A 288,358-nucleotide genomic window follows, 5' to 3' on the forward strand; every position below is an offset into this window, starting at 1 on the left:
ATAACACTGCATCCTAAAACTGATATTTCATCTCAGCATACTTTACATGGCCAGACAAATCTTAAAGAGTGACAAAGCCAAAGATGTCAGACTTCTTATTTCAAAACAACTCAGGAAGTCATAGTCGTTAAAGTAGAAGGATACTGAAAAAGACAGATATATGGACCATTGGAACAGAATGGGAAACACATGGCCCAGGAGGAGAACGCGAAGGACCAGAGACAGCCTTCGAGTGAAGTAGGAGCTCAGGTTTGACCCCCTAGTACTGCAGGTCCCAGCACTGCCGGGAGTGACCCATCACACATGGGAGCAGTGTGGGAGTGCCACTGGGTATGGCCTCAAACCCTAAATAGAGAGCTGAGAAAAACCCAGGGCTGAGGTGTGGTCTGGAGTCATGCGACAGTGGGAGGCACTTGCCTGGCTTGCAGCAGACCCAGGTTCAATCCCCTCACTGCATATAGTCTTCTGAGTCCTGCCAGGTGTGATTCATGAGTGCAGAGTCAGGAGTTAGCTCTGAATACAGTTGGGAATGGAAAGAAAGAAAGAAAGAAGCAAGAGAGAAAGAAAGAACTAGAAAACCCTATGTGGGCCAGGTACATCTAGATCAGTGGTAGAACATGGACTTTGGGTGTCTGAGCCCCTGAGCCCAGTCTCTGGAACCACAGATAAACCCTTGGATGTATGATCAAATGATTTTTGACAAGTCTGCCATGATGATTCAGTAGGGGCAGGGTTGTTTTTTCAACAAATGACTTGGGGGAAAAAACTGACCATCCAAATGAATAGTTTCCTTCTGCTACATGAAAAAACAAATGAAGTGACCAGAGAGATAGTACAAGGGAAAAGGTGGTTGCTTTGCAACCAGCAGGCTCCAGTTCAGACTGTGATGCCACATATGATCCCCTGAAAAGCAGGAGGAATGATCCCTAAACAGAGCTCTGAGTAAGCCCTGAGCACAGTTGGGTGTCGCCCCAAGCCAAAAATAAAGAACCCCTATAGATCAGGGAGATTAATTATTAATCACTCAAGTTTCTATTTGATTGGAAGGGCCAATCCATAGAAGCACTGTAGCATTGTGGTCTCATTGTTCATGGGATTTGCTCAAGCGGGCACCAGTAACATCTCCATTGTAAGACTAATCATTTTTTTATTTTATTAAAAAAATTTTTATTAGTGAATCACCATGAGATAAAGTTACAAAGTTACAAACTTTCATGCTTGCGTTTCAGTCATACAGTGATCGAGTACCCATTCCTTCACCAGTGCCCATTTTCCACCACCAATGGTCCCGGCATCCCTCCCACTACCCCTACCCTGTCCCTTCCATCCCACCCCACTTCTGTGGCAGGGAATTCGCTTTTGCTGCCTCTCTCCTTTTGAGTGTTGTGGTTTGCTACAGAGAGACAAATCATTTTTACTGAAAACATAAATTAAAATTTGGGTTTCAGAGCTGGAGTGATAGTATAGCAGGGGGGTCATTTTCCTTGCATGCAGTTTACCTGAGTTCAATCTCCAGCACCCCATGAGGTCCTCTGAGCCCCACGAGGAGTGACTCTTTTGTACAGAGCCAGGAGTAACCCTTGAGCTGGGGCCAGAGATATAGTATAACAGATAGAGCATTTGTCTTGCATGTGGCTGACTCAGGTTCGATCCCTGGCATCCCATATGATCCCCTGAGCCCCACCAGGAATGATTCCTGCATGCAGAGCCAGGATTAAGCCCTGAGCACCACTGGTGTGGCCACCAAACAAACAAAACATTGGGGTTTCCTAAGAGATAGTACAGGGAGGAGTCCAGGTGCTTACCTTACACGTGTTCGGTCCACGTTCAGCCCCCAGGACCGCATAGTGTTCATTTGAGCACTGTCAGGGTGGTCTCCAAGTGCAGAGTCAGAAGTGAGCCCTGAGCACTGCCTACAGTGAGTATCCCCCACCTCCAAAGAAAGAAATCCTATTTGAAACTATTTTTCTATCGAAATCACCTCTTCCAGGGGTCTAGAGGCAGCTCAGGGGTGAGGTGTGCCTTCAGTCAGCTGGTCTGGCTCTGCCCCACTTGCCCAGTGCAGGCCCAAAGCTCTGCCCTTGGTGAAACCTGCACTCCACCAAGTGTGTGTGGCCTCCACTCTTCAGGCTTTTATGACAACCTGTAAACACCATGGCAAGTGTGTGACCCTCTGTCATCACAAGAGGGGAGGGGACAGAAAAGATCTAAAACCAAATTCCAAGTAATGGCTCGGAGGCACCCATTTCCTCAGCTCCACTTCTACCATAAAGTGCTCACCCTATTAGAGCTAAGAGCCTTGCTCCTTGTCAATTCCAGGCAGAGATGTTTGGTTTCAAAGGTCCGACTTATTTTGGAGTGTCACCGTTCTCCTGGCTACTGTTGGCACTGGCCTTTCTGAGTCACTCATTTCTCTCCTGAAATACAGACCCATCTGGAGACCACGTCCAGGAGAGCTGTCCCCTCCTTGATACCCTCGGCAGTGCATGTCAGCTCTGAAGCAATTCACTATATCTTGAGTGTACATATATACACTTAAACTATATCTCTAAGTTTATTATGTATTTATTCATACACCTTTTGAGGTTTTGTGCCCTTTCATAATTAAAAAGTTTTCCCAGGGGCCAGAGCGATAGCACAGTGGGTAGAGCGTTTGCCTTGCATGCAGCCGACCCGGGTTCGATCCCCGGCATCCCATATGGTCCCCCAAGCACCGCCAGGAGTAATTCCTGAGTGCAAAGCCAGGAGTAACCCCTGTGCATTCGCTGGGTGTGACCCAAAAAGCAAAAAAAAAAAAAGGTTTTCCCCTATTTGAACTGGAGTTATGGTAGAGTGTTTGCCTTGTATGTGGACAATGTGGGCTCAATCCACAAACTCCATATGGTCCCCAAGCCCTGCTAGGAGTGATTCCTGAGAAAAGAGCCATGAAAAGCCCAGAATACCACTGGGTGTGATAACCCTCTGCCCCAAAAAGTTTTCTTGATTTAAGATTGATTGAGTTTTGAGGTACATATATACACTCAAACTATATCTCTAAGTTTATTATGTCTTCATTACTACTATAAACTTATATATGTAAAGTCCAGTTGTGCTGGAGTGTTAGCATAGTGAGTAGGGGGTTTGTCTTGCATGCCGCCGACCTGGGTTTGATTCCTCTGTCCCTCTCAGAGAGCCCGGCAAGCTACCAAGAGTATCCAACCTACATGGCAGAACCTGGCAAGCTACCCGTGGCGTATTCAATATGCCAAAAACAGTAACAACAAGTCTCACAATGGAGACGTTCCTGGTGCCCACTTGAGCAAATCGATGGGCAACGGGATGACAGTGATACAGTGTAAGTCCAGTTGCCTATCATTAGTATACTGAAACTTATAATTATCAGTATACCCATTATTAGTATACAGGAAGAAACTGATTTCGACTGATTCATTAAGAAAACTAAAAAAACTTGTAGTTTTGCTGCAAGTTAAGAATGTCCAAATGAGCAATAAGCAATCAGTCAAATGAAGATCAGAATAGGCAGTGGAGTTTATATTAGGGTTGGATTAGTAGGGAATTTGAATTATTCTGTTATAATCAAGATATACTGGCATGCAACCTGAATTTAAATATTCATCAAAGGCTTTTTGGAGGACGCAATTTATGATTGTATAATAAAGAATAAATAGAAGTACATGCATAGTACAACTAGGGACAAAAAAGAAAGGATTGCATTCAGGCAGAGACCAGGACATGTATAGATTTGTGATGTCTCATGGAAAGTAGGAGTTCCTGAAGACAGCTGAAAATATGGCTGAGCTATATTTTTAAGAGAAATGTGTTTGGGTTTTAAACTTTTTTCACACCTCACATTAGTTTAGCACAGGTTACAAAGGGGTTTGTTTACCAAGGAAACAGCTAGTGAACTGTAAGATGATTTGAAGGGGTAAAAATGTGGGGTTTAAAAGTCAGACTTTGTATAAACCACGTATTGAGTCTGTGTAAGTATTGGGTGGGGAAAAATAAGAGGCGGCCTTAAGTCCGGGAGAAATGGCCACAGAGAAAGTTACTATTTTCAAGTACAACCTTCTCTTGATTGAGTTACACTTCGTGTGAAAGACCCCAGTCAGACCAGGAACGCAGCTCCTGAAGAGGGCGATTCAGCTGGAAACACAGTTTACTTTCATGCTTTAAAAGCACCTTCTCGTATTTCAGAATCCAATTGCTACCTACCCCTATGCTTTAGGGAATGAGCGACCCTTGGACTCACAGCGCCATCTAGCAACAACAAAAATATGAAGACCAATAGCAAGCGAAATAAGATAGCGGGGGAGGGGCAGTGGGGGGCCCACAATTGAGTAGGATTTTTAAAACGTTTCGAAAGTAAAATACACGAACAATATCTTGGAAGGGGAAAATACCATACTTCATATTTATTTCCCGAAAAGATACAGAGACTCCTACCCATCTGTTTACTTCAAGAAAAGGATTAAAGTTGGTGAGGCTGCTGGAGACAGGGGTCGGCTTTATTTGCAAACACCTGGTGTACTGGGGGTCGAGCAATAGTACTGTGAAGAAGGCTTTTGCCTTGCACACTGCTTATCCGGATTCAATCCCTGGCATCCTACTGGTTCTCTAAACCATCTTGAAGTACTGCCAGATGCGGTCCAAAACAAACTCAAACGAAAAATTGCTTTATTTGATGTGTTTTAGGGACATACCCGATGATTTGGGGGCGAGAGGGTTTGGGGGTCATATCAGGCATAAGCTCAGGGCTTACTCCTGGCTGTGCTCAATACTCACTCATGCTCTGTGTTCGGCTCTCACCTCGGACTTTATATACTCAGGGCTTATCCCTGGCTCTGTGCTTGGGGATCACTCCTGGCTCCGTGCTCGGGAACCACTCCTGGTTCTGTTGTGCTCAGTAATCAGTCCTGGCTCTATCGTGCTCGGGAATTACTCCTGATTCTGTTGTGCCAGTAATCACTTCTGGTTCTGTTGTGCGTGGTAATCACTTCTGTCTCTGTGCACTCATGGCTCTGTGCTCGGGGCTCACCCCTGGCCCTGTAGAGCTCGGGAATCACTCCTGGCTCTGTGCTCAGGGTTACCTCTGTGATTGAGGCTTACTACTGGCTCTGTGCCCAAGGCTCATTCCAGTCCCGGCTCTGTGTTTGGGGCTCACTCCTAGTGCTTGGGCCCCCAGGTCAAGGCCTCGGGGCGTGTGTGCGCCCACTAGGTTGGGGAGTCGTTTGCCGCGGGACTCCTTTCGACGAGGACATTAACCTCCGCGAGCCGACGTGTGGGTGCTGCCCCATCCTCAGGCGCCCCTGCTTCCGCGGGACGACTCTGCTCCCCATCATTCGGTCTATTCTCTTTCCAACGCGCTTCGCGGTCTGCGAGGGGCTCAGAGGTCCCGGGCGCGGCTCGATGCCAAGTGGGAAGCCCGGCCCGGCCACCACCAGGAATCACGCCAAGACCGCGGCCTGCAGGAAATGCGTCACTGCCGGCGCGACGGCCGGGTTGCGTCATCGCTGACGCGACCGCCGGAGCCGGAGCCGGCGGCCGGGAGTGGGCGGGACGGCGCTAACGCACTTCCGTGAGCGTCCGGTGTTTCCGTTTCCGGCCGCCGCCAGTCCTTGCCTTAAAGGCTCCCGCGGGTTGTTTCCCTTCGGTCTTGCTCTGCAAAGCCATTTCACACTGTAAAGCTCATTGATCCTAATTTGTTTCGTCTTCAGATTCTTATCATTATTTCTGTTCTGAATCTTTGGCTTTGTGTTACTCTCAGACTTTTACTTATTTTTGTTACCCCCCACAATTCACCCCAAATAGGTGATGCGTTTACATTCTCTTATCCCTTGCATATTTCTTATTTCTGCTTATTTAAACATCGGATAAAATTTAATTTTTTAATCTTCAATTGTAATTATTTTTATATATTATTGCATTCATCGGAAAACGTTTTTAGTAAGACTAAAGTTGCTGGATTTTCTTTTTTAACATAATTTATGCAGCGTTTAAAGTTTTCTATTGACTATAATTTTTTCTCCTTTTGAACATGTTTAATTTGAGGAAATTTTTGTCTACAAGGTCGAACTTTATTAAATTAGCTATGCTCCCATTACAAAGCACTTTTTAAAAAAACATTTTGAAGAAATAATGGGAATTTGGAGGAGGAAAAAGGTACTCAGCTTTTAAAATGTCTGTTAGGTCTTGTTTTTCTATGTATCCTGTCCCCCTTCCTATTCTATTACTCTCAGCATAGAACTAATCGCAGATTTAATCCCCGGTTTTATTCAAGTAAACAACTTTAGCTGTTTTGTTACCTTGTTCTGAATTTCAGATTCTTAATTAGAAAAACATCCTAAAGTTCTGTAATTAAGTGATAACATTTTCCCCTGGAACAGTTAGATATTGCGTGTTTTAATCCCAGAGGTCCATACAACTTCACGTTATTCAGTTGTGCAAGTGAACATGAACATGCCTGAATTCTAGTGAAGGTTCATTTAGGTATAAATAAGTGTGTAATTCAAATAAGGGAGGTGATCCCTTGCCTCTTGTTGATATTTTGTGACAAGATGGCTTATACAATCTCAAAAGTCATGTGAATTTTATATTTTATAATTTGATCTTATCTCTCCCAAGCTTTGTGGTAAAAATTCGAAGTAGTGTTATATAAAGTAAATGAAAAGTATAACAGACATGATTGTGCTTTTTCTAGTTGATCTTTGCAGTTTTGGACCAGACTATCTTTTTTTTTCTGAAAGGAATGTACACTGTTGATAATGAAGACAAGAGGGGCTGGAGTGATAGCACAGCAGGTAGGGCGTTTGCCTTGCACTCGGCTGACACGGATTCGAATCCCAGCATCCCATATGGTCCCCTGAGCACCGCCAGGGGTAATTCCTGAGTGCATGAGCCAGGAATGACCCCTGTGCATTGCCGGGTGTGACCCAAAAAGCAAAAAAAGGGGCTGGAGTGATAGCACAGCGGGTAGGGCGTTTGCCTTGCACGCGACCGACCCGGGTTCAAATCCCAGCATCCCATATGGTCCTCTGAGCACCGCCAGGGGTGATTCCTGAGTGCATGAGCCAGGAGTGACACCTGTGCATTGCCAGGTGTGACCCCCCCCCAAAAAAAAGCAAAAAAAAACAAAAAGCAAAAAAAAAACGAAGACAAGACATTCAGTCACAGATTTAATATAGAAAGGAAAACAGTTGAGGTGCTTATAAAATGTGTAGAGATCTGACAATAGTATTTTAAAGTAGAGGAGAGCAAATTAGAGTCAGCACAAAGGACTGGTGAACCAGTGACCCCAGTCAGTGGAGAAGGAAATAAGAAAATATCAAGGTGACCTGGGTATCTGGCTAAACCCCTCACAGGATTCTTGGCTGATGCTGTTTGGCTCACTCAGCCAACATCTGCTGGAGGTGAAGAATTAGGGTCTGTAGAAATCAAAGATGAGCATACAGGAAGGGTAGAAGCTTCAGTTTCAGTGATTTAGTGGGGTCCAAACTAAAGCTAGATTTGTAGAAAGAAGTATCAAAATATGTCCTGCAGAAGGTCTGGAAGCCTGACTGAAGTTTGTTGGAGTAAAAGATCATTGTGAGTCATGAAAAAAGAAACACTGGAATTTAATGCAATTGAAGATTTTTCATGTATGACCTTGATGCTACAGATTGGCCCCTGCAGTGCACTACCATCAGTGAAACTTAGTCCTTTTCAACAATTTAATAAATGCATCGATGTGCAACACTAATTCTTTGTGAACATTTAAATATGCATCTTTTTAAAAGTAGTCAGTGCAGTGCATAGGGGACCATATGGGATGCTAGGGGTGGATCTATGACCAGATAGCTCACCAGGCTGAAGCTCATGCTTTATATACAGGATCCCTGACTTTAATTCTAGAACCACATTGTCCTCTGAGCACCACCAGGAGCCATCAATAATCACTAAACCAGGAGTAACCCCTGAGCACTGCTGGTTGTGGTTCTCAAACCAAAAGTAAATACTTTAATGTATGTATTTTGAAAAGCTCAGAGGCATCATTGAATTCTCCCTGTCAGAGAGCAAGGGTTTCCTATTTAGGGGGTTCTCACTGCTGGTTTGGGCAGGACCACCACCTCTGCAGCACCACCCCTGATTGCTCTCCTGCTGGTTACTGCAAAAAAGTGCTTCCTCATTCCTAGAAGATCCCCCTTGCTCCTCTGCCCCTCCTCCCACTCCCTTTCTGGGTAGTGCAGGAGTGGCTACCTGCAGCCTGCCCAGCTTTCATACTTGGGTCTCAAATTAGAATCAAGCATTTTATTTCCTTCAATATATTTTGAATCAAAAAAAGTACCATAGCACCTTCAAGCTTCCAGCCTAGTTACCAGTAACAAATGGGGGTCTGTGAGGCTGCAGAAATAATACAGGGGCTAAGGTGTTTGTCTTGCATATAGCTGACCCTAGCTTGATCTCTGGCTCCACTTTTAGTCCCTTTAGCACTCGCAGGAGTGATCCTTGAGCATGGAGCTAGGAGTAAGACCTGAGCCCTGCCAGGTGTGGTTCCAAACTTGGGACCACAAAAAAATGAAAAAAGAAAATTAGTAGTCATGTAATCTAGCACTTATTCAGGGGGAATTGAGTATCAAGTCCTCTGAAATTAAAACCAATAGAATCCATGGGTTTAGATGGAACATGCATTGTACATGTGTGGTGACATGAGAACACAAAATGACAGAGACCCCGGCTTTTCTCCAGTGGGCACTGGTACATATTTTATATCCTAACTGATTTATATCCTGAATGCTCAGTCCCACCTAAAACATATTTTTATTTTGGGGGCATTGCAATTTATCAAAACATTCATTAACAGTCTACAGCTGCCTTATGGCTGCCGTGGACATTCAGGAATGTCAAGAGTGACAGTATAGCACACAGAATCAAAAGTATCTGTTACATACCATTTCCACCACCCAGATTTCATCCTGAAATTCACTCAGGGTCATCTTTGATGGGACATGGCATGGGGCAGCTGATCTCTCTCACTCCACAATCTTCCAGGTCTTTCTGCTTTACATACACTCTTCTTTAGATTTTCTGATCATTATCTGGACCAAGTCTGGAACAAAACAATAAAGAGGACTAAGAGAGCATTCACACAGTCATGATAAGGTAATGGTGCCTGCTGTGGCACTGGGATCACAGCTCTACCCACTTGAGAGAAAAGTTCCTCCACATGTTTTTCTTCTTCTAAACCTCTTAGCAGGCCACTGTCTCCATGACAACCAGATGGCCCCTGGGATTTCTAGGGGGAAATTGAAGTGAAGGAAAGGGAGGAGGGGAAGGAAATTCTACAAGGTCTGGGTACTCAGAGCTCCCCTTTCAGCACTCAGACTGCAGAATCTCTTAGAGTTCCCTCTCTGTCCACAGTGCTCACATTCAAATTGGGAGTTAAGAGAGGGGAAGAAGGAGAGGAAACTCTAGGGTCTTTAGCCCTTCATAATCTGGGCTTCTTCCTTCACTTCTTGCTTTGCAAATAGCAGTTCCAGGTCCTGAGCGATAGTACAGCAGGGAAGATATTTGCCTTGCATGTAGCTGTGCTGACTCAGGTTCTATCCCCACCATCCTATGTGGTTTTCTTAGCACCACCCTGTGTACAGAGCCAGGAGTAAGTTATGAGAATCACCAAGTGTGGCCAACATCCCCCTCCACCAATGAATAAATCAGTCTATCTTCACAGTTTTGCTTGTGGGATGGCAGCAGCCCTGGTCCCTCCGTGATGTTCACAGTCAGTAATAATGGGAAGGGTGTGAGATGAAGTCCTAGGCAAAGGTCTTCTCCCTTCTCTCCTGTGAATTTGTCTGTTCTGGACTGAGTCTGTCTGCAGAGTCATCTATGTCTCCTTGGTACTGCTGTGTTGTGTAGCTACTGTATACAGGACTGGTATTATGATGATTCACTTCTCTAGGGTCTGTAGTAGAGGAATCTCATATAAGAATCCCCAGTAGGTCTAAGTTAATGTCTAGTGTGTATCCCTCCACTCTTTGGTATGACTGAGATAATTTATTAATCCCATGGGAGCCACCTTGCTTATGTTTGGAGGGCATGTGATACTGGGCATTAACTCAGGGCCTCACACATATGCCCTATCACTTGAACCATAAGTACATAAGTACTGAAGGGCTAGAGAACAATATCTCTGGCCCTTCCATATTTATGTACTTATGGTAAACTTAAATTACCATAAAATAACAAAAATTAACTCTATAACTACTTAGCTATAATTTCCCGCCAACCTGATATATATTTTTAAAAATCTAGACAGTAAGCTGGAAAAGGTGGGGTTTGGCGGGAGTAAACCACAAAGAGGGAAAGAAGGCATTGTGCTTTTGTTTGTTGTTGGCTCACACCCAATGGTGTTCAGGGCTTCCTCATGGCTCTGCACTCAAGGATAACTCCTGGCAGTCTTAAGGGACCATAAGGTGTGTTGGGGATCAAACTTGGGTCATCTTAATGCAGGTCAAGCACCCTGCCCTTTGTACTATCTCTCTTGATAGAGGACAAAAGTTTAAAATCAACCATAAACTATAGCAAAACTCTTTGCTCTGAATGCCTATGTAAGAAAGGAATTGGGATTCATCTGATAGAAATAGATGGAAGTAAGATAACTAATAAGAGGAGAGCTATGCCATTGATGGTGGTGAATTGCAAAGAATCTCTATGTCATCTTCATAGATTGTGAGATGAATAAGCCAAGAGTTATAGATAAATCACTGTGCTGTATGGATATCAACATTATCTCAATACCAAAAGTTGTGATAAAGTGCATGCTCTGAGCTGAATCTTCATGTTTTGTTATGAATAATGATGCTATGAGCTAGATTCACGTATAAAGCACCTTTCTTGCATGTGGTTGACCTGAGTTACATCCCTGATCCCCTTAGCACAGCATAGAGTGATCCCTGAGCAAAGAGCAGGAAGTAAGCCCTGTCCATCACTATGTCTGTCACAAAACCAAAACCCTTTGGTGGAGATTTATGGAAGATATTGTCTCTTGGCAGTTTTTCAGGTAGAATCCAGCGTCATTCATCATAGTTATAAAGCCAAGCTGCAGATCCTTATAACCTCTCACAGTCAAGTAGAACACGTGTCACATTTGATCCACCTCACCAAATATCCTCTGTTCCTGTCCCCACTATGCTGTTGGTAATACTTTCCATCTGTTGTCTTGAATGAAGCCTTTAGTTTTGTGACCATAAGTAAGTGATATTTTGTACTGTGTATCACTGTGTCTTGATTTTTCAGACTAGATACCTTTCCTGAGAGACTGTGGACATCTGGGAAGACAATCACACATCTTAGCACCCCAAATAAAGTATTAGGACATAGTAGGATGCAGGTAATTTTTTCCCTTTAATATGCTTGATCACCTTTTTAGTCTGAGTAGTCTTTCAATGTGAGTGGTATGTTCATATTCATCACCAAGTTATGATACCAAAATATACTACTAGCAGGTAGAAATGTTGCTGGAATAATGACCTATTTCACTGACTTAATTATTTTTTGGGTGGACTGCTTCCAATGGTTGTCAGGGGTTGTTCGTGGCTATACACTCAGGAATCACTCCTGGCTGTGCTCAGGGGACCATATGGAGTACCAGGGATCAGAGATTATGCAATGCAAGTGCATTATCCACTAAACTATCTCTTTAACACATCTGAGAAGCTATTAATTGTGAGATGTGTTTTTCTTCTCAATAGAAAATGAATGTGCAGGTATCCCTGCTTCCAAAAGTTGATTTTGTGTTATTTCACTAAAACACACACACTCTTGCATAGATACCAACCTTGGCAGTGTGTGGGGGTCTGAGTTCCCTCCTGGTGGTGTAGGTCTCATCATTTTGGCCCTTGGCCTGAGCTCATTGCTGAGAGGTACATGCTTGGAAAAAGGGATTAGGTCTATACCCAGCACTGTTCCTGGTGCCACACATGGGAGGGGGGATCAAACCCAGGGTCTTGCACTTGGCAGCCATGGCCTCAACCACTTGGCCCTCTCTGTGACATTTCAGTTTGATGGAACATTTCTAACTAGTCCCTGTTTTCTCTAAGCAGTCGAAAGCAAAAAGCATCTTTACTTATACGAGAAAACACAACAATGAAATGAGCATCCAGTGACCATTTTTGCAGCAAGCTGTGATAGAGGCATCTGGTACCTGGGACAGAGTGCCACCACTGCACTCCTTCCCCCAGAAGTGCTTTACACACTTTTGTGTGTAGTGTTTTGTTTCTGTTTGGACTATTCCGTAATAGCAATCTCTAGTTTTACGTGCTGTTCCATGTGGTTTGGTAAGTTCATGAGCCCAACTAAAACACTTCATGGCTCAGAAATTTGTGGCTCAGAAGGTAGGTTACCACATAAATAAAGGCTAATTGCTTTTTTCTTAAAATTTACAAATGTAAATTTATTTATTATTATATTTTAGCTGAATAACCATGAGTTACGCAGTTACAAAGCTGTTCACAATTGGGTTTCAGTCGTACATTGTTCAAACATCCATCCTTCCATCCATGTATACTTCCCACCACTAATGTCCCCAGTTTCCTCCCATCACTCCTACCCCACCCCCAGCCTGCTTTTATGGCAGACACTTTTCTTCTCTCTATTTCTCTCTCTGGGCATTATGGTTCGCAGTATAGGTTATTATGTATTGCATAAGAGGTTCCAATATGTTGTATGAGAGGATGTCATGTTTATTTCTTTACCTGCTTTCAGAATGCAATTCCTACCCAGAGTGATCATTTCCAACAATCATTGTCAAAGTGGTCCCTTTTCTATCCCAGCTGACTTCTCTCACAGCACTTGAGGCAATATTCCAACTATGGACCACTCTGCCTAACCCTAATTTGCTTCTTTGAGAATCCAGCTCTGTCTTCCAGGAATGTTCAACATCAGAGTGGTGAGGTAGAGGAAAAGCTGTATCACAATGGAGAAACCCCTGAACTGAGGTTGGAAAGCTTCAGAAGAGGGCCTCTCTTTGCCAAGATCATTCTTGGCTATTGTCAAGTTCATCAGGATCCAGGAGGGTGAGACTTCCTAAGGGAAGTCTGTCACAAAGGAGCATTGTCAGACTGGAGGCTAGTGCAGGAGATCCATACATGAGGACTCATGCCCTGCAGTCCTGAGAATTTGGCAGAGAATCTTTAGCTCCAGAGAGTCCTGTTAATTTGTACAGAATCTTGGTAGTTCCAGGAAAGAGGAAAAGGTTAGGTGTAGTAAGCCAGAGTGGTGGTCCAGTGGGCAGGGCACACACCCAATCCAGGTTCTATCCCCAGCATCCCACAACATGGCCCCCCAAGCCCACCAGAATGGATGGGTGTGCTTAGCCCACCCTAAGCACAGAGCCTGGTGGAGCACCAGTAGTTGTGACCCCCCAAACAAACAAAAAATAAATGGGGTGGATGTGGTGGCAGAAGCTCTAAGGAGCCTCATTTATTGAACCTCAATAAATGTCACTCTGCAACTCCCACATGACAATGGGAGGGAGCCACTCAGGGGTTAACAGAGATGAACTTTCCACCTTAACAGAGATGTCTACGTGGTATAGACCTCAGATTCCTGGGCTGTGTGTAGAGCTCAGAGAGCATGGTTTGTGATGAGACACCCCCAGGAAGGTTTCTGGGAGGGTCAGTCCTCATAATCATGTACATGTGGGTCATTTGTAGAAGGAATAAAAGTCAGAAAACTGGGAGTGGTGGAGGGGAGATATCACAATTTAAGCTGGAAAGATATCTGGAAAGATAATCCAGTGGGTAGAGCACTTGCCTTGCGTGTCAAACTCAGGTTCCACCCCAAGCACCCCAGAGGGCTCCCGAGCATCCCAGGGTGTGATCTTTGAGCACAGAACCAGGAGTAAACCCTGAGCACCAATGGGTGTGCTCCCCAAACAAAAACAAACAAAAAATGTGGTGGAGGGTAGTTTGGCATGAAATGTGTATGTTCTTGGGGGCTGGAGCGATAGCACAGCAGGTAGGGCATTTGCCTTGCACGCGGCCGACCCGGGTTCGAATCCCAGCATCCCATATGGTCCCCTGAGTACCGCCAGGGGTAATTCCTGAGTGCATGAGCCAGGAATGACCCCTGTGCATTGCCGGGTGTGACCCAAAAAGCAAAAAAAAAAAAAAAAAAAAAAGAAATGTGTATGTTCTTGAGAAAAATTGAATGTCCAGACGTTTGTCCCTTCAAAAGTGACAGAGCATGTGAGGTGTGTTCCTGTAAGGAAGCCAGAACCAGGGGTAGCAGAATTGGACATTGGCAAGAGGGGTTCTGGGAGTGAGGCCTCTGTCTACCTCATTTTCTTCATCCGCCCACACAGTCCACCTGAATGCAACTTCCTGTCCCTGCATGTATGGTTGGGAGCCCTTGACCCTGACTGGACAGTGCCATCTGATGACCACTCCTGTGAGGCTGTGCACTGCCCAGAGGCTGCAGTGGAGCAGAGAAGGCACAGGCAGCAGGAGCAGGTAAGATGCTGGGTCACTGGGATTCTGTGGTCACTTGGGTTCCCCTTTCCAGACCTTTCTCCTGGAAATTTAGTTCCCGTGGAGCAGAAAGAGATGCCCTTTGATTTTCCTGCCAGAATCGAGCTTCTCTGCAGAAGCCCTACATGCCAAGCCCTTTACTATTCTGGCATTTGTGTGACACAATATGTCCACCCCATCATTGGTCGTTGGGTGTGTCATACGACTGCCTGAGAGGGGAAGATCTATGCTGATGGCCCAGAACAGGCCTGTGTGTGACAGATCCAGCCCCAGCTCTGCTTCTCTTTTTCCTCTGCTCTCTTGCCCACTGTTCTCTGAGCCCCTCTGCACCTCGCCTCTGGCATTCAGATACCTAACAAAGACCCTTTCCACGGATACTCAGAGGGCTCCCTGAAACTGCTTTGGCAGCTAACACTCCATTTGCGCCCAGGAAAGTTTGAACAAACTCAAGCATCCTTTCCTTTGTTGCACTGCTGTGGCTGTTCTAGATGCCTGCAAAAACAGAGTTTGCTCCAGTTCCCTCCTGTTCCCTCCATTAGGTACTCTGCCTAATAAGGGTAAATGCGAGTTTTCAAACCCTCATGGTTGTCCTTTGGACCAGCTTTCACCACTATTTTTTGTCTTTGAGCCACACCTGGTGTTGTTCGGGTTTCTGTGATCACTCGGCCATGCTCAGGGACCATATGGGATCAAACCCCAGTCAGCTGCTGGCAAGGCAAGTCCTACCTGCTGTGCTATTGCTCCGGTCTTTCCTGACTTTTTCTAAATCATCATTGTCCTGATTAAACTCAGCCCCTGCCCAATCCCTTCTCTGTGTCTCCATGGTCCCTTTAAAATCCTCAACCACTTCTTGGAACCAAGCAATGGGACAGAAGGAAGGCATTTTCCTTGCACACAGCCAATCCAGGTTTGATCCCCAGTATTCCATATGGTACCCCAAACCCCATCAGGAGTGATCCCTGAGTTCAGAGACAGAAGTGAACCTTGAACATCACTGGTTGTGTCCTCCCTAAAAATAAAAAAAGACCCTCAGTCATATCCAGCCTGAGTTCCAGGCACTCTGCCGGTTCCCCTCTCCCATGCTGAGTTTATGATCACACCTGGTCTTGCCACACTAATGGTAGGCTCTGTTTCTCATTGATAGTTACCTGATTTCCCTGTGGCTTCTGATACAGGACCACTGTCCAGTGCTATCCCATGGCCAGCAGTGCCTTGGCTCCTCCACACATGTCTGAAATCTTCTTTGTCCTCGGCTCACTCCACACGCATCTCAAGTCCTGATCTTCTATTGGGAATCATCCAGTGGTGAGTCAAACTTCAGATTCAGTGCTTGGGATCAAAGTCCCTTCATGCGTGTTAAGGACACATTTTGATTCATCCAATTCAAAATAGACTCTTTGGCTACCTTAGAACTCCAGACATTTTCTTTCTTTTTATTCTGAGGTGTTATAATTGATTTGTAACACACATTTTACAATGTAACAATTATATTAGTGTTAATTACAATGTAACACCATGCTCACCAGAATGCCTAGATTACTGTTGAAAGATATCTGCTGATATGAAATTTCTGATTAATTAATAGTTAGAGTTAGTAATTAAAAATAGACATAATTATCATTTTTTTGTTTGGGGGTCACACTTATTGTGATTAAGAGCTTCTTTCTGGGTCTGTGCTAAGGTATCACTTCTTGTTGTGCTCTGGGGACCATATGTGTTACCAGAGATCTAACCTAGTTCAGCCGATTTGTGTAGCGAAAGCCCTCCCCACTGTCCTGTCACTCAGGCCTCTATCTTATTTTAATGGAATTTACTCTCTGAACCCTGAACTGGAAGAATAGCTTTATTACCATTAAATTTCACTAAATATATTTTGGATCAGTCTGCGTCTGGTCTCACTGATCTTCTTTTTTTTATTTTTTGGCTTTTTTGGGTCACACCTGGCAATGCACAGGGGTTACTCCTGGCTCATGTACTCAGGAATTACTCCTGGTGGTTCTCAGGGGACCATATGGGATGCTGGGGATCAAACCCAGGTCGGCCGTATGCAAGGCAAACGCCCTATCCATTGTGCTATCGCTCCAGCCCCTCACTGGTCTTCTTGAAGTGCAATTTGCACTGTATTCTTTTAGATGTGTGGAATAACTTTTTATTCTAGCTATCTTTGAAATCATAACGATAATGCCTTTATAGCAGTCACCACCATACATAGTCACTCAGCTGTTGTGCTTTTCTTGTGATGCTAGACTTAAAATGTACTTTATTAGCACCTTTCCCATATGGAATATGCTTTTGTTAGCAATTGTGTGTCTCTGGAAATCATTTTGGCAATCAGTTCATTTCAGCTCTGCTTCTTTTGGGTAAGATTATGTATTTGGGTGAGATTATATATTCTTTCCCTTTGGATGATATATTTCACTTAGAAAAAAAAATGCCTTTAAGGATAATTCATGTTTCAAAATTCTTTAATGAATGAAGAATATGGTTCTGGTTAAATTTATATTTTTTATTTGACTATTCATCTGTCAGTGTACACTTTGTTTCCTTGTCTTGGTTATTATAAATAGTGACCATGGGGATACAGAAATATTTACAGGCTGGAGCCATAGTGCAGTGAGTAGGATGCTTGTCTTGCACACAACTGACACTGGATTGATCTCTGACATCTCATGTGGTCCCCTGATCTCTGCCAGGAGTGATTCCTGAGTGTAGAGACAGGAGTAAACTCAGAGCATCACCACCTGTGGCCCAGAAAAAAAAACAATCAAAGACACACCAAAAAATCCAAAAGCAAGATAGCAATTCTATTTCTTTTTCTCCCATTATTTTTCCTCAACCAGTGGCATTCTGCGAATTGGCCCCCTTCATGCCTCGCTTCTGTTACCTCCTCTTCCCACTTGCCAGAACTTTCTGTCCTGCCTCCAGGTCCTAACAGCCCCTAAGTGACTGGAACATTTGTTACCCTGACATATGAGGGGCTCTTCGGACATCAGAGACCTCCAATAGCACCTTCTCAAATCCAAAAAGAAAAATGGCTGCTTGGAAATGGGTGGGCTATTTCACCCACTCAGATAAGACTTCAGGGTCAGCCAGAGAACTGCTTGATGTACCAGACTCTCTCCTAAAATGCTGTCCACAGTCTCTGTAAGATTATGCATCAGAGCAAAGATAAGCATCCATAATAGTTTTTAGTATAGTAACATCATGTGTTTTGGGTGTATATAACTATGAATCAGCATCTGGATACCTTAGTATTTCTCACCTGGGGTCTATGGCAGCCAAGATACTCCGAGATGAAAATCACATAAATGGCACAAAGCTAGGAGGTTGAGCAGTAGGACTGTGCAGGCAGAGGGGCCTTGGGAAAGAAACAGGGTCAGAAGGGGTCCTGAGCAATGCTGCTAGGGACTATATTAAGTTCACCACTAAAACCCAATTTCATCCTTCAGTATAGAATCCATCCTTCACCGGAATTGATTCACCTTTGCCTGATTTCTCCCGCTCACCCAAATTCCTTTCTTTTGGTAATCAATAATTTGGTCTTATAGTCTAATATTTCATTTGGTCTTATTCGGTGTTTTCATTTGTTTGATTCCTCTATACCCTCAATATAAGTGAAGTCATAATGGTATTTGTTTTTCTCTATCTGATTTATTTCACTAAGCAAATTTCCCTCTCACTACATGTATCTTGTTTCAAAGATCTTAGTGCATCCTTCATAAATATTGGTTTAAAAACCTTTAACCTGCACATTAAATAATCTTTAATGTACTTCATATGCCACAAGATACTAAGTATAGCAAGAAATAAGCATTATCTTTTATATAAACTTTATTTTAATGTCATATTTATGTCTGACTCCAGACTAATATTGTTTTGGTGGTAGGTTGTTGCTTTTTAGGTCATACGCTTGGCTTACTCCTGGCTCTGTGCACATGAGTCACTCTTGGTGGTGCACAGGGGGCCCTATTGTGATACCGGGGATTGAATTCAGATCAGCTGCATAAAAGGCAAGCGCTTTAACCTTGTACTATATCTCCAGATGCCTGTTGGTAGATTTTTTTAAACAAAATCCATAACATCTCTAATTGTATATGTATTTAAAAATGGATTTGTTTCTTTTTGTTATGGGATACTCAGGGGTTCCTAATGGTCTGCTCTCAAGAATCTCTCCTAGTGGTGCTTGGGGGACTATGTAGGATGCCAGGGATTAAACCCAGGTTGGGTGCATGTAAGGCAAGCATTTTACTCACTGTACTATCTCTCCAGTCCCCACTTTTATTTACTTTTATGGGGGGGTTTCACCAAGTGGTGTTCAGGAGACTAGGAGGCCCTGCTTGAGATTTTTGGCTACTGGAGTGAGGGTTCAGTGTGTGCCCTGCAGTACTGGGGATTGCCTAGGCACCCCATGCAGTGCTCAGGGGACACCAAGACTTCACCAGGTGATGTTTGGGGGACTATGTCAGGGTCAGGGATCAAACCAGGGTCAGCTGGATATGAAAAAGATTACCTTTACCTCTACCTACTTCTCTGGACCTTTTCTTTATCTCTTTTTTCTTTTTGGGTCACACACTGCGATGCTCAGGATTTACTCCTGGATCTGCACTCAAGAGTCACTCCTGGTGGTGCTCGAGGAACCATATGGGATGCTGGGGATTGAACTCTGGTTGGCCGCATGAAAGACAAATACCCTCCCCACTGTGCTATCGCTCTGGCCCCTGCTGGACCTTTTCTTAACCCTTAGATAAAACAAGAGTTTGTTTTAGATTTTCCAAGGTTAAGAGAAAACAAGAGTTTTTTCTTCTTAAGAAAAATGGTTGGAACTGGATTGATGGTACGGTGGGTAGGGTGTTTGCTTTGCATACGGCTGATCTGGGTTCGATTCCCAGCATCCCATATGGTCCCCCGAGCACCACCAGGAGTAATTCCTGAGTGCAAAACCAGGATTAACTCTTGAGCATTTCCAGGTGTGACCCACAAAGAAAAAAAAATAAAATAGGTTAAGAGAAAACTGGGGTTTCTTGTTAAGGAAAAGGGCTAAGGGAAAACAAGGTTAAGAAAAATAAGAGTTTACATTGTTGTCTTTGTCATGCACTTGATTAAGCTGAGTGTTCTTACAGATAAAAGGACCGTTTTTTTAAGACTTACACTTCTTTTGTTGGTAGATTCCTAATTACTGCTTCATAGGGATTGTATGATAGGGTCACAATTTGTTGATAGGTACCTAATTATTGTTTCACATGTTACAACTCTACAGAGAAAAATGGGTCTGCAAGACATATGTGCATATTAGATCTACAACATTTTTACTCAGTTTTGGAGGCCAAGGGTCCTCACACTCCTCTCTCAGCGAGTTATAAAGTTAAAAGTCGACACTGAGGCTGGAACAAGAGCACAGTGGGATAGCACTTACCTAGCACAAGGCTGACCCTAGCTAAAACTCATCACCCATCTGGTCCCCTGAGCCCCACCATGTGTGGCCAAAAAACAAAATAAAACAGTAAAAATACGATGTTGGGGCCTGGAGATAGTACAATCGGGAGTACATTTGCCTTGCACATGGTTGACCCCAGAATTCCTATGGTCCTCTGAGCACTGTCAGAATTAATTCCTGGGTGCCAAGTCAGGAGTAATCCCTGAGCATTATGGGGTATAGCCCCAAAACAAACAAAGGAAAAAATGTGAGGTGGACAAGGAAGATAGTACAAGGGTAAAAGCACATGCTCTGCATGTAACTGTCCATAGTTTGATCACCGCACTGTGTGGTCTGCCAGCAGTCATGGGGGACCCCCTGAAAGCCCCCAAGCATTGAGAGATATGACTTGGCTACTTTTAAGCATTGAAGGACCAGACCAACAATTGCATCCTTGACATTCATGTGGGAACTGTTGGCCTGGTTAGCTGAGGATTGCCATGGGGATGCCTGGGAGTAGCAGGCATCTACTGCACATTACTCTGAACCTTCCATCCCACTAATAATGGGATGCAAAATAATCCTTCAATACAATGCCAATAGTTCTTATGTCTTCTGTGTGTCTTGTAATTATGTGGTAATGCTATGACAGGAAAGACAACTGTGGTGTGTGGGTGTGAACACATGTAAGACATAGTAAGAGGGAAGTGCTAGTGAAATGACAGTCCTTGTTTCTGTCACTGTAGCTTCACATGGTATTAGTAGCCAATATTAACAACCTTTTAAGCACTTCACATCTTCCACAATTGACTTGCGGGGGTAACGACTAACCCAGTCTTTCAGACATGTGGGATCTTGCTGGCCTGGGAGCTATTGCAGATGAATCCTGGCTAATCGAGCTGGACTGTCCAACGTGTGGGCACTTTATTTCCTTCCCTTTACTCTCTCTCACTTTCTCTATTCATATTTTGTTGTTGTTGTTCCAATCACAGAGTTAGCACCTCCTTTGTTGGGGCACATTCACTTGGAGCAAATGCACCTGCACAGATACCCCCAAAGAACAGGGATTGTGGTCAGCAGCAGACCAGATGACCAGGTGGGTGTGAGATGGCCTCATCTTCTGGAGTAGGTGCTCTGTCCCTGAGCTTCCCCTGCCTGTAATTCTGGGCTTGCTTGGGTTAGGCTGTTGTGATTCTCCATGGCTATTAATCAGGGGTCACAGTGTCGCTTTCAGGCAGAGCCCTGAGTGGGAACCTGTAATGCAGACATGTCTCTGACCTTCCCGGGACTCAGCACCAACTAACCTGCGTTGGGGGTTTGCTATATGTTGAACCAAACAGACCTCCGGATGTTGCTTGTGGAATCCTTAGGAATATATTTCTTAGGTTAGTCTAGCCAATCTCTCTCTCTTTCTCTCTGTGTGTTGGCTTTCTGGGTCACATGTGGCAATGCTCAGGGTTTACACCTGCTCCGTACTCAATAATTACTCCTGGAAGTGCTCTGGGAACCCTATGGGATGCTGAGGATCAAATCTCAATTGGCCTCATGGAAGGCAAACACACTCTCCACTGTACTATTGCTACAGCACCCAGTCTACCCAATGTCTTAGCCTCATCTCTGATCAGCCTCAGTCTCTTCCCAGGGATCTCATCCCCCATCACACACCGGAACATGTCTGATCAGCATAGTCTGTGCTCAGCAGGGAGCCCTGTCCTGTAAGCCTTGCTTGAATCCTTTTTACCTTCTGGGCCTTTCCCACCGTCCTACAAGGCTCCTAGCTAGAAGCTCCCACAGGATCCTGCTGTCTCCAGGGCCAGGCACTCAAAGAGGGCAGTGACTAAAAATCCATCTCCCAGGCCAGAGGCAGCAAGGCAGGCACTGGCCTTATACGTAGCCCACTCAAGTTCAATCCCCAGGAGTCCATATAGTCCCCCTGAGTCTTGCAGAGAGTGATTGTGGAGAGCCAGGAGTAAACTCTGAACACTGCCAGGTGTGACCCAGAATTTTAAAAAGAATATCCATCTGGGGCTGGAGCGATAGCACAGCGGGTAGGGCGTTTGCCTTGCACGCGGTTGACACGGATTCGAATCCCAGCATCCCATATGGTCCCCTGAGCACCGCCAGGGGTAATTCCTGAGTGCAAAGCCAGGAGTAACCCCTGTGCATTGCCGGGTGTGACCCAAAAAAGAAAAAAAATGAGTTTTTATTGAACAAAACTTGCATAGAAAGATTTGTGGCTGGGTTGAAGGAAAGACATGAGTTTGGGAAAGAAAACAAGTTTGAAAGAGCAAGTAAATAAGTAAAGAGACAAGCAAAATATGTTTTCAAGGGAGAGCGAGCCCCAAATGCAAATGTTTTTTTTCAGGACTCATCTGAATAGATAACAGTTAATCCATAAAAGTTGTCTTGCATTGTTGATGATCTTTGTATAATCTCACCCAGACTTTAGGTTCTTCTGTAGCTTTTCCTTTTCTGTGGGTTGCACCCTTCTCTGGTAGGGAGCTTGTCTCCTAAGAGCTCAGGATCTCAGGATTTGCATTTTAAAGGGATGTGGTCTTTATGCCTTTGGGCCACTTCAGGGCTGGGAAATCTCTTAGCTCTTACGGTTTCCCAAAATTACCTGACCTGATCTGCAGTGCTAAGAGGTTAAAATTTATCTCAAAAGACTGGGAGGGACTGGGTGGAGACAGGATTGGGGAGGTACTCTGAAGACTTGGGGAAATGCACTCTGGTGAAGAATGCGATATGGGATTTTTATACGGGAAAATATAGTAATCAAAAACAAAATCAAAAACAAAGTAATCAAAACAAAGTAATCAAAAATCAAGAACAAAAAATCTAGGTTGTCAAGCCAAACCTTGTCACCAGATGCAGCCTGGAATACTTGGAGATCTATGTATATCTCATTTTTCTAGAGATCAAAGAATAGAGAGACACAGGGTTCTGGATCACCAGGAATTAACCTTCTGTTCTGATATGGAAGGTGAGTAAGTAACCACAAATGCCAGCCACCACCATGTTTCCAGTGGAAGCTTATAAACACTGGCTCCTTCAAGGAATTATTTTTGGTTCCTTGAAGCCATTTGTTTGTATGCAACTTCATGCATTCAAATGTGACATTCCAGGCAAAGCTGTAGCAGGATAATATTTCCTTTATATTTTAAGAACACCTGCCCCGGGGATGGAGTAATAACACAGTGGGTAGGGCTGACCCATTCGATTCCCAGCATCCCACATGGTCCCCTGAGCACCACCAGGAGTGATTCCTGAGTGCAAGGCCAGGAGTAACCACTGAGCATCGCTGAATGTGACCCAAAAAGCAAAAAAAACAAAAACAAAAACAGAAACACCTGCCCCTTGAATGTAGGCAGATAATTTGGTGACATGATGTTTCAAAGTGAAATAAATTGGGGCTGGAGCGATAGCACAGTGGGTAGGGTGTTTGCCTAGCACGTGGCCGACCCGGGTTCGAGCACCACCAGGAGTAATTTCTGCGTGCAGAGCCAGGAATAACCCCTGTGCATCGCCAGGTGTGACCCCAAAAAGCTAAAAAAAAAGAAAACTCAAAGTGTAATAAATTTATAAGTGTTCTCATGTTACATGCACTTATGAAATTGAATCTTATTCTGATAAATCTTGAATTAGCAATTTTATAAATCTATAAGCTTCTTCATTCATTCTGAAAATTATGACTCTATCCGGGGGTAAGCTTCCAAGTAACCATATCCATTGGAGATTTTTTTGTTTTGTATGGGTTTTTTGGTTGGGATGGGGGGCACACCTTGCTTTAGAGATCATTTTGGTGTCCTGCAGGGACTGATGTTTGAACCTAAGACACCCTTATGAAAAGCATGGAACACTAAGCTTGAAACATTTCCTTGTCCCTCATAAGTAAAGTATTCTTGCCCATGGTTAATTGCAATCATACTCAGAGAAGAATAAACACAAAAGACTTAGCTGTGTGCAGTATACACGTGTCTTAGAGAAAACAATGATTGAGGGGCCGGAGCGATAGCACAGTGGGTGGGGCATTTGCCTTGTATGCGGCCAACCCGGGTTCGATCCCCGGCATCCCATATGGTCCCCCAAGCACTGCCAGGAGTAATTCCTGAGTGCAAAGCCAGGAGTAACCCCTGAGCATCGCTGGGTGTGACCCAAAAAATAGCAAAAAAAAAAGAAAACAATGATTGAACTTCTGATGGAAATTTCTTTGATAAGAATATTTTTTTTCTGGTACATATGACACTTAAACTTAACAACTGGACTCCTTGCATTAATGTATTTTTATGAACTTCATTAAATTTTATGAGCATATGGGGCTGGAGCGATAGCAGAGCAGGTAGGGAGTTTGCCTTGCACGAAGCTGACCCGGGTTCGATTCCTCTGTCCCTCTTGGAGAGCCTAGCAAGCTACTGAGAGTATCCCGCCCGCACGGCAGAGCCTGGCAAGCTACCCATGGCATATTCGTTATACCAAAAACAGTAACAACAATCTTACAATGGAGACGTTACTGGTGCCTACTTGAGCAAATCCATGAACAACTGGAGGACAGTGCTACGGTGCTATATAATCGTACCTGTGACCTACCTGTGAAGGTTTTTCATCACTTCAATTTGAAAATGCTACATAATTTATCAGACTGAATAAATTTAACTATTTTAGCTTCCTTTCACAAGGTCAGATAAAAATTATTTGAGGTTTTCATTTATTCCTTTTTTTTTGGTTTTTGGGTCACACCCAGCAATGCACAGGGATTACTCCTGGCTCTTCATTCAGGAATTACTCCTGGCGGTGCTCAGGGGACTATATGGGATGCTGGGAATTGAACCAGTGTTGGCCGCGTGCAAGGCAAATGCCCTACCTGCTGTACTATCACTCCAGCCCCTATTTGAGTTTTTTAAGTGCTAAAATTTCAAAGTTAATTTGTGGAAGATTTTAGAATTTAATTTGGGGAAGTTATGAAGATGTCACAGTTCAAAAACTTGATTAATATTATAAGTCACTGCAAAAAAACACAAAACCTTATCTCTCCACTTAATGAAAGTAGCAATTAAAATATTTAAAAGGTAGAGCCTGGCAAGCTATCCATGCGTATTGGATATGCCAAAAACAGTAACAATAAGTCTCTCAATGAGAGACGTTACTGGTGCCCGCTGGAACAAATTGATGAGCAATGGGATGACAGTGACAGTGACAGAAAAGGTAAATTTAAAAGTCACATGATTTTATTTTATTTTATTTATTTATTTATTTTTGCTTTTTGGGTCACACCTGGCTATGCACAGGGGTTACTCCTGGCTCTACACTCAGGAATTACTCCTGGCGGTGCTCAGGGGACCATATGGGATGCTGGGAATTGAACTCGGGATGGCTGCGTGCAAGGCAAATGCCCTACCCACTGTGCTATTGCTCCAGCCCTAAAGTCACATGATTTTAAAACAAAATATTGAAAGAGTAATTCCCCAGCACCCTAAGCCCTGCCAGAAGTGATCCCCAGGCACAGAATCAGGGGTAAGCCCTGAGCAGTATGGTTCCCAAACAGAATTTAAAAAAAGAAACAAAATATGCCACTAAACAGAATTTCCTGGCCTCCCAAAAAATAGCTTGAGTTTCCTGGTACATGTAAAGGAGGCTCTGGGACTCTGTGAATGCAGTTGGGGGTCGGGTGTAGTAGTGGAAGAGAGAGGCCCAGAGTGGTTTCACAGTAGGGAGGGCACTGGCCCTGCACACAGTCAACCGTGGCTCCATCCCTGGCATCCTTGATGATCCCCCAGCCCACCAGGAGTGATCCCTGAGTATGGACCCAGGAGTAAGCCCTAAGCATTTCCAGATTTTCCCTGGTGCCCCCAAAAGCAAAAGACTAGAAGAAATAGAAAATGGTGTCAGGCTGTGTATTGAAACAACACTGAAGTGGGATAGTGGGGTAGGTCGATAGAAATCTGCTGGTTGGTGGGGTTGGGGTGGAGGAAGGGATGATTGGCCAAAATGGAAATCAAAACACAGGGAAAGGGCCATGCCAATTTACCTTACTTTAATATTGAGGAACTTTTTAAAGCTAGGGACTTTAAGATGTTAAAGGGAATTTGTTATTTGAAATTTGTTTTAAAGCAATGTAAATTTTAATTAATATACAAGTTATTTTTAGTTGGGTTTTAGCCATACATTGGTGTGAGTTTCACAAGAAAGCATGGGCACATGAGGGACTCATGTTTGGTGGCCAAGAACACTTCCCCTGGCCAGCCCATGGCAACGGATGGACGAAGGACCAGGAAATGGAGAAACAGGGCCCCAGGCTTATTGGTAGTCAGTTTATTTCTCTCTCCTCCCTCACGTAGTCCAATCTCTGCTCTTACAGTACAATTGTGGTTGTAGTTTTGGTCATAGTCCTAGTTATTATAGTTCCATTGTCCTAGTCCTAGTCCTTTTAGTTCTCATCTTAGTCCCCTTTTATCCCTCACCACATAGTCATACAGAAAGCATGAAGGGTGGAGGTATATAGGGGTGGGGTTGAACATTGTCACAACAACAAACAGATGTAAAGCCACTCCTTCAAGGGAAGTTCTAGGAGATTAACTCAAAAGCAGAATCTCATCTTAGAGTTCAGCACTCTGAATTACTAGGAGATCTGCTCAAGGGCGGGATTCCATCTAGGTGTATTGCTTTCTCCTTTCCTCAGCTAGTAATCTATTTAAATAATCTTAGTAAATTTACTTTTTATTAATATTTCTAATCATTTTGTATGAACAAAGTAAGAGATATATGAAGCTTAAAGGTTGACTTCCTGGGGACATCTCACTATATATATCAGACTGTAGTCCTCAGTACAGGTTAGTCTTTCCTAACCCCAGCAGGGTCCTCATTCAGTTACTTCTTTTTGGGTCATCACAGAGTTTGTTCTATGACCATGCTCTTAGCTTATTGTACTTAAGATACTTAACTTGTCCCTTTCCAGTGCCAGGGGTCCATCCAGCTTGCCCTGGGTTCATCCAGTCCCTTCATCGGGACCCTCCTTTTGGGGGTATTAGGAAGTAAGGGCAACTGAGGTTTAAGTCAGGTAAATATGATGGATGTCCGGGAGTAAATATTAGTTGGAATCAATTAATTTCCATGTTACAAAAGCGAGCAAGTAAGCAAATGTCTTCCTGTATCTATACAAAAAGGACATTGTTAAACCATGCAAATGACATAAAAGAAAGAGAAAAGCAATATAGGATTATTAGTGCTTGATGGAATTGGGTGTGCCTCAGGGGCACTGTTGTGGGAGTAACTGAATAAACCTTAAGCTCCCTTCGAGAGGAGCCAGGACAACCCAATGTTGTCCAACACATTGGTGTGAGATGTGCCAATACCTGTTCCACCATCAGTCATTTAAGAACTATGCAGCCACACTGGGAGGGTCGGAAGACAGATATTTAAACAGTGTGTTGAGGGCTGGAATGATAGTTGGGTGGGGAGGACCTTTGCCTGGCATCCAATTTGGTCCCCCAAGCATTGCTAGAAACAATTCTTGAGTACAGAGCCAGTAGTAAACCATGAGCACTGCTGGGTGCAGCCCCCAAACCAAAAAAAAAAAATACCAGAAAGAATACAGCAGGTAGAGGCTGGAGCAATCACACAGCAGGTAGGGTGTTTGCCTTGCATGCGGCCTACCCAGGTGGTTCCATATGGTCCCCTGAGCACTGCCAGGGGTAATTCCTGAGGGCAGAGTCAGGAGTAACCCCTGTGCATCACCGGGTGTGACCCAAAAAGCAAAAAAAAAAAAAATACAGCAGGTAAGGTAAATTCTCTGCCACACAGCCGACCTGGGTTACACCCATAGTACCATATAGGCACAAGAGTGATCAGAGGGTTCCAACTAAGAGTGATTCCTGAGCATAGAACCAGGAGTAAAGTCCTTTCTAGAATGGCTGTGTGAGGCCACAAAACAACAAAAACAACAAAAATAACAAAACAATGCTTTGAGCAATCAAGCTGAGAAGCAACCACAGCTCTTGGAGGAGCTTCATAATATTCTCTACACTCTGTTCCTACTGTGGGGACTGTGGCTCGTCCGTGGGAAGAGCCAACTGCACAGACAGGGACTGGATCTTGGTAGAATCCATCCACACCAAAGGCAAAAGAGGCTGTTACTCTAACGGACAGAGGAAAGGCAAAAGTAATTAATGTGATTGGTACAGCCCTTAGGCTGTGGCTCATTAATTAAGATGTCCATAGAAGCCAAAGAGACAGATACCAACTTTAATCTTACTAGATCTTTCTAAGAGAGAAGTGCTCAGTCAAATGACCAAATGTCTCACTTTAATCATCAAAATTGAATTCGTCCCTTAATCCCTCTGGAACTTGAGCCTGAGTGACCTTGAGTGAAGGTAAGACCCTGTCTATGAGGAAGGCTCCAGTTACCCACAGACCTGGACTGTTAATCTTTCTCCCAGCCGTGCCCAGTCACCAGGGCATTGCACCAGGTGGCAGGACTTAATCAGACATTCCGGGGATTATGTGGATGAGGCTCTGCTTTACCAGGCGCCAATGTTTCAAGGGGCCCCAGAGAGCCCCAGAAAGCATGGCATTTCTCCAAGTGGAGGAAGGGTTGATGAGCTTCGGCTCAGGTTCATTATCTTGATGAATCCAAAGAGATTGCAAGGTTTCCTTTAAACCAGGGCTTCTTGGTATTTTTTTAAAATTTGTTTTCTTTTTTGGGGGGGCACACCCAGCACTTCTTGGGGCTCACTCCTGTTGGGCTTTGGGGCCCCCTATGGAGGTACTGGGGATCAAACTCAGGTCAGTGGCCTCAAGGCAAACACCCCACCCACTGTTCTTTTACTCCTGCCCTAACTCAGGGCTTCATAAATGTTTTCCATTCTGACCCCACTTTGCTCAAGACACTATAATGCAACTAGAGACATACAATAGAAATACATCAATACAAATCAGGCATTTACTAAGGTAAATCATAAAGCAGTTTAGTTTTCAAACACCCCACATAGAGTCATGATTTGAGTTTCAGGAGCAGGGTGCTCATTCATTCAGTGGCTGTTTTTTGCATCTTTATTTTGTGATTGTTCTAGAGACCATGAGACTCTGAACAAGCCTGCAGGGCTTTGTGAAGCAAACTGAGCAAGTGGCTTTGCTACAGCTAATTTACTCGTGTCTAATTAGATTTAAGGCAATTTGACTATAAAAGGGGAGAGTCTATAAAGATAAAAGAGGGGCCAGAGAGATAGTACAGAGGGGGAAGAGCTGGCCTTCCACATGGCCACTCTGGGTTTAATCCTGGTGACCACATTGGTTCCCCCATGTCCCTTCAGGAGTGATCCCTGAGCCCAAAGTTAGGAGTAAGCCCAGAGCACTGCTAGGTGTGGCCCATGTTGTGTAAATAGTCTTTCCTCTGGGCACTGAGATAAGAGATGTGAGAGAAATGAGATTTGCTGGAGGGGCTCCTTGCTCTTTCAGGCATGGAAGCTACATTATTCTAGTCACGTTTGCAAGTCCAACGCTCAAAGCCTCTGGAGAGGAATCCAAGGCCAAGCAGCCTGGCAACATGAGCTATAGCCCCTTGCACCTAGAGTGATAAGGGGCTGTGGGAGAATTTCTGCATTCCAAAGCTGAGCTGGGTTAGGAATCTGTGAGAAAGGGGAGATTGCTCTATGTAACACTAAAAACTAAAAGGCAGCCAGGGGAGGAGATGTTAACCCTTTCCAAACCAGACTGGACACACAAGTCATAGTTCTCCCATTTTCATGGGGCTTCTGCCAACTTGTGGGTCAGTCTCCATGGGCTCATCCTAACAGTCTGGTTGGGCACCAACAGCCCAGAAACTAAAATAAAAATAGAGGCAGCCAAGAGCCAGGTTTAAAGCTGAGAGGTCAAGAGGACATGCCTTGTGTCTGCAGGGACCCGAGTTTGGAGGCACCTCGCGCTCCTGCACCCAGGAGTACTGCAGGCAGCCTGGGAGGGCCCAAAGTGTGGCTCTATGTGGTTCCAGTAACCCCAGAAATGCCAGGCTTGAGAACCGCCACATTGAACCTCTTTGCCAGAATGAATTGGCATTGTTGAGAATAGCCTCTGGGTCCTCAGAGCACTGCATGTGCCCCCCCCCATAAAAAACAGTGGAAACTACTTATTGAATTGATTCTTTTCATGCGTGAGATGAGAATTGAAATATTTTGTGGTAAGAGAAAAGAGTGGAAAGGACAAGAGGGACTTCCAGGAGGGTATTGTGAAACATTGTGATTAATACATGATTAATCACAATCATAATGTTGTGATTAGTATTGTATTGTGTGTTAAACACAATGCAAAACCACCAAATCAAAATGTATTGAAAGATGGGAAACAGGAAATGTTCAGGCGTGTTAAAAACTTGGTGGTAATTCATGACAGTGCTGAGAAAAACAATGGATTTTATTTCATGGCTTGTACCCAAACACTTGTTTACCAAGTCTTTTATTTATCTGTACTTTTGTATTTTTTGTGGGGGGTCGGGGAGTATTTGTTTTTAATTAAATTAACTGAAAGTGTAAACTCAGCAAGTGTAACACCCAGGCATACTTGGTCATACTGCTGAACTAGGAAAGGGACCAGAGGATGACTCAGTGTCAGAAATATTCCTTTTATATGTGAGATCCTGAGTTTGATTCTTGGCATCACACACACACATACACACACATTAACACAGCCAACACAGGTAACACATAGAGTCATAGGGTCATTGAGAAGGGTTAGCCAAGGATACTTATGGGAGGTCCATGGATTGAAAATTGCAAAGAATAAACAATGAAAGTCTGGGTAACGTGACCCCACAGGATTCTGGTAAGACAGTGCTGGCTGGTAAGATTCACCTGGGCAAGGTGAAACAAGAAGGACCTAGTGACATATCGAGGACAGAAGAGGAGCGATTCCTGCTACAAATGACTTATCAGGTTTGATGCAAGAATAATGTAGATTAATATACCAATGATCCTACGGGAAATGTCTTCTGTTCCTCTGACCGTCATCAGATAGAGACTGTGGAATACATTTGAAGTCGATGATTTTAGGAGGGATCTGTCTGGATGCCACCAAGTGAACAGAATATGCAGTGTCTTTCTTGATAGATTGACTGTCAGGTCTTTTGTTGTTGTTGTTTCTTTTTGTTTGTTTGTTAGTTTATATAAATCCTCCATCACTTTCGACTGTCAGGAGTTGAAGGGCTGATAGCGGGGGTATTGTTCTGCAGGATGAACCAGAGGGTTGATGCAAGGAAGAGACTGACAGGGAAAACAGTAAAATATTTGAGAGGTCTGGAGGGAGAAACCAAAGAGGCAGAAGGAGGAAGGAGGAACAATTATGAAAGAGATGTTGCTTGTTTGTTTTGAGACTATATTTGGCTGAGTTCAGGACTACTCCTAACTGCGTACTCAGGGATCATTCCTGGTGAGGCTTAGGGGACAGTGGGTTGCCAGAAATCGAACCTGGGTCTGCTACATGCATGGCAAATGCCCTACTCACTGAACTAACACTCCAGACTTTAGGACGAGATTTTAGGAGTTGTAGTGAAGGACAAGAGGGACGAACTGTAGGCACGGCATTTGTTTTCATGCAAGGTCTGACCTGGATTCAGTCCTCAGCAACCTTGAATGGTCCTCTTGGCACTGCCAGAAGTGATCCCTGAACACAGAGGCAGGAGTAGACCCTGAGCACCATTGACTATTCCCTTCTGCTCCCCAAATAAAGGAATTTCAGGAAGAAAAATCTTTGTTTTCCCAAAGATGTTGTTGAATTTTCATACAATCTTTCTTAAGATTTTGCCACAACAAAAGCCATCTTCTAGGTCTGGTTGGCATCCTGTTGGTTTGTCAAATCAACCTGATAAAGGGCAGACTTGTGATCATGGAATATTCTATACGGTTGAGAAAACATTTTGAGAGTATGTCTAACTTTTGACTCAGTGACTGAGTGCAGAATCATCTTTACCCTGGAGGAAAGCATCATGCAGCTTGACAGAAAAAAAACACACAGGAAAAGCAAAATGAAAGAAGGAACTGATTTGTTCTATTCCTTGTCCTAGAGCTTCAGTGATTTGGGCTCAAGGGTCTTTGAATCTGGAACTTACTTGTGTTATAGATTTTGGTTTTGGAATAGGAGTCATGCAATCATCTCACTTGCTTCTTGGGTCTGCAAGCTCCGATAGGATTGTAACACTGATTTTCTTGGTTCACCAGTTGGGACTTCTCAGATCTCTGCCTGTCATATATACCTGAGCCAAGTCCTATAAAAATAAATTTTTACTGGATGGAGAGATAATTCAGCAGGTAAGGTGCTTACCTTGCATGTAGCCTGCCTGCTTTTTAATTTTTTTCCCTTTTGGGTCACACCTGGTGATACACAGGGGTTACTCCTGGCTCTGCACTCAGGAATTACTCCTGGCGGTGCTCAGGGGATCATATGGGATGCTGGGAATTGAACCCGGGTCGGCCGCATGCAAGGCAAATGCCCTACCCACTGTGCTATTGCTCCAGCCCTAAGCCTGCCTGATTTTGACCCCTGTATCCACATACAGTTTTCCATCCCCACCAGGAGTGATCTCTGAGAATCGCTTGGTTTTGCCCCAAACCACAAAATCATTTTGATGTTTATCTGCATTTATCTCCCTGTCTATGTTTGTGATTTAGTTTTCTGGACAGTCCTGACAAATATTGATTCTGGAATGGAAACTGTTTTTGGAAAATAGAAATTTTAAGGAGTCCTATAAATTTGTTCTGGAGTTTCTAAAATTGCTCTTTAGTTTAAATGGACTTAATGGTGTGGATGACTATATTTCCAGCTAAAATAAACTATTATTTGTCTAGGTTGTACCCTGCATAAGTAGAAAGGTGTGAAATGTGTACAATTTAATACTCCTTTTTACAAGAAGCAAGGAACTCATGCTGCATACTTTTCTAAATTATACAAACAGAAACCTGGAAAGTAGGGGTGATAGTGTATAGTTGGGGTATGTGATTATAGTATACCATAAAATTGGATCACATTAATTTTGGTATAAGTCTGTGTGACTGAAAGTCTGCATTTAATGGACTAAAGTTGAACTAGAAAAGTTACTTACCATTTATTGGAATAGATCCAAAACATTAATCAAAAGACAATCTGTGAGTAAGATGAAAATTGACTTTCCCATGGAGTGAGGGATGTGACCACTCATGGATATTGGAGGACTAGAGTGGATTTATTCATTTATGAGTCACTTACTAACACAGCTTGGTCTGGAAGTCTGTGTCAAATTACATTTTACAAGTAATTTGAGAAATAAATTTGACAAGGGATCTGTGGTTTGTCTTCTATGTAGGCCATATCTGACAGTGGAATCAAAGTGCACATAATTGCAAAACCCAGAACCAGTGTGAATAATTAGATTCCAAGCAGACAGGGGCCAGATGGCACCATTCATCCGGCAGAGGCCAGGCCCCTGGGTTTAATGTAGCAGACAGCAGCAAACAGCAATAATCAGTGTAATTTCATTCTGAGTCAAAGAAACCTTGGATTAGCTAAGTATCATGTTCCTAGAAATTCTTCCTCAGTTTGTGTAAATACAGAAGTTCTCTTAGTTCAGTGAACAAAAAAGTCTAATTTGAATCATACATATAGTCATAGCCTTTGTTTTTTGGGGCACCCCAGCTGTGCACAGGGATTACTCCTGGCTCTGCTCTCAGGGATCACCCCTTGTGAGCTTGGTGGGCCATATGTGGTGATGGGGGTCAAAGCCAGATGAGCTGCATCCTACCCATTGTATTGTCACTCCAGCCCTCGGGTTATAGCCTCTTAATCAAACCTCAACTTGAACCCACTTATAGACCCAAAACTTTATAGAAGATTCTGTTCTTGGAGGAAAGACTCTATGAGAAAACCACATATTAATCTTATTTCCTTTTGCCCCAGACAACCCTAAAGGACTGACTCCTTTAACCAGAGGAACACTACACTGGGGGCACGGATAAGACCTGGCCTTTCAGGGATGATGTAGACACCAGCTTTTAAGTGACATTGCTTCCAAGAGCCACAGAACATCACAGGTGCCACAAAGTACCACAGAAGCCACCGAGCATCATAGCAGCCACAAGTCACAGAAAATTACAGTAGCCACATAGTCACAGAACATCCCAGCAGCCAAATAGTCACAAGAGCCACAGAACATCCCAGCAGCCAGCCAGATAATAACAGCAGTCATGTAGTCACATAGTCATGGAAGCCACAAAACATCACAGCAGCCAAAAGACACAGAATATTACAGTAGCCGCAAGTCACAGGAGCCACAGAACATCACAACAGCCACAGGACACAGAATATTAGCAGCCACATAGTCACAGGAGCCACAGAACATCACAGCAACCAGATTATTATAAAATCAGCCAAATAGTCACACAGTTACTAGAGCTACAGAATATCACAGCAGCCATGTAGTCGCCAGAGCCACATAGTCACAGAACACGTCAGCAGCCACATAGGCAGAGTAAGGCACTTCTGGGAGAAGCCGGTCTGTTGACTTTGGACTCAGATCCATCTCACTGTGGATTTCAAAGTTCCCTGCAGAGCTTTCTGTGGCTTGTCCCATTTTTGGGAACATAACTGGGAAATCAGTCCTTAGCCACTCACTGATTTTGTCAGCTGCAGAGGGCAGCTGCCAGAGTGGCCTCCACCTGGGAGCATTGTCCAGTACCGGCAGCACTGTACATCTAGGGAAACTGTGCCATTTTATGCCATGTCACAGATTGGCAGGACCTAGGAGTGTGATTCCAAACACATGTGTGGCATATCCATGTTTTTCTGTGAAGAAGGTGGCTCCTGGGAAATGATAAATTAAGGAGCGGCCAGAGGGGAAGATGCTTGCCATGTACATGGTCAACTCAGGGTTGATCCCTGTCACCCCACATGGTTCCCTGAACACAGAACCAGGAGTAAGCCCTATACACTGCCTGGCTTGACTCAAAAAACAAACAAACAATTAAGGAGCTCTTTGCCAATGCTGCCTTAACAGATGTGGTTCCATCTGTATAGACACACTGAGAAACTCTTTACTGCCCTGTGCCTTCCTCGCTGTCCGTGGCCACAAGGCCTGGTTGAAGCAGTGTCAGGGAAATGATGCGACTGCTAGTACCTGTCAGTGTTCCACCTCACAGAACATCAACTCCCCCAGCCCTCAGGGGCAGTCAGACTACAGGGACGTGTCTTCAGCCCCTGTCCTTCCCCACCAGGGACACTTGTGCCTTATATTAATCACATTAGCTGAAGCGCTGGATGAGCAGTGCAGCTTTTCCAATAGATTGGTGACATCTGGGATTCACAATTAGAGATAAGTATCAAAACAAAAGTTCAGGGCCTTTTCTGAGAAATTTCTAGGAGCCCTGAGTGTGGGGCAGGTCCAGATAGCCCTTTGATGGTGAAAAGGACATTGTTTCCTCTGTTCCCCCCTACCCCCAAGAGAAAATGTACAGTCTCCACTCAAGGCTTCTGTGAATACTGATGACAATATTAAATGATTTTGAAAATCTTCAAGTTGAGGTGGAGCCTACAATGAGATAAATATCTCCATTCGGTTTAGGGGCTCATCCTATTATAGGCCTGTGGGGTCCTGACTTCTTTTTCTCTCAGACACAAGTGTGAGATTTCCAATCAGTGTTGACAAAGACAAAAGTGAAAAAAATCAACAAGTATTTTGCTGAAGCAATCTAGCTAAGATGCACTGCTGTGAGAACAAGTAGTGAGCAAAAGCAAGCTGGCTCTAGAGCCTTCCCTGGCCTGAGCTACCGGGTCTTTTTTTTTTTTTTTGCTAATATGCTCATAGGGGGCTTCTGCATCACATGAGTGACAGCTGAAATTTGTATGTGCAGATGAGACTGACAATTCTTTTGGCATTAAAAGAAAAATAATCACAATTTCATTAAATTTTATAAAATTTTGGGGCTGGAGAGATAGCACAGCGGGTAGGGCGTTTGCCTTGCACGCGGCCAACCCGGGTTCAAATCCCAGCATCCCATATGGTCCCCTGAGCACAGCCAGGGGTGATTCCTGAGTGCAGAGCCAGGAGTAGCCCCTGTGCATTGCCAGGTGTGACCCAAAAAGCAAAAAAAAAAAAAAAAAAAAAAAAAAAAAAAATTTTATAAAATTTTTTTCACCTACAAGTTAACAACATCAAAAATATTAAATGTCTTATAATTATATAAATGTCTCTATTATGTTTTGTGTTCCTACATATCAGATGAGTATTTTTCTTCACATATATCAATATACCAAGGTAGCACTGTAGCACTGTCATCCCATTGTTCATCGATTTGCTCAAGCTGGCACCAGTAATGTCTTCATTGTGAGACTTGTTGTTACTGTTTTTGGCATATTGAATATGCCACAGGTAGCTTGCCAGGCTCTGTTATATGGGCAGGATACTCTTAGTTGCTTGCTTGACTCTCCAAGAGGGATGGAGGAATCGAACCTAGGTCGGCCTCATGCAAGGCAAATGCCCTACCCACTGTGCTATTAATAGAATTTAACCAATTAATATTTCTGTTACAAGTGAAATCTTTTTTGTTTGCTTGTTTGTTTTTTAATTTTTTAAATTTTATTGAATCGCCGTGAGATAGCTACAAACTTTCATGTTTGGGTTACAATCTCACAATGATCAAACACCCATCCCTCCATCAGTGCACATTCCCCACCACCAATATTCCGGGTATACCCCCCTTTCCCACCCTCCCCCTGCCTCTATGGCAGACAATATTCCCCATTCTCTCTACTTTGGGGCATTATACCTTGCAACACAGACACTGAGAGGTCATCATGTTTGGTCCATTATTTACTTTCTGCATGCATCTCCCGTCCCAACTGGTTTCTCCAGCCATCATTTTCTTAGTGATCCCTTCTCTATTTCATCTGCCTTCTCCTCTCCACTCATGAAGCAGTCTTCCAGCTATGGGGCAATCCCCCTGGCCCTTGTATCTACTGTCCTTGGGTGTCAGCCTTATGTGATGTTATTTTATACTCCGCAAATGAGTGCAGTTCCTCTATGTCTGTCCCTTTCTTTCTGACTCATTTCACTTAGCATGATACTCTCCATGTTAATCCATTTATAAGCAAATTTCATGACTTCATCTCTCCTAATAGCTGCATAGTGTTTCGTTGTGTAGATGTACCAAAATTTCTTTAACCAGTCATCTGTTTTAGGGCACCTGGGTTGTTTCCAGATTTTGGCTATTGTGAACAGTGCTGCAATGAATATATAGGTACAGATGTCATTTCTACTGTGCTTTTTTGCATCCTCGGGATATATTCCCAGAAGTGGTATTGCGGCATCATATGGAAGCTCAATTTCTAGTTTTTGAAGGACTGTCCATATTGTTTTCCAGAAAGGCTGGACTAGTCAGCATTCCCACCAGCAGTGAAGGAACATCTCTTTTTCCCCACATCCACGCCAGCACTGGTTGCTTTTGTTCTTTTGAATGTGTGCCAGTCTCTGTGGTGCGAGATGATATCTCATTGTTGTTTTGATTTGCATCTCCCTTATGACTAGCGATGTGGAGCATTTTTTCATGTGCCTTTGGGCCATTTGTATTTCTTTTTTGAGGAAACTTCTGTTCATTTCCTCTCCCCATCTTTTCATGGGTTTGGAGGTTTTTTTTATACAATTCTATTAATGTCTTGTTCATCCTGGATATTAATCCCTTATCAGATGGGTATTGGCTAAATGTTCTTTCCCATTCTGTGGGCTTTTTCTGTATTTTGGTCACTGTTTCTTTTGAAGTGCAGAAGCTTCTTAGTTTGATGTAGTCCCATTTGTTTATGTTTGCTTCCACTTGCATGGTCAGTGCTGTTTCGTCCTTAAAGATGCTTTTAGCTTCAATGTCATGGAGAGTTCTGCCTACATTTTCTTCTATGAACCTTATAGATTCATGTCTGATATTGAGGTCTTTAATCCACATTGATATGACTTTTGTGCCTGGCATTAGGCAGAGGTCAGAGTTCATTTTTTTGCAGGTAGTTATCCAGTTTTCCCAGCACCACTACAAGTGAAATCTTTACATGATAATTATTTAATATTTGATTACACTTTCTAAAATACATATTGCACACATTTTAGACCTACTTTATTCCATATGTTTTGGCTTCTTCAGCTTGTTCTCCAACTTTTCTTCTGGTTTAGGAATAATCTGCTTTTTTTTGGCCTGAATCAATTAAGCCAAGCAGGAAGAATCCTCTGAATTCTGCGGCACATCTTGTGGGTTTTGTCTATCTGATATGCTCAAGGATCAGAGAATCTGCAAGTGGGCCCTGAAGGTTAGCATTATTATCTGCATTTTTAAGCATGTACAGTGAAATCCAGCACTCTTTCTGTGGCTAACCCCATGTTTAGTCCCACTGTTAGACCTGGGTGTACCTATGAAGTCTACCATTGTAATGACAGAATGGCACCTTGTGGCTTTTTGAATCTACATTAAATACTTTGCACAGTTTAACAAACATTCTGAAAGTGATCACAGACCTCTTGGTGTGATTGTGGAGGGGTTTTTGAGCAAAGTTAAGAGTGAAGCAAATGGAGACACCCACCCCATCTCCAAAGGCTGCTTATGGAAGAGGAAGAGGTTTTTCCCATACTTTTGGGCCCTTTCTATCCCATGAAGTTTTCTGCACCTGCATTTATTAGCAGCTCCATGAGCTGCAGGAACCTGCTGCGAGCTTGTGATTGCACTGGGCTGAATTTTGGATGAGACTCTGCAGTGTGTCCACTTAGTCTGGCAACTCTGATTGATCAGGCCAGTTCCTCTCATCTTATCTGATTCAGACCACAGGAAGTGGCTGGGCACAGCTGAACAGTCTGGAAACAGAGTAGGGGGCACCTGGGTGTTGACACACTAAAAATGGGACCTTCTGATAGGGTGATTTGTGTATGAGAGGAAAAGGGGACTCTGTCCCAACATTAATCTCCATTCAGAGACGTGATACTCCAGAACTCTTTTTGAGGAGGAGACTGGATGTGAGGGTCCATCTTCTGGAAGTGCTTTCTTCTGGATCAGGGTGTGGTCCCTGCCTACCAACCCAGGGGCCACATCTCTTCTGGCTTTCCCTAAGGACCAGTGGGTGCCCCCTTCACAGCCAGCCCAGAATATTTTCCTGCTTGGTCCAAGTTGGTTAATGTCCCTGAAGGTCAGGCTGTAGTCAGTCACTGTTTAACATCTTTTGGCAGTGGCTGGAGGTGAGAAGGTGATGAATTTTGTTAAAGAAGTCATGGATCTATGAGAAGAACTTCCAGAATGACTCTTAGGGGCCCTAGTACCACTGTTAGCCACTGACATATTTTTGCCACAAGGGAAGGTAAGATGGTTTGTTACCATCTGGTCCTTTTTCCTGGTTGTACTTTAAGATCACCAATGATATTAATGTTTTAAAAATTTTTTTATATTCATTTTCTTTAGCCTAAGAGGATTAATTTCTCCCAAAGCAGCAGATTTATTTATTTTTTTAATTGAATCACATTGAGATACACAGAAGGTTCTTTAAGATCAGGTTTCAGTCAGTCATACAATATTCCAACACCAGTTCCTTCACGTGTACATCTCCCATGACCAGATTTCATTTAACAGAGCACTTATACCCCTGGCTTCAGAGAATCAGATAGCATTTCACAGTTGTAAGAGTTAGAATAGAACTCAGTGACTCCTACAAACCGGGAGAAGGAAGCCCAATGTGAGTCTCCCTCAGAGGCATATTTTTGGTTGGTGATGTGAACCCTGGTAGCTATCTCCTCTCCTCCTACCTTCAGACAATGCCCCTATGTGTGAGCTGTTGGCTTGGGTAAATGTTTTGTAGTGTAGATGCTAGGAGACACTCAAGTGGAGAGAAAGGGTTGTTTTCATATTCAAGATGCACTTCATTGCCACGGGAGATCTGGTGAGCAGGGAGGGAGAGAGGGTGTAATGACAGCAAGTCTGTTCAGTGTTCTCAGAAAGGGGTCAAGACTGGTTTGACCGTATCCACAGCCTGCTTTGTATACAGATGTTGGCAGCCCTAGAAGTATTTGACTTCTCCTGTTTCAAATAGATAAAGGTTGTTTGGGCTGACTTGCCCGCTGAAGAACATATTCTCAGCTTGGTCTTTAAGTCCGTGTTCTCCCTAAAACATGCTTGTTTTTATGTTTCTTTGCTTGCTATTTCTATTCTGAATAAGCCTGTGTTCTCTCTCAAATATGTACTTTTCTCTTCCTCACCCCTCACATCTTTCTAAGTTTCAATAAAAACCTTCTTGCTTCACACAAAAAAGAATAGGTTCTTCTCCTCTCTATATATGCAGCTGGGCTGTCAGGGGATAGTCATCAACAGTCTTCAAGTCTGGCTTTTATTGCCATGTGGAGAGACCCCCAAATCCAAATATTTACCCTTTGTTGCCACCAGATTTGTGGCAAGGCTCAAGAGGTACTTGGTGGTGTGTGGGGTCAGCCTGGAAGCAAAAGCAAATAGTCTCAAAGTCATTAGGAAGATCTACATTGTGAATGATCAATGAAGATGAAAGCGATTAGCTAGATTCAGTGAACACAGTCATACATAGACAAGGTCCAAATTAACCCAAGGGCTGTCCAAAAATTGGTGGGGAGGGGAGTTGTTTGTGGGAGCATTGTCTTTTCTCTTGCAGAGAAGTTTTGTTGTTGTTTGGGGCCAACACCTGGCAATGCTCAGGGCTTCCTCCTGGCTCTGTGCTCAGGAATCACTCTTGGCTGTGCTTGGAGGATTATATGGGACTCCAGGGATTGAACTTGGGTCAGCCACATGCAAGGTGAATGCCCTATCCACTGTACTAGGTTCTTCTGGGATCTCTGTGAGCAGAACCAAGTTCCTACGTGTTTCCCACCAACCTCTCTTTGAACTTTATTTCCTCTTGCCTCCTCTAAGTTTGTCTCCGTTTGGTAGGCACAAGAAGCAGGCTTTGATTTTGCTTCTTCATGAACTTTCTCAAAAAAGGATCCCAAGAGCTGGGTTCTGTGACAGTTTCATTTTCAGATGTGGGTAAACCTGACATGAGCTCTCAGGGGTTTATTTTCACCTAGGTTAGTTCTAGGTGGCCTTGTGTAGAGGCATAACAAAGACTCTGAAGTTTAGGATCCAGATCTGGCAAAAAAACACCATTCCCCAAAAAGTATGATTGATATTTTGATTTTGTAATACCCAGGTCACATGTTGCATTTTTCCTGGCCAATCAGCCTCTTTCCTGAGTCCAGAATGTATCCCAGACATTGAACCCTAGGCTATCTTATTTCATTCCTTACAATTGATTTCTGCTAGGTGTTAAACATCCCTGTAGTGTTTCAGCCAGAGATATCTTGTGGGGGATACAAATTCTTACACCTAGGGGCCGGAGTGATAGCACAGCGGGAATGCATTTGCCTTGCACACAGCCGACCTGGGTTCAATTCCCAGCATCCCATATGGTCCCCTGAGCACCGCCAGGAGTGATTCCTGAGTGCAGAGTCAGGAATAACCCCTGAGCAACGCTGGGTGTGACCCAAAAAAAGCAAAAAAAAAAACCCCACAAATTCTTGCATATATATCAGGACTGTGTGCCTTGGGATCAGCTCAGTGCCAACAGGTCCCAGTGAAGAGATGGGGGCTCTCCCCAAACCTCTTAGGAGGAGTGTCCATGTGTGTTACTAATGATGCTTTGATTCTGGGTGCATCTATTCAAAGCAGATAGTTCCAGAGTGTTTTGGTAGAGAGGGACCGTGAAGAAACCATCCTAAGATAGCTGGGCATCACTTAGAATGTTCGACAGTGCAACTCAAGGAGGACAGAGACAAGTGTCATTTATAAAGATTCTGAGCGACACAATATTTTTGAATAGCTTTTTGTTTGCTTTGTTTTTTTGGGGGGGCCACACCCAGCAGTGCTTGTGGTTTATTCCTAGTTCTGCACTCAGGGATCACTCCTGATGGGTTCTGGAGACCATATGGGGTCTAGACCATATGGAGAATAGGACCTGGGTTGACTGCATGCGAGGCAAGTGGCCTCCCTGATGTACTGCCACTCCAGCCCTTTTAGTGAGTTTTTAACATGGGTAGTATAGGGGCATTGCATGGTGATTGGCTAGAGACTAGGATTCCAAGCTGGAGAAAATTATCCTCTATGGGCCTCAGTCTTCAACCTTAATAGTTGAAGACTATTAAATTACTGGGGACATCTCTCTTGCCCTCCCCCTTTTGTTATGGTAACTAGCTCCAGGTGTTTTAATTTGAGTTGTGACCCATCCTTCAGTCATCATTGGCTTCTTTTAAGGGACATGGGCAAGTTTTCTATTTAAAAATGACCTCTGCATGGTTCATTTCCCCCCTAGTACAGCTGGTGAATTGGGGAGAATTAATGAGCTGTGTTTGACATTCAGGCCCAAGTACTGGCATGGACAAACCATTGTCAAAGATGGCATTTACAAGCTTTGCCCTATTCTCATTATCCCCATAGGAACTTTGCACTGGGGGCGAGAGCAAGTCAGAAGTGTGTTGATCATGGCTCTGGTAGTAACTAAGAAAGGACTGAGTCACCATAACAGTCAGTCTCAGCCCTCCTCTCTTGGGTCTTCTCTTGCTCGGTGGAAGTGGCTGGGTGCTGTGGGCCTTGTCACTTCTCACTGTTGGTGGCCAGGACTGTTGAGCTGACCAGCATCCCCTTGATTCTGGGAGCAGCCGCACTCTGGTCCCAAATTCCACACTCTGCAGGGTTTGGGTCTCACTCCTAGGTCCATGCTCAAGGATCACTCCTGGTGGGCTCAGGGGAGCTTCTGGGGTTCCTGAAACTTAAGCTGGGTCAGCTGCCTGCAAGGCAAGCACTTTTCCCACTGTTCTATATATCTGGTCCACAAGTACCCACTTTTTTTTTTTTTTTTTTTTGGGTCACACCTGGCGATGCACAGGGGTTACTCCTGGCTCTGCACTCAGGAATTACCCCTGGCCGTGCTCAGGGGACCATATGGGATGCTGGGATCTGAACCCGGGTCGGCCGCGTGCAAGGCAAATGCCCTACCCGCTGTGCTATCTCTCCAGCCCACAAGTACCCACTTTTTAAAATGCTTTTTGCATCGTGCCTGGTGATGCTCAGGGGTTACTCCTGGCTCTGCAATCAGGAATTACTCCTGGCAGTGCTCTGTCAACAATATGGGTTTCTGGGGATCAAACCCAGGTCAGCTGCATGCAAGGCAAATACCTTCCCTGATGTGTTGTTGCTCTGGCCCCTGGAGCCACTTTTTAATATTGACACTGCCAGAGTGTTTTCCTCAAACCTGTTCAGTTGCATCTATTTGGGCTTGCTGTTCCCATCTGATTGGCTCTCTCTCCTGCCTCCAGATCCCTGTTGATAAAATAGTTGGAAACAACCTCTTTGAGCTGCCTGAGGCCCCAGAGACCATTTCTGTAGATTTTATAGCTTTCTCTGATTTCTGGGCTCATTGACTTGGCAAATGTTTTCCCAAGAGGTTTCTGCCCTTTCGGAAGTTGGGTCCTGTGCTGCTATATTTGAGAACTCAAATCTTCTAGGTGGGAGAAAAAGGTAGTTTGAATTTTTTATGTCCTGATGGTTAATTTCCTTTTAATAATCCACTGACTTAGCTCTGACTTCTTAAATACCCCATTTTAGGACTTCTAGAAAACTTCCTCTCCTATAAATGCCTGTGCTGAATCATAATTCCAATCTGGGTCCATTGGTCGGATTTTTTTCTGTTCCTGGATAATTTTGTTTGTTGTTGCAGGTGGGGGTGGAAGACACACCTGGACGTACACTGGGGTCATTCCTGCTGGTCCTCAGGGGGACTATGTGTGATGCTGGGGCCCCAGAGTGCAACCTGCCACCTTCAAGGCAAGTTGCTTATGCTCTTCCATCTCTCAGGAACCCTGGGTAAATTTTTGTCATTGTCCTCTTGCCTGACCCATGTCCAGATTTCTATCCTTTCCTGAAAGGTGTATAGCAAGAAGTTAAAATCAGCTGTTTTTGCAGAAGTCAAAGGCCAGAACTAGGTCTGAAAACCCATCAGCAAACCAACCTGAGTCCTTGGGGTGCTTTCCAAGTATTTCTCAGCATTTGTAGGATATCATTAACAGAGAATGGGCCTACTGTACCACTTCTTTCTGCCACCTGTCTTAGGGGGTGCAGGGAGGTTTGGGGGAGAAAGAGGAATTACCTGTTATGAATCCCAGGGGCCAAGCAGGGCCCCTATCCTTAGGGAACGGGGTGCTTTTGGTATAGGGACGGGGCAGGAAAGAAACTGGTTCCCCCTGCACAACTCACTTGGGGAGGGGGGTGGTGAGCTAACAAATGAGTTGTCTAGGATATTTACTCCTTCCATCAGCTTTGGCAGAAAGAAGGGTCTTGGGTTAGAGCCATGAAGGTTTGAACAGAAATTCTCTCTGACTGTTACCCAACGCAGTGGCAGTGGCTTGGAGAATGGTTTGAGAATCTCTGCTTCCCTCTCTAGCCTTTGAAGTCCACGATTGAATTATATTCAGACAGAATCTTGATTGGTGCTTTTTTATTTGAGATTCTCTGAGTGAACTCTTTCCTAACGTTTAAAGCCCTATTCTAGGAGCAAGAGTCTACAGAATAGGTGGCCATGCCCCATCCTGAGGGAGGAGGGGGATGCTTTTATGGAGAGAGGTTTAGTTTGAAGCTTTATCTGCTTTGCAAGGGTGTCTCCTGGAGAGGAAAGGGAAGGAAGCATAAATTCTCGGCGATAAGGTGCTCCCAGAGGTCAGCAGCATATCTCCAATGATTATCTTGGGTCTCTGGCCTTTTGGTGGGGGCCAACACTGCTCTTATTTAGGCTGAGATTTCCAGAGACCATCACCAACAATGGGGCAACTCAGGGTAGAGGGGTGGACACCCCTGGACCGGGCATCCCTTAGGTTGCTCCATTGTTCAAAGTGTTCCTGGGCTTGGTCGAAGAGTGAGACAAAGAGTCGACGGAGAGCCCAGAGTTTGAGGGGACCCGTCGAGTAGGAGGGCAAGGTGGGGAGTGGGTCGGTGATGAACCAATGGTCCGGAGTGGAAGTCTGCGGGCACGAGATGTAGAGAAGTACATCGAGGTGGCGGAGCTGAGTGTTGAGGTATTGCAGAGGCGTCATGGAGGGGTTGTCCATGTGGCAGAAAATGAGGTGTCGGAGAAAACGAGGAAAGAGTTCCAGGGCGGTATCAGTGACAAAATGATGGGCGACCAGAGACGAAGCTCGGCGGTCATCACAGAAAGGGCAGAGCTGGTCAGCCAGAGAGATCATCTCAGGGAAGATACGGAAGAGGAGGTGGCCCTCGATGAAGTTGACATCGTAGAGGTGAGCAATGAAGTCAGGGAGGGTGAGAGGGATGTCAGAGAAGATCATGCCGGGAGAGAGGATGAGATATAACGTGCAGTTCACTGCTCCAGAGTTTAGCACCTCTGTGGGGAGACAGAGACAGAGACACAAGCAGAGACAGAGACACAGAGAGAGAGATACACAGGCAGAGACAGAGATACAGAGAGCAACTGAGACAGACACAGACAGAGATAGAGACACAGACAGAGACAGAAATACAGGCAGAGACAGAGATAGAGACAGAGACACAGAGAGAAACTAAGACAGAGACACAGAGAGAGAGACACAGACTGAGACAGAGACAGAGAGAGATAGAGACATAGGCTGAGACAGAGACAGAGACAGAGAGAGATAGAGACACAGAGACATGGACACAGACAGAGACATAGAGTTTGAGGGGACCCGTTGAGTAGGAGGTCAAGGTGGGGAGTGGGTCAGTGATGAACCAGTGTCTGATGAATAGACACAGAGACACAGACTCAAAACTGGACAGACAGTCTCAGAGTGGGCCAAAAGGATACCACTGGGAATAGCCTGGCCAGTTGTTCCTCAGTTATCATTCATGACCCTCCTGTCCTTCAATGGAGAGAGAAAAAGAGAGATAAAGAGAAAGAGGGAAGAGAGGGGGTGGCAAGGGGAGAGATATTCAGGTGTTTCACACCCCTCGGGCAAAAGGAGGGATCCTTGTGGTGGGGTGGCCGCCAGCAGGGAATACCCAGAGATTTCCTCCTCTCTCCTCCTTCAGTTGCTATCAGTGACTCTCCGCCGCCCTGTGGAAGGAGATAGAGGAGATATAAGGAAAATGTCACTCACTGCCAGTGAAGCTGTCAGGTCCCCTCATTTCCAGGTGACAACCGGCTGGCTCACCCATTGGCTTCAGGTCTGGTGCGTCTCAGGTTCCAAGTTCTAGCTTGCTCCAACACAACACTACAACACCCAAGGACCAGGGCAAAGCTCCCTGGGAAGGGTTTTAAGGGTGAAGACAAAGTGCAGCAGAGTGAGCATCCAGCTGACACAAGCAAGATAAGCTGCACTGCTGCAGAGCCTGTGGTTGATGTGGCCACCACTCAGTTTTTATTTGTCCTCTTATGCTAATGGGGGTACACACACCACGTGGGTCGCAGCTGGAATCCGCATGCCTGGATCCAGCTGAGGTCTTGGTTGTTGTCTTTTCCCATGCTCTTTGAGCCCTGGACAGCTCAAGCTCTGTCTGTAAGTTGCCCTGTGAGCAACAGCCCTGTCCGTGAGCCTCCACTGATCTTGCTATCTCACTGGGTTTGTTTCTGGTGGGGGGATGGGTGTTACACAGCTTTGAAGCTCTGCAGGGACAGCAAGACAGAATTCCCCTTAATCTGGGCAAGGCCCCCCACCCAGTGGGGTGTCAAAGGCATTCTCTGAGGTCTCAAAGGTCGAGGGGTGGGCATCTGGAAGACTGACGCATGGACTCAGGCCATCTGGTAAGGGGATGATTTCTGTATCTCCTGGGAAAAGGGACTCTTCCTACATCGGTCAAGCTCCTTTACCACTCTGTTCCTATCATTGCAAATTTGATGCTTCCTCAGCTCGTGGGGAGATAAGGATTCTGAGATAAGAATGAAGTTTAGAATCTTGAGAGTGGAGCAAGCACTTAGCACTTTGAAGCAAGGCCCAGCAGCTATCATTTGCAACCAAAGGACTTGAGGCCCCACTCGTCCTCAAGAGCTGCCCATCTTGAGCTGGGGGGTTTGTGCCCTGTAACCTTCAGCAGGCCTAGTAATGGTCTGCCAGGAACTGGAGTATGTGCCACTAGGTTCAGGCCCTAAAGGACACAAGTGAACACTAGGGAAAGCTTGAACAGATGCCCCTGCCTCCTTTCAGTCCCCACCTGGGCTGGCATGAGAAACTTCTGAAGATCAAGGACAGAGTAAGAAAAAAAATGGCTTGGTAAATTTCACTGGGGCATCCCAGATGGAGCAGGTGCAGTCTCCCTGCCTACTCCAGATGGAATCCCGGCACCCAAGAGCTCCCACAAGTAAGGCCCAGGCATGCAGGTACCAGGACTAAATTTCCAGGCAGCATAACGGCAGAGGTGCCAGCCAGTCCTTCCCCGGCTCTTTTCCTGTTCCGAGGCCTCTCTGTCACACCCATACCAGGCACCATCTTGGTGCACCAACAGCCCTGGTCCAGAGACTTCCAGTTGAATTCTCAAATGGATTAGTGCCCTACAGAGATGTCTTTGGCATCCAGCCATCTACAATATAGGATCTCAGAAGTGTGCAGTCACGTTGCTGCCGTGCAAATTCTCATGATCTTTCAAAATGAGCAATGGAAAATAAATTAGCATCTGCCCCTGGCAGGCAAGCTTGAATGCTGGTGGGAAAATTCGGGTAAAACATAATGCCCTAAAGTAGAGAGAGAATACTGGAAAAATTGTCTGCCATAGAGGCAGAGTGAGGACTGGGATGGGTTGGGGGGAGGTACTGGGGACATTGGTGGTGGAAAATGTACACTGGTGGAGGATGGGTGTTCGATCATTGTATGCTTGAATCTTAAACATGAAAGCTTTGTAACTGTATCTCATGGTGATTCAATACAATTTTTTAAAAATGGCTTGGATACTTATGGTTTTGCCAGGTAGGCCAGTAGTGCATGAAGTCAAACATGAGCTTTCTTTCCTGGACATCCTGGTGAGCACTGAAGGGATACTCAGTCAGAGGGCAGCGCTCTTGACAATTCTCCTTGTTTGGAAGAGAGAGGCAGATGGGGAGTTACATCCTAATTCCTAGGCTGCAGCCACTGGCCAAAATGTGGACTTGAGGACTTGAACAAATACAGCTGCAGGACTGACAGTGTCATGAGGAGAGACATGCAGAGACATTTCTCTCACTGCATCAGGGGGACAAGCATACCCCACATGTGTGCTCACCTAAAGGTTTTTTAGAGAAAATTCACCTGAACCTGACTAAAAGTGCTTAGGTACAAGTATACCTAAGGGAGGTAATTTGGGGCAGAACCATACACCTCTAATATCGTGGGGATTTCCTGCTTACAGCTGATGTAAAACGCTGTCAGGCTTAATCACAGTCAACGTGGTCTGTGAATGGCAAGTGATTTCATATGCCATTCTACAGTTCCAATAAGAGTTAACTTGGTAAAGAGAACACTTCTATGGCAGACTTCTGTTGGAAACGTTTGAAGTCTTTCTCTTTTTGTTTTCAATCTCATATTGTTCATTCATTTAATTTCTGATTTCATGCAACATAACTGTTTTCCAGCCTGGAAGTTTTGACCCTTTACCCTTGAACTTTCTCCCACTTTTGTTCTGCTTCACCATTTGTGGAAAACCCTATTTCCTCACGGGTGCTCAGTAAGAGAAGCCTCCAATAAAAAGGATGAGCCCCAAGTTGGGCTTGATGTCTTCCAACAAACTCACATCCCTACCCCTTTCCATCAGGCTCAAACTGGAGCTCCCAATGTCAGGGGTCCCAGGCTAACCTGTCCAGGACCTATCCTAGCTGCGCTGTGAAGTGTCTAAGCCCTGGCTCCCAGGCTGCTGCCAGCCGCCTGCCATGGCAGCTGTCATATCTATTTGCTTCCTCAGCACTGACTGGCAGAGCTCAGCTACCGGATCCTGTTGCTCTCTGGAGGAAAGCTGCCGTTTTGCATCTGTCTGCACATAGCTTCCCTCCTTCTTGCAAATCCTCATGCCCTGAGGCACTGGGTCATCTTTAAACAGTTGTTACTCCCTTCCCCATGTCTCCTGGTCCCACTGGTTTCTCCACATGTCTGGTCCATCCTCTGTGCCTCTTTCCCACTTCTTTCATCAACTAATAGGAAGTTTCAAGTTAGTCTGTGCTCTCTGTTCATTCTCCACTCAGTACAGTCTTCTGATTCTGGGCATCCTTATGAACTGCTTCAGCAATGAGTATTCAAAAGATCTATATAGGGGCTGGAGCGATAGCACAGCGGGTAGGGCGTTTGCCTTGCACACGGCCGACCCGGGTTCAAATCCCAGCATCCCATATGGTCCCCTGAGCACGGCCAGGGGTAATTCCTGAGTGCAGAGCCAGGAGTAACCCCTGTGCATCACCGGGTATGACCCAAAAAGAAAAAAAAAAAAGATCTATATAAAAAAGGGCAAGAAAGATACCACAGTGGGTAGGATGGTTGCATTTCATATGGTCAACCTGGGTTTGATCCCCGACACCACATATAACCTCCTGAACCTACCAGGAGTGATCCCTGAGTTTAGAGCCAGGAGTAGGTTCTGAGCACTGCTGGGTGTGGCCCCCAAACAAAAAAAATCAATATAAACATGTACTAAAGCTATAGGTCCCTGTGTAGGACCAGAGCTATAGGCAGGTAGGCAGGGTGCTTGCCATACATTGAACAGTCGGGGATTCATCCTCTGTGCCCCCTATGGTAACTGGGCCCATCAGGAGTGATCCCTGAGCAAATCCGGATGTTCACACCCCCAAAAAATAATCTTTGTGAACAAACACATTCTCACTTTACTTATGTCCAAAGAGACTAAAATTGTTATTCCAAACCATTAGTCTAGTTCATTTGAATAGTGTGTAATATAGAAAGGTAATTATGTCCCAGTGGAAAATAGAACATGTTACTGTAGTGTAGTGGTTTCACATTTGTCTCAGGTATGCTGGTGAATTCCTTGTCAAGTCCTGGATTTTTCTCATGCCACTAACCTCTCCAAATTAACGTTTAAACCTTTTCTCCCATTTGAGTGATAATATTTGAGAACTAAACGTGCCCTTTTCTTGAAGTCCTACAAGTTGCAGCTAGACAGTAGGTTAGGAAGAAGTTCCATGTATGCAGCTTCTATGCCTGGCACTGTGTGGCCACTCATAAAGCTCCCTGGGACACCAGCTGTCATCACTACAAATAGCCACTGCTAATCCGCAAAGCTCTGTGTCGCCCTGTTGCCATTACCTCACCAAATAACTATACCCTGATTCTATCTTCTATAAATCTTTTTCCTCTAGCTGGAATCTAGGTTCAGAATTGAGAGCCTATAAGTCTTGTCTCTGTATCTAATTAGCAAATTTCCCCCTTTTAAATGCCTGATGGCTACTGCCACATAGCAGACCTCTGTAGCTCAGTCTTAGAAGATGCCTCAGCTTCTCCTTACTGAACAAAAGATAGTAAGAGAGGAAATGCAGGGGCCAGAGAGGCAGCATAGTGGGAGGGGCTTGCAACCTAAGTTTGATCTCCAGCATCCCATATGATCCCCCAAGCCACCAGGAGTAATTCCTGAGACCAGAGCTAGGAGTGAGCCCTGGGAATTTCTGAGTGTGGCCCAAAAACCGAAAGAAAGAAAATATGAAAGTAATATATTTCTAGTATTGTAGTGGGGGGTGTGGGATAGGGTGGGGGCAATCAGTGTTTTTTGAGAAAGACTGATGAAGCTATTTGCTTAACCAGACTCAGTTCAAGCTCCTGAACCTATTCATAGTTTCATCCTGGCAAAAATCCTTTGCCAAAAAATTCAGTCAGCTTGGCAAACATCCCTAATTATTCTCATCTGGGCCCTTTTGGTCTCTGTTTCTCATCTTCCACCATGTGCCAGGTGACATCTGATCTTCCTTGGCCCAGCTTTAGCCCAAATCTCCTTACACATGGTTTTCCATCCACTAACCCCTACCAGGAGCCTTGAATATAAATTTCCTTTAGTTCAGGACATACTTACTCTGGGTAGAGTATATGGTATATTTCTCTGTTGATGTGGTACTGAAAAATATTTTGTATTTCATCTTAAGTCTTGCTATGCTTTTTGGTTAACTGTTTTCAAAATCAGTTTCCCCATTCAGTTAGGTTGGAGAGATAATATAGTGCTATAGAGTAAGGTGCTTGCTTTGCATGTGGCCAACCTGGGTTTGATCCCCACCATCCAGTATGGTCTCCCAAGCTCTGCCAGGAGTGATTCCTGAGTTCAGAGCCAGAAGTAAGCCCTGAGTATCATCAGTGTGGTCAAGTACCACACCCCCTAAACGAAAATCCAAGGACCTTCTACCTCAGTCAAATTTGGGAACTCAGTGATGTGCAGATTGTTCAGATAATCTCTTCCAAGTGAAGGATGGTTTTAGCATTTGGCTCCTTCAACAACTAAACTTTGTTTTTTTGTTGGTTTGGTTTTTGGGTTACTCATGGTGATGCTCAGGTCTTATTCCTGGATCTGTACTCAGGGATCACTTCTGGCAGTGTTCTGGGGATCATATGGGGTGCTGGAATCAAACCAGGTCAGCAGTGTGCAGGGTAAATGCCCTCTCCACAGTACTATTGCTTCAACTTTGATGTGTTATTGATGTGATTAAGATTTCACTGAGGGTCTTTGCATCTATATTTATCTGAAATCTTTGTGATTTCCTTTGTGTGTGTGACCTATGACTTTGTATCAGAGCTGGTGTTCTTAATCTAATTGGAGAGCTGGAGAAATAGTACAGCAGGCAGGGCGCTTGCCTGCATGAAGCTGACTCAGGTTCAATCCCTAGGAGTGATCCCTGAGTGTAGAGCCTGGAGTGAGCCCAGAGCACCATCAGGTGTCAGGTATGACCCCCCCAAAAAAAACAAACAAGCAATATAATTGGGTTAAATCAATGTTAAAGTCTTGTGGAATTCACTAATAAACTCCTATGGACCTGAGCTTTTGTGTTTGGAGAGATTTGATCACTGTTTCAGTTTACTTAGTTTAATCAGACTGTTCTGGTTTCTCTCTCTTCCTGAATCAACTTTGGAAACCTGTGTCTTTTTATAAATCTGTCTATTTCTTCTAGGTTCTCCAACTTAGTAGGATAAATTTGTTCAGAGTAAACCCAAGTTCCTTTGTACTTCTCTGGTATCTGTTCAAATATCTCCACTTTCATTTCTGATCTTATTTGAGTTTTCTTTTTTTTTCATGAGCCTAGGCAAGGGTTTGCCAATCTTGTTTTACTCTTTCAAAGAACTGGTTCTTATTTAAGTGATTATTTCTATATTCTGAAAATTGCAAAAATATACATTTCCATTCTGACTTTTATGATATCTTTCCTTTTCTTTCGTAGCTGGACTGGCCAGGGCACAGTGAATACTGCCCCACTCCAACGAGTTATGCTTGTGGAAGTTCTAGTGGTACTTTCTGACCTAAGGCCTTTGCTCAGCTGCCTTGCCTCAGTAAGACTGTTAAGGATCCTGAGTTTGGGTGCTTGCCCCTCAAGGTCATTTGTTCAAGAGATAAGGTTTGGTGTGAAGAAAGAGTTTAGTTCAGGTGATTAGCAATCTGAGGAGATTATTTGCTTTCTGGCCCCTCAAAACCCATCAGGTGACAGCAACCTGAGGACATGATTGCTTTCTGGCCCCTCAAACCTATCTTCCTTCCACCTGTGGACAAGGCTTCACATAGTGCTGCATGGGAAAGGGAATATACATATGGTCATGGGCAGGGAAAGGGAAACTTCCTTGAGACAGTCCAGGCGGGTGTCAGTAATGAACCTTCAGAGGATGCTGGTCTGTTCCTTGGTAAAGCTTCAAGATAACAAAGTGATTAAACAACCCTCCCCCTCTGGGGTCTGTGTCATAACCTTCTAAAGCTTCCAGATAACACCGGGTATGCCCTTTCTGCCTGGTTTCACATTAAGCATGAGGATATTTCTTGGGTTTGAGAGACTGGACAAAGGCCAAGGGGTGACGGTGGTTTATCTGAAGGACACATGTGGAGCAACACATGCTCACTACTCGCTGTCCTGAAGAATGTGGCCTGAGAGATCCAGCTTTGTTTGATGAAGCTCAGCAAAGGCCAGTCAGCACACTGTTGCTTGGATTTTAGCTTGGGAGGAGAGGAGCTTACCTCAGGAATTCACCCTGATAACAGCTTGTTTTGCTATTTCCAAAGCAAAGTTACAAGAAACCATGAAGTAACTTTGGTAGTATGTCCCTTACTTTAACAGAGCCTGAAGTATAACTTGCTTAGAGATTGAGCCAATTGCAGGCCAAATGCACTTTGTTCCAGTCATTTAAGCCCATGCAGGAGATAAGGCTCTCCTTGAACATCTTGAAGCTTTTAGTCAGCTGTGGGACTCAATTGGTCATTTAAATCCTGAACTTATCCTTCCTTACAGCATTTTGTCAAGGGGTTTTATGAGGAACAATCTATACCATTTACTTCCTCAAATTTCAAAAAGTCTTATAATGTGACCTATACAAAGTCCCATAGTTCCCCACTTCTTATAAGTGGTTGATTAGGATTGTCTAATAAGGATATTTTGCCTATCAATACTTCAATATCACAAACATAAATGCTGTTTACTAGTAGAAATAGAGGCATTATTACCTAATGATAGGAGCTGGAGAGGACAGAAGAGGGACAGAGAAGTAGTATAAGGACCATGGTGGAGGCTCTGGGGTACTTTGGTGGAGGTGAGGTGTAGTACCTTTGTACATCAAAACCATAACTGTTGGTGTCAGAGCAATAGGTAGTAAGAAGGGTGCTTGCCTTGCATGTGACCAACATGGGTTTGACCCTGGCACCCCATATGGTCCCCTGAACACCACCAGGAGTAATTCCTGAGTGCAGAGGCAGGAGTAAACCCTGAACATTGTCAGTGTGGCCCCAACACAAAACAAAACAAAAACCCAACTGATAAATCAACAGTATTAGAAACATGTCTAAAGGCACTATTATAACCACATTTTAAAACTAAAATAATAAACAAAAATATGTAGAGAAATAGAGATGTTTGAGGGCTGGAGTGATAGTACAGTGGATAGGGCATTTGCTTTGCATGTGGCAAACCCATGAATTTGATCCCGGTATCCCATATGGTCTCCCAAGCACCACCAGGAGTAATTCCTGAGTGCAGAGACAGGAGTAACCCCTCAGCATCACCAGGTATGACCCAAAAAGGAAAAAAAGAGATGTTTTTGTGTATGTGTATATAAATAGGTTTGGGGGCATACCTGTTGGTGTCTAGGACTTATTCCTCCAGACTCTGTGCTCAGGGATAACTCCTGATGGTGCTCAAGGGACCATATGTATTCCAGAGATCAAACTGGAGTCAACCATTTATGAGGCAAAGTGCCTTAACTTCTATACTATCACTCGCATCCCTCCAAGCTAGTATAGCTGAATCTAATAGATTAGAAACACAAAACATAATGCCAAAACCCTCAGAACTGACTTGGAGAATTCACCTTAAAATTAGGGGTCTCCAGAATTGCTTTTGTTGTGGTTTATTTTGGGAACACACTTAGCTGTGCTCTGGATTCACTCCTGACCTGGGTCTGTGCTCAGAGATCACTCTAGGTGGGGCTCAGGGAGCCATATGTAGTGCCAGGATCGAACCCAGGTTGGATATGTAGAAGGCAAGCAGATTACATGCTATAGTACATCTTGTGGCCCAGAGTAACTTTCATTACCAAAAGCTAATTAGTGAAAATTGTCAACTGCAACTTTGTGACTTCCGGGAGGAGAACAATGAGAGAGAGAGAGAGAGAGAGAGAGAGAGAGAGAGAGAGAGAGAGAGAGAGAGAGAGAGAGAGAGAGAGAGAGAATTAATTTTTGAGCAATAATACAGCAGGTAGAGCACTTGTCTTGCAACCAGTTGGCTCAGGTTTGATCCCTGGCACCCCATATCTCCGGCATCCCCTGAGCAACAACACCAGGTATAAGCCCTATGCATCACCAGGTGTGGCCAGAAACACAAAAAGAGATGGGCTGGAGTGGTAGTACAGCAGGTGGGATGTTTGCCTTGCACACGGCCAACCCAGGTTCGATCCCTGGCTTCCCATATGGTCCTCTGAGTGCAGAGGCAGAAGTAACCCCTGAGTGTTGCCAGATATGATCCATAAAAGTCAAATAAAAGAGAGAGACTATAGCAATACTCCAGCAAGTAGGATGCTCACCATCTATACAGCTGACCTGTATTTGATCCCCGGCACCTTATATCATCCATCAAGCCCACCAGAAGTGATCCCTGAACCCAGAGCCAGGAGTAAACCCTGAGCACAGCCAGGTATTCTCCCCTAAAAAAAAGAAGAGGTATAAAGAGATGAGACAGAGAATAGAAAGAGAGAGAAAGCAGGGAAAGAGTTAAAGAGATGCGGTTACATACACAAACAGATTGTGATGTTGGTCATTGATACCAGGGAAACAATAGTGTCCCTCTTCTTCCTGAGCCAGAAGCCAGGGAACAAAGTCTAGATAAAGTCTCACATTCCCTAAAGTAAAGTCTGCTGGGCCAGGCGGAAGGAGAGCAGTGCTCTCCTCTAGGAGAGGAGTTTGTTCTCCTAGATGGGGGTGTCTAGTCTACTTGCACCCTCCCAGGCTGGTGATGGTGCAGAGTTTAGGGCAGCCAACTGTATACACTCGTGCATCACTCCTGAATGTGTGTCTGATGATCTAGATCTTCCCACATCACATGGGTCTCACAGCCATTTGACATCCTTGCCATCTGACATCTGTGCAGATTGTGATCACCTTGGACCACACTTAATCTTCAGATAAAGACAACAAGGTCATAACTTTGCCAATGTGATAGAACTTCCCTGTTTAAATAGAAACATACTAACCTCTTGCACAGAGGAGCAATTCACTCCCTTTAGTGATGTCTGCTCTGCTCCCAGATCGCTCAGAGAAATACTGTTATATAAGTAAGCAATGCTTAAGTGTCCTGAAAATAATGCTGACATATTCTAGCAAGGAATAAGGTCACTGTCACTGTCACTGTCATCCCATTGCTCATCTATTTGCTGGAGTGGGCACCAGTAACATCTCCATTGTGAGTCTTGTTGTTACTGTTTTTGGCATATCGAATATGCCAAGGGTAGCTTGCCAGGCTCTGTCGTAGGGGCTAGATACTCTCGGTAGCTTGCCAAGCTCTCCGAGAGGGACTAAGGAATCAAACCCTGGTTGACTGTGTGCAAGGCAAATGCCCCTACCTGCCGTGCTATCGCTCCAGTCCAAGGAATAAGGTAGGGTAGGAAAAACTATTTCATCCCAACACTTTAATTTAGGTTTTTAGAAGAGTAGAGTTTAGGTTATTGATTAGACATTTGCTGCTAGGAAAGACATTTGCTATATTGAAAGGTAACTTCTGGGAGGTTGTGGTGTGAAATCCAGAATTTTGCTTTTGCCTTTGATTATAAAAATTAGACACGATGAGCAATTTTTTTTTAATTTTATTTTATTTTATTAAATCACTGTGTGGAAGATTACAATGCTTTCGGGCTTAGATCTCAGTTATACAATGCTGAAACAACCATCCCTTCACCAGTGCCCATATACCACCACCAAAAAAAAAAAAAAAAAACACACAGTACACCTCCCATCCCGCCCCCACCCCCTACCTTGTAACTGATAAGTTTCATTTTACATTCTGTTTACTTTGGTTACATTCAATATTTCAACACAAACCTCACCATTGTTGTTAGGAGTACCTCACTAGATTCAGACCTACTGTGAAGACAAATAAGTTTTGAATTTCTGTACTTTAACAAGAAGTCCAGGGAGATTTCTTCCAGATATTAGATAATTGCAGGCTTGAAAACCCAATCTGTGGTCGTCTTAATATGGCGGCCACCGCGCCCTTCATCCCCGGAGAGAAAGAGGCGAGAGAGAGAAATACCTTTCCCCTCCCGGGCGGGCACGGGGCCGAGGCTTAGTTCTCAGGCTGGAGACATTCTGCGAGGAGTTAGATGAGCAATTTTTTAAAACAGCTAGGCGGCTGACTTGCTTTTTGATTCTCAAATACTTTGAAAGGTTATAGGAATATTATTACTGAAAACACTTTTTGGCAGTTTCAAAAGATGGCTTAATTTTAGGAAAATAAGCACATGAAGTATGTTTGAAACTGATAATTTATGAAGCTAAGAATTCATATCAAGTAAGTAAGGACTGATGAGTTTAACTTTACAATGTAAACAGCTGAGCAAGAAAAATAGTCCTATCATTTGGCTACTAAAAATAGTCCTATCATTTGGCACTGTTGTTTTAAAATGTGAGCGATAGCACAGTGGGTAAGGCATTTGCCTTGCACGTGGCTGACCTGGGTTTGATTCCTCCATCCTTCTCACAGAGCCCAGCAAGCTACCGAGAGTATCCTGCTCACACGGCAGAGCCTGGCAAGCTCCCCGTGGCGTATTCGATATGCCAAAAACAGTAACAACAAGACTCATAATGGAGACGTAACTGGTGCCCGGTCTAGCAAATCGATTAGCAACGGGATGACAGTGCTACAGTGCACATGGTTACACAGAAGAATAACCCCCAAAGATAATACCCTTTCATCTCGTTGGTGGCATGACACCTACTTTTTTCCCAGGAGATCTGGATGTCTGCTGATCTTGCTTGGATTTACTTGTGTTTGTGTCCCATAGACCTTAATCTCAGTGCATGTCATTCTAAGAGAAAACTTTAAGCACAGACCTTCCTTCTGTACATAGACTTTCTTAACTCTTCTGGAGAAGGTTCTTACCCACCTGCACCTTGATGTTGACAGGGCAATGGTGTTTGCGTCTTCAAATGTGACTCAGATTTCTAGACTTCTTGTGACTCCCTGTGACTGGCCTTAAAAACTCCTTAGCCAAAATCTCTTTCTTTAATTTTTAAATTTTATTTTCATAACGCTGTCCACAATAATTGATTACAGTCAATATTTCAACATGAATCCCACCACCATTACACCTTCCCACCACTGTTGTTTTGAATTTTCCCACCACCACCCAAGCCTGCCCCACAGGCAGATATTAAATAATTTATTTTGTATTGCTTGTTATGAATAATTAATTTAACATGATCCCAAAAGGATCATTTAGAGGAAAGTATGTGAAAATTATTGTATCTCATCTTGGAGCTATTAAGCCCCTGTATGAGAGATCATTAAGATGTTATTAGAGTTTGAGTCTTTTGTGTGCATATATATATTTACCAAGATCTTCTTTATTATACCCTGTGAGTTCAGAAAGTAGACCGTGGGGGCTGCTGCTGCTGCTGGACACGTGTGTGTGTGTGTTCGGTAACCCTGAGCCACCTCCCTGCCTTCCCACCTTCCCACGGCTTCCCAACAGAGACACAGAGAGGGAGGCTGGAGACTACAGTCCGATGGTGAAAATGGCTCCTTTAATGCAGAGTTGCTAGTATATTTATAGAACATCTGAAGTGGGGTTGAGGTAAGGACAGGTATGATTGGTCATTTACATAGTTAAACATTTGGCTGAGGAAATTCTCTTGGAGAGATCAATTCCAGAAGACACTTTGTCTCCCAGGGACATCTACATTGCTTTTATCTTTCCTTCTAGTTGTATTAATTATCAATGCTTGCAGTTGTTTGGATAAACACAGTAAGAGACAAAGATCTCAACACTTAGTTCTCTGGGATCTGAGCGCAAGCAAGGCTTTTACTGTAAACCTCAGACTAAGTCCTCAGGCCAGTTCAGCTTGTCTTCCCCCACTGGGGTCCTATCTCTTAGGCTGTAATAGTTTGCATCAAGACCATGCATTTATGCTTTCTATAATGTCCCATTTCAATGCCGGGTAGCTTTGCCACTTGCCCGGGTCCATCCCAGTCCCACGGCAGGAACTTCCTTTTGGGATGTTAGGAACTACAGAAACTGAAGCCTGAGTCAAGCAATTATGATGAAATATTTATGCCCAGAAGCAGATACATTTTGGAGTCAGTCAACTCACAAATATTAGGAGCATAGCAATAATGGTCTTTCTGTGTTTTACCAAAGAACATTGCTCAATAGTAAAATATAAAAAGGCTATAGGGGAAATAGAAAAGCAGGTACAAATATACAGCACTTCAAATACAAAACAGTATAAATACAATTTCAGAATTACCAGAAAGTTTTGGTTTACAAGTAATCAAGACTGACTTGGGGAACTGTGACAATGAGAAGTAAAATATAAGGGAAAGGTTAAAGATAAACTTTAACTAAGTTAGGGATGCTAGCAAGGCCATGTTAAACTTCTCTGGGAGGAATAAAGGGGGCAATTCACTGATGAAGCCTGAAACACTTCGGGCTGATATCCAACAATGCCCCATCAAATGTGATCTGCTAGTTTTGGTATGTAAATGGTATAAAATATGAGATGTCAAGTGGCCATGAAAGCATCCTTAGCCAAACTCTTGAGGGGATGAAGTGATAGCACAGTGGAGAGGGCACTTGCCTTGCATGTAGCCAACCCATATTCAATCCCCAGCATCCTATATGGTTTCCTGAGCTTTCCCGGACTGATCCCCAAGCACAGAAGGTGTGGCCTTAAAACAAAAACCGTCAAAAATCTTAATAGCAAGTGTTCCCATGATATGTTCTATCATCCTAAAATTGAATCTGTTTCTCATCCCCACCCGCCAGGTGACATCTGATCCTCCTGATCTGTCTTCAGTGAGAAGCTTACAAGGTGGGTTTTGTCAGAATCTTTCTTACTCTGCATGTTTGTGCTCAGTGTTTGGGGGTCCCTGACTCCTAGGTCAGATATTTCTCCTTGGGACCGGAGCAATAGCACAGCAGGGAGGATGGTTACCTTGCACTCCACTGACCTGGGTTTGATCTCCAGTACCCCATAGGGTCCCACAAACCCCACCAGTAGTGATCCCAGAGTACAGTGCCAGGAGTCAACCCTGAACACCACCAGGTGCAGCCCCCAAACTAAAATAACTTCCTCCTTGCCTGTGCTTTATTTGGGAGTGAGCATGTGAAAGTAATTACTAAGGACTCTCTGCAATAGTCCCAAATAAAGCACATTCCACTCCTTTGAAATTTTGGTATTCTTTTTGTTTGAAGTGAGCGTGCCAGGACTGGGGTGATCATAGCAGCCCTGGGTACCCTGATCCTACATGAGCTCCTTTGTTTGACTCTAGACTGACAGCTTTTCAATCGTCGGTGAGTCCTGCTCCTCTGCTGTTCGTCCAGAGCAATGGTTCTTGTTGCTGCTCTGAACCGTTGGCGTTTGACATGGTTTAGAGACATTTCGAAACTGAGTTCTCAGACAAACTGAGGGTGAGTCAGAGTTCTCAGTTTATCTTTTAGAAGACAGAGACTGGGAGGCCCAGGCAGCACCAGCAATGGCAGACACCTAGGCCTCTCTGTCAGTGCAAGGATGGTCAGTGTTAAGAAGAAAGAGCTAAAAAAATGGAAACTAAGGGCTAGAGCAAAGGACAGAGGAGAGGACGCTTGCCTTGTATATAATCAATCTGAGTTTGACCCTGGCACCCCATAGAATCCCTTACACCCCTCTAGGAGTGATCCCTGAGCACAGAGTCAGGAGTCAGCCTTGAGCACCACCGGTTGTGACCCACTCCCACCCCAACAAAACAAACAAAAAACAACAGAAAACAACCCAGCTTCCTTCTTTCTGGTATAATTTTAATGAGGATTATTGTTGTTTGTTTTTGGGTTTTTTTTTGTGTGTGTGTGCCACACCCTGCTGTGATCAGGGCTTACTTTTGGTTCTGGGCTCAGGATCACTCCTGATGAGAACCAGGGGACCAAATGCAGTGCTGTGCAGACATTGATCTCCTGTCAGCCATGTGCAAGGCACATGTCCTCCCCACTTCCTTGTCTATCCACTAAAGATAATTCCAGTGCTCTCTTGGGAACCTTAAGATCATCCCAAACTTCCCTGCCTTACCTAACTAAGCCCCTCTCCCTTCCTGTACTAGTTTCCTCATGGAAATGTTCTAGATCTTTCCTGCAATTTAATTCCCTTGGTATGTCCCTGTCACAACGGTTTCTCCCTCCATGTTACTGTATTTTCAGGAAAGAAGTATTGGGCCTTGCTGACCAAATAAAGATTTGCAGCCGGTGAGATAGTCCAGGGGTGGGGAGGGGGTAGCATTTGCCTTGCCTGCAGCTGATTCCAGTTCAATCCCCAGCACCATATATGCCCCCAACACCATGAGGAGTGAGCCAGGGGTAAGTCATGACCACCACTGGGAGTGGCCCAGAACCAATCGAACAAAAAGAGATTCAACTCAGAAAAGAAATTGCTGGAGTTGTTTATCAAAAGGAAAAATTGTGATCTGTGGATGGGAGCTCGGCCATCCACTATGTGCTTAAATTCCAAACAGCTGTGGGGTTTAGCAGGTGCCCTTAGTCAATAGCCCTGTCTCTCCTGGGGACATCAGGAAACATGAGGTTGTGAATATGGAGCCTAGTTTCAGAGCAACTTGCATACAGCTGGGGCCTGTTGCAGAATTGCCTTTTGTTCTGGCCCCATGCAAAAGAGCTTTTCATAGCACTCCAGGAAGGGGCCAGGAATGAGGAATTTGGTCCCTCAAATGCAGAGGTGGGTCTGACCAGAAAGAGAACAGTTGGGAGGGCATTTGCCTTGCACGCAGCTGACCTGGATTCCATCCCTGGCACCCTATAGGTTGCTCAGAGTCTCACTAGGAGTGATCCCTGAACACAGAGCTACAAGTGAGCTCTAAGTACAGCCGAGTGAGCACCAACAAACAAACAAGAAATTCCAGAGGGGATGCTGGAGTGATGGTACAGTGGTAAGGTGCTTGCCTCGCATGTGACTGACCTGGGTTTGATCCTGGTATCTCATAGTGTCCCCTAAGCCCACTGTAATTTCTGAGTACAGAACCATGAGTAAGCCCTGAGCATATCTGTGTGTGGCCCACAAACAAACCAAAAAATCCAGAGCCACTGCTAAGGTGATAGTGCAGTGGGTGGGCAGTTGCCTTACATGCGGCCAACCCAGCACCCAGTGTAGTCCCCCGAATCTGTCAGGAATGACCCTGAGTGCTGGGTTAGGAGTAAGCCCTGAGAACCACCAGGTGGGGTAGATGCTGATCAAAAATTAAATGAAAACTCCAGAGGGGTTTCATGCCTTGCTTGGGGTTGTAGGAGGGGTCCACGGCCATGTGTCCGTCCTCTTCACCTGGAGAGGCCAAGCAGACCTGTACAGGGCATAAGCGGGTGGATGCCCCTGTCTCTCCATGTTCACTCCCCGCTCTCTGACACCTCATGGCTGGTGAGTCGCGCCGGAGTCATCACTCTACCCACTCCGCCATTGAATCAGCTTGGAGGCAGGAGTGCGAGGGAACAGACATCCAAGTAGGAGGAAAAGGCAAGTTCCTGCCAACTCAAATGTCACATAGAACCGGGGGCTTGATAGACAACAGAGAGATGCTGGGAGGTGTATTGTCAGCCTTGCCAGCTGAGAGAAAATGGCTCTCCACTGCCTCATGGATGGGTGTCAAGAAAAGGGCGTTCGCTGCCCCCGTGGCAGCGTAGAAGTGCTAGGATGTGTGGGAAGTGCCTGAGATGAATGCAGCTGGAGTTTGTGCAAGTTGTAACTTGCGACTTGTCATCCATGGCAGCTCCCCACATTCCCTCTGCCTTTCCCACGGGCCAACTAAAGTTGAATGGGATGGGATGGAGTGAAACTCTCCAGGGCTACAACTATCAGACAGGGCAGTTTCCTGTCGGGAATATGGCCATGGAGCTGCTTTGCACTTCACAGATTGTTTGTGGAAGTGACTCTGGAGACGTCCTCATGACTGCTGCTCTTCCGGCCTGACAACTAGTGGGGGTTCTCGCGCCTGCTAACTATGCATGTTCCAATGATGCGCTCTAGAGCAGAACATAGGCCCACTGGCCTCTCAGGCCCATTGGATCTTGGGTCTGAGTGAGAATCAGACTGCATCACCCACAGTACCCCTGCTCCTGCTGTTGTGAAGGATACCAGTTATACCTTACTCCTGTGCAACCCCAGTTCAGTCAGTGTCCAGGACTCCCTGGAAGGTATTTTGTTTGGGGGTAGGGAGGAGGGTCAGAGCTGACTTCTGGCTCTGCAGTCAGGAATAACTCCCAACAGTGCTCAGGGGACCCTATGGGATGTTGGGGGTTGGACCTGAGTCAGCTGTATGCAGTCAGCATCTTCCCTGATGTCTGATCACCCTGACTACTTCTAGTTATTTCTGACAGCTTCTTTGGGCCTTTTATTCCTTCCCACACCTTTGACTTTGGTGGGTGTGAGACTTCACTGGACCCTGGCCACTCAAGCATCCATCGCTGCTGTGTTCATACTTTCCCATTGGCTGAAATCCCTGCCTCAGGAGCCCAGACTTATTTTTTGCTCCTGCAGAAAAGATCCAAGAGAAGTCAATAGGGAAGAAAATTGATTTTATTTAGGAAATGTGAAGTGGGCATAAGGTGAAAGATAGACAGACAGAAGGAGAGACAGAGAGAGACAGGGAGAGATATAGCTAGAGAAAGAGGGAGGTAGAGGGAGGTAGGGAAAGAGAGAAAGGGAGTAAGGGAGGGGGAGAAAGAGGGAGAGAATAAAGGGGGAAGGGGAAATAGAGAGGGAGAGAAACTCTCTAGAGGACAGGAAGAGAGAGACAGATAGACATACAACCAGAGAGGGAGGAGGAAGAAGCATGGTGGGGGGCTTGGGGGTGGGGGGACTTTCCCTAGTGGATAGGGAGAGAGAGAGAGCAGAATGTGCTGAAGGAATCACACAGCCCATGAGCAGGAGGCGGGCAGCTCCCTGGAGTTAGATGGCCCCTTCAAGTTCCAGGGAAAGTTGCCCCTGGATTGATCAGGAGTGAAGAATTCTGAGATGGAGCACAGGCTGTGTTTCTGCTGCACTCAACTCTCAGAGAGTCTGCATAGTTGCCCTCTAATGAGGAGGGAGTGATTGAGTCTTTGCTTTGATGGGCTTGAGCTGGGACTGAGTGAAGTTTGTTTGTGTTTGGTCCACACAGTGGAGTTCAAGGTTTTTGCCCTGGCTCTGCATTCAGGGATCACACTGGTGGGATCCTGGGGATCAAACCCAGGTTGTCTGTGTGCAAGGCAGGCATCCTCCCCACTACAGTGTCTTTTCGGTCCTGAGCTTATTCTGACTTTATTGAGTTTTCCTAAAATTCAGTGTTAGCCCCCCAACCCCCCTCCTCATCCCCACCTTCCTCACTCCTGCAGTAGGAGCATAAGAACTTAAAGGATTTTTTTCTCTCACTTTGAGAATTACTACAGCCATTAGGATTTTTGTCTTTTGTTTTGTTTTTATTTTTGAGCCACATATGATGATGCTCAGGGATCACTTCTGGCCATGCTCAGGGGACCCTACGGAATGCTGGGGATTGAACCTGGAGATTACCCGAGTGCAAAGCAAGTGCCTTATCAACTATATTATCTCTTCAGTCTACCATTAGTTTAGTGTATTAACATATGTGATCATTGCCTAAAAAAGAGAGCTGAACCTGCCACAAGTACATTTGTATCAGTAAAATAGTATTTTTTTTTTAATTTATTTATTTTTAATTAGAGAATCACCGTGAGGGTACAGTTACAGATTTATACACTTTTGTGCTTATACTTCCCTCATACAAAGTTTGGAACCCATCCCTTCACCAGTGCCCATTCTCCACCACCCGTAAACCTTCAGTGTCCCTCCCACCCTCCCCAATCCCATCTCCCCCCCACCCCACCCTGCCACTGTGGCAAGGCATTCCCTTCTGTTTTCTCTCTCTAATTAGCTGTTGTGCTTTGCAATAAAGGTGTTGAGTGGCCGCTGTGCTCAGTCTCTAGCCCTCATTCAGCCCGCAACTCCCTTCCCCCACATGGCCTTCGACTACAATGTAGTTGGTGATCGCTTCTCTGAGTTGACCTTTCCCCGGAACGTGAGGCCAGCCTCGAAGCCATGGAGTCAACCTCCTGGTACTTAAGTAAAATAGTATTTTTTAAATGATATAAAATTCCTATAAATTGGTCCTTGCCCTAGTACTATATCTTCATCTATTGCCAACTATGATTTCTTCTATTTAAAGTGTTGTATCCAGAGGCAGAAAATCACACAGGGGTCAGGCCTGGCATGGGGTCAACCCCAGTTAGCACCATAACGATGCTTATGTTTAGTCCCTTGAATACTAACAGCAGTGATCCAGGGTCACTCTTGAGCATCTCAGAGTATAACCCCCATGGCCCCCCAAATTAAAATACAATACAATATTGGCTCAAGCACAAAAACAAGAGCTTTCAATTGTGTCATTTAAAAGATGCATCTCCATCAGAGAGATGCCTCTGACTTTGGGGTGTTTATGAAAGCTCCTGTTTCACCTGAGACCTTTCTCCCATAATCATTTCTGATAAAGACTGTCTTAGACATAATTGAGTATGGCAGCTGCTGTACCACGAGGGGTTCTGCCCACATTACCTCAGCAACTTTGATACCAGTGGACTAAGTCAAGAATTTGAGAACTTTTTTTCCAATCAGATTTCTTTTTATTGAATTGCCATGAATTACACTGTTCATTACTAAGTTTTAGGCCTGCAGTGGTCCAACACCAGTATCCACTTCTTTCCACCAAAGCCTCTTTGTTTTTACTATTAGGGGTCCATATGGTGTTGCTCAAGATTGACTCCTGGCTCTTCACTCAGGAATCACTCCAGGCAGGGCTCAGGGGACCTGTGAGTGCCAGAGATGGAAGCCAGGTCAGCTGTGTTACAAGGCAAACTCTATCGCTTCTGCTCATAAAACTTCACATCAAACAGAACAGCACCATAGGGATAAAACCGATAGAAGATATTTTCAAGGTTTTCATTTGAATTCTTTGACTTTTGAAATATTCTGGTTTCTGGGGATAAGCAAGCAGTTCTTCATCTGCACCCTTCACCCCATGCAGAACTGGTCGCTTCTTAGACACATGCCAGTACAAGCTGGTTTAGTCCAGTTTTTTTTCCAGATCTTCTTCTCTCTTTTCTCCCCAGTCACATGTGGGGGCCCCAGCATTCCTCTGAGGAATATGGTGTGGAGAATGCACAGCTGTTTCGCTCTTGCCTTTTAAGGTGATAAATCCATGATAAAGGGCAGGGTTGGGATCTAATGTCCTGTCCCTGTGTCCATCCTGGTCCAGAAGGCTTAGGGCCAAGAGCCGTCCAAGCCCCCAGCTGGCTACAGTATTAGTAACACAATTGCTGTGTCGTGCTTTCCCAGAACTCTACTTAGAAGGGAGCATTTCTGCACTGGTCAGCATCTCTTCTTTCCTCTCACCCCTGCCTCACCCTAACAGCTGCTCTTTTGGTCTCTATATCTGGGGTTTGAATTTTTAAAAAATCCCATGTGTGTGCCAGAGCATTTTTCTGTGTCACTTTAACTCCCTGATCCTTTTAAGTCCCCCTGGTTTGTTCATGAGGTTGCAAGTCAAAGCCTTTCCTTCTTTATTCCCCTCTTTTTAAATGGAAAAAATATAGTGCATCTCACAAAGATTATAAGATGCTAAGCCTATGCTCTGGGCCCACTCCTGTTCAGGGCACCATTTTTGGCACCAGGGATCCAACCTGCATTGTTTGTCTGCAAGGCAAGCACTTTACTACTATCACTCCATTCCCAAAGTTGGCACTTTGGGTGGGGCATGGTAATAGCTGAACTGGTAGGACAAATACCTTGTTTGTGGGAGACCCTAAGTTCAACCTCTGGCACTGTAAATGATGAGGACTATGAGGCCGCCATATCTGTAAAGTTGATAGGCTGAGGCAATAACTCAATGGGCAGAAGCCCATGTTCTGCCTGCAAGAGCTCAGGGTTCCGTCCTTAGCATCCTCAGGAGTCACTTGCCCTCAGCAGTAACCCCAAAAGAAAAGTGGGTTTTCATCCCAATAAAACCCCAAAGCTAATCTTAGGCAACCACCACTATGCTTTTCTCCTTGACTTTTTAAATTGATTCTCAATGACTTTGGTGGTTGGTGTTTGTCACTTTGCTCATTTGCTAAAACCCTCTGAGCACTTCCCACTAACTATCTGCTATGTTTCCATGTTTAGTCATCGGATGGTAGACAAGGTATAGGGGTGGTGGCCAGAGAAACAGCACAATGGGTAGGTGGTACTTGCCTTAAATGTGGCTAATCAACTAGGGTTTGCTCCATGGCACATCATAAGGTTCCCCGAGCCCCACCAGTACTGATTCCTGAATAGAATACAGGGCCAGGAGTAAGCCCTGACCACTGCAAGTGTGAATCAATTAATCAACACGGCGGCCTCCCCACTAAAAAAATGGCCAGATACATATTCTGTGTCTGAAGAATTATCACGTATACTGGGATGCCAGTGGAAAGGGAAATCTGAATCATGAATTTTCCAAATCCAATATGTAAAACTTTGTTATGAAAGACTTGTTTCCCATCAGATCCTGAAACAATTGAAAATAGCCATTTTTCTTCTGGGGCTACACCCAGTGGTGCTAAGGGATCACTCCTGGTAGTGTTCGGGGAGCAATATGGGGTGCCGGGGATGGGTATTGAACCTGGGTCTCTTACATGCAAGGCAAGGGCCCTCTGCCCTGTTGTACTATTGCTCTGGCCCCACTACAAATTTCCTTGCTTTTTGTGTCCCACACAACGAGGCTCAGGGATTACTCAGCTTTGCAATCAGGAAATACACCTGGGGTGCTCAGGGAACCCTAGGGGATGCTGGGGATCAAACCAGGTCAGCCATGTGTAAGGCAAGCACTTTGCCTCTGGACTATCACTCAGGCCTAACACAACAGCTTTTTTGATCACTATTGTTGCTTCACCTTGAGACATTAAGATTTAGTTCTGCTCATGTGGGATGCTCCTTGGTAGCTACAGAGACATCCAGAACACAGAAGCTCTTTCCAAATATATCCTCAACAGAACAGAATTGTACCCTAAATTGGAGCAGGGAAACCTGATCGAGTATGATGTCACCAACTGCCCTAATGAGACGCCTAGTTGGGACTCACAGGATAGCAATTGGGACTTGAAGTGTGACACCTGTGGTGAAAATACTTTAGGACAAACCATAATTAGTGACAGGCATATGAAATTTCATCCTGTAAGCGTGAATAGAACCATTAGCCAGAACATGGCAAAGGATACCTAGATGTAAGCTTGTCGCATTATAGAGCAAAGGTGAAGAGACATTTCAGGAGTAATTAAGCCCCTATTTAGTGAAAAGGGAAATTGGGCCTCTCCTGTCAGGTGAACTTCCTTCCTCCCTCCCTCCTGCTCTCCCTCCTTCCCCTTCTTGCCTGCCTACCTTCCTTCCTTTCTTCTTTTCTCTCTGGTGGGTTTTTGTTTTTTGGTGTGTGTGCTCAGGATTTACTCCTGGCTCTGCATTTCAAGGCAAGTGCCTTACCCACTGGACTATCTCTTCAGCCCCTGAACACTTTGATTTTGAAGAAGTTTCTTTATTTCATGCTGCAGAGCATGGACTAGACCCAGGCCTCAATCATGCGTGGTCATTACACCCCATTCTCAACACTCAGTTGTGTCATTTCTGTGAATGCCCAGACTTGTCAAACGCTCTGTGGGAGTCAGAGAGACTGTCCTGTGAGGACAGTTCACTTGGTATCCCCAACTGCCTCCAGGAGTAATCCCTGAGCACAGAGGCAGGAACCAGTCCTGAGCACTGCCATGAGTGGCCCCTACACAACCACCACAACAAACGTTTTTGATATACAGTTTGGGCACCTCGCAGAGACATGCAAATTGAGCTCCCCCTCCAGATCAGAGTCCAGTGGGAGCCCAGTCTCCTGGTTCCTACTCTCCTCAGATCTCAGAAGCTCAGCTCAACAGAGAAAGTGTTTGCAGTGCTCATGGTTGGTAGCTGTGTTGAGGAATGCTGTTAGGTTTTGAGGAATTGTATGTGTATGACAGGATTCCCAGCAGCTAGAGCTCCAAAGACGGGGTTCTCCTATGTTCTGTTGTATATAATCAATGGAGAATGTGTGTGTGCATTGGAGGCATCCCAGCAGTGCTCAACAGCTAACCCCTGGCTCTGAGCTCTGGAAATTGAACCTAGGTCACCCATGTTCAAGGAAAGTACCTTACCTGCTGTGCTATTGCCCCTCTTGCTGGAGAACTTTTAGTACTCTGAATATCTCTTTAATATACCAAAAAAAGAAAGAGAGAGAATGGGAACTGGAGGAGGGATGAAAACGAAATGCAAACATGAAAGTTCGTAAGTTTGTAACTGTAACACACGGTGATTCACTATTAAAAATTAAAAAATAAATATACCTACCAGCATGACTGAGGGCCATACCATGACCATGAGAACAATAGCACAATAGTCTTTCAGGTTGAAAGTCAGACTTCTGTGGGTTTTTTTGTTTGTTTGTTTGTTTGTTGTTTGTTTTTTGCTTTTTTGCTCGGGGGCTTTGGCCACCTGACAATGCTCGGGACTTCTCTAGTCTCTGTCCTTAAGAATCACTCTTGGCAGGGCTTAGTGACACCATGGGGTGGCTGGATGGGACCCAGGCAAGCACCTGTAGCTCTCCTGCTTTCCAGCCCCAGACTTTGGTAAGGCTTAAATCTGTTCAGTTGATTCCAATATGCCATCAATATCTTGAAACCTCAGTCCCTTTGGACGTATAACAAGTCGACTGAGAAATAAAGTGGGGTAAGGAGAAGCAAGTCATGATGTGGGCTTGGGAGAGAAACCCCAAGTTGGCATCGAAAGAGGGAGATTTGGGTGGCAAGTATGTGGCCTCTTGTGCCCAACCCTGACACATGCGTCCTTCAAACCTTTTAAAGCAGCATTTTTATACCTTCAGGCTGGCTTTAGCACTGCCTCTTGGAACATGGGTCAGCAGATCGAGCCAAGGCAGCAGATTTTCAACCTGTCTACAGCTATAGCCCTGAACCAGCCAGGAAATTGTGACTTGAGATCCCTGCCTTAATGGGTATGCCCTGAAAACTAGCTTCCTAAATAGTGGACTAAGTAAGTGAATGTTACTGAAAAGCATGGTTGTGAAAAGTGTGGTCCTGGTTAAAAGGGTCCTGAAAATACAGTGACCCGGGGCTGAAGCAATAGCACATTAGGTAGGGCATTTGCCTTGCACATGGCTGACCTGGGTTCGATTCCCAGCATCCCATATGGTCCCCTGAGCACCGCCAGGGGTGATTCCTGAGTACAGAGCCAGGAGTAACCCCTGTGCATCACCAGGTATAACCCAAAAAGAAAAAAATATATAGTGACCCAAACACTAGTTCAGAATCACCTGAGGTATTTCTGAACTTTTTTTTTTGGCTTTTTAGGTCACACTTGGCAATGCTCAGCGGTTATTCCTGGCAGTGCTCGGGGGACCATATGGGATGCCGGGAATGAAACCCAGGTGGCTGCAAGCAAGGCAAACACCTTACTCACAGGACTATTTCTCTGTCCCCAGTTTCTGCATTCCTGTAGAGAAAAAGCTATGTGTGGAGGGGAGGTAGGTGGGTGGGAGAGAGAAGTTTAAGAAGCAAGAGCAGCCTGGGGCTAAGCTCTGTGGATCCCCAGAATATTCCAATGGTGAAAATTTGATGTGTGGGGAGCCAGGGCAAGAAACTAGAGGTCCAACTGGTGGGAGGGGAGGCTATGGATAGTAAATAAAGTAGGAAGAGGGCACATTCAGAGGAGGGTCCTGGAACATTGGTCTAGATGTTTGCAGTCTTTCATGGGTAGAGATGCCCCAGGACTCATGACTTACTGGATCCAGTCAGTCCTGTCCCGGCTGCCCAAGTGTCTTCTGTGGTGGTTTCCTGAGCTCAAAACTGGGTCCGACCCATGTTTGGGTTAAACTGCAAGTTCAGCTCCATAGAATCTCCTGAGGTGGTCATGATGGTGCAGGAACCTGGCACGATGCAGGTGGAGAGCGTTTGCTGACAGGCAGCTTCTGGGAGTCCGTGAGGGAGACAGGTGCTATCTCTTAATGCTTAATGCAAGATTTAAGACCTGAGGATTTGAAGCTGTTTGCAGATAGTGGGTTGAGGAGCAGCATGCTTGTCATCTTCTGCCAGCAAAGGTGAGACCAGGTGATTTTTTTTTTTAGCTTTATGGATCACACCCGGCAGTGCTCAGGGGTTACTCTTGGCTCTGCCTCAGAAATTACTCTTGATGGTGCTCAGGGTACCATATGGGGTGTTGGCGAGCGAACCCTGACCAGCCACATGCAAAGCAAAAATCATCCCTGATAGACTATCCCTCTGGCCTCAAGAGACCAAGTGATTTTTCTGGCTCAAAAGGTGGCAATGGGGGCTGGAGCAATAGCACAGTGGGTAGGGCGTTTGCCTTGCACGCGGCCAACCCAGGTTCGATTCCCAGCATCCCATATGGTCCCCTGAGCACTACCAAGGGTAATTCCTGAGTGCAGAGCCAGGAGTGGCCCCTGTGCATTGCCAGGTGTGACCCAAAAAAGCAAAAAAAAAAAAAAAAGTGGCAATAACTCGAGTCCTGAAGCAGGCATGTCTGTGGTGCTCCAGGAACAGTTTGCCCAGGTTGTTGCATGGTCCCAGGGTTCTAGAAATCAGAGGACGCCAGGGCTCTGCATTTTCCAGTGAAATGCTTAATGCTGGAAAAAGCTGGGGCAGCTGTCTAAGCCCTCTGGCTGCAGTCCTTGGGCTGATCAAGCAATTGAGCATTTGAGCAGAACCTGGCTTTGCTGGGGATTGAGTGCCTCAGAGAATAGGAATGTGATGTGCGTCAGCTAGCAGCTGCTGACAACTGAGTTCTGGAGTGGCCGATCATCTGTTTTTCCTCTCCTGGTTCCTGGGTCTCCCCCAGCAGTGCTTGGAGTTAACTCCCAGCAGTGCCCAAATGGCCACACTGGTGTCAGGAATTGAATTCAGGGCCTCCCGCATGCACAGCTTGATCCCTGGTGTCTTTCCATTGCTGGTGGCCTGGTAAAATGGGGTGCAAGGGAGGCAAACCTGAGAAAAGTATGTTTCTACCTTTCTACTCTACTCACTTTGACCTTAACTACTTGGGGAAATGCCCAGCTTGGGGCAGGACTAGTAAAGTTGGCTTAAAGCACCTGCACAACACAGATGATCACATTCCACCAGCCACCCCCTCCCCAGGTCACCATCAAGCTGTGTCTGAGGTTGATTTGCTTCCTGGGGAGCCAGGAATACCGAATGGAGCAAGGAACTGTTCTTAGCAGTAAAGACAAGTTAGTCCCAGCTTTGACCCAGGGGTTGTGGAGTCTGTTACCTTTCCTCATCTTTCTTACCGAATCTCAGGATTTGAAATTTTGGGTTTGTTTTGGTGCCATCTAACAGTGCTCAGGGCTTACTCCTGGTTCTGCACTCAGGAATTATTCCTGTCAGTGCTGAGGGGACCCTATGGGATGCCGGGGATCAAACTTGGGTTGGCCACGTGCAAGGTAATGCCCTCCCTGCTGTATTATCTTTCTGGTCTCGACTTTAGTGGAATTAAACTTGCTTAGAAAGGTGTGAGGAGAGGAAGAGGAAATAATGTTACAGAGAGAACCTGATCATCTCCAGAGTGGAAATAAGTGAGCAAAAAAACAAAGACAAGAAAGTGAGATACAAGTTAAGGAGGCCTCTGGCTTGGAAAGCAAACCTAGAATGGCTGTGGGGAGGTGTTTTTATACAATTATCCCAGTTTTTTTTTTCCTGGAGTTTTGCATGTATAAAGGTTAATCCCGGTATTGTCACCAGAAAGCTTTAGCCTGTGAATTGTCTTTTCACATCTCACAGTTTCTTTTATAACCTCTCCTTTGTCTTCTCTGAGTGGGCCTTAAATCTCTGCACTGGGGTGGTGCCTCAGTTTCTGCATTCCAAAGAGCTCAAGATTTGCATATCAAAAGAAGATTGTCTTCATGCTTTTGGGCTACTGCAGGACTAGTTGATCTCTTTTTAAATTTTATTATTTCCCCAAATCACTAGCTCCCCCCAATCCTAAACTATCTACCCACAGCATTTCCTTGCTACACCTGGGATGCTCTGGGCTTACTCCTGGCTCTGCGCTAAAGGGTCCTTATGGTGCTTGGGGGACACTAAGAGGTTTGGGGACTTATCCCGGGCCAGCAGCATGCAAGGCAAGTGCCTGCCCCACTGTACTCCCTCTCAGGCCCTGGACCAGATTTCTCCTCCTTTTCTTGCTATTCATAGAAGTGTCAGTGTCAGAGGCAATAATAATGTCATAAAGAGGCTGAGTGAGCCATATCCAGGAAAGAAACAGTCTGTCTCTCATACTCCCCAAACATGTCTCTCAGGAGGCCTTTATACAGTTCTTCCTAACAGGAGAACATGGGCGCCGTACACTTACAGGCACAGGTGAACAGGGGTGAAAGGAGCTTGAAATTTTAGCCTTCCCAGGGTCCCTTCCTTGGAGCTACATCCTCCATGATGGGCATTCTCTCCCCCTGAGACTCTGGGTGTGAACTGGAGGAAGAACTAAGGTTTATCTCATCTCTTCTTACTGCTTGATCCTGTGACTGGAAATCCTGCACGCTTAGTTGTCACACTTGTCCCTATGGTTCTTCCACCTCCCAGGAATCCCACATTTTGCTGCTACACCAGAAATCCCAAATGGCAGTGCCAGCTGGATCCCAGACTGTGGCATGGAGCTGGGGATCCAACTTGTGACCTCTCCCACTGATCCCGAGCTAGGACCCCTTCTGATTCTTAACTATGTTGGTGTGTTTCTGGTGTGTTCTGGGCCTAGGAGACAGGAGATAGTGCAGCAGTGAGCATTCATGACTCAGGTGCAGCTCCCAGCACTGCATAGTCCTGTAGCATCGCTGTGGGCAGCACTGCCAAGGTGGCCTGGATCATTCCCAGCTGCAGGGTCTGAACTACACTGCATCCTTGGGCCCTGGTATTGAACTAGAACCCAGTTGGCTGAGAATTGCTGGTGTGGCTCCTGGAGCACTGCTTGGGAGCATCCCCCAATTTTTCATGTTTAGTAACTCCAGTTTAACATCCAAACTAACTGTCAATATTTAATTTTGATGGCCATTGTATTTATAATGCTCGGATTCACACATAGACATGTATATTTTACACATGCATATATTATGTCTAAATGAAATACCATTTTTTTGTTTCTTACTCTTGGCTCTGCGCTCAGAGATCACTCCTAGTGATACTCAGGGGACCCTATGGGGTGCAGTGATAGACCTGGGCCTGCTACATGCTTACATGCAGGGTCTTTCCTGTTCCATCCCTAAATGAGATGCCATTTTATCCCTTCTCACCACAGACAGGTCCCTTCTAAACTGAGCAAGTGTTGGGTTATGGACACTGTCATGAACATTTAGGGGTCTGGATCTGTGGGCTGAAGACCTTCACACTTAACAGCCAGAGACATGAGTCTCACCCTGCATGTCTCGGCGGAGTGAGGGGTTAGTGCAGGATTGGTGTGCCTCTGGTTGCAGGACCGTGTTTCCCAGGCCCATGTCCTAGATACCAAAGAACAAAGCTGGAGGTTTTAAGGAGAGAAAAGTCAAAGTTGTATGGAAGTGAAGAACCAACGCTGAGCACCAGGGCCTTTGGAGAGGGTAGCCTTTGTGTACCTACATCTGCAGGCTTTTATCTGTTTTCTGAGGGATCTGCTAGGTCATGGCCTGGGCAGAATTCATCCTTGACCATTTTGTCCTGTTGCATCGCCTGGTGCTCTGTTATCTCAAGAGCATAAGGCCCAGGCATAATTGCCTCTCTTTTTACTCAAAGAAGGCCTTGGGAAACTCTTGCCCCCTGGGTCTTGGAAGGACCTTGGCAAACTGCAAAGTCCTAAGACATTGAGGGCTGTGGGAGCTGAGATTTCCTCTCCCACAACCCACAAGGGGCTTCTGGCAAAGAAAAGGCAAGGGTCTCCCTTTGATTCCAGAAAAATATGTGGTTTTTCTTTTCATTGTTTCAACTCTACTGATCCTGGACACAAGAGACTTGGCATTCAGGATTGAGGCTAAAATTTCATGCTCTTTGCACCCCTCTTTGGCCATGCCTATAAATGTGTGGCACCTGTGTTCTCCTGTTAGGAAGAATCGTATAAAAAGCTCCTGAGAGTTCAGTGTTTCATCTTCATGACAGAAAAGAATCATCCAATTACATGTATGACCACGCAGGAATGCAGTCAGCAAGAGGGTAGTTTATTAAGCTGGCTAGCCAGGGTCGTACACATGCACACAGCGACATGCAAGTCTCATGTGCGAGGCAAGACCCCAAACTTCTTCAAAGGAGATCTTACATAGGCCTTCACCAGCCATTACAGTAAAGCCCGCGTATTTCATAGCCAGTAGATTTGTAATGATACATATTTTCCTAACCAACCCATTTAGAAGGACATCACTCCTTAGCCTATAGTTTTAGAGATCAACATTTGCGTCAATGTTCAGGAATGTCCTGGGGAAGTAATGGGTCTAGCGGCATGGGTTTTGTAGGAGGCATCTAAGAGGCATCTGGTTATCTGGTCTGACTTGCAACCTGGGGCATCTGTATCCGAGTTCCTTGCTCAGGGACAGAAAAACAAGTTATTCTGCAATGCGGGCTCCTGTAAAAAGAATCTTGAGAAAGCTAAACTAATTCCTAAGGTCTGTTCTGGGCCAATTCCTTACAGTATAAGCCATGAACACTGCCAGGTATGGCCCACAACAAAACACAGACTAGGAATTGGACTGGAGCAACAGTACAGCAGGTAGGGTGTTTGCCTTGCATGCAGCCAACCTAGGTTCTATGCTTGGTACCTGAAGCCCTACTAGGAAGGAGCCTTGAGCACTGCTGGTTATGGCCCAAAAACCAAAACAGAAATATCAATAGTCAGGTAAAGAGATAATGAAGGGGCTGGAGATGTAGAGATAGTAAGGCAGGTAAGAAAACATTTGCTTTACATGTAGCAGACACAGGTTCAATCCCTGGCATTTTTTAGGGTCCTCAGAGCCCTGCCAGGAGTGATGCCTGAGCACAAAGCCCTGAGCACAGCAAGGTATTAACCCCCTCTCAACCCAAGGAAACAAACAAAAGATTGTAGAGCAACTTCCCACATAAACTTCTTGAGGCTTGGACCTGATGCCTGAGTAGACTTCCTGCTTCTCTACCTGGCTGCTCTAAATCCTGGCCTTTGAGATTTTTCACCTGGGGGTTCTTGTACATACAAGATCCATGAACGATTGGCCTCTGGGGACTCATTTCATCTCTAGCTTCTGACCTCCTAGAGAGAAGGGGATGGGGGACCCATAGTTTCTACCTTTTCATTCCATGGTTGGTTTCTCAATAGGAAGCCAGCTTCTGCCCCCATGCATGAATGTCACATTAGCATAACAAAAAGTCAGTTGGAACTCCTTTACAGCTCTGTCTGGGGAAATTCTGAGGTTTGTGGGAGCTCTGTGTCAGAAAGGTGAAGGGGATTAGAAATCTGTTTCCCTCAGTGAGGGACATTCCTCTGGGGGTCTGAGCTCCTGGTTTCAGCAGTTTCTAGCCAACCCTTGACAAGTTTTGGTGCTCAGGGCATTTTTTCCAGCCCTGTCCTGGCCTGGCAGAGATGCTGCTGTGTGCTGTCCTATTTGCCTGGTGCCCATACTAAATCTAAATACTGCTGATATCCTTAGGTGTCTAAGTATGCTAAATGATCACTGGGTAATTTATATTTTCTTGGTATTTATATTTTCTTATTTAGTTTTACCCCCCTCTTTTGGACATTGAACCATTCCTGGTGGTGCTTAGGTCAAACTCCTGGCTATGACTTAGGGATCACTACTGATGGGGTATGGGGAGTATCAGCGGTGCTAGGGATCAAACCTGGTTCAGCCTCACCTGCTGTACTCCTCTTTGCCTCACCCTGCTTTTCTTCTCCTTTAAACCTAACCTGTCTCACAGCAGAGATTGTGATATTGTCATTTGAACCACAGCTCGATTTTTGCTAGCCCATTTGCAGAATTTTTGACAATTCCTGTGATTCCTGGCAGAGGAGACAGGAGTCTTACCTGTGAACTGGACTGTCTTTGAGGGGCTGACATGTCATGTCTCCAGATGCCTGGAGGAGGTGGGGCTCACAGTGAGCTTGCTTGCAAGCAAGGCAATAAGTATGACCCCCCCCCCCCCCACACACACAGACAGCAACTGGACCATATTGGCAATAAGCTTATCTTGTGCACAGTTGACCTGGGTTTGATCCCTGGTATCCCAGATGTTTTCCTGAGCACCACCTGAGGGGTGCTCTGGGCCATGAGCAGCCTCTGAGTGTCACTGGGTGTAGCACCCAAACCAAGCCTCAGAAAGACCTTTCACTCCATCTCTCCACCGCTGAGAACAGATTCTTATGAAATAAGCAAATTCCTCCAGCTCCAGGGAAATAAGCATATTCTTGGAGATTATTTCAGGGGCCAGAGAAATAGCACAGAAGGAAGGGCATGTGCCTTGCATCTGGTACTTTCAATCCCCTGAGCCCCAATTGGTCCCCTAAGCCTGCCAGGAGTGATCCCTGAGTATTGCTGGGTGTAGTCGTCAAACAAAAACAATTAAATGAGTTCTTGAATTCTGGAATAGGCAAAGAGGGAGGGGGAGTCATTTTTTATAGGAATGTGATTGAGCAGTGCTGTGGGGGACCCCTCAGCTTGGGGCCCTGCCATGCACGGAAGAAGGCTGATAAAATAACTTAATTTTTAGCAAGAGATTTAGGCAAGAGCCAAGAAAGGTGGTTCAAGGGGAACACTGATCAGCAGGGGATAGACCCCAAGGAGGGACTCTCTGTCTGATTTGGTTCATGGGGGCTTTCTCTGGTCTCTTTTGAGAAGCTTCATGAGAAGAGTTTTTGTGAGGGTGAGATTTTGCCAGTAGCGATGATTGGGCTCTCTAGGCTGAGATTCTGCCACCCTAAGCTCAATGAATGGGGAGTTTGAGACAAATTAATGTTAGTCCTTGACACATAGAAGCTGAAGGGCCCAGAGCCCAAAACAAGTTCATTCTTGTGTGAATCAAGGACTTTCTAAGAGCCTGTACAAGCCACTTCTGTAACTGGGGACTTGATCCCTCAACTAAGGTCAGGCACAGTCTTGAATCTTTGTGACCTGAGTTCAATCCTGGGGAAAAATGGCTTCATCTTTGTTCACAAAGATTTTCTTTGGGCTAGTATGGAGGGGGATTGTGGGTGTGGTTCGGTTGTTCCTAACTGCTCAGGGGCCATTCCCAGTGGTGCTTGGGGATGATGTAGTGCCAGTTTTGCTTTTGGGCCATCCACAGTGGTACTTAGGGCTTACTCCTGGCTCTACGCTTAGAAATCACTCCTAGCAGGTTTGGGGGACCACGTGGAGTGCCGGGGATTGAGCCCATATCAGCTGTATGCAAGTCAAGGGCCCTACCTGCTGTGATATCTCTCAGGCCTTCACAAAGTTTTCTTTTTGGGTCACATCTGGCTATGCACAGGGGTTACTCCTGGCTCATGTGCTCAGGAATTACTCCTGGTGGTGCTCGGGGGACCATATGGGATACTGGGAATCTAACCCAGGTCTGCTGCATGCAAGGCAAACATCCTACCTGCTGTTCTATCGTTCCAGCCCCCACAAAGTTTTCTTAACCAAAGTGCTAACATTATTGACAGTACAAGAAGAGAAAAATGCTTTCTTTACCTGGGGACTCACAGTGAAGAAGCAATTCTTTGAATGGAAATAATTAAAACTGTCATAATCCTCAACGTTTTATTCACTTGCACAGAACTTTGTTTTTTCTGAACATGCTGTGTCTTTGATATTCTTAGTTTTGAAAATTTTCATTCCAGAGGCTGGACCTCAAAGTCATTCCAGTGACATTATTATGAAACATTCTTGCCTGTAGCTGATTATAAATGCTTTTCAGAGAGGAATCAAACTTTTTGCAAGTGACAGGTGACTTTATTTTAAAAAAATTTTTTTGGTCTTAAGTAGTACTCAGGACCTCCTTCTGACTCAGTTCTCAGGACAGTGGGGATGGAACCAGGGTCTACCCATGTAAACACCTTAATCCCTCTATTATCTCTGACTCTGACTAACAAAAACATCTATAGTTGGTCTGGAGGAGAAAGAGTACATTTGTCTTTCATATGGCAAACTTGGGTTCTATCACCATCACCCCATTACCTCATATAGTTCCTTGGATCGCAATAGGAGCGACCCCAGCATCAGAGGTAGGCCTGAGAACAGCTAGTGTAGTCTCCAAACAAAATAAACAAAGAATACACTCTATGCTATGGTGCCACATTTTGGAGAGACTATTCTAGCAAGTCAACTGCTGCAGACATAGCCAATGATAGTGGGTGATTTTATTATGGCTTTTAAGGGATAATAGATAAAAATCTATATTGGTCTCGGACCGCAGTTCTGAGCACAGAATTATAAAATCCTTATGCTGAGAGTTGGATAGTAGGGAGGATACTTGCTGTGCTCAGGGCCAACCTGACTTGGATCTCTGGCACCCCCTATGGTCCCCCAATTCCTGTTTGGAATAACCCCTGAGCATTGCTGGGTGTGACCCAACCCCCCACCCCTGGCCCCCCTCAAATGAATTTCAAAATCTCTTACAATTTCCCAAGTGGTAAGAACACTAGGAGGGCCTCTTTCTATCTGGTTTGATCTTTGACCCAGTCCCTGAAAAGAGCTAAAACCCTTGCAAATTCCTCAGTGATTAGAGGACTCCAAGCATCTTTTGTTCCAACAGGGAGATGAGGACTGGAATCCTAGTGGGGGACTTGGTTCCACAAAGACTAAGCCAGGAAGAGAAGCTTGGAATTTCCGGCCCCTTCCCCCACTACCCTTTGAGAGGAAAGAGGAACTGGAGCTGGGGTTTATAATTGATAATGAAGCATTGATGATGAAATCTTGGAAAAATCCCTAAGGTTTGGGGATCATGAGGTTAGCCTGTGACCTCAGGCTTCCCACCTGCAAAGCCTGCACTCAGCCCTCTGAGCTTTCTTTCTTTCTTTTTTTAAATTTATTTATTTTTAATTAGTGATCACCGTGAGGGTACAGTTACAGATTTATACAGTTACAGATTTATATTTTTGTGCTTATACTTCCCTCATACAAAGTTCGGGAACCCATCCCTTCACCAGTGCCCATTCTCCACCACCAGTAAACCCAGCATCCCTCCCACCCTCCCCAATCCCATCTCCCCCCACCCCACCCTGCCACTGTGGCAGGGCATTCCCTTCTGTTCTCTCTCTCTAATTAGCTGTTGTGGTTTGCAATAAAGGTGTTGAGTGGCCACTGTGCTCAGTCTCTAGCCCTCATTCAGCCCGCAACTCCCTTCCCCCACATGGCCTTCGACTACATTATAGTTGGTGATCCCTTCTCTGAGTTGCCCTTTCCCCAGAATGTGAGGCCAGCCTCCAAGCCATGGAGTCAACCTCCTGGTACTTATTTCTACAATTCTTGGGTGTTAGTCTCCCACTCTGTTTTTCTATATTCCACAAATGAGTGCAATCTTTCTATGTCTGTCTCTCTCTTTCTGACTCATTTCACTTAGCATGAAACTTTTCATGCCGATCCACTTAAATACAAAATTCATGACCTCCTTTTTTCTAACAGCTGCATAGTATTGCATTGTATAGATGTACCAAAGTTTCTTCAGCCAGTCATCTGTTCTAGGGCATTCGGGTTTTTTCCAGATTCTGGCTATTGTAAACAGTGCTGCGATGAACATACATGTGCAGATGTCGTTTCGATTATACTTTTTTGCCTCTCTGGGATATATTCCCACCAGTGGTATTGCTGGGTCAAATGGGAGCTCAACCTCTAATTTTTTGAGAGTCGTCCATATTGTTTTCCAGAAGGGCTGAACCAGTCGGCATTCCCACCAGCAGTGTAGAAGGGTCCCTTTCTCCCCACATCCTCTCCAACAGCGGTTGCTTTTGTTCTTTTGGATGTGAAATGAACAGAAACTTTACCAAGGAAGAAATACGAATGGCCAAAAGGCACATGAAAAAGTGCTCTACATCACCAATCATCAGAGAGATGCAGATCAAAACAACCACGAGATACCACCTCACACCACAGAGTCTGAGCTTTCTTTCTGTCCCATATAAGTCTCTTTACATTTTCCCCAGCCTGTTAAAAATATACACAGGTGGGGGGAGGAGTAAGTGCAGTTGGTAAGGCACTGGCCTTGCAATCCCTGAGCACAGAGCCAGGAGTAAGCCCCAAGCACAGCTGGGTGTGACACAAGAATACCCCCAAAAATTATGGTTCAGTGGTAGTAGAGTGGACACCTTGCATTAGTGAGCCCCTGGGTTTAATACGCAGCACCACAGGGGAGAAAGCAACCGTGATTGGGTAGAAGTTGGCATCCTTTGCTATGTTCTTGCCCAAAGTTAGGACACAGTGAGGTGTACAGAAGTGGTGTTGTGGAAGGGCTTATTTTGGTTACCGAGTCCTATTTGAGTGTTCTCTAGAGAAGTAGGCAGGGCTGGAGAAGTATACCAGGGTAGCTAGGGCGCTTGCCTTGCACACAGCTGACACAGGTTCAATCTTTGGCATCCTGTGTGGTCTCCTGAGCACAGTCAAGAGTGAGTACAGCTGATATGGCCCCCAAACAAAAACAAAATAAGAGTAGCTGATTCCCCATGTCAAGTCTGTGGAGAGGAGCAAATCCTAGAATGTTCCCAGAAAATTGAAGTTTGGAGCATCTCTCCCTGTTGCTCCTTGGGAGCAAGGGAACCTGCTGCTGGGACCTTTCTCCCCTTCCCCTCCTGGCCACACTGATGTTGGTAGACCCCACTGGTGACTCAGGTGAAGCTGGGAGGAGAAAGACAGTCACTTTCTCCTCAGCCGGCTCTGCCGCCCGGGACCCAGGGTTACTGGGTTCTTGTTTCATCTCGCAGAGAGGAATTTCAGGAGGACAACAAGCAGTTGAAGTAAATAGATTTTATTTGGAGGGTCTTTTTAAGGTGAGGGAGTGAAAGAGAGAGAAAGAGAGAGAGAGAGAGAGAGAGAGAGAGAGAGAGAGAGAGAGTAACTCACTTAAGAGAGAACATGGGCTTCTCCAAGGGCAGAGAGAGCCCCTACACACATCCTAGCATTAAAGCATGAAAGTGCACATCTCAAGAGGGGAGATGCAGGTGACACATGTGCTCAGGCGCTGCATGTGCTCTGCCATCTAGGCACAAGCAGCACATGGGCTCTGGCAGCATATGTGCACCTTTCATTTGTTCAAGGTGGCTTTTTTAGGGTTTCTCCAACCTGCCCCCACGTGGGGCTTCTTCCCAGGTAAAAGTCCATTGCTAAGGAGGTAACCAGGGAGCTTGGGAGTGGTGATGGTCTTCTTTGGAATGAATCACTCAAGTTAATCAGATTGAGAGAGAGGTCCGAGGGAATTTGAGAAACTTACTTCATGGGCAGGGGTCCAGTCTCCTCAGGGTCCACTGTTCAAGGTCTTATCATATCCACAAAGTGGATCAGCCATGGAATTTTCCTCCCAGAAGTTTTGCTGACTTGTTTTTTTGTTTTTTGTTTTTTTGCTTTTTGGGTCACACCCAGCGATGCTCAGGGGTTACTCCTGGCTTTGCACTCAGGAATTGCTCCTGGCAGTGCTTGGGAGACCATATGGGATGCCAGATATCGAACCAGGGTTGGCCGTGTGCAAGGCAAACGCCCTACCCGCTGTGCTATCGCTCCGGCCCGCTGACTTGTTTTATTGTCCAGGGCCTTACCCTATCTACCTGCCTATATCAACTCTGCCTCTGCTGCCAGGCTGTGTGCCCATGGTGCAAGTAGCTAAAGGAGCGAAAGGTTCCCAGCCAATGACTTGAGCAAGAAGTCTGTGGTAGGGTTCTTTTTTTTCCCCTCCCCTGTGGTAGGGTTCTTGGGCTGAAGATTTAGATTCTGCTTGGTTTTTGTTCCCCGTCTTTGGTTCGGGCTTTGAATTCCTATGCATGAATTTGTAGAACTGTGGAATAAAACTTCTGACTTGGCAAGGGAGATAGGTCAGAGGGCTGGATGCAGGCTTTTTAACATATAACCTCAGGGGACCATATGGGATGCCAGGGATTAAACCCAATTTGGCCGCATGCAAGGCAAGAGCCCTATCTGCTATACTATCTTTCTGGTCCTTGGGTTTATATTTGCATTTTTTTGTTTTAAGTATTTCTCCCTCACCCATCTCCAACAATTCAAGTATCTTCATATTTTTACTTTTATTAATTTTTTATCTAGAAGGTATCCCCAGCTGTGATCAGGGCTTACTCCTGGCTCTATGCTCAGGTATCACTTTTGGCAGGGGTCTGGGGACAATATTTGGGTGCTGGAGAATGATGCAGGACAAACATCCTTCCCACTGTGCTATTTATCCAGCCCCAAATTTCATGCTTGGATTGAACTTCAGGCATAAGAAATATGAAGCAGTCTATTTATTACCACTGCCACTAACTTTCTCCAAGAATTCAGCATTGCTTTGTTATGGCACCCTTGAGCAGAAGCCTCACATTGAAGTCTACCTTTAAGTCAAAACCAGTGTCTGTTGGTTCCTTCCAGCTCTCAAGCTTTCCCTTGGAGATTGAGTTATCTCAAAAAAATGTCAAGTGCTGGTCTGTACTGAAAGTTACCACTGTATGCATTGTTTCAGAGAGGATGGAAATCTAAAGTTATGTTGATATTCAGGCATATCTTGCACAAGCAGGAAGTTTTCTGGGGACCAGGATGGTATGGTTAATGCAAAGGCCTGGTTTTGAGAATCTAGGTTTGTTGACTGGCTACTAGTCCATTTGTGGGATTTGCCTCCCTGCTCCCTCTGATGGTGGGCTGGGGTTTTGTCAGGGCTGAGCGTGAGTTTTTCACTGCAAAGGAGGAAGATGCAGCTCTTTGTTCTTCACTTGCTACAGGAATACTAGGGCTAGGACCGGGAGACAGCACATAATGGAGGTTAAGATTCCTTTTTCCTTAGGAACCCTACCTTGTCACAAGACCACCGATGGTGCGAACTCCCCAGGTAGACATCTTTATGTTATTGCCAGTTCTTGACTATTATGAATAACTATCACTATGAAATTCATTAGCCAGTCTTTTGCATATGGATATATTTTGATTTCTTAGGTTTTGTATTTAAGATGAAAATTGTGAGTCACCAAGTAATTCAAAATTTTATTGTTGGAGATGTCATAGGGTAATTCAGATGAGATCGGGAATGTTTAGGGTGGTATGGAGGTAAACATTAAAGGGTAATTCAAATGTTTCAAACTCTAGATTCTCCCAATCTTTCTTAAGTGGATGCATCATTTTACATCCCTATGACCCCAATGTCTGTAGTTTCTTTTCTCTGCAGCTTCCTTAACTTTTTTTTGTCTTTTTGATTCTGACCTTCCTAGGTAATGTAAAGTGGCATCAGTTCTCAAATGACAAAGGTTGTCCAGCATTTTTCTCATGTGCAGATTGACCATCTGTTTAGCATTCTTTAGAGAAGTGTCTATTCTAACCCTTGGCACATTAAGACGACCTTCTTATTGAGTTGTTGATCTCCATTGTCACGTACATGATTTGCAAACATTTTTCTCACCATTCCCTTATTTGCCTTTTCATGTTTTAGCTAGTATCCTCCGCTTTCACCTAATTGTGAAGTCCAAATTTATCTCTGCTTGTTTCTTCAATTGCTTTTGTATTGAGTGTCTGATAGAAGAGGCCTGTTTTTTAAGTCAAGGCCATACAAATTTATACACATATTTTGTTCCAAGAGACTATATCTTTTGTAGAGGAGTTGGTTGGAGTTTCAGGAGAGCAAAATTGGGTAAATAATGCATCAATAAGAGAATCAGATACATTAGAGTTAAGAATTAAGTATGATCTTGTTTTATCTTAATACTGCATTTAAAAATTCTAAACACAGCTATTACTGTCAACAGGGTAAAAAGTGAAAACAAGATAAAGTTCTGATGTCATAACCAAGAGAATGCTGGAAACAGGATTACATGGGAGCATTTCTGCAAAAAGATCTTGGAGGAAACAGGAAACAGTAGACTAGTTAACAGTATAAAAAATACACATTTAATTCTCACACTTCAAAGTAAGCACCACTGGAAAACTCAGCAAAATTTTAAAAGCCTCTAAAAACACTTTTGTTTGTATCTACCTCTGTGTATTAACCAATTTATCAGTTTACTATTCTTCACATGTAATGAAGGTTAAGTAACTAAGGTAGAGAGTTGATGACTTTGCCATGTTAACATTGCTCACCAAGCATCAAAATAAGGATTTGAATTTTCATTATAGGAGTATGTATTTTTCACTGGTACTTTCATATGTGCTTTTTCACGATGTGGATGTGCTTTTGTTTGTTTGTTTGTTTTTGGAGTATACCTGGCGGTGCTAGGGATCACTTCTAGCAAACCAGTGCTGGCCACATGCTAGAAAAGCACCTTACTCGCTGTGCTGTCACTCAGGCACACCTGGTACTTTGCTGGTACTTTTTACTATGTACTTTTCACTATGTGATTTTTCCACTGGTACTTTTCATTATGTACATTTCAGTATGTACTTCGCTATGTACTTTGTTTCACTGTGCTTCTCACTATGTAGTTTTCACTGGTACTTTTCACTGGTATTTTTCATTATGTGCTTTTCACTGGGTTTTCATTATAATGAGTATGTACTTTCCTTAAACATTATCGAAGTGTTGCTTCAAATCACTCCCTTTGCTTCCTGTCCCAATTGTTCTTTCTGGATATTTTTTTTGTTTCATATATAGGTGGAAACTACAGTTACTGGGTGTCAGTTTCATCAGTGGACAGGCTATTATTAGAAAATAAGTATGTAATGGTGTTACTTGAAAGAACAGTTTCATTTAGAATTCTCTCACTTTTTGCCAATTACGCTCACTATCCTAGAAATTTAAATAGATCTAAAGACTTCCTTTATGGAGGGATCAAGATGTTTTCTTTTACAAGAAGTGAGAAGCTAATTTTACTTACTTAATGATCTAGCCATTCATTTTTGGCAATTTTAATTACATTGTCATTGTTTGGCTACAAGTTTTACAATAACGCAAAAAAAGTGAGGGGGGAGTAGAAATCCTACTGAAATTGAACAATGCAAACATCTTTTTAGCTTGAGAAAAAATTTTTTCTAGAAGGGTTTGAAGGATCTAGCATGTTTGCATTGGCTGTGATTTGTCATGCATTGAACGCTTCTGGCATTGAGGGTGCTGATCCATCAAGTCATGCAGGTGGGACCTTGTTCACGTATATTGAGGGCACCAAGAATGTGTCTGAAAATGTAGACAGGGGTGCCGGTGGTCACTGGAGCCCTCCTCTCCGGGTCCCCATGGGGCTCCCAGGTTCCAGGATACGCTAGCTAGCTAGTCCCCCTGGCAGTCCGAAGGCGGCCCCCGCACTGCGGCAGCGAGTCAGCACTGCGGCAGGCGATCGCGCATGCGCTGCACCGGAGGACAGGGAGGGGCAGAGGGCCTGGGTGCGCAGGCGCAGGCTCGGCCCCGCTCTGCGGGCTGTGAGGCGAGGCGCGGAGTCCAGCCCAGAGCCGCGCGGCCGCTGGACATGCCTGACGCGCTTTGCTGAGGAGCGGCCAGCGGCGCGATGGAGCGGGCCAGGTCAGCCGCGCGGGGTAGCCCCGAAGTGGCCCCGCTGCTGGTGGCTCTCCGGGGTGGCCCGAACTTGGAGTCTCATCGCCTCCGAGTGGGATCGGGCCCCAACGTTCTTTGTTCTGGAGACCCCGGTGGGGGTTTGTGCGGGCGCCCTCCAGGGCCTCTTGGGGCCACTTTGTCCCTCCGCTGAGCTGACGGAGCCGGGAGCAACCGGGTGGTCCGCCGGGGTCGGTCGCCCGCGGTTGTGTGGCGGGGGAGTGGGGATCCGAGGGCGCGGAGGGGACAGCATGGGGACCTGGCGGCACTGGGCCTGTGGAGCTGTGGGACAGCTCGGCGACTGGGTGATGGCGACCCTGCCCTGAGGAGCTGCGGATCAGCGTGGGGACTGGGCAGCGCTGGCCCTGAGGAGGTGGTGGCGGCGCCATGACGGTTGGCGGGAGGGAGTGGTGGGGTGACCACGGTGCCAAATGGGGGATGCTGAGGAGATGTGGGGGTGCTGCACGCGGGTGGCCTGAGGGGTTCGGGTGAGGGGTTCGGGGTGAAGCTGAGGACCTGGAAAGGGCACCGAGGTGACCATCATGGTGTGGGGAGGGGTGAACACGAAGAGGGCTCGGTGGGACGAGCCCCAGGCGGGACGCGAACGGCCTTTGTTGGGTAGGGGGGAGTGGTGATAGGGCGGGGCTGGGCGGGGGGGGACGGGACTGAGTGGTGGGGCGACCCCCAACCCTGTGGTTACAGGAGGGGACGGTGGGCGATGCTGCCCCAGCCTTGTGGTCCAGAGGAGGGGAAAGAAAGGGAGGGGCGGTGGGGCGATCCCCTCCCTGCGGCAACAGGAGGAAGCGGTGACTGGGTGGGATAGAGCAGAGGGGGCGGTGGGCAACATGCCCAACCGTGCGTCAACTGAAGGGAGCGGTGACAGGGTGGGACAGGAGGGGTCGGTGGGCAACACCCCCAACCCTGGCGTGAGAGGAGAGATAGAGCAGGAGAGGGCAGTGGGGTTACCCCCAGCCCTGCGGTGAGAGGAGGGATAGAGCAGGAGGGGGCTATGGGGTGAGCCCCCAGCCCTGCGGTGAGAGGAGGGGTAGAGCGGGAGGGGCCATTGGGGTGAGTCCTCCCGCCCTGCGGTGAGAGGAGGGATAGCACGGGAGGGGTCGGTGGGGTGATCCCCCCCAGCCCTGCGGTGAGAGGAGGGATAGAGCAGGAGGGGGCTGTGGGGTGAGCCCCCAGCCCTGCGGTGAGAGGAGGGGTAGAGCGGGAGGGGTCGGTGGGGTGATCCCCCCAGCCCTGTGGTGAGAGGAGGGATAGAGCGGGAGGGGGCGGTGGGGCCACCATAGGGGTGGGACAGCCAAGAAAGGATAGGAAGGGGTGGTGGGGCAATACCCCCAGCCCTCTGGCTACAGGAGGGGTGGGATAGCCTAGGCAGGGTAGGAGGGGGCGGTGGGATAACCCCTCCCCCCACAGGGACCAGAGCGTCTGGCGACCTGTCAGATGACAGGAGGGGGCAGAGGAGCAGGGAACTGGCCAGACGAAGTGGTGGAGCAAATCAGTCCCCTTTGTCCGACTGGAGGGGGCCGGGTGGGAGGGGGCAGAGGCGTCCCACCTTGAATGATGGGAGGGGGCGGGACCTGTGGAGCTGGGATAGGAGGGGGCAGTGGGGTGAACCTCTTTGTCCAGCAGGAACGGACGGAGTGGGAGGGGGCGGTGGGATAGCACCCTCCCGCGCAACGGGAGGGACGGGAGGGGTGGAGCCCCTTTGTCGGGCAGTAGGGAACGGTGGGGTGAGCCCCGGTGCATGGAAGGGGGCGGGACCAGTGGCCAGGATAGGAGGGGGCAGTGGGGTGACCCGCCCGGGTGGGCGGAGCAGGTTGCGCTAAGAAGGGGCTAAGGGGCGGGGCCGGGCACTGCTCTAGCGGGGACTGGAGGGAGGGGAAGCTGGTGGTCGCCATGGAGGGACCGTCGCTTCACAGGAGGGTGTTGGTCAGGGGCGCTGCCCTAGCTGGTCAAGACAGGCCAGTGTGCCGACCACCCTTGGCGGTCGGAGTACCTGGTGCGCAGCGATCGGTCGCCGAGACCGCAGGGGTGACCATCGCGGCTGCGGTAAGAGTGGTGGGGCGACCGTCCGGGTGTTACGGGTAGTGCTCAGCGCTGCGAGGAGGGACAGCAAAGGGCTGGTGCTGCTGAGGGACTGCGGCAAGTGGCCAGTGCAGGGGTGGCAGGAGGGCCATCGCGGGGTGGAGTGGTGCTGTCTGCGGTTGGAACAAAAGACCAGAGAACTTCTGTTCTCCTTACTGGCAACCTGTGGCGGAGTCTGACGAGTTGGCGCTGGGAAGCCGCCGCCTCACCCCTGCACTAAAAGATGGCTGCGCAAATCTCCCCTGCGTGGCGGATTTTGATCTTTTTACTCCATTCTTGGGTGGTCCTGGTGTTAAACCTTGTGGGAAGGGAGTGGTGGAACGCTGAATTTGCATTCGCTTTGTGCAGCTGGTGTAGGACCTGTGCATTATCACCCAGGATCTTTCTCTTCTATTGTTTTTACCAATTATTTTTTGTTCTTTTTTTTTTTTTCTGATTTGTGAGTCATGGTAGCCGTGGTAGGACCTGGATTGAACCCCAGGGAGCCTTCATGCGAAACTTGAACTTCAATCCTTTAAACCGTCTTTTTATTTTATCCAAGATTAGGGTTTATGAAGGTGGGCTTTGGGGGTCCTATGCTGATTCCTGGTCATTGTGTGACTCCCCAAAGATGGCTGCCACTGCAGATGTTCTGTCTTGCGCAGGCGCAACAGGGTGGGGGGCGACAGTCCCCCTTCACTCAGTGCCGCAGTGGGGGAGGGGTTGTCCGCAGTGTGCCTGGTGGAAATTTCAGCACCACCCTTTCAACATTGGTGCAGTGCAGAGGTGAGGAGGCAATCTTGATGGCATAACTGCCCCTCCCCAAAGTGCCTTCAGCGGGTAAGAATGTGGCAGGGATTACTTTACATCTGTTCCACTGGGAGGGGGATAGCAGGGGAAGGTCTTTGGCAGATTCTATCTGCTGTTGCTAGATGCCACTCCCTTCACCTGCTGCAGTGGGGGAAGGAGGAGGTAGGACAAGTGTTTGCTCAGATCCTGCCTTGCCAGCTGTCCCCACCCTGCCATGCGGTAATTGAAGCGGGGAGGGAAATAAGACCAGGCATTTGTACTTTCTGTGCCTAGAATGACAGCCGCAATATGCACCTGTTTTTCTGTTGTAGATTGGGGGATGAAGGAAGGGGGAGGCCAAGTAAGGTATTTGGCCATTGAAGTATCCTTTGAGGTAGCCTCCATAATATATGCAGAGCAGATCTATCCTACAGCTCAAGGGAAAGTCACAGATTTTCATTTTTGTCTATTCTGTTGCCACTCTTTTGTGTTCTGAGCATTTTAATTGATTTCTATATACAGTGGAGATTTATTAACTATTTAGACAGTGCCACTCCTACAGCCTTGGTCTCCATTTCTCAGCTTTGATAAACCTAAAACTGTATTACTCTAAAGAGTCTTCCCATTTTCACTCTCTGGATATCCTATCGTGGGATAGAAGAGAAAGCACCTCTGTAGAGATGATTTCCTTAAAACATGTGATCAGGATTGATATTGGACATCTAAGAGCTTTGAGTTGTAAACTGTTTACTAAAGAACAAGAGTGAATCAGAAAAGTGGAGTAAATCTGCTAGAGGGTACACTTTGTACACCAGGGAAATCTTGTCATTTGTTGGATTTTTAATGCTTTTAATTTTTGTGGGGTGGTGGAGATTGAGGCTCAAACTCAGGCTCTCATACATTCAAGTCTTGATCACTGCACTGTATCCCAGGTCCTTAATTGAAATTTTAACTTGATATGTTTTATTATTTTTAAAAATTGGAGTTAATATAAAATTTCATTCATGATAATAGGCCATGTAACTCCCTGCATTTCATCAAGCTGAATTTTGGGGGAAGATTTTAATGATTTTATCTTTACAGGGTTTTGATGTGTTAGCATATTCTCTTTAAATCCAGCATTATTGATATTGTTTGCTAAATTTAAATGTAGTTAAGGAAAAGGTAAATCCAGGAAGTATGCTTGGCTTTGTTCTCAAATTGCTTTTTCTCATATAGTTTGAAAAATAACAAGTGTCTGGAATTTTGTGATACATATTATGTATGTATTTTTTTGCTTGCACATTGGTTGCTTTAAATATTGATGTTTTAGAAAAATAATGATAATTAGACTCTGGAAGATAAACATGTTTTATAGTGGTCCGCCATTTTGTGGTCTTTCATCAGGTTCAAGATCACACAATATGGCAGATCGATGTGGTCATGAATATATGAATTTCAAGGTTTCTGTCCTACCTAGTATGTGCTTGGGTTAGTATCTGGTATTTAAAATGGGGAAAGTTGATGAGGTTTAAAGCAAGGAAATTATCTTTTGTGTTGCTTTTCAAGCAAGGTGCTCTGAGGTTTGAATTTATTAAAAATTTATTTTGTATCATTGTGGTTTCTTTAATCTGTCCAATGTTTCATTGATGAAATAGTTTCTCCATATGGTTTTTTAATATCTCTTGACTTTTTCCACTTTATTACTATGCTTATATTTTTCTTTTAAATTTCACATTTATGATGTCAAATTAACCTTATTTTGACACTGCATCTGCTACTTAGCTATCTTTAGGATGAATCCATTAAATGAGCATGATATGAATATTGTGTCAATATTATAGGAACAGAGAAGTTTTTACCTCTATTTCTTTATCACTGGTTCTTTTGTGGTCCAGATCCAGGAAGCTTGATTTGTTGATGGATAAAGCGTCTCTTTAATAAAGGGCATGAGAATTATTTCTTTTTCCTTCCTGAAAGTTAACTGGCCCAGAATTCTCCCCCAACATCTCCCTTTAGCACCTTGGTTTACAAAGTTGTTCATTATTATTTGTTACAGGTATTCAATATTACAATACCAATCTCACCACTACTCTCACCTTCCCTCCACCATTATGTCCATTTTCCCAACCACCCCTCAAGCCTGCCCCCATAGCAAGCCCACAATAATTTATTTTATATTTCTTGTTAACACTAACTGGCTACTGGGATGATCAAAAATATTTTAGTAAAAACGTTGTGGAAATTTATTGTATCTCATCATGGGGCCATAAGTCCTTGTCTGAGGGTTTACCAGACTTTTGCTACAAGTTAAACAGACTTTTAAAAAAAAATTATTGAATCACTGTAAGATTGTTACAAGCTTTCATGTTTGGGTTACAATCATACAATGATCAAACACCCATCCCTCCAGCAGTGCACATTTCCCACCACCAATATCCCTGATATGCCCCCCCTTTCCCACCCTCCTACTGTTTCCATGGCAGACAATATTCCCTATAATCTCTCTACTTTGTGACATTATGGTTTACAATACAGATACTGAGAAGTTATCATGTTTGGTCCATTATCTACTTTCAGCACACATCTCCCATCCTGACCGATTCCTTCATCCATCATTTTCTTAGTGATCCCTTCTCTATTCCATCTGTCTTCTCCCCTCTGTTCATTAAGCAGGCTTCCAGCTATGGGGCAATCTCCTGGCCCTTGTATCTACTGTCCTTGGGTGTCAGCCTCATGTTAAAACAGAATTCTTAATGTGGAGTTTATGCCCAGTTCAATCAGTGTAATCAATAACTGAATAAATAGCAGTATTCCTACATTATAAAAGAACAAACAAAGAAAAAACATAGACTTCTTTTTTGATGAGAAACTCAAACCAAAGATTATTTAGAGGAATTTGATTTTATGTTTGTGGTATGATCTACAGACATGCATGTTTTTGTTTTTTTATTTGAGTTACCAGTGTAAAAAATTTTACTTCAGAGTGACATATATATATGTACATATGTGCATATATATATTGGCCACACCCATCAATGCTCAGGGCTTATTCTGGCTGTGCTCTCAGTAACGGCTACTGACAGGGCTCAGGGGATTGAACCCATGTTGGACACGTGCACGGCAAGTGCCCTACTTGCTCTCTGGGCCCCATATTAAATATTTTCATAGGAATTAAGCAGTCAGAAAAATTTAATATACATCACTTCATTCACTTTAATATATTAACAAATTTCAATGCATGTTATTTTAAAACAAGAGTTTTTAATTTTTTGTTTAATTTTGTGAGATTTTTGTGCTGGGTGATGTTAAGGAAGATGTAATTGCACATTATGTGTATTAGGTTTCTACATTTAATCTTAAATACTTAAAAACAAAACTCATTGAACGCACTTAAAATAAGTAGATTTAAATCTGAGCATACTTTTATTGTACTCTCGCTTTTCTGAGTTGAACTAATTTTATACTGAACAATTGTTAGGGTGGGATGATAAAATTATTATTATTTTGTGGTGTTGGGAATCAAACCCCCAGAGTCTTATGTGTTAGCAAGGGTTCTACAATTGAGCCATATGTCCAGCCCCCAAACAAATTATTTTGTTTTTGCTTTTGAACTATACCCAGCACTGCTCAGGACTTACTTTTTGCTCTTCAATTATGGATCACTCCTTGTAGACTCAGGGAAAACATGGGAGACTGGAGCAATAGCACAGCAGGTAGTGTGTTTGCCTTGCACGCAATGACCCGGGTTCGATTCCTATCAACCCATATGGTCCCCCAGTACTGCCAGCAGTAATTCCTGAGTGCAGAGCCAGGAGCAACCCCTGTGCATCGCTGGGTGTGACCCCCAAAAAAGCAAAAAACAAAAAAAAAAGAAAACATGGGGTGCCTGGGATCATCTATCTGCAAGGCAAACTTACTACCTGCTGTGCATTTGCTCTGCCCTCACCCCATTTTTAATGCAATATTTCCATTTATGCTATTGGGTTAATCTTGATTGTGGTATGAAACAGTATAGGTCTCTGATTAGCTCATTATCTTAAACTAGTATCATTTTATGTCAATATATTTGTCAAACTACCATTACGTCTTTCAGTGATTCAATATATTCTTTTATGGCTAAAAGGTGTTCATTTATGTGGATATGTCATGCCTCATTTCACTTTTGATGCATTACTTATTAATGTCCCATTATGACTTACATTATCAATATAGCCAGGATCACTCATGCATAGGTTTGTGTTTTTAAAATACCAATCTAACAAAGCATTGCTGGATCAAATAATATATGGCTAACTTTCTTAGGAAGTACCAGAGTCTGTATTGTTTACATTCGTCATTGTAGTTATTTCATACCTAACTATATTACTAAGGTGTGAAGCGTGGTATTTGGGGTTTTGATTTTCACTCTCATAATAGTAGCATAAAAAAGATCTTTTTTGTGGACTAAACATTTATATATCTTTGCAAAGCAATCTTTTCAAATTATTTACCCATTTTAAAATAAGTCTTTGCCTTTTTATCATGGGATTATATGTAGTTCCCCTAGTTAATATGAAATTATGGAATTTCATTTTTCTATTTCAAACACTCTTAAAAGTGTCCTTTGAAAACATGCCACTTGGTGGGGGTTGGGGATAAGAAAAGGAGGGGGCTACGTCTGTGGTGGAGACACACACACACACACACACACACACACAGCCCCTCTCCTAAAAGCAAAATGGTAGATGGGAAGCAAATGGGGATTAGGGGGCATTGGTGGAGGGAAGTGAACACTAGTGAAGCAATAGTTATTGAAACATTGAATGTCTGTAACCCAATCATGAATTACTATGTAATTTAATTGTAATTAAATATTTTTTTTCAGGTACATCCTATTTGTTTTCAGTTCGTTGGAATTAAATTGCTATTTCTTCAGGGCATGCATATGTATAAGTAGTATACTGGTATATGTGTATGTATATAGCTATCACTAAATTTTAATATGTAAATGTGAATATTAGAAATTTTTAATTTTGCTTATTTTTGTAGTGTTTTCCCCCCAATTTTTTTTCTTTAAAGGTAGAGAGGTGGTTTTTTTTTTTTGATGGGCAACCACATCCAGTGGTGCACATTTCTTTTTTTTGAAATATAAAAATGAAATGTTGTAGGGGCTGGAGAGATAGCACAGCGGGTAGGGCGTTTGCCTTGCACGCGGCCGACCCGGGTTCAAATCCCAGCATCCCATATGGTCCCCTGAGCACGGCCAGGGGTAATTCCTGAGTGCAAAGCCAGGAGTAACCACTGTGCATCGCCAGGTGTGACCCAAAAAGCAAAAAGAAAAAAAAAAATGAAATGTTGTAATATATTAACTAATGGAACTGAATGCATCACCCTCTGTACTGTCTGTATAATATTTGAGAAATTTGTTTTAGGATAGATCTTAACTACGAGAGTCAAAAAAATTTCAACATTTAAATTTGTTTAAATTAGATTGTGAACACCTTATTAAATTTTATACTGTTAACAAGTGGTTAATTAATAAATTCATGGTCATATAAAGGAAATTCACTTCTGTTTCAGGGACCGCTTACACCTGAGACGGACTACAGAACAGCACGTACCAGAGGTGGAAGTCCAGGTCAAACGTAGGAGGACAGCCTCTCTGAGCAATCAAGAGTGAGTTCAGTCTGGGAAATTGGAAGTGTTATAAAGTGAGGAGTTTGAAATTAGTGAATTAAACATATTAAAATTAGTGAATTAGCATATTAAAGAAACAAATCTAGTTAAAAAAAAGCAAACCATCTTTAATTGTGTTATTCTAGTCTGACACAACTTTATAAAATGTAGTAAAATATTTGCTTCCCCATATCCCCACATACGTAAGCAGGTTTGTCTTTATAAAATTTTGTGTCCATCACATTTATTTTTATTAATGATAAACTTTATTATCAACATATTTTATTGTTGCTTTGTTACTAAGTCCCCTGATGGCTTGCAAAATGTTCAGTCATTGAAAATATGTTCATTTATGCTTTTAGGCTTACTTAATGTTTAATGTTTTTTTAAAAATTTCTGTATTAATTCAGTTAATTTTTTTCTGTCTTTTCAGTCTTTATTTGTGCATGCACTCACAAACACAGTGGAAGAGAGGCATGGTTACAACTGTTTTTGTACATGGGATTCATTTTTCCCAGAACAATATGCCTTGGGGATCTTTCCATGTCAATACATACAAACCTTTTACAAAGGGGAAAATGGGTTATGTAATAACATAATAATATTTATCATAAACATGCTGATGGATATTTGGGTTGATAGCATTTATTAGCTATTATAAATGATGAAGGTAAGTTCAGTATCTTCTTTTTTTTTTTTTTTGCGTTTTGGGTCACACCCAGCAATGCTCAGGGGTTACTCCTGGCTTTGCACTCAGGAATTGCTCCTGGCAGTGCTTGGGGGACCATATGGGATGCCGGGGATCGAACCCGGGTCGGCCGCATGCAAGGCAAACGCCCTACCCGCTGTGCTATCGCTCCGGCCCCAAGTTCAGTATCTTAAACTAGCTCTTAATATTAAAGTTAAAGCTCTTGGGACCAGAGCAGATACAGATATAGCAGATACAGAGCAGATATAGCAGTGCAACAGATAGGGCATTTGCCTGGCACATGGCCAACTGGGTTCCATTTCCAGCATCCCCGATGGTCCCCCAGGCACCACCAGGAGTAATTCCTGAGTGCAGAGCCAAGAGTAACCCCTGAGCATCTACCAAGAGTAACCCAAAAAGGAAAAAAAAGTTAAAGTTCTTTTTTTTTTTTTTGCCTTTTGAGTCACACCCGGCAATGCACAGGGGTTACTCCTGGTTCATGTACTCAGGAATTACTCCTGGCAGTGTTTGGGGGAACCACATGGGATGCTGGAATTCGAACCCGGGTCAGCCGTGTGCAAGGCAAACGCCCTACCTGCTGTGTTATTGCTCCAGCCCCCAAAGTTAAAGTTCTTAACATTTATTTTATAATTTTTGTTCTGGGGAGGCGCAGAAGGCACACCTGGCAGTGCTCAGGGGTTATTCCTGGCTCTACACTCACGAATCACTTCTAGTAGTGCCTGGGGGATCATATGGGATGCTGGGGATCAAACCCAGCTTGACTGCATGTAAGGCAAATGCCCTATGCAGTACCATTGTTCCAGCTTCCATCATAAAGTTTATTTTAATTAGTGGATGGCATTTTATTTGTTTAATATGTATAAAATTATAATAGTTTGTGTATTTAAAATTACTTATGGCTAAAGATTTTCCAATATTTTCCTGTTTAGTGTTACCTTTTCTTTAAATGATTTTTTTTGTGTGTGTGGGGTGCTATACCTGGAAATGCTCAGAGGTTACTCCTGGCCCAACCAGTTTTCAAGAGTTTGCTATAGATTGCCCCCCTCACATTTAAGAAAATCACCATACTTACTATTAGTAAAAGTTCAAATTGGGCTGAAACCAACTTTGAATACATGATACCTTTTCATTGCATCAGCATTGTAACTAGTTGACCAGGAAGTAAACTGGAACTATAAGTGTCTAATATTTTTATTAGGATTTCATTACTTACTGATTGGGACATTGGCCACTTGGTAGAACTAAGTGTCTCAAATGTCCAGTACTTAGGGAGTCAGGCTCAAAATTCCTATTTCTAAATCCTATGTTTGGTTTTTATGACTGGTTGTCTAAAGGGCTCCCTAATCTTGGATTCCATTGTTAGCATTAACTCTCATGTGATTTCAGGGGGCCCATCGGGAGTAACAAAGATACTTTATCACTTAAATTCAAGGCCTTAGGAACCATAAAAAAATCTCAGAAACCATAGGTAAAAATCAAGACCAATTATGTAATATATGGTAGTATATTTAAAATGTTATTAAAAACTATAGAAAAAAGTGGAAAACTTTGGATTGGGAAGATAACCCAAAGGAATAGTGTTCATGCTTTGCATACGGGAAGCCTGAGATTCTACACTCCACACTACATGGTCCTCCAGCACTGCTTAGAGTGACGTGAAAATAGCACACTTGGAATAGCCCCTGGGCATCATGGTTTGTGCTCTTCCACCAAAAGAAATAAATGGGAAATTCAGAGTCCCTTTTATTGGGGAAGGGAGTTTGGGTCAGACCTGGAAGTGTTCAGGTCTTATTACTCCTGGTTCTGCACTCAGGGATCACTATTGACTGGGCTCGAGGGACCAAGTGGGATGCTGGAGATTGAACCCAGGCTTGCTGCTTGCAAGTCAATCACCTCTGCTGTACTATTGCTCTAACCCTGTCAGTCTCCTTTCCAAATCCAACTGTTCAATAATTTACATGTGATTATATTCAGATTTCTAATCCAATAATGTATTATGAGCAGTTTCCTCTGAAAATTTTCTGTTTATTGATGGATGATCAGATTATGGAGGGTCTGAGAGCTTAATTAATATTTTGTTCCAGAAGTACTTTGTTTTAGGTAGGGACTTTTCACAGCAAAAGAGCATAGATAACGTTACTGTCTAAATTGGCATATGTCACTATGATCCTTGTTCTGGGGTATTGTTTCCAGATACATTATTAGAAAATAGGCAAATAAGGGGCTGATGGCATTTAAGTTCCTCAATAGTTATCTAAAGTAGGTAAGTAAGTATAGAAACTCTTGAATGCCCTATTCCTGTTTTATAGTTTCTTCATAGATAATGACATGCATAGACTAAATTAGGATTTTTAAAAATACAAGGTGTCTGTTGTTTATTCCATATTCTTATTTATGTAAACAAATGCATTATTCTTTATGTTGTGCTTTTAACACAGGTGTCAGCTGTACCCAAGGCGATCTCAACAGCAACAAGTACCTGTGGTGGATTTCCAAGCAGAACTGAGACAGGCATTCTTAGCTGAGACACCAAGAGGTGGTTAAAGCATTGTTGGAACATCAAGGTAGCTGATTCCAAGTGAAAAGTCAGGTTAGATCTGATACAATTATAAGCAGGAATAATAAAATAATAGGGTGTTTAAAAGTCAATAATTTGGGAAACAATTATTCTTAAAAGCTTCATATAAGATTGTGGCAAGATTTTAAAAAAGTAAAAACAGGACTGTTATGCTCTGTCCATACCGTATATTTATCATGTTTCTATACCAGTTTCCTTTCATTTGGCATTTTTCTTTTTAGGTAGCTTTATGAACATTTTGTTGATTCTTTTTTTTCAAACTACCATCATATTACAACATTTCTCACCTTTTCTCTGGGTATTTTGAGTAACATTTCAGTGAATCACTTTGAGTAAAGCATTATATAAATTCTTCAGGTATGCAGGTGCGAAAGTAAATTGAATGTAGGTACGTAAAAGGCACATTTTCCAAATTGCTTCATGAAATATATTGCCTTAATGCCTTCAAAAAATTGCCAAATTTTATCCTCTTCAACATTGACCATTTTAAATATATGCTATTTGTATCTATTGAATTATAAATACATATCACATCTAATAGTCAATAAGACAAAATATCTTAAAAAATCAGTTGATAATATAATAAAGGTAATATTCATGATTTATTCAGTGTGATACAGATTTAAGTTTTTTTCGGTATACGGTACCGAATATACGGTATTTAAGTTTTTTTCTTACATTAAAAAAATAATTGAATCACCATGAGTTACACAGCTACAAAGTTGTTTATGATTGAGTTTCAATCATAAAATGTTCCAACACCTGTAACTTCGCCAGTGCACATTTCCTGCCACCAAACTTACTAAATTTTAAGAAAAAAAGCTGTTAAGTTGATTTTGGTTTTGTTTTCCCTTTGTGACTTTAATGAGGTATAATTGAATTATTAGTTTTAAGTATACAATATAATGATACTTCTGAATATTGAGAAATGATCATCAGAAGTGTAGTTGACATGTATCATCATACATGGCTTTTTCCCTTCTGATAAGAACAGTTAAGACCATCTTAGCAACTTTCAAGTATGTAATAGTTTTAATTACTATAGCTGTCATGCTCTACATTTACCCCTTTGCTATATTTATTTTTTAACTTGAATTTTTTTTTGCCAAGGTTCACACTTGGCAGTTCACAGGGGTTATTCCTGGTTCTGCACTCAGGAATTACTCCTGGTGGTGCTAGGGCTACTGGGGATTTGGACTTGGGTGAGCTGTGTGGTGCTACAAGCATCCTCTCTGCTTTACTATCACTCCACTCCCTACCTGGAAGTTTTTATATTTTGACTCATTCTATCCATTTCATCTACCCTTTGCCTCTAGCAAACACCAGTCTATTCCCTCTGTGAACTTTTTGGTTAAGATTCCGTATTGAAGTGAGATCATACAGTATTTTTCTCTCTGATTTATTTCCTTTGCTCTAAAAGTCTATCCATAATGTTATAAATGTCAAGATTTGGGAGTCAGAGATAGTACAGTGGGTAGGGTGTTTGCCTTGCATAAAGATGTTGTGGGTTTGATTCCCAGAACCCCATATGGCCACCTGAGCACTGACAGGAGTGTCCCAGCTTACAGAATCAGGAATATGCCCTGACTATCTGTGTGGCCAAAAAACAAAAACAATAATGTTGTATATACAATACCACTTGATTATTTTCCATAGTTCATAAATATTGGGAGAAATACCTTTTGTGATTGTAAAAAATTAGGTTAGAATACCGATACCATCTATCAAGAATTTAACATATATATTTTGTAATGATTAGAAAGAGAAAGTATGTAATGAGTTTTGTTTAAAACCATTTTTTCATTTTGGGTTTTGTGGTCACACCTCACAGTGCCTAGGACTTCTGATTCTGTACTAATTCTGATCATGGTGAATCAGTTCCTGGCAGTGCTCTGAAGACCGTCTGCAGAGCTAGAGACCTAACCAGGGTTTTCTGCATCTCTGCTATAAGTTTTCTTTGTTTTTGAAGTATAGTTGCTCAACTGTTGCTCAAATTAATTGGGCATCCTTATTATGGTCAGTGGTTTAAATATTTTTTGGTTTTAGGGTCACAACCTAAAGCAGTGATCATGGCTTACTCCTGGCCCTGATCAGAGGTCAGATGCCTGGCAATGCCAGGGGATCATATCAAGTACCAGGAATCAAACTGGGGTATGCCACATGCAAGACAAGTCACTTAACCCCTGTACTATCTCAACCCCAACTTTTAAAAAACTTTAATTTGTTTATTTTATTTATTGCCATTTGGGTCACGCATGGTTATACTCAGGGCTTACTCTTGGCTCTGCATGCAAAGATACTCCTGGCAGGTTTAGGGGACCAGATGTGATGCCAGGGATTTACCCTGGAGATGCCTGCTTGCAAATTAAATTCCTTCCCCTTTGTGTTATCTCAAAAGCCCTGGTTCTAGTTTTAAAGTAGAAAAAAATTATTCTGAGGAAAATACTCCCCTGTTTACTTTTTTTCTTTTTGCTTTTCATGTCCTTTCAGTAGTAGTCAGGGAGGTTACCCAGCTTTGTGTTTGGGGTCAAAACCTGAGTTCCTACATGAATAGCATGTGCCCTTTGAGCATCGCCCTAATCCTGTACCAAACATTTGTAAGTTACTGCCTTGATTTTGCTGTAAGACAGTGGAAACAAAAATCATCATCTCCTGCTATTCCATAGTGTAAGGGAGATTTTATTTATTGGTGTGTGTTGGGGGACATACCTGGTGGTGCTTAGGGCTTACTTACCCCTGGCTCTTGTGCTCAGGGATCATCACACCTGGAAAGATTAGGCAACCATATGAGGTGCCAGGAATTAAATCTGGGTAGGCCTCATGCAGTGCAGGTGCCCTAAACACTATCCTATATTTCCAGCCTATGTAAGGTAAATTTTCAATGAGAAAGGGTGCACAATTGATTGTATGTTTTAAAAAAGGAATATTAATTTTTGATTGAAGTCATATACTTTTGTAAGTTCTTAGGCATTAACTCATACATTGTAATCTACAAAGAAAACCACTGAAAATTAGAAAATTAGATAATCAAAATGTTTTATTATTGTTCTAAGTGCTAGTTTTATCTAAATAGTGCTAGTAAATGTAATTATTTTTAGGTTAGAATAAAAAATTATGAATCACTTTTTATTAAGGGGTAAGTTTTAAAACTTTTAGCACCACATTCCCTTTGATTATTAAAAGCCTAAGCATCTCAGTAGTAGTCAAGAAAATTGAAAAACAAATACATGTATAACAACTTAGAAATAATGTACAGCTGAAATTGTCCCATTTACTTTTCTAAAACAGAGTTAGTTGGAAGATGCTATTGAATTTTAATTTTTGTTTATTCCACCTAAATGTATATCATTTCCTCAATGTGTTATATAGTTCTCATCATTTATAATGAATAAATAATGATCCACTCATGATTTACTTTTTTCTTGTACCTGTGTATTTTTTCTACCCTTCTGTTATGAATTTTATGTTTTCAGTATTTAATTTTATTGATGAATATTAGGATACATTTGTGGGCTACAAGATATAAATCTTTGACTCCTAAATGATACACTGCATTTTAATGGCACCAGAAGAAGTGTTGGTCACTATAAAGAATTGCTAATTCTTTGTTTCTTAATACTACCTTTGTTTTTGTTTAGTTTGTAATAAAGATTTTAAAGGTAGGATTTTTTCTTAAAGTCTTGATGGCAATCATTTAGTGGATAAATATTTTTCATTTATATTTTCTTTTAACTGTACATTTTCTCAAAGGTATGCTATTTACCATGTTTAAATGAAAACTTTTATCGTTCTCATCCTGAGTTGTTTTATGTGCCCTGACCAAGTTTGACAAACTTACAGTTTTTTCCTTAGATTTCTCTAATTCATTTGAAAATCTGTACATTATAAAAGAAATCTTATGATTCTGTGAAAATTTTAGGATGTTTCAGTAGGGACTTGGTTTTATTTATTTGCTTTTAAAACATTTGATGTAAAATTAATCTTGACTGCTAGTTCATCAGTGCAATATTATGTCTATTCTTGTTTTTTTTCTTGAAATATTTTGTTGTCTTTTACTATAGAGCTAAATTTTGTCATTCTGTAACATAATAGCTGTATGTACCATTCCCCCCCATATGTACCATTTTAAGGGTTTATGATTATAGTGTGGTAAAATAAAGGGTGGATGAGCTTCTATCCTGCAGAGCTTTAGCACTGAGCTATACCAAACTATACCAAGAGAATGCATCCTAAGGTATACAATCTGTTGTTTCTTTTTTTTGTTAGTTTTTGGATCACACCCAGAGCTGCTCAGGGACTCAGTGGCTTTCTTCTGGTTCTGCCCTTAGGAAACACACCTGGATTTGGCACAGGGGACCCTATGGGTTATCTGGAGTTGAACCTGGCAAGCACCCTGCTCACTGTACTATTATACCAGGCCCTATATTGTCCCTTTTTTGAACTCTTTTACTTATATAGATATTTTCTATTTCTTTTATATATAAATCATAATATAAGATAGTATCACTGTATCACTGTCATCCCGTTGTTCATCGATTTACCCAAGCGGGCACCAGTAATATCTCCATTTGTCCAGCCCTGAGATTTTAACAGCCTCTCCTTACTTGTTTTTCCCAATGATTGGAGGCTCTTTTCAGGGCCAGGGGAATGAGACCTGTTATTGTTGGTGTATTTAGCATATTGAACACACCACGGGGTTCTTGCCAGGCTCTTCTTCTGTGATTCCATGGAGATACGACCACAAAATGTGCTGCTGACAGACAACTCAAAGGACTCTGGGCCTGCCTTGCTGTGTGAGGTTACAGACTTGGGTCTTTGATACCACATGCCTCTTCAGCACCTGGCAGCCCCTTGCAGCTCGGGGATCAGGAGGCACTGCATCACCAGGGCCACCCACTGGTTGGCAGAGCATCTCTGGGGCACCAACCGTGCTGAGCAGTGATTGGAAAGCATCAGTCAGCTGAGGAATCCAACATGTAATATATTCAGTAAAATCCCGGAGTCTGCATATACATGTACACATGTGGGTGGGGGGGGGTGGAGGGGTGGGGGGGTAGAGAGAGGTTGAGATGAAGAGAGAAAGCATTTTTTATTTTTGTTTATGTTTTGCTTTTTGGGTCACACCCCAAAATGCCCAGGGTTTACTCCTGACTCTGTGCTCAGGAATTATCCTGGCAGTGCTCAAGGAACCATATGGGATGCCAGAGAATTGAACCCAGGTCATCCACTTGCAAGATAAATACCCTCCCCACTGTACTATCGCTTCTCCCCCAGAGAAAGCATTCTATAATATAATATAGTAAAATCATAAAACAATGTGAAAAATATACAATATAATAGAAAAATATAGAATATAATAATTTACATTAATATAGTATGACATCTAATTATAATATATGCTAATAAGATTTAACCATATGTATGTGTTTATGGCATATTGTGTTTAATTTTATATATTATATTTCTCTATTTTATGATATATATTTATCTAATTTAATTAATCAGTTTGTGTTATAGACGGGCTGGAGTGATAGCACAGCAGTAGGGCATTCATGCAGCCGACCCGTGTTTGATTCCTCTGCCCCTCTCAGAGAGCCCTGCAAGCTACCGAGAGTATCGCGCCCGCACAGCAGAGCCTGGCAAGCTACCCGTGGCGTATTGGATATGCCAAAAACAGTAACAATAAGTCTCACAATGAGAGACATTACTGGTGCCTGTTGGAACAAATCGATGAGCAACGGGATGACCGTGACAGTGACAGTGACAGTGTTATAGACATAGGACAGTGACTGATCTCTTTATTGTTTTATTGTTACCCACTATACAAGGAAATACTTGTATGGATTTATTTTTTACAGTTACAAAATTCATCAATTAGGCAGTCCTAATAGGTGTATGTTTACTGCAACAGTAAGTGGAATAGATGATTTGAAATGGTGGTAAAATGGGGAAATAATTGCTGTCAGTTCTTTTTTCATGTAAGACAAACAACTTGCCCAGTGTACGCTTTCATCCCTATTACCTCTGTTTTGTTTTATTGGATGGGGGGGCCCTCATCTGACTGTACTAAGGACTTACTCCTGGCTTTGTCTCAAGGGGACTATCAATTCCTGGTGCCAGGGATTATACCCAGGTCAGCTACATGCTAGGCAAAGCAGTTAGTTGTTATACTATTTGTTTTCATCCCTCATCGGTCATATGTTGAGTCTGTTGAGACTGGAATATGGTTCAGTTAATAGTTATTTTTTGTATCAATGGCAACACTAAAAGCTATCTAATGAATTTTATACATAATTATTATTGTGATAGATATTATTTGAAATCTCTGATTTTTCAGTTTAAAACAAAGTTCATATGAAGTCATAAGTTGAGTACATGTGGAAAGAGGAAAGATATTAAATTCAATTTTAACTTTTATCAGCATCTTAAGAGCAGTACATTGAATTTATGGACAGAATGTCTCAAAAACTGTGCAAAGGATGCATTGTAGTTGGCTTGTGGAAAACAAAAGTTGGGAGGTTTTGTGAGAAACCACAGGAATGTTTTAGAAAAACTTATACCATTCAGATTCTCTTAAAAGTGTTTTTTTGGGGGTCAGAGTTTAGCAGGCAGAGTGTTATATGTGGCAAACCCTAGTTCAATTGCCGACATTCAATACTTTTCCCTGAACCCCACCAGGATTGAGCTCTGAGCACAGACATGAGTAGTGCCAGGTATGCTGTAATAATTTAAAAATTGCATTTAGTGACTCAAGAGATAGTAAAGGATTAAGGCACTTGCCCTAACTTTGCCATAGCCCAGGTTTGATCCCCAGTATCTGTCAGTCCCCTGAGCACTACTAGAAGTGATTCTGAGCAGAGATCCAGAAGTAAGATTTGAGTACAGCTTTGTATTGATCAAAAAACAAAAAAAAAGTATTTTTGAAGGCAATTAAATGTAATTTTATTTTCTGCACCTTACTTACATTTACATTTCATACTATGTTCTCTTAATGTCAAAATTTCACCTGGCATACATAGTGTTTTAAAAACATTTTATGTTTTGATATTGCTATAGCTCATAGCCAATATTTAAGTGATCTCATGTCGATATTCTAAAATAACTCAAAATTTAATTAGTGGGGCCAGGGTGGTAATAGAGTAGTACTCAGAATTACTCCTGACGTGGCTTAGAGGAATCATAGGATGCCAGGGATCAAACTGGGTTGGCTGTGTGCTAGGCAAACACCCTAACCACTGTACTATCAACTCTGGCCATGAAATTATACCAGATTTAACTATATTTGATCACCATACTAAAAGAAACATTGAGGAAAGTGGTCACATTTTTAGAATGTATGATATTTGCCTCCTAAGTTGCTTATACCTAGATAAGCATTCAGTTATTTTATGTCTCCATTTGAAATAGTGTCTCATATATACAATTGTTCTTTTTTCCACTTTATTTAGATACCATGGTTTATAAAGTTGATTATGTTGATTTGTTACAGGCATTCAATATTCCAAACACCAGTTTTACCACCACTGTCATATACTTGCTTCTTAATGAAAAAAATTGCTTCATATTATTTTAAAAAGGCATCGTTGGGGGGGGTAAGGGGCATTGATTGAAAACTTTTAAGTGACTAGTCAACAAGAAAAAGTGATAGAACTGAATCAACACAGTAATTCAGATGGAGAAAATTATAGATAGTGAAATATTGAGTTGAGGTTACTTGTTATGAGTATGAGACCATAGGATGAGGCATTATCTTAAGTTTGATGAAGATAATTGTAACATTTTGGGAATTATGAATAAAGCCTTTTGAGCCATTTAAGCTTTTCATAAAATTATATTTTATTGGTTTTTACCATGTAAAATGTAGATAAGATGCTGAAAGTTTGAAATTTGACTTTGGTGGGTATTGGAGCATAGGGGGATATCTTATTATTATGCCTGTTATATTACTTTTCATGCAAAAGTGTCTGCCTGTTTTCAACATGGTAGATTGCAGTGCAGCTCGATCATGCTTTCCTCTGCAGGATCCATCTACTGTTTGAAGCTTCTGCCCAACTTGCATTGTTTATAGGAGAACCTGCATCATACCTTTATCTGTAGCCTTCCTTTAGGTTTTAAAGATCCTGAAGCTTTACTGTGGACATTGGATTGGTGGAACAGCAATCATGGTAAGATACTGTATATATGTGTGTGTGTGTATGTATATATAGATATATATATGTATATATATATATACGTATAAGTATATATAGTGGGAAGGAAGGTGGTCAGAATCTGCTGGGAGAACCAAAAGTACTGTTTTTCCAATACCACACATTTGAATATTCAGGGATGACTATACTAAGGCTCTGCACTCAGGAATCAGTCAATGGTTCGCTCAGACCATATGGGATGCTATGGGAACATGGGACAGTGGCATGCAAAGCAGGTACCCTGCCTACTGTATTATCTCTCTTGCTCTTTATTTTTGATTCTTAATATCATAAATAAGGAATCAGTCTATGTAGACGGTACAGAACAACAAATAACTTTTTGTTCAATGACTTTTCCTATTATAGAAGGATATTAAAATGGATGAATTTATTTCTGAGAATTGGGAAAAATTTTAGGTCTAACAATGGTCTGCTGTCTTTCAAAAGACCAACCAAGTATGTAATTGGAGATTAAATGTATGTGTACATATGTATACATTATTAAAATAATGAGCTTTATTACAATTAAAAATCCTCAAAGAAACTTGTTAGCGGAACAAAAAAACTGCAAGAAACATTGAGTATGAGATGGCTAATGGAAGTTTCACAGGCTATGGGGTAATTGAAAAATGGGGCAATACTAAATTAGTGCATACAGGGGTCAGATGATTAGGGAACCATGTAGTGCAGTGAAAAGACTTATATGTCATTCACATGCAAAGCAGTTGTAAAGATTTCTATGGATGTATGGATTTCCTAATAATTAGCTCAGTGTCTTGCAGGAAAGTAGTCCATAAGATCAAATATTTTATAGAAAAGTAAAGTTGGAAATTGAAATTGGAAATTGAAATTTTGGAAATGTGAGCAATTAGAATAATAGAACATTGAAGGGGATTTGGGGGCTATTTTGGATGTAAATTACAATTAGGACAATGGGAAACTGCAGGGAAGAATTCTGAAAAGTAGAGGGTTTTATAGAGGAGCTAAAAGTAATCTGAATAAATGAAAATGGAGGACGAGTGTACCAAAGGGAAATGGGTTGGATGTAGTCTAGAAATGAGGAAGATACACAAGAAAGTAACTTAGACTGATTCATATTTTCCTTTTTCAAGACTGTGGGAAAGAGTAGCAAGATGCTTCAGCATATTGACTATAGAATGAGATGTATCCTGCAGGATGGCCGAATCTTCATTGGCACTTTCAAGGCTTTTGACAAGCATATGAACTTGATCCTCTGTGATTGTGATGAGTTCAGAAAGATCAAGTAAGATAACTTTGGGTTTGGGTACTTGAAGGATAAGGGAATGCAGTTACCTGATAATAATAGCTGTTGAAGTTTGTTGTAGAGAGTAACTTAAGGAAGTGGGGATATATAATAAGACTGATATATTATGCTCTATCATCTTATGGCTCATCTCTAAGTCAGTTCTGTTTGATTCTTGTTAAATTAGGTTTGCTGTTCATAGGAGCTGACAGAGATGCTTAAGAAAATTTAAGACATTTTATTAAAACACCATGATTTACAAAGAAGGTATTACAAAAAACTGAATTCAGCTAGTTTATCAGAAATTAGTGTTGCTCTGAAGCTTCTAAAGCTTGTAATTTGGAAGGCTTTAATTATTGGAAACCTCAGGAAATAATGGAAAATAAATTTAATATGTTTGAAGTAATTCATTATTAATCATGCTATTATTTTAATCATGATAGTTAATTTCCCCCGATATCTAATATTTGTATAGAAAAATTACCTTCTTGCCTTTTCACTCATCCTGGTTTCCTCAGAGAATCACAAATTTTTAATTATCAGTGTTCACAGGTTTGTGTTTTTATCTGTTCACTAATTTTGTATTTCATTGAGTATATATAGATGAGCTCACCCAAAACTTGATTTTTCCTTATGTCCTATTTTATAAGGTTTTCTTCAGCTCCTTCTGTTTGGCAGCAAATAGCCTGCCAGGGATTGAATCCAGGTCAGGCACTTGCAAGGCAAAATGCCTTACCCATTGTACTGTATCTCCAGCCCTAATTTTGATATTTTGGCACCACCCTCTGTACTCCCTCGGTACTCAGAGTGGATCATCTGGTGCTGTAGATAGAACCTGGACCTTCTGCATTCAAATAATCTATCCCCCCTTTTGAATTATCTGGCTCAAAATTTTATATTTTTTTACACTTGAATAGTATTTACAAAACACATCTTTATTCAGTCATTTGAGATTTCTTCAGTTGCTTTTAGATTTTTAGCTATTATATGTAATATTGCAAAAAAGGGAAAAAGGAAGCAGGTACAATCTAGTGATAATATTTTCATAAACTTACAAAAGTTTAACAATTTATTTATGTTTTAGATACATAAATAAAATAATTTACTGAGACTAAGTCTGTGCATTGTGAACGGAATACCAAGTTATTTTGTGTTTATTTAAAAATAGAAAAATGTTATTTATAGGTTTATATCTGTAGCAGTAATATTTTTAGGGGGGGCTAACCTCTGGGCCATACCTGGAGGTGCTTAGGATTACTCCTAACTGTACTCAGAAATAACTACTGATGTGCTCAGGGACCTGGGATGCTGGAAATTAATCTGGTCAGACATGTATGTACAAGGCAAGTGCCCTACCCCCCTATGTACTGTCACTACAGCCCATCTCATGAATTTCTTTAAAAATAACATCTTTGATCCTCTGCTGTAACACATGGGCAGTCCTGACACATTGGGAGCTTTCTTTAGTAGGGCTCTACTGGACTGGCATTTTAGAAAGATCATGGGAACTGGTACATTTTGGCACTATACTTACATTCTCTTGATTTTTCTAAAGTATTTTATCAGTACTTGTGAAATCGCAGAACATTCATGGAAGCTTTGTGTGGGGAGCACACCCACCAAGCTGTCTTAGTGCTGAGGGGATCTCTTCTGGAAGGGATTAGAACCATCTGAGGTGCAGGGAATCAAACTCATGTCAGCTGGATGCATGGCCAGTGCAACTAAGACTGCATTCTCAATCTGATACTCTTCCTTTGAGGGGAGCAAACCCTGCAGTTTTCAGGGCACCACATAAGCAGCACTTGCGATTGAGTTGGGGTCAGCCACATACAAAGCACATACTTCTTATAATATCTCACAGGCCCCTCAGACAACTTTGCCTTAGACCTTTAAGGTACTAAGTACAAAGAATCTAAACTTGCTGTATGTTTCTCTGTTCCCATAATGATAATACTGTCTAGAAGTTGTTTTTGAGAGGAAAACTTATGTCCAACATTTTTTTCAGAGTTAGAAATAGAAAGGTTATTGGAAAATATAATGGAAGGAAAAGGCGAGGAACTAAGTATAGGAGTAGGTTCATTATGTCTAACTTATGCTGTACTATAAAATCTGTCTTCCTCAACAAATTTGAAAATGTCTCATTAAATATTGCTTGTGTTTCTCCTTTTATTTATTTGTAGTATACCTCCTGCATAGGAAGCTAGATCATTTCTTGAATGGTATATGCCTCAATGTAATATTTTTGTTAAATCCCACTTTTTTTTTTCTTTTTGGGTCACACCCAGCGATGCACAGGGGTTACTCCTGGCTTTTCACTCAGGAATTACTCCTGGCGGTGCTTGGGGGACCATATGGGATGCCGGGGATCAAACCTGGGTCGGCCTCGTGCAAGGCAAACGCCCTACCCGCTGTGCTATCGCTCCGGCCCCTAAATCCCACTTTTATTTATTTTATTTATTTATCTTTTGCTTTTTGGGTCACACCCGGCAATGCTCAGGGGTTATTCCTGGCTTTGCACTCAGGAAGTACTCCTCGAGGTGCTCGGGGCCCATGTGGGATTCTGGAAATCGATCCCAGGTGGCCGTGTACAAGGCAAATGCACTACACACTGTGCTATAGCTCCAGCCCCTAAATCCCACTTTGAAATGAGAATTATTTTCAAAAATGTTAATATATTTGTAAAGCATTGGATTACAGTTTCAGTTATGTTTTTATTTTATCATTAAATGATAACAGGATTTTATGTAAATGTTTTAAGTTGTACATTTGTCTCTAGTGTTTCTAGAATGACAATTTGTCAATTACTTATAGTAACTATGTGTCATAAGCTTTATGCATGTGTGATTTTTAGTTTCTGCTGCTTCAACTGAAGAAATTAGAATTAGGTATAATCTTTCCTATGGTATTCCCTATCATTATATTGTAAATGGTTAGGCCAGAGATACAGAGATTGGTGTCTGTTATTTGTGTTTATTATTCAGACCTTTTTGGTGTGTGTGTGGGATACTATCTTGCAATGTTCATGGGAACTGGGGGCTTCTTCTGAAATATTTGGACAACCAGACTGAAGATGCAAGATTTAATTCTCAGGTCTAGTGAAACAGTGCTATTCTGGCCCATTTTGATGGTGTACAACAATAGCTAGCCCTACTGAACTCAGAGCCGCCAGAGTTTTCATGCATTATTATAGCCCTTTGAGATACCTCTTTGGTCCCCTATTTATGTTACCATATACCCCCTATGCTATTATTATTTTTATTATAGTTGTATATATTAAAATTTTACTTCCCTAGTTAAAAGTGGTTTTCAAAATTTTCCTTATTAGGGGCCAGAGAGATAGAGATAGTGAGTAGGGCACTTGCCTTGCATGCTGCTGACTAAAGTTTAGTCCCCAATATCCCATTTGGTCTCCCAAGCACTGCTTAGAGTGAATCCTGAGTGCAGAACCAGGAGTAACCCTTGAGCAATTACTGGGTATGGCCCCCAACCAAAAATATCAGAGCAATTTAGAAAATAATTTTAGTTGCTTTGCCACATAATGACGTGTATTATGCACAAAAAGCCAAAAATGTAATTTAAAAATTTTTCCTATCACCATTTTTTGGATTTTGTTTTCTTTTTGGACACACTCAGTGGTGCTCAAGGCTTCTGACTTTGTGCACGGGTATCACTCCTGGCAGGGATCAGGGACCATATACAGTGCCAGGGATCAAACCCAGGTTGGCCGTGTGCAAGTCAAATGCCTTACCCATGGTACTATCTCTCCAGCCCCTTACCATCTTAATATGGACACTGAGGTTTCAATTTTGCCCATGTCATTTGTATCTGCATTTCTCAAAGAAGAAATTAGTTTTGCTATAGAATAAGATCTACAGAACATTCTGGAAGACTGACGTTTAATAGGAAAGCGCATTGCCATTCATTCATCTTCACAAATCAAGTGAGTACTTTTGTTTCACAACGCAATAACTGAGCATAAGTCACTTGGCATCAGTTATTGTATTTATTTAGAGTTAATGATGTATATTTTATGTCTATCTTCTATATATCTTATGAAAATTTGCTTCTTTTATAGGCCAAAGAATGCAAAACAGCCGGAGCGTGAAGAAAAGCGGGTTTTGGGTTTGGTGTTGTTACGTGGGGAAAATTTGGTTTCCATGACTGTGGAAGGACCACCTCCCAAAGATGTAAGGAAGATGTAGGATCTAAATTAAAAAGACATTTTATTGAAAGTGTCTGTGAAATCAGGGTACAGCAATGATGGTATATCATTCCAAGTAAAATGTGCCTTGGATTTGATCTCATTCTATACTTAGGTACAGTAATGGTTTTCTAGTTCATTAATGTATATGGTTTATATGCTGGGTACTACTTAGGTATGTCAGTACTGACAGATTTATTTCCACTCTGTGTGGTAATAAAAATGGTATTAAATTTTTATAAATGTCGATTTAGTTCTGTAGGCTATCTCTTTGATGCACTTGCCATTTTACCTTTTAAATATAAGAAATGCCAGGAACTGAATGTGAAAAATGGTGTGTATGTCATGATCTTTTAAGAATCATATAGTTGATAACCTTGGTAAATCATTTGATTTCAGGTATAATTTATTTTTTTCAGACTGGCATTGCTCGAGTTCCACTTGCTGGAGCTGCAGGAGGCCCTGGGGTTGGCAGGGCAGCTGGCAGAGGGGTTCCAGCTGGTGTCCCAATCCCCCAAGCTCCTGCTGGATTAGCTGGCCCTGTCCGAGGAGTTGGAGGGCCATCCCAACAGGTGTGGAACTCAGAGAGATTTATGCTAATCATAGAAAGCACCAATAGCCTCATTAGATTTAAAAACCCGAATGTGCAGTCTTTGAAATATCATTAGTATATGCTGTATTATGAATTGAGAAATATACATTATATAAGTGGACAATAGAAAGGTAATAGACTGGTAATCCTAGTTCACTAGCTAAGAGTAATTCACTTCCAGTTGTGAGTGATAGAACTATGAATACGAGACAAGAGTTAAGAAATGCAAAAGGGGAAATTCTGTGTAATTGAGAATGTTTAGAACTATGAATATAAGACAAGAATTAAGAAATGCAAAAGGGTAAATTCTGTGTAATTGAGAATGTTAGTTTCTAAGATATTTTAAAGATAATGATGGGAAAAGTCCAAATTGTTGGATTATTGTTTTAAATTATACTTTAAAGGACTGGAGTGATAGCACAGCAGGTAGGGCATTTACCTTGCACACGGCCGACCTGGGTTCAATTCCTCCATTCTTCTCAGAGAGCCCAGCAAGCTACTGAGAGTATCCTGCCTGCATGGCAGACCCTGGCATATTCAATATGCCAAAAACAGTAACAACAAGTCTCACAATGAAGACGTTACTGGTGCCCGCTTGAGCAAATCAATGAACAACGGAACGATAGTGCAACAGTGCATTATTTTAAAAGCCATTTACTTTTTGAATTAGAAAAATGTGAGGTTGAGGCTTACCTTGCCTTCCCAGGTAATGACTCCACAGGGAAGAGGCACTGTAGCAGCTGCTGCAGTTGCTGCTACTGCAAGTATTGCTGGAGCCCCAACACAGTACCCACCAGGACGGGGGACACCACCCACACCTGTAGGCCGAGCAACCCCACCTCCAGGTAATGAACTGATGAATAAGAGGTGAAAGAAATGTCTATAGGGTATAATTATTAGTTTATGAAGAGATGACATCTTTCTAACAAATGATGATAATCCATTATTAATTATTTAATAACCACAGACTCACAATCAATGAAAAATACTTTATAAAAAACTTCATTCTAGCCTCAGACATACTGGTCTTTTTCCAGTTCCCACTAACAACTTTTTTATCTAACCAATGAATTTGGTGATTTAAAAAAGGTCCAGGAACAAAGTAGTGAGCAGCTATTTTATGATTCTTGCTTTCCTCTTTAGCAGTGTCTTGCTGCATTTCCCCTTCCTTGGTGAGTTTATAATATAACAAGCTCTTGCTCTACCAAACCTTGGCAACATTATTGGGATTTTTAGACTATTATACTGTTCATGTCCTGTGTACATCTCTGTTCAACATTACCTTCAAAGAGCCTTCCACCACCAAACCATCCTCATGTTAAGATTGCCCGCATATTACTACATATCAATTACTCTCATAGCACCACTTTATCTCATTTGTTTATGAGATAAATAAGTGTTTTTATGTCATATTCTCTAATATAAGTTGATTCAGTCTTGAATTCCTCAATTCTTCAATCCTATGCCAAAGCTATCAGTTAAATTTCCAGCTCCAAAATGCATCCAGTTAATTTAGTTGATCTTTATCTCTACTATTATTATTCTATCTAGTTATAAATATCAATGTCTATCAATACTGAAATATCTCTCTAAGCAGATCTTATTTGCATATTCACTCCAACACATTCAATTTTTTTTATAATAGTTTTAGTGATCTTTTTTACAAACTTAAGTCAGTGGCCAGCACAATGAATATGTACATCTTAACCAGCTTCCATCCCTGTCACTTTCCCATCATTCAGCTATGTATTAGCAATGTCTTTATAGTTTTTATTATCTGAAATTAGCCTATTCTGTTTGTTCGCTTTCAAGCTTTCCACCTCTTTAACAAATATATTAGATCATTGAAGTTAAAAATTACATTTTTAATTAGTCATTGTTATATATTTATCAATTAGAGTAAAACCTAGCCAAAAGGTAGATGCTTGATTAAAAAAAATTACCTAAATAAATTAATTAGTGTCTATCACGCCCTCAGCCCAGATGAGATCTGGAGCAGTCCATGACACACCCTGTGACACACTCTAAGACCTGCCCTCTGACCCACCTTGTGACACGCCTTAACACCCGCCCTCTGACATGCCCTGTTACACTCCCTATGACCCACCCTATCATATGCCCAGTGACTTGCCCTCTGACCCACCCAGTGACAAGCCCTAGGACCCACCCTGAGACACTCCCTTAGACACACCCTTTCACCCATCCTTTGAGCCACTCAGACCCGCCCTTGAAGCCACCCTATTACAAGCCTTATGACCCATCCTCTGACCTACCTGTGACATGCCCTGTGACACTCCCTCTGACCCACTCTATGACACACACTTAGGCACGCCCTCTGACCCGCCTTTTGAACCACTCAGACACCCCCAACTGCCCACTGACCTGCCCTTTGACCTGCCCTCAGGTCCCCTCTCTCCCCTCTGACATGTCTAAGGGCAGATACCCTATGACATGCCCTGTGACCTGCCCTATGGCACACCCTAAGACGCCCTTTCACCAGTCCTTTGAGCCACTTAGACATGCCCTCTGACCCACCCTGTGCCACGCCCTAAGAACTGCCCTGCACCACACCCTGCTACACTCCCTATGACACACCCTACGACACGCCCTCTGACCCACCCTGTGACCCACCCTTGGAGCCACCCTGTTACACGCCCTCTGACCTGCCCTGTGAGACACCCTATAGCCCACCCTGTGACATGCCCTCTGACCCACCTTTTGAACCATCAGACACCCCCCCAACTGCCCACTGACCCACCCTTTGAACAGCCCTCAACTCCCCTCTGTCCCCTCTGATGTGTCTAAGAGGAGAACACCCTATGACATGCCCTGTGACCCTTCCTATGACCCACCCTCTGACACACCCTTAGACTCCCTTTCACCAGTCTTCTGAGCCACTCAGACACACCTTAGATACGCCCTCTGACCCACCCTGTGACCCGCCCTTAGACACACCCTCTGACCCACCTGTGACACGCCCTTAGGCACATCTTCCTCTGACCCACCCTGTGACACGCCCTATGTCCTGCCCTATTACATGCCCTGTGACACTCTCTTAGACACCCCCACCTGCCCATTGACCCTCCCTTTGACCCGCCCCTCTGCTTCTTAAAGACTGATCCAGGAGGTCTATTAAACCAGTTTGGCACCCAGAGACTTATAGAAATGCATCTAGACTGTAAACTGAGCTAAAATAACAAAGCTCCTATTATAATCTTCATTTTCAACAATGGAAAACAAACTATCAAATGATGCTTTTTCAGCAGGTTTGATTGTTGGGGGAAAATTCCAAATAATAATAGTCAGTTCTCCATTGAAATATTGAATGTATCCAAAATATAGAGAGAATAAAGTGAAGATTTGACCACTCAGGTGAGGGCAGGGGGTTGGGAGGGGGTATGTTGGAGTTCTTGGTGGGGGAACAGATGCACTGGTGAAGGGATGGGGGTTTGATCATTATATGACTGAGACTTAAACCTGGAAGCTTTGTAACTTTTTTCACGGTGATTCAATGAAATAAAATTTTTTAAAAATAATAATAAATAAATTAAAAAAAACACTACTAAGGAGATTCTGAGTTAAGACAGCCTATATTCCTAACTTGGACTTTGAAATATGGTTTCTCATGTTTCAGATGAATGTGGGGGGAGTGTGGGCAGGCAGGCATGTATCTGAATGTGTGTGTGAGCATGCACTGGGCACACTACTTTCAAACTCTGTGTTTAGAGTTACTTCTTAAAGACTGAGGCAAAGCAGGAATTGCAGTTACTCCTACTAGTCTGACATAGAACTAGGGTTGGCTTGCCAAATGCCTTTCCTCTGCACAAATTACTCCATCCCAGGAAGCAGTTTTTTGCTCCCTGAGCAGTGCTGGGTTGGGGTAAAAAAAAAAAAAGCTCAGGGCTTAATCTCTACTTGTATACTCAGGGATCACTCCTGATGATTTTCCTGAACATATGTAGTTCTGTAGCTCTGGGTTTGACACATACTAGGAAAGAAATCACTCTGGATTATCACACAGGACCTGGAAACCTACTAATGAATAACCAGAGGCTTTCTTGAGTTGAGGAACTTTAATGCATTCAAGGAAAAAATGTTCAACTCTTTGCTGTCTGTGACTATTTCTGTAAATTTTATCTATTATTACTGACTTACTAATGAAATAAGGAATTATGTTTATCATTTTTAATTTGTAGGCATTATGGCTCCTCCTCCTGGTATGAGACCACCTATGGGTCCTCCAATTGGACTTCCCCCTACTCGAGGAACACCAATAGGCATGCCTCCTCCAGGAATGAGACCCCCTCCACCAGGAATTAGAGGTGAGTGGGTATATTATTGCTTATTGATGCATCCTGACCACAGAATATTTGTTTTTGTCATCTTATGGAATTTTACTTTATATTTTCCAGGTCCACCTCCCCCAGGAATGCGTCCACCAAGACCCTAAAATTCTAGAAATCCTCCTTAGTCACTTTTTTCCTGCTTTGAGACTTGTGAAACTGTGTAGTGTGTTTGTGAGCTTTCTGTCTCCTTCCTACTGCATACTATTAGTTAATAAATGCATAGAGAAATTAAACTGAGATACTGTGCTATGTGTTTTGACTATAGTTATTATTGAGTTTGAAGTAAAGACTGATTTATTGCTGTTTTTATAGATAAGATTAAGCCTTTTAAATCCACACATTTAAGTCATTTTCTTTTTAAATATTAAAAAATGGTTGGAATTTTTTAGCTTTCTTATGTTTACATTCTGCGTTCTGACTAATGTTGATTAGTAATCTTTAAGGATGAAGGGACTCTTAGTAATTTGTCATGTGCTAAAGTTCAACATTCCCACTTGGCCCTCTATTTTATTCTGTCTTATACATTTGAAATGAAATAGGGATGTAATGAATGGATTTATAAAGCATAGTATTATTTTACAGACACTGTTACTTAAAATAATTTCAAATATAAGGTACTCTTTTTTTTGAATGTTTGCTTCAGTTAAACACCATTTATAATGCCTTTGTGCTGTGTGTTACCAAGATAATCCTTACTCCCTGAAAATAAGTACTTCTTTATTTTTACTTATGATGTTTACTAAAGAAAAAAACTGGGTACTGAGAGCTAAGTGATTTTCATGTTTGAGATAATAAGATATAATCTTATACATTTTGAAATATAGTTGACACTTGATGTAAGATTATGTCCAACTGTAGCCCTCTGTCATACTTGAAAATTTATTTTTTATTATTTTGGTTTTTGGCCCATATCTGGCAGAGGTCAGATGTTACTCCTGCCTCTGTACTCAGGAATTACTACTAGGAGTGTATGGGGAACTATCTGGTATTCTAGGAATCTAACCTAGGTTGGCCTCTTGTAAGACAAATGCCCTGCCCACTATACTATAACTCTTGCCATACTTGTCATTTTTTTGTTTTTTATTGCTTTTTTGGGGTCACAAAGGGTTACTCCTGGCTCTACACTCAGGAATTACCCCTGGTGGTGTTCAGGGAGCCATATACGATGCTGGGAATCGAACCCGGGCCGGCCACATTCAAGGCAAACGTCCTACCTGCTGTGCTAGTGCTCCAGTCCCTTGTCATTTTTTTAAAAGACTATGGGTCAAAGCTGCCAATGCTCAGGGGTTACTATTGGTTCTGCACTCAGGAATCACTTCTGTTGGTGCTCAGGAATCATATAGTATGCCAGGGATCAAACTCTAGTTGGCTTCATGCAAAGGAAGAGCCTTACTCACTGCACTATCTCTTCAGTCACTATATTTTGGCATTTTTCTTTTCTTTTTTTGGCTTTTTGGGCCATACCTATCGGTGTTCAGGGTTTACTCTTAGCTCTGCACTCACGAATTACTCCTAGAAGTGCTGCAGTCCAATGCTGAGGATGGATCCAGGTGGGCCTCATGCAGGCAAATGCCCTCTCCAATGTCCTATCTCCAACATCACTTGATATTTTTCTCAAGGAGTTGACAGACTTTGTTACTTAAATAGTTAATAATTGACCAAAAAAATCTGGGTTTAGATCCGTTAACTATAGAAAAAACTTTTTCAATTTTATTGCTTGGGTTTTAATTTAGAAATGAGTCTTTACTGATATACATGTTAGCTTATAAAATACTATATCTGGAGCCAAAGCCATTTTATTTAAACAATTCATATATAAATACATTTTTTCTGGTAAGAATTGTGTAGGTTGCATATTTTTGCATTTTTTGTTTGTTGGTGCTATTATGTTCTCTGGAAAAAGTTCTAATGATTTGTGGTTCTGTTTCTGCTTTGGAAGAAAAATTCCTAGTGTAGAGCAGCTGGAATGAATGGCTGGTAGGTTTTGGCAGGAGTACAACGTATTAGAAGAAAATATGTTCTCAAATATTTCCTTAAGGCTCACTTGGAAATTAGAGGTGAGTGAAAAGAACTCAATTCTATAAGATGTTTATTTTGAATGTGTTCACTTTGGTGATAATTCTGTTCTACATCCTCATTCAATTATTTGAGAACATTGTGGAACATATACTTAAAGGCATGTTGGGACATAGCAAATTGTAATTTATCTATAAAAGTCTATTTTGGAATGGATTATAGATCTGTACAGTGTATCACGTTCAAAACTTTATATGTTGTGTCGTTTAGAATATTTAACAGGGGGCTGGAACTATAGTTCAGTGGGTAGGGTGTTTGCCTTGCAAGTGGCCGATCCTGGCTCAATTCCCAGTATCCCATATGGTCCTCTTAGCACCACCAGGACTAATTCCTGAGTGAAAAGCCAGGAGTAACCCCTGAGCATCACAGGGTATGACCCAAAAAGCCAAACAAATATGTAAAATATTTAACACTCCTATGATTCAAATGAGCACATATCCCATCCAAAACACAGTTGACTTTCAACCTATTGGTTTTTATTCATTTGAATTTTAATTTACTAAAAATTTATCCAACTTGCATACATTTCCCCTACTAATTGTCTAATATTTGTCCTTAAAAGCTCACAGTAGCTTAGTTCTTGAGAGTGGCAACTTAATGCTACTATTCAAACTCACAGGGGAATATATTTTTTTTTACTTTTTGGGTCACATCCAGTGATTTTGGGTCAAACCTAGGGGTTTACTCCTGGCTGTGCACTGAGGAATCACTCCTGGTAGTGCTCAGTTGAACTTATGGGATGCTGGGAATTGAACCCGGTTTGGCCTCATGCAAGGCAAATGCCCTACCTGCTGTGCTATTGCTCTAGCCCCCTATAATATAATCTTTATTTAATTACTTTCATACCATTGTAAAGTTAAAATATTATAATTCAATCGTAATTCAGGAAATGTCTCTATAGGTCATGCATTTTATGGAACAGTTCCTAATCCCATAACTGAAGGAATAATTATGCTGCTTGAATTCTTTGCTTTTACAGTTATTCTGTGATATTTTTATTTTATATGATTGACTAGACTATAATTAGAACCTGTCAAATTTGAGACATGATTTATAAACTCACCAGTGCTTAATTATGTAATCATGTTAAATTTTAGAAGTGTTGCAATTTTTCGTTCCATTACTTGTAAAATTGATTAATAGCATCACTTAATCCCCACAACTTCGCTATTTGATGCATTTTTATATGTGAATAACTTCCAAAAAAAAAAACAGACATCACCTTACATAGTTCATGTCTTTTGTTTTGAGGAGGAAGAAACCCAGGGCCCAGGGCTTTCTTCATGACTCAGTGTTACTTTAGCATTAAGTCATGTTCATCATCAAGTTAGTATTTTTTTTTCACTTTTTCTGCTATACCCAGCATATGCAGGACTTAAACATGCCTCTGCACTCAGAGATCATCTCTGGTGAAACTCGGGGACCATACAGGGTGCCCTGGATTGAATCCCGTAGATAGCTTACCTCCTCTCTGTGCTATCTCTTCAACCCACATTTCTGTTTTGAAAGTCAAAACAATAAAGAACTACTGCATAGTAAATTTTGTGTATGCAATGTAAAAATTTTAACTGGTTATGATGAATGGTACACATTAGACCTGCGATACTTAATTTATTTGATGCTTGAAAATGCATGCCATTTGATTAGCACCTTCCCATTTCTTTTTTTTTTAATTTCTTGAATCACCATGAGATAGTTACAAGCTTTTATGTTTGGGTTACAATCACACAATGATCAAGCACCTATCCCTCCACCAGTGCACACTCCCTACCACCAATATCTCCAGTATAACCCCCCTTTCCCACCCTCCCCCTGCTTCCATGGCAGACAATATTTCCCATATTCTCTCATTACTTTTGGGCATTATGGCTTGCAACACAAACACTGAGAGTTCATCATTTTTGGTCCGTTGTCTACTTTTGGCACACATCTCCCATCCTGACTTATTCTTCCAGCCATCATTTTCTTGCATTTTCCCATTTCTTATACTTCCTGGCCCCTGGAACTCAGTATTTGACCCTTTTTAATTTTTTTTTACCTCATCTTCTTCAATGGCACATAAAATAAGATCAGAAGCTTTTGCAATCCAAATGGATGTTTTATTTTCTTTATGTCTGTATAGGAGAATAAGAAAAGTATTTTATGCAGTTCAGTGATATATTGCTTGTTTAGAATTTTCATAAACTTTTTTCAGAAATTAGGAAGATATACTGTTAACATTTAATGACATATAGTGTGTTCTTATTGAATAATGTAACAGTGGTTCTGTATAATATGAAATTTTAATGCACATGTTATTCAGTTTAATACATTGCTAGATATTTTTTCTTTTCATTTTAAGTTCCTTGGGATTGATCACTTGTTCAGTAAATTACCCAGTTTTTGAATTTTATTAAGCAAGGCAACACATTTTATCTTGGATTTTTTTGTCTTGTACAACTTGATAGTATTTTCTTGTTGGGATGGCAAACCCAGTAGTGCTTAGGAATTAGTCTTAGCCCTGTGCTGAGGGATCAGCTCTGGCTAGCATGGGGGTGACTAGTGGTGCAGGGGATGAAATTTAAGTCACGTGCAAGTTAAGCATCCTCCCTGCTCTAGTATCATTACAGCCCTAGATTTTACAGTCTGATACAGTGATGCTAGCTCACTTTGGTGATGACTCTAATACGAGAGAGATTTTGAGCGCTAATTTTGTTGTTGTTGTGTGTCATTGCAGATTCTTACCACTATCACAGTGAGACTAAAATTGTATTACCTTTATTTTGGACGGAAACATAATCTGCTACAGGTAAATTGATTTTAAATAAAAGTAAAAGTACCTTTTAGAGGCCTTGGCTAGATTAATGATGATACAGGACCTTGTCTGAATATACTGATTTCAAAATTTGAGCTTAAAATAATATTCTGAAATCCAGTCAATGTGCCTCACTAAATTTTTCAGAGAATTTAAACTCAAGAGACAATTTTGTCTGTGTAAAAAAATCTTTGGGTATTTAGAATTGGCAGTGTAATATACTACACTTTGCAAATTTTTTTAATACCCTTTTAAAAATTTTCATGTATGTTTTCTGAGCTAGTGATTATTTTTTCTTTTTCTTTTTTCCCATATGTGCATATCATGTGTATATATGTTGTCTATGTGATGTTTCTATGTATGTGATGTGTGTATATATTTATGTGTATGATTTGTGTATCTCTGTGAGTGTTGTTGCAAGCCAAGAAAGGAAAGTTCATCCTTGGATCCTATAAGGCATACATGTGTGATGAGATGAAAGCAAGATCATGTAAAAATGAGAATGCAACTCTTTCATCAAACACTATATGCTAAAACATTGTCTCTAAAAGATGTCCAAGAGGAGAATACTTATGGGACATGCATTCTTAAACAGGCTGGTAAGTGCCTTCACATACTATTTTGTGAAGTGTAGTACACACAATCTTGGTGTTTGAGGAACATTTCTGAGGAAAATATCTGGTTGTTACCTAATTTAATGCTGCTTAAATAATATCTTTCCATGTATTGTAATTTAGGATGTTTTAATGTAGGACAGAAATTAATAATTTCTGAATTTATGCTGCTAAAATAATATTTTCTGTCTTGTCATTCAGAAAATTTCATTTTGGGAAAGAAATTAAGACTCCAACAGAGGGGACTTTTCTAAGTTAACTTCCTTTGATACATTTAATTAATTGCAAATGAAGTAGGGGAAGTTCATAAGAATCCAGGAAGTAATGTAACAATTATTGTGAATGATTTGAAATGATTTGAATGATTTGAAAGAACAGTGGTAAGTGTCTACAAAAGGTGAAGTGGTTTAAAAGGGTGGATATTTATATATCTGAACTCATTGAGCTATTTTCCATATTATAAAGAACTCATTTGTACAACATGTTTTAGTTCATTTATGTGAGTATGTGCGTAATAGAAACAAAGATGTTTTAAAATACAGTACTTAGTTTCTGTAATTTTACATATATTACTCAAGAAACAGAAAAACAATAGTGACAAGAAGCAGGAAATTAGGGACTGGGACATAGTATAGTGTCCAGGGCACTTGCCTTGATGCAGTGGACTCGTTTAATCCTTAGCAACCCATATGGTCTTCTGAACCCCATCATTACTGATCTTTAAGGACAAATTCAGAAGTAAGCCCCAGAACCACTGGGTGTGGTCTCAAAACAAAACAGAAAAAAAGCAATAAGACAAACAGGAGTATAGTGTTCTCTACTGTGTCCATGATATAATTTAAATTATATTACCATGCCAGTAAGTTTCCTTGATAATTATCAGTTATCTTATTTTTAAACTTTATGGTTTGCCTTTTTGATTTGATTTAATTTTTACTTATCCTACAGAATCTTCTATATTGTATTGTATATATATAACCCAAATATTCTGTTTGAATTTAGAAGCAATCTATGTCATTAAATTAATTTCTATACATTTAATGGAGAGGCCAGAGTGATAGTACAGTGGATAGTGCGCAGGTGCTTTCCTTGCATACAACAGACCAAGCTTCAGTCATCAGCATCCCAGATGGTCCCCCTAGCCCTACCAGATGTGATTTCTGAGCATTCCTGGGTGTTTCCCCCCACCAAAAACGTTAATGGAGAAATTTAGAATTTCTATATTTTATATCAATTCAGATTTGGAAAATTCACCTTTCAGTTTGTTGAACTATTACGTGAAAGTGTAATGTAAGCTATTATTAGTGGCTCTTTAAAATCTAGGATCTGGGTCCAGAGGATAGTATCATGAGTAAAGCGCTTCTCTTATATGCATGCAGCCAACCTTAGTTCGGTCCTTAGCCTACCATGTTATATACCCTGAATACTATCAGGAGTGATCTCTGAGACAAGAGCTAGGATAAGCCTTTATCACAGCCTGTATTGCCCCAGAATACTGCATTTTGGTGTCTCAAATTCAATCCCCAGCCCTTTATTGGTACCCGCAACCAGATATGATTTTTATACAAAATATTTTTCCAAGCCAAGGGAGTTTGTTTCCTGTCATTAAAGACTTGTTGTGTGCAGGTATTGATTCCTTTCTTAACTCTACTAGAAATTGGGAAAGACATTGGCTGAATTCATGATGAGCTATGTCTACTGAGCATGATGAAGTAAAGCTCGGTGTTTGAGTGCTCTGAAGTCCAGTCCAAGTGTCAGTCCCAGAACTGGGAATAAAAATGCTCTGAGCCTCACTTCTTAAATTCTAAATTTCACATGGATATTTCTAATTAATCTTATCAATTGTAAGAAAGATATTGGAGCTGTAGATTTTTTTTGCGGGTGTTGGGGGGCATACCTGTTAAGCTCAGGGCTTAACTCAAGGCTTTGTACTCATATTCCTGTGTACAGACCTTTATGTGGCGTACCAGGAATTGAACCCAGACTAACCACATAGTGCTAGTACTGTACTTATAGTACTATCTCTCCAGATGTTTTGAGTTTCAATACTGTCTAAAATAAATTGACATGATGGTTTTCATCTGATTATGAACTGTGGAGGAACTGGTTTTATAAATACCATAAAACTTTTGAATTGAGGTTTTTTGTTTTGGAGCCTTATCTGGGATTTCTGGGATCACTCCTGATGTTTTTGGAAACTAGATATGGTGTTGGAATCAAACCCAGTTCAAGCATATGAAGCCAAATGCCCTATGCTTTCTGTTTTATCACTCTGGTCCCCTGAAGTGAGTTTTATAATATTTACCTGAGTCTTTTTTTTTTCTTTTTGGCTCACACCCAGCGATGTTCTGGGGTTACTCCTGGCTCTGCACTCAGGAATTACTCCTGGCTGTGCTTGGAGGACCACATTGGATGCTGGGGATTGAACCCACGTTGGCCACATGCAAGGCAAACACCCTACCCACTGTACTATTGTTCCCGCCCCACCTGAGTCATTTTTTTAACCTATGATCATCACTGTATAACTAAGATGCTTAAAAAAATACAAATATCTCATTTGAAAATAAAGTATAGAAACAATTGGATATACCAGTGCCTTAGCTGCTTTTCTTAATATATTAAGGTGGCTTTGAATAAATGGTTTTAATTACTGCAGTAGATTGGCAGGTGGCTGGACTAGTTCACAGTATAAAATTACCTGGATTCAGAATTCTTCATGTTCCTTCCATTCTTTTATTTATCTCTTTTAGTGCTTGGGATTAAGCCCAAAAGAGAAGTTTATGTTTTGTTACCGAACTACATGCCCAGCTCCCAGAATTACTTCCTTCTATTAAGAAGTTCATAAATATTTTTTCTATCCATTTTCTTTTTTGAGTTTCTGTTTTTCCCTATGCAAGAAGTTTTGGAAACTTTTACTGTCCCAGATTAATTTTTTCTGTTTAATTTATTGATCCTACTGTAGCTATTTGCAGGTTGAATTGAAAGAAGTATGTTAGTTTCAGTTTTGTTTCATCTAAATAACAATGCTCTTGAACTCTGTTACTTAAAGAAAATTTCATACAAACCCAAATCCTTTGATAATGATCAATTTTTGCTTATTTTGGGGCAATTGGGAGTGGTTGAGCCACACCACTGATGTTCTGGGATTACTGCTGGTGGTCTTTGGGGGACCATTTTTTTGTTCCAGCAATCAAATTGGGGTTACTTCCATTCTATTAGTTCTCTGGCCCCTTCTTATTTGAGGGAGGAGAGTTGATTTAGTGACTTATTTTTCTTAAACTTAATTATTCCTGTAAGGGTATGCTGATAGTTAATTATATATAGAAGCAATTTATTAAAAAGATTAATGGAAGGAATTGGCATAGAAACAGATTTTAATTACAGTGGTAAGACAAGAGAAGTCTTGAAGGAAAAAAGTGTTTAAATTCATAGTTATCGTTGTTCAGTGAAGAAGACATGTAACTTTAATTGTGTCACATTTGTTGAAATTGGTAGACATACTACAGCAATTAGAAAGCAACACTGTACATTATAATAGTGAGGGATAAGAGAAAAGTCAGAATTTACCATTGTCCTGAATTTGTGTTTCTGGTAGGTCTATAGATCTCAGCTGGCTTTCGCCACATGACACTTTCTTGAGATGACTGTATTCTGTAATGCTTCCTCTGGAAATTGTGATTTAGCAGGATGATAGGGATGCAGGTTTTTGCTGCACTTATTAGAATGGTTATTTTTAAATAGTTTATGTTAAGCAAAACTTTTTCAATCAGTAACATGAAATTCACCCACAGAAATTATACATTTTTGAGTTTAAATTTCTGATTTAATAAATTGATCTGGAAAGTTGGCAGTATTTCATTTAGGATAAATAAAAGTGTTAAATTTTGTAAGTATGAAATACTTAAATATAGTATGTTAAATATAGTATAGAATGTTTACAATTATGAAATGAGAAGAGAATTTTGAGAGAATTGATGTAAATAAAATTCATTCAAACAGTTTATGCTGCAAGATTATAGCAAATAGAAATGGCTGATAGGTATTCTTTTTAAAGACAAATGCAGAGGGAAATAGATGCATTCATGTCACTTTGTTACGAATATAAATCCAAGGACTGGGGAGATAGAAAAACAGGCAGGGTCCTGCCTTGCATGTTGTTAGCCCAAGTTTGATCCCGGGCACCCTATATGGTCCAAGAGTATCCATCAGTGATCCTTGAGCTTAGAGCCAGGAGTAAGCCCTCAACTGGGTGTGACCCCCCCCAAACAAACAAAAAGCAAAAAATAAAATGGAAATCCAGATAAATTAATGTATCTTATAAGAAATAATTACTAATATTTAAAAATCATACTCCATTTGAAGAAAGATTTAAATTACTATCATTTAAATTTTTGTGATATGCTTAGCATGAGACTCATGGCATCACACATGAAAAACATGCCACACTCTGAGTCACATTCCTAAACCCACAAGTTTGCCTTTAATAGTTTTCATAGTAATGCATCAGCTATATAAACTTCTGCCAAGTTCATGTTGAATGAGATGCCAAAGAAATAACTTTTTAGGGAATAAATTTAGAATTTTTATTGAGGTATGGTGTACAATTCTTAATATCATAGTTGCTTAATAAAATTTTAAGAATAGTTCTAGTTAGGACCCAGAGAAATAATACAGGGTATAGGTGCTTACCTTGTGTATGTTCACTGCCAATTGAATCATTGGCATCATATACATTTCCTGAGAATCCTGTGGGGTTCACTTCTGAGCACAGTCAGGAATAGCCCCTGAGTATTGCTGCATATAGTCTGAAACTACAACATTAGAAAATAATAGGTGTTGTGTAAGTAGTAGTATTAACCTCTATATTTGAAAATTTCTGTCTAGTTGGGGGAAAGCAAGATCAGATTATTATTTTATGTCAGTTTCCTTAATTCATGTATTTTGTTCAATTACATATCTTCTTTAAACATCCACTTCTGGGTCATTCTAAGTGACAGTTAAACTGGCAAAAACAGTGGGTATATGGGTATTGAGTTTTGAAAAACATTGTGATTTTGAAATCTCTGAAGATGTAATATCTAATATATGGGTTTTATTTTTTATAGAGAGACAGAATGTAATACCCTATGTTCTCCTACTTATCTTTTGTGTAGTGTGCAACCTTCTGAGCATTTCTGAGCATTCTGAGTTGCAGTAGCTTTGAATTTTAGATAGATTGTGTCTATTTTTTTAAATCACTTTTTTTTAAATCACTGAATGAAGGCCATCAATGGTACCAAAATAATACTTAATAAGAATGTTTGTTTCTCCAAGATTGTAACATAGTATGATTTGTAAAAAATAAAAACTAAAAAGTACTAATTACAAGAATGCATAGACCATTTTTGGTAGTATTCACTGATGAAGACTACAAAAGTTGATGTTGTACTAAACTTGCATAATAGTTGGCATCTAGTAGGTACTTGGTGGATATGAATTAACTTTCATATTGGCAGATTATTGGCTTAATACAAGAACAAGCACTTTAGCACTGTTGTCCCGTTATCCATCAGTCTGTTCAAATGGGCACCAGTAATGTCTCCATTGTGAGACTTGTTATTACTGTTTTTGACTTATTGAATACACCACAGGTAGCTTGCCAGGCTCTCCAAGAGGCACAAAGGAATCGAATGTGGGTCGACTTCGTGCAACGCACCCTACCGCTGTGCTATTGCTTCAGTTCATACAAGAACAAGATGTATAATAATTAGGCTATTATAAAAGAAAAAATTGGTTTCCAGTTTATCCTTAATTTTTTCCATGTTTTCATGAGTGTAGGCAAACTAGTTTTTCACTATTTTTTTGATTTTGGGTTTTGGGTCCACACCTGGAAATTTTCAGGGCTCACTACTGCCTCTGTGCATAGGAATCACTCTTGTCAGTGTTTGGAATTACATAGGATACAAAATGCCATGTGCAAAGCAGATGCCCTGACTGCTATATTATCTCTTTGGCCCTGTGGCAAGAAATGTTTTGTGGTGCACACCAGTAATAGTCAGGGCATACTCAGGGTTTTTTGATTAGAGATCACTCCTGGTATGTCTTTGAAGACTATATAGGGTGTCAGGCATTGAACTTGGATTGTCAGCCTGGAAGGCAAACAACCTAATCCTGTACTCTCTCCAGCCCCAATTCAAGAAATATTTGGTAAAGTAATTGCAAGAAACATATAATTGGTAATATCTTGAATTTGGTTTTCCCTGCCCTTATCAATTAGATATATGACGTTATCATATTTTAATATTGCTTTGTTATAGAGAAAGCAACTTCCCTTTTAATCAGTTTATTAGATACTTTCAACTTCAGGTAGGTCACTGGAAAGTAAATCTATTTGATAAAGTGAAAAGAAGGGTGAGAGATAGTATAGGGCGAAAAGCACTTTCATGTAGACAAGTCTTAGTTGTTTCCCCAACATTACTTATGGGTCACAGTACCACCACTCTTTAACATAGAGCCGAGGATAGATGTTGAGTAGTCAAATTACCCACCTCTACCCAGAGAACACACTTATTTGAATTTGTTTTTTTGTGTAAAGCTCCTATTTATAAGGGGGTAACAAAGCATTCTAGTATCAAGACAATTTGAAAGTATTAATCATATTATTTTGGGTGATTTTTAAAAAAAATTATTGATTAACTGCTCCCCACAAACTACAAGGTAGGGGCAGGGAGAATCAATTGGGAAGTATTTTTTTTAATGTATTATTTTTTTTCTATTTTTTTAATGGAAACAAATTTTTAATTTTTATTTTTAATTCTGCACTGTTTTACATAAACATCTATGTAAAACAAAAAATGTGCAATTTCTTAAAAGACTATAATTCAAAGATGATAATTTTGATTATCATGAAACTTTCAACTCTTTAAAATTATGACTATAAGTTTTTTCATGGATGGGAAATAGGTACTATTTTCCAGTTAGTTCGTAATTGCTGTTATTTATAGAAAGATGGATCTTAAGAAAGATTGCTGAGAATTTCAAAGGAAATTGAATAAAAAATTTTATGTGATAGCCACTGGTCATTCCTTTTGATTTTGGAGGAAGAGAACTTTATACCTGAGAAATTTGTCGGTGTTTTTTTCAGTTTTTCTTTTTTGGGCCACACCTCTTGGTGCTCATGACTTACTCTAACTGACCTTGTTCTCAGGGATCATTCCTGGCAGGGCACGGAGGACCATATGGGGTACAGGGTATCGAATCCGGGTCAGCCGTATGTATAGAAAGCACCATATTCATTGTTGTATTGCTCTGGCTGTCATCCTTTAATTATATTATCAACTTCTAACCCATCCCCTTTAACCTTCAGATTTTCTTTTGTCTGTCTGGATGATATCAAGTGACGCTAACAAACCTAGAAATATTCCACTTTTAGTCACTGAACATTTAAATTTATTAATTTTGTGATATTCCTTCATTCTTTTTAAGATTTTTTATTGAATCACTGTGAGATAGACTATTACAAAGCTATTCATGATTGAATTTAGGTCATACAGTATTTTAAAACCCATCCCTCCACCAGTGTACATTTCTCAGCAAAGTGTCCCCATCATCCCCACTCCTACTTCCTGCCTTATGGTAGGCAGTTTTCTTTGCTATCTCTCTCTCTCTGCCTCCCTTCTTTTGGGCATTGTTGTTTGCAATATTGTTACTGAAAGGTCGTCAAGAATATGCCTTACCTACTTTTAACCCTGAGATCTTGTCCAGCATATTACTGCATTCTTATTCTCTTGTCCGTAAGAATATTCAGAAAGTTGTGCAGTCAGAATGATTACATTGAATAAATCACAAATAGCTTGTGATTTTTTTTCTTAACCTAGCAAGATAATGAAAGTATGACATTAGTGAATGCTCCTGCACTAATAAAATTCATTTCACATTCTTGTGGAGTACCTGGGGAATACTTTTTTTTCTTGCTTTTTTCGTCACATCCAGTTATACACAGGGATTACTCCTGGCCTTGCACTCATGATTTTTTTCCAGCGGTGCTCGGGGGACCATATGGGATGCTGGGAATTGAACCAGGTTGGCCTTGTTCCTTACCTGCTATAATATTGCTCCAGCCCCTAGAATATTTTTACTTTTGGAATTATGGGGAAATGTAAACCTTCTAGAATTCTGGGGAAATGTATTCCTTTATGTAAACTTATGTCTTCATGTCAACAGCATGCCAAATTCATGTCTTTTGCTGACACCCCTTGTAGAACTATTTTCTGCATTTTCTACTCTATTCATTTATTTCTCTATTATAACATCATGAAACAACACAGTTTCTTCCAGACATCTTCCAAAAATTCAAATATATGGTAATTATCTATTAAATTATTTTAAATTCTGTTTAGCAGATTTGGGCAACAAAATTTACATGAAGTAGAAACACTGAATCTTGCAGGATTGTTTGATTAAGAAGGTTAAATACAACTTAGAGTTTCAAGTTTTCAGATAAAACTAATGCGACTATCCTGAACATATTTACATATCATTTGTCAAATTGATATTTAAAATTGAAAAGAAACAAGAATATTTGTATTGCCAAACTATACCATTTAACCTTAAAATAATTGTAAACCCATCTAACAATATTCCTACATATATATACAAATTTTTGTTTCCAAGCAACATTTTCAAGCAGATACTGGCAGTGGTCACAGCCTACTTTTTGGCTCTCTACTCAGGGCTCCCACTTCACAGTCTCGGGAGACCATCTGGGATGCCAGGAATCAAACCCATGTTGGCATATGAGAAGTAAGAACCATGATTGTGTACTATAACTTTGGATCCAGATTTAAGTATTTTAATACTTTTTATTAACTATTTAAAAATATACAGCTGAAAAATTTAACCTAAAAAAACCTTGAGTTTAATTAATTATATTGAAACAGAATTTAGAATATACTCAATTATGAATTGGTAAGGAGTCTTCATTGGAGTTTAGGAGAAAAAGTGTCTATATTAATGAAACTATCATGTTTTATACTTTGCTTATTTTTCTTATGAAATTCACTCACAGCCTACACTCATGAGCCTATGCACTTTAATTTTTTGGCTTTTTAGATCACTCCCGATGATGCCCAGGGGTATCTGGCACTGCATTCAGGAATTATTCCTGGCATTGCTCTGGTAACCATTTGGGATACGGGGGATCGAACTGGGATAAGCCGCATGCAAGGCGGAATACCCTCCCTGCTGTACTACCACTCTGGCCATGAGCCTGTATACTTTTTGTTTATTGATCTTATCAACTGGTACCAGGATGCTAGAGAAGTTTCTAAAATATGTTAATTGGAGAATTATCTAAAAAAAAATTTAGAAATTTACTTTCAAGTCTGCAAGATTTTCTATTTATGTATAACATAAATGGAATTAGTGCATTCTGAGAAAATTTTGTCTGAGATCAGTAAATATGATTTTTGTGACATTTTAAATTTATTGATATTGTTAATAAATTTACAGAAATATTCATATGTGGTAGTTTTTTGTTCTTGATAAAAATTGTTAAAAGAATGGAAACATTTAAAATATACTGTGTTGCATTATCTTAGAGATAATGCTAATTTATGAATCAAAGTTTAAGTTATTATTTTATTCATTACTTGAGAGGAATTTTTATGTCATTACATGAACCAAAACAGCTAAGTTTAGGTGAAAGCAGTTAAGGAAAGAATAATGCGCAAACACTTATATCCAAAGATCTGGAACATACACAAGGTTTTACTCTACAGACAGATGTTGGAAATCTGCATCTATTTGATAAATGTTCTATTATTAAAAGCAAGAATATTTTTCCCTTCCAGCAGAATTGCTAAAATTCTCTCTGAGCATTTATTTCTGGTAGTATTTTTATCTGTTACATGATTTTCTTATAATATTATCTATGTCTAGACATCACTAATTATAAACTTAAACATGGATATGTATTTTGTTCATCACATCTTTAGAATCATTTTCATGTTGTAACATCAGTCATGTGTAATATCCCGTGTTTTTTTTATGAAAATATTTTTTATTTCTCAGTCTTTTAACTGGCATTCATTCTGCTTTAAATTTTTGATACATTTTTATACATATATTTGCAAGCTGTATTAAATCTGTAGTTATTAAATCATTGGATGAGGAAAGTAATGCTATATTATATATATTATAGATGTGCTTTTAAACATAAGAACTCGTGTGCATATTTTGTAAATGTATAAAAATGTTTTCTCTATTGAATGTCAAATTATGTTTTCTGTGTGAACAGGTGCACAGAGGAAGGGGCTATTTCTTTATATATTCTTTAAAATTTTAGTTCTTCATTTATAGGTATTTCAGACATACTATATTTCATTATATAAGCATATGTATGAACCCTTATTCACATACATGCACTTGTGCATATGTGTGATTGACAGTTTTTATTAAAAATTTTAGATTGGAAACTTCTACCAATTACCAGTTTATGTTTATTTTATTTTATCTTTTATGGGCCACACCAGGTGATGCTCAGGGCTTATATCTGACCCTGCATTCAGAAATTATTCCTGGCATTGCTCCAGGGACCATATGGGATGCCAGGGACTAAACCTAGGTCTGCCACATGCAAGGCACCATCACCCTTCTGTACTATCACTCTGGCCATAGTTTATGTTCTTCTTTTAATCATTGGAGAACTGATAAATTTTTAGTTTATCAACATTGGAAACTAAAATGTTCCAAGGCTGCTATGTGTATGATAATAAAATGCTTTTGTTTCATAACAGCTGCAAACAATTTGCTCCTGATTGTATATTTTGTAAATACCAAGTTGATATCAAAACAAGAATTTATTTTAACAAATAGAATTACTATACCATTCCCATATCTATTTTGAAATTGTTTTATAGCATTTTTTAGTTCATATTATTAAATATAAGGTAACATAACTTAAATATTTTTGTATACGTATTTTTTAATTTTTAGAAATATATTTAAATGTTAAAGTTATAAACTTTAGTATTTTTAGTAAGTAGGTTTTATTTTTCCAAATGTTTTGTTTCTTTTTGTGGTCTTGAGTAACTAACTAAAATACTTATAGTATATAATTACCCTATATTTTTCTAATTATGTGAAATTGTATAATTTTCATAATTCAAATTTAATTTTTCTCGAATGTTTGTCAGGAAAGTGCTTTATGTATGCATAAATACATCATTATTTTTATATATGAACTTCTATAAGTATAGGTGTATAGAAACAAACACTCCATATGCATATTCTTACCTCAATTCCCCATATGCAGAGTAAATATTATTGTTGAATTTTGGTGAAATATATATTTCAAATGTTAAATGACTCCTGTATACACTTGGTGATAATGAGGAAAATATCTGCTGTGCTCATTGATCAAATGAATCTGCTTTTAAACAGTATAAGTTTATAAATATACAGATACATACTATTTACAGATATTTTTACAAAAATTTTGATTTTCTTTTAGAATTGAAATGGTACACCAAGCCTATACATTGTTGAGTGTGACATTTAGAATGCTGTATATATACTTAACTCTTTAAAATATTTAAAGTATATAAATATTGCTAATAAACATATTTTTAAATATCAGAAAAACATCAAAATGATCACTAGCTATTAGCATGCTTAGTGGTTATGAGGTTTATGGACAAGGGTAGTCTGGGCAGTTTTCTGATCTATGTTGTATGATTCATTTGTGTCATTCTTTTTTGTCTCTAGATATAGTATGTATACATTTGTCTAATCAAGCAATAGTTAGACAGAATTCTAATGCTCTTTTGTGGATCATCTTAGAAACTGTGTGAATTATTTTGTTTTTTAAATAGTTAATTTATAGTATTTAATTCAGTAAAAAGAATGTTCCATATTCAAATAACATACGGCAGAATAATCTTTTAATATTCTCATTCATTTAGTTTTTATTATATTGCTATAATTTTTAAAAGACAACTCATGTGTAATAGAGTTCAAAGCATTAGTGATAAGTATTTTTATATACACATGGATATTAGTGAGTAGAAATAATGTGATAGTTTTGAACATTTCACTTAATACAAGTATCAAGTTTATTTAGAAAAAATTTACCTTTTACTGAATTTTTTGAGCCTTTATATAAATTGTTTTTATTTTTAATGGATATGTAATTATATCTTATTTTGCCAAGTGATAGCAGCTTGTGATGCAAGTCATTTCTTTACAAAATGTTTTAAAATGTTACTAATTTATATTTTTGTTACATGACAACAACCAAGAAAACTTTGTAAATAATGGTCAACTGGAATAGTTAAATTTAAACATCAATGATATCGAGGTTTATTAAGAGTGTCACCAATTACAATTTTGCAAAGATCTCATTGTGAAATTTTTTTTACCATTATCACTTTAAAATGGCAAAATGATAATCTCATAACTCTTGAACCTAAGCAAGATTTGCAGTTTTTCTGATTTAGAGGAATTGGCAATATTAAACTTTTCCTCAAATCTCAGATGAAGGAAGTTTGACATTGAATTTTTTTTGTTTTCAAAATGAAGTGTCTAGGATTCAATGAGATAGTAGTTTTGGGTCAACTCTGGTTTGGTATCTGACTCCACATATGGTCTCCTGAGCACATTAGGGAGAGGCCAGAAGTAAACTCTGATGACCCTTGGGTTTGCACCCCCCCTCCTCACTTCATCCAAAGAAAAAAAGAAAAAGGAAAAAAAGTGTCAGTTCATTTGGTGTTTCTGGGTATAGAATTTACCGATAAATATTTAGGTATTTTATTGACTTTATATAACCATGTCACAGCAAACTCGAAATGGAAGTTTCAGAGATTTTTCAGGTACTGTATTCTTGCACATAGGTATGATCCCGTCACTATCAGCATTAACAACTGCTTTTTAAATTTTTAAAAATTATTGTTTTTGATCTTTTTATCCATTCCTAGCTATTTTTAAGATTTACTCCTGGCTTGGTGCTCAGGTATCACTCCTTCTGGTGCTCAGGGGAGCATATGTGTGGATCAAACCCAGGTTGGCTGCATGCAAGACAAGCAAGCATCTTAACTTCTCTACTGACTAATTGGCCCCAAACGATAAGTTAAAATTTAAACTTCTTTTTATTCATGATAGTCATCCAAAATCCATCATTCACATATCAGTTATCTCTTGAATTATTTAAATGCTGGTTTTCAGAAGACATATAAGGTCATATACCAAACATTGGGCATTAATAGAGTTTTTTCCTTAATATCTCATGTTCTGTTTTTTCTATGTATGTTCATTTTTTATATATTCAGTATATAAAATAAATTTATTTAAGACATTTTATACTACCTCTTGGAACTATATACAATTCTGTATGAGTTCCCTTATTGCATGACAATATTCAAGACAACTTTGTAAATAGTAGGTAGAAGTATTTGATTTTGAACATCTAGATAATCTAGATATAATAGAATTTTATAAAGTATAATTTTGTAAATAATGCATTATAAAATTTGATTTATACAATTTTGTGCAATTGTCTAATTTGTCTAATTTGGTTTCATGTTTTTATAATCTGGGTTTTTAGGTTGAGGAGAGGAGAAAGTTAAAAGTACTTTCACTTGTCTTTTGTTTTACATTTTTATATTTTGATTATTCGATCATATATTTAGCACGTATTTAAAAAGTATAGTTTGTAGTTATTACTCGACTTTAATCTTTTTCATCTTAGTGTGTTTTATAAGAAATTTTACTCCAATTATACAATTTTGTATTTAATTGGATTGCACGACATCAATCAAGACAACTTAAGTTTACTATTTAAACTAGTTCTATATAAACATATATATGGAGTTCAAAAAGTATACATTTGCATATATTTTTGAATAGCAAATTGGATGTTGTTAATTTTTTAGCAGGAAAATGGGTAACTAATTTCCTCCTATGTTTAGGATTTTTTTCTTTATTCAGTTGAAACGGGATAAATTACCTTTGTATCTTTAGATTTTTATGTTCTAATGTATGAGCTACGATATTAACAATAACTCCTGCAATCTATTTTTGTTTTCAGGATATGTGATTAAGACAAAAGGAGAACATTTAAAATTTAAATTTGAGATACTTTAAAAGTTTTAAATTAAAAAAAAAGTTTTAAATTAATCAAATTGTTAAAGCTAGTTTGCTCTGCTATGTAAATCTACCACTGGCAAATTCATAGGTTTTCATACAGTATAAATGGAGATTAAAATTATATTAAAATTATTTTTAGGGAACAAATATCTGAAGGTTAATAGAATAGTTATATAATTCAGTGAATTTTTTTGAATAGCATGTGGCAACTGCATTCAAATGACAGTGTAAAGTTTTTATAATTGTTTACAATTCCCTATTGCTATCTTACCCTTTCCAATTAAATTTAAAAAGAGTAAAATTTGTGATAGATTGAGCATGAAATTATTTTGAATGTCTGATACAACATCACTAATAGATAATTCATATATGTTGCATTTTATAATTTTATCAGATTATCATGGAAATTAAAGCATTGGAAAAATCTAACATGGTAGTTCATGAATTGATATTATAAAGTAATTACAGAATTATGTACCCATGCTTATTTTTCACTAACTAAATGTTAATGAAAGCTTATTTTTGAGAATAGAATTATCATTGACCTTTTAAAATTTTATTTAAGTAATATATACTCATCACTGTTATAATGATGTCATTTTAACATTAAAATATATTTTGTACTTATGCATTTAGTATTAGAACATTATGTTTATATGTTGTTATTGGACAATTTTGGATTTTTGAAAATTGTCTGGAAAAATGTGGAAAATGTTTTACAATACTGAATGTAATAGGAAAATACAAGAACTTTCTAAATTTTTTAAATGGACAATTTTTCCATTTTTTGTGTGACCTACAAGACTTAATATGAACTGAACCATGAATATTTGTTCTATGCCCATTGTCGAACTTCGAAGATGAACAATCCAATCTTTAGTTTTCTAGGCACAATTGTTAAATCCATGTGAGAAAAATTATCCCTGAATGGGGAAACCTGTTTTCATATATTTAGTATTGAAACAGTGGAATGATTTCTTCAAAAAAATGAACAATTTTAAAGAACAAACAAATTTTAGTGACAAACTGCTTCTGCCTGTTTTCATCTGGGAGTTGATGTATTCGAAGTTTTGGTACTGATGTACCCAACTTTGCATTCTAAGTGACATTATAAATAAATTTTGAGTTTTCATGAAGAATCTGCGATTTAAAGACTAGGGGGAAAAAAAGGAGGACTACTACCCAGTGAAATAAAAAAAGGATAATACAAGAGAGCAAGAAGGTTGGTGCTGTTTAATTCTTTATCAGTTTGTTCACAGTTGATGAGAAAAGTAATCAGTGAACCATACGATAGACTATATTTTCGTAATTTCACGCTATTACAACTAGATCAAGTTGTTGAAATATTTCTTAGGATATACAGAAGTTAATAGTGCAAGTAACTAAAGAATGGGTTATTTTACTCTAAATCTGTTGAGTGAGTTTTCAGGGGGTTTTTATATTTTCAAAATTAGCATGCAATTTATATCAACATTTACTACATTTGTACTTCAATGACTAAAAAATATCATACAAATATTATCCTCTGGGCAGTTGTGTTTGCTGGGTTATAAACTTCAAATTTGCATATCTTGGTTTCTTATTGATATTTAATTTTTGCTACATTGTGTATTTCACAGGTGAGCATAATAAAATAAAGTAATTGTAGATAACATCAAGAACATTCCTTTTACTATGGAATTCTGTAAAGAATATGTCTTTATTCAAAACTATAGGTAAGAAGTTTCTTGATCACAAACTGCTACTTTAGGGCAATGCTTTGGCCAATGGCAGGAAGATAACTAGTGTTATAAAGTTTTTCTCTGGCACAGAGTTATTTGGAGGGGCATCTTAGAGTTTTCAAGTATACCTGAGAATTTTATATACATATATTTATATACACACATATTTTCAAAATTAAAAATGTGAAGTATATAAGAATATATATTAAATTAGTTAAAACCTAGTGGGTTGACTGATCCAGAATAAAAAGTGATTAATTAGACTATCATTTTATATAAATTTTGTTCTTTGATGAAAAGTTCATATGCTTGTAAAAGGTTATAAGATTGAAAAGTAATACTTATATTGGTACATGGCATTAGAGACTTAGCCCAGCAAATTGTTGTAATTAGTGAAGAATGGTTTCCAATTGAGGCTACATAAATTGCTGCTTCAGATATTTAACCAGAATGGTGTATATTTTAACACGCAGTGTTTTTTTTATATAATGTTCTTTTTTTATATATATAATTGCTTATTTATTTTATTTTCCTTTTTGTGTCACACCCGCCAATGCACAGGGGTTACTCCTGGCTCTGCATCCAGGAATTACTCCTGGCAGGGCACAGGGGACCATATGGGATGCTGGGAATTGAACCCCAGGTCGGCCCCCTGCAAGGCAAACAACCTACCCACTGTGCTTTTGCTCCAGCCCCAGTGTTTTGTTTTTTTTAAAGTCGGTAGTTCCAAGCAAAATAATCCCTTTGTTTTAAATCACTGTAATGGTTCTTTCATGCTTTTTGCATTATTAAATTCCAATATTTAAGTGTTCTGTTCTTTGTTTTTGTTTGTTTGTTTTTTGCTTCTTGGGTTACAGCTAGTGATGCACAGGGCTTACTTCTTTTTTTCTTTTTGGGTCACACCTGGCTATGCACGGGTTACTCCTGGCTGCACTCAGGAATCACCCCTGGCAGTGCTCAGGGGACCATATGGGATGCTGGGAATTGAACCCGGGTCGGCTGCGTGCAAGGCAAACGCCCTACCCGCTGTGCTATTGCTCCAGCCCCACAGGGCTTACTTCTGACTCTGCACTCAGGAATTACTTATGGCATTGCTCGAGGGACCATATGGGATGCTGAGAATTGAACCAGGATTGTCTGTGTGCAAGGCAAATGCCCTCCCTGCAGTTCTATTGCTCTAGCCCTTGAGTGTTCTTCATGTCCATCCCTGGTTTTAGAATTACAGCTTGCCAGTGTGATTGTAAGCATCATAAATTCTCAATTTATTAATGAAAGACTTTTGGATTATTTAGGACTTAATACTTTTTTCTTATATTTAATTACTTTTTGATTATTTTTTTACAATTTAATTACTTTTTGGTGACATCTTGTATTAAAACTGTCAAAGTTACTCCCTTGTAAGAAATTATCCTGACAATGGGGCCACAATGATCATAATATAGAGGGAAGGTCTTTTTCTTTGCACAAGGCCAATGGGAGTTCATCTCCAGCATCCCGTATGTTCCCCTGAGTAGTGCCAGAGGTGATTCCTGAGTTCAAATCCAGGCCTAAGCTCTATAAATGGCCAGGATTGTCCCCAAATATTACCCCAAACCCAAATTTATACATATATGTATATACATGTGTATGTACATGTACACACATATATAATATGTATATATATGTGTATATATACATACATATATATATAAACAGTGACAGTGATATATATGATGTTTGGGGCCAAACATGGCCATATAACGTGTGTGTGTGTGTGTGTACACACGTTGGGCATTTGTATTTGCTGGATATTTGAACTTCTGATGTGTATGTCCTCGTATGTCATTGATAATTAACTTTGGCTATATTGTGTTATTTCACAGGTGACCATTAGATAATATAAGGAACATTCCTATTACTATGAAATTCTGTAATTAGTAGATCTTAACTCAAAACTACAGGTAAGAAGTTTCTTGATCAAAAGCTACTCTTTTAGGGCCATGCTTTTGCCAAGAGCAGGGAGTTTATATATAATGTCAGGGAAATCATATATAAATTTCTTAATAGGACATAAATTTTGTTGATTGTGGGGAAGATTTTAGAATGAGATGAAAGAAGGTTTAGTCATAAATGTTACAGCTCTGCAGTTTCCTTATATTTGGAGGTATTTTCAGCATACTTATATTAAATCATATCAGTTAATTGATTTTCATAATTTCATTTCTAAATCTCTTTGTTTTCAAGCTATTACCTTTTTTATTGAAATGTCATGTTAGTCATTCTGTGACTTTATGAGTAAATTTGATTAAACAGTAGAAGTTGGAAAAACAATAAAATTACATGAATTTTGTTCTTAAAGTTCAATTGAAAGAAAAGTGCCTGGATTCATACTGTACAATCTTTAGTGCTTGATAAGGCTGTGAAAATGTATGAATAGTAGGGGCTGGAGTGATAGGACACCGTGTAGGGCGTTTGCCTTGCACGTGGCCGACCCCGGTTCGATTCCCAAGATCCCATATGGTCCCCTGAGCACCGACAGGGGTAGTTCCTGAGTGCAGAGCCAGGAGTAACCCCTGTGCATCGCCATGTGTGACCAAAAAAAGAAAAAAATATATATAATAGTAATAAAAAACTCATCATACAATTCCATATTAATATTGTTTACTAAAACCAATAATATGACAAATAGTGAATCCCAGTTTAAAATGTATCTTCACTTTATTTTTTATTTATAAAAAATAAAGGAATACCCTTTATTTTTTGTTATGCCTTTTGGCAGGATACTTTTTATGTGCCACCAAGTATGAATGGAGTAAATTCCTTTTTTTTTTTTTTTTGGCTTTTTGGGTCACACCCAAATAAATTCCTATTCCTTAAACATTGTTTAAGTAAATTCCTATTCCTTAAACATTGACAGAGAACTTTATTGCCTCTTATCCAAATGACGGTTTTAACAGAAAATATTACCCTCTCCCTCAGGTTAAGTCATAGCCAAATAGAAGATTATTTTGTGCTGTGTCTGCTTGAGCAGCTTGTATGGCCAGCTTAATAGGTAAGGTACAGACTGAAGAGCTCCATATCTTTAGTACCGCTACCATTTTTCTTATGAAATTAACTGTTTATTTTCATAAGTTAACAAGAATGAAAATTTAACAATCTAACAATATAAAATTAATATCACAAATAAAAATTTAAGACTCTTTGGCCATTCTGTCATGTTCATTCTTCAGAAAAGTATATTATGTTAAGGAATTCTTTATATAAATGAGCTATTTAGCAGTGGAGGTGATCAATTATGGATCAATTATGGAGAAATCATTCTAGTTAGTATTATGTAAGTATAAATACCAATATCTCATCTTTTGAATCATAGAAAAGGAATGTTGAACTTCCTCTTATTTTTGTAATGGAATGTCTTATTAGTGCAGCAGTGCACCATACAGAGAACTTTATTATACCCTACCAATGATCTCATTGTATGCTTTTAACCTCTTTGTGTATTTTAGTGCCTTGTTTTCTCCAGTGATGAGCAAATAGGAAATGGATACAATAGCTTCTCATACCATTTTCACCAAAACCTGAAGGCAGTCATCATTGCATATATTTAGACTCTACCTTCATGATTTATTTTTGACACCCTTGCTATTACAGAAAAAAAAATTGAACCTGAAACTTCACTGTTTAAAATTAAACATTGTAGTTGGAGTAAATTGTATCCAGACACGTTGACTGTATTTGTTGATGCAGTTGAACTCTATCTCAGGGGTTTGTACTACTAATTCATAATTACAATCAAAATCTGAGGATGGCATCATTATCAGGCCTTATTAAAGGTCTCCCATTAAATAATATGTATATATTTGTCATTTTAATTTGAGATGGTAAATTTAAAATGGATTTAGGAGAAATAATTTTTAGAGATTTGCAAGTACATAGGAGTATGTCAGGTATTTCCATATAAATACTTTTATTATAACTAAATCTAATAACCTTATCTATTAGTGATGTGGCATTTTGTGCACATTTATTTGAATGCTTATAAAATCAACTTTCAGGGGCTGGAGTGATAGCACAGTGGGTAGGGCATTTGCCTTGCACGCAGCTGACTCGGGTTCGATTTCCAGCATCCCGTATGGTCCCCTGAGCATCGCCAGGGGTAATTCCTGAGTGCAAGAGCCAGGAGTAACCCCTGTGCATCGCCGGGTATGACCCAAAAAGCAAAAAATAAATAAATAAATAAATAAATAAATAAATAAATAAAATCAACCTTCATTTTCATATATTCACTACAAATGTTCTATGCTGTAAATGAAATATTTTAAAATTATCTTGCTAAGACAAAATAATCACTTAGGAGTAAGAATACTCAAATTTTATATTTTGACTACCTCTTTCCCTTCATTTGTTAAATTAATCTTGTCTGTTATTTTGTTTCCTGAAACTTTAGGTATCAGTATTTTAAATTTTTAACTATCAGCCACATAAAACTGCTTTTTAGTTTATTTATTCATTTGTATGTCATTTCTGTTGCTTCATATTTTTCCATTATTTTAGCATAACTGTTACTTGTTTCTGAGATTATTTACGACTATTGATTTCTTTTTGTCATTCACTGTTATTGTCACTGTCGTCCTGTTGCTTATCAATTTGCTTAAGCAGGTACCAATAACGTCTCCATTGTGAGACTTGTTACTGTTTTTGGCATATTGAATATGCCATATGGAGCTTGCCAGGCTCTGACATGCGGGTGGGATACTCTCGGTAGCTTGCCGGACTCTCCGAGAGGGACTGAGGAATCGAACCCAGGTTGGCCGCGTGCAAGGCAAACGTCCTACCCATTCCAGCCCTTTTTGCCATTCATTACAATTAAATACCATATATTTTCCTATTATTTTGTTCTTTCAGTTTTTGTATGGAAGTTTTGTATTGATATATAATCATGTTTGTTTCATTCCTGCTGACTTTTGCAGTTTTTCTAAATACATTTTTATATTTTTTATTTTGTATTTGTTGTCCAAAGTATTACATACTCATATTGCTTGCCTCCTTTTAGATAGCTACTAATTTTAGTTCTGTCATAATTCAAAATTCTTATATGTATAAGGGACAGAAGACAGAAGATAGGGTGTTTGAGTTGCAGCCAACCTGTGTTTGATCCTCAGCAGTCCATGTGGTCCCTTGAACTTGCTAGGAGTTAACTGTGAACACAGAATTATAAGTAAGCCATGAGCAGTGTCAGGTGGGGCTCCAAAACCCTAAAAAACAACCCTCACATATATTTAGTTTCTTACTTTCTGTAGATAATTTAAAATTATTAATGAATTTAATCATCTATTGAATCTATCTCATTTCTTCTTTTACAGAATGTCCTTGTTTATAATCTTATTCTTTTCTTTGAATTGATGATTAAATTATATTGCAAGTTGGAAATAATGCAGTTTGCATTTCATTAATTAGGAGAAAAGAAATCTTAAATATTCATACTTCATATCTAACTGCAAGGTATGTCCTTTTTTAATGAAAATGTTGGTATGAAATGATAAGTATTATTTAACTTTTATCAGACATTTCATGTTTCACTAAGAGTAATTTGTTACATGAACCATTTTTGTATACTATTACAATTCTACAATCAGATCTTCTGAAATTATAGATTTATTCTTTTACAACATTACTTGTATTATAGAAAAATACAAGGAAGCACAAAAGTATCAATATTTTCGGAAAAATTTAATACAGTTTTATAAATTGTCTTTTATGTATTGCAGTTGCTTTTGCTATTTGCTTTTGCTTTTGCTATTTCAATTTGCTATTGCAATTGCAACTAGCTTAAAAAATCTAAAAATGAACATGCTTGCATTGAGTAAAATATATAAATTTATTTGTATTATGTAATTTCATGGATTTTATTATATGAATATATTCTAAAAGCTGTGTAGAAAGTATATGCTTATTTGTTTGGGGGCCAAAATAATTTCTTTGGGCTTGCTTCTGGATTTCCTCTAAGGAATTATTCCTGAAAAGTGCTCAGGAGACCAGATTGGGTGCTTGGGATTGAAATAAGGTCAGCTATGTGTGAAAAAAGCACCTTATCTGCTGTACTTGGTCTTTAGTCACTAGAAAGAATTTATTAATCTCAGAGCAGCTATATCTTTTTGGGCCGTTTTTGTGTTGTGGAAGTAAATAAGTCTTTGAGGCTATACATACTGTAGACACACATGCACACACAAATACACACACACTATAATTCTCCCTTATTCTCCACAGTTTTAGAAAGGTGATATATGGCAGAGAAGTGGAAACTTTTAAGATTTGTTCCCTGATACCTCTATTTCAGACTATTTTCTTTTTTACCATTGTTGTGAACTTCATTCTTCAAAAGTGCTGCTAAGAATATTACAGTACACTATTTTAATGAGTTTAATGTGAAATCTAAGTTAGATTATCTGAAATTTCTAAATTATAAAAAATTACAAATGTGCAGACGCAGAAGGGGGGTGATGTGATGTGTGTTGTGTTTGGTGGTGGGATCTCCGCGCCGTGCTCTCTCTCCTTCTCTCTCTCTCTTTCTCTGTCTCTCTCCCTCTTGCCACTTGCTTTTGGTGCTCTCGAGCTACTGTCTATATAACTGGGTCAGATGGCTCCTCCTTTGTGCTCTGTTTCTGTGTGTGCCGCTGTGCTCTCTTCTGTCTTTCGTTCTATCTCTGTCTCTGCAGTCTCTCCTCTGGTCTCTTCGGACCTCTCTGTGTCTCTGTATCTTCTCCCCTGCTTCTGTGTTTTCTCTCCTGCTTTTTTGTCTTCTCTCCCGCTTCTGTGTCTTCTCTCCTGCTTTTGTGTCTTCTCTTTAGCTTCTGTGTCTTCTATGCTGCTTCTGTGTCTTCCCTCTGCTTCTGTATCTTCTCCTGTGTCTTCTCTCTGCTTCTGTGTCTTCTATCCTGCTTCTATGTCTTCTCTCCTGCTTCTGTGTCTTCTGTTTCACGTCTGTGTCTTCTCTGCTGCTTCTGTGTCTTCTCCTGTGACTTCTCTCTGCTTCTGTGTCTTCTCTCTTACTTTTGTGTCTTCTCTTTTGCTTCTGTGTCTTTTCTCTTGTTTCTGTGTCTTCTCTCTGCTTCTATGTCTTTTCTCTCGCTTCTCTTACGGTCTTAGTTTAGTCTTAGTTATTTTTCCTAAACCCAACAGGGTCCTAGTCTTGTCGTTACTTCTGGATCATGACAGAAGCATGTCTATGACCATGCTATCAACTTGTAGTTGAGTATTGTGGCCTCTTGGCCTGGCCCATTTCGATGCCAGGGTAGCTCACAGATTGCCCTGGATCCATTCCTTCCCTTGTTGGGTTTCTGCTTTTGGGGTGCTAGGAACTAAGGGCAACTGAGTTGAGAAAGCAGATGCCCAGTAAATATTATTGGAGTCAATTGGCTCCCAAGGTTCAACACAATATTAATTGTCTTCCTGTGTCCATACAGAAAGGACATTGCTTTAAGGTAAACTAAGTTCCCTATGGTAAGGCTAAAAGGACAAATTCAGTGTTATCCTACACTAAAGTATGTACTATACTCACAGAAAACATATTTCACAGTCAATTACATGTAATATAATGTAAATTAATAAAGACTCAAATTTTAATGTCATTGATGCATTCATAGATTTTTGGGGGAACTATGCTGTATCTACTCTCACAATTGAAATGTTATATAGGTATACACCATAATCTCTGCTTTAAAGTAAAGCATTACAGTAAGAAAATGATTTGCATATTGGACCTTTTGGAATGAGTAATCTATATTTGACAGGGGAGATAATAAAGGACGTTGTACATGTGACAAAATGATGAGTGAAATAGACTTAGAATAGCAGATCCAGTAGGACATAGCATTTTTGTTAATGTTGTTTTGCTTTTTTAGGAGGTGAATGGTATTTTTAGATTTTCAATTTATGTATCTCCATATATATGTAGTTGTTATATATAGTAGGTGCTAAGAAATTACCAGCTATTTAAGGGTATGGAAGATAGAATCTTGAAATATTTCTGATTTTTTTTCTTCTGTAAACTTTCATAAGCATTGACTAAATAGGTTTTAATGGCAGGTGAGAGCATTAGTGTATGTATTCTGATTTTTAATGTATTTCTTTGTTTCTAAACATTGAGGATTAGATTTCCTTTTGTTTCCCTTTGCTGAATCAAACCTGGTGGTTATTGCAACCTTGGCACAACTATTTTAGAGCCCAGGGTTCATGAATGTAAAGCATGTACTTTCAACCTTAGAGCCCTCTCTGGATATTTGGTTAAATGTTTTTTTCCTGAGTTATAACATTAATTCCATTAAGCCGATTTATGGACTTTTTAATTTTGATGTGTTGTTTTGGTGCCACACCCAGCATGCTCAGGGTTACTCCCAGCTTTTCACTCAGTAATTATTCCTGGCAAGATCAGGGAACTGTCATGTAGGTTTCTGGAATTGAAGATGGGTCAGCTACGTGCAAGGCAAGTACCCCACCTGCTGTTCTATGGCTCCAGCCCTGTATAATTTTTTTATAATTATAGTTTATCCAGAAGATAGAATTATCTTGCAAGTAAATAAATATTGTTAAAATGACAAGTTTAAATATGAAGATTTTAATTTTCATTTAGAACTAGCAGAAGGTACACAATAATTTTCAGAAAGGAAATATAATAGACAATAGATAATGTGATAGTAGTTGTTTAGTTTTGGTAAGATTTTCATGAGTTAGTTTGTAACTTCAGAGCACATTTGTAGTGTTTTTATGTAATGTGCAGTTTAATTTTAAGCTCTGAATTACTTTATTAAATCTCAATATAAAATTACACGTGGAATTGTGGTTTAAAGAATATGAACCTGTCTGAATGATACAAAAATAATTTTCAGGCTTTCTATTTTCCCTTCAACACATGTTCACTTGTCTGTCTGTTTTCTTGCTTTTTCCACCCCTATTCTGTCTAACATATATTGCCAGTTTTTTCTTCCTTTTTGGGTCACACCTGGCGATGGTCAGATGCTCAGGGGTTACTCCTGGCTTTGCATTCAGGAATCACTCCTGGCAATGCTCAGGGGACCATATGGGATACTGGGACCATATGGAACCATATGGGATGCTGTGCAAGGCTAACGCCCAACCCACGTTGCTACTGCTCCAGCCCCCTATATTTCTAAATTTGAGTTAGTTTTATTCAATAGACTATCACTTGCTTCACAAAAAAAGAGTAAAGAGTAACAAATGCAGCATATTTAAGTAAAAATAATGAATAGGCTACGGAAGAACATTCTTATTTATAACACATAAAGGAAACGTTTTTATTGGTTCACATATTTGGCTTTAGAACACGTTTTCCTAGAATATTATTAAAATACAATCTAAAGATGGTATCAGTTTGCCATGATGCACTGATAAGGTAATAAACTTTTAATTTTCATTTGCATCTTTTTGTACTATTACAGGTGTGGTGACCGTGTGGACAAGAGTATCAGAGATACCTTCTACAGTAGTTCCTCACCATCTCTTAAATACTATCATTATTTCTTCTTTTTGGACTTTATTTTGTCATGGTATCTCAAGGGCTTTTTATAAATGTACTATCAGCAGCAGAAATGATCTGCTGTTTGGCAAGTCATTGCCTGGGCCTGGAGTAATGAATATTTTTTTGTGTTTTCCTTTCTTATTGTATTTACCTTATACCATTTTCTTCCTCCCTTTCCCCCAAGTTTATATGTACTTTATATATGGTTGTATTTTTCGTGTGGCAATGAAATTAATGCAACAATCTGTACAGCACCATTATATTTAGGTAATTGTCTAATTTTCTCATGTACTCAGCCCTTCTAGTTTTGGCACTGTTTTGGAATACTCTGTTTTTCATTTAATTATAGTAATAATATGTAAGTTTTCATAAGTTCTCAAACGAGATCATGTTAAATCTTAAATATCACCTCTAGTAGAATAATGAGACCCCTGCACCTTTCATAAACAAAACCTACTGAAGCCCTAGAGTAGGTGGTACTCAAGATTAAGATCTGGGTTTGACTGTAGTTAAAATCTTTCATATTGAATGAAGGACATGTGTGTCATCACAATTTTGATCATGCAAGGCAGAGCAAAATCAGCAGTTTGAACTATGGTAATGCTTTGTTGAATGCTCTGTTACATTGTTTTCAGGATATCATCAGAATTTTTAAAATGTCAGTGTATCAGGAGACTTCACTAATAGCATAATAAGCCAATGTTTATTTGTTCTATGTTTAAATTCCATGTGTTTGATATATATGACTGTTTAATTTTAAGTTTTAATCATCAGTTTCTGTGAACTTTGACATTAGTTTTCAAGAACAGCTAAATGCACTGTTAAACTACGATACACAGGTTTGTAAGATAGAACAAATAAATAGGCATTAGGGATGAATGGTTTGTGAACATCAAAATGGTCATGCGTCCTTCATCTTTTTCTGTCCCTTGTAGACAGTAGCTAACCATTAGTTAAATAGTATCTAGTAAGTTTTTTAAGTGCATATAAGTTTATGTGGTATCCACTTTGCAAGTGTGTCCTTATGGTAAATATTTACTAATATTGTGGATGTATTTAAATCAATAAATATATCTTACTGAAATTTCTATTGAATGGAAGTATATATCATTTGTTGTTGAACTCACATGAAAGAGCCCCTTCGTTCAGTGCTGAATGTTAGGATTTACTATGTATATTACTGCATATGTTAATCTAAATGTATTCCTAATTTATAAAATACATCCCTAGTTTTGCCATTTTGGATCATCAGTCTTGCATATTTTAATTTAAATAAATATTATAAAATTTTATTTTTCAGTGCTTTTATATTTTATAATTAAAATTTTATTTACATTTTAAAATTTGTACATAAATCACATTTCAATTTTATATTTAAAATTTAGTTAAAGTTCAATTTAACACTGTCTTTAACATCAGGAAGATATTCATCAGTTTTCCTGGAATGAGAGGCATCGTAGAAGGGCCCAGTCTTAGATTTACTAGATATATTTTCTGTTTTTGCGGTAAGTTAACCTTTTTTTAAGTTTTCTCAATCATTTTGCGCTTTAATTTTGTTACAAAAATGTATTTAAGATGCTATCTAGGGTCTGGAGCATTAGAATAGCAGGTAGGATGTTTAAATTGCATTTGATGACCTGGTTTCAATCTCCAGCATGCCATATGGTGCTCTGAGCAATTCAAGTACTAACTACTGAGTTTAGAGCCTAGGGTAACTTCTGAGAATTGCGAGGTGTGACTGAAAAAGTAAAATAATAATATTAATAAACTTTTATTTATTTATTTTTGGGGTTTTTTTTGGGGGGTCACACCCGATGATGCACAGGGGTTACTCATGGCTCTTTACTCAGGAATTACTCCTGGCAGTGCTCAGGGGACCATATGGGATGCTGGGATTCGAACCCGGGTCGGCCGAGTGCAAGGCAAACGCTCTACCCGCTGTGCTATCACTCCAGCCCCCCAATAAACTTTTTTTAAAACGGTGCTACCTAAAGATAAACTATAAATTTCTGACCTTACACTCTTTTAAAATTTACCCCTCACGAACTCTATTTAGGTCTTTATAGACGATATAGCATACTACATTTGTTATATTTAGTAAAATATGCATGTCCCTAATGTCACTTCTATACCCCCTTACCTGGGAATTTTAATCACTCTACAAACTGCAATAGAAATTTTATGCTAGTTAAATGAATTGTCTTGAATAAACATATTATACTCCTTGAAAAGTTACTGTTGAATTTATGAAGTATTTTTGATTATCCATTATAAATACTAGAATCTGCATTACAATCATCTCCATATGGTAAAAATTTCATACCAGTGTATACATAATGAATATAATGATTTTAGGCATATACATGACATAAAGGCTTTTACTCAAAACAATAAAAGTTCTGTATTTTCTCCTCCCTGTATCTGTTTGCTCACTTTTAAATAATATAATTGAGGTAATATCAATAAATATTTTATTGATTCATAATAGGCATAATGAAAATGACACTAAAATCACTATTTTTGAACAAAAACTTCCTTTGAACCAATTTTTCATCTGTCAGTAAAAACTAAGGCCTTCAGGAATATAGGGAAGTCTATTACATTATTCATAAGGGATAGCATATAGTACATCTTTAGTATTCCTTTCAGTCTTTGATTTCCCATTACAAAATTATCATGATCACCATCACGAAATCCCATTGACTTTCGAGTTGCTATTCATCAGGAATAGGATGAATGTAACCTCTACATTCATCCTATTCCTGAGATTTTAGAAGCCTCTCTCCCAACGATGCCGCATTGGAGGCTCTTTCAGGGTCAGGGGAATGAGATTCAGCAGGTTACTGGCTTTGGCATATAGATACACCATGGGAAGCTTGCCAGGCTGTCCCATGTGGTCAGGAAGCTCTCAGTAACTTGCTAGTTTCTACCAGAAACTAGCATAATTACATCTGATCATATTTTCACAGTTATAGTAGATTGTTTCATTAATGCAAGATTTCTCAGTAGTTTCAGATATCTTGCATGTTGTATTATTTTTTTGTTTGGAGGTACTGCCCACACCTGGCAATGCTCCAGGCTCTGCGCTCTGCAGTCATATCTGGTGGGCTGAGGGAGATCATAATAGATGCTAGTGATTTTACGTGGGTCAGCTGCGTTGAAGGCAGGCTCACTACCTGCTATACTATCTCTAACCCCAGCCTGTTGTGATTTTTGTAAAATGACTGTTGATTGATTTAGCAAAATAGAGTGTAATAGTACGTATTAAGGTAATAATGTGTGAGATGGGATTAAGGAAAGATTGGAAGGGATTCAGATGTGCCTTTATGTATCAAAGGTCAATTATGAAGTATGCTGAATTATTTTAGATTAATTGAAGGTCAATTTATGAAATTTGCTGAATTATTTTAGATTGTTCAAGTGTATAGTAAGTTATTCAAATAAAGTCAAGGAAAAGATACTGTAGGAAAGTTCTTTTCCAACTGAATAAGAATATTAAGTGATTAAAAGAATTAAAAATTTCCATCCAACATTTTAAACTGTCACCATTTAATTTATGCTATAATAGTTTTTCAACTTTTTAATACATTTTTTAATTGAATCACTGTGAGAACAGTTACAAAGCTTTCAGGATTAAGTCTCGGTCATACAAACACTCATCCCTTCACCAGTGCACGTGTTCCACCACCAAGAACTCCAATATAACCCCCCTCCCACTCCCCACCCTGCATATGTAGGAGATAATTTTCACTTTACTCTCTTTACTTTGATTACATTCAATTTTTGACAGAAATCCCACTTTTCTTATTTGGAGATTTTTCTCCCAACAACCAGACCTGCCGAACAGGCATCTTTAGATCATTTGTTTTCTATTGCTGGTAATGAAGAGAATATGATGTTGCATGGCTGCAAAAGCACCTGCACGGTTTTGGAATAATGGTATTTTAGTAACTAAGTCCAGAGATATTTCTGCAGCCACTGGTTCCGAGATTGGTTTATGTGCGTCTAGAATCATGGCTGTTCGGAGCAGAGGAGCTGTTAGTGGGCGTCCACTTGGGGTCTCATTTGGGCAGGGAGCAGGGCTGGTTCTGCCCCCTCATCGCGAGATTTCCAGCGTGCCCCATCACTGCAAGCTCCTACCCCTATGTCCACTTGCAAACATCTCTGGAATGAGTAAGAGGTCATAAATAATGGATCAATGAAAATGATAAAGGAATAAAAATATTATTGATTTAGATATGACATAATTGAATTATTTGGGTATTTATGTTTGATAATGCTAAAAGAAATTGACATTTAATTTTATGAGATGTAGATATTAACTATTAGAATTGTCATTTACTAAGAGAAATAATAAGTTATTAGAATATCATAATTTAGGAAATTAAAAATGTATTACTCTTTGCAAAAACTTTCTTGTGGTGATCCATGAAGTGATGTATAATTCTCACTTTATTCTTTATTGCAAACACTATTTGTACTCAAGGTTTTGTAAGAAGTGGTCTTTCTGTAGAGCTGAAGAGAGAGTTCAGAGGGTAGGGTGCATGTGCATTCAATTCCCGACAACTCAGATGGTCCCATTAGCCTTACTAAGGTTTATCTCTTAGTATTGAGTCAGAAGTAAAATCTGAATACCCTTTACACAGTGAAAAAAGAAAAACCCAAATCTTTCTTTGGCTTATAGATCTATAAGAATTTAATTGTTAGAATAGTTGTCACTTTGAATCTACTTAAGAAATGTCTAAAGTTTCATGTACCAATTAATTTATTCTATTCCAGATGTCAGGTGGATTCAACCTGGGGCTAAGGTCTCGGAAGTGGCTATGAGCCAGGGCATGCAGACCGCTTCTGAAGGTGCAGCCTGGCACCAGCAAGGAGACCTTGTCAATGCAGGCTTATGGCACAGTGTTTCCAGTAGCCTGTGGTGGCATGAGAGCAATAGCTCCTGAGAATGAGCTTGCAGAGTCTATCAAGCCTGAGAGCTGCCAAATTGGTGTCTTTAAGCCCTTTAAATATGGTGATGCGCAGCCATAGAAAACTCCATGTGCCTAGCACTATGAGCAACCCATAGTAACCCAAGTTGCACATGTCAGTAGACATTGCAAAATTAAACTATCAATAACATAATTTTAGTATTACCAAGAACCCTAGACTTTAAAAAAATGACATATGGGTAAGTAAATCGTCTGCTTTAATTCTGAGCTGCTGACAAAACTGTTGCTACAGGCAGTAGAATATTGGGACCCTCTCTGTGTGTCTCTTTCTCTTTCTCTCTCTCCCTCACCCTCACCTCCTCCTCCCCTGCAATGGAGTCCTATAGATGACTAAGACTTTATCCTTGGCTCTGATTAGTACTTTTCCTCAAATGACACATTGAGAGAGCATAAAACAGTTCTCTACTTCTGTAGTCTAGAGTCTGTATTCTACTTTCTCTTTCAGGACATTCACTGCCTTCTAGATTTTATTTTTCTGGACTGGAGCGATAGCACAGCGGGTAGGGTGTTTGCCTTGCATGCAGTCGACCTGGGTTTGATTCCTCTGTTCCTCTCCTTCATAGTGATTGTATTCTGGCATCTTAAGTCTTGATCCTGTGAATAATATGTACAAATCAAATTTTATTAGAAGGTTCTCAACTAACACAACACTGTTGTTTTTTCTCAGACAGTAGATTGGTCAGATTCTCTCATCTCTCTGTTTCTATTGTGAGTCCTACTTCATCTCTTAATATATGGTTTCTCACCTCTAGCATTTCTTCAATTGATTTCTTGTTATCAGCATACCACTTATTGTTTAGTGGGCATGTTTTCCATTTGACTTTATACTCAGATTTTTTTGATTGGGTGACAAAAGGAACAGTGGAAATTATACTAGGACTCATGAATAAACCCTATTGTGCAAATATTAGCAGCTTTCAGGAATGGAAGTTGACATGCTACTTCTATTGGAGAGTATTTAAGTGATTTATAACAGTAATCACCATAGTTATTAAAAGTTCACTTTTGTTTGAAAGCATCAGGTAAGCTACTGTCATGCAGGTGTTTCAGAATATCTTCAATGGGTATCACAGGAAAACAGCTTCAAACTGCACAATAATTACAATCACAATTTCTGAAGCTATTTCATAGTTTATTATCTTTTTATCTCTTAATTTATAAATCTAGATGCAAGGCTATCTTCAGTGGAAAGAGGACTACCATCCCTTATAGCATGTTCATAGCTGCCTTGAGGACTGATCCAAAGTGTGAGTCAGATTGTACCTTTGGTCCATGGAAAGACTCCTGGTAAGCATTTCTGTGTACTTGCTTTAAAATGGAGGTTTGCAAAACTTCCCTGAATAGCAGTGTTTACATGTGACTCTGAGAGGTTTTGGGTTTCTGTCTTAGAGTAGATGGACTTTACTCTCATTCATGAAAATTTCTCTGTAGTCTCATACTCTTAGAGCAGGCTGTTAGGTTTTTAACTGACTCACTGAACCATCCGCTCTGTATAGATAAAGTAAAATACAGAGGATGGTTTGCTCCCTGAATTTGCTGGATCGATGATGATTCCTCCTCTCAACAGCATTCCTTGGAAAGCTGAACAAAATGAGTGAGAACTCAATACCACCATTCTCGTCGAATCTGAGCTCCAGCAAGTTCTTTGACAAGGAATAGTAGCTATCAGTCATTGTGAAACACACTGCTGTACCCTGCAGTGTCTTCTTGGGTTTATTCCCCTATGGAGCGCCTCTCATCATGGGATCAGTGAGTTTACTATAGGACACAGTAATGTGTAATTCTCCCAGTAAAGGTGTTAGATACAGACTTCTGATTCTGGCGCTAGTACCATGTTTCACAACTGACTTGAGTTTGCATGTTGTAGTGCTTTGTGTGGGGCCCTTGAGTTAATGGGATGACATGGAACTGTCTCTTGGTTCAGGAAGTTCTGTCCTGGGGTTTGTGTATAGTATATTAGCATAGGACTTGTATTTTTGCTCGCAAGTGCATATGGTAGAGAAATTATGACAGTGCATTATGATTCCTCAGTGAAGTACTGTATGTTCTGAGGCAATTGGCCCTGGATTTGAAGCTATGATTCAGAAGTCCACAGTTATTTATACTTTAGTTTCCTATGCCTGTGTGATTCTTTGCATAGTGTCATGGTGGTGTTTGCTCCACTTAAGTTGTGAAATTCCAATACTTCTTGGGATGTTGTCTGCTTAAAAAATCAAGGTTCTCGTATGAATTTAGTCAGAATTGCCAGATGATCTATAAAATGTTTTGTGTTCTATCACAGGATTCATTAAGAACAATTTTCTGCCTTGGTGTCTAAGCAAGGAGGATCTTATACTTTGTCCACTGTGATCTCTTCTGGACTCAGTAGATAAATTATGATAGTAGATGGTTCTGTGTGTCTGTATGTTTGGTATTGCGTATAGATGATGTGAATATACACAATTCCTGTTTCTGTTTTTTGTTCTCCATGAGTGTGTGATTGTGATTAAAAGATTTTTGTTGGCATTTTGAGTTCCATTGGTGCTCATTTCCTAATTGTAAAAAACTAAGGAAAGCCGAGGGGTGAGTGCACTCGCGGGCTCTCCGGGCAGCTGTGCCTCACCGCCTGCGTTCGGTGCTCTGGAACCTCGGTGTATGGGCTAGATCGGGACGGCCGGTGGTCAAGGACAGGCGAAGGAAGAACAAGGACCAAGCTGGTTGCTGATTAGTTACCGTTTATTCAATCTTCCATCTTTCTCATCTCCCGCACTCCCAGCTCTGGCCTCTCTCTGGATCAACTGCTGCTTCTTTCTGGCTTCTCTCCTCTCTCCTCCTACTTGTCTCTCCCACCTTGCCCTCTAGGCTACACCCAGCCAGGTAGCAAAATCAACATAAGAAAGCCCTTCCTGAAGGCAGGGTATTCCAAAGCCCTTCCTGACTCTTAAGGTTTTTTTCTTTTCCTTAGTACAGGAACTTATTAACATCTTAATACTAGTTATTTTTGTATGGACATAGCAAGGGATACATTGAGGCTTGCAAGGCAGTTCTCCTGGCAACATCTTGCCACAGGCTCAGACCACAGCACTCAGGCCAGATTAATCATTCCTCACCCTAGCAGGGTCCAAGTTTAGTTATCACTGTTTGGATCCTGACAGCATTTGTCCATGATCAAGCTCTTAACTTATAGTTAAGCATTAGGCACTTTGGCCAGGCCCATCTCGATGCCAGTGTAGCACACAACTCACTGCTTGCCCTGGGTCCTTCTTGTCCCACGTCGGGACCGTGCTTTGGGGGTGCTAGTAAGTAAGGGCAGCTGAGGCTTAGGTCAAGAGAACAGATGCCCTGGAGGAAAATATCATGTAGAGTCAAATGACTCCCAGGTTACAAAAGCATAACATTTGTTACGTCTTCCTGTGTCCATACAAAAAAGACTTGCTCTGAATAAACTATGCAAAGGACTCAAGGAGAAGAGAAAAACATTATTTACAAGTCAACAGAACACTAAGAAAGAAGCTACAAATAAACAAAGATGAATAGGAGCACTGTAACGGGAGTAACCCAATAAACCTAAACTACTGAGGCTATGTTATCCTACACCTAATGAACCACTCTGGACAACTGAGACAGCTAACAGTATGATGTATGATTTTGGTTGTGTTCTATGAGGTGTATGAGATGTGGGAACCTTGCCTCTATGCAGTTAGGGTAGTTGAATCACTCACACAGGATTCATATAGCCCTAAAATGTTTGATTCATACCCAAAGGAGAGAATCCCAGCCCAGTATCTAGATTGTCAACATAGGGTTGTTCCCTAGTCAGATTTCATTTTGGGAAACTGTCATGTGTTGGGAATTTGGAGGTGTTTCTATCTGAGATACTGTTCTAGCTCTGGGATACGGTGGGTATATATTGACATTTGCCAATGTCATCCCTACCAACTCAATCTCTAGTGTCTCACCAAGGGCATTGCTTTGAGGTTTGGAATATGGCAAGAATTCCCTCATTTTTGTTTCCATCATTGTCCACTTGGCTTAATGTAATAGTTTCAGAAGCGTCTGCCTATCCAGCTACTCATGTCACCCCTAAACCACTTCAATAGTTACCATTAGCCTTACCTTCCTTTACTGTGCAGCCTAAGTTCAGCACAGATTTGATTAGTAATAGCTGAAATAAAATTGCTGGGATTTCTGGGGACTGGTGGGTATATATGCATGTACAGAACTGATTCGAGATCTCAAAATGTTTCTGATGTGTTTGCACTTCTCAGTTGGTGTAGGCCTGCAGGGCCTGTTGTTTGGAGTTAAAAGAGGAGTCTTACCTGTTATCGGATGTCCAGAGATGCCTAGCTGTATTGGATGAAGTGTGAGTTAGGACACACCTCTGCGACTCTGGAAGATTCCTGGTGGTGAGCATTCTTTCTTCATTTTTCTGTTTTCCAATTGAGCTTCTCAGAACTCCCTGAGTAGTGGTGAAGGTATCCAAGATGTCTGTTTTCTCTCTCAGAGTACAAGGCTTTTACCCCAGATCATGGGAGTTTCTTTAAATCCTCAAATGCCTTGTAGGCCATGAGTTCATTAACTCACCTGGTAAGCCCCCTACTGTGCATAATACAGGTGAAGATGGTAGCCTCCCCAAGTTTGCTGGATCGATGATGATTTCCTCTCAAAAGCATTCCTTGGAAAGCTGAACAAAATGAGTGAGAACTCAATACCACCGTTCTCCTCGACGCTGAGGTCCAGCAAGCTCTTTGACAAGGGATGATGATAGCCATGAGTTACATAATTTCTCAGGAATTATTCTCCAGTATCTCCTGGGTTTTCTTCCCCTTTGGAGTGCTTCTCATTTAGGGTATAGTGGATTTACTGTATGATATAGTGATGAATATCTCCCACAGTAATGGTGTTGATTGCAAACCCGTGGTTGAGGCTGTGCTGTCACATATCATAGCTGACTTGAGTTTGCATATTTTGGTCCTTGGTACAGGCCCCTGATGTGATGGCATGGCATCTTACTACTTTTTACAAAGAATTCTATCCTGAGAAGGATTTCTAATATTGAAGCCAGAGACAACAGGACTAACCTTATGCTTCAGATATGTTGACCATGTATTATGTTATTTCAGCAACCCAGTGTAGATACTGAGGCAGATTATGGGTAGTAAACTTGCCCTCAAAAGTTCTTATTCATTCTGGTAGAGGGTAACAGGACCCTGAACAAGGCCTGCCCAGCATATAGTCCCTTTCTCGTTAGATTTGCACAGTGAAACTGTTCTGTGTTATTATCTGAGATGTGTGTGCCCTCTGAGATGTTATACTCTTAGCTCTGTGAATATTATGTCTTATCATGTTTTGAGTTTAAATGGTGGCATTCCATCATGGACAAGATCTTCTGGAATTTTCACATGTTCTCCAAGGCTTACAATTGAAACTAGTATGAGTCCTCATATAATTCCTTTTGCTTTTGGAAACAACTTAGACCCTATTGTGCTGCATAAGAGAATTTCTGACTTGCACAACTTATATTACATGAATATCATCATTTGCTCTGTTATTCTATATGTCTCAGGGAGGGCATACAATTGGACAACAAGGAAAGGAGTCTGGCCAGAAATTTTTTATATACATGTCTATTGATGTTTTCCAGGCTTTATTTGAGATTTTCAGATGCATCAGCCATATGCACTTCATTTTTCTTCAATACAAAACCTATATTTTATATTTCATTATTCATATAACTCCCCTTGTAAATGTCCAACATAGCTTTGTGTTATGATAGATGAAATAAAATTTACAGCTTACTTGGGGAATTAATGAATGTGTATGCATTTCCTGAACCTCGGTGCATTTCTAGTTCTTCCCTGGTTTTATATCCACTTCTCAAGGGGAAACAGTCTGCAAAGCTTGCTGTCTGGAGTGGAAAGAGATCCTTCACCTGTCATCAGATGTCTAGAGATGTTTGGGTGTATTGGCTGGATTGTTGGTCCAGGTGCACATCTGGCACTCAGAAAGACTACTGGTGGTAAGGATTCCTTTCTTCTGAGCTCTGTTCTTTCTGGATGGGCATCTCAGAATTGCCTGAGTGGTGGTAAGTGCACTTGTATCCAAGAACTCTTGGGTTTCTCTCTTAGAGTGCATGGCCTCTATCCTAGTTCTTGTAACGTTCTCTGGGCCTTCAAATGCCTTGCAGTCCATGATGTCATTAAGTCACCTGCTGATCCACCCACTCTTTGTAGGTACAGGTGACATTGTAATCTCCCTGATTTTGCTGGATCGATGATGATTCCCTCTCTCAAAATCATTCTTTGGAAAGCTGAACAAAATGAGTGACTACTCAATATTGCCGTTCTCCTCGACTCTGAGGTCCAGCAAATTTTTTTGACACGGGATGGTAGCCATGAGTCACATTGTTTCCCTTGGCAGTGTGATGCTATATTTTCTTGTGATTCTTTTCCTTAGGAATTCCTTTCATGTGGCCACTGGGCTTGGCTCAGGGAGTTCTGCCGTTTGATTGTATCTAGTAGAGATATCAGAATATAAAGATGCTATGCTTGAGAAATCTTATTACTGTCCAATTTTTCCTTAGTGAGGTACTGAATGTTCTGAGGCAGTTGAACCTGGGGAATAAGCTTAGACTCATGGAGTAAAGGATATGGCTATCTCTTGCTCAGTTTCAGATGCCTGTGTGATTTCTTGCATTGTGGCCACAGATAGGGTCTTCCCCTGTCGTGTAAATTTCCTAAGCCATGAGGACCAAAAGTTATAGAAGAATCCAAACTCCTTGTGTAAATGTGGTGAGAGTTGAAATATATTTTATGAGTTGATTTTTGAAAGTTAAGATCAACTCTTGGCCTTGGTGTTTACATGCTGGTGTTTTGGCTTTGATATTTTTGTTTACTCACTTTACTTTCATGAAACATATGCCATGTTTTATTTTTACAGGGTTATCCATATATTTGTGTCTGAATATTTGGGCTTCTTTATGATTGTTGTGTTTGTATGTGTGATTGCTGCGACCACTGGTGATTTTCGATTATCTATTCCAATGGGGTCATTTACTAATGATCCCACTCAAGATTATTTCTGTTGGATGAAATGATTTCTGGGGACAATACCTGCACAAAATCTTTGGTGGGTTCATGTACAGAGGACTTATACTACTTGTTGAAGTTTATATTCATCTCCCCAGTTGGGAGAAGTGACCCACAACCTGACAACAATATGAGTGTTTCATATACAGGTCACCTTGTGGGAGACCATACTTTTTTGATGTCTGGAGGTATATATGTGAGCCCTAACATCTTTTCATCAAAGCTTTCTGGATATAATGTTTTAAGATTTCCTGAGTGGCAGTTTACCTAAGTTATTAGTATGTCATTGGATTTCAATACAATCATCTTCAATGGGATTCCTATTCTCCAAGGCTGATAATTATAATCAATTGTAACTGAGTCCTCTTCTATTTGGAATATCAGCTCCAGCACTCTTGTATCAACCTCTATATTCTGCCTTCATATACTATTTCAAATACTGTTGCATTTTGATCTGTGTCCCTGTGTGTACAAACCACCACATGCTGTTTCATAATCTCTTATGGCCAGTTATGAAGTTTGTATGAGGTCGGAGTACAGGACTCTAAGCAGGATTCTTTCATGTTTATGCATTCAGTTATGTACACCAGCTTGCTGCAAGATATTTGGAAGCATTAGCCATGCATATTGATATTTTGCTCCAATACAATGATTTATGTTATGCTTGCCTCCCCTTTCTAAGCTTTATCATATTTTTGCCTCATATTAGATGAAATAAAATTCACAGTTTGCTTAGAGGACTTAGGTTGTAGATATTTCCTGAGCCTGGATGGAATTTTAATACTTTCTGTGTTTTATATTCACTTTTCAGGGGCAGTTGCCTACAAGACTTGCTGTATGGAGTGGAAACTTTCTTCACCTGTCTTTGGATCTCTGGAGATGTCTTGGTGTATTGGCTGGAGTGTGGGTTAGGGTACACCTTTGGCACTCAGAAAGACTTCTGATGGTAAGAATTCCTTGTTTCTGTGCTCTGTTATTTCTTCTTGGGTTACTAAGAACTCCCTGAGTGCTGCTAAGTGCACTTGTATCCATGAATTCTTGGAATTCTCTCTGAGAATGCGTGGCCTTTATGTACCTCAGTTCTTGGTAGGTTCTCTGGACCTTCAAATGCCTTGAGTTCCATGAGGTCATTAACTCACCCACTGAGCCAGTCACTCTTTATAGATACAGGTGACATGGTTATCTCCCTGATTTTCTTGGATCTGTGATGGTTCTATTTCTCAAAAATATTTCTTGAAAAGCTTAACAAAATGAGTGACAACTCGATACTGCCGTTCTCCTCAGTGATGTTCCAGCAAGTGTTTTGACTAAGGATGGGAGCCATTAGTCACTTTGTTTTCCTGAGCAGTATCCTGCACTGTCCCCCTTGGGCTCTCTTTGGATTACCTCTCATCACAGGTCATTGGATTCAATGTATTATAAGGGTAAAGGTCTCTTGGTTAAACTGTTGTTTTCCAGAATAAAACTGAGGAAGGACTCTTCTTGCTAACTTGAGTTTGCATGATGTGATACTTGGATTGGTTCACATTACCTGATGGCATGGTGTGAGGCATGAAATGGCATGCTGTCCCTTGGCTTAGGAGAATTCTACCCTATATGTCTTTTTAACAGTGAAGCAAGAGGAGTTGTATAATTTTTAAAAATTTTTTATTGAGTCACTATGTGGAAAGTTACAAAGTTTTCAGGTTTAACTCTCAGTTACACAATGCTCGAATACCCATCCCTTCACCAGTGCACATATTCCACCACCAAGAATCCCAGTATAGCTCCACCCCGCCCCCCCCACACCACTAGCCCCTCCACCCTTTGCCCCCCCGCCTGTGTAACTAATAAATTTCACTTTACTTTCACTTTGATTGCATACAATATTTCAACAAAACTATTATTGTTTGGAGAGTCTCTCCCCTAAAGTCAGACCTGCTGAAAAGGAAATGGTTATAGAAGGGACCTTCCTCAATATAGTCAAAGCCATCTACCACAGGCCTACGGCAAGCATCATCCTCAATGGGTGTTACAGTGCTGAGAATACTACAATATATTACAATACATTATGGACCCTCTGTAACTTAGGTGAATGCTATTTGCGTGTTAGTTGAATGCTATTTGCGTGTTACATATGGTGTTCCTTATGTTTCCATATAACTCTTAAACTTGTGTATTAGGGTGATGACTTTGATTGCGCTCTTTCATTGAGTTACAGTTCCTATAAGACTCCCCTTTATGTTGTTTGCATGCTATAGAAGAACCTATTTCTTACTGTTTCTTTTCAAGTCATGGTCAACATCATGATTAATATTATGCCTACCTCCCTTTTTTAATTTAAAGTTCAGCATAAGTTAGATCACTGATAGCTGATAAAACATCCCATGATATTCAGGGGACTGTTGGGTGCATGTGTGTTACATGGTCCTGCATGCAGGATCCAGAGTGTTTATGGTTTTTGTTCCAGGGCTTTGACTGGTGGTCTTCTTATCTGGACTTGCAATGATATGGGCCGAAATTCCTGGAAGATGTGGTTCAAGGCACACCTCTAATGCTTGGAAGCCTCCTGATGGTAAGAATATCTTTCATTTGTGCTATCCTTACTCTTAGGATCTCACAAAATTGCCTGATTGTGTTTGTGTCCCAAGAGCTATTGGGTTCTGTCTTATTGAGAACCTACTTTATCCAAGTTCAGGGGCATTTCTCTGGACTGTTTTAATCTTTGTACATGGAGAGGTCATTGGCTCACACTCCAGCCACCCACTCAGTTTGTACCCTAACATTGCTGGATCGATGATGATTCTTTCTCTCAAAAGCATTCCTTGGAAAGCTGAACAAAATGAGTGAGAACTCAATACCACCGTTCTCCTCGATGCTGAGGTCCAGCAATTTTCTTTGCCATGGGATGGCAGGTATGATGGATGTTTCCCTGGGTGGTATCCTGTGATGGCTTTCAAAACTTGGACTATGAAATACTTCTTGATGTCCTCAGTGGACCAATTATAAGGTGACAATATCTCCCAGTGAAGGTATTGTTTATTGGACCAACTGGTCAGCTCTCATGAGTGAATATAGTGGCTATTCGCATGCTGCACTAAGTTTGATTTCATTTTGTCGGGATGCCTCTTGTCTATTGGAGTTTCATTGCAACTTTGTTTAGCATCTGAGCAAGAAAACATATAATACGTTGGATAAAAAGAGCTTGTCCTTGGGGCTTGAGCAATATCACAGTGGATAGGGCATTTGGCTTGCATGTGGCCGACCCGGATTCGATCCCCAGCATCCCATATGGTCCCCTGAGCACCACCAGGAGTAATTCCTGAATAAAAAGTTAAGATTAACACCTGTGCATCGCCAAAGTATGACCCAAAAAGCAAAAAAAGGAGCTTGTCCTTGAGTATTTGTGATAATGTACTATATTCCATCAGTAAAATAATCTGTGTCCTGTGGCCTTTTGTTTTGGTACTCCATTTGTTCTTATGTGCTTAGTGACTTTGCAATCATTGCCTTAGTTTCACCTGCCTGTGTGTTTCCTCATATGATGGCTCTGGTGGTGTCTGTTCCAACTACCAGGTATAAATTTCACTTGACTGTTGACTATAGACTATATCAGTGTTCTCATATAATGTGGTCAGAGTTGCCAGACATATCCTGAGCTCATATGTGTCATGCCAGTTGAAGCATTCAGATTAAATTTTCTCTTTGTGACTATGCAATGATAATCCTATTCTTTCCACTTGGAATTCCTCAATACAGACAATGGATATTCGTAATTTATGGTTGTATGTATCTGTGAGTCTGTATGTTTTGTTCTTTGTATGAGTGATATTTTTGTGATATCACTCATGTGGTATTTGTGACAGCTATGAATGTGTATTTTGAATTCCTTTGTGGTTATTTGATAGTGATCCATTCTGCCTATATAAGATAGCTAATGATAAGATTTCTGATGAGTGTTGTGAGTTGTAGGGACCATGGATCACTAAGTCTTTGAGTGGAAGTATCACACAGAGAAATAATACTGCCCTCAGACAGTCCTATTCATTCCATGTAGAGAGCAGCAGGACCCAGCATGAGGTCTCCCAATCACTAAGGTGTTTATTGGTCAGATTGGCATTTTGCAGACTGTCATGTTTTGGTAACTGAAGGTGAGTATACTCTGAGATATTGTCCTCTGAACTCTGGGTACCTAATTCTGAGTTTTTTATAAAAGGTGGCATTCCTACATGGGAATAACCCTCTGGAATGGTTATATGTTCTCCCTGGACCATTAAGAGTCCTCACAGAGTTCCTCTTGCTGTTGGAATGAACTTAGGCAGTTCTTAGTAACCGAGCATTTACTCGGTGTAATAAACCGAGTAAACCTTTGTTTGTCATAACTGAAATTTTCTGACTGGCAGAAGCTATATTATAAGAATATCATCACTAGTTTTCTTATCCTCTAAGGCTCAGTGAGGGTATTTTACTAGGGTTCTAGAGAAGAGTTTGACTACAAATCACTAAAGTTTGTGTCCATATATCTGCCTTTGGATTGATGTGATATTTTTTAGCACTAAGCCATACACACCATCATGTTTCTCCAATACAAGATCTAGATTTTTATTATTATAAGATTCAACATAGATTTGTGTTGTGATAAAATAAAATTAATCTTTACCCAGGGATTGATGTGATTACATTCATATCTTGAGCCTGGATATATTTCTTATACTGCCCTTGATTTCTGTCCACTTCTCAGGGGCAAGGGCTCGCTGTTTGGAGTAGAAAGCAATCCTCCACCTGTCATCAGAGATATCTAGGTTTATTGGCTGGAGTGATAGTCAGGGTGGACCTCGGCACTCAGAAAGACTCCTGGTGGTAAGAATTCCTTTTTTCTGTGCTCTGTCATTTCTGCTAGGTTACTAATAACTGCCTAAGTGCTGTTAAATGCACTTGTATCCAATAATTCTTGGAATTGTCTCTTAGAGTACATGGCCTCTATGTACTCCAGTTCTTGGGAGACTCTCTAGACCTTCAAATGCCTTGCATTACATGAGGTCTTTTACTCACCCACTGAGTCACCCACTCTTTAGAAGTGACATGGTAACCTCCCTGATTTTGCTGGATCGATGATGATTCCCTCTTTCAAAATCAATCTTTGGAAAGCTGAACAAAATGAGTGACTACTCAATATTGCCGTTCTCCTCGACTCTGAGGTCCAGCAAGATTTTTGACAAGGGATGGTAGCCATGAATCACATTTTTTTCCTGGGCAATATCCTGAAATGACCCCTTAGGCTTTTCTTCTTTGGAGTGTCTCTTATTGTAAGTCTTTGTACTTAATGCATTACAAAGTAAAGGGTCTATTTTAGTGAAACCATTACTTTCATGACTATGACTGAGGCAGGACTGTTCACATCTCTTGGCTGACTTAATTTTGCATGTTGTGATACTTCAGTTGGGTCACTTTACCTGATGGCATGATGTGAAGTTGTCATTTGGCTTTGGAAAATTTTATACCATAATATGTTTTTGCGATCAAGCAAGATTTCTTGCAGCCCATTGTGTAATAAACAGTATGCCTACCCCCTTATGTTGCTACACATCTTTGTATAGCATCATTAATGATAACTAAAATAAAATTTGATGGCATGCCAAGGACACTGTACTTCCTCATGAAGGTAGTTTTTGTAATGTTTATAATTTGTGCTTATTTCTCAGGTGTCATTTCCTGCAGGGTTTGTCTCTGTAGTGGAAAGGGAACTTCACCTTAACTTGGATCTGCAGATGATACTGTGCGGAATGGCTCAAGCATAGCTCAGGAGTCATTGGCACTATTACATACTTGGTAAGTATTCCTTACTTTCCTGATGAATTATTATTATTTGAATTGCCTGAGTGGTGGTGAGTACATATGGTCCTAGAAATTCTGGGTTCCTATTTTAGAATAAACAGACTGTAGCCCAGTTTATAGGTATTTCTCTAGACCCTCATACTCTGAAGGCTGTGAGGTAATTAGATCACCTACCACAGTACCACCTCTATACATATACTGGTGAATATTGTTGCCTTTTTTAGTTTCCTTGGTTGATGATTATTCCTTTTCTCTAAAGAGTTCCTTTGAAAAGTAACATCTCCATTGTGAGATTTTTTGTTACTGGTGCCCCCTGGAGCAAATCAATGAACAACAGGAATACAGTGCAACAGTACAGTGTTACCTTTGACATATTTAATGTTATAAACAGTAACAACAAGTCTCAAAATGGAGACGTTACTGTTGCTTGCTCGAGCAAATTGATGAACAACCAGAAGACAGTGCTACAGTGCTATATTTGAGTCTCCCCCCTTTTATGTATATTTTCAAAGATCTCTGTGCTGTGTATTGCAGAATAAAATGTTTCTGTATATCTTTGTTGAGAGTCGCAGGATTTTCATTTTGCATTTTTTTGTCATTTTGTATGATGCAATAAGCCCAGATTTGGGTCTTTTTGCAAAACAAAAAGTATCTTATTCTGTGATTCCTTATGGACTTCCTTCTGTACCCTTGAATGTGTGTAATTTTTATGAGTCTTTGGGCTTGTTTTTTCCTCCTGTTGCATGTTCGTGATTGTGCTGAGAACCTGAGATTGTACATTCTGAGTTCCATTTTGTTGCATTGCTTAGTGACCAAAATTTGCTGGGTATTGTAGCTACATAGATGATTTCTTTCCAGTAGTATTTGATCTGAGGATCATGTTTTCACTAAATATTTCTTCATAGGACACTGTACATGGGACTTATATTTCCCTCAGGCATTTAGAATCATCATGCCATAGGGAGGCATAATGTAGAAATTGGCCTTCCAACCATAGTTTCCTGCTCAGATTTCCTTATGGAAACACTCATTTATTAGAGTTTCTTTGAGAAGCTCCACCCAAAATCTGGGTGGTATTTACTCTCATAGCCAATGTGTTCTCAGCTCAGTGGACATCATGCTTTAAGTTTTTTCTCAGTGGTAGTTTGCCCTCAGTTTGGGATTCCATGCGAAAATCAGTACCGCTAAATAAGCTGTACTATATTATTTATACGTATAACCAGTATGAGTTCTCACAGTATTTTTTTCTTGATTTGTATCTACTTTTATCCTAGATCTCCAGCCTTTGAACATTTTTCACTGTTTTAAGTAGTACTGCATTTTGATCTGTGGTACTATGACTGTCGATCAGCACTTGCTATCATAATGCCTATGTAGCTCCATGAGCTTAATTAGCTTAAAACCTCTATGGCTCATTTGTTTCAGGTTGGAGCGAAGGTGTCTCGCCAGATTCCCTCATCATTGATTTTTTTTATCTAATGTGCCAAAAGACTCTTTTTAGCTTGTGGGGTTTTAGTTTCATAGGTATGGTAATGTTTTCATTAGACTTCGGTGGCATTAAGGACTCTTTCAGACGTTAGGGTGATAGAACAGCAGGTAGGACATTTGCCTTGCATGCAGTCAACTGTGGTTCGATTCCCAAAATCCCATAGGTACCCTGAGTACTGCCAGGAGTAATTCCTGAGTGCAGAGACAGGAGTGACCCCTCACACCTTGTGTGACCCAAAAAGCAAAACAAAACACTTAAGATTATTCATTTTCTTTTATATTAGCTAATTACAGGACTCATTCTTTAAAAAATTTATGTTGAGTTGGAAGAAACTGTTAATGAGCTGTCTTAGTTTTGTGGGAATGGCAATATCTTGTAATTGGGATAGAGGTTAGGGATGCTTTTCTTGTGCTATGGGTTTGATGCAAAAGTTTTTGAAGCATGATTTCAACCCTAAACTAATGTAACTCCAGCAGCACCAACGTGGTTAGTATTATGTTTACCTTACTGTGCTATAGAGTTCAAGCATATTTTTTATTACTAATGGTAGAGTTAAAATTATCAGTATGTCTGTAATTGTTCTAAAGATAACTGCTGGACCAATCCCTGAGTCTGGGAGGAGACCTCAGAGATTCTGTGTTTTCTGTTCGTGTCTCAGGTGTCATTGTTTTGGAAAATTAGTTGGTTTAAATAAAAAGAGATTATTTAACCTATGATCTGTTGGGAAGATTTGTCTTGAAGAAGTGGCTGGAATGCAAGTACATCTTGTACTTACTTGGTGCTTCACTTCTGTGCTCCTTGCATGATAGGGTTTCTTAGTTCTTGAGGGTTTCTATGAATCCTTATATGCCTTGCAGGACGATAAGTCATCAACTCATTCACCCATTCTGTTCAGATAAGATAAAATTGTTTGATTATGATTATTATTATGATTCCTCCCTCAAAAGCATTCTTGGAAAGCTAAACAGAATAATTCAGATCTCAATACCATTTTTCTCTTCAGCATTGAACTCTAGCCAGTATAAAATACCCAGGAATACCAATATATTTTACCAATATATAGTACCAATATATAGTATCCATGAGCTTCCCTGGGAAATATCCTGAAATATGACCTTGAGATTTTTCCACTTTAAAGTTCCTGCACATGGAGTCAGTGGATTTTCAATATGATAATGCAGTGGTTATTTCTACCAGTGAAGATTTTGTTGTAGCAGTGTTTAAAGCAGCACTGCCATATATCATGACTGACTTGAATTTGCATGAGTCATGTTTTGCATGGAGCCCTTGGGCTGATGGATTGGTGTGAACACGACACTTGTAACTTCTATCCTGGGGAGTGTCTATCATCTCACCAGAAGAACAACTGTTATCTGTCACAAGAGCCTGTACTTTTGAGATATTTATTGTGCACTATGTTGCCTCCATTGAGTACTGTAGGTTCTAAGTCAGTTGGAACTATGTATAAATTTGGAGTTTGACTTGTGGCTGATGCAGCCTCATTTACACCCACCTCTTTGGTGTCCTATGCAAATGCCATGGTGGTGCCTGCCAGAGATGTCATGTAAAATTGGAATCTCATTAAGGCTGTACACTTTTTTTATTGAATCACCATGAGAGCAGTTACAAAGGTTTTGGGTTTAAGATTCAGTCATATACTTAGTTACTAAAATACTAAAATACAGAAACCCAAAAACGTGCGGCCACTAGTGTGGCCACTCGACCTCATATCTCTTCATTCTCAGCAATTGAAAACAAATTATCAAATGTTTTCTTTTCAGCAGGTCCGACTTTAGAGGGGAGAAACTCCAAACAATAATAGTTTGTTTTTTGTTGAAATATCGAATGTAATCAAAGTAAAGTGAAAGTAAAGTGAAATTTATCAGTTACACAGGCGTGGTGGGAGCTGGGGAGGTTGGGGGGAGGTATACTGTGATTCTTGGTGGTGGAATATGTGCACTGGTGAAAAGATGGGTGTTTGAGCATTGTATGACTGAGACTTAAACCTGAAAGCTTTGTAACAAAAACATGGTAATTCAATAAAAGAATAAATTAATTAAAAAAAGACTCAGTCATACAATAATGGACCACCTGTCCCTTCACCAGTGCATATTTCACACCACGATCAACCCACACCCTCCCCCTACCTGTGTGGAAGATGATGTCTACGTTACTCTCTCTCTACTTTGACTACTTTCAAGATTTCAACACTGGGCCCACCATTGTTATTTGAGATTTTTTCCAACACTTAGATCTGCTGAAAAGGCAACACTAGACACTATGTTTTCTATTTCTGGTTACAAATAGCATAGGATGTCTGTTCACAGACTCTGAATTGAGTTTTCGACCCCAGGCCTCCCCAGGACGGAAGAGATGTGATCCACCTCCTTTTCACCCTGGTGGCTCAGGTAGGGTCCATCATCTTCCTGAGGACTATAGACTTTTATTTAAAAAATTTGTTAAAAATTTGTTAAAAATTGGGGGCTGGAGAGATAGCACAGCGGGTAGGGCGTTTGCCTTGCATGCAGCCGATCCGGGTTCAAATCCCAGTATCCCATATGGTCCCCTGAGCACGGCCAGGGGTAATTCCTGAGTGCAAAGCCAGGAGTGACCCTGGGCATCGCCAGGTGTGACCCAAAAAGCAAAAAAAAAATTGTTAAAAATTTTTATTTACCAGTCATATCATGAACTGAGTTTTTTCCTTTAAAGGTTTAGACAAAATTTTGGCCATTGAATCTGGGCATTTATGATCCTATTCTTTGTATCTACACTGTTTGTCCCTAGAACACAGTGGAATTATTGTGGTAAGACTTGCCTGTGTCTGACTATATGTTTATGTTTCTTGATCAGTCTATTTCTATGTGATATATTAACCTCCTATGACTAAACATTCTGAATTCATTGTGGTACATGATTTATTGTTGATGTAGCTAAGATGATTTCTGTTGTCTAGTTTGCTGTGTGGAAACTTTGCCTCAACGAAGTATTTTAGTGATAGCATGTTTTACAGAGAACTCATAGTGCTCTAAGATGTTTAGAATCATTCCAAGCATTGTCAAGAATCTAACTGTCAAACATAGGGTTGCTATCTCATAAGATCCCAATATGGGAAACTTATACATGTTTGTATTTTAGAGTGTGTGCTGTCTGAAATGTTGTCTTCATAGTACTGTCAGTATTGTTTTCAGTTCTTTCTCAGATTCTGCATTTTATATCTCAGGGGCAAGAAAATTCTTGGTGGCCATGTGCAAATCAATCTTCTTAAATGGCTATCCTCCATGTCTGACACAACGAATATGAGTTCAAATTCCGGAATTCTGCCTTTGGAATCAGAAGTTCTGTGTGATTATTTGAATATTTTTGCCTGTCAGTCACTATGCTAAATATTTTGCTTTTAACCTGTGGCATGATGATTGTAGATATTTTCTCTCTTAATGCCAGTGATATAATGATGGCATCTGTTTGAGGTTGTAGGAATGAGTCTGGCTGGAATGAATTCTCTTGTTTTTGCATTTAGCTGTAAGAGTTTTGTTGGTATCCGTCTGCCTCTACCCTCATATCAGTGTAATACAAGTACTGTGATTTGCACTATGGTTATTTAACACTAATAAGCTTTAAAGTTGCTTATTAGTGATAGGTAAGAGAAAATAGCATACCATGCAGATGTAATTCTTGAACCTGTTTGTAGATTTGATTCTCTTTTTCAGGTTCCTGTGTTCTTGATTTGATTCTCTTTTTCAACTTCCATAGTCATGATTAAGTTGCTTTCTTTCTGGAGTTAAATATCTACTTTCACTGATAATTGAATTTGCTTGAAAAACATGAGAAGAATATGGGTCAGGGTACACCTTGGCATTCAAAAGAATACTGGAGGTAAGCATTCCTGACTTATTGGCTCTGCTCTCCCTTGTGGATGTTCTCATAATATCAGAGTTGCAGTGAGTACACGTGTACTGTACTGAGATCATTTAGGTTTCTGTTTTATTTTTTTTATTTTTATTTTTTTTTGCTTTTTGGGTCGCACCCAGCAATGCTCAGGGGTCACTCCTGACTCTGAACTCAGGAATTACCCCTGACCATGCTCAGGGGGCCATATGGGATGCTGGGAATCGAACCCAGGTCGGCCGCATGCAAGGCAAACGCCCTACCCACTGTACTATCACTCCAGCCCCTAGGTTTCTGTTTTAGAATAAATAGACTCAAGCCCAGTCCTAGGTATTGTAGCCTCTGAGTTTATTGATTCACTTGCCAAATACCCATTTTGTTTTGATATAAGTGAAAGGGTAGCCTCCCTGAATTTGTTGGATCGATGATGATTCTCCCAAAAGCATTCCTTGGAAAGCTGAACAAAATGAGTGAGAACTCAATACCGCCGTTCTCCTCGACGCTGAGGTCCAACAAGTTCTTTGACAAGGAATTGTAGCCATTTGTCACATTGTTTCCTTGGCCTTCTCTTTAAAGTTACTCTTATCACGGGGTCTTTTCCTTCCTTGTTTGCTAAAGCAATGGGAACTCCCACAGCAAAGGTTTTAATTGTACACATGTGGTTGAAGTGCCTCTCAACATGGGGTTAGTAGATTTAAGTCATGATAAGTGTACAAGTGACTCCTAGTGATGATGTTGTTTGCTATTCTATCACTCAATTACTGCTTTGGAGCGATAGCACAGCAGTAGGGCATTTCATGCAGCCGATTCATGGTTGATTCCTCCACCCCTCTCGGAGAGCCTGGCAAGTTACCGAGAGTATCGCCCCTGCACGTCAGAGCCTGGCAAGCTACCAGTGGCATATTTGACACGTCAAGAACAGTAACAATAAGTCACACAATAAGAGACATTATTGGTTCCCACTTGATCAAATCTATGAGCAACGGGATAACAATGATAGAGACAGATTCAGTACCTAAGTTGAGTTTTTATATTGTGGACTAGTAGTCCTTAAACTGATGACATACCTCTACCCATGTGAATTTTGCTAATCTCAGCAAGAGAATATGCTGAATTCCTGTACTTGTGATCTCTTCTTCCTGGTCCCTGGGCACCTATACATTTGTTCCTCATTTTGTATTTACAACTCAGGTCCATGTGTTTGCTGGCTTTGCTAGTCATGTGCCAAGAACATTTTCCTTTTCTCCTTGGAACAGAGGCTGCTAGGAGTTGACTATGCAATAGGGTACTGTTGGTGCCCATGTACAGTTTTGGAAGGTAAGCTTTACGTTGCATTTTATCTCACATCTACCTATGCCTTTATTTGGCCTATTTTGAAGTTATTTGAGCACCAGTTCCCCTAACCCATGAATTCTCTGACTTTTTTTTTTTTTGCTTTTTGGGTCACACCCGGCGATGCACAGGGGTTTCTCCTGGTTCTACACTCAGGAATTACTCCTGGCAGTGCTCAGGGGACCATATGGGATGCTGGGATTCGAACCCGGGTCGGCCGCGTGCAAGGCAAACGCCCTACCCGCTGTGCTATCGCTCCAGCCCCCATGAATTCTCTGACTTTTGAGGTCACTGGCTTCATTCTACTAGACCAGGCCAGCTGCTTGAGGGAGGCAGTATCTATACTGTTTGTGAATCAATGATGAGTACTCTTAACTCTATGCATTCTTTGGAAAACCTCAACAAAATGAGTGAGAACTCACACCACCGCTATTCTCATCATATCTGAGGTCTAGCATGTGGTCTGTCTCATGGATGGAGGCATGAGGGACACCTTTACCTTGGTCAGATACATTCACCAACACCCAGGAATTTGTTTCAAAGGTACTTGGCACTCCACGGCTCATGTCTATGTTTTCTGTGGAGGAGTCAAGTATCATCATCCATAGAAGGACTTGCAGATTTTGCCACATTTTTAACTACTTATGGTCAGTCCCCCATTCCTGCAATCTGATTTTATGGCTATTTGTTTGTAAAGGCAGTTCCAGGCCTGCCCACTTGGATACTGTAGTTATGATCTCTTATGCCTATTTCCTGGGTATATTCTTATGTGTTTTAATTTTTTGTGTATACTCCTCAGGTGGAATTTTCTTTCCAACGTCTTCGTAGATCAAGAAGAGCTTCCTGTTTCGCCACAGTAAAACTGATGATCTAGCCAAATAAAAAAAAAAGATTTGTTTGCTCTTGTGCCACAGACACTTCCCTAGAGTAAGTTGATAATCATCCAATAGTTCTTCTGCTGTGCTTTATTTTGGCCTCTCTTAAAACGTGCTTGAGGACCCATTCTTCAAGCACATGCACTACTGTACCAGTCCTTCTGCTTATGTTAACTAGCCTCCCAACTGTGCTCGGATCGATGATGAGTACCCCTACCTCTATGCATTCCTTGGAAAACCTGAACAAAATGAGTGAGAATTCCCACCACCGCCGTTCTCATCGTATCTGAGGTCCAGCACGTAGTCTGCTCAATGGACTGTAGTCCTAAAGGAGAGCTTCCCCTTGGTAACACTCATGCACCGCCACATGACTTTCTATTTAGGCACAGCAAATGAATTGTCGTCCTGAGGTTGTTGGGAAGTTAGGGAATCTTGAATCCTCGGCAGCATCTGACTCTCATCTGGTCCTGGATGAGTCAGCAAACATGTTGCCATAGGAAGACATTGTCTTTTCTTCACTATGGGCTACTGGACAGAAATAGTGTATTCATGTGTAGAAACCATGTTGGTTTTGTGGACTTGTAATTTTTGGAAGGGATTGGCATTAGATTGTATAGATGTACGCACCGGAGTGTTCGCCTTGGTGATTTCCATACTGGACACCATATTGAGAATTGTGGCTATAGAAGAATGTTAACGGCTGGATCTTATTTGTAAAGTCTTGTTGTTTCCCATTATTATTCCCAGTGGGTATAGTGAATGTTTAAGCTGATTGTGAGGCCTACAAGGTCTTATATGTCTCTTTTGTCCTAGATATACGATGACACTGAAACAATATCACTGTGGGTGATTGTTATCTCTCCATACTGTATTTCCTATGTCCATTTTATATTCATGCATATGTCTGTTCAGTTTTGCTATGATGGCATCCATTTGTGTATTTTTTTTTCGAAATCTTGTGGATAAGAAGTATATGCTATACCTTCCTATTGGTTCTTAGCTAGCTAGCACTATTTCTGGACTGGCAGGTATGCACATTCTAACGTCTTTCCGGATCTAGGCTTCTTAGATTTTTGTTAAGTGTAGAGAACCCTTCATAGTGCATGAATGAGAAGCTGGGATTCAGTGTGTCTTATATTGTTTGGTGCCATCTCACCATTGCATCTTTAAGAGGCACAGCTCATGGCAAATCTGATCAGAATTTGTTAGCTTATTTTGTTACAACTCATTTGAAGAAAGATGAAACATGCCTTGCTTTGTTGGCAGAAACTACTCTTAAAGGGAGTGGGTCTTTAGCAGGCAACCTTGAGCTAGGCAATATATAATAGTATGACTATCAAACTCCTTGCAGTGAATTCTCTGGTATGCTCCAATCCTCAAGTACAGTGTTCAGAAGGTAATAGACCAAGAGTACACAGGGAATATTCAGATAAAAAACAAGAAACACACATCCAAATCCAACTGCACAGGATCATATACTCTCAACCTCAGTCCTGCCTATTCCTTTGTTGTGCCTTATGTATGCCATCTGATGTTATTCCTACTGCTAAGGGTAAATTCCTCTTTTGCCTCAGGGATCTTGTGGTTGCTGTCTCCTGTTCCTGATACTAGAGCACCATCTGATGTGTTCTGTTTTTTGTGTATACTGCTCAGGTGGAGTTTGTTCACTAGGCACATTTTTACAAAGAAGAGACTCCTGTTGTTGCAAGGATGGAGGTTTATTCAACATCTGGATCAAGTATTTAACAATAATATGTTAGTTTCCCTGGATATTTCCAAAGGTAAGGTCCCACTTACCTTTGTCTGTGATGTTATTTGCTTTTACCTTGATTCTGCCTCTGCCAAGGGATTTTTAAGTACATTTCCACCCAAGCTATGTGCTTTTAGCTAGTGGGGCAAGTCTTGCTTCTTCTTGAGGCAGCCTCCACACTGTGCTGATATCAATGCTGAATACCCCTAACTCTATGCATTTCTTGGGAAACCTGAACAAAATGAGTGAGAACTCACACTGTTGCCGTTCTCATGTCTGAGGTCCAGGACATGATGTGCACCCCAAATGTTAGTCACGAGGGATGGCCTTTTTTTAGTCATAGGTATGCTAGGTCCCCGAAGACCTCCAATGAAAGGCATTTGGCTTCCAGTGTCCGGAACTGTTTTTGTCAAGAAGTCAAGTATCACCAACCATAAAGGGCTAAGCTCTTCTTGCTGCCATCTTGTCTATTCATCACAGCATTCCATTCCTGCATCTGAATTTCTGGCTACTGGTTTATTAGGGGGAAATGCCAGGTGCCCATGGGATTCATGTGACTGTTCTTTTGTGCCCATAACCTGGGAACATTCTCATGTATTTCCATTTTTCTTTACGTGTCAGGTGGAGGTTTTCTGGCAGGCTTGCTGAGCACCAGTAAGATCTTCCAGTAGTTCACTGAGCGAATGCTGGGTGGAGACCCAGATTAGTTCAGCCAGTGGACACGTTCAGAGGTAAGAACTCCATGCATTTAGATGACATCCGTTTTGGTCTTACTTGGCAAACCCTACCTCTTGGATATACACTAGTGACCCCATAGAGCTCCTTCTGTGAGGCATCTTTACCACTGTTCTGAGATCAGTGTTGAGTACCCCTAACTCTATTCATTCCTTGAAAAATATGAACAAAATCAGTGAGAACTCACACTGCTGCCATTCTCATTGTATCTGAGGTCTACACATGGTTTGCCTCCCAGATGTTGTGCACAAAAGTTGGCTTTTCCTTGGTCGTAAGCATTATACATCCCCCTAAATCTCCATTCAGAGGTACTTGGCCTTCAAGTGGCCAGATCATTTTTCTGTCAAGGAATTAAAGGGCTATGCACTCCTTGATGCAGTCTTACCTATGTATTCATCACAACACCCCATTCCTGCATCTATCTTTTTGAAAACTGGTTTATAAGGCAGAATTGCCAGGTGCTTATGGGAGTCTTTTGACTGTGATCTCTCTTGCCCATTTCCTGGGAACCTTCTCATGTATTTCCTTTTTTTTTTTTTTTTTTTTTTACAAAAGGTAAATTTTGGAGGTATTTTGCTTAATTTTCTACAGTCTTAATTTTTTAATATTACATCTATCTCATTGACCATTTTATTTATTTATTTATGTTTAAAATTTATTTATTTTTAATTAGAGAATCACCGTGAGGGTACAGTTACAGATTTATACACTTTTGTGCTTATACTTCCCTCATACAAAGTTTGGAACACATCCCTTCACCAGTGCCCATTCTCTACCACCCGGAAACCCAGTGTCCCTCCCACCCTCCCCAATCCCATCTCCCCCCCACCCCACCCTGCCACTGTGGCAAGGCATTCCCTTCTGTTTTCTCTCTCTAATTAGCTGTTGTGGTTTGCAATAAAGGTGTTGAGTGGCCGCTGTGCTCAGTCTCTAGCCCTCATTCAGCCCGCAACTCCCTTCCCCCACATGGCCTTCAACTACAATGTAGTTGGTGATCGCTTCTCTGAGTTGACCTTTCCCCGGAACATGAGGCCAGCCTCGAAGCCATGGAGTCAACCTCCTGGTACTTATTTCTACAGTTCTTGAGGGTTAGTCTCCCACTCTGTTATTCTATATACCATAGATGAGTGCAATCTTTCTATGTCTGTCTCTCTCTTTCTGACTCATTTCACTCAGCATGAAACTTTTCATGCCCATCCACTTGACTACAAAATTCTTGACCTCCTTTTTTCTAACAGCTGCATAGTATTCCATTGTATAGATGTACCAAAGTTTCCTCAACCAGTCATCCGTTCTGGGGCATTCGGGTTTTTTCCAGATTCTGGCTATTGTAAACAGTGCTGCGATGAACATACATGTGCAGATGTTGTTTCGATTGTACTTTTTTGCCTCTCTGGGATATATTCCCAGCAGTGGTATTGCTGGGTCAAATGGGAATTCAATATCTAATTTTTTGAGAGTCGTCCAAATTGTTTTCCAGCTGGGCTGAACCAGTCAGCATTCCCACCAGCAGTGAAGAAGGGTCCCTTTCTCCCCACATCCTCTCCAACAGCGGTTGCTTTTGTTCTTTTGGATGTGTGCTAGTCTCTGTGGTGTGAGGTGGTATCTCAAAGTTGTTTTGATCTGCATCTCTCTGATGATTAGTGATGCAGAGCACTTTTTCATGTGCCTTTTGGCCATTCGTATTTCTTCCTTGGTAAAGTTTCTGTTCATTTCTTCGCCCCATTTTTTGATGGGGTTGGATGTTTTCTTCTTGTAGAGTTCAACCAGTGCTTTATATACCATTGATATCAACCCCTTATCTGATGGGTATTGTGTAAATATCCTTTCCCATTCTGTGGATAGTCTTTGTATTCTGGTCACTGTATCTCTTGCGGTGCAGAAGCTTTTTAGTTTAATGTAGTCCCATTTGTTGATCTCTGTTTTTACTAGATTGCTTAGTTCCGTGTCACCTTTGAAGATACCTTTATCCTCAATATCGTGGAGGGTTTCGCCGACCTTGTCTTCAATGTACCTTATGGTTTGTGGTCTAATGTTGAGGTCTTTAATCCATTTTGATCTGACTTTTGTGCATGGTGTCAGGTCAAGGTCTAAACCCATTTTTTTGCATGTGGTTGTCCAGTTGTGCCAGCACCATTTGTTAAAGAGGCTTTCCTTGCTCCACTTCACATCTCTTGCTCCCTTATCAAAGATTAGATGGTCATACATTTGGGGTTGTGTGTAGGGATATTCCACCCTGTTCCATTGGTCTACGGCTCTGCCTTTGTTCCAGTACCATGCTGTTTTAATTGTTACTGCTTTGTAGTAAAGTTTGAGGTTGGGGATGGTGATGCCTCCCATCATCTTTTTCCCAAGAATTGTTTTAGCTATCCTTGGACGTTTGTTATTCCATATGAATTTTAGGATTGCTTGATCCATTTCTTTGAAGAATGTCATGGGTATACTTATAGGGATCGCATTGAATCTGTATAATGCTTTAGGGAGTATTGCCATTTTGACAACATTGATTCTCCCTATCCACGAGCAGGGTATATGTTTCCATTTCCTCATGTCCTCTTTGATTTCATGGAGTAGCGTTATGTAGTTTTCTTTGTAAAGGTCTTTTACTTCCTTGGTTAAGCTGATTCCGAGGTACCTGATTTTCTGGGGCACGATTGTGAATGGGATTGCTTTTTTCATGTCCCTTTCCTCTGCCTCATTGTTTGCATATATGAAGGCCATGGATTTTGGGGTATTGATTTTGTAGCCTGCAACTTTACAGGAGGAGGCTCGGGGCTCCTCCTGAATGTATTTCCATTTTTGTTCATGTTGCTCAGGTGGAGTTTTTCTGGCAGGCTCGCTGAGAACCAAGATGCTGGGTGGAAGACTTAGATTGGTTGGGCCAGTGGACGCTTTCAGTGGTAATATCTCCATGCATTTAGATGACATCTGCTTTGTTCTTACTTGGGGAAACATCCCTCTGTAATGGCCCCAGATAGCTGCTTCTGTGTGGCATCCTTTCCACTGTTCTGAGATCAATGATGAGTACTCCTAACTCTATGTAGTCCTTTCAAAATCTGAACAAAATTAGTGAGAACTCACACTGATCCCATTCTCATTGTAATTGAGGTCCAACACATAGTGTGCCCCCCAGATGTTAGTCATGATGGATGGCTTTTCCTTCATTTTTTTCATGCAGTACCCCCCATGGCCTCCATTCAGAGGCATTTGGCCTTCTATAGACTAGATCTGGTTTTTGTCGAGCATTCAAAATTATCACCCACACAGGACATACACTCTTTGCTGCAGTCTTTACTGTTCATCTTGTCTCTCCACCATTCCTAAAATCTGACTTTTTATTACTTGTTTCAAAGGCAAATATCAGTTTCCTAAGGTTATTTGCTGAGTGTGATCTCTCACGCCCAGTCCCTGCAAATCTTCTTGTGTGTTCCCATTTTTGTCTTCATGGCGCAGTTGAACTTTCCCTGCTGGGCTCGTGGGGCACAAAGAGCTATCACTGGTTAACTGAGCTAATGCTGGGTGGGAGACCCAGATTGTTTGGTCCAGTTGATGCTTCCATAGGTGAGATCTCCATGCATCAAGATGATATCCCCTTTGGTCTTGGGGAATGCTAAGTCTTGGCCATGAATTATTTGCCCGATGCAGATGACTTGGGAGGTAACCTATCTGCTATGCTCAGATCAATGTTAACTATCTCTAACTATAAACATTCCTTGTTAAAGCTTTATAAAATAAGAACTCACACCATTGCGATTATCACCGTATCTGAAGTTTAGCACATGATCTATTCCAGGTGTGATTGGGGTTTTGGAGAGATTCTCATGGTGATAGTCAAGCAACACCAACTAAAGCCTCCCTATTGGGTTCACCTACCATTATAGGGCCCCTATCAATGGGCCACAATTGAGACACTCGATGTGAACATGTTTTCTGATGTCGTGGTACCTAGGTATTACATGAAATAAAGTTTCTTGCCTATTATATGCTAATCACTTTGTGTTCTGTCATATTTATCTTCTCCTATGTGGGTGTTGAGGAAATTTATATTGGTTTGAAGGCAAATGAATTATGTTGTGCTGGTGCAGGTGTATGGTGTATGGTGTAGGCTAGTAGTTTCTGCCACTTGGTCTGTTGATGGCTATTTAGTAGTTGCAATCTAGATGACTAATTGAGCCTCCTAATTGGCATAAACAATGTTAGATGCATATCACAGGGATCGCCTCTGTCTTCCTTATAGAAAGTCATTATCAACAACTTTGTGTTTAATGTTGATGGAGGAGAAGGAATGGGAGTGTGCATCCTGGTACCAGTTTTCAAGGGTTTCAGTTCATTTTCTTTAGGGTAAGTTTGGGTAGCTGCAGTGTTACCTTTTTTCTTTCCTGGATGGTGTCATAGAATTGGCCTTTTTCCTGGCAGCACCTGGCTCTTAGTATGCTCTTGAGAAGCCACAAATACTGAACTGGTGTATTGAATTTCACATGCTATAGGTGTGTATTCACACAGAGGCATATTACTATAATACTGTTGCTAAAATGAGATGCCTAAATTGTGGCCTTGCAGTTTCTCGAACATCATGGATATTATTGATAGAAGTCCTTACGTGGTAGTATATAATCTGTAATTAGAGTCAGGGACATCTCCCGAAGTCATTGCTAGCCTTTTCAATAGCATGTGGAGAATTGAAGAATTAGAACAAATTTGGGGTCCAATTCTTGTGCTCTTGCATTTGCTCCCTATTTGACGCTACTCTATTTGTTGTTCAGGAGCATTTCTGGTGTCTGATATCAGGAGTCTCTTGTTGGCCTTTACATTATCATGGAGTATAATGTTTCAGATGGTTGTTTATCTGGAATGGACTTTCCTATTGTGCATTTGCATTCAAGGCATGTGTTTATGAAGGTTTCCTTTCATACCATTCCTCATATTTTTCCTGATAAAATGTTTTTGTAAGAGAATTCATGAGATTCCCATTGATTGTTGAGAGCATTATGATTGGGATGGTAGGTAAACCCCTCCCATTTTCTATTTAATTCTCAAAGACTATCAAGGAAAGTTGCAATGAAAACATTTCTGTTCTGTTTACTCAGTCTGATATGCTTTGTATCCCTTTTTTCCCATTGTAAAAATCAGCTAAATGCATGTTATATATTTGTAGCAGCAGTTCATGCAAATCTGTGTGAAGGAATTTATTAGAAAGGCTGAGGACTTTGTAATTTGAATGCAGGTGAAGGGAAGTAGTGTGCCCTGCTTCCTGTCTATCATTTGTTATGAAGAAAATAATTTCTTGACTCTTTAGAGTTGCCTGAGAAAATGAACATTCATCTCCTGTCTGTGCATAAATGATGGTTGTGTGTAAAGTGGACTCATAGCATACTGAGGAATGTGATATGGCACCCCAGAACATCAGCTGACTACACCTGGGCAGTGACATGCACTTCTCCCTGCCCTCCTACCTATTTGTGTGCTGTAATTACTCATGTCTACATTTTATGTACACAGCACAGGTGAAGTTTATCATCTGGACGTGATACATGTCAACAAAAGCTTCCTGTTATAATAGAGTGAAGGCTGGAAGAGACCATTGTTGACCATTTATGCTTCCTGAAAGTAAACTGGTATTTGCTTTATGAATCCATGTGCTTTGCTCTCTAAGGCCTCACATAAAGGCTATTTTAGGTATCTTTCCCTTAGGCCATGTGTTTTCTGGCTTCCACTAGGACCTGGAAGTCATGGGCTGTGCTCTATTGGTTCAAGCCAGCTTTTTCTATTAGGGAGCCCCAACTTTACTGGGGTCAATGATGAGTACTCCTAACTCTTTGCATTCCTGGAAAAATTGAACAAGATGAGTGAGAACTCACACCGCTGCCATTCTTATCATGTCTGAGGTCCTGCACATAGTGTGCCCGTTGGATGGTGTATTGGATAGCTTTATCTTAGTAAAAAAAGTGCAGCACCCTGTGGGTTTTCCTTCTGAGGCAGTTGGCCTTCTAGGGCCCAGATTTGTTCTCTTTGTAGGCATCGAGTATCATCACTCACACAGGGACATCATGTATTCCTTGCCTCAGTCTTGCCTTGTTATCACTGTCCCTCATTCTTGTCATCTGAAATATGGCCACTGGATTTGTGTGTAGCTTCCCGGCCTGGCCAGTAGAATTCGATGGCTGTGATCTCTTATTTCTTTCCCCTTGGGACAATTCTCATGTATTCTGCTTTTTGTTTTCAGTGTTTAAGTGGATTTTACCTACTAAACTCACATTGTGCCATAAAAAAAACTTTCTTTTGTACCGAGAGTGGAGAGTAACATGATATCCATGTTAAGTTGGGCCAGGCTACTCTTGTGCTGCAGTCATTTCCTGAGAGTAGGTTGTTTATGTCTTGAATATCTGTTATTTTCCTTGGCCTTTCTTGAAATCTGCTTGAGGAGCTATTCCTCAACGTCATGCACTGTTGGGCCAAGCTAGCTACTTGTTTGAGTCAGCCTTGCCACTGTGCTCAGATCAATAATGAATACCCATTATCTCTATGCATTCCACTTTTTTACAGTAGGTATGTTGGAAGTGACCATGAATGTTGGGCCATAGTTTCTTGCCCCATGATCCCATAAAGTGTATTTTCTCCTAGCCTTCTGGTATAATAGAGACTCTTGACCCCTTGACAGCACCTGGCTCTCATTGTGCTCTAGATAAGTTGCTGCTATAGGCTGGGTGCTACAGTGACCCTTGCACTAATTGTTTGGATATCCAGTTGTGAAAATCTGAAGTTTTAAAATTATATACTACTTATTTCTGGACATGGGTTGGTATTATATTTTGAGAGATCTCCAATTTAAAGCTCTGGTCAAGACGAGTTTCCTCCTTGATATAATGTGGAGAAACAAGTCCTAAGACCTGTTTCTTAGGGCCGCAGGCAGCAGTCAGGCTACTTTGATCTCATTGCCTACCCAAAACATTTTATATTAAGGCATATTTTGGACGTACTGGGTCCTTGTGTCTTGATAATAACCTGGGAATAGGATTAGTGTAGAAGGTTGATGTACCTTTATTTTGAAGAGGTGTTCCCAGTGCCTTTATTGTTTATTTAATTATTGGTTTTTGAACTATTAGGCATTGCTCCAGCATTTTTCCTTACCCTGCCCTCAGGTACCACTCCTAGCAGAGTTAAGGAGATAATATATGTCGTTTGGGATCAAACAAGAGTAGGATGCATGGAAGGTTAGAAACTTACTCACTGTACTATAGATCTGCAAACGCTCCTGCATGTGCCTGGGCAAGTTTGTTCTCACGTCATCCCTTTTTATTTTTTCTGAAATCATAGGAAAATTCAAAGTGTGTCTATGGCTTCCAATTGTTCCCCCGAGAGGTTGGTGACTTTGAAGCTTTATTTCTCCAATCCTCAGGAGCTCTGAAGTCCTTGTGATTTTCTGAGTTAAGGTGCACATCATTTTCCAGAACAAAAACTACAGTCTTTGTGCCACTTGATTGCCTGGTTGTACCAGTTACAGTTTCTTATTAAGAACAGGCAGCTATTTTTTTCCTTATATAGAATTCAGTTGAAAGTAGTTAGAGTGTTTTCTTCTTCCAGGAAGGAGTAGCTGTGAGCAGAGTATCTCCTTGGCATCATTGAGCTGGCCAAGATTAAAGTGCAAGACTGTGGTCTACCATGTGCAAGATTCCTATTTTAAAAGAAAATGGATCCAGAAGGTAACATGGAAAGTTCTTATGGCTACCTAGTATCACATAATGCCCACACAGACACACATGCATAGAGGTATGCATTCCTAACCAAACCCCTACCAGCTTTTGTCCTGTCCCCCGTGGAGAGGGAAATGCTATGCCTGCCTGGTGGGTCATATGGCTATTTTCTCTCATCAGAAGGTACCCAGTCACCTTATGATACAGTTCTCATTTTGTGTCAAGTTCTCAGATGCAGTTTTCCTGCCAGGAATATGTCAAGAAGACCTCCATATTTTCACAGAAAAAAATGCGGCTAGGACACCAAGGTCGAATTTGTTCCATATGCCGTTCCTGTCTTTGAATGCTTCTTGAAGGTAAGCTGTTCCGTACTCCAATGGATCCATATACTTCTTCCTGGCTTTAATGTATCTTGAAGCCTCTTTGAGGACCCCTATGCCTAGGCCATAATATTTGCTTCATGCCACTGGGGCTTTAATGTCATGGGCTTTGCTCTATTAGTCCTGTCTAGCTGCTGCAGGCTCAACACTGTGCTTGGATCGATGATGAATACCTCTAACTCTATGCATTCCTTGGAAAACCTGAACAAAATGAGTGAGAACCTCCACCACCGCCATTCTCCTCGTATCTGAGGTCCAGCACGTAGCATTCCCTGGAAAGTTGTTGTGAGCGACAGCTTCCCTGTGTTCATATACATGCACCACTGCTTTGAGCCTCTACCTCAGAGACAGTTGGTGATGCTGGACATAGAGCTTGGGTTTCATGGGCAGAGTTTGAGTGTTCAGATTGCTTGATAGTCGAAACACTAGATATATGGCTTGTCTGAGGGACAGCCTACCACACACACATACAATCATCTGTGAACTCCAGCTGGAGAATGCCTGAATCTTCATGTGTCAGAGCTCTTGGTACAGGAGAGCGTTTGAGTGTTCTTATTCCCTGCTCGTATTAACTATGAAAATGTGGCTCAGACCTGGAAGAGAGTGGTAACTTAATTTGCAGCAGGTTCTAAGAACAGTTATTGGACAAAGCTAGCACTTGTAGGGTTTGATGTCCTTCTAATGGTTGCATCCTAATATTTAGATACTTACAGTGGTGTGCTATGGTCCCCTGCATTTTACAGTGTGTTAGAAGTCAAAGTGGACCCAGAGAGTTACATCAAAGGTTCTTATGACTGCCATGAAACAGGAGCCTACACAGCTACACACTTCCGGGAAAATGCAGCTTTTCCCAGAATCTTATTTACTTGTGTGCTGTCCTTCAAACCTGTCGCCTAACTTATTGAAATTGTTCCAAAGGGCAAATTCTATTTTTGCCCTGGAGGATCCTGTGAGAAATTCTCATGTCCTCTCTCCAGGCACCTTCTCATGCATTCCGCATGTTCTATAAACTGATCAGGTTGACGCACTTCCAAAATAGTGTATGTGAAGAACATCCTGTTGTTTCAGAAAGAAGGGACACCTTGGTCTTGTGAGGGCCAGGATGCTTTTGCTTTCCATTAATGCTGTGGTGAAGTAAGTTGTGCTTTTCGTCCATGATTCCATCAGCTTTTGCCTTCTTTATGGCTGAATTGAAGGATGTTTGAAACCCCACTTCCCCCAAAACCATGTGGCTGCCTCTGGGTCCTGTAGATTATGAGTATCGTTTCAGGTGCCAATGCTCACTTCTTGTGTGAGGCTCCCTCGCCATTGGGCTCAGATCAATGATGAGTACCCCGATCTCTATCCATTTCTTGGAAAACCTTAACAAAATGAGTGAGAACCTCCACCGCTGCCATTCTCATCATATCTGAGGCATAGCTTCCCTGTGTTTACACATATGCATCACTCCCATACATGCTCACTTGAGAAACAGTGGGTGCTGCTGTTGTCAAGGCATTGATTTTGTGGGGAAAGTCACCTTCCATGGTGGTATGGCTTTGAGTTCTCTGGATGAGAACCTATCTTTCCTGGGTGTTGCTTATCTTTTGCACACGCTGTATTAAGTATTCAATTTTTCTGGGGTTGGAAGGTTGAGGAGAAGTTTCTCAAATTGAAGAATTGTTATTAATGGCTGGTGTCAAGACCTAATATTTTGTTTGTGTGATTTGTTCCTTTTGGTTATTGATGGATATCTTGTACTTTTGATGGCCATGGTCAGTATGGAACTCAGAGTTGGTCAGAGTAATGAAGTTCAGAGTTTGTGGCAAGACCCTTGACAATAGCCCTCCTGTCTGCTTTCAATGTTGGTGTGGCCTCGCAGAGCAAGTATTAAAGAATTCTGAGTCATATTCGTGCTCCTGATGCTCAATGTGGATGAGGGCAGGTAGCAGAAGGGCCAGTTATAATTGCAGAGGTTATGCTTGGGAGACTGAGTTCCCTTTGAGCATAGCACTATGGGGAATCTTTTGACAGGAATGTAGGTAATATGGGCAGGTCATATATTTGCATTCAGGTACAAGGTACAATGTGATAAGTTCCTGTGCCAGGGAAAGATATTGATGACCTCTGTTCACTGCACAGCCTCAACTGCTTGTCAAGTTCTCTAGGAGAAACCAGAAAGGAATGTGATCTCTCCTGATGGATAGCTTCTGCATAGTTTCCAGAATTACTATGCATTTGATCACCGACCTCACACCCTTCTGGGTTTTCACATTGGCCTGGGAAGTTACATCTCCTTCATAGTTACCAGGCTGGTATGGAATCTCTACCAATGGAGCATATGACTCTCAGATCCATGGAGATTGGGGTGTGCAGGTTGACAGGTGTCCTAGTGGGAAGACTTGGTGTGTACCTCTGTGGAAGACATGCTGACTCTGGACATTGCGATTCCTAGGAGAACAGGTTGTCAGAAGAAATGGGGATAACTGCCCCAGTGGTATCTGGATTAGGAACTACCTTCCTTGACTATGAAGGCAACAGGAGAACTTTAAAGGTTGGGCCTCACATGCTCTTGCTCTCTTAAACATCCTCTTCTGCAGCTAGAATGTTGAGGTACATTCCTGGGTCTGCTCAATCTTGGCAGTTCTTTTTCCCATGGACATGGTGTCTTCTAGGTAGGAGTGGTATGGAAGTTTGTTGTTTAAACATCACATTAAGGCATGCCCCATGTGCCTCCGAAGGTTCATTCATGCATCTGGTCAGTCTTACTCCCACATAGTCCCTTGAATTTTTCTGCAACATATTGGCCAAGATTACCCTAAGCTCTGTGCCATCTACTTGCTCATTTTGAGCACTGAGACTCAGCATCAGGGTGCCCACCCTTGCTCCCGGACATTCAGACTGAGGCTACTGAGATGCTTGAGTTGAAAGTGCAAGGAATCCAGCACTGTCAAAACAGCTTCCTGACAGTATCCAGTGCTTCAATTTCTGGTGTGGTAGCCAGCCATTATTTCTTAATCATGAGCAGCATATACAGAAATCCCTGTGCCAGAATATTTTTTTGGCTAAGGGTCAAAATTGATAGTGCAGCTGAAGAGAGATATTTCCATTCCTGGCAGCAGCAGATATGTACTATGTACAGTACTATGTCTCCTTTGTATGTTGGAGCTGAATCAGAAGATGACAGTTGGCATCCTGTAGTAGAGATTTCTTTCTCTTCTAGTATGCAAGCAGGACCCAGTGATGCCTGGTAAAGTGCTTATTATCTGGACACCAATGAACGCTACACAAATGTACTCTCACAGTAACATGCACTTTATTCCTGAAGTTCAGAATACTGGTCCTTTGTCCCCATTTCTTTTATCTGACTTTATTTCTACTGGCTTACAAGGTCAAATGCTAGGCCTGACCGGGGGATGTCCTGTGGCTGTGTCTCTTGTGCCCAGTTCCCAAAAACCTTATGGTTTTCAATGTTTGTTTGCACTGCTTAGGTGATGTTTGCCTGCCAGGCTTGCTGATCACAAAGAAGATCTTCCTGTCGTTCATTGAGCTAATGGTGGGTGGGAGTCCGAGGTTTGGTTGGAGCAGTGGATGCTTCCAGAGGTAAGATAATTGAGCACCAAAATGACATCTGCATTGTTGTTATTTGGAGAACCCTCCTTCTTTGGTATGCACTAATAGCTCCATATCGCTTGCTGTTTGTATTAGATAGTTTTCCCATTGTGCTTGGATCAATGATGAGTACCCCTACCTAACTATATGCATTCCTTGGAAAACCTGAATAAAATGAGTGAGAACCTCCACCACCGCCGTTCTCATCGTATCTGAGGTCCAGCACGTGGTTTGCCCCAGGGACGGTAGGCATGGACATATCCATGCACCATCACCACTCTGAGAGCAATAATCATCTATGTTCAAGCTCTTTATTTTCAAGTATAGTGGTTCAGTGATCTTCACTCAGTCCTGTATGGTAAACGACAGCCCTGTTTTCCAGTGTGTCATCTTTGCTTTTGGAGCAACAGAACCTGTCTTACCTGGGCTCTCTTTAGCATTTAAAATTAGTCTGATGTACAGGAATCTTGTGATTTCCTAATTGATGGTTACTTATAGCAAAAAGGTTCAGGTAGGAGACCCGGGGAGTTTTTGTTTTGTAGCATGTCTCAAGAAAATGTAGTTGATGGCTGCAGTCGGCACTTAGTGGTGTCTTTCAGGTATTTTGGAGGGTTGGTGTGATGCTGAGTTTGCTAGAAAAATGACACTCAGAAGGTATGGTCATCCCCTGGGCAGCTCTGCCTGTTGAATGACATCCTGGCTCTACCTGGGATAATTTGGATTAGGCTCACTGAGCCACACATAAACTGCTTGTGGCTGATGTTGATGGCAGTAAGGGAAGGTCCCAGAAGGGTCAGAGGTTATTGTAGAGGTTGATCCTGGATACAGAATACCTTTGGTTCTGGCATTAGTTAGGTCTCTCTAGAAGAGGAAGCTAGTGATAGTCACAGTTGGTGGTTTTCATCATTGGGATGCTGAGTGATTCTCATGCTTCTACAAGTGGTGGTTGACCAATGGTCCAGTGAAATCCCTAGGACAATAGCTACTAATTACATTAGCTACCATTGGTGTGTCTAGGAATATAATCAGTCAGGGTTGATGACATGCCATTTTTCTTGGGAGGTGCTGCGGTTTTGACATCTGGCCTCAGGCTATCCTAAGTATATTCTATAGCCCTAGAAAGTATGTTTTCTCTTGAGGGCCTCTGATTTTAGGAAATCTCAGTGCTCTGACAGCAGTTGGCTCTCCGCAGATACTTAATGAATTTCCATCTGAGGATCCTAGTGCTAGGTTTTCTTGTGCTAGGTTGGCATATGACTCATATGACTAATGGGGCAGAGATCTCATACTACTGTGCAGAGATGTTTATTTTCGGACCTCACTATTTCTATACATGGAGACTGCATTAGAGTTCAGGAGGTCTGAAGTGACCCCTATCCACTAAAACCTCTTTATTTGGTATCAGGTGAATAATCAAGACTAAGGAAGATTTTTTTGTGATCTTAGCCTCAACCTAGTTGTTTTTTTCCAACTTTATACTTTCTTGTGTGAAGTATGTTGAGACACATTCTTGAGCCTGCTATCTCTTATGCATCTCTTGTGACCATTCTTTCACTGTGGCCTGGGGATAGAAGTGGTACCTAAGTTTTTTTCTTCTCATATAGGACATCCCCTAGCACCTTTGGGTTTCTATGCATGTGGCATTTGACTTTGCTCTCCCGGCAACTTTTGTTTTTATCCTAAAATATGGTGGTCAAGAATAAAACTGCCTATGCAATCTAATGGTCTGCTGAGAGTACTGTGACTCATTAGCAGCTATGCCCCTTGCAATGGGGGGAGGAAGCCTCTGAGACTTCGGTGCAGGTTCATGTGTCTCAATAATGTGCATAACAGTGGAGTTTACAGGCTTTGACTTTGACCGCCCAGTTGTACAGGACAAGGTTTGTTATTTGGAGCAGCAGATCATGACAGTCTGTGAGCTGGGATTTGTTTCAGTGGCTAAAAGCCTCTTGCCTGGAGCCAAGTGAGGGGAGATTAAGTGTGCCCTGCTTCCAGGAGGGCTGTGACCACTTGGTCCTTGACACCCTGGAATAAACTGACATGAATGTTGATTTCCTTAAGTGGGAGGCTGTAGGCTCCTGAAGTGTGCAGACACCATAATTGAAGGTAAAATAGATCCAGAGCAGCTGTGAATGGTGCTCATGTTTTCCTAGTTACTCACAAGCCCCGCACAATTATACCCATAATTGGACATGCACTTTTTTCCTGCAGTCCCATCTACTGCTCTGCTATCTCCCACGAATGCAATCTGATTTCATGGCTACTGATTCATGAGGGCAAGTGCTAGAAATGACTTGGAGAGGTCCTGTGGCTTCTCTAGTTCTGTTGTCCAGTTTCTCATGCCTTCCCATTTGTGTGTACATGGCACAGATTCAAGTTGCCTGCCAGGCTCACCATGCACCAAGAAGAGCGTCCTGTCATGTCCTGAGCCAAACTGATGTGACACCTCAGTTAATTGGGCCAGCAAATATTCCAGAGGTAAACTGTCAATGCATCCAAGATTCCATCTGCTTCATTCTTGTATTGGTCTATCTAAAGGGTGCTTGAGAATCCTTCCCTTTATACCACTCATTACCGTTATCATTCATTACCATTCATTACTGGGCCAGGGTAGCTGTTTCTATTAACCTCCTTACGGTGCTTGGATCATTGATAAGTACCCCAAATTCCTTAGAAAACCTGAACAAAATAAGTGAGAACTCACACCGCTGTCATTCTCATCATATCTAAGATCCAACATGTGGTCTACCCCATAGGACGTAGGCTTGAGGGACAATTTCTCACTTTTTACATGCACACAGCATCACTTGGGACTTCCCTATCAGTTCTCAGACCTTTCAGGGCCTAGTGATTTGATGTCACTGGAGAAATCAAGCTTCCATCACTGGGTGCTCCTTGGATACTAATGGGTTTCTTTGTGATGTGACACTTAGTTCTATTAGAATGACATTTTCTCTCTCCTTGAACTTTTTATTAATTTTTGCAAACAGTGTATTGTTCAAGCAGTATTTATTAACTAGGATTTTACGGAGAAATTACTCAAATTGTAGGCCAGTTGTTAGTTGCTTTGGAGCAGGTCCAAATAAATACATTTGACAACCTTTGGCTCACTCCTCTATTCTGTTGTCACCTATCTAGTTGTTGCAATCTGGAGGGCCCATATGAAGCTGCAATGTGACTGTGAAAATGAGGAGTGAATTGCATGGATAGTCCAGCCCTTGAGTCGCATAGGCTGCTGCCTTTCACTTTTGACCCTGGTGACCCAGCTGGGAGAATAAAGTATAAGGACAGTGACATGGACTTACACTGCTGGCAGATCATGTGGACAGTAAATTGAGGATAGGTTCTAGAGGATCAGTCATGATTGTAGAGTTCAATATTATTTGCACAATCGGTGCCTTTTTTCTGAGCACTAATGGAGACTGAGCTTGAGAATAGTAGAGTTCTCTTTTCAAGAGCGGAGCTTGAGAAACTCATGTTTCAGCATGATTCTGAGAGATTCCTCTGCTTATGAGAGTGTGGATGACCGCAGTCCTCCTGGGCTGCACTATGGCCCCAGAAAGTAGTTCTTCTTTATGGTTCTGATGATATTAGGGATTATGGGCCTTCTTGTAGAACCACTCTTTCGGTAGATCCCACATTAGTTGCAAATTCGGAGCTTGGGTATTATGCTGTCCCTGCATGATTAGTCAGGTTTCCACCAGGTAGGTATGACTTATATCTGGGAAGAAGAGTTGTTGGCGTTGGGGACTCATGATTTCTAAGTAGTGGAAATCATAAGCATTCTCACAATGCCTTGGAGAACTCCCTCCTCAATGTCTTGTGGATAATTGGGGCCAGGTGAGAACATTGAAGGCTGGAACTCTTGCTCCTTTCCTTGCCTTTACCCTCCTTAGCATGTAGGATGATGAGGTGCATTTATGTGTCCCGGTGTCTCTTTGATTTTCTTGAGTCTCGCCCTTGATAATGCCTGGGGATGGAAGCTATATGGATGGTTGTTCGCCTGGTCCAGGTGCTTCCCTAGTGCATTTGTGTGTCCATATATTTGTCCAGTAAGGATTCTCCCATTTAATTCCTTCTAAATTTCCTAGAAGACAGTGAATAAGGATTACATATTCTGACATATTCAGATCATTTATGTCAGTGGCAATAAAACTTCGTCCAAACCCATATTGAGGCTGCTGAGACCCTGGGGGTTAAAGTGTGTGGATCATGTACTGTGCAATAGCTTACAATCTCCATGTGCTTTAATTACCAGTCTGGCTGCAACTGATTCTTGCAATAGCTACTGGTAAGCTATTAGTGTGCCAGACTTTTTTTCTAATTTCAGGAGCTTATGTTCCACATGAAGTGAGACAGAGGATGCCAGGCGTCAAGGGTATCACTGGCTTTGAGAAGTCTGGAGCTTGAGAGGAATTTCAGTGTTGCGCTCCTGAGTTTGCATACTTTGGTCTTCTCTCGTGTTTAGTCAAGGAATGATTTGGGAAATTGGACCTAGGTCTTTCAGAAAATGCTCTAGTGGCCACCCAGAAATGAACCTCAGACACTCATACAAGGACATGCACTCCTGAACACTATCCTGCCTATTCATGTGTTGTCCCCATGCCTGCTTCTGACTTACTGACTAATGCCAGGCCTGCTCTAGGGGATACTGTGACTATGATCTCTTATGCTTGGTTCCCGGGCATTTTATCGTTTCTCATTATATTCTGCTTTTTGTATGCACTCTTTAGGTTGAGTTTGACAGCTAGGCTCTCTATATGCCAAGAAGTGTTTCCTGTCATTGCCAACCTGGAGACTGACAGTCACCTTGGTTGAATTTGGCCAGGGTGCTGTGAGTACCTATGGATGTTTTCACAAGGTAAACTTATTCATAGCCATGTGCTATTATTCCTGGGTGACTGCTTGTGTAAGGCTGGTTCCCCACTGTGCTTGGATCAATGATGAGTACCCCTAACTCTATGCATTCCTTGGAAAACCTGAACAAAATGAGTGAGAACCTCCACCACCGCCATTCTCATCGTCTCTGAGGTCCAGCACGTGGTTTGTCAAATGGACACCTTCCCCCTTTGTCACAGGCATATATTTTCACCTGGTACCTCCCGACTAGGGTTCCCAGAAATTTAGGCCCAGGGCTTTGATTTCAGCAGGTGCTGTGAGTACAATGAATCACTGGACCTGCAGTTCACTTACACAATAAAGTTGGGTGTGTGTGAGGCTGTGATCTCCTGCTGCGCAAACATAGGGGGGCATTGGGAAAACTGAAAAGAGAGGGTGCTGTTGGAGGTGTTGATGCCATCCAGACACATGCAAGTCCCTCATTCATGTACACACAAACAGACATGAAAGTTTTCTTAAACTCCCACATATTTTTCAACTGTCCCCTATGCCTACTCTCTGTTTTTGTCTACTAGTTTCTAAGGGCAAATGCTGGTCTGCCCAGGAGTATCCTATGTGTGCAATCTTGAATTTCTGTTCTCTGGGTATTTTCTCATGCATTCTACTCTTTCTGTATACATGGCTCAGGTGGAATTTGCCAACCAGTCTCAGTGTGCACCAAAAAGAGCTTCCTGTCATCACCAAATTGGAGACTAGCAGGATATGCTAGTTGATGTGGGCCATGGTGCTATGGTTCCCATGGTCACGTCTGGAAGGTAAGCTATCCATGCCTGCAGTATGTCATCCCTGTTTGTGCTTTGACTGTCTTGAAGGGTGCTTGAGGACCCATTTTAGCCATGCATTACTGGACTAGGCCAGCTGTATTTTTTGAAGCAGCCTCCCCACTGTGCTTGGATCGATGTGTATACTGCTTTTTGTGTGCGCTGCTCAGGTGGAGTTTGCCTGCCATTTGCCCAGAAAGGTTTCCTTTTGTTACCAAAAGTGGAGGATAGCTTGATATCCAGATCACATTCGATCAGGGTGTTGTGTTGCCTGTTGAAACTTAAGGAGGTAAGCTGTTTATGCATCCATGATGCCATCTGCTTTGGTCCTGCCTTGAAAGGTGTCCCTGTTTTGAAGGGTGCTTGTATACTTCTTCCTCTTGACGAGGAACTACTGACCCTGGCTATCTGCTTTTGTGAGGCCAGCTGTTTTTGTGAGGCAGCCTCTCCACTGTGCTTGGATCGATGATGAGTACCCCTTACTCTATGCATTCCTTGGAAAACCTGAACAAAATGAGTGAGAACCTCTACCACCGCCGTTCTCATCGTATCTGAGGTCCAGCACGTGGTCTTCCAAATGGATGGAAGATATGAGGAATAGCTTCCACTTGGTGCATCACATGCATTGAATTCTAGGGACTCTTAATCAAAGTCTCCCAGCCTTGCCTAGCTGATTAATTTTATTTCAAATAGAGTGATCAGATCTATAACTGTATCCCTTTTGGAGATGTCCATGCTAATAATGGTCATGTGGTATCTGCAATCTAGATGGTTCGAGCAATTCTTTTTCATTATTTACCATTTGTGAAACTTCTAGTATCCAGTCATAGTCTTGCTTCCCAAACACTGGGGTTTGAGGAAAAGCTGCATATGTAGGTCAGGTGTTGCTCTGTTTGTAAGCAAGAATTAGGGGCACATTTTGATGGCCACTGCTCACCTCTACAGACGTTTGGCTGTTTCCTGGATGTTATGGTATAAAAGCATGCCAAGAAACTCTCAGATTGCTGGAAGAATGAGATTTAGAGCACATGGGCAGCCTCTGGGCATCATTGACTACTTCCTCTTATCCTGTTATGGTTCGGTCCTGCATGGAAGTAGGGGGTAGGAAGATACTGATATTCATACATGTTGGAAGTGGGTGATATGCACAGGAAAAATAAGGCACGGTCCAAATTTTTTTCAAAGCTCCTGAGCTTGGAACTTAGGGTATGCCTTTTTACCCAGCACTAATATGGGCCATAAAGGATGAAACTGAATTTCAGAGCTTATAGCTATTTGTTTGTGATCCTTAGAGGTATATTGTTGCTACTCAGATGCAAATCCAGGGACTTGGTGCTTAATTCTCCAGGTTGTTCTTGCATGGAGTATATGGAGTTCAATGTAATGGCTAGGGTGGGAAGCCAGCCACTATTTTATGCAGACCACAGGATTTTGGTATGTTCTCTGGCCCTTATAGATTGCTCCATGGCACAGGGAACTGGCTTCTTTACTTGAGTTGCTGGAATGATATGGAAACCCCAGCCTCTTCCTGAGGTCCTCAGTTTCCACAACCACAGTCTTTAGTTGTGTGGGAACCTAAGGTTTTATAGGTGACATATCCCAGTGTAGTTTTTTGTAATTTTGGGGCCTTTGAGTTTTGGACATATGCTTTAGTTAAGATTCAATAGAACGGGATGGAGCAATAGTACTGCGGATAGGGCATTTGTCTTGAACACTACCTACCTGGGTTCGATTACCAGCATTCCATGTGGTTCCCTGAGTACCACTAAGAGTAGTTCATGAGTGCAAAGTCAGGAGCAACCGCTGCCGGGTGTGATAGAATTGCTGGGTGTGATCTAAAAAGAAAAAAAAAAAAGATTCAATAGAACTTGGATTATGAGCCTTGATCAAAAGGACTTTCATGCAGTGTAGAGAATTTAGAGAGTGGAACAGCTTTTGCTCCTGAGCAGTTAATTATGCTTTTTTTCCTTCATTTACTTTCCTATTGTGTAAGATATTTGAGTTGCATTCCCAGACCTCTTGTTTCTTGGTATATCTTGTATCCTGACATTGATGATTGGGGTATGTAAGCAGATTAATTATGATTTCAGATGGGTTCTCCTTTCGTCCCTTTGTCCACACATATATCTAGTGATGTATGCTTTTATGGCATCCCTTGCATATTTCGTGGAACAAAGAATGACAGGTATTTTTTAGGTCATTGCATTAGTCTTTGAGCACAATGTGCTTCATGACACTGAAAGCTCCACTTGATCCCTGGATCAGACCATGGAGACCTTTGGGATGAATTTACACGGATTCCAGCAATGTGAAAGAGTGTAAAGCAGAAAGCCTCCATTCTTGTGGTGGTCCAATGCTTCTATTCTCTGTATCTACTACTGGAGTTTATGGTTACCTGAGAGCTGGAATGTATGTTTCTGAAGTCCCAGCGCTTAGATCTCAGGTACAAGGACAGAGTATTCCCTGCTTTAGGATAACAGGACCTGTGATCAGAATGCCGTCCTGAATTCCACTTCGAACATGAATTTTGGTCTCCTGCAGTAGAAGTATATGATCTCATTGTAACAGCAGGGAAGCAGCTCCTAATTTCAGAATGGAAGGTGCTGGTGACTGCCTGCCAATATACATTTGTCCCCAGACACTTGTGTTGTCACAGGAACGTACACAACGTCCTGCTTATTAGTATAGTGTCCCCATTGCTGATGTCGCCTATTTGTCTACTTATTTCTAATGGTAAATGTAATGTTTGCCTCCCGTGGGGATCTCTTCAGTTGACATCTTTTCATGCATTCTCGTTTTTGTATACCTGACTCAGGTGGAGTTTGCTTGCCAGGCTCACATGCGCCACAAAGAGCTTCCTGTTGGAACAGAGGCTAAAGTGATACCGAAGTCAAGTTTTGCCAGGGTTCTCTCTGTGCCCCCTGACATATTTGGTAGGTAAATCATCCATGCACATAAGCCCCCATCTGCTTTGTTCTTTTTCCTATCTTGAAGGGTGCTTGAGGACCTTTCTAATTGGCCTTGCACTACTAGTGCAGAATAACTTCTCTAATGCAGCCTCACCACTGTGCTCGGATCGATGATGAGTACCCCTAACTCTATGCATTCCTTGGAAAACCTGAACAAAATGAGTGAGAACCTCCACCACCGCCGTTCTCATCGATTCTGAGGTCCAGCACGTGGTCTCCCAAGGGACAGTAGGCACATGGGACCACTTTCACTTAATATCGTCCACAGACCATCATCCCAGGCTTTCGCATCATGGTTCTAATACTCTATCCAGGCAGATGTCTTTTGTCTCATTGTTACTTCAAAGTGTCCCTCTTGCACTTGTGTGATTTAGCTGGTTGTATGCATTGTTAGCCAAGTATGATGAGGGCTATTCTTCTCTTGCAGTGTGCTTAGCATTTGTAAACCAGCTAGTGTCCAAGCACTCTGGCTTTCTGACTGCCAGGGTTTGATGAGATGAGAATTGGATTTGGATGTCAAACCTTTCTTGCTTTGCAGAAGGAATGAGGATTAGGTTTTAGTGGCCGCAATTCAGCCATCTCTGTGGCATGCTAGGTATTGGGATATTGAGGGGTGTTGTTACACTAATTTGGCTCCAAAATGAGATGCAGAGGACATTGACAGCACCTAAGCATCTCTTTCCTCCTAAAGTGGGGTGGGTCAATGTGTCTCAGGTCGTCAAAGGATACTGACGAGTCCATGTGCTTTTGGTATCTGACATGTATAATTTATAGAGGGCACAGCCCAGGAGCATCAGATGTGATTGCAGAGGCCAATCATTGGATATGTTTTGTTCTTTTTGTCCCAGTACTGATGTTCGCTCTATGTAGTAGATTTCTGTTGAGAATGTGAGGGTTATGACTTATGGGGTGAATCTGAGAAGTCTCCATGTATAATAGAGCTGGACAACCACTTATCAGTCGCATGATCAATTGACATGGGGTCAAAATCTCAATGTAACTCCACATGTTTAACTTCTCAGTGAATAAGGTATTTCTTGCTGAGTGTTTGGAACTTTGGTTCATAGGCAGCAGTGGAAGATCCTTGTACCTCAGGTCTATCTATTGTTCCATGTCTCTGAAAAGTGTGTTCTGGCTGGGTTGTTAAAGGAACTCCAGGCTCCAGGCAACTCCTGGCCCTCAGTGTGCTCTGAATCATTTACCTAAATCATGCCCAAGTTCCTGAAGCCACATGCACTAGATGTGCAAAAGTGGCATTACCCTGTGCAAAAGTGTGGTTGACAATGATGTCTTTCATTTTTTGGGCCTGAGCTGACATCATAGTTGTGGAAATTTTTTATTGTCCCCAGAGGATCTCTATGTGGAGAATGGAGCCCAAAGAACAAGTTAAAATCCCAGGATTCATTTTCATGCTCTTGTTCCTATGTGCCTCACATATGTTCAAGAATTTGAAGTCCATTTTTGTGTCATACAGCTTTTAGATCGTTTTATGTGTTCTGGGTTTATGATGTCCTCAGGATAGAGTTGGTAAGGAAAATTTTTGCTCATTCTGGACAGCCAGTTTCCCTAATACATATTTTAGTCCAACGAATACTGATTTTTTTCCATGCATCTGTCACATCAGGATGGATGCAAGCTTCTGTGGCATCCTCAGAACTTACTGTGAAACTGGGTTCTCAAAGAAAATTGTGCCTTGGGACAGCTCATTGGTTCCTACAAACATTGTTACTTATTGGCTGGCTAGGCCATTTTATTACCAGCAGAGGCTGCAGTGAACATGTCAGCACTGTGCAGGACAGTTGAGATGACCACATCGTTGGTCGCCCAGTAGTGCCGACCACTGCTTCTTTGTTGCTAGTAGCAGTTCATTCTTTTCTGTGTTCTGGTATTTGTTGTCTGTGTGAATGGAGAGAATGTGCCCTGTTTCATAATTGCAGTGAATGTGAGCCAAGTGCCTCCTTGGCACCCTGGAATTTGACTTTGAATATGAACATTTAGCTTTTGTGGTGAGAGGCCGTTGTCTCTTGCAGTGTGCAACCAGGGTGACAGTGGTTGTACTGAATAAAGTCACGGGAAAAGTCGTTGATTGCTACCACACACACATCACACATGTGTATCCACACAAGACTATGCACTTTTTTCCACAGTCCTGCCAACTTGTGTGCTGTCCCCTATGTCTTCCATCCTACTGCATAGCCATTTCTCTGTGATGGCAAATGCTATGTTGTAGTTACTCTACCCAGAGCACACCACAGAAAGTGATTATAATTTCTTAGACATAAGAAAGCCCCCTTCACATATGTAACCAGACATGGATATTCAGTCCTTCCCTAAGGACATCATAATACAATGCTGTCCCTCATGCCTGTCATCTAACCTATAGCTACTGATTTTTGAGTGCAAATGCCAGGTTGATCCAGGGATATCTTGTGCCTTTGAAATCTTACGGCTACTCCATGGCCATCTTCTAATGCATTTTACTTTTTGTCTGTACTTCTCAGGTGAAGTTTGTCGGCCATATTCTTTGTGCACCTTGACAATTGGCCAGTTTTTTCTAGAGCAAAGGGCCGCAGTTTCCTCAGGTTGTCTGGCCAAGTGCTCTTTCCTCACAGCCACTTCAGAAGGGTAAGTTGTGACTTCTGTCCTAGATTTCATCTATTTTACTCTTATTTCTGCCAGTGTTGAAGGGTTTTTGAGGCCCTCTCCCCTTAGGCATATGTTTTGGCCCAGGGAACTATTTGTGTGACGAAGCCTCCCCACCGTGCTTGGATCGATGATGAGTACTCCTACCTCTATGCATTCCTTGGAAAACCTGAACAAAATGAGTGATAACTCATACCACCGCCATTATCGTCGTATCTGAGGTCCAGCACTTGATGTTCATCCCAGATGGTAGCCATAAGAGACTTATTTTACTTGATCAAAGTCCTGTAGCACTCTCTGGGTCCCTTTTCAGAGGCACTTAGAGTTCAAGGGGCTGGGAATTTGTTTTCTGTGGATGATTCAAGTATCATAACCACACAGGGGCATGAAGTCCTTGCTAGAATCATGCCTGGTCGTTCCTGCCATACAAATTTTTGCTATTGGTTAGTGAGGTCAGATGTCACACGTTCTCAGGGTGGACCTATGGATTTGATCTCTTCTGCCTGGACCGTGGGCACTCTTGTTTTCTGCTTTTTATGTTTACTGCTCAGGTGGAATTTGCCTACCACACTTTTGTTCTGCCAGAAAGAACTTCCTGTTGTCTTCTGTGTGGTGACTGATGAGATACCCTACAACAAATTCACCAGAGCTCTCAGACACTTCCAGATGGTAAGCTGTGTATGAGTCAAATAGGCAATCTCCTGTGATTTATCCTTGACCTCTCCTGAAGGGTACTTGAGGACCTATTCCTCAAAACTTTGCACTACTGGGCCAGGCCAGATACTTCTGGGAGATAACCTCTTCACTGTTCTTGGATCAACGATGAGTACTCCTATCTCTATGCATTCCTTGAAAAACCTAAACAGAATGAGTGAGAACTCCTACTGCTGCCATTCTCATCATTTCTGAGGTCCAGCACGTAGTCTGACCAAAGAACTGTCAGCATGAGATACAGCATTCTCTTCGTCTCTCTCTCTCTCTCTCTCTCTCTCTCTCTCTCTCTCTCTCTCTCCCTCACACACACACACAAACACACACACACACTACCTCACAGGGGCATCTGCATGAGGAGTTCTCTGCCTTTCAAGACATAAATTGGTTTTAGGTTAAATGCAGTATCATTTGATTCTCCTAGACTAGGATGTTATATTGGTCTTGTGCCATTCTTCTGGAAAAGTACAGAATGTATTATTGTGGACTCTGCCTCGTCCCTGCTTTTAAAGCAGCATCGCTCTTCCCAAGGGTAGGGGACCATTTAGAAGTGACTAGATTTGGACTTAATTGACCACTGCTCCACCAATTGGCTGTTGGAGTTTGTGTACTTCTTTTAACCTGGAAGACTAGTGGGAGATTCTTTGGTAACTGAATTTGTGATATGCAGAACATGTGGACAGCAGCAACTGAACCTAATGTAGAATGGGCCAACACTTGCACACACACCTGCAGCTGACAACTGATGTATCTGGAAGCTGAGGACAGGGCTCAAATGTCTGGTACGATTACAAATGTTAGACTTGGGTTATAGCGTTGCTGTGACACAGTACTGATGAGGGCTCTTGGAATTGGTTGTGTTTTAGAGGGCTAGGGTATATGTTTTCTTTCAAACACCGTGCTTAGTGGTTCAAAGATTGGTCCCTAGGCATCTTCTCATGCATTCCCCATTTTGTCTGTATTACTCAGGTGGAGTTTACATGCCTGGCTTGCCATGCACCCAGAAAGCCTTTCATCACCAGAGCAGACACCAATGGGATACTAAGGTCAAAATGCAGTCTGGAGAATGCTATATTGCCAGTGGATAATTATAGAAGGTAAGTGATTCATGTGTCCAACATGCTATGTGCTTTGGAAATGTTTTTGCGTGTCTTGAAGGCGGTCTCTCCTCTGTGCTGTGATCAATGATGAGTAATCCTAACTATGCATTCCTTGGAAAACCTGAACAAAATGAGTGAGAACTCATACCACCGCCATTTTCATCGTGTCTGAGGTCCAGCACTTGGTCTGCCAATGTAACGGTAGGCATGAGGGATAGCTTCCTCTTGGTCATATGAAATAGCACCTGGTCCTTTGTTTAGGATGTGTTTTGCTTTGTAGTATCTAAGACTTTGGTTTCACAGTGAGATATTATGTTTTCCTACTTTGCTTAGACATTTGTGGACTTAGTTCAGATGTAGCGTCTGGATTAGTATACTTAGTCTAGAGGTGTCATTCTGTTCCAATGAGGATGATAGATTTTCTTATTCTGGACTTTGCTTATTATTTGCCTAATTGCTTGTGTCCAGGCAGCATTTTTCTTCCCAAAAACTGAGCCATTGAGGATGACAAGTGACTGGATTTGGATGTCATGTGTTGCTTGGCTTGCAGGAGGTAGCAAATCAGGTTTCAGTGGTCACAATTTGGGCCTGTGAGTGGTGCTACCTATCAGGTGTTTATGACCTGTAGTGCTGGTGGTGTGAATTAGAAGTGTGTAACAATGAGGCGCAGAGCACATGCATAGACCGTAGTCAGCATTGAACTGGTGTTTGTGACCCTATCGTTGGGTGGGTCCGCTGGAACCACGTGGTAGAAGCACATGATATGCACATGTTCTGCTGTTGTCAACTGATTCCAACAGCAGAGTTGAGTGGCCTGGAAGGTCAACCGTGATTGTAAAGACCAAATTTTACTTGGGTTGTGCCTTTAATTCCCACACTCATGGGGGTCCTTGGATGAGGATGTTTGTTGGAAAGTCAAGGTCAGTTGCTTTCTTGTGTGATTCTGTGAGTCCCCCATATGCAATAGAGGTGTATGACTGCTGATCAGTTTCAGAGATTGTGCCAAATTATCCCGATCATTCTACATCGGGTCATTGAAAAGGAATACAGTCGCTTTCTACCACTACATCACACTATTAATTGTTTCAGCCCTCTGATCCTCTTATGTTGATCTAGGAAGTGAGTTTTGTCTTGAACTTCAGCCTCTTGCATCATCTTTCTCTCAGTGGACCCTGGTATAATGTCACCATGATGCTTGGTTGCTTGCTACTCCACGCACCAGATGGCCAAGCAATTATAAGCATAGAAATGGCCTGTTCCCTGTGTGGAAGAAGCCATTGTTTGTGATACTGTTTCATGGTTTGTGGACTTGGCAGAATGATCCTTGGCCCAGTATAATTCCTACCTAAGTCCATGCAAGAATATAGAGCACGAAATTAGTTAAAGTGTTACCCCATTTCCCATTCCCAGTGTGTAGAATGTTAAAGTGCCTTCTTCGGACTTAAGAGTCTCTCAGAGTATCATATACCTTGGTGTTTATAATGGACTAGTCTCACATAGCTGTCCTATGGGCACTTTGTCATGTATTTTGGTATGCAGCAGGTTTCAAGATTAGGTTTCAGTGGTCTTAGTTTAGCCCTATGGCTATTGGTTGCTGTCTGGTAGTTTTAACGTAGAAGGTTTTTTGTGTCTCTGAAATAACTCGACTATTGTGACATGCACATGTGCTGCTTACTGCTAATATGGACAAGAGAAAGAGTAGAGTAACCAGGATGATTATATGTGATTTCATAGGCCAAATTGGTTGGGGTGTACCTTTATTCCCAGCACTCACTTGGGCTCCCTGTAGTACTCTAGGGTTCCTGGGTGTAGCTTATTGTGGGTCCAGTCTGATTCTGAATGGTTTCCAAGTGCTACTGAGGTGGTTAACCACTTTTCAGGACCAGACATAGGAGCCACATTCTACATGAAGTGCATGGAGAAGAATGCATGGGCTTAGTAGCCAGTTAGCCACTTAGATCTCTTGGCACCACTGTACTTTATTTAATCCTCTGGGCCTCTTAGGTTTTTAAAATTCCTAGAAACTGGTTTCTCTCCCAGCCGTTGGGATATTATAGAATCTCAGTCCCTTTATAGCACTTCTCTCTCAGTGGACCCTGGTTAGTTGCTTACACAGTGCCTGGGTTTTTTCATGTAATTGATGTGTAAGTACCCACGAGGGCAGAGGTGACATATACCTGAGTACAGTAGTTTTTTACATTGATGTCTCATGATTTCTGGACCCGTGCTGTCATTTAAATTGGGACAATGTTCCTAAGTGACCCTGAGCCAGGAGAACTCTATTCTGATGTCATGCAAATAATCTAATGCATAGAATCATTTGTTGACTGGCTTTCATTCTAATGTTCACATTCCTCCGTTTCCTCTCCCTAGTGTATAAGATGTTAAAGTATATTCCTGATTTTCAGAATGTAATTCCCTTTCTGAACTCCTTGTTGGTCCTTTGGCCTCAGGTTAATGGAGCTAGAGTGTGCTATATCTCAGGACAGCAGCAGCTGAGAGAACAGTCACATCTTGGCAGTCTGGAGTCCACAAATGCATGTTTGGCACTGGAGTGTGAAGCTTCCCTCTAGCAATTTCCAAACGTATGGTGGAATTGTATAAACTGGACAGTGAGAGTGGTGGGGATGGTATTGATTGCTTCCTGATGTACTTTGGCCCTATAGTTATGTACCTACACAGGAACATGACATTTTCTTTATAGTTCCACCTGCTTATTTTGTAGTACCCAATGCCTAACATTCTACCTTTTGGGTACTGGCCTTCCCACAGGTATCCTGTGGTTGCAGTATTCAATACCTATTCTCCTTGCAACTTCTTATGCATTCTGCTGTTTGTGTACACTGCTCAGGTGCAGTTCCCCAGCAAGGCGCAAGATTCACCATGAAGAGCTTCATTCCATTGCTAGCACAGCAACGTTAATGGCCATGGCCAATTCCAAAAGGTAACCTGCCCCTGCATCCATGATCTAATCCACTTTAGTGTTGCTTAGGCCTTTATTGAAATGTGCTTAAGGACTGATCCACCTGTTTCATGTGCTACTGTCCAAGCCAGATGCCCAACACAAGTCAGACAGCTTACCCACTGTGCTTGGATCGATGATGAGTACCCCTAACTCTATGCATTCCTTGGAAAACCTGAACAAAATGAGTGATAACTCACACCACCGCCATATCAGCGTATCTGAGGTCCAGCACATGATCTGTATTTGAGACAGTAGCAATGAGAAGAGCTTCCCCTGCCTTTGAGCTGGAATAGAAGACATCTGGATAGAGAAGGGATTGCTAAATTAATCATGGTTAGAGGGATCATTTGTGATGGGAGATTTGTGCTGAAAGTAGATAAACCAAACATGATGGCATCTCATCATTTGTATTGCAAACCGTAATACCCATAAGTAGCAACAGAGTAAGATGGAAATTGTCTGCCATAGAGGCAGGGGTAGGTGTGGGATGTGGGGACAGATACTGGAGAAATTGGTAGTTGAAAATGTACATTGGTGAAGGGATCGTTGTTAGATCATTATATGACTGTTTTGTAACTGTTACTCATGGTGATTCAATTTAATAAAAAAGATCCAGTATAAGAAAAAAAGATAGAGCTTCCCCTGGTAAAATACATGTAGCAGAACCTGGGATTTCCCTTCAGGAGTACTGGGCTTTCCAGTGCTTTTGTTTCATGGGGTGGGGTTGAGTGTCCATAACTTGGTTGAATGGACACATTATGATTTTCTGGTTATTTGGTGTGCTAGTCCTAGGAGATGAAGAGCATATTTTTCTTTCACCTACATTTAGCTTTTGCCAACCCTCCATTGTCCAAACAGGTTTTGACTTTCCTGAGGATGAGGGTTGTTAAGAAGTTAGTTGGATTTGAGTGTCAGTGTGGATTTGTTTGGGGATCCTCTGCCAAGAGCATTTCTCTCTGGCCACTCTAGAAATTCATGAGAAAATGCTTGTTGAGTTTCTTTTGTGCTAAAGAATGCCTTTAATGGTTAATGTGTAAAAACACAAAAAAGAAAAAAGGGGGGCAAGGAGGAGAGCACCTCACCACACCGGGCACAGGGCAGCGGCGCTGTCTCTCCTGCCACCAGTGTTCGGTACTCTCCAGCCACTTCCCCACCCCGGGGAGGCTGATGGCGATGATTAGGCAGGCGAAGGAAGGAACGGAGCCAGGCTGGTTGGTCTCAGTTGCAGTTTATTCCATTCCCATCTCCATTCTCCTCTGATTCTCCTCCTGCCTCTTCCTCCCCCATCCTACTTCATTCTCCTTCTCCTTTGGATCTAGATCTCGATCTATCTTCTCCAGATCTGTCACTGGGACTGGCCCCGGAACTTGCCCTGGAACTGGCCCTGGAACTCAACAGCACTCACCCCCAGCCCACTCTTACAGCCTAGTTAAATCTCCAAGAAATGAGGGGTTGGGGCTTACACATAGGTGTGGTCACAATTAATAGGGGGTAAAGTTCTGTCCCTTAGGGGATGCTTCTACTAGGACAGATACTCTTTCAGCAGGACACCCGCTCAAGAGCGGAATCCCATGGTGTGTTTCTCCTTTCCTTCTCCAACTAACATATAAGTCTTCATATTATTAATCATTTTGTATGGACATAGCAAGAGATGCATTAATCTTATAGAATCGCTCTCTTGGGGTTATCTTGATCTCAGACTACAGTGCTCAGGCCAGATTAGTCTTTCCTACCCCTCGCGGGTCCTAGTCTCATCGTTGCTTTTGGATCATGACATGACATGTCCATGACCAATTTCTTAACATACAGTTAAGCATTAGGCACTTTGGCCAGGCCCATCTTTATGTCAGGGTAGCACATAACTCACCCCTTTCCCTGGGTCCGTCTTGTCCCTTGTCGGGTCCCTGATTTTGGGGGTGCTAGGAAGTAAGGCAGCTGAGGCTTAAGTCAAGAAAGCAGATGCCCAGGAGTGAATAATATTTGAAGCCAATTAAATCCCATGTTACCAAAGCATATTAACAACTGTCTTTCTTTGTCCATACAAAAAGGATATTGCTTTAAAGTAAACTATTCAAAAGACACAAGGAGAGGAGAATAGGCAATATTAACTTACAATGCAAGTTCACTGTCCTAGCAAGGTCTGACCTTACAAATTAACAGAATCTGATTAGGGGAAGAGCTGATAAACTGGTTGGGGAAGAGAGCATAGAAGTGATTACATATAGACAAAGGAGTGGGAGTGACTCGAGAGCACCTTGATGGGCATGACTGATATAACTAAGCTCCTAGTGGCAAGGGGAGCAGGACATACCAATGTAGTCTAGAATTGTTTAGAGATTATTACCAGATAAGCCCAAACTCTGTGGCAAGGGAGAAAGGACAAACCAATGAATTCCTACAATGGAAAATCAGATGGGCCAGATATGTAATGCGATTTAGAGATGACCCCTGGATTAGAGCTGTTACTGACCATATATTGTCCTCTTAGCCTTCCAGAAGTGTTACCTGACCTCAGAATTAGAAGTAAGTCCTGAGAACCACCAGGTGTGACTCCCCCCAAACCTCAATGCCCGTGTGTGCCCACTAGTAACTGGCCATTGCTTCAATGTAAAGAGCTCATGGTTATCTGTATGTATGTTTTTCATTTCTCAAATCCCGGTGTTTAGAACTCAGGTTAAGGGAGATACTGGGACCTATTGTAGGTCAGCAGTGGCTTTGAGCTGAGTGACTACGACTTTGAGCTGAGTGTCTACGTAGGACAGCAGAGGGTACTGGGGAGGAGTTGCTATCCTTCTAGGTACACACAAGCTCCACATTCATGCAGATGTGCGGGGACTTGCACTTTTCCACACACATTATGCAAATGCTGTCCCCCATGCCCACCTTTCTCTTTATGGCTATTTATTTTTGAAGGCAACTGTTAGGCTGTCCCACAAGAATTCCTTGACTATGATCTCTCTTACCTGTTATGTTTGCTCCTTCTCATGTGTATACTGCTTTTTGTTTGCGCTGCTCAGGTGGAGTTTGCCTGCCATTTGCCCAGAAAGGTTTCCTTTTGTTACCAAAAGTGGAGGATGGCTTGATATCCAGATCACATTCGATCAGGGTGTTGTGTTGCCTGTTGAAACTTAAGGAGGTAAGCTGTTTATGCATCCATGATGCCATCTGCTTTGGTCCTGCCTTGAAAGGTGTCCCTGTTTTGAAGGGTGCTTGTATACTTCTTCCTCTTGGCGAGGAACTACTGACCCTGGCTATCTGCTTTTGTGAGGCCAGCTGTTTTTGTGAGGCAGCCTCTCCACTGTGCTTGGATCGATGATGAGTACCCCTTACTCTATGCATTCCTTGGAAAACCTGAACAAAATGAGTGAGAACCTCTACCACCGCCGTTCTCATCGTATCTGAGGTCCAGCACGTGGTCTGACCCAGGACATATTTCCCTTGGTCTACTCCCTGTGCTATCACCTCAACATTGAAGGTGTTCAGCCTTACAAGTTTCAGGCTTTTTGTATCACACATGTCAAGTATTCTTCACTGTTTCTCTCTAAGAGTTGTTCAGGCTCACTGGTCATGACTGAGAGCAAAGATGAGATCAGTTCTTTTCTTGGGCTCTTATAATTTTCCCACCCTTTGGTGTCCAGAGTCCCACTTGCTGAAATTACTGAAGGCTGGTTGTTGAAGTTAACTGACTAGATTTGGAAGTCATATGTCACTTGGTGTGCAGCAGCAATCCAGACTTGGTTTCAGTTTCATCATTGGCCTGTTGCCAGCTGCCTAGGAGTTGTGACAAGGAGGACCCTTCTATATGCTTCAGTGGTTGGAACACTGAAGTTAAGTTCATGTGAGCAGCCTGTGTTCATCTCCCACTGTTGGGTGAAGCATCTGAGAGCAGGGACAGAATATATGCACAAATGCTGCTGTAGCTAAGGTTGATGCGAAGCAGAGTTCAAAGCCCAGGCAGGTCAAATGTATTTGCAAATGCTGAACTTGGGGCACAGAGGCTGTCTTTGATCACACCACTGAAAAGGACTCACAGGAGAAGTATGTGGATGAGAGAATCAGGGTTTAGGGCTCCTTTCAGTTGTGATTCTTCATGGTCCCCTTGTGTAATAGAAATGGATGACCTCAGGTCAGTAGCTGATAAAGGGATTGCTAATTTCTCCATGTCCTTAAATATGGTGTGCATGGACAGGAGACCATTGACTAGATATGTAGACCACATCATTTGTTTCAGTACTCCTGCCCTCATAGCTTGCTTTATGGACCAAGAAGTGAGTTCCCTTTGCATTTACTGGGGTGTTTGGTAATGTAGGACCCCCTTCCAATGCTATGGTACCTGCAACCATATGGATATGTTGGCAGCAGCATTGTATACAATGATAGCTGTGTAAAATTGACATTGGTGTTTTTACAATTTCTTCTCATTTGCTGAAGCATTAGGGATATTGCCCAAAGTGTGCTATGGGCACAGAGAACTCTTGGTGATATGATACAATCACTACAGGTCACAGAATAAATTTAACAACTTGTCCTCTTGCTGTCATGCTTTGATTCTCCTATTTATCATCCCCATCATTTTGGATGAGATTCTCCTGATATATTAGGTTTCTATTTTTTTCTGTCTCGAGGATAGATGTTTCTGTTCATTCATCCCAACTCCTTGCTCTCATAGTACTTTTATTTGCATTTGTTAAAACTGACTTGCCCAGGAAAAATGTGGACTGGGTGCCCCAGAACACTTTCTGTGAGTCCATGGGAAATAAGATCCCCTTCTGCCCCCAGCACAAATCAGGAGATATCTGTGGAGAGAGGATGCATGGATTCCAGAGTTGTGCAGTATAAGATAACTGACTCTCCCCCAGATTCTAGTGCCCTGCAGGCTCCAGGAAGTTGCTATTTATCAGTAACAGCAGTTCATTGTCTTCTGAGTAATGTAGTTTGTATTGGTTTTTTGGTACCTGATGCTTGTAGTTTAGTTAATGAGAGATTGTGCTCTGCTTCCAGTGTAAAGCTGTATTGAGCACAGTGGTTACTTGGCAACCTGGAATCAACACAGAAGGTGAAGTTTGAGCTTCTGCCATGGGAGTCTGCATTTGACTACCATGTGAAGCGTAGTGACAGTGGGTTAACTGGACAGTGATTATGGAAGCAAAGGTGCTGATAGCTGCCTAGAGACATGATCCCAATAAAAATCCTCTCACACAGTTACATGCCCTCCTTGCTGCAATCATGCCTAGTTCTATATTGTCCCCCATGCCTGCTACCTGAGTTTTTATGGCTGCAGATTTATAATGATAAATAACAGGCTTGCCCATGGGGATCTTGTGGCTTTCATCACTCATGCCTTTTGTTTTATGTGTATACTGCTTAGGTGGAGTTTGCCTGCCAGCCGTGCTGCATGTCAGGAAGCAATTTCTGTGGTCCCCAGGAGGCTGACAAATATACAGTTTAAATTGGTCAGAGTGTTGTAGTGCCCATGGCCACTTTCAGAGGGTAAGCTTGGTTGTAAGGGTGCTTATAAGGGTGTTTGATGACCCATTCCCCAAGGCACATCTGTCCCAGTGTTTCTGTTTCTGTGAAGTAGCCTTTCCTCTGTGCTCGGATCAATGATGAGTACCCCTTCCTCTATGCATTCCTTGGAAAACCTGAACAAAATGAGTGAGAACTTCTACCACCGCCGTTCTCATCGAATCTGAGGTCCAGCACATGGTCTAATTTGGGATGGTAGAATCCACGAACAGTTTCCTGTTGTTTACAGGCACTCACCACTTCCCAGGTCTGTCTCTACTTTGGAGACACATGGCCTTCTAGGGCCCAAGGCTGAATTTTCTGTGGGTCTTTACTAACCTAGGACAGTCACTCCTTTCCAAGGATGTGCCTAGACAAGTTCTGTCCCCAATGCCCACTGTTCAAATTTATTGCTTGTAGTTTGTGAGAGGAGATTCAAGGCCTTATAAGTGGGGGATCCTGTGCCAGTGCTTTCTCATGCCTATTCCTAGGACACTTTCTCATGCATTTTGTTATTTTGTGCACACTGCTCAGGGGGAGTTTGCCTGCCAGACTTGCCATGCGCCAAAGAGCTTACTTTCATCTTCAGAATGGAAGCTGATGAGATAGCCTGTTTAAGTTGTACCTGTACTGTGCACACACAGATCCAAAAGGTAAGCTTTTCCCATGTCCAAGATACCATCCAGTTTGTTTTGCTTCAGCCTGTTTTGAAGGGTGCTTTGAGGACCTGTTTCCCAGGCCATTTGCTACTGGTCCAAAGCAGCCACTTCTGTGAGGTAGCCTCGCCACTGTGCTTGGATCGATGATGAGTAACCCTAACTCTATGCATTCCTTGGAAATCTGAACAAAATGAGTGAGAACCTCCACCACCGCCGTTCTCATCGTATCTGAGGTCCAGCACATGGTCTGCCCAAGGAACTGTGAGCATGGGACAACATCACCATGGTCACAGACACAACCACTTCCTGGGGGCATCTTCATTGGAGAGGTCTATGACTCTGAAAACTCAGGCTTTGATTTCAGTGCTAGGTGTAGAGTTATTTGATCTACATCAACTGGGAAGGGATAGTGTTGTGTGTTATACTCCTGTAGAAAAAGACTATGTATTTCTGTAGGCTGTTACGCATCTCTGCTGTCCAAGTGGCATCCTTCATCCCAATGGTGGTGGATTGTTGAGAAGTGACTAGACTTAGAAGTCACTGGTTGAAGCTCTACTGAGTTGGCTGTTGGAGTTTGTCTTCTCATTTTGCAGTATTGGCTGGAAGTGTGACATATATAATATGTGGGCAGCCAGTGCATAGCTGAAACTATAACCTTCCAACCTGGTGCAGAGTGTGCCAACTGAGGGCATGAGCTCTCTGGACACAGACACACAGACACACATAGACACCCCTGCTGCTAGCAGGAGATGTTGATGGAAGCTGAGGACAGGGTACACAAGTCAGGTGTGAGTACAGATGGTAGGCTTGGGACACAGGTATTGCTTTTCTCAGTTCTAATGAGGGCTCTGGGAAGATTATGAGTGTTAGCAGAACAGGGTATATGTCCTAGTTCAGGCAGAATACTGAGTGGTACCATGGTTTGTCTCTGGGCACCTTCTCATGTATTCCATTTTTGTCTATACTGCTCAGATGGAGTTTGCCTACCTGGCTTGCCATGCACCAATAAAAGATTCCTTTCATCACCAGAACAAAGGCTGATATGATACCACGTTCAAATTCTGTCTGTGTGCTATAGTGCCTTTGGATAATTCTGGGAAGGTAAGGGGTCCATTTGATCCGATTGCCATGTCCTTTGAAATGCTTCCACCTGTTCTGAAGGACAGATTCTCCATAACCATGTGCTACTTGTCAAAATCAGCTGCTTGTGTGAGGCAGCCTCTCCACTGTGCTCGGATCGATGATGAGTATCCCTAACTCTATGCATTCCTTGGAAAACCTGAACAAAATGAGTGAGAACTCTCACCACCGCCGTTCTCATCGTATCTGAGGTCCAGCACGTGGTGAGCCTCACAAATGGTAGGCCGGAAAGGCATGTTTACCTTGGTTAACGTCATGCAGACCATCCAAGACCTTTGTTTGAGGAGTCTGACGGCACTTGGCCTTTCCAGGCCCTGGATTATGTTTTCCATGTAGGATTTAAGTATCATAACCCTAACAGGGTCATTTGTTCTTTTCTGTAGTCATTCCTAGTCTTGTACTGTGTCCCATGCCTGCTGTCCAATTTATGGCTACTGGTTTGTGAAATCAGGAAGATGCCAGGGCAGGCAAAAGAGTATCCTTTGATTGTGATCTCTTCTGCCTGGTCTCCGGGAAATCTCTCATGCATCCTGTGTTTTGTGTACCCTGCTCAGGTGGAGTTTGCCTGCCAGGCTTGGAATGTTCTAAGAAAGGCTTCCTGTTGTCCCCAACGTGGAGATTGATGATATACCATGTCATTATGGACCCGAGAGCTCTTGAACACAGACCCTTCCAGTAAGCAAGCTTCTTATGCTTACAATAGGCCATCTGGTATGCTTTATCACTGGTCTTGGAACCTTCCTCTTGGCCATGCATTAATTGGCCAGGGTAGCTACTTGTGTGAGGCATTAGCTGCTTATGTGAGGCAGCCTCTCCACTGTGCTTGGATCGATGATGAATACCCCTAACTCTATGCATTCCTTGGAAAACCTGAACAAAATGAGTGAGAACTCACACCACCGCCGTTCTCATCGTATCTGAGGTCCAGCACGTGGTGAGCCTCACAAATGGTAGGCTGAAAAGGCATGTTTACCTTGGTTAATGTCATGCAGCACCATCCAGGACCTTTGTTTGAGGAGTCTGAGGGCACTTGGCCTTTCCAGGCCCTGGATTATGTTTTCCATGTAGGATTTAAGTATCATAACCCTAACAGGGTCATTTGTTCTTTTCTGTAGTCATTCCTAGTCTTGTACTGTGTCCCATGCCTGCTGTCCAATTTATGGCTACTGGTTTGTGAAATCAGGAAGATGCCAGGGCAGGCAAAAGAGTATCCTTTGATTGTGATCTCTTCTGCCTGGTCTCCGGGAAATCTCTCATGCATCCTGTGTTTTGTGTACCCTGCTCAGGTGGAGTTTGCCTGCCAGGCTTGGAATGTTCTAAGAAAGGCTTCCTGTTTCCCCAACGTGGAGATTGATGATATACCATATCATTTTGGACCCGAGAGCTCTTGAACACAGACCCTGTAAGCAAGCTTCTTATGCTTACAATAGGCCATCTGGTATGCCTTATCACTGATCTTGGACCCTTTGGGCTATGCATTAATCAGCCAGAGTAGCTACTTGTGTGAGGCACAAGCTGATTATGTGAGGCAGCCTCTCCATTGTGCTTGGATCGATGATGAATACCCCTAACTCTATGCATTCCTTGGAAAACCTGAACAAAATGAGTGAGAACTCACACCACCGCCGTTCTCATCGTATCTGAGGTCCAGCACGTGGTGAGCCTCACAAATGGTAGGCTGAAAAGGCATGTTTACCTTGGTTAATGTCATGCAGCTCCATCCAAGACCTTTGTTTGAGGAGTCTGAGGGCACTTGGCCTTTCCAGGCCCTGGATTAGTTTTCCATGTAGGATTTAAGTATCATAACCCTTACAGGGTCATTTGTTCTTTTCTGTAGTCATTCCTAGTCTTGTACTGTGTCCCATGCCTGCTGTCCAATTTATGGCTACTGGTTTGTGAAATCAGGAAGATGCCAGGGAGGGCAAAAGAGTATCCTTTGATTGTGATCTCTTCTGCCTGGTCTCCGGGAAATCTCTCATGCATCCTGTGTTTTGTGTACCCTGCTCAGGTGGAGTTTGCCTGCCAGGCTTGGAATGTTCTAAGAAAGGCTTCCTGTTGTCCCCAACGTGGAGATTGATGATATACCATGTCATTATGGACCCGAGAGCTCTTGAACACAGACCCTTCCAGTAAGCAAGCTTCTTATGCTTACAATAGGCCATCTGGTATGCTTTATCACTGGTCTTGGAACCTTCCTCTTGGCCATGCATTAATTGGCCAGGGTAGCTACTTGTGTGAGGCATTAGCTGCTTATGTGAGGCAGCCTCTCCACTGTGCTTGGATCGATGATGAATACCCCTAACTCTATGCATTCCTTGGAAAACCTGAACAAAATGAGTGAGAACTCACACCACCGCCGTTCTCATCGTATCTGAGGTCCAGCACGTGGTGAGCCTCACAAATGGTAGGCTGAAAAGGCATGTTTACCTTGGTTAATGTCATGCAGCACCATCCAGGACCTTTGTTTGAGGAGTCTGAGGGCACTTGGCCTTTCCAGGCCCTGGATTATGTTTTCCATGTAGGATTTAAGTATCATAACCCTAACAGGGTCATTTGTTCTTTTCTGTAGTCATTCCTAGTCTTGTACTGTGTCCCATGCCTGCTGTCCAATTTATGGCTACTGGTTTGTGAAATCAGGAAGATGCCAGGGCAGGCAAAAGAGTATCCTTTGATTGTGATCTCTTCTGCCTGGTCTCCGGGAAATCTCTCATGCATCCTGTGTTTTGTGTACCCTGCTCAGGTGGAGTTTGCCTGCCAGGCTTGGAATGTTCTAAGAAAGGCTTCCTGTTTCCCCAACGTGGAGATTGATGATATACCATGTCATTTTGGACCTGAGAGCTCTTGAACACAGACCCTGTAAGCAAGCTTCTTATGCTTACAATAGGCCATCTGGTATGCCTTATCACTGATCTTGGACCCTTTGGGCTATGCATTAATCAGCCAGAGTAGCTACTTGTGTGAGGCACAAGCTGATTATGTGAGGCAGCCTCTCCATTGTGCTTGGATCGATGATGAATACCCCTAACTCTATGCATTCCTTGGAAAACCTGAACAAAATGAGTGAGAACTCACACCACCGCCGTTCTCATCGTATCTGAGGTCCAGCACGTGGTGAGCCTCACAAATGGTAGGCTGAAAAGGCATGTTTACCTTGGTTAATGTCATGCAGCACCATCCAAGACCTTTGTTTGAGGAGTCTGAGGGCACTTGGCCTTTCCAGGCCCTGGATTAGTTTTCCATGTAGGATTTAAGTATCATAACCCTTACAGGGTCATTTGTTCTTTTCTGTAGTCATTCCTAGTCTTGTACTGTGTCCCATGCCTGCTGTCCAATTTATGGCTACTGGTTTGTGAAATCAGGAAGATGCCAGGGCAGGCAAAAGAGTATCCTTTGATTGTGATCTCTTCTGCCTGGTCTCCGGGAAATCTCTCATGCATCCTGTGTTTTGTGTACCCTGCTCAGGTGGAGTTTGCCTGCCAGGCTTGGAATGTTCTAAGAAAGGCTTCCTGTTTCCCCAACGTGGAGATTGATGATATACCATATCATTTTGGACCCGAGAGCTCTTGAACACAGACCCTGTAAGCAAGCTTCTTATGCTTACAATAGGCCATCTGGTATGCCTTATCACTGATCTTGGACCCTTTGGGCTATGCATTAATCAGCCAGAGTAGCTACTTGTGTGAGGCACAAGCTGATTATGTGAGGCAGCCTCTCCATTGTGCTTGGATCGATGATGAATACCCCTAACTCTATGCATTCCTTGGAAAACCTGAACAAAATGAGTGAGAACTCACACCACCGCCGTTCTCATCGTATCTGAGGTCCAGCACGTGGTGAGCCTCACAAATGGTAGGCTGAAAAGGCATGTTTACCTTGGTTAATGTCATGCAGCTCCATCCAAGACCTTTGTTTGAGGAGTCTGAGGGCACTTGGCCTTTCCAGGCCCTGGATTAGTTTTCCATGTAGGATTTAAGTATCATAACCCTTACAGGGTCATTTGTTCTTTTCTGTAGTCATTCCTAGTCTTGTACTGTGTCCCATGCCTGCTGTCCAATTTATGGCTACTGGTTTGTGAAATCAGGAAGATGCCAGGGAGGGCAAAAGAGTATCCTTTGATTGTGATCTCTTCTGCCTGGTCTCCGGGAAATCTCTCATGCATCCTGTGTTTTGTGTACCCTGCTCAGGTGGAGTTTGCCTGCCAGGCTTGGAATGTTCTAAGAAAGGCTTCCTGTTGTCCCCAACGTGGAGATTGATGATATACCATGTCATTATGGACCCGAGAGCTCTTGAACACAGACCCTTCCAGTAAGCAAGCTTCTTATGCTTACAATAGGCCATCTGGTATGCTTTATCACTGGTCTTGGAACCTTCCTCTTGGCCATGCATTAATTGGCCAGGGTAGCTACTTGTGTGAGGCATTAGCTGCTTATGTGAGGCAGCCTCTCCACTGTGCTTGGATCGATGATGAATACCCCTAACTCTATGCATTCCTTGGAAAACCTGAACAAAATGAGTGAGAACTCACACCACCGCCGTTCTCATCGTATCTGAGGTCCAGCACGTGGTGAGCCTCACAAATGGTAGGCTGAAAAGGCATGTTTACCTTGGTTAATGTCATGCAGCACCATCCAGGACCTTTGTTTGAGGAGTCTGAGGGCACTTGGCCTTTCCAGGCCCTGGATTATGTTTTCCATGTAGGATTTAAGTATCATAACCCTAACAGGGTCATTTGTTCTTTTCTGTAGTCATTCCTAGTCTTGTACTGTGTCCCATGCCTGCTGTCCAATTTATGGCTACTGGTTTGTGAAATCAGGAAGATGCCAGGGCAGGCAAAAGAGTATCCTTTGATTGTGATCTCTTCTGCCTGGTCTCCGGGAAATCTCTCATGCATCCTGTGTTTTGTGTACCCTGCTCAGGTGGAGTTTGCCTGCCAGGCTTGGAATGTTCTAAGAAAGGCTTCCTGTTTCCCCAACGTGGAGATTGATGATATACCATGTCATTTTGGACCTGAGAGCTCTTGAACACAGACCCTGTAAGCAAGCTTCTTATGCTTACAATAGGCCATCTGGTATGCCTTATCACTGATCTTGGACCCTTTGGGCTATGCATTAATCAGCCAGAGTAGCTACTTGTGTGAGGCACAAGCTGATTATGTGAGGCAGCCTCTCCATTGTGCTTGGATCGATGATGAATACCCCTAACTCTATGCATTCCTTGGAAAACCTGAACAAAATGAGTGAGAACTCACACCACCGCCGTTCTCATCGTATCTGAGGTCCAGCACGTGGTGAGCCTCACAAATGGTAGGCTGAAAAGGCATGTTTACCTTGGTTAATGTCATGCAGCACCATCCAAGACCTTTGTTTGAGGAGTCTGAGGGCACTTGGCCTTTCCAGGCCCTGGATTAGTTTTCCATGTAGGATTTAAGTATCATAACCCTTACAGGGTCATTTGTTCTTTTCTGTAGTCATTCCTAGTCTTGTACTGTGTCCCATGCCTGCTGTCCAATTTATGGTTACTGGTTTGTGAAATCAGGAAGATGCCAGGGAGGGCAAAAGAGTATCCTTTGATTGTGATCTCTTCTGCCTGGTCTCCGGGAAATCTCTCATGCATCCTGTGTTTTGTGTACCCTGCTCAGGTGGAGTTTGCCTGCCAGGCTTGGAATGTTCTAAGAAAGGCTTCCTGTTTCCAATGTGGAGATTGATGATATACCATGTCATTTTGGACCCGAGAGCTCTTGAACACAGACCCTTCCAGTAAGCAAGCTTCTTATGCTTACAATAGGCCATCTGGTATGCTTTATCACTGATCTTGGACCCTTTGGGCTATGCATTAATCAGCCAGAGTAGCTACTTGTGTGAGGCACAAGCTGATTATGTGAGTCACCTCTCCATTGTGCTTGGATCGATGATGAATACCCCTAACTCTATGCATTCCTTGGAAAACCTGAACAAAATGAGTGAGAACTCACACCACCGCCGTTCTCATCGTATCTGAGGTCCAGCACGTGGTGAGCCTCACAAATGGTAGGCTGAAAAGGCATGTTTACCTTGGTTAATGTCATGCAGACCATCCAAGACCTTTGTTTGAGGAGTCTGACGGCACTTGGCCTTTCCAGGCCCTGGATTAGTTTTCCATGTAGGATTTAAGTATCATAACCCTTACAGGGTCATTTGTTCTTTTCTGTAGTCATTCCTAGTCTTGTACTGTGTCCCATGCCTGCTGTCCAATTTATGGTTACTGGTTTGTGAAATCAGGAAGATGCCAGGGAGGGCAAAAGAGTATCCTTTGATTGTGATCTCTTCTGCCTGGTCTCCGGGAAATCTCTCATGCATCCTGTGTTTTGTGTACCCTGCTCAGGTGGAGTTTGCCTGCCAGGCTTGGAATGTTCTAAGAAAGGCTTCCTGTTGTCCCCAACGTGGAGATTGATGATATACCATGTCATTATGGACCCGAGAGCTCTTGAACACAGACCCTTCCAGTAAGCAAGCTTCTTATGCTTACAATAGGCCATCTGGTATGCTTTATCACTGGTCTTGGAACCTTCCTCTTGGCCATGCATTAATTGGCCAGGGTAGCTACTTGTGTGAGGCTTTAGCTGCTTATGTGAGGCAGCCTCTCCACTGTGCTTGGATCGATGATGAATACCCCTAACTCTATGCATTCCTTGGAAAACCTGAACAAAATGAGTGAGAACTCACACCACCGCCGTTCTCATCGTATCTGAGGTCCAGCACGTGGTGAGCCTCACAAATGGTAGGCTGAAAAGGCATGTTTACCTTGGTTAATGACATGCAGCACCATCCAGGACCTTTGTTTGAGGAGTCTGAGGGCACTTGGCCCTTCCAGGCCCTGGATTATGTTTTCCATGTAGGATTTAAGTATCATAACCCTTACAGGGTCATTTGTTCTTTTCTGTAGTCATTCCTAGTCTTGTACTGTGTCCCATGCCTGCTGTCCAATTTATGGCTACTGGTTTGTGAAATCAGGAAGATGCCAGGGCAGGCAAAAGAGTATCCTTTGATTGTGATCTCTTCTGCCTGGTCTCCGGGAAATCTCTCATGCATCCTGTGTTTTGTGTACCCTGCTCAGGTGGAGTTTGCCTGCCAGGCTTGGAATGTTCTAAGAAAGGCTTCCTGTTTCCCCAACGTGGAGATTGATGATATACCATGTCATTTTGGACCCGAGAGCTCTTGAACACAGACCCTTCCAGTAAGCAAGCTTCTTATGCTTACAATAGGCCATCTGGTATGCGTTATCACTGGTCTTGGACCCTTCCTCTTGGCCATGCATTAATTGGCCAGGGTAGCTACTTGTGTGAGGCACAAGCTGCTTATGTGAGGCTGCCTCTCCACTGTGCTCGGATCGATGATGAGTACCCTTAACTCTATGCATTCCTTGGAAAACCTGAACAAAATGAGTGAGAACTCACACCACCGCCGTTCTCATCGTATCTGAGGTCCAGCACGTGGTGAACCTCACAAATGGTAGGCCGAAAAGGCATGTTTACCTTGGTTAATGTCATGCAGCACCATCCAGGACCTTTGTTTGAGGAGTCTGAGGGCACTTGGCCTTTCCAGGCCCTGGATTATGTTTTCCATGTAGGATTTAAGTATCATAACCCTAACAGGGTCATTTGTTCTTTTCTGTAGTCATTCCTAGTCTTGTACTGTGTCCCATGCCTGCTGTCCAATTTATGGCTACTGGTTTGTGAAATCAGGAAGATGCCAAGGCAGGCAAAAGAGTATCCTTTGATTGTGATCTCTTCTGCCTGGTCTCCGGGAAATCTCTCATGCATCCTGTGTTTTGTGTACCCTGCTCAGGTGGAGTTTGCCTGCCAGGCTTGGAATGTTCTAAGAAAGGCTTCCTGTTTCCCCAACGTGGAGATTGATGATATACCATGTCATTTTGGACCCGAGAGCTCTTGAACACAGACCCTTCCAGTAAGCAAGCTTCTTATGCTTACAATAGGCCATCTGGTATGCGTTATCACTGGTCTTGGACCCTTCCTCTTGGCCATGCATTAATTGGCCAGGGTAGCTACTTGTGTGAGGCACAAGCTGCTTATGTGAGGCAGCCTCTCCACTGTGCTTGGATCGATGATGAATACCCCTAACTCTATGCATTCCTTGGAAAACCTGAACAAAATGAGTGAGAACTCACACCACCGCCGTTCTCATCGTATCTGAGGTCCAGCACGTGGTGAGCCTCACAAATGGTAGGCTGAAAAGGCATGTTTACCTTGGTTAATGACATGCAGCACCATCCAGGACCTTTGTTTGAGGAGTCTGAGGGCACTTGGCCCTTCCAGGCCCTGGATTATGTTTTCCATGTAGGATTTAAGTATCATAACCCTTACAGGGTCATTTGTTCTTTTCTGTAGTCATTCCTAGTCTTGTACTGTGTCCCATGCCTGCTGTCCAATTTATGGCTACTGGTTTGTGAAATCAGGAAGATGCCAGGGCAGGCAAAAGAGTATCCTTTGATTGTGATCTCTTCTGCCTGGTCTCCGGGAAATCTCTCATGCATCCTGTGTTTTGTGTACCCTGCTCAGGTGGAGTTTGCCTGCCAGGCTTGGAATGTTCTAAGAAAGGCTTCCTGTTTCCCCAACGTGGAGATTGATGATATACCATGTCATTTTGGACCCGAGAGCTCTTGAACACAGACCCTTCCAGTAAGCAAGCTTCTTATGCTTACAATAGGCCATCTGGTATGCGTTATCACTGGTCTTGGACCCTTCCTCTTGGCCATGCATTAATTGGCCAGGGTAGCTACTTGTGTGAGGCACAAGCTGCTTATGTGAGGCTGCCTCTCCACTGTGCTCGGATCGATGATGAGTACCCTTAACTCTATGCATTCCTTGGAAAACCTGAACAAAATGAGTGAGAACTCACACCACCGCCGTTCTCATCGTATCTGAGGTCCAGCATGTGGTCTGCCCCAGGATTGGTAGGCATGAGCAACAGCTTCTTTATGGTCAAAGGCACTCTTCTCCTCTTAAGTCTCAGTTTCATTTCTCCTCCACCCTCCGCCTTACCTGGCACAGTACTTTTATTTCATCAGGTGTGGTTGAATATACTTCATTGTGTCTCGCTTTGATCTGTGCATTCTTGCCCCTTTTGTCCAAGCTCTTAAGGGGAGGTGTGAAGGTAAAGGATTTTTCCTGCTTTTGGTGTGAACTGAGAGGTCCTTAGCATGTATGACAAGTGGATGATTGCCTGTGATGCCTCGAGGCATTGTGGTGGCTTAGCCTCTTTGCCAGCCATTCTGGTCCATATCACAAAATATGCAATCAAAGAATATCCATTTATCTTAGGCTCTACTGGTTTCTTCATGGTTGTGAAGGTTATTTTTCCCCCAGAATTGCTGGGATGTTAAGTAATCTACGTCCTTTTCTGAGCCCGGTTGCTTGCTATCACATGTACTATGTGATCAAGTACAGCAGTGACAAGAGTTCTATGTACCTGTGAAGAAAAGTCATTGATACTGGGTTCTTGAATCTTTGGGGCATGGGCTTGTTTTACATCTAGGAAGGTCTCCAGCAGTGACCCCTAGCCCAGGAGAACGTCCTCCTTCATGCTGTGCAAAGAATCTAAGCAACAGAACAGTTTAGAGACTGGGCCTCTTGCTCATGCTTTCTTTCCTTATTTTCTCTCCCAGCATTGGGATATTGAGAGTCCCCTGAAGCATCTGGATCTCTTGTGTCTTGGGCTATTGTTGATTTGGGAATGGATTATTTTGGGGTTTTTTAAACATTTTATTTTGTTTATATTTTTTTACTTTTAGGGTCACACCCGGCGATGCACAGGGGTTACTCCTGGCTCCTGTAATCAGGAATTAAAACTGGCAGTGCTCCTTTGACAGTCTGGGATGATGGGAATTGAACCTGGGTCAGTCGTGTGCAAGGCAAATGCCCTACCCACTGTACTTTCACTCCAGCCCTGGGAATTGAATGTTTTGAAGTGTTTTTGTTCATCCCTGTCTTGTAATCCACTAGTACCTCTGTGTCCATGTCTATATCTGTTCAGGTTTACTCCCATGGCATCCCTTAAATTTTCCTGAAAAACATGGCCAAGGAAAACCACCATTCCAGCCCATTTGTTACTTTGAGATACTCTGAGAACACTATACCTCAGTTCCCAGAAAGATCCCTTAGTGCCCCCGGCACAGTTCTTGGAAACACTCCTCGCCAACATGAAGGTGTGTGAACTACAGCATTTTGTTGGAGAGCAGAGCTAACTGCCTCCATTCCTCTTGCTTGACAGTGGCACCCCAGTGATTGCTTTCACATTGTAAGCAACTGCCCATAGTTTTTTATGTGCTAGAATTTGTTTTGGTATCTTGATTCCTGGTGCATTTGCCTCAGCTTAAGGGAGATAGAGTATGCCGTGCTTTCAGGGCAGCAATTGCTATGAGCCAAGTGGCTCTTGTGCATTCTGGAATTGACTTTGAAGTTGAAAATTGGGCTTTTGCAGTGGAAGGCTGTGGTCTCCTGCAGTGAACAAGCAGCTGGTAAAGTAGTCGCAGAAGGAGTCAGGGAAGGTGCTGGTAATTTCTAGACATACATAATCCCCACACACATGCACACACTGGGGCGTGCACTTATTCTAGCACCGCCTATACATTTGATGTCTCTCATGCCTGCCATGCTACTCTGCGGCATGATAATTTATGAAATCAAATCAAATACCTACCAGTCCTTTCCTGGGATCCTGTGGCTGTGGTTTCTCATGCTTGTTTTGCATCCGCATTCTCATCCATTTTATTTTTCTGTACATTGCTCAGGTGAAGGTTTCCTGTCAGTCTTGTCACCTACCAAAAAGAACCTCCTATTGTTTCCTGAGTAGATGTCAAAGAAATAGCCAGGTCATGTTGGGCCAGAGTACTCTAGTATCCATGAACACTTCCTGACGGTAAGCTGTTTATGCATTCAATAGGCCATCCACTCTGTTTTTCCTTTTGTCCCTCTTGAGTGCTTGAGGATTCATCCCCCACAGTCATGTACTACTGGCCCAGGCCAGCTGCCTCCTTTAGGCACCCTCTTGTGCATGGATCAATGATGAGTACCCATAACTCAATACATTCCTTGGAAAACCTGAACAAAATGAGTGAGAACTCACACCACCGCCGTTCTCATCGTTTCTGAGGTCCATCACATAGTCTGCCAAAGGGATGGTATGCATGAGGGACAGTTTCCCCCTTTTTCAGACTCATGCACCATCACTTAGAACCTCCACATTAGGGGTCCCAGGCCTTAAGACCGAGGACTTTGATTTCAGCAGGCACTGTGAGCACAATGACTCCTAGGCACCCGGAGTTCTCTTAGAAGATGATTATTGGGCTCTGGAATGTGAGGCTGTGATATCCTCCTGTCCAAATGTAGGGTGGGATTGGGTGGACTTAATAGACTGGGTGCTGGGGAAGGTGTTATTTGTTACCCAGTCACATTAATAGAGTGACATGAGATTTTTTTCAAAGTCCTGCTTATTCCTATATTGCCTCTCAGGCCTGCTGTCCTAGTTTATTGCTGATTGTTTCAGAGGGCAAATATGGGCCTACCGAGAGGTATCCTTTGGTTTCAGTCTTGAATATCTGTTCTCTGGGCATTTTCTCATGTGTTATGCTTTTTATATACATTGCTCAGGTGGAATTTGCCAACCACACTCCCATTGCACCAAAATGAGCTTCTTGTCATCACCAGTCTTGAGACCAGCAGGATAGTCTGGTTGAGTTGGACCATGCTGTTGTGGTTCCCGCAGTTACTTCTGGGAGGTAAGCTGTTCATGCCTCCAATATGCCATCCCTGTTTGTCCTTTGACTGTCTTGAAGGGTGCACGAGTACCCCTTCCTTTTAGCCATGAATTACTGTGCTAGGCCAGCTCTTTTTGTGAGGCAGCCTCCCCACTGTGCTCGGATCGATGATGAGTACCCCTAACTCTATGCATTCCTTGGAAAACCTGAACAAAATGAGTGAGAACCTCCACCACCGCCGTTCTCATCGTCTCTGAGGTCCAGCACATTTCTGCCACAGGGACAGTAGACCTGAGGGACAACTTCCCCCTTGGTCATTTGGTCATTTGCATGTATTGCATGTGTTGTCACCTCTAGTCTCCACATAATAGGCAAAGTGACATCCACATCTAGGGCTTTTGTTTCACAGGTGGGGCCGTTTGTTGTCACTCCTTTTTAGACAGTGGTGTGGCATCTTATCCTTGGAGACACAGAGTCTTTCTTTCCTTATGCTGTGATTAGTGTTTCCTGCAGTTGAGGGTTGAGGAGATGGGACTGGAAGTAGGAGACCTGGTGAGTGTTTATTTTGAAGCATGTGCCATGTCCCTACCTAGTTGACTGTTGTCACTGCCTAGTCATTGTGTCATTGAATACTCGTGTGAACCTATCATGTGGTTTTAAGAGGTACCTTAGCATTTTTCTCTAAGCAGGCCCTAGATGACTTGCTGCACTTGGTTGGCAGGGGCACACATGGGTACAGTTGGTGCATCCTGGAGTTGAAAGATTTTGCTTTATCACGTTGCAATTTCTTTTTTTTTGGGTCACACCCAGCGATGCTCAGGGGTTACTCCTGGCTTTGCACTCAGGAATTACTCCTGGCGGTGCTTGGGGGACCATATGGGATGCCGGGGATCGAACCCGGGTTGGCCGCGTGCAAGGCAAACTCCCTACCCGCTGTGCTATCGCTCCGGCCCAACGTTGCAATTTCTTGATGGGCTGCTATTGATATCAGAGGAGGAGGGATCTCTTGGAATGATCCCTGGCCACATAGATCTCCCTCCTTGTGGCATGCAAAGAATCTAGGCCATATAACAATTTTGAGGTCTGGTCCTCACACACTTTTGTTGGCCCCTGTATGTAGGATATATATTCCTGGAGCCTGCTTGCTTTGGGGAATCTTGCCCTGAGAATTGAAGCTGTCCAACAGAATGTTAGCTCATCCTGATGGACATACTCCCCTTAGTTCCTTTGTATGTTCTTGCATGTGTCTGTTGAGGTTCATGCCTACAGCATCCCTTGGGTTGTTCATGAAGCATGATAGCCAAACACAAGTGTGCCCTGGGCCTTCCTGTTGGTTTATTGAGAGCACTGTGTCTTGGTGCCAGGCAATTTCCCCCAACCCCATGGCTAGGCCCCTGACTCTCAATGTGAAGGTGCTGCAAATTGACCAGTGTGCAGTAGAGTGAAGCTGACCATCTCTAATTCCCAGTGGCCTCTGGACACTGCTTCTACTGCACAAGTAGCTGTTCATGGCATAAGTGTACTGAAATTTGTCTTGGTGTGTAAAGCTTGGAGTCCAGTTGAAGGGAGATAAAGTGTGTCTTGCTTCTAGGTTGTGAGCAGTGGCACCCTGAAACTGAGAAGTTGAATATTAGCCTCCTGCAGTGTGCAAGCAGGGCAGTAGCAGGTAAACATAACTCAGAGTGTGCTGGTGAAGGTGCTGATGGTCACTCAGAGACTGGATTTCTCTCACAAATACATCCATACCAGGACATGTACTTTTTTCGTGCAGTCCGCCTACTAATGCTGTCCCCATGCCTGGTGTTCAACTTTAGTGGTCTGGTTAGCCAGAGCTAGTGCCTACCCTGCCTATGATGATTTTGTGCCTGTGATCTCAGCTTTGTTCCCATACAGCTTCTCATACATTTTGTATTTTGTGTACACTGCTTAGGTGGTGTTTTCCTGCTAGTCTTGCCATGCAGTAGGAAGAGTGTCCTGGCATCACTCTATTGGAGACCCCCCATGTGAGACCTGGCCCAATCATCTGCTGGTATGCTCTTGTATGACTTCAGTCTCTTCTGGAAGGTAAGGCATCTCTTCTTTCTTAGATGCCATTCACTTTTCTCTACTTTTGTATGTCTTGCTGGGTAGTTAGAGGACCACTTTTCGAAGGCCAGGTAATGTCCGACTTCCTCTATGGAGACAGTCTCAGAGTCTCCCTCTGTGGCTGAGTGGTCTGTTGCTTGAAGGCTCAGAGCTCATGAACTATGAGCTGAATGTTCTATGTGAATTGTTTGCTTCATTGCTTTTCACTCATACAACCAATATTCTTGTCTTGTGATATCATTGTGCTTCAATTATAGCAATTGTATGTTTTGGAAATAGTGTCCTGTATCTTCTTCTAGTTTTATACACCCTTATATTTGGTGGTTTTAACTCCTCTGGCATTTTAGACCAGACCTCACTCTATGAGTCGTCCATCCTCAGCTTAATATTTATTTGTATACCAACTGGCGCGATAGCACAGCAGCAGGTTGTTTGCCTTACATGTGGCTGACCCAGGTTCGATTCCTCTGTTCCTCTTGGAGAGCCCGGCAAGCTACTGAGAGTATCTTGCCCCCACAGCAGAGCCTGGCAAGCTACCCGTGGCGTATCTGATAAGCCAAAGACAGTAACAACAAGTCTCACAATGGAGACGTTACTGGTGCCCACTCAAGCAAATCGATGAGCAACGGGATGACAGTGATACAGTGATACCAACTGGTGCCCAGGTTAGTTGCTCTTTTTGGTGTTACAAGAGGTTAAATGACTTGGATGTATATGGTAGTATTGTAGGATGTATAAAATGTGTAGGATAATATTAAACAAGAATCAAGGGAACACATTAGGTATTCACTCACCTGGGTTTCCCATGTTATTTTGTTGTTTTGTAATGTATTTTCCAGTGTTTGAAAATGGAATGGTCTTTAATGAATGTTTTGTTTACCTTTAGTTTTATTGTTGGGAATGATTTTTTTTTTTAAATCTAGCAATGTGTGATTGTTTCATTTTGTATAATTCACAGTTTTTTTACTTATAAGAAATGTGTTTTTGAGTGTATTTGTATGCTTTTGTATCTTATACATTTCTGGAATATAATTTGTGATTTAGACTCACCCTAGTCATGATCATTTTTTATTTCCTCAGGGTCTTCTTTCCAAGATCCAGGGGTCAAATATTTCAGGACTTCTTTTAATGCTCAAAGCCAGGCATTTTTTTGAGCAATAGTACAGTGGATAGGGCTTTTGCCTTGCACGCAGCTGACCTGGGTTCAATTCCCAGCATCCCATATGGTCCCCCGAGCACTGCCTGGAGTGATTCCTGCATGCAGAGCCAGAAGTCAGTCCTGATCATTGCCGGGTGTGACCCAAAAAGCCAAAAAAAGTCAGCCTTTTTAGGGTTCCTTTGTTGTTTGATTTTTGTTCTAGGATATAATTAGACTGTTTTGTGGTCCCTTCATTTGAACTAAAAGTACATATTTTGTTTAATTTGTCATTTTATCAGAGGAGAGTTCAATTTTCGTATCTGTCTATCCATAAATTTTATTTTAATGCTAATCTTCTCCATCAATTTCATTTAATTTTTAAATAAATATTTTTTGCATTTTACCTATGAGAATATTTTTCAGCACTACTTAGAATAGGTTGTCTTCAATCCTACATTACTATCTCATGCATTATTAATTTAAATTGTTTTGATGTTTTACTAATATTTCCAATCTTTTCAATTAGAGTATCAGGATTTTAGTGTGATCTTTTATTCAAATCTTCAGTCTTCCTGCAAATGCCTTATACAGAGTTAGTTTGGGAAGGTCAAAGATATTCCTCAGCTTTGGGGCAGAGGGAAGTTTGTGAGTGTTGAATGGTATTTTTTTTTAATTTTTTATTGTGGAAAGTTACAAAGTTACAAAGTTTTCAGGTTTAAATCTCAGTTATACAATGCTCGAATACCTATCACTTCACCAGTGCTCATATTCCACCGGCTGAGTGGTATTTTTATCTGAGTGCTCATTGCTGTGGTCTGACAGTACAAGGGGAAGCGTCCTGTGGTTTCATGTCTGCCAGAAATCTCTCCACACCCAATAATCTAGTAGCATTCTGTACTTCGTATTCCTGAAGGCATTCTGCCTCGCTGTTATGACCACAAAGTGAGGGATCAAGTAGAACATAATCTCTGGCTTGTTTGTATGAATTGCAACATTTCTGGGAAATTGTACAAGGTTTTTTTTTATTGTCACTCAGAATGACTTTCTAGACAGTTGAATGATGGATTCATGCAGATGTTGCAAATCAGGGTAAGACCAGGAGTAATCATTAAACTATTTTTATTACCTACCATGTCTCGTGATTTCCTTCTTCTGAATCCATTGAGATATCTTGGTTAAAGAAAAGAATATTGAGATTGAATGTGCATTGTTTAAATACAGAAGCCCAACATTTTTTCGAAATTTTAAACATATTTAAAGAATTTCCATATTCGGTTTATCTGGCAGAAAATATCAGACAGTGCTTGCTCTGATTTAAGTAAAAAATAGCAATTTTGTTGGATTAACATTAGAAACATTTTAGAAATTTCACTAGCTTCTAACTGTAAAGTATTTTATTGAACTCTTTTTTTGTTTCAGGAGGCTACTTAAAAATGACTTATTTCTCATCGTTTTATATTTGTTTCAGATAGCAGGAACAAAGCTCAGTATTTGTATGAAAATGTTTATTCCTTCCTCTTGAGAACTGACGTGACTAAAAGACTGTCCTCATGGGCCAGTGGTAATTCTTAAATTGGTAAGCATATCTCTATGTTCTTATTCCTTCTTTGATAATATGGAACATATACCAGTTAGAAATATGTCTTCACCTAACAACATTGCTTCCAATTACAGAAAGCAGAAACAGACATATTGAAGAAATGAGATATTTAGTGAAAACAAACTCTTTAGTTTGTAATTTCTTGTCAACCAACATGACATATACATAGAACACTCCAATTGGCATAGAAAAATGTATGTTCTACTTATATTCATCAGAAAGATCATAAACTGGCATAATATTGGGCTAAAAGAATTTTTGTCAACATGATTTTTAGCTCAATGTCCACTCTATGTCCATTGGCTCTGAGAGAGGGCAGTTCATTGCATGTCTGAAGTGTGTGCATAGGACCCCAAAAGCATGTAGTCTGGGTTTTTCTGTGTAGAATACAGGATACCCACGTTTGTCATTACATTAGATTACAGGTGTATGTGTTTGTATATATGATTTATGATTTATATGATTTTTATTTGCATATGATAGCTTATACTTTCCTCTTAGAAGTGTTTCTTCTCTTTTTCTTGTCAGATGATAATAAAACCTAAAGTGAAAGGAATCTGCTGATGCCTTTATCTGTATTCTTGAATTCTGAATTCAAATCATAAACTGACACCGTGCTTCTCAGTCGGTGGTGCTCTTATCCTACTTGTACACTTTTACAGGTATTACTCATTATAAGAGCAGGGTAGCGCATGTTTGTCTCAGAAGGGCCTGGATATACACAAGGTATAGGTGTGGTTTGGGCTATATCTATTTTGGTTTTTAGGCCATATCTTGCAGTGCTAGGGATAACTTCTCACGCTGTATTAGGGACCATGTAGGATACCAGGAGTCAAACTTGGGTCGACTTTATACAAGGCAAAGCAACCTTTTACCTTGTACCTATCTTTATAGCAAATGACTTGTTCTTTCTATGCTTAATGATATTTGGTGGCAGCTAAATTGCATGAAAAACTTCTAGGGTCTCAGATACTGAGTATACACAATATATTTGGAATAGATGAACAAGACTGTTTTGACTGATCTTGTAATAAACCCTGGCCAATGACAGAGAAAAAGATGAATGATAAAAAGAGGCATATATAAAATAGTATCCAGGAATTCCTATTAATGTTGAAATTGTACAAAAGGATGTCTCTGATATCTTGTTCTTCTCTTTTCAATAGATGTATTTATTCTTATTTTCTTTTTCTCTCAGATGTTGACTTCTTTGAAATTCTTTAGGAGTGGATAATACTAGTAAATCTCATGAACAAGATTCTTAAAGCGGAGAAATTTTTGCCTCTTTGTGTCCCAGGGCTACCTCTGATGGTAAGTATTTTCCAAAAAAGTCCTGCCTTACACGAGAAACAGTGTGCAGATAGAAAATTAGATGTTAATTTTCTGAAGATTGATGAGTTTGTTCTGTTTTAACTGACTCCATGTGATGCTTTGATAAGTTGAAATACAGCCTTTCTTATATTCTAGGTTTTTCTACACTTACTGCTAATATGAAATTTTTTTCTTATCCAATAAAAACTTAATTTCTTATTGAATTGATCCATTACATTATCAGCAAATTGATATATATTGGAGATATAGTGGACTTTCAGTCAATCATTAACTGAGTGAATTGACCATAACTTTACGGAACAAAATAGAGGGGGGATACCATGTCTCTGTAGGATAAACAGAGATGTCCATTGATGGCCTTTCTGCCCTGAAAAGGTGATAAATAGCATCAGTGTTGATCATCATTGATTTTTATGAATTCCTTATTTTGGTCATAACATGGTCTTGGCATCTTCAAAATATATATTTTATGTGGTGGGAGGGCTGAAGTGACAGTACAGTATACAGGGTGCTTTCCTTGCACTCTGTGACTTATGTTCAATCCCCAGCACCATATATGGTCTCTGAACTTGCCAGTACTGATCCCTGAGTGCAGTACTAGGAAATGAGCCCTGAGCACAGCTGAATGTGGCCTCAAAACCAAAATAAGATAAATATTAATGTGGATTTCCCCTTATGTACTCCAGCTAGATTTCTTGTAGCATGTATAGCAAAAGAGTGCACAAAGCTTCTTTTGCCACTGCCAGGCTTCTTAGGAATGGTGTTCCTCATTCCTGTAATTTTCCCCCACTATTCCCTGCAGGTGATGCCCACTACACGTGGTGGATGTTTACTGTGAGTGCCATTATCTCTACCACCAGCTTCACTAACACAATGACACCGCTTCCTCCTGCATGGAGACTCCTCCCCTTCCTGTGTTGCAGTGGACACCTCCTGCAGATAAGAAATGCTTAACTGAGAAATGCTCATGTTGGGATATCATCGATGAGACTTTAATTTGGGCATGGTGACTGTTTCCCTTGCTGCTCCTTGACTCAATCCTGGAAGTCTCAGTAGAGGAATTAGAATTGCACAAGAAACTCAAAATGGTGGAATTGCTCAGTGCTTCCATAAAATATGCATCTATCATTTTCGTTTGACACATGGTAAATTTAAAAGTAGAATTTATTAAAAAGAAACTGCATATTTTTCAAAATTGAAAGCATATCTAGAAATTTTATATTTAAATTATGTGCCCTCCTCCCTCTCAAATTTCAGTACCACTTTTCCTCTAATAAAAAGTGTGTGCTTTCTTTATGTGGATAGATGGCACGCATGAAATATTTGGAGGAGTTTGTTGACGTGGAGTCATATCATATACCTTCTAATGAAAAATATTTTAATTAAACATTTTAATTCCCTTTTCAAACTTAGTAATTTATGTCATTAGTTGAATGGTTGCATGACTGTTTTATTAATGAGCAATTACATGTTTTAAGCATTTCTCAATCATAAATACTTGTTAACACTAAATTTCTATGCAGTGAGCATCCCTATATATTATTAATTTTATCTTGCTTACTATATTACAATAAACTACTTAGGTGAAACAGTAAGATTAAGCATATACACAATTTTCAAATTGTAAAAATTATTACAGGATTTTAATGTGTAAAATCTTTATCCTCAAATGGCAACGACTGATATTGCCAGTTTTCCCATGAACTTATAATGAATTTTATACATATTTAAAGTCTTTTGAGATGTGATAGCCCAAACTATTGTCTTAAACTGTATTTCTTTTTTTTTTGAGTTTGATCATTTTTTCATGTTTATTAACCATCTGTATTTTTTATTTTTCTCTTTTTGTCTGATTTTGATATGGAGGGGGTTTTAGTATCTTCCTCATTTGGAAGAATTCATTTATTATTAGGATATTAGGCTTTGAATTGTCAAGAATTACAGATTTTTTATACGCTTTAAACTTGTTTTTGTTATAATAATGTGTATGATTGTGATATGTCTATAACCATGTCTGCTTCTATGGCTTCTGATTTTCGTGTCATTTTGGAAAGATAATTATACTGATTCCATAAAACTCTTCACCTGTGTTAACTTCTAATTCTTTTATGTTTTTTAATTCAAAATTTTAAATCACAAGTATTTTTTTATTTTAAATCTTAAAGTTGCCTACTTATTTGCCATTACTTGCTATTATTTGCTAATAATTGCCCATTAATCTGTAATGCCATTTGCACATATGCTGTATTTTCATCTGTGACTAGCTCCATTTTTGTTTTGTGGGTCTGTATGTCTCTTTTGCTCCTGTCTCATATGTCTTCTCATTGGAAGAAATTACAGTTTAAACTGTATCATCAACTTTAATAAATCAATTTAGGGGAGAATTGGTTTTTAATATTATGTCTTCCTATCCAAGGATAAGGTATGTCCTCTTTAATTCAGTAATTTTGTTTATTGTTATTATTTTATAGGGCTAATTTTGTCTTTCGTTTTATTTTCTTGGCCATTTATTTCTTTATATGAAAGTTTATTTTCTTTGAGATTAAGGATTTAGATTTTTTTCAAGATATGTATACTCAGTTCTTTACTAATATTAATAATTTGTCCAATGATCTAGATTGTAGATATGCTGATAAATATCGCTGGCACTTTTAGAACACTTAAATTTGTGGAAATTTTCCTCACCCTTGTTGATAGGTTATACTTTGTTTCATTTGAGAGGGTTTTTGTTCGGTAAGATCTGTGGTGCTCAGGGGTTATTCCTAGCTCTGTGCTTGGGAATGTCCCCTTATTTTGCTAGGGGACCACATAAGGTGTTTGGAATTTGACTTGGTCAACTGCATATAAGGCAAGTACCTTACCTCCTGTACTATCTCTCTGGCCCTGTTTTAGATTCTAATAGTAGTCACTTCTTTGGTTTAACCAGCATATTGTTGCTATTTTCAAGAAAAGACCTACAGAAAGAGTCATGATTAAGGAAAGCCAAATTTATATTAAACTACCACTTGGATAAGTTTTAATAAGTGTTTCAAATAGGAAATTAGGGGTTTTGAGTCTTTAGTGAGGTAGTTTTTTTTTTATAAGGCATGAATAAAATATTTCATGCAATATTTTCAGTTTGGTTGAAAGAATATGGTGAAGATCTTGATGTGATTCTAGGGTATCAAATTGTCAAATAATAAGATGCCTGAGTAAGATGTCAAAGATGAGTTATTGAGCAAATTGGTAGTTTATGCATTGGCTTACCATATTATCTTGGTGTATAGGACTCTGCTGTAGAATCAGGTTGGTAAGTCATTTTCACATGGTTGGTCTCAACTGTGAATGTAAAGTGCTTTTTAAAAGTTTTTATCTCATGTATCATTATAAAATTATCCTTTTTATTATCTTTCTAAAAAATTTTAATCAAACCCAGGTGGTAGATGTAATCAAATGTTTTTCAGAAGCAATTGTATTCTTTAAATGCTTATCATTGTGAAATCGTTCATTTTCTACTATTAAAATTGCTCCTTTTTTCCTGGAATGAACAACTTTATTTAAAGGGTTTATTATTTATACTTATTATAAAATTGAGTGTCTGATTTCATTTGGAATTTTTCCACATATACTACTAACTGAAATTCATCTGTAATTTTCTATTGTCATGGTTTTTATCACTTTCTGGTTGTTTTAAAAAATAAATTTAAGATTTTTGAGGTTTTCCTGTTCTGATATAGAATGAATTGAAAAGGTCTAGCATTGATAACAGTAATTCAGTGAACATGCCAATGAAATCATTTTGACGCATTTGTTTTGGTATTTTGGAATAGAAGTAATACTATCTAGAAAATGCTCTCATTTTTCATATGGTATTGTTTTTTTGATTTATGACTGATATAACTTATTTTCTTCTGAAAGTAACAATCCAAGAGGGATTCTAGGGTATATAGTAAGACATTGTACAAACTATTAGTCTATTCACTGGTTTCACGCACCATCCATTTCCATTCCAGTTTTGGTTATTTCTGCAATGGCATTTTTAATCCTATAAGCGTGACTCAACTCCTCTTCTTTAATCTATGATAGAATTTATCAATTTAATGGTAAAATTTATATAATCTTGTATATCTGTGGTTTTTCTAATAAATTCTTAAACATGTGTAAACCACTTATTTTCATTGTTCTTAGTAATGAAATATTTACCCTGTTGTGAACTCTTACAAATTTTTGTTATGGCCACGTTACACAGGTTATAGTAAGGAAAGAGTAGTGAACTTAAACATACTAGGAATCCAGGTTCTACCATTGGCAACAGTTTCAAATATTCAAGTTATTTTAAGGCATTTTCAAACAAGTTCGAGAAAATATAATGCTCCTTTTATTTTTAAAATCATAATCTATTTTTTTAATTCTCATTTAAAAAATTACAATTAAAGATTATTCACCTTCAGAATTCTGTTTACCATTACTACCTATTTCTCCTCCTCGAGATACCCAGTCATGCAGTTTCTTTTTAAAATTTTTAAATTTTGTTTAAAAATGTTTAACCTCATGACTTGCCGAGTTATTCATTATAACAGGAGTTTCAAGCATTAAATGTTTCAACACCAGTCCCACCACCAGTGTGTTCTTACCTTCACTAATATTCCCACTTTCTCACCCACCATACTATCCTGCCTTGTTGTAAGCATAGTCAAATTTACTTTATATCATTTGTTACAACACAAAGGCAAATGGAATGATGAAAGCTTAGATAAGTAAGAGTCAATTTGTGAGAATTGTTCCATCACATTATGATGTTACTAAAGTCATTTTTTGAGGATCTACTGTGCAGAAGGCTCAACTAGCAATTCTAGAGTTTCTTTGTTTTACTTTCAAATGTGAGAGCACACACGCACACAAACACCACTTCCCAAATGTCTATTTGTAAATACAGATAGATAGTTTTATACTGTTCTATAACTTTGTTTTGTTTGTTTTTGTCTTTGTATTTTTTTGTCTTTCATATGAATTTGAGGGGTAATTATTACCTTAATGTCTATATTTTTATGGATAGAACTTATATTATTAAATGCACATATTTTAACCATGCAATTAAATAACTTCTTTAATATGTATAACTATATAACTGATGCCTAATTAAGGAGATAGAATATTTCTCGTATTTGAGAACCTCTGTTATTACCCTATCCTAGTTGAGCCTAATTCTCATATAAAACAATTTACTGATGCCTATTTTCATATGGATCAATTTTCTCTCTTGTATTTAAGTTAAATGAAATTACATAGTATGTGTCTCGTATATTCTACTATTGAGTTTTATCCCTATAGCAATAGATTTGGGAAGTATTACTTTCAGTTGCAGTAACATTCCATTGAATGTTTATCCTTTCTCAGGCTTATGGTTGTGTAGGCTGTTCCCAATTTATATATATGATAAATATGTTAGCACATCTCCCCTGTAGTTATCTAAAATGTAATTTTCCTGGTCATAAGAAAATTTTATGACCAGGAAAATTTTGTATTAACTTTCAGAACCTTCCAAAGCACTTATTTATTTATTTTTTATTTATTTTATTTATTTTTTTGATTTTTTATTGTGGAAAGTTACAAATTTACAAAGTTTTCAGGTTTAAATCTCAGTTATACAATGCTCGAATACCCATCCCTTCACCAGTGCTCATATTCCATCACCAAGAATCCCAGTATAGCTCCAGAAAGCACTTTTTTAAAGAGGTGGAACTTTTGTAAACTCTCAGCCAGCAATGTATGAAATTTTCAAATGCTACCCATTATGATCAAACATTAAAATTTGTCATTATATTAAATATCTATTTAAATGGGTATGAGAAATCTTAATATGAGGAATTTAGTTTCAGTTAAGTATATAATTTGATTGTTAAAGAAGATACATTAAATTATGAAGTTATAAATTATGAAGATACATTAAATTACTCATACATAAATTTTCTTTAGTAAATTTTTCCCAGAAATTTATTTATTATTTTTAGAATACATAGAATTTATAATATGTTGGGTTAATTGCATGTTTTCTTGTGCAGTTTTCAAATTTTGATCATTGTAAATACTACTATAATGATATAAGTGTGTATATATCACTTATTTTTTTGATAGGGTATCGTGATTTATAGGGTTGTTTATAGTTGAGTTTCTGGCATAGCATGTTGAAACACCAATCCCATCATTAGTGTCAAATTCTCTCCATCTACCAGTGTCCCCAGCTTCTTTCACACGCCTTAACTGACAACATTATTAAGTTTAGATCCAGTGTTTTCAGTTTTTTTTGATCTGTGCTTTAGATATGTACACTGCTACACCTCTACACCCCTCTGTATTTTGAAGTGATTTTATACTTAAATAAAATTATCAAAAATAGTACAGGATTCCTTTATAGAATTTCTTTACACTGACTTTCTAATATTAATATCTTGTGTACTTTTGGTAATGCATGTAACAGTTTTTGAAATCCTGAGTATTAATATTTATATTATACTATTAGTCTGAAGACCATATTTAAAGTTTGCAGTTGTCCTACAAATGTCCTTTTTGTTAGTTCATTCTGATTCATTGTATCATATTGCACCTGTCTTTCATTTATCTCCCCATCCCATTACGTGAAATATTTTTTATTTCAGAACTTGACACACTTGAAGAATTATTTTTGCATTATAATCTCCAATTGTACTTTCCTGAACATTTTCTGATGACTATATTGTGTTATTTTTGACAAAAATAACAATGGTAATGTGTGCTTTTCAGTGGATTTTATTGTGTACATAATGTCTTGTTTTTGCTGATATTAAATACCGCCCTTGTTAAGAGTGTGTATTTAAGGTTTCTCCACTGCAAGTTTGCTGTTTTCACTTTTTAATCAATAAATACATTGTGCATAAATACCTTGAAACTATACAGATATATTTCTAACATAATGCATTTACTCACCAATTCTAACACACACTAATGACACCTACAATTATTGCTGTGGTATTTGCATAAAGATAGTTTTCTATTTCCATGTTACCTTCTAAACTTATTTATCTAAATTTGTCTATAAGGAATTTCAGTCATTCTCCATTTATGAATTTAATTGTTAGTGTGTATGTATTCGTAATTTTTTTGGCATTTTTGTTGGTATTTTTATTTATTGCTCCTACCTTCTCTTTGTTCTTGTTTCTGTGACCAGAGTTTATGTAAGCTTAGTTGTGGTCCTTGTATGTGTTGTAGCTGGGGTTCACACAAATGAATTGTGGTAGCTGAATGATTCTTACTTTACTGCTTCTGGAGACACCAAATTGCATGTCCTGATCAGTCTCAGATCTGCAAGGCAGGCACAATTTGTTACTGAACTACTACTACTAATTTTTAGTAATAAAGGTATTTCTTATGGTTTCTAGTAGATTAATATAATCTATTAAGTGCATTTCTTTGTTTTATGATAATCTAAATATTTAAGATTTTAATTTTATAACTTCTGTAATGCAAAAAGAGGTTTAAAATATTGAACTTTTGTTTAGTATGGCCATACTGAATCCTATAATGTATATTCTGTAACAATTTCTATGGAAGCTATATAAGTAGTCAGTTTATTGCTTTTGAATCTCTATGACTTTTCCTCCTTATTTTATTGTTAAATTGTCAGGGGCTTCCAGTATAATACTGAACAGAATTGGTTAGTGGTTTAGTTTCTTTTTTTCTAATTACCTGTTTCTAATCTTAAGAGAAAATATGCAATTTCATTTAAATATATAGCTATTTGCTTTATAATATTAAGCAACTTTTTCATTTAACTTTAATTCTGAATATTTTTGTCTCATAGAACTTCCCTTCTCATTGACAACTAAAATCTGTACCAATATTCCTTTTATTTTTTTTACAGATAATCGATCATTTATTTTTTAAACATCAGTGCTTTCTAATTTAGTTGTTTCTATTGATCTGTACTCTGATTCAAAAAATAATTTTCTGCTCTTTCCAATCTCATTAGATTTTTCATATTTTTCTTATTCTTTTCAGTTCTAGGATTCTCATTTGATCTTTTTTAAAACGTTTCTATTATTCTGCCTATTTTGCCTATAATGAAGAATTTTCTTTTTCTTCATTCTCATGAGCATTTTTTCTTTAGTTATTTTCACATGATTTTCTCTGTTCCTTAATGTCCTTATCTGGGTCATTTTGGGTCATAGTGTGCTCATTTGGGTCATTTTGTGATATGTTCCTGTTAACACACGTGAAATTGGAGTCTTGCATAAAAGGAGGAAAAGATGAACACTGAATAATTTAGAAAACATAGGTTGAGGAGATAGCAGTTGGTTTTTATTACCACATGATCCCCCAATCACAGGGTCTAGCCCTACAGGCCTTGAGCACCATCATGGTGGCCAAAATAAGCCCCAGCACCACAAGGCCTAAGCAGCACCACATCCTCGGACACTTGCATTGAACCAAGGGCTTCGTTGACTGAATTTCCAGGAAGTGTCCCGTGGTTTCCTGAGCATTGGCTTGAGAGGTCACTCATACTAACACAAAATTTGAAGCTATGTTTATTGTTGTAAAATACACCTTCATCTTAATGTGTTATTTGCACACTCATGCTTTTCCAAGTTGCTCACTGATACTTTCACCATTAATTGATTGTGGTGCTCACCAGGATCATTGCAGTGCTTCCACATGTTCATCAAAAGTCACACATGGTGTTCATGGAAATGGCATGACTTTTTTTTCAGTTTTATTACTTGCTGGGGATTGCAACCTTATTTCAGTGGTTATTCCCAGCTAGCTGTGGAGCAGCTGAAAATTGCTGGCAGTGTCTGGTATTAGAGGTAACATGTTCTTTGTGTGCCAGAGATTTGTAATTGTGATCAAATGCTTACAAAAAGTTGTCTATAGATCCTGTGCTATTTCTCTGAGCCAGGATAAAGATTTATATTAAGTAAAAAAAATATTTTTAGCCTTTACATATTAAGGATTAAATCTTAGTACTAGATTTTTGGTAAAACATTTTATTTCATTTTAGTTAATTTATCCTTTAAAATAAGTGGAAATTTTTTTTATTTAAACTTGCCATTTTATAATTATTTTATAATTGTTTTCTGGGTTTTTTTTATAACTTTTGTCCCATCTGTTTTACTTATTTAATAGGTTTAATGAGTGTTTTTATTAAGATTACCTAAATACTTTCAAATTACATAGTGAAAAATGCTATATTTGATCAGATTAATAGACTTTCTTGTTTGAAAGAAGAAAAATTAATGGTCGACACATTCCGTATAAAGAAAAAGAAATAATGGGTAACAATACTATCTTAAAAGTGCCAGTTTCTGCCGAGGTGTTTAAAAGTTTGTCATTTAAATTTCTCAGTTGCCCCATGAGCTATTTGCAATGCTATTTGAATTTATAACTCTCTTATACACGTACTATGTACTAAGGTTACTCATACTGCTTTCCCCCATTGCTCTTTTAAATGATAATTAACTTCACAAAGCAGCTTTGAATGGTTTGTAGCATACCACTATGGGGAGCCACAGCAATAATGGTGTCAATGTGATAACTTAAGGACAGATTTAAAACAAGTTATATCTTAATAGAAAGATGTTTTGCCATTATATTTAATGATGTTCATATGAACTTTACCTTGTTTGCATAATCTACATTTTCAATGCTATGTCACATATTACATTTGCACAGCTATGTTAAACTTGGATCATCTATATGGGTTTTCCTATTTGAAACATTATGATCTCAAAAAGACTTGTTCAAAAACAATTTTTAAAATATCATTTCCTTAATTTTGATCTTATTAGTTCTTTTATTTTTCTTTATACTTGTCCTGTTTTGTCAAGGTAGCTCTAAGAAATTAAAGGTATAGATCAATTCTTAAAGAGGAGGAAAGGTGATTTATAAGCTTTTGTAGACATTATTCTTTCTTTATTCTCTGGAGTCAAGAATGTAAGAAGTATCTGGTCTTGGTTTTCTGTTATCTTATGTCTTGCTTAATATGTTATATATTTGGCCAAAAGACCATTTCTAATCCCAAATCCAATAGTTTGCTTTACAATGTGAACTTTGTTTCTACAGATACCTAGCAGGTAGAGGAATTGGTCTGGCTTGAGTCACTAAGATATTAAATTATCCAAGAGTGGTAATCCTTAGCTAGTCTAGTTAAATTCTCATTGGCGGTATGTACCCCATAATTATCAACTGCAATATCTGATAGTCTGGAAGAAAAGGTGTCCTCAGAGAAACACTTGCAAACATGGCAATAAAATGTAAGTATAGTAACTTCAGTAGTATGCCATGTGCTCTATTAAGACTATATGTGTTCATAATTACCACCTGTTTATTTTATTAAACAGTCTCACTTACTAGAGATTTTGCTTAAAGTCTGGCTGACATTAGGGACTCAACTAGAGTGAGTTCATTGACCCTTAACCTTGCTGTTCCTTTGCTTTTGTGGAAAAGCTTTGTACATAAAGCTGCTTTATTTCAGAGACATGAAATTCCTCCTCTGTAGTCTATTTTGACTTAGAATTTCCTTTTCTTATAGTTTCATGGTATTGATGGGTTTTGTTGTTTAAATTTAGGTTTATGTTTCCCATATACAACTCCCTGAAGCACTAGGATGACAGTTTGAGGGACCTCCTTGGGATATGACACGTTATCAGGTACTATTACTAATCATAGTGAATCTAAATATAAATAAAAATGATACTTTCAGTTTGGGCCAGAGTCTAAAGAATCAGATGTCTGTTATGCCTAAGGCATAGCCTATGACCTTTCTTAACAGCCTGCAGTATGTACCTCCTGTACAGAAAAGGAATATGTCAAATATTGTGCTTACTTCTCATCACACTCTGATTTGGTAGGACTATGGTATCATAAATTTTCATTTTCGTGGCCTTCAATACCTTTAATTTTATAGAGAGAAATTTATTTTCTGCATGACTCTGTTTCCCACTTTTGGAAGGGAAGCTTGGTCTGTTCCTTTACTTACAACCATCAAAAACAGGTACCTACAAAACCCTTCAAATAATTACATTTTTTGAAAAGGATCCTGGGACATCAAACCATGATGTAAAAAGATTTGTTAATGTATTGCTTTTGTATTATCTAAAAATAATTGCTGGATTTTCAATGCAAAGCACAACCAGTTATACATGGAATATGAAAACATTGTAGAAGTTCCTTTAAAAGGAACTTGAAGAAGAGGATGTATGATAATGTATGTTACATACTCAAATTTTTGTTCTACTTATTAGTTTTAACTCTTACACTGGATAATGTGTGAGTACTGAACTCTTGCCCTTCCTGTCAACCTCCACCTCAGTGATGTTCTTTGAATAATCTGTTCATTATAAAACAGACTGTTCTAGCATTGGTGTGTAAAACTCAACTTTTTTTCTCCTAACACTTGTGAAATAAACAAAAGGAACACATTTTTTAAGGAAATTGTGTCTTATATAAATAAGCCATTAGCCTGTATCATAAACCCAATTATTTTACCCATATTAATAAAAATCATACCAATTGAAGTAAAGTACTGATGGTCTTCCATTTCTCTATTTGTAGCCAATTTAAATTTTAAATTTTTTATTTTAAATTTTATTTTAAATACTTTATTTAAAATTTTCATTTATATACATGCATTATTTGCAACTCTCAGCATTACTGTTCAGGATTAAGCGTTAACTATGCATGTTTTATTTCTATGATTTAAAATGACTGGGTTAGGTATTTTCTCTCTTTGGTTCCTCTCCTGGAAAAGTTTTTCAAGAATTAAATAGGTATAAATTTAATTTAATGCTAATAAAAATCAATTTTTATTAGCATGTTCTATGCTCTTATGGAAAGTAGCAGGCTTCCTTTACCCTCATTTGGGTAATAATTAGAATCATCATTAATAAAATTAAAGATATATCTATCAAGAAGGAATTGCAAAATGAATTTAGAAAGAAGTTATATGATTATTCTCAACTATATTTGCAATTTCCTTTATCTACAGTTTCATTCTAATTATAATTATAGTGTTCCATTCCCCTTGAAAAGTTATATGGTCCCTTTGATTGTCCTTTTCATATTGTTATCACTGCTTCCCACATTCTCTAAACTGATTTAATGCATTGAATAGTTGAAGGAATGGATGACTAAATGTACAGTTACAGGTATATTTATTATGTATGTGCACATATATAAAATATGCTACATATAGATTCAGGAATATGAAATTTCATGCACAAAAACATACTTGCATACTTTCCAAAATGATATGTATACATACTGAATCTTGTGAGCAAGAACAAAGGGATACGGTTCAAAAGATACAATGAAGAAAACAGTCTACTTTCCATCTTTTCTTTGAGGTGAGTATTAGAAATAGATTTCACAGTGAGGGTAATGTAGTATTTATGTCATATTGGCTAGTAACATCATACTGAGTTGCATGAAAGCTGTCCAGGAAAGATTGTACCTTCGTGTGTCAGATGCAATACTTCTAATAGAAGTGCTACAGCAATGCTTGTCTGAATGATTTGCTAAAACCATGAATGTTAAGAGAACTTGTTCTGAGCCTATGTGCTACAAAAAGTTTCTTGTAATTATTAACTTCATGAAAGAGTTATATTTGGAACAAATCTATAGCTAAAATAATGAGGTTTAAGTTTGTTATTTTATTGGTATTTTACTTTGAACCAGGAAATCGTCTAAGAAATAAATGTAGTAATGCTATTATATATGATCATATTAACATTTGTTGAGGATTTGCAATATGCCAGCTTCAGCTTTTTCCAAAATATGTCATCTTTGATATCTGTCTCTTCATATGTACATCTGTGTAGGGCTTAGACCTATTTAGTTGGAAGAAATTCCAATGTTTATAGACTAAGGTTTCTTGGACATTGATAGACCAAGGGACAGAGTAAGTACCATTTAAGAAGAATCCCCACAACATAAATATGGAAGTTTAATTCCCCATAATACCTACCTTTTCTTACCTCTTTTAACCCTTCCAGGTAGTTTGTGTGGGTATTAAATAGTTATGATGCAATTTCCTGTTTTCCTGTTACTTAAAACCTCTGAATCCAAAACCAAAACTAAGGAATTAAGCAACTCCTTTAATGTTACCTAATAATCAGAAACAAGCTGATGTGAAAAGTAAGATAATATGCCATTTATTCAAATTATATGGAGGTGTGAAAAATATCAAGGCTAAAACAATGTATGAATAATGAATCACTATAGACTTTAATTATGTGCATTCTATTCTATTCCTGTGGTTGCTGCTTTATATAATTATGTTATATAATCTTCAAAAAATTAATATTTCCTCTGTTGCAAAAAATAAAACCAAGGTAAATAAGTAGCACTTTAAAGCATTTTTAGTTTGGAGTTTTTGAATGCAAATTCCATGTGCTAGAACACTGGTTTCCAGTGTAAAAATAATTGTGAATTCATCATAAAATATTTTTTAGTAAACTTTGAACTTTTTGAACTTTGAATATACTTTAAATTCACCCTAAAATATGTGTGAAACAGTTAGTGTTCCAGCGTAATCAATAAATTGTGGTCAGGGTACAAGCTGCTGCTGTTTAGTTATTAAGAGTACCAGAACCATGGAAATAGGACACATTAGTAGCATTAGTAGGCAGAACTATGTGTTCCATAAGGATATGGATATTGGCATTGACTATCTATATTCAGTTTCCCATTCATGTTTACTTTGTGGTGATAGGCACTGAGATGTGCTAAATTTAAATCAACTATATTGGGAAAGTTTTCTTAGAGCTGTAAAACTGTACATATTATGCTTTTAGTGAGTACTGAGCTTTGAGAGAAATAGATTAAAAAATCAGATTATATTATACATGTGTGTATTTATATGTATATATATGTATGTATATACATATATATAACATTGGTTACTAGAAATATTGCAAAAGCTGACTAGTCTCAAGACAAATGAGGCCCCACATTGGCAGTCATAGCAGCCAGGTCAGGAGAATATTTTGAAGTTTTATTTAAATCGGTCCTTTTAATATGGGGGTTTGATCATTATAGAAATTACCTTAAGTGGCTTGGTTTGGAATCTAGCAATAAGGCATAGTTTTTCATCCTCTAAAATTGTCATCCGATGATATCTTAGATGATTAACTAATGGGTCAGAATAGAACACGAGTGCTGCCAGAGCATGATACTATTGGGATTTTGCATTTCTGACTAGTATTGCACTGTTTGCTTTTTATAAATTGTTGAGTTAAACATCAAGTACTGATTTATTTCAAGAAGTTGGAAGCAAGAAAAATTGAATGACAAAAGAAAATATGTACAACCAAATAGCTGATTTGATTGTATTCTTTCTTGTTTTTTTCCATATACAGCGGTGCTCAGGGCTTATTCCTGACTCTGAGCTCTGAGATCACTCCTGGCAATGCTTGGGGGACTGTATTTGGTGCCAGGGATCATGAAGGCAAGCTCCCTATCCATTATACTATCTCTTTGGCCCTAATTGTATTATTTAATAATTTCACACATTAAATGGTAAGCAGGTATAGACTTATTCTCCATAGTGACTAAAATGTAAATGAATATAATAAATCAGTATAAGTGATAGTGCCTTACAAGTTAAACCGTTAAATATAATCTTAAATAACATAAAAACTATAAAAGAATGCAGGTTATGAGATAACAACTGATATTCTTATGTGTATCTTGAGTGCTTCTGCTTGCATTTCACTTCGCATCTATTTGGCTCAAGACAAAGACTTGAGTTTTCCCCTATATATTTTAATAAATTTGTTAGAAAACCAAGAACTTGTCTGCATTACTCTTACAAAAAGTTTTTAGATAGTTGCAACTGGATAAGTTATGTGAGCCACCTGCTAAATTTTGTCATGATTGCTTACTTGTGTAGTCCAGCTTCAAGGTACTTTCTCTAGACTCTGGCTATCCTATTACCAACTGAAAAAGGAAAATTTGATGAACCCACAGTTACTGATTTCATTTTCATTAAAACAAACCTTAGGAGTTTGAAAGTCCCTGAGAATGTCACTAATTTGATTTTAATATTTCTTGTTAATCTCAATTTCCCAAATATTCAAGAAATATTGAATATATGCTTGCTGTTGGTTTGAAGAACTGCAGGGTTCTTTAATAACAGTCACAAAATGAATGTGCAAAATGCTTATTTGTATGTGAATCTAAAAGCATGTAATATTTTGCTAATGTCAGAGCTGAAAAATATTCAACAAACCTTTAACTTCAAGTAAGTAAACAATTAATATTCAAAGCCCACTGCAGAAGATGTTTATGAAATAAACAATTTTAAAAGTTTTTAAAGAACCCCTGAATTTTGGCCTCTGTCACATTTCAAGAATGTAAGACAGACACTAAATTCTCAGTAATTATACTGAAGTTTTTTTTAATATTCAGTATAGTAGCAAATTTTGTCATTGCTGCAATAGATCACTTCATGTTACACTTGTGCAGCTTTGTGTTAAATTTGTTCAGTTTTCTACCTTTTTACTTGTGTGGCACTAAACAAGTACCCTATTCCATCAGTCTCAGAATTTCTTCTCAAATATCTTCATACTTCTCCTAGTAGCCATTTGTTTAATTGAGTAAATTTGTAGCCATCTTACTTATTTCATTTTTTTTTTTTGCTTTATGGGTCACACCTGGTGATGCACAGGGGTTACTCCTGGCTCATGCACTCAGGAATCACTCCTGGCGGTGCTCTGGGGACCCTATGGGATGCTGGGAATTGAACCTGGGTCGGCCACGTGCAAGGCAAACGCCCTACCTGCCCTGCTATTACTCCAGCCCCTTATTTTGTACTTCTTAAATTGTTGTAATTTCTTTAATTAGGGATATGATCTATGTGAGGACTGCATATTATGAAATTTCTGGTTTGTCAGTGTGGACCAGACCAGTTGTGTTCAGGGTACCATATGCAATGCCTAGGACCAAATCTGGGGTGACATGTGCACGGCAAGAACCTTGCCTTCTGTACTATTTTGCCTCCAATATGGTATTTCATTTTTTGTTTGTTTATTTTGTTTCAGTTTTCAGCCACACCTGGCAAGTGTTCAGAGCTTACTTCTGGCTATGCATTCAGGAACCATTTTTTGCAAGGCTTGGTGGACCCTATGGGGTGCTGGGGATCAAACCCCGGTTGGCTGTATGTAAGGCAAGCAAATTATCAATTCTAATAGTATCCCAGCTCCTGTACTTGAAATTTCTAGTCAGACAGATAAAAACTTTTTATTTGAGAGGAGAATAATTTAAAAATTGCGTACAGATTTATGATTATATAACATGCATCTCTATTGAGTCATAAAAAAATAAAAGGTTTAAGTATGGTACTACGTAGAAACAGAAAATTAATATTCTCTTTGTATCTGAGGTTCTGACCAAATCTTAATCTCAGTAGATTTGATTAGTGGAGTAAAATGTTAGAATGGTTGACAAAAGTTTTGACTTTTGTTTTTACTCCATTTCAATTCCTGGTAAGTTCAAAATGCTGCCGAAATGGCTAAATCTAAACCTTCTAGGTTATCCCCAATAATCTTGCCTTTATTAGTATATATATATTTGTATATAAAAATATTGAGCTCTTCCTAGAACTCTCAGTTTTGGCCTGACTTATATTTTGGCTTGATTTAGGAGAAATCCATCAAGTATGTACTTTGTCATTTCTAAGAAAGAGATTATATAATAGTAGTAGGGGGTTAAAATTCATGTTTTAGCATCCCTTAATTTTAAATTGCAGAGTTTAGCCTTTAATATTAAAAATGAGAAGCAAAAAACTTTTTGCTTTAATGGTAAATGGGTATGTGCTTTTTCTACATGAAATTCTTTAATTTATTATTTAACTGATTTTTTTTCCATTTTAGATTCTCAGTTAATTCAGGGCTTTGTTTTCCTACAAAAGTTTGGGATTGGATAAGATTGTGTAGTGCTTTATGATAAAACTTTGTGGAGCTGACTATCCAACTATGCTGATATTTCCTATTCTACTGTTTTTTGCATATGAAATAGTATAATGACCTAAGTTTATATTCCTTTCCATTATTTTGGTGGTTATATGATCTAATTTAACGTAAATTATTCAAGTATGCTTAGTATTTGTCTCTTTGCTCTAGAATATGAAAATGTTAAGCATAGAGATTTGTGTCTGGTTCTCATTGTACTAATACCAATTCCCTTACTGAAAGAAATAAATCTAATTTATTTCTTTAGAAAGAAATAAATCTAATAAAGAAATAAAACTAAACGGCAATAGTTACATTATCTTCAAAATAGTGGCCTGTTAAGGAATAAGTGTGAACTTCTTAAACTAAGAAGCAGTATCATATAGAACTTTGTGGTAGGTTAGACTTTGGATATATATGGGGTGAGGGCAGGGTTCAGAGCTTTAGGTAACCCTAGAGTCAGGGAGAAATCATTCGGAAAGGAAGCAAACAATTTTTGCCTCTGTTGAAATACCTTTGAAGGTGACAACCAAACCACAAATTCAAAAAAGAAGTTGATCGCTGAATTTCTCATAGCTTATTTTCTCATCAAAGATTTTATATGACTTGGACTCTTATTTTAAAGACCTCTTGGTCACCAACTCTCTTAGACAATGATTTTCTTTGTAAATTTCTGATTTGACTGATTTTTTGCTACCTCTAGCAGCTACAAACATTGAACAAAGTATAAGTCTGAAAGGGCAAAAAAGTTAGTCGAACAAATCTTCAAATGCATATGTTAGTATTGCACATCAAGTAGGAATTTATTAAGTATGTTAATGGTTTTTATGAAAAGAGAGCTATCCTGCAAAGTTGGTGATTATTTAAGAAAGGAGATAAAAAAAATTAAGGAATAAAATGGAATACCACCCCTCCAAGAGAAAAAATCATTGGAACCCAAATGAATAATGACCTCCGAAGACTCAATATAGTAGTCGAAAAGATCAGTGAGCTTGAAGATAAACAACTGAAAGTTAACATGAAAAAAGAATGGAAAGCCATAACATCCAAGGATTGTTAAATACTTTTAAGAGGTTTAATAGACTTAATTAGGATTCTAGAACTGGAGAAGTAGTACATAGAGTGGGTAAAGCTTTTGCCTTGTACACATCTGATCCAGGTTTTATCCCTTGTACAGTATATGGTCCACTAGGATTATGACTTGAGAACTGCTGGATGTATTCCCCCCCTTCAAAAAAAGAGCATGAGAGTGCAAATAAGGAGACAGTTGTCTATAGTCTTTGAAAGACATCCTTCAGGAGGGAGGAAAATTATGTAACTCAGAAACTTGGATACCTTATAAAGAAACGAAGAGCACTAAGGAATAAATGGGGCAAATAATTTTTTATTATAATTAAATCCAAAATTTTTCTAAAGTATAGTAACAGTATTGGTAATTATGAATAGTGAATAAGAGTAGTGAAATGATAGAAATGTCACAGACTTGAGAAAGACATTGACAATGATTTGAAAGGAAGTATGTAATTTAATGTAGAATATAACTTGAGTTTCATTGGTTGACTGGGTATTGTAAATACTAAGGAAACTAGTTAAAATAGAAAATAATGTTTAATAATATATAAATTTTATCACAAAGAAAATTTATCATGTAAAAAAATCAACTAAAAAGAAGAGACAGGAGAATGGGATGGGGAAAGTTATTAAAAACACTTCCAAAAATGATATTTTTTTATTATTAGTATTTATAGTATATAGTTTAAAAGACACTTTTAGAATAGATTAAATTCCTTTTGCAGTAATTGTTCAAGCATGCCAAAAACAGTCAGTGTAACCTCTACAGCACAGATTACTTCCTCCATCAAGAGAAAATACATACTCTTCTAAAGATTACATGGAATATATATCATAATAGATCGCATTATTTGCCTCTCAAAATCAACATATTACAGATCATAAAAACTTCTTAGACCACAATTGAATACACCAGCATATAAAGCTAGTTGACTCCCATTAAATAGTATGTTTTTGTCTATAGCTTACACATCAAAGAACAGGTCAGAAATTCAAAATTATTTTAAATTAAATTCAGATAATATGACATGTTATTTGTGATGTGTCTATTAGACCTATTTGGGAAAGTTTCTTGCGCTGGATACTTATACTAAAAGAAAATAGAGCCAGGGGAATAGTAAAGGGGATGAAGTGTTTACCTTCCTGAAGGCCATCCCCAGTTCAGTTCTCAGCTCCTTAGCATCACATGGTTCCCAGTGAGCACCAGTGGAAGTAGCTAATGAGCAAGAGCAAACCCCTAGCACTGCTAGGTGTGGCCCAAAAGCAAAAATTTTTTAAAAATAGACCATAATTTCAAGTTTCTTTTTTCTTTTTTTTTCGAAGAAAAGAGAAAATTAAATGGAAGTCAGTGAGATTGAGACTGAAAAGTATTTGAGAAAATTATCGAGCAATATTTTTTTTTGTTATTCTCTTTATTTTTAAAGAGTAATAAAATTTAAAATGTCTAGGCAGGCACAAAGCAACAAAAAGAGAGAAGACTAAGAATTGGACGAAGTATAGGTTCTGATTCCATGAGTAATGAAAGGAAAACAATAGGATACTATTATAAATTTAAATTAACTGGCTTATTTTACTGAAAAATAGAAACTGTTAAAACTCACACAAGGGAAAATTTTTTATAGTATCCCTAAATTTATTAAAGAAATTGAATTAAGTTCTTCCCCAAAACATGGTACTAGGTCCACAACTTTTTACTAGTGAGTTTTACCAAATATTCAAAGAAAAAAATCATATCAATAACATTTCTAAAAAAAAATTGGGGATACTTGCTGATTGAAATCACTAAATCAATATTGCCCACACACTAACACCAGAAAGCTATACACCAAAAAAGCTCTAAAAAAATCAGATTTCTGTTTGAATTATGTTCTTTACAATAAATGATGCTAGAATAAAGAGATTTCCGTATAGAAGAACATAGAAACAGACATTTTACGTTTTTGTTCAGATTTACTCAGAATAAAGCATAGAAATTAGAAATAACATAAGCTCTAAAATTTCTAAAAACATTGGAGGGTATTTCTGTGACATTTTATTAAAGTTAAAATGCTTCCTTTGGCATAATGCTATAAAAGATTTAACGGAGAGATTTTTAAACTTCAGAGCATGTGATAAAGGTCGTCAGATATATAAAGATTTCTTAAGCCTTTGCATCTGAAAAAGATCACTTAAAATAAGAGAGACCTGAATAGTTGCCTCACCACAGAAACATTAGGAAGGTGAAAATAAGTTCATAATCTTCATAATCTTAGAAATGTGGGTAAAATTCAAAGAATTTTTGGTAGTGTTAATTATTGGTTAAGATGCAAACTGTAGAAACTATGGTGAAGGGAATGAAAAAAATGATTCAGTCATACTAGAAGAGTGTATCAGTTAAATGTTAAAACTGAAAGATAAATGTCCTGACATATTCAGCCATGATACTCCTAAAGTTTACCCCAAATGACTTGAAAAGTTAGATTCACATAGTAACTAGCACATATGTATTTATAACAGCTTTATTACTAACAGCAAAAACTTGGTAGGTTATTGGGCAAAACCACTTTGGTATGCTTGTGCAAGAAGATACTAAGTAACATAAAAGTATGGGATATCAAGGTATAAGAAGAAAAAGATGAAGCATTAAAACATTTTTCTAAGTGAAAGAAACGACTCTTACAAAGAAATTGTGATTATCCTTATAGTACATTCTGGGAAAGGTAAAAGCTAAATATCTAATACACGTATCAGTGTATTAGTCGTGTATTTAATGACTTAAGCACAGTGTATCTATGTGAGGGAATGTTGTGACGTATACATGACTGCTTTTTTTTTTAAAGAATCCATATAACTTGCCATAACAGAGGGAACCTTAATCTTTTAACAATTTTAGAAAATCCTTTAAGAGATATGGGGATTCCAGATGGAAGATAGGAGTGAAAAGAAAAAAATCTATTAAAAATGTATGAAACAACTTCACTGAGGGTGTTGTAAGGAAATCTCACTTAGGTAGCAGCAATTAGGATCTGTAAGACTAAAAGAAGTCATCAAAAATGACTAGGAATAGCATTGTATTATATTTGATGAAGTATTTTTCATGAGGTATATGCTAACAACTCTGAAACCAGTATAAGTATTGCTAAATTGAACTTTTAAGTAAATACTTGGAGAAATGGTAAAAGGTTTTTTGCTGTTGCATTGGAAAGCTACAGACCAGCAAGGCGAGATTCGAGTGATCTATGTGATGAATTAGGGAGGGTAGTATTCTTATGGATTCATGTTCAAACTAAATTGGTACTAACCACTTCATAGCTAGAGATATATACATAGCTGGAGAGATAGCACAGCAGGTAGGGCGTTTGCCTTGCACGCGACCGACCCGGGTTCAAATCCCAGCATCCCATATGGTCCCCTGAGCACGGCCAGGGGTAATTCCTGAGTGCAGAGCCAGGAGTAACCCCTGTGCATCGCCAGGTGTGACCCAAAAAGCAAAAAAAAAAAATAGAGATATATACATAAAAGTAACTGTTGTACACATAGGTATTTATTTTATTGTCTAGAAAGTCTCAGTAACATTCTAGTCACAGCAGACATTGAAACCATTATTTGGTTTTTAATATCTGTCTGCAATAAAACAGCCAACTTTTAAAAAGACTTTTCAAATGGATGATTATAACAATTAGGAGAATAATATCTTAATCAATATTGAATTGTAACCAAAAGTATGTCTGTGAATCACACTGATAAAAGCATTAAATAGTTTGTGGAGAAATGACAATCATTTGTATAAAGATGTAAATAATCTTAGTAAGTATTTTGGTTTCAAGGGAGTTCAGTATAAATTCCATCCCAAAGTGAGGGCTGTATCTGGTCACTCCATCCCTGAGAATATGGTGAGGAAATTGCAGGTACATGGAAAAGTTGCTTTAGAGTGGAAAAATAGAGAAAACTTACAAACACTACCTCGATCTGTAACTAGGTTAAAGTTAATGACAATTCATTTGGTAATATGACAGAATAGAGTGAGAATCGTATGTTACTGTGTCATCAAACAAAACCAAACCTACAACTGCATACAATATTTAAAAAATCACTAAATTGTTTGAGAAATATTTTAGAAAATATTTAATTTCTCAAAAGTGGTGGTATCTATTAAAGAATTTCAGCAAGCACCAGTCAATAATATCCTGAGTCAATAAAGATTCTGGCACAGTAGCAGGATTACGTAAAAACAATTGTACTTTGGGGTTGAAGAAATAGTACAGCAGGTAGGGCATTTACCTTGCATGTGGCTGACTTATGTTCCATCCTCAGCTTCTCATATGGCCCATGAGCCCACCAAGAGTAATTCCTGAACACTGCCGGGTGTAGCCCAAAAACTGTGAAAAAGGAGTAATGTGTTGGCTTTATCATTGATCCATGGTATGACAAAGATATGATATTGGTATATAATAGTGGAAGTATATAATAGTGGAATATATTAGTATATAATAAAAAATTGGTTTTTTAATAATAACCAAAAATGTGGCATTTGGAAATTATGTTGTCTTTACCTTTAAGAAAAACATTGGATTACTCTAAAATAAGTGCTTTTTAAATAGGTACTTATAAAGTTTATAAAATTAATGTAATTTATAGCAATATGAGATAAGCAATATGATTCCAAAGTTAAAGCATTTGATGAAATACAAAGTATTCTCACAAATCTATTGGGAACAGGGAGTTAATTAAAATGTAATTAAACTAAAGATATCTAAGAGAAATCAGCAGAATATTTGTGAATGGAGATACAAGTTTTCTTCCTCAGGTTTGAAATGAAACATGAATTTTCTGTCACAATTTATATTCAACACTATGGTAGTAATGAAAAAGAAAAAATGTGATAATGATGGTAAATGGAATGGGATACTTCATTATTTACAGATTTAAAAATATATATATATACACATGAGCATATATATTTTACCTATTTATAGATATTAACTCTATATGTATATACAAAACTATTCCATATTTCCTGAATATTGCTTCATGTTAATTAGGTGATGTTTTAATTGTAATTAATATGTAATACCTGATTTTAATTCTAAATTAAAATTCAGAAGTTAATTTCACAAAATTATTGAATTAATAAAATGGAATAAATTTGTTAACAAATTAAACATGAAGATTTAAGATATAATTTCAGAATATCTCAACATTTGTGAAAATAAATTATATTCAAAAATGAAGATCTATAACCTAGATTGGAAAATACAATTGAATGTAAATGTTAATTATCCCTCTGAAGATTCAGGGCAAATATTCAAAATCCAAATGCCATGTAGTATTTTTTCAGTTGTTTGTTTGATTTCAATTATCTTAAATGTAACCAAAAAGACCTTAGATGGGCTTGATGAAAATTTACAGGGGTTCAAAAATTTTATAACTCTCATGACCATTTATAAAATCATCTTTCTTACAAGATAGAAAAGTAGTTCAATGGGGAAAATAGACTTCACAAATATATTTATTACTTCACTGTTTCATGATGAGGATATGGTGGTTTGTTCAATTATTGTGGTAGGTATATTGAGTAATAACATGGGAAAGCCAACAACTTGTTCCAAATTGTACATAGAAATAATTCCTAGGTCCTATGTAGACATGTATGAAAATATAACTATTGGTGTTTGCAATGTTGAATATCCATTAAATCCAAATGAAAATGACATTCTCAGATATAAAAATAATTTTATGTGTAGATCTAAAGCATGTAACATGAATACTTCTAGCAGCACCCCATTTCTGATTCCAAAAAGAAAAGCAAAATGCTCCCTCAAGATTTGAAGCAATGAATTCAACCTTGAAATATATTATTTCACTTCAGACTTATCAGTGAGATGATTGTAAGACCTTTTGAAAATAAAAATGTAGAAAGCTAAGAGCAAATGAGAGAGGGCTTCCAAAGGACAGCTTTCTTCAAATACTTTCTCTAGGAATTTTAATTATTCTCAAATGGCAAAGGACTATGTGTTTAATTTTTACTATACTGGGCACTTCTATGAAAATGAATGACCACATTCAGAAAGACCTATTTGCTGGAGCTTGACCACTAAGCAGTTTTATCAAATTATAGTCTGTGTAGGGCTGGATTATGAATACATAAACAGAAGCTAAAGAGATGACACTTATTTTATTTTATTTTTATTGTAGTTTAGATAGCATGATTATAAGTGTGTAAATGATTATGGTTTTTGATGTGCAAAGTAATGCAAAGCATTACCACCTATAAATTTCCCAAGACCCATTACTACAGTCTTAAATGAGTCAGCCTATTTTCAGAGGTGAATTGCAAAAGAACTATAGTTGTGGAGTGACACACAGGTAAGAAGATATTTGCCAAAAGTAAAAATCACTATCTGCCTCAACAACTGTAGAGAAATAGTTTCAGATAGATCCATAGACTTTTTGACAGAGTAGCCTCTAACATACTTAGCTTTATTAGATTAACATTATTATGATTAATAGTTCTATGATAACATAGAAGGTATGATTCTCACAAGAACTTTATGCCTGAGCTTTGATTTAAACTGATAATCTTGTCATTCATTGGGATTATATCTATGGCACTTTATTTGGCTGGATCCAAATTAATATTTAGACAAATTCACTTCTGTTAAATTATTTTGAGATAGCTAAGTCTGTATCATATATTTAAATTATAATTGAAGAGTTTTGGCAATTATAGTCAGTCCAAAGTCCAGGTTTATATTATCCAGCTAGTAAAGTAAGAGCAGCCCGACGTCTGAGTTAGCTTCTAATATTTGGTTTCATTAGATTCATGTTAAGGATATCATATCTCCTATGAATAATGCCATTATTTTCTGCTCTCCCTTCCTGCAAGATAGAGCCAAGAACAGGTTGATAGTAGAATTATCTTTCTGAATAAGGGGTTCTAACAGCTTCTTGAAGCCAAGGTATCTCTTTTTTTCACTTGATGGTATGGTGAATAATTGTTCTACATACAAAAGAGTGTGACCTTTGTTGAGTAATATCCCTCTTGTATAAATCACAGAAGGAATATTTGAGCAATTGCATACACAATAGATAGTTTACATCCTAAATTATTGTCCTAATCCTGTTTACAAAAGACAGTTTTCATCCTAAATTACTGTCCTTGTGCTGTCCTCACAGACAAACCAAATGGGGGGAAAAGCTACTTCTCCTGGAGAGTTCTTAATTCTCAACTTGTTCTGCATTTAATCTCTTATATTCTTATGCACTTGGGACCAAAGTTTAAGGGTGGCATCATAGAAGATCTTAGGACAGAGAAGGAGAAGCTGGAGGTATGGAAAGTGCTGTGGTTTGGGCACATGAGGAAATGTGAGAAATTTAGAAATTCTAAAATCCTAGTACAGGTGACAATCTTAGATTGTTAAGTTTGTGTGTTGGAAGGTGTTTTAGGTTCACTGGAGTATAAATTCTGTTCATGGACTTCAGATAATGAATCCCCTGTGGGAAATTCCCATCATCCTCTTCTGTCTTCTTCCGCATGAGCATTGCTTGCTTTTTATAAGTCATATTTTGGTGCTTTGTTTTCAGTTTTGAAAATTGTACCTCGCTTCATTTTTATATTACATATTAAAATTAATATGACTGGCAGCATATGCACTAATATGTGGATTAGGGGAGTGAAAAATTTCAAACCTTTGGCAAAATTCCAAATGGACTTTGGACTAGCAAAGACTTGCTTCTCGGTGATTTAGGGCCATTTTTTTTTTTTTTCAGAAAATCTGACCATGTGGTTCTTCCCCACAAGTTATGTATATTATGGAATGCACATCTGAAGTGTTTCACTTTTCTTATGTGCCTGCCTTAACTAAAAGGTAAAGTTTTGTGATGCATTCATACCACTTTTCTGGTGCAATATCTGTTTTACTTTCGATGTAAAAGTAGGCAAATCAACCCTGTTATGTTATTTCAGGTTTTAAATATGTTATATTTGTGGACCATAGTTGGATAGTGAATACTTAGAGATATTTGCAACTGTGACATGGGGATTGGGATCCAGATTTTTTTTTGTCAGTGAAAAAATTGAAAAACAGTAAAATTAGGATTTTTTTAAATATTATTTACTTCTTAGGAATAACATCCATGAAATATAGTTTTCATCTTTGACTCCAGTGTCCTTCTTTTGTCCTCTTAAAGATTATAGAAGAGAACTTTCTGGCCTAGTACATCACAGACACAAGAAATTGACCCAAAATAATTGCACTTTATCTGTCCAAATTCCTCTTTTTTGGCCCAAGGGTCTGAAGGATGGAAGTCCTGTTTAGGATTTTCAGGATCAAGTAGTTGTAGAAAGGAAGTCACATGGTTTAGGGTAATAAGCCATAATATCACAAAATTATATATAAACTCTCCTAAGGAGCCATTTTCAGTAGAAGATATCAGAGTGATGAGACTATGAAACTAGTTACAGAATCAGATAGGACTAGGAGAAAAGAACAAATCATTCTTGAAAATTTTGATGACTGTCACAGTTGACGATATGAAAGAGAAAAGCATGTCACCGAATGAAAGAATCATATTGACCAATGGTTACCCTGATAGCTTGGGAAAAATTGATAAGCACAGTCATGTTCCTACATGGAAAAAATGGGAAATTAAACTACAAAAAGTATCTTGTCAATACAAAGAATTTCATCCTTTTTGTAAGTGTAACAACCCAAATGCTTATTAGAATGTAACTGGGACAGCTGAAAAGACTAAAAATGGTTGAGTCCATATGCCCTTTTTCCTGTAAGATGAGGTATACTAAAAGTTGCTTTCAAGTGCTTTGGAGATACCCACAAAAATGGCTAGAAGTTTGCTGGAATATTTTCAATCTACACTTCTGAATATAGCTGTGCTTTCTGGCTGCTCTATGGGTTATTGCTCAGTTGACTTTTTTTAATTAACGGAACAGCACTAACAAGCAAAATGATAGCCCCATTGCCAAAGGGTGTCATGTTCTCAGGAATCCCACTGTACCCACTTCCTCCAACCATTTGGTATTCTTTGTACCTTGGAAATCCAAACTGAAGGGCTGCTGACAGGAGTCCTTGAAACTTTTCTGCAGATATTCAGCTAGGAGAAGCTAAGTGCTGCTTTCAGAAGCTGAGTTTGTCCTCTTTGGATTATCACCACAGTTCACTAGATTTACATACATAAATCCCTATAAGTGTCAGGTAATCCTTGAAATCCTAGGTTTCTCAAATTTTATGGCACACTTGTTGCCATAAATTCAAATAAAAATGGGGGTAGACTGATGTTTAAAATGTTCAAATACTGATGACAACAGCCAGCTTTGGGAAAGTATAGAGTTAAGTAAACTTAATATTGCAGTTTTAACTCCCCAGTTATAATTATTCACAAGGGAACATATCTTTACATGGAGACACCAACAAATAAGAAGGCATCATGTAGTATAAAGCCAATAAATCCCTCTTGAAAAGTCAAGCTCTTAGAACAAAAGAAATGCTAAAATTTGAGGGTTCTGCAAGGGATATAATGTAACAATAGTTAACCTGTATCCAAACTTTATTTCCTCAGGAAGATCTTCCCCATCCCATGAAACTATTTTCCCAGTGGTCCAAACTAATGAGAAAAAGTCATACAATGCGACAACTCATAGCTGGGAGTAAGAACAATTTACCTGCCGTTTCCTTTCTTAATGTTTTTTTTCTGCCGTTTCTTATGGATTTTGGCACCACGAAGTCTGCAGTTTGTGAGGCTTCCCAAACAGTGCTGAGAAAGCCCTGAAGCTGTTCCTAGCAATACTCTTCTGGCTGTGCAGGTCTGAGGATCCAGTGCTCGGGCCCAGTTGTTCTGGAGTTTATCGAGACAACCCTGGAGGTGTTTAGGGGGCACTGTGGCTACAACAGTTTGGAGGGGGGTATCTGTGATGGGAATTGAACGCAGGACCTCGTACATGTGATGTATGTATGCCGGTCCTTTGTGCTCTCTCCCTTGCCCATTTCTCTTTATCTGAACCCAGAAAAACCTTGAAATATGGGAATATTCAGTCGATTTACCTTATTTTTGTTTGTTCTACTCTGAGCTGCCCACATAAAAACATCTACTCTTAAAAAATATTTCTTATGTACTATGCTATAAAGAAACTGCTTGAAAATTAAAGACTAACAATCTGTACTCTGAATAGAGAGTTTTAAACATCAAGATGTAAGATATGGGGCTGGAGTGATAATACTGTGGGAAGGGCACTCGCCTTGCATGCAGATGACCTGGATTTGATCCTTGGCACCCCATATGCTTCTCTAAACCCTGCCAATAGTGATCCCTGAGTGCTGAGCCAGGAGTAAGCCCTGAGCACCACTGAGTGTGTCCCACCCCCAATAAAGGATGCTAGGTATATATTCATTTTTCTAGCTCAATGCATAGCATAAATTTTTATTAAACTACAAAAAAATCTAATAAAAATTACCTGTGAGAGTGGCGTAAACATTTGACAAGAAATATTAATCTGTTTATTGATTTGCATGTGATACAGAAGACACAAATATCATTATTCCTCTGATATCTAGTAGAGAACCTTACTGTTTGCAAATTTCATTTTTATTGACATTGTTTTACAAAAGGAATTCAATTCTTTTTTAATCTGCAATGTTATGCTGGATCCACCATTAGACTTATTACTTTCTTAACTACTGCATATGAATGAACTTAATATTTTTCTGAAATAGATTTAGGTTTAACATTCTCTTCTTTAACTATGGAGTAATCTTCCTATTTGAATTTACCTATAAAAGTTTTTGATATTTATGGCAACTCACAGAAATTCACCTCAGTTTAAATAATCACATACTGCATTTTCTAGGGCCTATAAAACAATTGATCTATCTAAAATTGGCATAGTAATTCAATATTAATTGGTATTTGATAGTTACTAATAACTCCTATAATAATAAAATTGTTATTTACTAAAATTTTTAAGTTTTCTAGTGCATTAGGTCTACTTGAATAAGATGCATCAGTATCAAGCTAAAATACAATGTTTGATATATGTGTTACTGGTGAACAGTTGGAAGATGGTTGCAACTTTAATTTAGCTGATACACAAATGGAACAACACACTTTCTCTCTCTCACATACACATATACTAAACCCACTCATTTACTCACTTCATCAAATTTGAGGGTCAGTTAGATTATTCCTGGCTCTTAAGAGGTAAAGTGTCTTTTGACTAACAAGTCATATGAATCACCTGAACCTTTTATTCAGATCAAAATAAGGTGAAGAAAGTTCTTGATTTTTTAAAAATATTTTATATATGCTCTACCTTTGTTGTTGTTGAGCACACATACCTGGTTGTGGTGTGAACATATTTTTGAACTTGTATCATTGCTGGAGTTTGAAAACATCCTGTTGTGCTCACACACTTAACCATATTATTTACTATGGGTTGCACTTTCTATACTTGTAGTGCTGGTACATATACTTTACCAGGTGAGCTATTCCTGGGCACCATATTCATACATCTTTCAATTTTGTTTATCAGGAGTCACACCACTTGGTTGTGATTCTTATATACACATGTGACAGTGCTGCAACTGGAAATCTTTACTGCATCATGTAGCACAGATGGAAGAGCTTCCAGGATCATGCTTAGTGCATGTGGCAGTTCTGGGGCTTGAATATTTGACCCATTTGCTTGAAGGGCAGCTATTAAGTCTCTTAGAGTTTCCTCCAGAACCTGTTTTTCTCTTAATTGAAATATACTTGACGCATTTTATTTTCAACTTTATTTACATACTGTGGTTTACAGAATTGTTTGTGATGCATTTGTTACAAGCATTCAATATTGCAACACCAATCCCACCACCAGTGTGACCTTCCCTCTACTACTGTCCTCGTATTCCCAACCACTTAAACTGCTTGTCACTGCTAGCTGGCCCAAAATATTTAATTGTTGCAACTAAATGACTATCAAAGAAAAAACATCAGAAAGATAAAATTGGTGAAAATTGTTATATCTTACCATGGACATTAAGTTCTTATCTGATGGTTTACTAAACTGGTAAGCCTTCTGTGTTGATATTTTTATTTTTTGGGCTTTGTTGACCTCTATTTTACTTCTATTTTACTTTATCTGGTGTATTCCTACTGGGATACCAGTATTTTAGAACTTGGAGGTATTTCATGGCTAATAATTTAACCTATGACCAATGAATTGATCATCACCAATATATTTTTCATCTTAACAGCATTCAAGTTTGCAATACAATATAATTGATTATACTCTTGTTGTTGTACATTATATCTTACTGGTTCATTTACTTTATAAAGGAAGTTGTTTGCTACCCTTTGTCCATTTTTTTAATCTCTTCTCAATATTTTTCTCTTTGGTACTATAGTTTTATTTTGCTCATATAGTTTATTTTTTAGATTCCACATATAACCAAGATCATGCTATTTGTTTTTGTCTCATTTTATTTCATTTTGAATAATACCTTCAAAGTCCATCCATGTCACTGCAAGTATTTTATTCTTTGTATCGTTTAGTTTTCCACTATATTTGTTTATTGCTTAATCTTTAACCATTCACACACATTGATTGTTGTTCTCATATTTTGGTGATGAATTCTGCAATGATCATAAGAATTTATATATTCTTTTGGATTAGTGCTCTTTTATTTTTTGGTACTTAGAAGTAGTTCATACTGGAGTTCTTTTTTATTTTTTATTTTTTTGCTTTTTGGGTCACACCCAGCGATGCTCAGGGGTTACTCCTGGCTTTGCACTCAGGAATTACTCCTGGCGGTGCTTGGGGGACCATATGGGATGCCGGGGATCGAACCCGGGTCGGCCGCGTGCAAGGCAAACGCCCTACCCGCTGTGCTATCACTCCGGCCCCTGGAGTTCTTTTTAAAAAAAAAAGTCTATGGGGCCAGAGAGATAATACAGCAGGTAGCACATTTGCCCAATCAGGTTCAATTCTTGGTATACCCCTTATGATCTCCAAACTCCAACAGGAGTGATTCCTAAGTACAGAGCCAGGGGAAAGCTCTGAGCACTGATAGGTGTAGACCAAAACACAAAAATATTTCATCAAAGTGCTGTGATTTACAAAATTATTCATAATTAAGTTTCAGGCATAAATTGTTTGGATCCCAATCTCATCACCAGTGTCATCTTCCCTCACCAATGTGCCCAATTTCCCTCCCCATCCCAAGTCTGCCTTCTTGACAGACACATTTTTAAGTTTTACTGTAGTTTGGATCTCATTAATTTTTGTTATTTTCTGTGTCACAATCAGTGGTGCTTGGTTGCTATTCCTGACTTGGTGCTCAGAGATAATTCCCGGTAGCACAGAGGGTAGTGTTAAGTGTTAGGGACCAAACCTGCAACTCCTGCATAGAAAGCATGTGCTTAGTCCTTTGAGGCATTTCCCCAGACCCCTTATTATACATTCTCAAGTAAGCTACATATCCTTGTTCACTATTAATACACCCTGTTAGGTCACTTCATTCCAAAGAGGCTGAAACAGTCAACAATTCCACAGAGAATAAGGGCCCTTTGTCACTGCATACTCACCAAAACTGGTTGTTTTCAATGCTTTTGATATATGCTTTTCTCATTGGTGTGAGGTAATATTGTTACTTTGATTTACATTTCTTTGGTAAGAAATGTAAATCAAAAAGTGATTAAAAAGTAAAAAATAAAAGTGAAGGTGACCACATTTTCATATGTCTATTACACACACACACACACACACACACACACACATATATACATATATTTATATATATATATCTTCTTAAAGGTAGTATTCTATTAATCACCTCTGGTCACACAGTTCACTAGGGCTCAGGTCACCATCTGTAGTTTGACCTTACAGGAAGTTGGTGGTCTCCATTGGCTAGGACCCAGGGTGATGATATCTCAATACCACTTTTGACGGGGATGTCATGTTTTATTTTGTTGAGTTTTGTAAGTTGTATATCTTAGATATTAAAGTATTGGATATTAGCCATCTATCAGAAGAGTGTGAAAATACTTTATCCCCCTCTGCAAATATTTTATCCCATTATTTTAGCCTGAATTTATTCCACATCAAATTATAATATGGATTAATATGGTGTACTTCTGTTTATTGGGGTTTTTTTGTGGATTTATAATGGGCACTTCATTGAACTGTATAATGCCTTGAATAGTACATTTTAACCATGATAATACTGTATTTGAAGTCAGTGTGGATAGAGTTAGTGAACGTAAAGATAACCAGTCAATCCCAGGTTAGATCAATCAATGCTGGTTTCCTAACTTAGCCATTTTACTAATTGGACACTGAACTTACCCATGTTGTTGGTGACCTGGTTGACAATGAATGATGCCCAATGACTCTGGGAACTTGTCTGAGAGATGCATAGTGAGAGGTGCAGGAAAGGCACTGGTCAGTTCTTAAAAATAAGTGTTTTGGTATAGGTCCCCCAGTCACTCACTAGAGCATGATCAGAGAGTTGACTTGGGCTCAGGTCACCACCTGTAGTTTGTACTTACAGGAAGTTGGTGATCTCCATGGGCTAGGGCCCAGGGTGATTATATCTTGAGTATCCTGAAAATATTCTAAGTTCATGATCTTCCATGATAGAGTTTTTATGCTTTGTGAGTCCAGCTGGGATATCTGTGGTGGGAGGCTGAGGACACGCCATGTAGTGTTCATGGCAGCTCCAGAAGTTTCCCTTTCAGTGAGCCCCAACCTTGGGCAGAAGAACCTATTACCGTTCCTTATTATCTCCCCACTGGCTTAATGAGCAGTCAAAGAAGAAAGCAGAGGTGGGGGATGGGCATATTGCCGCACAATATTGCCTTGTGACATCTGTCCTCATACTGTCCACTTAGGCACTACTCACCTGTTATAGTCCCTGGCACCCCTATGGATGCAACCTCTGATATCCACTCCCAGGCTCTGTTATTCAGTTGCTCGCCAATCTGTTCACCTGAGCTCCTGGTCGGATGCTTCTCTGGTAAGCTCTTCCATGCAGTGTGTTCCATACACAGCTTGCCTTGCATGGGTCAATGATGAGAACCCCAGGCATCACTTCTGAAGGAGCTATGCTGATTGTATGGGTTAACTCAAGGGTGTCACACTGAGGCCGAATCTGGCAAGGACAATAGCAAACAAAACCACAGTGGGTGAACTTGTCTGGTTTGAACAGAGCATGGGGGGATTGATCTTCTGTCAGTTCATCCCTTCGAGCCTTTCATGGCATGCCTATACTGCCAGACATGCTCACGGTATTAGCTTGGTATTATTGGAGAAGACCCATGCTTAGCCACTTCTGATCACTTGGGTTTCTTTATGTGTCTTGCAGTGCTAAGATCTTTGCTGTGTCTGGCCTGGGATCGTCATCTCAGGTGAGTCAATAGGGTGCTTGTCACATATATATAGACTCAGGAACCAGTTAAGACAAGAGGCTATTCCAAGATCTGATAACTTTGTAATCTTGATCATTTTTGGGTGTGTGATTCTCATCATACCTGATGTGCTACCTTACAAGCAATTTGAGGGCTATGCTCTATTTTTTTTTTTTTGGTTTTTGGGTCACACCCGGCGATGCACAGGGGTTTCTCCTGGCTCTGCACTCAGGAATTACCCCTGGCGGTGCTCAGGGGACCATATGGGATGCTGGGATTTGAACCCGGGTTGGCCGCGTGCAAGGCAAAAGCCCTATCCGCTATGCTATCTCTCCAGCCCCCTGCTATGCTCTATTTAGAGCAGACTGGATCCATCAAACTCTTTACACCTACATTGTGGGGCTCATTCCATTTACTATCTGAGAGGTGAGTGCCATACAGTTGAACATAGTAATTAGATGATGAGGCTACCTGCATCTGTGGTCTCTCCTGAATGCAGTGAGGGAGATAGAGAGGGCTGAGAATGTGCACTAAGAAGAAATTGCATGGGGTTTGTTGAGGCCTGTGCTGGTCTGTCATCAACTCTTAGAGGCAGTTGGATTTGGGAGGAGTTGCACTCTCTGGTCCTAATTCAAACTCATATGATTCTCCTTTGGTGTCCACTCATTTTGCACTCTGGGTCACTTGTGGATCCGAAAGAATTACTGGGTGGTCTGGTCAACTGCTCTTCAGGTCACTACCACCCATGTAACCAGGCCTTTCCCAGAGTCTCTGGCACATCTATGATACCAGTATTGGTGGACATGATCAAAAACATTATGACCACTCATGCTCTGGCTGGATAAGCTGACAGTGGTGCCCTACCATAGCCAATTTGAGGAAATTGAGTGATGTCTTCACAACAGTGCAGGATAGACACTGGTTGCCTAAAATGAGTTTTTGTGTAGTGGTCCCCTGGTCCCTAACTAGGTCTTAGAAAGCTGTGTTGCCTCATCTCAAGGTTCACTCCAGCTAGGGTTCAATTGTGGTTTATGTTGCCAGAGTATTGGTGGGCTCCATTTTGCCTAGGCCTGTGGTGGTATCACCGGTCTTGTGGGAGCATGACAGGCCATGACCTTCTAAAACAGGGTCATCATGGTATGTCCAGCGTAGATGTCTGTGGTGGGGAAGACTAGGAAGCACCATGCTGTACTCTAGAAATGTCAAGAAGCTTCTTTGTACGGATCTTATGCATTGGGAAGAAGCATATTTTATTCCTCCTTAGTGTTTCCATCCAGGGAAAAAAGGAAGGGGACATGGGGAAGGATCATGGAATATTTCAGGCTGACATTTGTCCTAATTTTGTAGGAGTAGGCACTGTGCACCTGACACGTCACAGGAACCCAAGGATAAATCTTCAGGCAACCCCTCCCTGGGATTTATCTAGTCCACCCGCTTAGGATTTCAGGCCCTCCTCTCAGGTAAGCTCTTCCGTGCAGTGTGTTCCATATGCAGCTGTCCTTGCACGGGTCAATGATGAGAAAGCCAGGCATTGCTTCTGAAGGAGCTATGCTGATCATAAACGGTTAACTCAAGGGTGTCACACTGACGCCCAATCTGCAAGGACAATGGCAAACAAAACCACAATGGGTGCACGTGTCTGGTTTAAACAGAATGTGGGTGGATTGATCTTCTGTCAGTCCAATACTTCTGCAAGCCTTTCAAAGCACCTCCAAGCTGCCAGACATGCTCAGGGTGTCTGCCCCTGAGCATACCGGCCTTACAGAAGAACACCCATGTTTAGCCTCTCTGACCACTCGGGTTCCTTTTTGTGTCTTGCAGTGCGAAGGTCTATTCTTGCTTATTCCTGCATTCCTGGTCTCAGGTGAGTTGCTGTGGCTCTCTTCTCACAGACCCCAGAGATGACTGGCTACTGAGAGAGTCAAAGATGTGAGCTCAGCTCATGTCTCCCACATTTTAGGAGCCTCAGTTATCTTTGGGTGCATGATTCTGTCCCACAGGAGGCTGTTGCTTTGTGGTAATCAGTTGGTCCTCTAAAGAGGCCTGGATCCTTCAATCTTGTACTATATGTCTCAGTGCTTAGTGGGCTCACTCCTATCCCGCTAGACCAGGAGATGGCTGTAAAGTTGAACATTGTTCAGGTGATTCAGCTTTCTGCAGCCTTGTATTCTCTCTCACATGCAGTGAGGGAGGTGGACAGAGGTTTATTTCCATACAACTTTCCAGGAAGTGAATGTCGTGGAAACCATTAAATAGTTTGCTTATTCTCCAGTCACCAAAGGACACTATTGGAATTGGGAAATCTCATTGTTTCCCATGTAAGAGTTTGTAACCTTGGTCCAAATTCAAGTCCATATGATTGTTCTTGGTCCCCACTCGCAGTTATTCTGGCTGTTGTGTCACCACTGCATAACTGGGTTTCTGGACAAATACTGTTTGGTTCTGTTCTCTCTGAATTTAACTTGGCCTTGCCATGGAGTCCCTGACACTATGATAGCAGTGTTGGTGTTGTTGGTGAACTCTGTGAGGACAGCTCAGTTTCTGGCTGGATCAGTCTACAGTGGTCCCCTACTTAAGCAGGTTGTCCAAAGGACACCAAAATAACCCACATATTAAAAGAACTGTTTATCATTGGATGATGCTCAGTGCCCCTGGAAACTTATCTGAGTGATGTGTGGAGAGCATGTAGGAAAGGCCTGACTGATTCCTGGAAATGAGTATTTGGCTTCTCAATTTCCTGTAAACCATTTCCTAGGTCATGGAGGAAGAACTGTGTTTCCTCATGTCTAGTTGATCCTAGTCTATATGCAGCTTATGATATCATTAATCACCTGCTTTCTTACTAGATCCATTACTGTCATTGTGGGATCATCATGTATGATACGCCCAACAGGTTTGATGATCATATGCCATGTGGTGGCCTCCTGGGTGTAGAAGGCTTTCTGGTAGTGAGCCTCTGCTTTGGGTAAAGGCATTGTGATTCTTTCATAGTGTCATATATTGGCTGATTCAAGATGCCAGAAAGTAGTGTGGGAAGAGAACCATTATTTCCTTGGGACATCTGTCCTTTTCTTTCTGCCTAGGCACTATCCAATTGGAGCAGCACACCCCCCCCCAAAAAAAAACCTTAACAGATGCATTCAGCAGCCCTGCCATCCCAGCAACCAGTTAGAGGTTTCATCTGCCGTGAGAGTAATAGCTTTCACCAACTCACCTCTACTTATTATTTGGACCTATTCATCAGTGGTGAGCACTTCCATGCAGTGTGTTGCATATGCAGCTGTCCTTGCACGGGTCAATGATGAGAAACCCAGGCATTGCTTCTGAAGGAGCTATGCTGATCATAAAGGGTTAGCTCAAGGGTGTCACACTGAGGCCCAAGTCAGCAAGGATATAGTAAAAAATAGGCCACAACGGGTGAACATGTCTGGTTGGACCCAGCATATGGGGGATTGACCATCTCTCAGTCTATGCTTTTGGCAAGGCCTGAAGGCAGGTCCTTACTGCCAGACATGCTCAGGATTTCTGCCTCGTGTACGAGACCAGGATTATTTCAGAACTGATGTGCTTGGCCACTTCTGACCACGTGGATTCCTCTCTGTATTTCTTGCAGTGTGAAGCTCTATGCTGGGTTTTTCCTGAGTGAGTGGTCTCAGGTGAGTGTTGGGGATCATGCACAGACCCCAGAGAAGACTGGCCCTGGAGCCAGTCAAGATGTGAGGCTGTCCCAATGTCTCCCACATTGCAGAGGCTTGATTATCTTTGGTCTCATGATTTTAGTCACAATTGATGGTCTTGTTTTGCAGACAAGATGGGGCCTCCCTGTCTAAGGTGCGTGCATTTATCAAGCCCATCACACCTACTTGTTTTGTAGTGTAATCATAGAGACTACCCTGTGTCAAACACAGTGATCAGATGATTCAGTTTTCTGACAGCGGGTGGTTGTCCTGCATGGACTGAGGGAGGTGGACAGAGCTGTGTCTCCCGGGGACCTGTTGATCACTGAGCTTAGGCGCTCGTGACCCCTAAAGCATGTTATATTTGGGCACATACCACACTTCCACAGAGATTCTGTGATCTCTGACTTCTAACAGAAACCCTTATGACAATCTGTGGTGCCCACTCTCTGGCTGCTATGGGCTGCTTGTTTCCGTGCTGCAGGACTTTGTGTTCTGGCATGTTACTCTCCGTGTCAATGTACCCACTTGGAACCTGCTTTACCATGCTGTCCCCAGAACTGCGTTGATGTCAAAGTCGGTGTGCGTGATATGTGCAGAACACTTCAGGAAAAGCCCGATTCAGCTCCTGGAAAATGAGTATTTTCTGTAGGAGCCCCCGGTTCCTCATGAGGACATGGTTGGAGGGTTCTCTTGCCTCATCTCTCAGTTATCTCAGCTCAGCTCACCATCTGTGGTTTTTTCTGCCAGGACACTGGTGGGCTACTTTTGCCAGGTCCAGAGTGATATCATCTGTTTCAGATATGCTACATCCATGACTTTCATGAAAGTCTTCGTGCCGTGTGCCCTTGGATGTATATACTGGGTGGGTGTACACCGTGATGTGCTCTTGATGATGCAGAAGGTTCTTTTCCACCGATGCCCACTTTGTGCTGAGGCACATGTTTTCCTTCATCTTGTCCCTCCAGTGACTGAGGGAGTGCTCCAGGAAGGTGGTGTTATGGGGAAACGCCAGGCAGTATTTCTGATGACACGTGATCTCATCCTTTCTGACTAGGCACTCTGCCTGCTGCAGCCCCTGGCACCCCAGCAAACGCATCCTCCTCTCTTGCTGCCGGCCATGTTAGCCAGCCCCTCTCCAATCCAGTCCACCTGTTTAGGCTCTGGGCTGCATCCTTCTCTGGTAAGCACTTCCATGCAGTGTGTTCCATAAGCAGCTGTCCTTGCACGGGTCAATGATGAGAAACCCAGGCATTGCTTCTGAAGGAGCTATGCTGATCATAAAGGGTTAGCTCAAGGGTGTCACACTGAGGCCCAAGTCAGCAAGGATATAGTAAAAAATAGGCCACAACGGGTGAACATGTCTGGTTGGACCCAGCATATGGGGGATTGACCATCTCTCAGTCTATCCTTTTGGCAAGGCCTGAAGGCAGGTCCTTACTGCCAGACATGCTCAGGATTTCTGCCTCGTGTACGAGACCAGGATTATTTCAGAACTGATGTGCTTGGCCACTTCTGCCCACGTGGATTCCTCTCTGTATTTCTTGCAGTGTGAAGCTCTATGCTGGGTTTTTCCTGAGTCAGTGGTCTCAGGTGAGTGTTGGGGATCATGCACAGACCCCAGAGAAGACTGGCCCTGGAGCCAGTCAAGATGTGAGGCTGTCCCAATGTCTCCCACATTGCAGAGGCTTGATTATCTTTGGTCTCATGATTTTGGTCACAATTGATGGTCTTGTTTTGCAGACAAGATGGGGCCTCCCTGTCCAAGGTGCGTGCATTTATCAAGCCCATCACACCTACTTGTTTTGTAGTGTAATCATAGAGACTACCCTGTGTCAAACACAGTGATCAGATGATTCAGTTTTCTGACAGCGGGTGGTTGTCCTGCATGGACTGAGGGAGGTGGACAGAGCTGTGTCTCCCGGGGACCTGTTGATCACTGAGCTTAGGCGCTCGTGACCCCTAAAGCATGTTATATTTGGGCACATACCACACTTCCACAGAGATTCTGTGATCTCTGACTTCTAACAGAAACCCTTATGACAATCTGTGGTGCCCACTCTCTGGCTGCTATGGGCTGCTTGTTTCCGTGCTGCAGGACTTTGTGTTCTGGCATGTTACTCTCCGTGTCAATGTACCCACTTGGAACCTGCTTTACCATGCTGTCCCCAGAACTGCGTTGATGTCAAAGTCGGTGTGAGTGATATGTGCAGAACACTTCAGGAAAAGCCCGATTCAGCTCCTGGAAAATGAGTATTTTCTGTAGGAGCCCCCGGTTCCTCATGAGGACATGGTTGGAGGGTTCTCTTGCCTCATCCCTCAGTTATCTCAGCTCAGCTCACCATCTGTGGTTTTTTCTGCCAGGACACTGGTGGGCTACTTTTGCCAGGTCCAGAGTGATATCATCTGTTTCAGATATGCTACATCCATGACTTTCATGAAAGTCTTCGTGCCGTGTGCCCTTGGATGTATATACTGGGTGGGTGTACACCGTGATGTGCTCTTGATGATGCAGAAGGTTCTTTTCCACCCATGTCCACTTTGTGCTGAGGCACATGATTTCCTTCATCTTGTCCCTCCAGTGACTGAGGGAGTGCTCCAGGAAGGTGGTGTTATGGGGGAACGCCAGGCAGCATTTCTGATGACACGTGATCTCATCCTTTCTGACTAGGCACTCTGCCTGCTGCAGCCCCTGGCACCCCAGCAAACGCATCCTCCTCTCTTGCTGCCGGCCATGTTAGCCAGCCCCTCTCCAATCCAGTCCACCTGTTTAGGCTCTGGGCTGCATCCTTCTCTGGTAAGCTCTTCCATGCAGTGTGTTCCATAAGCAGCTGTCCTTGCACGGGTCAATGATGAGAAACCCAGGCATTGCTTCTGAAGGAGCTATGCTGATCATAAAGGGTTAGCTCAAGGGTGTCACACTGAGGCCCAAGTCAGCAAGGATATAGTAAAAAATAGGCCACAACGGGTGAACATGTCTGGTTGGACCCAGCATATGGGGGATTGACCATCTCTCAGTCTATCCTTTTGGCAAGGCCTGAAGGCAGGTCCTTACTGCCAGACATGCTCAGGATTTCTGCCTCGTGTACGAGACCAGGATTATTTCAGAACTGATGTGCTTGGCCACTTCTGCCCACGTGGATTCCTCTCTGTATTTCTTGCAGTGTGAAGCTCTATGCTGGGTTTTTCCTGAGTCAGTGGTCTCAGGTGAGTGTTGGGGATCATGCACAGACCCCAGAGAAGACTGGCCCTGGAGCCAGTCAAGATGTGAGGCTGTCCCAATGTCTCCCACATTGCAGAGGCTTGATTATCTTTGGTCTCATGATTTTGGTCACAATTGATGGTCTTGTTTTGCAGACAAGATGGGGCCTCCCTGTCCAAGGTGCGTGCATTTATCAAGCCCATCACACCTACTTGTTTTGTAGTGTAATCATAGAGACTACCCTGTGACAAACACAGTGATCAGATGATTCAGTTTTCTGACAGCGGGTGGTTGTCCTGCATGGACTGAGGGAGGTGGACAGAGCTGTGTCTCCCGGGGACCTGTTGATCACTGAGCTTAGGCGCTCGTGACCCCTAAAGCATGTTATATTTGGGCACATACCACACTTCCACAGAGATTCTGTGATCTCTGACTTCTAACAGAAACCCTTATGACAATCTGTGGTGCCCACTCTCTGGCTGCTATGGGCTGCTTGTTTCCGTGCTGCAGGACTTTGTGTTCTGGCATGTTACTCTCCGTGTCAATGTACCCACTTGGAACCTGCTTTACCATGCTGTCCCCAGAACTGCGTTGATGTCAAAGTCGGTGTGCGTGATATGTGCAGAACACTTCAGGAAAAGCCCGATTCAGCTCCTGGAAAATGAGTATTTTCTGTAGGAGCCCCCGGTTCCTCATGAGGACATGGTTGGAGGGTTCTCTTGCCTCATCTCTCAGTTATCTCAGCTCAGCTCACCATCTGTGGTTTTTTCTGCCAGGACACTGGTGGGCTACTTTTGCCAGGTCCAGAGTGATATCATCTGTTTCAGATATGCTACATCCATGACTTTCATGAAAGTCTTCGTGCCGTGTGCCCTTGGATGTATATACTGGGTGGGTGTACACCGTGATGTGCTCTTGATGATGCAGAAGGTTCTTTTCCACCGATGCCCACTTTGTGCTGAGGCACATGTTTTCCTTCTTCTTGTCCCTCCAGTGACTGAGGGAGTGCTCCAGGAAGGTGGTGTTATGGGGAAACGCCAGGCAGTATTTCTGATGACACGTGATCTCATCCTTTCTGACTAGGCACTCTGCCTGCTGCAGCCCCTGGCACCCCAGCAAACGTATCCTCCTCTCTTGCTGCCGGCCATGTTAGCCAGCCCCTCTCCAATCCAGTCCACCTGTTTAGGCTCTGGGCTGCATCCTTCTCTGGTAAGCACTTCCATGCAGTGTGTTCCATAAGCAGCTGTCCTTGCACGGGTCAATGATGAGAAACCCAGGCATTGCTTCTGAAGGAGCTATGCTGATCATAAAGGGTTAGCTCAAGGGTGTCACACTGAGGCCCAAGTCAGCAAGGATATAGTAAAAAATAGGCCACAACGGGTGAACATGTCTGGTTGGACCCAGCATATGGGGGATTGACCATCTCTCAGTCTATCCATTTGGCAAGGCCTGAAGGCAGGTCCTTACTGCCAGACATGCTCAGGATTTCTGCCTCGTGTACGAGACCAGGATTATTTCAGAACTGATGTGCTTGGCCACTTCTGACCACGTGGATTCCTCTCTGTATTTCTTGCAGTGTGAAGCTCTATGCTGGGTTTTTCCTGAGTCAGTGGTCTCAGGTGAGTGTTGGGGATCATGCACAGACCCCAGAGAAGACTGGCCCTGGAGCCAGTCAAGACGTGAGGCTGTCCCAATGTCTCCCACATTGCAGAGGCTTGATTATCTTTGGTCTCATGATTTTGGTCACAATTGATGGTCTTGTTTTGCAGACAAGATGGGGCCTCCCTGTCCAAGGTGCGTGCATTTATCAAGCCCATCACACCTACTTGTTTTGTAGTGTAATCATAGAGACTACCCTGTGTCAAACACAGTGATCAGATGATTCAGTTTTCTGACAGCGGGTGGTTGTCCTGCATGGACTGAGGGAGGTGGACAGAGCTGTGTCTCCCGGGGACCTGTTGATCACTGAGCTTAGGCGCTCGTGACCCCTAAAGCATGTTATATTTGGGCACATACCACACTTCCACAGAGATTCTGTGATCTCTGACTTCTAACAGAAACCCTTATGACAATCTGTGGTGCCCACTCTCTGGCTGCTATGGGCTGCTTGTTTCCGTGCTGCAGGACTTTGTGTTCTGGCATGTTACTCTCCGTGTCAATGTACCCACTTGGAACCTGCTTTACCATGCTGTCCCCAGAACTGCGTTGATGTCAAAGTCGGTGTGCGTGATATGTGCAGAACACTTCAGGAAAAGCCCGATTCAGCTCCTGGAAAATGAGTATTTTCTGTAGGAGCCCCCGGTTCCTCATGAGGACATGGTTGGAGGGTTCTCTTGCCTCATCTCTCAGTTATCTCAGCTCAGCTCACCATCTGTGGTTTTTTCTGCCAGGACACTGGTGGGCTACTTTTGCCAGGTCCAGAGTGATATCATCTGTTTCAGATATGCTACATCCATGACTTTCATGAAAGTCTTCGTGCCGTGTGCCCTTGGATGTATATACTGGGTGGGTGTACACCGTGATGTGCTCTTGATGATGCAGAAGGTTCTTTTCCACCGATGCCCACTTTGTGCTGAGGCACATGTTTTCCTTCTTCTTGTCCCTCCAGTGACTGAGGGAGTGCTCCAGGAAGGTGGTGTTATGGGGAAACGCCAGGCAGTATTTCTGATGACACGTGATCTCATCCTTTCTGACTAGGCACTCTGCCTGCTGCAGCCCCTGGCACCCCAGCAAACGTATCCTGCTCTCTTGCTGCCGGCCATGTTAGCCAGCCCCTCTCCAATCCAGTCCACCTGTTTAGGCTCTGGGCTGCATCCTTCTCTGGTAAGCACTTCCATGCAGTGTGTTCCATAAGCAGCTGTCCTTGCACGGGTCAATGATGAGAAACCCAGGCATTGCTTCTGAAGGAGCTATGCTGATCATAAAGGGTTAGCTCAAGGGTGTCACACTGAGGCCCAAGTCAGCAAGGATATAGTAAAAAATAGGCCACAACGGGTGAACATGTCTGGTTGGACCCAGCATATGGGGGATTGACCATCTCTCAGTCTATCCTTTTGGCAAGGCCTGAAGGCAGGTCCTTACTGCCAGACATGCTCAGGATTTCTGCCTCGTGTACGAGACCAGGATTATTTCAGAACTGATGTGCTTGGCCACTTCTGCCCACGTGGATTCCTCTCTGTATTTCTTGCAGTGTGAAGCTCTATGCTGGGTTTTTCCTGAGTCAGTGGTCTCAGGTGAGTGTTGGGGATCATGCACAGACCCCAGAGAAGACTGGCCCTGGAGCCAGTCAAGATGTGAGGCTGTCCCAATGTCTCCCACATTGCAGAGGCTTGATTATCTTTGGTCTCATGATTTTGGTCACAATTGATGGTCTTGTTTTGCAGACAAGATGGGGCCTCCCTGTCCAAGGTGCGTGCATTTATCAAGCCCATCACACCTACTTGTTTTGTAGTGTAATCATAGAGACTACCCTGTGTCAAACACAGTGATCAGATGATTCAGTTTTCTGACAGCGGGTGGTTGTCCTGCATGGACTGAGGGAGGTGGACAGAGCTGTGTCTCCCGGGGACCTGTTGATCACTGAGCTTAGGCGCTCGTGACCCCTAAAGCATGTTATATTTGGGCACATACCACACTTCCACAGAGATTCTGTGATCTCTGACTTCTAACAGAAACCCTTATGACAATCTGTGGTGCCCACTCTCTGGCTGCTATGGGCTGCTTGTTTCCGTGCTGCAGGACTTTGTGTTCTGGCATGTTACTCTCCGTGTCAATGTACCCACTTGGAACCTGCTTTACCATGCTGTCCCCAGAACTGCGTTGATGTCAAAGTCGGTGTGCGTGATATGTGCAGAACACTTCAGGAAAAGCCCGATTCAGCTCCTGGAAAATGAGTATTTTCTGTAGGAGCCCCCGGTTCCTCATGAGGACATGGTTGGAGGGTTCTCTTGCCTCATCTCTCAGTTATCTCAGCTCAGCTCACCATCTGTGGTTTTTTCTGCCAGGACACTGGTGGGCTACTTTTGCCAGGTCCAGAGTGATATCATCTGTTTCAGATATGCTACATCCATGACTTTCATGAAAGTCTTCGTGCCGTGTGCCCTTGGATGTATATACTGGGTGGGTGTACACCGTGATGTGCTCTTGATGATGCAGAAGGTTCTTTTCCACCCATGTCCACTTTGTGCTGAGGCACATGATTTCCTTCATCTTGTCCCTCCAGTGACTGAGGGAGTGCTCCAGGAAGGTGGTGTTATGGGGGAACGCCAGGCAGCATTTCTGATGACACGTGATCTCATCCTTTCTGACTAGGCACTCTGCCTGCTGCAGCCCCTGGCACCCCAGCAAACGCATCCTCCTCTCTTGCTGCCGGCCATGTTAGCCAGCCCCTCTCCAATCCAGTCCACCTGTTTAGGCTCTGGGCTGCATCCTTCTCTGGTAAGCTCTTCCATGCAGTGTGTTCCATAAGCAGCTGTCCTTGCACGGGTCAATGATGAGAAACCCAGGCATTGCTTCTGAAGGAGCTATGCTGATCATAAAGGGTTAGCTCAAGGGTGTCACACTGAGGCCCAAGTCAGCAAGGATATAGTAAAAAATAGGCCACAACGGGTGAACATGTCTGGTTGGACCCAGCATATGGGGGATTGACCATCTCTCAGTCTATCCTTTTGGCAAGGCCTGAAGGCAGGTCCTTACTGCCAGACATGCTCAGGATTTCTGCCTCGTGTACGAGACCAGGATTATTTCAGAACTGATGTGCTTGGCCACTTCTGCCCACGTGGATTCCTCTCTGTATTTCTTGCAGTGTGAAGCTCTATGCTGGGTTTTTCCTGAGTCAGTGGTCTCAGGTGAGTGTTGGGGATCATGCACAGACCCCAGAGAAGACTGGCCCTGGAGCCAGTCAAGATGTGAGGCTGTCCCAATGTCTCCCACATTGCAGAGGCTTGATTATCTTTGGTCTCATGATTTTGGTCACAATTGATGGTCTTGTTTTGCAGACAAGATGGGGCCTCCCTGTCCAAGGTGCGTGCATTTATCAAGCCCATCACACCTACTTGTTTTGTAGTGTAATCATAGAGACTACCCTGTGACAAACACAGTGATCAGATGATTCAGTTTTCTGACAGCGGGTGGTTGTCCTGCATGGACTGAGGGAGGTGGACAGAGCTGTGTCTCCCGGGGACCTGTTGATCACTGAGCTTAGGCGCTCGTGACCCCTAAAGCATGTTATATTTGGGCACATACCACACTTCCACAGAGATTCTGTGATCTCTGACTTCTAACAGAAACCCTTATGACAATCTGTGGTGCCCACTCTCTGGCTGCTATGGGCTGCTTGTTTCCGTGCTGCAGGACTTTGTGTTCTGGCATGTTACTCTCCGTGTCAATGTACCCACTTGGAACCTGCTTTACCATGCTGTCCCCAGAACTGCGTTGATGTCAAAGTCGGTGTGCGTGATATGTGCAGAACACTTCAGGAAAAGCCCGATTCAGCTCCTGGAAAATGAGTATTTTCTGTAGGAGCCCCCGGTTCCTCATGAGGACATGGTTGGAGGGTTCTCTTGCCTCATCTCTCAGTTATCTCAGCTCAGCTCACCATCTGTGGTTTTTTCTGCCAGGACACTGGTGGGCTACTTTTGCCAGGTCCAGAGTGATATCATCTGTTTCAGATATGCTACATCCATGACTTTCATGAAAGTCTTCGTGCCGTGTGCCCTTGGATGTATATACTGGGTGGGTGTACACCGTGATGTGCTCTTGATGATGCAGAAGGTTCTTTTCCACCGATGCCCACTTTGTGCTGAGGCACATGTTTTCCTTCTTCTTGTCCCTCCAGTGACTGAGGGAGTGCTCCAGGAAGGTGGTGTTATGGGGAAACGCCAGGCAGTATTTCTGATGACACGTGATCTCATCCTTTCTGACTAGGCACTCTGCCTGCTGCAGCCCCTGGCACCCCAGCAAACGTATCCTCCTCTCTTGCTGCCGGCCATGTTAGCCAGCCCCTCTCCAATCCAGTCCACCTGTTTAGGCTCTGGGCTGCATCCTTCTCTGGTAAGCACTTCCATGCAGTGTGTTCCATAAGCAGCTGTCCTTGCACGGGTCAATGATGAGAAACCCAGGCATTGCTTCTGAAGGAGCTATGCTGATCATAAAGGGTTAGCTCAAGGGTGTCACACTGAGGCCCAAGTCAGCAAGGATATAGTAAAAAATAGGCCACAACGGGTGAACATGTCTGGTTGGACCCAGCATATGGGGGATTGACCATCTCTCAGTCTATCCATTTGGCAAGGCCTGAAGGCAGGTCCTTACTGCCAGACATGCTCAGGATTTCTGCCTCGTGTACGAGACCAGGATTATTTCAGAACTGATGTGCTTGGCCACTTCTGACCACCTGGATTCCTCTCTGTATTTCTTGCAGTGTGAAGCTCTATGCTGGGTTTTTCCTGAGTCAGTGGTCTCAGGTGAGTGTTGGGGATCATGCACAGACCCCAGAGAAGACTGGCCCTGGAGCCAGTCAAGACGTGAGGCTGTCCCAATGTCTCCCACATTGCAGAGGCTTGATTATCTTTGGTCTCATGATTTTGGTCACAATTGATGGTCTTGTTTTGCAGACAAGATGGGGCCTCCCTGTCCAAGGTGCGTGCATTTATCAAGCCCATCACACCTACTTGTTTTGTAGTGTAATCATAGAGACTACCCTGTGTCAAACACAGTGATCAGATGATTCAGTTTTCTGACAGCGGGTGGTTGTCCTGCATGGACTGAGGGAGGTGGACAGAGCTGTGTCTCCCGGGGACCTGTTGATCACTGAGCTTAGGCGCTCGTGACCCCTAAAGCATGTTATATTTGGGCACATACCACACTTCCACAGAGATTCTGTGATCTCTGACTTCTAACAGAAACCCTTATGACAATCTGTGGTGCCCACTCTCTGGCTGCTATGGGCTGCTTGTTTCCGTGCTGCAGGACTTTGTGTTCTGGCATGTTACTCTCCGTGTCAATGTACCCACTTGGAACCTGCTTTACCATGCTGTCCCCAGAACTGCGTTGATGTCAAAGTCGGTGTGCGTGATATGTGCAGAACACTTCAGGAAAAGCCCGATTCAGCTCCTGGAAAATGAGTATTTTCTGTAGGAGCCCCCGGTTCCTCATGAGGACATGGTTGGAGGGTTCTCTTGCCTCATCTCTCAGTTATCTCAGCTCAGCTCACCATCTGTGGTTTTTTCTGCCAGGACACTGGTGGGCTACTTTTGCCAGGTCCAGAGTGATATCATCTGTTTCAGATATGCTACATCCATGACTTTCATGAAAGTCTTCGTGCCGTGTGCCCTTGGATGTATATACTGGGTGGGTGTACACCGTGATGTGCTCTTGATGATGCAGAAGGTTCTTTTCCACCGATGCCCACTTTGTGCTGAGGCACATGTTTTCCTTCTTCTTGTCCCTCCAGTGACTGAGGGAGTGCTCCAGGAAGGTGGTGTTATGGGGAAACGCCAGGCAGTATTTCTGATGACACGTGATCTCATCCTTTCTGACTAGGCACTCTGCCTGCTGCAGCCCCTGGCACCCCAGCAAACGTATCCTGCTCTCTTGCTGCCGGCCATGTTAGCCAGCCCCTCTCCAATCCAGTCCACCTGTTTAGGCTCTGGGCTGCATCCTTCTCTGGTAAGCACTTCCATGCAGTGTGTTCCATAAGCAGCTGTCCTTGCACGGGTCAATGATGAGAAACCCAGGCATTGCTTCTGAAGGAGCTATGCTGATCATAAAGGGTTAGCTCAAGGGTGTCACACTGAGGCCCAAGTCAGCAAGGATATAGTAAAAAATAGGCCACAACGGGTGAACATGTCTGGTTGGACCCAGCATATGGGGGATTGACCATCTCTCAGTCTATCCTTTTGGCAAGGCCTGAAGGCAGGTCCTTACTGCCAGACATGCTCAGGATTTCTGCCTCGTGTACGAGACCAGGATTATTTCAGAACTGATGTGCTTGGCCACTTCTGCCCACGTGGATTCCTCTCTGTATTTCTTGCAGTGTGAAGCTCTATGCTGGGTTTTTCCTGAGTCAGTGGTCTCAGGTGAGTGTTGGGGATCATGCACAGACCCCAGAGAAGACTGGCCCTGGAGCCAGTCAAGATGTGAGGCTGTCCCAATGTCTCCCACATTGCAGAGGCTTGATTATCTTTGGTCTCATGATTTTGGTCACAATTGATGGTCTTGTTTTGCCGACAAGATGGGGCCTCCCTGTCCAAGGTGCCTGCATTTATCAAGCCCATCACACCTACTTGTTTTGTAGTGTAATCATAGAGACTACCCTGTGTCAAACACAGTGATCAGATGATTCAGTTTTCTGACAGCGGGTGGTTGTCCTGCATGGACTGAGGGAGGTGGACAGAGCTGTGTCTCCCGGGGACCTGTTGATCACTGAGCTTAGGCGCTCGTGACCCCTAAAGCATGTTATATTTGGGCACATACCACACTTCCACTGAGATTCTGTGATCTCTGACTTCTAACAGAAACCCTTATGACAATCTGTGGTGCCCACTCTCTGGCTGCTATGGGCTGCTTGTTTCCGTGCTGCAGGACTTTGTGTTCTGGCATGTTACTCTCCGTGTCAATGTACCCACTTGGAACCTGCTTTACCATGCTGTCCCCAGAACTGCGTTGATGTCAAAGTCGGTGTGAGTGATATGTGCAGAACACTTCAGGAAAAGCCCGATTCAGCTCCTGGAAAATGAGTATTTTCTGTAGGAGCCCCCGGTTCCTCATGAGGACATGGTTGGAGGGTTCTCTTGCCTCATCTCTCAGTTATCTCAGCTCAGCTCACCATCTGTGGTTTTTTCTGCCAGGACACTGGTGGGCTACTTTTGCCAGGTCCAGAGTGATATCATCTGTTTCAGATATGCTACATCCATGACTTTCATGAAAGTCTTCGTGCCGTGTGCCCTTGGATGTATATACTGGGTGGGTGTACACCGTGATGTGCTCTTGATGATGCAGAAGGTTCTTTTCCACCGATGCCCACTTTGTGCTGAGGCACATGTTTTCCTTCATCTTGTCCCTCCAGTGACTGAGGGAGTGCTCCAGGAAGGTGGGGTTATGGGGAAACGCCAGGCAGTATTTCTGATGACACGTGATCTCATCCTTTCTGACTAGGCACTCTGCCTGCTGCAGCCCCTGGCACCCCAGCAAACGCATCCTCCTCTCTTGCTGCCGGCCATGTTAGCCAGCCCCTCTCCAATCCAGTCCACCTGTTTAGGCTCTGGGCTGCATCCTTCTCTGGTAAGCTCTTCCATGCCGTGTGTTCCATAAGCAGCTGTCCTTGCACGGGTCAATGATGAGAAACCCAGGCATTGCTTCTGAAGGAGCTATGCTGATCATAAAGGGTTAGCTCAAGGGTGTCACACTGAGGCCCAAGTCAGCAAGGATATAGTAAAAAATAGGCCACAACGGGTGAACATGTCTGGTTGGACCCAGCATATGGGGGATTGACCATCTCTCAGTCTATCCTTTTGGCAAGGCCTGAAGGCAGGTCCTTACTGCCAGACATGCTCAGGATTTCTGCCTCGTGTACGAGACCAGGATTATTTCAGAACTGATGTGCTTGGCCACTTCTGACCACGTGGATTCCTCTCTGTATTTCTTGCAGTGTGAAGCTCTATGCTGGGTTTTTCCTGAGTCAGTGGTCTCAGGTGAGTGTTGGGGATCATGCACAGACCCCAGAGAAGACTGGCCCTGGAGCCAGTCAAGATGTGAGGCTGTCCCAATGTCTCCCACATTGCAGAGGCTTGATTATCTTTGGTCTCATGATTTTGGTCACAATTGATGGTCTTGTTTTGCAGACAAGATGGGGCCTCCCTGTCCAAGGTGCGTGCATTTATCAAGCCCATCACACCTACTTGTTTTGTAGTGTAATCATAGAGACTACCCTGTGTCAAACACAGTGATCAGATGATTCAGTTTTCTGACAGCGGGTGGTTGTCCTGCATGGACTGAGGGAGGTGGACAGAGCTGTGTCTCCCGGGGACCTGTTGATCACTGAGCTTAGGCGCTCGTGACCCCTAAAGCATGTTATATTTGGGCACATACCACACTTCCACTGAGATTCTGTGATCTCTGACTTCTAACAGAAACCCTTATGACAATCTGTGGTGCCCACTCTCTGGCTGCTATGGGCTGCTTGTTTCCGTGCTGCAGGACTTTGTGTTCTGGCATGTTACTCTCCGTGTCAATGTACCCACTTGGAACCTGCTTTACCATGCTGTCCCCAGAACTGCGTTGATGTCAAAGTCGGTGTGAGTGATATGTGCAGAACACTTCAGGAAAAGCCCGATTCAGCTCCTGGAAAATGAGTATTTTCTGTAGGAGCCCCCGGTTCCTCATGAGGACATGGTTGGAGGGTTCTCTTGCCTCATCTCTCAGTTATCTCAGCTCAGCTCACCATCTGTGGTTTTTTCTGCCAGGACACTGGTGGGCTACTTTTGCCAGGTCCAGAGTGATATCATCTGTTTCAGATATGCTACATCCATGACTTTCATGAAAGTCTTCGTGCCGTGTGCCCTTGGATGTATATACTGGGTGGGTGTACACCGTGATGTGCTCTTGATGATGCAGAAGGTTCTTTTCCACCGATGCCCACTTTGTGCTGAGGCACATGATTTCCTTCATCTTGTCCCTCCAGTGACTGAGGGAGTGCTCCAGGAAGGTGGGGTTATGGGGAAACGCCAGGCAGTATTTCTGATGACACGTGATCTCATCCTTTCTGACTAGGCACTCTGCCTGCTGCAGCCCCTGGCACCCCAGCAAACGCATCCTCCTCTCTTGCTGCCGGCCATGTTAGCCAGCCCCTCTCCAATCCAGTCCACCTGTTTAGGCTCTGGGCTGCATCCTTCTCTGGTAAGCTCTTCCATGCCGTGTGTTCCATAAGCAGCTGTCCTTGCACGGGTCAATGATGAGAAACCCAGGCATTGCTTCTGAAGGAGCTATGCTGATCATAAAGGGTTAGCTCAAGGGTGTCACACTGAGGCCCAAGTCAGCAAGGATATAGTAAAAAATAGGCCACAACGGGTGAACATGTCTGGTTGGACCCAGCATATGGGGGATTGACCATCTCTCAGTCTATCCTTTTGGCAAGGCCTGAAGGCAGGTCCTTACTGCCAGACATGCTCAGGATTTCTGCCTCGTGTACGAGACCAGGATTATTTCAGAACTGATGTGCTTGGCCACTTCTGACCACGTGGATTCCTCTCTGTATTTCTTGCAGTGTGAAGCTCTATGCTGGGTTTTTCCTGAGTCAGTGGTCTCAGGTGAGTGTTGGGGATCATGCACAGACCCCAGAGAAGACTGGCCCTGGAGCCAGTCAAGATGTGAGGCTGTCCCAATGTCTCCCACATTGCAGAGGCTTGATTATCTTTGGTCTCATGATTTTGGTCACAATTGATGGTCTTGTTTTGCAGACAAGATGGGGCCTCCCTGTCCAAGGTGCGTGCATTTATCAAGCCCATCACACCTACTTGTTTTGTAGTGTAATCATAGAGACTACCCTGTGTCAAACACAGTGATCAGATGATTCAGTTTTCTGACAGCGGGTGGTTGTCCTGCATGGACTGAGGGAGGTGGACAGAGCTGTGTCTCCCGGGGACCTGTTGATCACTGAGCTTAGGCGCTCGTGACCCCTAAAGCATGTTATATTTGGGCACATACCACACTTCCACTGAGATTCTGTGATCTCTGACTTCTAACAGAAACCCTTATGACAATCTGTGGTGCCCACTCTCTGGCTGCTATGGGCTGCTTGTTTCCGTGCTGCAGGACTTTGTGTTCTGGCATGTTACTCTCCGTGTCAATGTACCCACTTGGAACCTGCTTTACCATGCTGTCCCCAGAACTGCGTTGATGTCAAAGTCGGTGTGAGTGATATGTGCAGAACACTTCAGGAAAAGCCCGATTCAGCTCCTGGAAAATGAGTATTTTCTGTAGGAGCCCCCGGTTCCTCATGAGGACATGGTTGGAGGGTTCTCTTGCCTCATCTCTCAGTTATCTCAGCTCAGCTCACCATCTGTGGTTTTTTCTGCCAGGACACTGGTGGGCTACTTTTGCCAGGTCCAGAGTGATATCATCTGTTTCAGATATGCTACATCCATGACTTTCATGAAAGTCTTCGTGCCGTGTGCCCTTGGATGTATATACTGGGTGGGTGTACACCGTGATGTGCTCTTGATGATGCAGAAGGTTCTTTTCCACCGATGCCCACTTTGTGCTGAGGCACATGATTTCCTTCATCTTGTCCCTCCAGTGACTGAGGGAGTGCTCCAGGAAGGTGGGGGTATGGGGAAACGCCAGGCAGTATTTCTGATGACACGTGATCTCATCCTTTCTGACTAGGCACTCTGCCTGCTGCAGCCCCTGGCACCCCAGCAAACGCATCCTCCTCTCTTGCTGCCGGCCATGTTAGCCAGCCCCTCTCCAATCCAGTCCACCTGTTTAGGCTCTGGGCTGCATCCTTCTCTGGTAAGCTCTTCCATGCCGTGTGTTCCATAAGCAGCTGTCCTTGCACGGGTCAATGATGAGAAACCCAGGCATTGCTTCTGAAGGAGCTATGCTGATCATAAAGGGTTAGCTCAAGGGTGTCACACTGAGGCCCAAGTCAGCAAGGATATAGTAAAAAATAGGCCACAACGGGTGAACATGTCTGGTTGGACCCAGCATATGGGGGATTGACCATCTCTCAGTCTATCCTTTTGGCAAGGCCTGAAGGCAGGTCCTTACTGCCAGACATGCTCAGGATTTCTGCCTCGTGTACGAGACCAGGATTATTTCAGAACTGATGTGCTTGGCCACTTCTGCCCACGTGGATTCCTCTCTGTATTTCTTGCAGTGTGAAGCTCTATGCTGGGTTTTTCCTGAGTCAGTGGTCTCAGGTGAGTGTTGGGGATCATGCACAGACCCCAGAGAAGACTGGCCCTGGAGCCAGTCAAGATGTGAGGCTGTCCCAATGTCTCCCACATTGCAGAGGCTTGATTATCTTTGGTCTCATGATTTTGGTCACAGTTGATGGTCTTGTTTTGCCGACAAGATGGGGCCTCCCTGTCCAAGGTGCCTGCATTTATCAAGCCCATCACACCTACTTGTTTTGTAGTGTAAACATAGAGACTACCCTGTGTCAAACACAGTGATCAGATGATTCAGTTTTCTGACAGCGGGTGGTTGTCCTGCATGGACTGAGGGAGGTGGACAGAGCTGTGTCTCCCGGGGACCTGTTGATCACTGAGCTTAGGCGCTCGTGACCCCTAAAGCATGTTATATTTGGGCACATACCACACTTCCACTGAGATTCTGTGATCTCTGACTTCTAACAGAAACCCTTATGACAATCTGTGGTGCCCACTCTCTGGCTGCTATGGGCTGCTTGTTTCCGTGCTGCAGGACTTTGTGTTCTGGCATGTTACTCTCCGTGTCAATGTACCCACTTGGAACCTGCTTTACCATGCTGTCCCCAGAACTGCGTTGATGTCAAAGTCGGTGTGAGTGATATGTGCAGAACACTTCAGGAAAAGCCCGATTCAGCTCCTGGAAAATGAGTATTTTCTGTAGGAGCCCCCGGTTCCTCATGAGGACATGGTTGGAGGGTTCTCTTGCCTCATCTCTCAGTTATCTCAGCTCAGCTCACCATCTGTGGTTTTTTCTGCCAGGACACTGGTGGGCTCCTTTTGCCAGGTCCAGAGTGATATCATCTGTTTCAGATATGCTACATCCATGACTTTCATGAAAGTCTTCGTGCCGTGTGCCCTTGGATGTATATACTGGGTGGGTGTACACCGTGATGTGCTCTTGATGATGCAGAAGGTTCTTTTCCACCGATGCCCACTTTGTGCTGAGGCACATGATTTCCTTCATCTTGTCCCTCCAGTGACTGAGGGAGTGCTCCAGGAAGGTGGGGTTATGGGGAAACGCCAGGCAGTATTTCTGATGACACGTGATCTCATCCTTTCTGACTAGGCACTCTGCCTGCTGCAGCCCCTGGCACCCCAGCAAACGCATCCTCCTCTCTTGCTGCCGGCCATGTTAGCCAGCCCCTCTCCAATCCAGTCCACCTGTTTAGGCTCTGGGCTGCATCCTTCTCTGGTAAGCTCTTCCATGCCGTGTGTTCCATAAGCAGCTGTCCTTGCACGGGTCAATGATGAGAAACCCAGGCATTGCTTCTGAAGGAGCTATGCTGATCATAAAGGGTTAGCTCAAGGGTGTCACACTGAGGCCCAAGTCAGCAAGGATATAGTAAAAAATAGGCCACAACGGGTGAACATGTCTGGTTGGACCCAGCATATGGGGGATTGACCATCTCTCAGTCTATCCTTTTGGCAAGGCCTGAAGGCAGGTCCTTACTGCCAGACATGCTCAGGATTTCTGCCTCGTGTACGAGACCAGGATTATTTCAGAACTGATGTGCTTGGCCACTTCTGCCCACGTGGATTCCTCTCTGTATTTCTTGCAGTGTGAAGCTCTATGCTGGGTTTTTCCTGAGTCAGTGGTCTCAGGTGAGTGTTGGGGATCATGCACAGACCCCAGAGAAGACTGGCCCTGGAGCCAGTCAAGATGTGAGGCTGTCCCAATGTCTCCCACATTGCAGAGGCTTGATTATCTTTGGTCTCATGATTTTGGTCACAGTTGATGGTCTTGTTTTGCCGACAAGATGGGGCCTCCCTGTCCAAGGTGCCTGCATTTATCAAGCCCATCACACCTACTTGTTTTGTAGTGTAAACATAGAGACTACCCTGTGTCAAACACAGTGATCAGATGATTCAGTTTTCTGACAGCGGGTGGTTGTCCTGCATGGACTGAGGGAGGTGGACAGAGCTGTGTCTCCCGGGGACCTGTTGATCACTGAGCTTAGGCGCTCGTGACCCCTAAAGCATGTTATATTTGGGCACATACCACACTTCCACTGAGATTCTGTGATCTCTGACTTCTAACAGAAACCCTTATGACAATCTGTGGTGCCCACTCTCTGGCTGCTATGGGCTGCTTGTTTCCGTGCTGCAGGACTTTGTGTTCTGGCATGTTACTCTCCGTGTCAATGTACCCACTTGGAACCTGCTTTACCATGCTGTCCCCAGAACTGCGTTGATGTCAAAGTCGGTGTGAGTGATATGTGCAGAACACTTCAGGAAAAGCCCGATTCAGCTCCTGGAAAATGAGTATTTTCTGTAGGAGCCCCCGGTTCCTCATGAGGACATGGTTGGAGGGTTCTCTTGCCTCATCTCTCAGTTATCTCAGCTCAGCTCACCATCTGTGGTTTTTTCTGCCAGGACACTGGTGGGCTCCTTTTGCCAGGTCCAGAGTGATATCATCTGTTTCAGATATGCTACATCCATGACTTTCATGAAAGTCTTCGTGCCGTGTGCCCTTGGATGTATATACTGGGTGGGTGTACACCGTGATGTGCTCTTGATGATGCAGAAGGTTCTTTTCCACCGATGCCCACTTTGTGCTGAGGCACATGATTTCCTTCATCTTGTCCCTCCAGTGACTGAGGGAGTGCTCCAGGAAGGTGGGGTTATGGGGAAACGCCAGGCAGTATTTCTGATGACACGTGATCTCATCCTTTCTGACTAGGCACTCTGCCTGCTGCAGCCCCTGGCACCCCAGCAAACGCATCCTCCTCTCTTGCTGCCGGCCATGTTAGCCAGCCCCTCTCCAATCCAGTCCACCTGTTTAGGCTCTGGGCTGCATCCTTCTCTGGTAAGCTCTTCCATGCCGTGTGTTCCATAAGCAGCTGTCCTTGCACGGGTCAATGATGAGAAACCCAGGCATTGCTTCTGAAGGAGCTATGCTGATCATAAAGGGTTAGCTCAAGGGTGTCACACTGAGGCCCAAGTCAGCAAGGATATAGTAAAAAATAGGCCACAACGGGTGAACATGTCTGGTTGGACCCAGCATATGGGGGATTGACCATCTCTCAGTCTATCCTTTTGGCAAGGCCTGAAGGCAGGTCCTTACTGCCAGACATGCTCAGGATTTCTGCCTCGTGTACGAGACCAGGATTATTTCAGAACTGATGTGCTTGGCCACTTCTGCCCACGTGGATTCCTCTCTGTATTTCTTGCAGTGTGAAGCTCTATGCTGGGTTTTTCCTGAGTCAGTGGTCTCAGGTGAGTGTTGGGGATCATGCACAGACCCCAGAGAAGACTGGCCCTGGAGCCAGTCAAGATGTGAGGCTGTCCCAATGTCTCCCACATTGCAGAGGCTTGATTATCTTTGGTCTCATGATTTTGGTCACAGTTGATGGTCTTGTTTTGCCGACAAGATGGGGCCTCCCTGTCCAAGGTGCCTGCATTTATCAAGCCCATCACACCTACTTGTTTTGTAGTGTAAACATAGAGACTACCCTGTGTCAAACACAGTGATCAGATGATTCAGTTTTCTGACAGCGGGTGGTTGTCCTGCATGGACTGAGGGAGGTGGACAGAGCTGTGTCTCCCGGGGACCTGTTGATCACTGAGCTTAGGCGCTCGTGACCCCTAAAGCATGTTATATTTGGGCACATACCACACTTCCACTGAGATTCTGTGATCTCTGACTTCTAACAGAAACCCTTATGACAATCTGTGGTGCCCACTCTCTGGCTGCTATGGGCTGCTTGTTTCCGTGCTGCAGGACTTTGTGTTCTGGCATGTTACTCTCCGTGTCAATGTACCCACTTGGAACCTGCTTTACCATGCTGTCCCCAGAACTGCGTTGATGTCAAAGTCGGTGTGAGTGATATGTGCAGAACACTTCAGGAAAAGCCCGATTCAGCTCCTGGAAAATGAGTATTTTCTGTAGGAGCCCCCGGTTCCTCATGAGGACATGGTTGGAGGGTTCTCTTGCCTCATCTCTCAGTTATCTCAGCTCAGCTCACCATCTGTGGTTTTTTCTGCCAGGACACTGGTGGGCTCCTTTTGCCAGGTCCAGAGTGATATCATCTGTTTCAGATATGCTACATCCATGACTTTCATGAAAGTCTTCGTGCCGTGTGCCCTTGGATGTATATACTGGGTGGGTGTACACCGTGATGTGCTCTTGATGATGCAGAAGGTTCTTTTCCACCGATGCCCACTTTGTGCTGAGGCACATGATTTCCTTCATCTTGTCCCTCCAGTGACTGAGGGAGTGCTCCAGGAAGGTGGGGTTATGGGGAAACGCCAGGCAGTATTTCTGATGACACGTGATCTCATCCTTTCTGACTAGGCACTCTGCCTGCTGCAGCCCCTGGCACCCCAGCAAACGCATCCTCCTCTCTTGCTGCCGGCCATGTTAGCCAGCCCCTCTCCAATCCAGTCCACCTGTTTAGGCTCTGGGCTGCATCCTTCTCTGGTAAGCTCTTCCATGCCGTGTGTTCCATAAGCAGCTGTCCTTGCACGGGTCAATGATGAGAAACCCAGGCATTGCTTCTGAAGGAGCTATGCTGATCATAAAGGGTTAGCTCAAGGGTGTCACACTGAGGCCCAAGTCAGCAAGGATATAGTAAAAAATAGGCCACAACGGGTGAACATGTCTGGTTGGACCCAGCATATGGGGGATTGACCATCTCTCAGTCTATCCTTTTGGCAAGGCCTGAAGGCAGGTCCTTACTGCCAGACATGCTCAGGATTTCTGCCTCGTGTACGAGACCAGGATTATTTCAGAACTGATGTGCTTGGCCACTTCTGCCCACGTGGATTCCTCTCTGTATTTCTTGCAGTGTGAAGCTCTATGCTGGGTTTTTCCTGAGTCAGTGGTCTCAGGTGAGTGTTGGGGATCATGCACAGACCCCAGAGAAGACTGGCCCTGGAGCCAGTCAAGATGTGAGGCTGTCCCAATGTCTCCCACATTGCAGAGGCTTGATTATCTTTGGTCTCATGATTTTGGTCACAGTTGATGGTCTTGTTTTGCCGACAAGATGGGGCCTCCCTGTCCAAGGTGCCTGCATTTATCAAGCCCATCACACCTACTTGTTTTGTAGTGTAAACATAGAGACTACCCTGTGTCAAACACAGTGATCAGATGATTCAGTTTTCTGACAGCGGGTGGTTGTCCTGCATGGACTGAGGGAGGTGGACAGAGCTGTGTCTCCCGGGGACCTGTTGATCACTGAGCTTAGGCGCTCGTGACCCCTAAAGCATGTTATATTTGGGCACATACCACACTTCCACTGAGATTCTGTGATCTCTGACTTCTAACAGAAACCCTTATGACAATCTGTGGTGCCCACTCTCTGGCTGCTATGGGCTGCTTGTTTCCGTGCTGCAGGACTTTGTGTTCTGGCATGTTACTCTCCGTGTCAATGTACCCACTTGGAACCTGCTTTACCATGCTGTCCCCAGAACTGCGTTGATGTCAAAGTCGGTGTGAGTGATATGTGCAGAACACTTCAGGAAAAGCCCGATTCAGCTCCTGGAAAATGAGTATTTTCTGTAGGAGCCCCCGGTTCCTCATGAGGACATGGTTGGAGGGTTCTCTTGCCTCATCTCTCAGTTATCTCAGCTCAGCTCACCATCTGTGGTTTTTTCTGCCAGGACACTGGTGGGCTACTTTTGCCAGGTCCAGAGTGATATCATCTGTTTCAGATATGCTACATCCATGACTTTCATGAAAGTCTTCGTGCCGTGTGCCCTTGGATGTATATACTGGGTGGGTGTACACCGTGATGTGCTCTTGATGATGCAGAAGGTTCTTTTCCACCGATGCCCACTTTGTGCTGAGGCACATGATTTCCTTCATCTTGTCCCTCCAGTGACTGAGGGAGTGCTCCAGGAAGGTGGGGTTATGGGGAAACGCCAGGCAGTATTTCTGATGACACGTGATCTCATCCTTTCTGACTAGGCACTCTGCCTGCTGCAGCCCCTGGCACCCCAGCAAACGCATCCTCCTCTCTTGCTGCCGGCCATGTTAGCCAGCCCCTCTCCAATCCAGTCCACCTGTTTAGGCTCTGGGCTGCATCCTTCTCTGGTAAGCTCTTCCATGCCGTGTGTTCCATAAGCAGCTGTCCTTGCACGGGTCAATGATGAGAAACCCAGGCATTGCTTCTGAAGGAGCTATGCTGATCATAAAGGGTTAGCTCAAGGGTGTCACACTGAGGCCCAAGTCAGCAAGGATATAGTAAAAAATAGGCCACAACGGGTGAACATGTCTGGTTGGACCCAGCATATGGGGGATTGACCATCTCTCAGTCTATCCTTTTGGCAAGGCCTGAAGGCAGGTCCTTACTGCCAGACATGCTCAGGATTTCTGCCTCGTGTACGAGACCAGGATTATTTCAGAACTGATGTGCTTGGCCACTTCTGACCACGTGGATTCCTCTCTGTATTTCTTGCAGTGTGAAGCTCTATGCTGGGTTTTTCCTGAGTCAGTGGTCTCAGGTGAGTGTTGGGGATCATGCACAGACCCCAGAGAAGACTGGCCCTGGAGCCAGTCAAGATGTGAGGCTGTCCCAATGTCTCCCACATTGCAGAGGCTTGATTATC

At 41.4% G+C, this 288,358-nt stretch overlaps 2 protein-coding genes, 6 long non-coding RNA genes, 11 other non-coding genes and 34 pseudogenes across 29 annotated transcripts; all 53 read left to right on the forward strand.

The window, feature by feature from the left end:
- The first annotated feature begins 86,317 nt into the window (after positions 1 to 86,317).
- Positions 86,318 to 111,935, forward strand: SNURF (SNRPN upstream open reading frame). 4 transcript variants are annotated; one of them, XR_008630657.1, is made up of 7 exons: positions 86,318 to 86,476; positions 94,913 to 95,008; positions 98,156 to 98,307; positions 106,393 to 106,460; positions 107,597 to 107,748; positions 111,517 to 111,688; positions 111,824 to 111,935. XR_008630657.1 is itself a non-coding variant. In XM_055141648.1 (4 exons), the coding sequence occupies exons 1-3, from the start codon at positions 86,463 to 86,465 to the stop codon at positions 98,259 to 98,261; spliced, it is 216 nt and encodes a 71-aa protein (XP_054997623.1). In that variant the 5' UTR covers positions 86,318 to 86,462; the 3' UTR covers positions 98,262 to 98,307; positions 106,317 to 106,455. The 4 variants fall into 4 exon arrangements, 3 of the variants coding, with proteins under 3 accessions (XP_054997623.1, XP_054997624.1, XP_004617616.1); XM_055141648.1 differs by lacking the exons at positions 107,597 to 107,748; positions 111,517 to 111,688; positions 111,824 to 111,935 and having other exon boundaries at positions 106,317 to 106,455; XM_055141649.1 differs by lacking the exons at positions 107,597 to 107,748; positions 111,517 to 111,688; positions 111,824 to 111,935 and having other exon boundaries at positions 98,156 to 98,281; positions 106,294 to 106,455.
- SNRPN (small nuclear ribonucleoprotein polypeptide N) lies at positions 98,219 to 117,124 on the forward strand. Its single transcript, XM_004617560.2, has 8 exons — positions 98,219 to 98,281; positions 106,393 to 106,460; positions 107,597 to 107,748; positions 111,824 to 111,935; positions 112,369 to 112,521; positions 113,248 to 113,386; positions 116,738 to 116,863; positions 116,954 to 117,124. Exons 2-8 carry the CDS (start codon positions 106,458 to 106,460, stop codon positions 116,989 to 116,991), a joined length of 723 nt encoding a protein of 240 aa, XP_004617617.1. The 5' UTR covers positions 98,219 to 98,281; positions 106,393 to 106,457; the 3' UTR covers positions 116,992 to 117,124.
- A 4,677-nt stretch (positions 117,125 to 121,801) lies between these two features.
- LOC129406380 (small nucleolar RNA SNORD107) lies at positions 121,802 to 121,875 on the forward strand. The gene has a single exon (XR_008630976.1). It is a non-coding gene; the product is annotated as a small nucleolar RNA SNORD107 (small nucleolar RNA).
- On the forward strand, positions 121,804 to 124,956 carry LOC129405549 (uncharacterized). The gene is made up of 2 exons (XR_008630644.1): positions 121,804 to 122,751; positions 124,713 to 124,956. It is a non-coding gene; the product is annotated as an uncharacterized LOC129405549 (long non-coding RNA).
- On the forward strand, positions 124,047 to 124,115 carry LOC129406371 (small nucleolar RNA SNORD64). Its single transcript, XR_008630971.1, has one exon. It is a non-coding gene; the product is annotated as a small nucleolar RNA SNORD64 (small nucleolar RNA).
- Positions 124,957 to 135,905: 10,949 nt separating the features above from the next.
- LOC129405550 (uncharacterized) lies at positions 135,906 to 149,019 on the forward strand. The gene is made up of 6 exons (XR_008630645.1): positions 135,906 to 137,714; positions 138,112 to 138,207; positions 140,076 to 140,153; positions 141,172 to 141,244; positions 143,556 to 143,694; positions 147,648 to 149,019. It is a non-coding gene; the product is annotated as an uncharacterized LOC129405550 (long non-coding RNA).
- Positions 149,020 to 152,946: 3,927 nt separating this feature from the next.
- Positions 152,947 to 199,246, forward strand: LOC129406078 (uncharacterized). Of its 2 annotated transcripts, XR_008630789.1 has the most exons (20): positions 152,947 to 154,008; positions 156,969 to 157,106; positions 158,583 to 158,719; positions 160,600 to 160,734; positions 162,238 to 162,342; positions 164,509 to 164,627; positions 165,470 to 165,596; positions 170,799 to 170,964; positions 172,168 to 172,293; positions 173,108 to 173,235; positions 174,837 to 174,964; positions 175,555 to 175,664; positions 183,250 to 183,368; positions 183,585 to 183,715; positions 187,210 to 187,321; positions 189,701 to 189,808; positions 192,064 to 192,191; positions 192,857 to 192,984; positions 198,461 to 198,584; positions 199,188 to 199,246. It is a non-coding gene; the product is annotated as an uncharacterized LOC129406078 (long non-coding RNA). The 2 variants fall into 2 exon arrangements; XR_008630790.1 differs by lacking the exons at positions 152,947 to 154,008; positions 198,461 to 198,584; positions 199,188 to 199,246 and adding exons at positions 154,281 to 154,470; positions 195,806 to 195,825.
- LOC129406248 (small nucleolar RNA SNORD116) lies at positions 154,260 to 154,356 on the forward strand. Its single transcript, XR_008630901.1, has one exon. It is a non-coding gene; the product is annotated as a small nucleolar RNA SNORD116 (small nucleolar RNA).
- On the forward strand, positions 157,344 to 157,438 carry LOC129406246 (small nucleolar RNA SNORD116). Its single transcript, XR_008630899.1, has one exon. It is a non-coding gene; the product is annotated as a small nucleolar RNA SNORD116 (small nucleolar RNA).
- Positions 158,968 to 159,064, forward strand: LOC129406249 (small nucleolar RNA SNORD116). The gene has a single exon (XR_008630903.1). It is a non-coding gene; the product is annotated as a small nucleolar RNA SNORD116 (small nucleolar RNA).
- LOC129406282 (small nucleolar RNA SNORD116) lies at positions 160,987 to 161,081 on the forward strand. The gene has a single exon (XR_008630905.1). It is a non-coding gene; the product is annotated as a small nucleolar RNA SNORD116 (small nucleolar RNA).
- LOC129406247 (small nucleolar RNA SNORD116) lies at positions 162,558 to 162,654 on the forward strand. The gene has a single exon (XR_008630900.1). It is a non-coding gene; the product is annotated as a small nucleolar RNA SNORD116 (small nucleolar RNA).
- On the forward strand, positions 164,873 to 164,969 carry LOC129406250 (small nucleolar RNA SNORD116). Its single transcript, XR_008630904.1, has one exon. It is a non-coding gene; the product is annotated as a small nucleolar RNA SNORD116 (small nucleolar RNA).
- On the forward strand, positions 168,014 to 168,105 carry LOC129406288 (small nucleolar RNA SNORD116). The gene has a single exon (XR_008630908.1). It is a non-coding gene; the product is annotated as a small nucleolar RNA SNORD116 (small nucleolar RNA).
- LOC129406245 (small nucleolar RNA SNORD116) lies at positions 171,395 to 171,487 on the forward strand. Its single transcript, XR_008630898.1, has one exon. It is a non-coding gene; the product is annotated as a small nucleolar RNA SNORD116 (small nucleolar RNA).
- Positions 172,661 to 172,761, forward strand: LOC129406279 (small nucleolar RNA SNORD116; annotated as a pseudogene).
- Positions 173,378 to 173,478, forward strand: LOC129406263 (small nucleolar RNA SNORD116; annotated as a pseudogene).
- On the forward strand, positions 175,121 to 175,218 carry LOC129406284 (small nucleolar RNA SNORD116; annotated as a pseudogene).
- Positions 175,786 to 175,886, forward strand: LOC129406281 (small nucleolar RNA SNORD116; annotated as a pseudogene).
- LOC129406286 (small nucleolar RNA SNORD116) lies at positions 178,680 to 178,780 on the forward strand (annotated as a pseudogene).
- On the forward strand, positions 181,458 to 181,557 carry LOC129406280 (small nucleolar RNA SNORD116; annotated as a pseudogene).
- On the forward strand, positions 183,896 to 183,996 carry LOC129406271 (small nucleolar RNA SNORD116; annotated as a pseudogene).
- On the forward strand, positions 185,056 to 185,156 carry LOC129406283 (small nucleolar RNA SNORD116; annotated as a pseudogene).
- LOC129406275 (small nucleolar RNA SNORD116) lies at positions 187,447 to 187,551 on the forward strand (annotated as a pseudogene).
- Positions 189,974 to 190,065, forward strand: LOC129406285 (small nucleolar RNA SNORD116). The gene has a single exon (XR_008630906.1). It is a non-coding gene; the product is annotated as a small nucleolar RNA SNORD116 (small nucleolar RNA).
- LOC129406274 (small nucleolar RNA SNORD116) lies at positions 192,265 to 192,365 on the forward strand (annotated as a pseudogene).
- LOC129406269 (small nucleolar RNA SNORD116) lies at positions 193,450 to 193,550 on the forward strand (annotated as a pseudogene).
- Positions 196,064 to 196,164, forward strand: LOC129406272 (small nucleolar RNA SNORD116; annotated as a pseudogene).
- Positions 198,727 to 198,827, forward strand: LOC129406266 (small nucleolar RNA SNORD116; annotated as a pseudogene).
- A 169-nt stretch (positions 199,247 to 199,415) lies between the features above and the next one.
- LOC129406278 (small nucleolar RNA SNORD116) lies at positions 199,416 to 199,516 on the forward strand (annotated as a pseudogene).
- Positions 199,517 to 200,491: 975 nt separating this feature from the next.
- LOC129406276 (small nucleolar RNA SNORD116) lies at positions 200,492 to 200,590 on the forward strand (annotated as a pseudogene).
- Positions 200,591 to 203,505: 2,915 nt separating this feature from the next.
- Positions 203,506 to 203,605, forward strand: LOC129406277 (small nucleolar RNA SNORD116; annotated as a pseudogene).
- Positions 203,606 to 206,684: 3,079 nt separating this feature from the next.
- Positions 206,685 to 206,785, forward strand: LOC129406270 (small nucleolar RNA SNORD116; annotated as a pseudogene).
- A 2,068-nt stretch (positions 206,786 to 208,853) lies between these two features.
- On the forward strand, positions 208,854 to 213,540 carry LOC129406079 (uncharacterized). The gene is made up of 7 exons (XR_008630791.1): positions 208,854 to 208,868; positions 209,418 to 209,536; positions 210,515 to 210,643; positions 211,237 to 211,357; positions 211,969 to 212,084; positions 212,691 to 212,811; positions 213,423 to 213,540. It is a non-coding gene; the product is annotated as an uncharacterized LOC129406079 (long non-coding RNA).
- On the forward strand, positions 208,976 to 209,076 carry LOC129406268 (small nucleolar RNA SNORD116; annotated as a pseudogene).
- On the forward strand, positions 209,680 to 209,779 carry LOC129406264 (small nucleolar RNA SNORD116; annotated as a pseudogene).
- Positions 210,777 to 210,877, forward strand: LOC129406265 (small nucleolar RNA SNORD116; annotated as a pseudogene).
- On the forward strand, positions 211,508 to 211,608 carry LOC129406251 (small nucleolar RNA SNORD116; annotated as a pseudogene).
- LOC129406252 (small nucleolar RNA SNORD116) lies at positions 212,231 to 212,331 on the forward strand (annotated as a pseudogene).
- Positions 212,962 to 213,062, forward strand: LOC129406253 (small nucleolar RNA SNORD116; annotated as a pseudogene).
- A 144-nt stretch (positions 213,541 to 213,684) lies between the features above and the next one.
- On the forward strand, positions 213,685 to 213,785 carry LOC129406254 (small nucleolar RNA SNORD116; annotated as a pseudogene).
- Positions 213,786 to 214,057: 272 nt separating this feature from the next.
- On the forward strand, positions 214,058 to 215,716 carry LOC129405503 (uncharacterized). Its single transcript, XR_008630618.1, has 3 exons — positions 214,058 to 214,260; positions 214,867 to 214,987; positions 215,599 to 215,716. It is a non-coding gene; the product is annotated as an uncharacterized LOC129405503 (long non-coding RNA).
- LOC129406255 (small nucleolar RNA SNORD116) lies at positions 214,407 to 214,507 on the forward strand (annotated as a pseudogene).
- LOC129406256 (small nucleolar RNA SNORD116) lies at positions 215,138 to 215,238 on the forward strand (annotated as a pseudogene).
- A 144-nt stretch (positions 215,717 to 215,860) lies between the features above and the next one.
- On the forward strand, positions 215,861 to 215,961 carry LOC129406257 (small nucleolar RNA SNORD116; annotated as a pseudogene).
- A 427-nt stretch (positions 215,962 to 216,388) lies between these two features.
- LOC129405746 (uncharacterized) lies at positions 216,389 to 232,374 on the forward strand. Of its 7 annotated transcripts, XR_008630749.1 has the most exons (14): positions 216,389 to 216,438; positions 217,043 to 217,163; positions 217,775 to 217,894; positions 218,506 to 218,625; positions 219,237 to 219,356; positions 221,468 to 221,595; positions 222,327 to 222,454; positions 222,843 to 222,985; positions 224,364 to 224,497; positions 225,001 to 225,183; positions 227,125 to 227,232; positions 227,785 to 227,918; positions 228,455 to 228,567; positions 229,391 to 232,374. It is a non-coding gene; the product is annotated as an uncharacterized LOC129405746 (long non-coding RNA). The 7 variants fall into 7 exon arrangements; XR_008630751.1 differs by lacking the exon at positions 222,843 to 222,985 and having other exon boundaries at positions 227,129 to 227,232; XR_008630752.1 differs by lacking the exon at positions 222,843 to 222,985 and having other exon boundaries at positions 225,038 to 225,183.
- Positions 216,584 to 216,684, forward strand: LOC129406258 (small nucleolar RNA SNORD116; annotated as a pseudogene).
- On the forward strand, positions 217,314 to 217,414 carry LOC129406259 (small nucleolar RNA SNORD116; annotated as a pseudogene).
- On the forward strand, positions 218,045 to 218,145 carry LOC129406261 (small nucleolar RNA SNORD116; annotated as a pseudogene).
- LOC129406260 (small nucleolar RNA SNORD116) lies at positions 218,776 to 218,876 on the forward strand (annotated as a pseudogene).
- LOC129406262 (small nucleolar RNA SNORD116) lies at positions 219,507 to 219,607 on the forward strand (annotated as a pseudogene).
- On the forward strand, positions 221,733 to 221,833 carry LOC129406267 (small nucleolar RNA SNORD116; annotated as a pseudogene).
- Positions 222,595 to 222,695, forward strand: LOC129406273 (small nucleolar RNA SNORD116; annotated as a pseudogene).
- Positions 232,375 to 288,358: the final 55,984 nt, after the last annotated feature.

Source organism: Sorex araneus, chromosome 6 (genome assembly GCF_027595985.1).
Source record: "Sorex araneus isolate mSorAra2 chromosome 6, mSorAra2.pri, whole genome shotgun sequence".
NCBI lineage: Eukaryota > Metazoa > Chordata > Mammalia > Eulipotyphla > Soricidae > Sorex > Sorex araneus.

Excerpts from the sequence above, each read along its gene's own strand:
- SNRPN (XM_004617560.2), top strand. Across the intron at positions 111,936-112,368 it reads AAGGACCACCTCCCAAAGAT|ACTGGCATTGCTCGAGTTCC; the intron begins GTAAGGAAGATG and ends TATTTTTTTCAG. Across the intron at positions 113,387-116,737 it reads CCGAGCAACCCCACCTCCAG|GCATTATGGCTCCTCCTCCT; the intron begins GTAATGAACTGA and ends TTTAATTTGTAG.
- SNURF (XM_055141648.1), top strand. Across the intron at positions 95,009-98,155 it reads GCCTCTCTGAGCAATCAAGA|GTGTCAGCTGTACCCAAGGC; the intron begins GTGAGTTCAGTC and ends CTTTTAACACAG.